Source organism: Platichthys flesus, chromosome 24, assembly GCF_949316205.1.
Source record: "Platichthys flesus chromosome 24, fPlaFle2.1, whole genome shotgun sequence".
In the NCBI taxonomy this organism is placed as follows: Eukaryota; Metazoa; Chordata; class Actinopteri; order Pleuronectiformes; family Pleuronectidae; genus Platichthys; species Platichthys flesus.
This window is the reverse complement of record NC_084968.1, coordinates 1,391,782-1,658,818: the sequence shown is the minus strand read 5'-3', so window position 1 is coordinate 1,658,818 and position 267,037 is coordinate 1,391,782. Positions and strand designations below refer to the sequence as shown.

Sequence of the window (267,037 nt, the reverse complement as noted above, 5' to 3'; positions counted from 1 at the left end):
GTAAGTACAGGGTGAGCTAAGCACAAAGATAAGTGAAGAAACCACGTCAACATTTTGAACACATGGTTAGGTTAGGATTCTGGGTTACTGCTGACCTTGCAACTCTTTCAACATGCATAATTAAATAAGATAAATGATATAGAAAATGTCACACTTCACCCGTCCTCTGTCACCTTGAGTTTGCTCAGCAGAGTCTTTCTCAGAGACCTAATCGTTCAAATCTCTTCTCACTCTTCCTGTTTGAGCTGCTGGCCTGAATCCCACCTGAAATCGTGATCTTATTATTATCGTCTAAATAATCTGATTGACAATCAACCTGCAAATAATAAGCAAAAAAGCAAAACACTGTTAATGAAGGGCAGAGGAGAAGTGTGAAAATGGAGGAGAAAGCAGACTTTTCACAATGCTGCAGCTGGAAACTACAAGAAACATTTTAGAGTGTGAATAACAGCAACACCAATGACCATGTCTTCTTCTAACCAAGTAACATCTGTGATGATTCAGAGCGCAATTTAACTTGAAGACATCACCTCAGAGCCTGCTGGGGATTTGAGCTCAGAAGCTCATAACAGACCTTCACTCCAAGGTGCGTTGGTGTCTGTTAAAAACACTGATTTGTGTCACTTGAGTCACTGTTGTTCGGCCTAAAAACTACAAGTTCCGAAAGTAATTAAAAGTAAAAGAGTGCTGGCTACAGGTACGTTCAACTTGAGCAGCGCTGACTTAACATGATGCATGCTGGTCCTAACACAATGCATGCTGGTTGGACTTCATACAGGGCTGCAAAACATCACCAGGTCACATGACGTCAAAACACGATCTCTGGTTGAGCCTATGCGCAGAAGTTAGGAGTTGAGTTGCATTGTGGGTAAGGTGTAACAGTGTTTCTCCAGTTTTCATGACAAGATCAATTTGCATTCACCCATTCATGCAGCTTTCTATTAATCTGTCAGCAAAGTGGGGTTTCGTCTCTTACCCAAAGACCCTTTTAATGGGGTTAGAAGCGCTGGGGGATTGAACCACTCACCTTCTGGTTAGTGGATGACCCGCTCTACCTCCTGGGCCACAGCCATCCACCAATGTGTCATTGTGCCACCCTGCTTCACAGATGAACGTGTATGTTCTGGATCATGAAGCAATCCTCTCTGCCTTCACCATTTATCACTTTGGCATCATCATCAGTCCAGTAAACGTTGTTCATCCCCATAACGGTCTCATGATGCTCACTGTCTATGATTGATTTGCATCTTGTGGACTGACCTCTATAGCTTTCATTATTCTGTCATTTTATTGTCAACTGTTGCCGTTGTCTGTTCACTACACAAAGACTGAGCTACAGACATTTCTTTCTCGGGACATCAATTGTCTCTAATCGATTGTTGTCTCAGCCTCAGTATACGTGTCTGCTTTCCTCCAATAGACAGCTCTCGTCTTGGTTTATGCATTTAACAACAAACAGGTTAAATCCAGGAGCAGACAGTCACAGCTATCTGATGTTCAAACAGTCGATCTGTAAGTGAAGCCTGAGCAACAAGAAAACAGCTGGGCTCAAACAGAAAGTTCAAACTGGGTTTCCTAACACATGTAGATGCAAATAACCAGTAAAAAATTAGGAAATGTTGAACTTTCGTCACATATTCATCTTCTGAACCTCTGAACCACCCAGATGTCCTGATGCTATACAACAAAAACAAATGAATATCCAAAACTTTGAAGGGATTTCATGTGTATATATTAAAGGCTGTTGACTAATAAAGCTTTAATTTTTACAAATACACTTTAAGAAGGAAATCCAGAGATGAAAACAGAGACAGTTAGCCTTCAAAGTAAATTAGATCACACCCATAAATATAAGAGAATGAGAGAGTGGGTTATCCACTGACCAGAAGGTCGTCGTTTTGATCCCAGTCTCCACTATTCCACATGCCAAAGTGTCTTTTGGCAAGATACTGAACCTCAAATTGCCCCTGACAGCTGTGCTGGCTGTGTAATATAGTAGCACTTGGTATAGCAGTGCTCTTGGTATGGGTGCATGAATGGTGGATGTGAATTATACTGTAAAGCCTTCCAGATGACTCGAGGAGCTCCGCCATTATTGTGTCAGGTCACCTGCTTCTATCCGTGAAGTCAGTGTAGACGAATGAGAGTTCACAAGATAGAAGTCTGAATTGCTTGGAACGCAGTATATGTGTGAAGCAGTGTGAGTGGTCAAGAGGACTGGACAAGCACCAGCATTACACCTGCAGTCCATTACCCACAATGCAACTTAACCCTAAATTACCTCTGACAGCTGTGCCTGCGGTGTATGAGTGAGCACTTCCCCCCTCCTCTCTGTCTCTCTGACCTCACATTTATTTATCTTACTACATGTCACTAACTACTACTACTGACTACATCTCTCTCTCTCTCTCTCTCTCTCCTCCCCTTCAGCCCATCTTCTCTCTTCTCTTCCTTCTTTTCCAACCACCACTCCTTCTCCTATATCAATTCTTTTCGCTCTTTTCCTCTAGTCCCCATTTTTCTCTGCTCACCCCAGCCATTGGTGGCAGATGTAGCCCACATTGAGTCTGGTTCTTGAGGTTTCTTCCAGTTAATGATATTATTTTCTCTCCACAGTCCCCAAAGAGCTGATCATTGTGAGAGATGTTGGTTTATCTGCATTTTCAAGTTCTTGAACTTATTTGTTAAGAGCCTTCGGACAATGCATATTATGATTTGCAGCAATTCAATAAAATTTAATTTAATGTTTGATAGAGAAAGTGCTGCACATAGAAGCACTGTTTAAGTGTGTGTAAGTGGTCTGTATTTTATACTGTATATGTGGGTAAATGGCAAAACTGTATAGTGAAGTATGTGGGGTGGTCATCAAGTCTTAAAAAGCTCTATATAAATACAAATTGTTAGGACCATCTATCATATCAGTCATTTTCATTTTATTCAAGGGTTAGGGGTTAGGGTCCTCCAACCTGAAGGTCTGTAGTTCGATCCCCAGTCTTCCCCATCTGCTTGCCGAAGTGTCCTTTGGCAAGATGCTGAACCATGAATGGCCCCTCATAGAACAACAAAGTGCTGCTTATGAAACTGTGAGTTTTGAGTGGTCATCAAAACTAGAAAAACGCTATATAAATACAAAACCATTTACCATTTTACCATTTTGCAAGACAATTAGGCAATGCCCCTTAAGTGAGGTATTTCAATATACAACAGGAAGAACTGAAGATGATTTGATTTACCCGCATAGTATCCACCAAAGAGAACTAGAAATGGCCGAGGTAAAGCTCGGAAGAACCCTTAGTGCACACTCAAAAGCAAATTACTCCATAAACATCAAGGTGAAAACTGAAAAATAGAAATTGGACATTCTACATGCAGGTATCACCAGTGGACTGAAAGCCACACGAGAGGCAGGGGATCATCTCGGACATGGTGTAGAGTGTGATATTCAGGTTCTATCCCTTTAAGCTGTGAGGGAGTGGATGTTCGACATGAGACCCTTCAACAGACAGGTCGATGATGTGAACATGCTCTTGTAAAGCACAGGTAACACTGCAGCAGTGTGTGTGTGTGTGTATGTGTGTGTGTGTGTGCGGGGGGGAGATTAGGCAGCTCTTTGTCACAACACCGACAGAAGGTGTAATCATCGGCGCTAGCTGCTTCACTCCAAGGTGCGTTGGTGTCTGTTAAAAACACTGATTTCCTCTGACTCATTCGACCATCGCGAGTAAACACATCTGAAGTGTTACTTGATGTTATGTGGGAGGAAACATAGGGCTGGAGCTGAAAAACACTTTTTTTTGTGAACACACTCCAGATGATGATGATGATGATGAAGGGTCAATTCCCATTCTAACATTTTATTAAACACAAACAACTCTCTGACCTTTCTCTCTGGTGGGTTCCCCCAAATCACAGAAACCTTTTCCTGTATTTTCTTGTTTATTATATATGAGGCCCGGAGGTTTGGCTCTAGTGCAGGTCAGGTCGAAACTGGTTGCACAGCAGCTTATTTGTTGTGCATTACAAATATATCAAAAGTATATGTGCTCTCTCTGCCTTAAAGCAACACTAGGGAGTTTTTGTGCCTTAAAACAACAGCTTCAAAATCATGTTAATGGTACACACACTTATAATGGTAAAATGTTATGTCTGTCATTGTGACAGTGCCCCCTGGACATGGGGACTGTACTACATATCTGCGGTACCATGCTGGAACATCATTAACTACTTAAGGCAAATATCTTACATATCAACAACTAGAGCCACAAGCTATGAGAGACAACCAGCTCAGTGTGGACATCATAGCAGAGCAACCAAATAAACTGAAGAGGACTTTGTCAGACAACAAAAAGAAGAGTAAAAGAGAACTAAACGAAGAGGAAGGATGCAGGACAGATTTTGACCTGCTGTTGTGGCTATTGGACAGTAAATCAGAACTTTCGCTGGTTTATTTGGCCTTGTGCTGTCCTGCTTAACGTTGAGCTTTTAAGTTTGGCAAGTTGAGCATGAGCAGGTCATTAACAGGGTTGCAACAACGCCACCTAGGTGAAATTGACCCAAGATGAGTTTTAACTGAGGGGCCACACAGGCTAAAAAACAACGACAGGGTCAGAGAGCGTTGACAAATTAAGAAAGGAAATGTATTCAACAAAAATGTGATACAAATTGTTCCATGAAAGTCTAAAATGTACTGACACCAAAATCCAGTATAAGCGGACACTCAGGCAGGAGAATTAAGGGAGACGAGGACAGAGCTGGGGCTTAGCACAGCGGCAGGAAACCAAAAAGAGGGAAGGGGAAGGCCTCATAAACCAACCACCCATGACACTGCACACCAACGAAAGAAGTGGATCTTGAAGAATACCCCCACCAGGGGATGGACTGCAGCCTGTCAGCCCACAGCGCAGCGTCTAACGGAGAAAGGGCGATTGATACAACTTTGCCATGAAGTGATATGATCTGGTTGACAGATACAACCAGTCACATATTATAAAAACACATTCAACCACGCTCAACTACAAACACATACAGACCGACAGTGAAAGTAAAAGCATAATCCAAAACCTTACGTATGAAGGGTAAACACAGTGAAATGATACAAAAGACAAAATCATTAACCTTAAAAGCAATGAAGCAACAATGAAATAGAACAAAAGCAATATTAAGTAAATCAACTGAGGAAAATATATATAGAAGTGTCCGACAAACTGCCAGCCCACAGCTGCCCTGCCTGCAGATGGAACCAGCATGCACATACCAGGGACAGCAGAGCCAAGGCGCTGTACGAGCCAACAGGTGAGTACAGACAAAAAGAGAGGAGCAAGAGCCAGGAGCCGGAGCTAAAGCCAAAATAGCAGGATGTACGCCTGGCAGTGGTGGCTGCAGACAGGCCACACCAAACAGCAGCCTATAAAAAGGCACAAAACATTCAGGTGATCATTTCTGATTTACACTTACACCAGGCCCAGCCCCTCGGCGAGCAGGAGGCTGAGAGGTGCCAACCCCACAGCTCAAACACGCTGCAGCGGCAGACGCATTAATGTCACCAGGGAGTTGAGTGTGTGATGGGAGATTTTATATTTAGTTAAGTTTCATGCAGTTATAAGATTGAAATATTATTCTGATGTGTTCCTGTGTGTTTAAGACTGAAAACATGTGAGGGTCAGCTTGGCAGACTCAGATGTGTATTCGTTGGAGATACCTCTGTGCCTCTGTTGAGACAAGAGGTGACCAAATGTAAGTCTGAAGACAACACGCAGAGAGCTGATTGGATAAACATTCTACCTCTCTGAAAGGAGGGGCTTATTTAGTATAAATCAAATGTGATTACATCGTTCGGTGCCATTGACCCCAAGTCAGACAAAGTGACATGGGTGCTCTGGTCCCTGGCCGCAGCCAGGTAGAATTGTATGAACCAGAATTGATAATTGTTTGCTGTGAAATGGAATTAAATATTCCATTACATTTGGCGTTTGTCGGCGGAGGCCATCATGTGAATGAACTCTGGCTCTTGGAGCTGAGGGTAAGTAACTGCATCGGGGCAGTACGTCTCGGACTAAACCTTAATTTTACAGAGGGCCTGATGTCCTGAGAGCGAGGAGTTACTCACTAAGATGACCGAAAGAACCGAGAGGGATAGGCAAGCAATTTCGTTCTGGTAAGTAAAATTCTTGTTTTGGATCTTTAGAAAAAGGTCAAGAGATCCACTCATTTAGTGAGTAACAGACGTGTTTGCATGGCGAGGTTTTAATTGCGAAATCGGTGCAGGATCCAGAGAGGCTTCAAGGTTAAGATCTTTTCGAACAAAGATCAAATAGTTAACAGGGGTTACCAAAAGAGTTTAATGCTAAAATTACTTTGAAATTAAGCGCTGTGGCATGCTTATAGTTATTGTAAATTAGCAGAAGAGTAGATATAAACATATAATATTATTATTGTTTTGAATAGAGGAAAAGCTGTTAGAGAGGGATTGTCTCAGCATAAGATTCTGTTGAAAAATCTGATAAATTCCTGACATTTTATACCTGTGTGGGTTTTGCTTGAAAGAAATGTGCAAGTTTTTTCTCTGAGGCAGCCTGATTCATGCATGGTTTTAGAAGTGTTTTAAGGAATCAAACTTGGAAATTACAGGAGGTGATTTCAACTGGACGTATTATACTAGGAGAGGATTATTTTTCTCATTGTCTCTTAAAGAAGTGTTTTTGAGATTGGTTGAAGGTATAAGGTTACTGTGAACGTTACACATATGATGATGATTTCGTGTGAGTTTCTGTACAAGTAACATGTAAGATTTGATGAGACCAGTCTGAGAATTTACAGCGGACAAAGAAAAAGAGAGGAGTGTAGAGGAATTCTGGAAATTCTCAACACTGGAGCAAGGTGAGTATATTTTTAAGTATATTTGGGATATAAGTAGGCTTTTTAAAGAACAATAATAATAGAAGTAAAAAGGAAATAGCCTAAAACAGATCTTGAAATAAATTTAAAAATAGACGTTTTGTTTAAGAAATAAGGAAAACAATAGGTTTTAAAGATAAATTAAGAAGCTTTCAAGATATTTCTCCATACCAGGTAAACTTTAGTCCCCAAAGTTTAGTATTTTACTAAATAAATTAGAGTTTAAATTGATAAACAAGTTACAGTTAAGACGTAACTGTTAAAACATACCATAGAGAGATTTCTTCTCCTACCGTACAGGATATGGTTCTTAAATATGGTTATTATAGTGTAAAACAGTTAAGCATGTAACAGGAGTTTTAAGCTTAAAGCAGTTGCAGGAACTCAAGATCAAATTGCTCGTGGAACAAGAACGAAGCAAAGAGGTACAGGACGCAGGGATAGATGTGGAGATATTTGTGCCAGACTTGAGAGCATTTGAATGTTGGTTCACTGAGGTGAATATCAGAGAAAGTATTCAGAAGGTTGTAACTGAAATAATCTCAAAGTCCCAGAATCTCCAATTAGGTCTTGACCTGGATGCATCTCCACAAAGAGGGAGCCCGCTGCAGCCAGAGCATGCATCAGCTTCAACCGTCCCAATCCACACTTCCGGAATTCAACCTTGTTGTGGAGAAGAAGGTGAGCATGCCTTCGGCTTCCACCATTTTACATGTGGAAGAAGTGCAAATTTTTCACAGACGCTGAAAATGGCACAGCTAACAGCTGGAGAAGCCAAGCCCGCGGAAGAGGGAGACAAAGAGGACGAGGACGAGGAAGACCTGATGCTTGTTTTAAATGCAAAACAATGGGGCATTGGGCGAGAGAGTGCCCTATGAATAAGCACAACAAAGGCGACTAACCAGCGTCTGAGCTGGGAACAGTGGAAAACGTCATCATGAACAGACCATGAGATGGAGAGAGAGATGTTCAACAAAAACATCTAAGTAAGAACACTGACACACATACACCATGTGAATTAATGTTGTATAGAGCACATGATTAACATTATAAAGAGCTAAATTAGAAATCAGTATAGAGAGGCCAATTGTGCCTTAGCTAAATACTTTCACAAGATTTATGTAAAATAAATTTAAAACAGATAACTCAGAATGATTGTTAGATAGCTCATAAATGATGGAAAAACATGTGCAAAAGTGATAGAAAGATGCATTTTTATCATTGTGTTTTTATATAATGTGTTTAGAGGCTTAATGCAAGATTTAAACATTCATTTTGTTGTTACCAAGCTGCTTGATAAAATCTATGGGGTCAAATAGATTGGAGAGTATGCTAAATTTTGACACAGCAGGGCAGTTGTGAGAACAAAAGTCGAAATGATATCTGCATTTATCTAAAGGAGAGAGAGAGAGAGGGGGATTTAACACTAGCATATCATAGAATGAATCCAGACACCTTTCTCAGATCTAAAGTAACATCCTCATGCGAAGAGCAAAATTAGAGCATAAAATTTGTTTTCTAAGAGGAAATTAACCATTTGGTAAGAGAACTTAGTTTAAAAAGCATTTATAGGAAATAAATTGAGGATAATATAAGTTTGAAATTTGGACTAGTAAATACTGTGTTGTCTTAGTAGTCGTTGATAGATTCATTGGCTAAAAGGTTTATAATCAATTTCTAATTCATATGAAAGATGAATAAAACCATAAACAAGAGTAAAGGTTTCATAATTTTGGATTAAATAGAGGAAAAAGACATTTAATCCCAATAAAATACATTTAATATTCCATTACAAGTGACAGACGGAATGTCGTCCGCTAATAATGTCCATTTATTGCGGGGCACAGTTAAAGGTGGAGGCTGGCGTCATCAGGTCTGTAGGGGTTGCCCGAGGATAGCCAAGAACAAATCTTGCATCGTGTCCCTTTAAGGATTGTTACTGTGCATTGCAGTCGACAGACCTTCACCGTGAACACTGCACTTTGCTGGGTCAGCTCGTGCTTGATGAGTGGTTGTTGAGAAAATCGAAGGACAGTCAGACACATTTTTGGATTTATTAGTTGCATATTAGCACAATAATGTCATTGTCCCTGTGGCTCAGGGGTTGGAGCTGCTGTCCACTAACCTGAAGGTTGGTTGTTCCAGTATCAAATATCTTGCCTAATTGTCCTTGGGCAAGATGCTGAACTCCAAATTGACACCTCTCATCGAGATAGTGATGCACTGTATGAATGTGAGTGGGTGAATGTAAAACTGTCCTTTCAAGCACTTTGAGTGGTCATCAAGACTGGTACAGCTCTATATAATTAAAGACCATCTACCATTTATGAAACATTAACAATATGTATTTTTAGGTGTCCTTCATTAGAGGCCTAATTGCGCACTGTTTTCAAAAAGAAATGTTGCTGTTGAATTCAAAATGTTACTTGTCAATGCTGTGAGCTCTGCTGATGAGATTCCACTCATCTCCTTTGTAGTGTGGCTGTATTTTATTGATTGGGGCAGAAATCATATACCTGGAGAAATCAAATCTGCATGGGTACTTAAAGGGATAGTTCACCAGAATTTGAAATTTCAATCATAATCGACTCACCACTATGCCGATTGAGGGGTGGGTGAAGTGTTTCAGTCAAAAAAACGCTGAAAGAGGTTTCTGTGGTAAACGGTGTTGCAGCCCAGGCGACCTCTTCTTCAGACGTAATAGAACAACAGAAAAACATCACAACATACCTCCATACTGCTCATGTGGTGTCATCCAAGTGTCCGCAAGCCCCGACATTCCTATAACGGCATAATTTACATGACGTTTTAAGTCTAAAAGTCCACTACCCGAAGTGACGATGCTAGCTGTTTACTCCTGAAACTCCAGAAGTGTTTTGTGAGGTAAAATACTTCACCAACCCCTCCATCGGCACAGTGGTGAGTAGAGAATGAGTGGATTTAATGTAATCTGTAAACCATCCCTTTAATTCTGAGAAATTGTGTTATCTTTATATCTTTTTCTTCTTCTCCTCTAATTTTCTAATTGTCATTTCGTGATTAATGACTGGAATTCTGTAGGTGACCAGCCGGGACTGCAGCACCAGTTTGGAAGCCAGACGTCTCAGCATCTGGCCAAATAATCTTTTATTAGCAACACATCTATCAAGCTGCACAGATGCTGTATATTATGGTCGTTTTGTGCTGTGGGATGGTACAAATCTTGCTTACCTTACCTTTAATTGCTTAGACAGGCTGTTGAAAAACGATGGAAAACAAATAAAGTTTGTTACGTGCGGGCACTCGAACGCTGAGCCATTCAATATACAGCTCGACTCAAGGGCCCATCTGTCTGCCCATATCCATGCATCAGCACAAAGAAGTTCTCTAACACACACCCTCGCCATCAAGGCCGAGAAGAGCAGAGTCGCCTTCACTGTATTACAGTTTTTCACAATTGTTAACACACGTTATTCAAAACAATAACGGCTTTCTCAAAACTGCACACAGAAAACTGAAAACCTCACACACAAAATGCTAAACCTGACACTCCCTTTGCAAGATGACTCTTTGATATCAAATCTCTTACCTGTTCACAAAATGGAACTCGTGTTTTCATTTGGTACACACAGCCATATTTTCAATTGACACACACATACCATTCATTGAGTACACACAACTAAGCATTTGCTTGCACACTACCAAGCATTAACAGCACACTGTAGTGCAAAACTGAAAACACAATCATCAAAATGGAACACACCATATGAATGACAGTGACTCTGGAGAATGAGAATAAATGGAGAATAAACCGGCCTGCTCAACCCCCCCCCCCCCTTCACAAAAATTACAGTTTTTCACAATTGTCAACACACGTTTTTCAAAATAATAAAGGGTTTCTCAAAACTGCACACAGGCAGCTGAAAACTTCACACACAAAATGCTGACACTGACGTCGCCACAGGCCTCCTCCATGGCCTGGAGCAGTGAGACTCGGTCCTGTGGGTTCCGTTCATACACCTTCCACCTCCAAGCTGAAAATAATTCCTCAATAGGATTCAGGATAGGAGAATAAGGTGTAAGGTATAGAACGGAAAAATGTGGGTGGTCCTGGAACCACGTACTTGAGCAGCCCGGTGGAAGCTCACATTGTCCCAGATGACAACGTGATCGATCCGCTGTGGGTCATCTATCTGGCCAGGTGGTACCAGCAGGTCATGCAGGCCATCCAGGAAGACGAGGAGACGGGCAGCATTATAGAACCCCTATGTGGGCAAGAGGGTGCAAGATCCCATGGTGATTCATTGCAGCACACAGTGTGATGTTCCCACCACGCTGGCCGGGGACCTCAACAATATCCCGCTGGCCATTGAGGTTTCTGCCCCGTCGCCTCCTCTTCACCAGGTTGAATCCCACCTCATCAATAAAGATGTATGGGTACAACACATTAGCTCTGTGAGGCTTTCTACCTCAATACATTTTATTTTATTCTATTGTATTTTATTTTATTGTATTCAAATGTACCGGCTGCTATGACGACTTAATTTCCCTTCGGGGATGAATAAAGTAATCTTTCTATCTATCTCCTGGATCCGCTGACAGAGACAGCATGAGAATGCAAGTTACAGTATGGACACAGAGAGGTCAATACAGTGGGCTACAGTGAGATACTGTAGAAAAGGAACAATATTGGATTACAGGTACAATACATGCAACACTTGTTTCATCCGCATGGCAGTCCTATGAAGAATACGGTCCAATGTAGAGAGGCTGACGGTCTGGACGTTTCTAAATGTAGCATGGTCAGCCAGGATCCTAGTTTGTATTTGTCTGAGTGTGATAGAGTTGTTCTCACGAACCATATCTACAATTTCAGTCTCCTGTTCGGCTGTGAAATGCGGTGAAATTGCTCAACAGACCTGAATGTTCAAAGATTTGAGTATTTGTGGGTTGTAGGTTGATGCTTTGAGATTTTAGTTGAGAAGTGTGTGCAACAAGTGGAGATTGTGTGTAGTGTTTTGACAACAATGTGATGTGTAATTGACATCAGAGTGTAAAGAATGAAAGTCAGAGTATAATGCAGATAAGGGAGTGTGAAGTAGTGCCAAATTGGGTCGAGTGATTGGTACATGAAGTGAAGGTTGTACAAATTGTGCCGAATTTTCGTTTTTTGTGTGTTAACAATTGTGAAAAACTGTAATCAGCCCCGGCTTTAATCGCAAGTCAATTAGCAGCGTGGCCTCACTGACTATCATTTGAATTGCTCTATCATGCTCCACCTTGGAGGACCGTCTGCTGCTGGCTCATCGGCTCGCCATTCAATAACATGCACACCTAATGAATACTCGTACTTGTGAATGGAAATGGCGGCGGGCCGATTCCTCGCACGTCCGGGCAGACGGCCCCGTGAGGCCGACCATTGGACTGGAGAGGCAGCCTGACATTTATGGGGCGTAATTGAAGATATGTATGAGCCCCCACGCTCTGACGTAGATGGATATCAGTCTCCAGCAGATCTGCTGGCTCGGTTCACCGGCCTGCAGTGACACGGGTTTAGAAGGTGACTGTTAAATTGGGAATTATTGGGGTGAGTCTGTTTTCACAATGTGATCGCTATGACTTAGTAAGCTGCTGGTCGCTGTCCACGGGATCCCATCTGTTGACTGCAGCTGGATATGAAGACGGATGACAACTGCTCCCCAAATCATCTGCATTGCGTCCTGTTCGCTCGCTGCAGTGTGGGTCAGAGGTTGCCTCGTCCATGTTAGCAGATGGGACATGAGCACAGGTTTTAAAACAAGTTCAAGTGTTCATTTCTACGACGGCCAGATGTTTTAAACCATCAGATTAATGGAAATGTGTGCAAAAGCCACAACATGAATACACAGGCGACAACACTACCCCAAAAGTGAAAACACAACTCATTTGCTCTTTGGCTTTTGCACACGTTTTATAACTTTTGCATTTGTGTTTCGGCTTTGCGAGTTGTGTTGTCACGTTTGCATTCAACTCGATTAATTTCATTTTAATTCGTATAGTGCCTAATTAGAACACACATTATCTGAAGGCACTTTACATAGTAAGGTTGGACCTTAAAGAGGATCGAGAAACTCAACAGTTCCCCAATGAGCGTCATTTTGTGGCTTTTGCTTGTCAATCAATCAATCAATCAAATTTTATTTGTATAGCCCATATTCACAAATTACAATTCATCTCATAGGGCTTTGTTGTGTTGTATGGTGTATGGATTCATTGATTTCCAGAGCTAAATCTATTGTATTCAAATTACGTTATTTGACACCTCAAAGAAACATAAAATGGCTTAGTGAGGAAATTGTAGTTAGACCTGGCTGGCAATCAAATTACTGTAACTGTCAGAGGTACCCTGTTTTTGAATGAGTAGTAACTTTTAAATAATGGTAATAATAACCTTTTAATTATATCTCAAGTAAATGTTTTATTTGTAGATTTTACAGAATTTATTGTGTGTCTCATTGTTATCATTTCAACAATGCCATGGGGCTTCATGAAGCTAACCAGGGTTTATCAAGAAACAATAATAAACATAAAAAGCACTGATATTGTTCCTCCTTTATATCCAGGTAGAGAGCTGCGAAAATCTCAAATTTGCTTCTCACTTTTCACCTATGTCCCATAATTTATGGAATTACAAACACGCAAACACAAAAGTCAGGTTCGACTGGTGTCGGTGGCTGATTCCAGATGTCTGGGTTAAATGCTGATTATGGCTGAGTGTGCTGCTTGCAGCGTGAACCCAGTTCACCTGTGGGTGGCTGATCGCCTGAGGCTAAAGATCGAGGCATTAGATGAGGAGAGCAGTGGATTAGGTCTGGTGCATGTGGGCCCCTCGGAGCAGAAGAGAGGCATCAGAGTTGTGAGGGATGGAGGCACAGAATAGTCCCTCCCCTGGGAGAGCAGCAACAGGAAATGTCTTGGGTCAAAAACACGACATTATTATCTGAAATCTGTTAGATTTGAGAAACACTGATCTGTTTATTCTAATTAAGGTATGGTTAATGTCACTTTGCTCCTTAATTACTAATCTAATTAACATATCGTCTGTGACTGAAAATTCATCGGAGTAAATTTCCCATCATTAGCCTTATTTCCTAAGAACACATCTGAGCCGAGGCAGAACAGTCCAACATGTATCATATCCCATGGTTCACTTGGTGTTATTTGACCTGCATCACCGGCATCACAAGCTCTTTACAGCAGAGGTTTTAACATTCATCCATATTCATACAGTGCATCTATTAAACCCTGCGAAAGTTGAAATGATGTGTTTTGTCAAAGATCCACTGTCTTTTTGCTTTACTTGTGACTTTTGTGACGATCAGATAAAATGTTATGGCCAATTATAGCCGAAACCAGCATCTGCTCACACAAACACACACACACACGCACACATACACAGACACAACATCATTTTTTTGAGAAAATGTATGCTGTCTGATAGAATATTCCCAGTAGGCAAATCATCCCATCAAACTATCAATAGCAGTGAATGGTGGGCATATATTGCTTTTTAAGGTGATAGTACAGTGCTTGTGTCTCTTTCTCATGTTCTTATTTTATTCCACTACAGGATGAATACATTCTTGGTTTAAAATGTGGATCAAAGCCACACAAGGTAAACCACCACGACCTGTCAAGCAGAGTCTACGCTGTTCAATACATAAATGATGGATGATTTGGAAATGCTTACAGTTGTTAGATACAAAATAACTTTGAGATGTTTTAAACTTCATAAACAAAATGTGAGACTTTCTGGAATAAGGTTTTTGTCTACACTTGCAACTGGGACTCTTCATTTTTGATCGTGACTTTGCAAAAGTAAGCAGAGAAAGGGCTCATTTTCTACTTCTGCATATTTACAGCAACCATCATTTGCATGTCAAGGGCAAACAAGCTGCTGCAGGTCACGAGTGAGAAAGAAACCAAGACAACAGGAACAGCCAGGTGCTGACACAGCTCTACTTAAAGCCACGATTCACTAATGATGCTACAAATGCTGGACATGCAGCTGCTTGGGTGATGGGTTCTGTCTATTTACTGATACTACAGGATACTACTGCTGGTGAAGATAGGACCTGGCATGACTGTATCTAATAATCTCATCCGAGTTTCTATTGAGTCCATAAATAGTGACAAATGCAGATGACAATTTGCTAAGGTCTTCAAGTGTCTTGCTTGGGAGCAGAATATGAAAAGTGAAAAAAAGCTGGTGTCTGTGGTCCTCACTCACCATTTCATTCGATCTGAATGAAGTGACTGGCTGGTTTATCTGCCTGTCACTAATGGACTTGCTTATTTACGAGTACCCAGTCCATGTTGGGTGAGGTCTGCTCTTGAGTAGTTTTGAAGGATTTCCAACTCTAGCATGAACACTGATCACAAACCTGTACAAGCACGTCTGAAGCCAACTGGGAAGTTTGTTGCATGTCTCTTTCTTTTTCCCAGTCATTCCTCTGGTGGACTCATAAAGGTATAATGCCTAATCCCCCCACCAGGTGAAAAGGTTAGTGTATGGTTGGACAGTGTTATTTGATGTTCCTCCAGTCACTGAACCTAAAGTTGTCCCTGCCATCCCTGTGGCATCAGTGTGTGGAAGACAGAGAGTGTGATTAGTTGTTAATGTTAAGATATCAAGTCATTTAACATTTAAAGCTGTCCCAGTGGGGGGACCATTAGAATAGCAAAGACAAATAGACAATTAAAAACACTATATGTGAAGAATTCAAGTCAATAAGGAAAGTTTATCACATGAACTGGGACCCCTGTTGGACTCATAAGCCAACCCAGTCTCATCAGAAAACGTTCAGGGGCAACGTTGGTCCACTTGGAACGACGTTACCATCTCACAATCTGGCCTCTCAGATTGTGAGATGGTAACATTTAGTCCACCCATTGTTTTGCATTGGCATGTTCTCACGTCACGTGACTCCAAAGCTCCCGTCTGCGGAGAGGAAAACATGGCGGATATTCCTTGTTTTTTCAGATAGAAATATAATTTTGTAACTTAGTTTGGGCATAAAAATACATTCTGACACCATTTCTAGTGAGAAATGTGCTCTTTGCTTCCACAGTCTTCAGCCAGTTCGTGCTTATGATAAATATTTTAATAGTTATCACGAATGTTTGAATCGTTGCTATGAGGGTTGCTATGACACTGCCATGCGGAAGACCAGGTCAGAGCGTGCTGTTTAAATCACCGTCCCTGCGTGGTGTCCTGACGTGTGGCTCTCGTAAAAAAACTTGTAAATATTCGGTCCATTTAACTCAGCTGCGTCATAACAAGGTGCGCTTGGAAGACGGCCGTGTCATCTTCCTCCTGTCAGGTAAGTAGTTTATTGTTTTTAAAGATCGTTACGATCTAGGTTTACAGTCCGAGTGCTGAGACAGTCCGTCGATACACGCTATGGACGCTATTCATCAGCTGATATTCCGTTGTTTAGCTCCTGGCTGTGGGTTGGTTCATTATGTGTGAGGATCTCAAGACTGCGGCTCTGGGAATGTCACAACAAGCTTTTGTTAGCATGCCTGAACATCGCACAAAAGTCTTAGGCCGGTGAGTATAAAATGGAAGTAATTACCCACTGCTTGCAATATGGTTCCCATATATTTACTTTAATATAGTGTCTGACACTTATGTCTTTTTCTAGCAGATTGTTGAGATATGTGGGGATACCATGCTAAATGCATTACTGGAATAGACTCATGCCAGATTGGAAGTTGAGGGGCTGTTTCAGGTGCAGCATTCAGTGTCCTGCGTGCAAACCCCACAAGTTGGCTTTTGCAGTGGATGGGATCTGTAAAATATACGGCTTTAAGAGCCAACGCGCCTGTCGCCTGTCTCACGAAAATTGCCGTCATTGGTTTCAGAAAAGAGCGATGATGTATCGGTCAGGCGGCGTCAGCACGAGACTCCGCCAACTAGTCTGTAAGCAAAGTAGATGAAGGCGTTGAGGTTGCCGTCTGCCATCATTGTTAATTTTGTTTTGACAGACTGTGCAAAGGACCTTGAGAACATCACCACTCTACAGGAAGACACAGTCCAGTCATGGGTGTCAGAAGTTCAGTAGTGAACAACAGGTACTGTGGAAAAAAAGTGTGTCATTGTTGCACAATGTACGTTGACTCTGTTTACACAAGGTCAACAAAAAAAGGTTTGATTGTAAACTGATATTGGTATGAATTCATGTTATTCTCCTCTTCACAAGAAACAAACAATCCAAATTACCTGCTGAACGCCATTGATGGACAATTCAGCTGCATCGTCAGATTGGCGAGACAGCAAGATGCCAACTTTAATGCCAATTTATTTGTGTAACATTCTGTGACCGAATGTATAGATAACTTTTTGTAGATTGTAAAAATAGATAACCCATTTATTAAAAAAAAACTACACTAGAATTACCGCACTGCGTTGTATGACTCCGCTAACCAGTGCAGTGTCCGTCTACATATTTCTACATATTTTCTCTCGTATAAATGACACTGTCTCTTGACAACTGAAACCATAAGATGAGGTCATAAGATGAGGTCAGTGCGGTCAGGGGTTATCTATCAGAAATCATTTCTGGGACATTCATTTAAAAGATCTCCAGTATAAGCAAATGTGTTCTAAAATTGGTTTACATCTAAGTGTGAGGCTGTCCTAGCACATGGAAATAAGATATATATATATATATTGTATGTATTAGCTTTCCCTCAGTGAAGTACTTGCACTTCTTGAAAAGCTCTATATAAATAAGATGTATTATTGTTCATACATTGCCCCTCTAGTATATGTTTCCTAAAAGTCACTGTAGATACAGAAACAATAGTATGGTTCAGGTGACAGTGAGTGGAATGTGAAGGTCATTTCCATGAGCTCAAGAGAAACCTAATGTGACGATATAGTTGATTTCTGATAGAAAACCCCTGCCTCATTCATTGTAGTATTAATGTGTTTGAATAAGTCAGGCTGCCGATTACCAGCTACTGATTTGAGTCAAACATCTATTGCTATCCTCTGTGTTCATTTCTTTAATGTTGAGAATGTTTCTCATAAGACCTTATCAGATTGCATTGTGAAACATCTGGGTCACCTCATTTTAGTGTATTTTGCACTGATACACAAACTTGATGTTACACATCTTAAACAATATGGTATGGGTGTCCCTAGACAACCAGACCTGTGTGCTTTGCTGTGACTATAAATGACTGGAACCTCAGATAAAGAAAGTTATTTTCTGACTTCCATAACTGAGGCATTCTCTACATAATGTAATGGGCCCATTCTACTTCAGATCCATTGAATCATTGTGTGTTTATGTTGCTTAAAGCAGAGCATTCACTGCTTTAATGTAATCAGCATCTTATCTGACAATATCATGGAGTAGAAGTGCAAGGAAATACCAATATGTTATGATCAATGTCATTTATTGTACACAAACATTACATTAAGGCATCTGCTGGAAATTTATGATCAACAATTCTCATGCAAATAAGACTTTAAAAACGCCACAAATAGTGTTTTGGAGAGGGAGGTTTCAGAGGGAGGGGGCAGCTCTGGAGAAAGGTCTGTCACTCCAGGTCTGCTGCTTGGTGTGATGGAGACATGGGGTTAGCATCAGGAGCTGACGCTGCAGAAGGGGCCGTGGAGCTGAGGCACACCTGTACTGCTTCTCTTGAGAAGAACTGAAGGACACACAAACAAACCATAGTGTTAAATTATGAAGATGGTTCCCTCTGATTTTTTTTTTTTTAAACATAAACGTCAGACAGGCCGCTAAAAACTAAAAATGCTGAAGCTAACAGCTACCCAACAGCAAGCTAATGCCTTCCTAAGGCTGCCAGGGAGTAGCAAGAGTAGCCTTGTAGCAAGAGAGTGTAGCTAATCACAGCCCTCACAGTTCTTCATCAGTGGAGAAGTACCTCGCCATGTTTTCATCTTCAGAGGAGTCATCCAAAGACTGTGCTGCTGTTCCAGAATATGTCAGGCCCGCTGCAGCCTGCTGGGCTTGAACTCTGAGCACGCAGAGTAGGCCCTCACGTCCCGTCTCAGTACATGCATCAGTCCTTCCTGAGAATATATGATAAAAAACAAAACGTCTCAATAGTGTGTATGTATACATACACACGTACAGGGCTTTCTTTTCTACAGAAATATTTTTCCTGAGTCGATGTCTCTGCTTATGCCATCTAGAATGTGAAACCAAATATATTTTGGCATAACTGTATGTTTTCGGATTGTCTAACTGTGTATTTGTGTTAAAGTCAAAAGGTCAAGGCCGCTATGTCCTCATCTTATGGTTTCAGTTGTCAAGAGACACAGTGTCATTTATACGAGAGAAAATATGTAGAAATATGTAGATGGACACTGCACTGGTTAGCGGAGTCATACAACGCAGTGCGGTAATTCTAGTGTAGTTTTTTTTAAATAAATGGGTTTTCTATTTTTACAATCTACAAAAAGTTATCTATACATTCGGTCACAGAATGTTACACAAATAAATTGGCATTAAAGTTTGCATCTTGCTGTCTCGCCAATCTGACGATGCAGCTGAATTGTCCATCATTGGCGTTCAGCAGGTAATTTGAATTGTTTGTTTCTTGTGAAGAGGAGAATAACATGAATTCGTACCAATATCAGTTTACAATCAAACCTTTTTGTGTTGACCTTGTGTAAACAGAGTCAACGTACATTGTGCAACAATGACACACTTTTTTTCCACAGTACCTGCTGTTCACTACTGAACTTCTGACACCCATGACTGGACTGTGTCTTCCTGTAGAGTGGTGATGTTCTCAAGGTCCTTTGCACAGTCTGTCAAAACAAAATTAACAATGATGGCAGATGGCAACCTCAACGCCTTCATCTACTTTGCTTACAGACTAGTTGGCGGAGTCTCGTGCTGACGCCGCCTGACCGATACATCATCGCTCTTTTCTGAAACCAATGACGGCAATTTTCGTGAGACAGGCGACAGGCGCGTTGGCTCTTAAAGCCATATATTTTACAGATCCCATCCACTGCAAAAGCCAACTTGTGGGGTTTGCACGCAGGACACTGAATGCTGCACCTGAAACAGCCCCTCAACTTCCAATCTGGCATGAGTCTATTCCAGTAATGCATTTAGCATGGTATCCCCACATATCTCAACAATCTGCTAGAAAAAGACATAAGTGTCAGACACTATATTAAAGTAAATATATGGGAACCATATTGAAAGCAGTGGGTAATTACTTCCATTTTATACTCACCGGCCTAAGACTTTTGTGCGATGTTCAGGCATGCTAACAAAAGCTTGTTGTGACATTCCCAGAGCCGCAGTCTTGAGATCCTCACACATAATGAACCAACCCACAGCATACAAGGTTTTCAACGAGACCAGCAATGTCCACTGAAAAAGTATATGATTGCATCACCCTGAAATTCAAAGACAAAGAGCAATTATTTCAATGCACAAGCAATCTTAAATGATACTACTGCATATATTTGATGTAAGCATGTCTGATTCCTTCCAATCAAATTTACTTGCCTTCCTGTGGAAAAAGTTGTTTTCCCAGTTGAACAATCACAGCAGGGAATCATGATTGATCAAAATTCTTTCAGTGTGATATGAACTTGTATTTCACCCAGCGTATTTTGGGGATTTAATAAAAATGTATATTAGGTATGTTATATAAAATGGTGTTTCTGGTATGTAACTTAAAATAACCTATTTAATCTTTAATTTCTCTCCCTCATCTTCATCGATGTATGTGGATAGTGGAGTGGCCTCAACTCAGCTTCTCCTTCTCTCCAGTCTGCCCTTTCGTCTCCTCATCAAGCAAAACAAACTGGTGGTCCAAGTTGTTGACGTTAATGAAACTCCTGTAGCTTCACTTGGATCCTCCTTGATTAAAAAACAGAACACAGCAATTGTTTTATAAAATGAATCGCAACTCCCTAACATGAAAACATTATGGTCATATTCCATACTATAAATTAAACCACATTGATCTGATATTGTGGAGTAATGGTAGACAAATACACTCCTTGTTAATCTAAAGCATTCAAAAATCAAAGTTAAATCATAAACCATCCTTAATTTGAGAAAACGAAATCAGACTAAATTGAAACCCAAAATAGGGAAGCTCTCAAAACTTAGAATTAATGTAAAATGAAGGCCCTACAGTGCGCATTTCACCCTGCACCCTGCACTGTATCGTTTAAAACTATCTAATGGGCTATTCGTGGTAATTCGAGCTAAACAACGGAATATCAGCTGATGAATAGCGTCCATAGCGTGTATCGACGGACTGTCTCAGCACTCGGACTGTAAACCTAGATCGTAACGATCTTTAAAAACAATAAACTACTTACCTGACAGGAGGAAGATGACACGGCCGTCTTCCAAGCGCACCTTGTTATGACGCAGCTGAGTTAAGTAGACCGAATATTTACAAGTTTTTTTACGAGAGCCACACGTCATGTCCCCTCTCGGTCCGTCGGTGAACTCGGACCCGCCTCTGTATGAACAGACTCACAGGATCCTTCGCATTAGAGGTTTAATCCATCCTCAAATATTAATATTATATAACGTGAATAACATTCACGATCACTGCCTGGTCTTCCGCATGGCTGCGTCATAGCAACCCTCATAGCAACGATAAAAACATTTGTGATAACTATTCAAATATTTATCATAAGCACGAACTGGCTGAAGACTGTGAAAGCAAAGAGCACATTTCTCACTAGAAATGGTGTCTTTTTTATTTTTATGCCCAAACTAAGTTACAAAATTATATTTCTATCTGAAAAAACAAGGAATATCCGCCATGTTTTCCTCTCCGCACAAGGGAGCTTTGGACACGCCAATGCAAAACAATGGGAGGACTAAATGTTACCATCTCACAATCTGAGAGGCCAGATTGTGAGATGGTAACGTCGTTACAAGTGGACCAACGTTGCCCCTGAACGTTTTCTGATGAGACTGCATAAGCACGACAAGAAGATAAATCTGTAGAATGTTGTACTTCGGAAAAAAGGTAGGTAGGGGAAAAGGAAAAAGGCAAAGGCAGTGTCGGCAAAGAGACACACTAAGACAGGACGATCACTTGAGAAATGCTGGAAAGCTTGTTAGGGAAGAGCGGGGTAATGTGAGACATCGGGTAATGTCAGACAACCCCTGTATCTAGGCAACGGTGCACATTTTTGGTCATGTGACCATTATGTTTTCAAGCCCCTCCCATCCCCCCCTTGCAAATAAGGAGAAGTTGGTCCTGGTGCTTTGCAAAGTATGTTTTTTCACAAAAAAATGTTTTTCTTTCTTTGAACTTAATCAACTGTTTTGTCAAAACAAATTGATTCAGGTAGAAAAACTTATATCATACATGTTGATAAACTTCCAACATATAAAACCATGTGATTGATGCTGGCTGAAGATTAGCCTGAATTGCTAAGAGATGTTGTTTTTTCTAAAATGTTGGCTGTTGGGTAAAGTGAGACATGAAGCACAAGTTAAGTTAGTCTTAAACATATTTTAGTGTAATATTACATTACATATGTTTGATTTTTAATGTCATAAATATTGTAGAAAAGCCATCATTACAAGAAACTACAAGACAACCTGGGGCCAAACACCCCTCGCAGAGATGGAGAGTGCAGCCGCTGAGGTCATGCAAGGAAAGAAGTCCTTAAGAAAACCTGGAAGGGAAATATTGATAAGACAACCCTCAAAAGATTCATAAAGAAAAAAGAGAAAGGGAAAGTAAAATCAGTAGCCTGGGGTGCAGTAGCGGAGGTAAAGAGAATATTCACAGATGAGATGGAGGAGGAGCTTGCCAAACACTTGAAACAACTAGCTGACCAGTTCCATGGCCTTGCTTCAGTTAAGTGCCGTGAACTGGCATTTGAATACGCAGAGAAAAACAATATCCCTGTCCCTGCCAATTGGACAGAGACACAATGTGCAGGTAAGCTAGGGTGTGCAAGAGATCACATGAATCATAATAATCATAAATGTGCTTAATTGACCAATCCCCATGATTCTGTTACCAGTCTGACAGTAGTTTTGGAATGTGTGGTTGTCAATCTAGCTGTCAGGATTTTAACTATTACAACATGTGTTGTTATGGTAGTTTTAAAGTGGAAAAAGTAAGTGGATCACTTTACCCCCCTGATTTCTCTGGTCTGTCTCACTTTACCCCTTAACTGGAGTAAATTGAGACACAAGACAACTTTTAAAAATAAAATCATATTTTCACTGCCCTTTGTCGTGAAGACATTCTGATCATTTCCATTGCTAGGAAACATCCTGAATTAATGGGAAATGTGTACATTTTACTGATATATCATTTTTTTATATCCTAGAGGGGAGCAATTATAAAAAAATTCTCACATTACCCTGCTCTCCCCTTCGGGTTTTCCAAGACAAACTGGTAACTGACAGTGGTGTCTAACTAGACAAGGGGAGTCCAAACTCGACTCACATGTGTTTATATGTTGGAAGTTCATCATTATGTATGATATAAGTTTTTCTACCTGAATCCATTTGTTTTGACACAACAGTTGATTAAGTTCAAAGCTAAAAAATTTACTTTTACGAAAATCATACTTTCCACAGCACCAGCATCAAAAAAAGTAATAACTAGGTCTACGTTGTAGCACTAACGGGCCTGATTACAGGCGATTTCAAGTCTTTTGCGGTCGGTGAAGAAAGAGCGTTCGATGACCAAGCGCTCGTCTCCGTGTTACATGCGTTTGAGCACTGCAGCAAGGATAAATGCCTCACTTTCTGTAGCCAGCAGGTGGTGCTATCGTTTTAAATCATGGTGTCTTTGTAGATGTCATCCGGTCGCAACTCTTGTCTTACATGTCTGGTTTGGACTGGATTGGACCAAATATGTCCAAGATACAGAAGCTCATGTTTTAATGGCGTGTAATCAAACTTTGACGTCACGCCAAGGTCACACCGTGAGACAAGAAATCAATCTTTTTATAACTTTTCATCTCCATCTTGTTGTGATGACACTCAACTAAATTTCACGTTGATCTGATGAAAGCTCTACAACAAGTACATCAAAGTAAAAGTTTGGAATATGGCCAAAATGGCTACCAAATCCAAAATGGCGGGCTTCCTGTGTGGTTTAACATATCTGTCCAAGAGACTTATTTCTCTGTCATGAAAAGACACATGTCGCTATTGATTTTTGTAGATGTAGACCAATCGTAGTGCCGGGGCTGCCCTTTAGGGGGCGCTAGTCAGTTATTTTGACACGCCCATTCCTTAAAACTATCTGTATATCTTCAGGGGTGGGCTGTTGATACACACATGTAGTTTGAGGGAGCTGGACCCATGAACACAGAAGTTACACATAATCCGCATGATGAAAAGTCACAGTAATCGTAAGCCTACATTACAAATGTCTTGAGACCCATTAGACACAGTTTGACATGGTTTCACAAAGTGAATGAGGAGAAATACATCCAAGTGTAAAATGTACCAAAAACAAGACATTTCCTGCTGCCAACAGGAGGCGCTGTGATTTTAAGTCACAATATGTTGTAGATGTCTTCAGGTCGCGTCTATTCTCGTACATGTGTAGTTTGGAGTCGATTGGACCAAATATGTCTGAGATAGAGAAGCTCCTGTTTTGATGGCGTTTCATCAAACTTTGACGCCACGCCACGGTCAGACGGTGTGACGAAAAGTTTATCTTTCAATAACTTTTGATCTCCAATTTGTTGTGATGACACTTGTTTAAATTTTAAGTTGATATGGTGAAAATTCTAAGAGAAGTAGATCAAAGTAAAAATATGGAATATGACCAAAATGGCCACTTAATCCAAAATGGCGGGCTTCCTGTTAATTTTTTCATAATGGTCACTGAGGCTTTTTTGTGCATCTTGTCATGATACACAACTATCCTCATTTTCGTGAGGATCAGTGAATGCTAAATGAGGGGCTTTTCCGTAGGTGGCGCTGTGGAGCCATTTTGCCACGCCCATTTCCAAATACTCCAGAATACGTAAATTTACACCACCTTCTAATTTACTGCAAACTTTTACAACTTTTTGAGCAGAATAATCCTTTCAATTTCAATAGGGCCTCTCACCAGAGGTGATCGGGCCCTAATAATACTGCTTAAAAAACAAATTATAGTAGCACTTAAATGGCACTTACATATAGCACTTTGTACTTCCGCTTTATTTTGGAAGAAATTGTAATTTCTTGATTCTTGTTGTTCTGGGTCTGTACCCTCGGGGTTGAATGCCCTAATAGTAAGTAGCTTTGGATAAAAGTAATGTAATGTAATGTAATGGACCACTGTATTGCACTTCTCAGTTTAGACACTAGGTGGCGTCCAACTCACCCCTGACCTGCCAGCTGTCCCTCAGAATGCTGCATTTCCACCCCGCCCTAAGCGACGCGATTGAGGCACACTGTCAACAGTCTGCTCCAGGGCAGGGGGGCGTGGCGGCGAGTGGCTCAGACCTTTGCATTTCTTTTTGAATGTGGCCCTCGGGATAAAATGTTTGGACACCCCTGAACTAGACAGCGGCCCAATAAGGTGCAGGGTAGACAATGACAATCGTGGGAAACACACTGGGAAGGAAGGGAAGGAAGTCTGAAAGGAGAGGAGAAGTGAGTGACACAAAATAAAACAGGAAATGGACAAATAATGCACAAAGACAAAAAGAAACCTTCTGAATCTTGACGTCTGTTTCAGGTGATTATCGTCTCTGCTTGATTAAAGGTGGACAGGACGCATCTTAAAGGCTCTTTATAGATATTGAGAAGTAGCCGATACATATCTTGAATACCACTTATTTTAATAAGCTTATCTAATTTGGTTTAATTTGGTTCAATTTGTTTTAAACAGAATTATTTAACTCCCCCCGCCCCATACCATGTTATAAGAAGCAATGGATCTCATAAAGATAGTAAAGATACAAAAGGTTTAAGTTCAGTGACATGAAAAAAATAACTACTCACTAACATTTAATCTTTTGTGTCTCTTTCTTGTCTTCCTTCATGATCACCCCATCCCCAGCTCCAGCGTGGGCTCCTCAGAGCTCAGTCAATCAGAGGGAACAAGTATGCAAAGCATGCCCCAGTGGTTCCTGCAGGACAAATGGGATGTCCTCCAGGGAGGCTGGAGCATGCTGACTGTCATGCTCAGACGTGGTGTAATGAGATGAGACGGTGCTTGTCCACACTTCACTGGGATTTAGAAGGGGCATTTATTTTATGGCTGTGCTCATCACTGCCTCTAGATGAAGGATAGCTGAGTTGAGTTTGAAACCCCTTTTTTAAATTTATCCAGAATTACTGCCAAGTATTGCTGTTGATCATGAGATAGAAAATGTCTGTTGTCAGGTTTTAGGTTTTGGTGTTTGGACAACTAAATATTCCATCCATGATTGGCTGAGTCCACATGCGTTGAGGAGGTGTGGCCTAGGGGGTAGAGTGGGCGTCCTCCAACAACAAGGTTGCCGTATCAATCCCCACTCTTCCCCATCTGCATGCTATCGTATATTTGATGCAGCCGAGAGGTCAATGATGTTGAAGAAGTTGTTGATGATGAAGGAAGGATTCCGGGGACCCAGTAGTTTCAGTGTAACAAAGTTTCTTACAAGAAATTACAGGTCGGGACGGGCATCTAGATACCCGGAGACACACAGCCAATAGTGAAAGTCTGACTTGCAGGAGTCTTACACACAGTTATATAGGGAGTTTGGTTCCACCCATGACTTCAAGTATAACGCATCCCACATGGGATTTCTGACTTGATAAGGGCACATCTTTGTGTCCGAACATGAAGGCACACTGGTCAAGAACCTTCCTTCTGAGCCCATCTGTTAACTGTTAAGAGATGGTTCCCTAGGTCAAAGGTCATCCCCCAAAGGGTAAAGTAAATAAGACAAACATCTGGTGGACTCTCTCCTCTTCCTCAGCCCAAGGATGTGTTTGCCCTTGATGGTAGGCTCCTGGCTCGTGTCACTCACCGTACTGTTTCCATTTCGCTACTACTCTCCGGTAACCATCATGAATCCATCTCCCTGTACATTATCCCATCTCCCACGTCTCCGCTAGTGTTAGGTCTCCCTTGGCTAAAGCTCCATAACCCACACATAGACTGGTCCACCTTCTCCATAACCAATTGGAGTCTTTTCTGTCACTCCCACTGTCTGCATTCTGCCATTCCCTCCAGACCAGCCACCACACCATCTCCACCCAAACCGGTCGATCTCACCTCTGTCCCCGCTGTTTATCACCATCTCCAAGAGGTGTTTAGCAAAGATCGGGCCTTGTCCCTTCCCCCTCATAGACCCTATGATTGCTGCATCAATTTGCTTCCGGGCGCCCCCTATCTGTCCAGTAAATTGTACAATCTGTCCAAACTCGAGAGAGACGCCATGGAGGCTTATATCACAGACTCGCTCAAGACCGGCCTCATTCGACCCTCCTCTTCACCTATGGGAGCTGGCTTTTTCTTTGTAGCCAAGAAGGATAAGTTGCTCCGCCCCTGTATCGACTATAGAGGATTAAATATCATCACTATTAAGAATAAATATCCCCTTCCCCTGATTGACTCAGCCTTTGGGCCTCTACACGAAGCAACCATCTTCACCAAATTGGATCTTCGTAACGCCTATCATCTGGTCAGAATAAAGGAAGGGGACGAGTGGAAGACCGGCTTCAACACTCCGTTAGGACATTTTGAATATCTTGTAATGCCTTTCGGTCTCACCAATGCACCTGCTGTGTTTCAAATACTTATTAATGATGTGCTTCGGGATATGTTGAATAGGTTTGTTTTTGTTTATCTTGATGACATTTTGATTTTTTCACGTAATTTCAAAGAACATGTTCAACACGTTTCACTGGTGCTTAAAAGACTTCTCGAGAACAAACTGTATGCTAAGGCTGAGAAATGTACGTTTCATGTTTCGTCTGTAAGTTTTCTGGGGTTTATTGTGGAGAAAGGGCAAATTAAGACCGACCCTGCCAAGGTTCAGGCAGTGGCCGAATGGCCCACTCCTACATCAAGGAAGCAACTACAGAGGTTTCTAGGATTCGCCAATTTCTACCGTAGGTTTATCCGTGACTACAGCAAAGTTGCCACACCTCTGACCAAGTTAACTTCAGTTAAGATCCCCTTTGATTGGTCGCCGGCAGCAGAGGCGGCGTTTGCTAAACTAAAGTTTTTGTTTTCCTCTGCACCAGTGCTTGTCCATCCTGACTCTGCTGTTCAGTTCGTGGTGGAGGTGGATGCTTCGGACTCCGGTGTGGGGGCGGTTCTTTCTCAGCGAACCGCCTCTGACCAGAAGCTCCATCCCTGCGCCTTTTTCTCCTGCCAGCTCTCCTCGGCGGAGAAGAACTACGATGTAGGAAACAGGGAGTTATTAGCGGTCGTCCTGGCCCTCCAGGAGTGGAGGCACTGGCTTGAGGGCGCTATTCACCCATTCATAGTCTGGTCTGACCATAAAAATCTCTCCTACCTTCGCTCTGCCCGTAGGCTGAACTCACGCCAGGCTCGGTGGGCCTTGTTCCTGGGACGCTTTAACTTCAGTCTAACCTTCAGACCCGGTACCAGGAACATCAAACCAGATGCTTTGTCCCGTCAGTTCGCCCCTCCGGTGGAGGATGCTGCGGGGAGTACCATCTTACCTTCCTCCTGTGTGGTTGGAGCAGCTGGGTGGGAGATCGAGGGAGTGGTCCAGGGAGCCCAGAAGGACCAACCAATTCCTCATGGGTGTCCACCTAACCGTCTGTTTGTTCCTCCAGCTGCCAGATCTGCAGTTCTCCAGTGGGGGCATTCCTCCAGGATTTCATGCCACCCTGGTTCCCACCGGACTTTGACTCTCATACAACAACGTTTTTGGTGGCCCTCGATGGCTGCAGACATTAAGCTGTTCGTTTCCGCCTGTTCTGTCTGCGCCCGGAGTAAGGCTTCCCATCAGGCTCCTGCCGGCCTGCTCCTTCCCCTGCCCATTCCCCACCGGCCGTGGTCCCACATCGCCGTCGACTTCATCACGGGCCTGCCGCCTTCGGAGGGAAACACGGTTATACTTACCATCGTTGACCGCTTCTCCAAGGCGGTACACTTCATACCCCTGCCGAAGCTGCCATCCGCCCTCGAGACGGCCACTCTTCTGGTGCAGCATGTGTTCCGTCTCCATGGCATCCCGGTAGACATTGTATCAGACAGGGGTCCGCAGTTCTCCGCCCGTGTGTGGAGAGCCTTTTGCCAGGCGCTGGGGGCGTCGGTCAGCTTGTCGTCTGGTTACCACCCACAGACGAACGGCCAGACAGAACGGGCAAATCAGGACCTTGGGGCGGCTCTGCGTTGCGTCTCATCCCGCCATCCGGCTTCCTGGTCCACCCACCTCCCCTGGGTAGAATACGCCCACAACTCCCTGGTCTGCTCCGCCACAGGGATGTCCCCGTTCATGGCTGCCAACGGATACCAACCTCCACTCTTTCCAGCTCAGTCCGCAATCAGAGAGTAGCGGAACGTCATCGTACCCCGGCTCCGGATTACCAACCCGGTCAGAGAGTATGGTTATCTTCCCGGGATTTATCACTCCAAACAGAATCCCGGAAACTCACACCCAAATTTATTGGCCCGTATGAAATTGACCGGGTTATTAACCCCTGTGCTATGAAGCTTAAGCTTCCCCCTTCTCTTAATATCCACCCAGTTTTCCATGTCTCTCTCCTCAAGCCAGTGTCTACCAGCCCGCTAAGCCCTCCGGCCGAGCCCCCGCCACCCACCCGGAGCATTGATGACCACCCTGCCTATACGGTTACTAAGATATTGGACGTACGTCGGCGAGGCAGGGGGTTTCAGTATCTGGTGGATCGGGAGGGTTATGGGCCGGAGGAGCGGCAGTGGATTTCCCGCTCCCTCATTCTTGACCACACACTCCTCCGTGATTTTTATTCTGAGTTCCCGGACAAGCCGGGTAGGCCACCAGGAGGCGTCCCTTGAGGGGGGGGTACTGTGGTGGTTCTGTTGTTGGTTGTGTTGTTTTTGTCTCCCTCTCCTGTTCTGTTCCTGTCCTGCAGGTGGTGTCTGTGGCAGGGGGTGTGGCTGGCTTCCTCACTTCAGCAAACAAGGCACACCTGCAACCACTCACCCATCATCCACTCCATAAAAGCCTGGTCCTGACTCCACTACTCTGCCAGATAATTCCGTCTTGTTCGGTAGCGTACCTATGACGACCTCTGATTCTCGCCCTTCGTATTTTGTTTCGTATTTAACCATTAGTGTTTTCTTTTGTTACACAGACTCCTCGGTGTGCCTTGTTGCTGCTCCTCGGTTTTTTCTCGCTTTCCCTCCTGCGTTTCCCCCCTGGATTATTCGGCCAGCCAGCACCCTGCCTCCACAGCCTGCTTGCTCTGTTTTCTGGTGTTGAAATAAACCTGACTCAACACTAGACTGCTCTCTGTGTCTGCTTTGGGGTCCAACCAAAGAACCACCCGTAACAGAGTGAATACAAAGAACTCAAAGAAAAGCAGCCAGAACACTGGAAAGAAGAGTTATCATGTTGACTCCTCTGAATTATCTTAATAATTCTTCCAGGCGTTGCTGCTGTAGAGCTGCTGTTTTTGGTTGAGATCAGGAAACACACAACATGCTGGGGCTTGAGTTGGTGCTCGGGCCTAGAAGGACATGTGGTGCAAATTGTGTCTCCATGAACACATCCATGTTGTAAAGATGAACACTGGATATCTGAAGGCAGGCTTCAATATCCAGTGGGGTTACAGCCTAAGGATTTACAATTGGGTATTGAGTTAATTCAATTTAATTAGTTTAGCACCAAATCATAAAATAGATTATCTCAAGGCACTTAAAGTTGACACTTGTCTAATTATAGAGAAACCCAACAGTTCCCACACATGCAGCACTGACGACTGTGGAGAGAAAAAATTTACGAGAAAGAAAGAGAGAGAGAGAGACGAGGAACTAGTCGTTATAATGAAAATAATGCATAGAGGATAGAATTATTATAATAATAATACTCCTCATTTCTTTTTTCTCTCTTTTCATTCTTATTTCCATCTGATGGAATTAGAGGTGATCACAGAGATGCAGATGCATTTATTTGTCCCAAACACATGCACAGACATGCAAAGGCACATTCATGCAGGTAGGGAAATGTAACCTCTGCTTTTGACGCACGTGGAGGTATGATCAGAACTATCTGCATAGTGAGATGCCTCCAGAGGTAAACAAGGAAAATTTTGTTGTTTGCATCTTTGCCTTTTTGCATAAAGAGTTCCACAGAACACTGACTATTTTCAGTAGAAGAGGAGGAGCTGCTGTTAAATTTCCCTAAAGCTGCACTAGAACTGGTTAAGTTAGGTGTTAGTGGTGAACACTGGCACAGACAGTCCACAGAGCAGCATCAGGATGGAAGGGATCTTCATTGGTGTCTTGTGTCTCTCAGGTCAGTGAATTTTGTTAAGTTTGTATGATGTCTAACAGGAAATCTGAATATAGAGATTAATTTGAGTCCTCATACATAACAAAAATAACTGGTTTCATCCTCAGGGTGCCTCACCTTCTCCACATGCCTCCTCCATCAGTACCACTTTGTGCCTGATGAAATGAATTGGACTGAAGCTCAGAGCTATTGCAGAGAGAAGTACACAGACCTGGCCACTATTGAAAACACTGAAGAAATTAAGAAACTTAACGACACAGTTTCTGCCGCTGGTCACAGCTCTGAGGTTTGGATTGGCCTGTACAGTCATATTGACTGGAAGTGGTCAGGTGAATTCAACCAGACTGGAGCTGAATATAGGAACTGGGGTCCAAGTGACCCAAACTATGAAGCAGCCAATCAGCTCTGTGTGCGCATGAAGAAGAACGACGGAATTTGGCATGATCATGACTGCAATCTACAGAGTCCATTTGTCTGCTACAATGGTAATGTTGTGCTTTTTTATTGATCTTTACTTTACAACATAATGTATAACATATGATTTTGAAAACCATTGTTTGATCTTAGCAATCCCTCTTTTGTTCTTAAACTTAACTTCAGGAACATTAGAGGATTCTGAATTTGTGCTGGTGAATACAACAAAGAATTGAACTGAGGCTCAGAGGCACTGCAGAGAAAACTACACAGATCTGGTCTTTGTGAGGAACAACACTGACAACAACAAGATAAAGGACTTGATAACACCTCACGAACAAGCATGGATCGGTTTGTACAGAGATCCTCAGATTTTCTGGTCCGACGGGAGTAACTACTCATTCAGCTCCTGGTGTCAGGGTGAAAACCCACTTCTCTCGAAAGTTGTATGTGGTGTTGCAGATCTGGAGAAGAAAGGAAACTGGAGGTTATGTTCCTGTGAAGAAAAAAATCCATTTGTCTGCTTCAGCATGCGTGGATGGTGCTTCCTTGAGTGAAAGAGAGAGAACACATCCTAACATTAGAAAAACAGTTATTGTCTCAATAGTGATTCTTATAACATTAATGCATTCATTAATATTTGGATGATGTTTGTTCTGTCTCTTGTTTCTTTACAGTGAGAGATACTAGAAATGTCTTGATGTACTTGTATGTTATCACTTCATTAATCTGCTCTGTGATGGTTCTTCTAGACAAACTGACACTTTGGAACATTTTGACTCTGTCTGGTTTCAGACTCCTTCATTAATTCTCCTTGTGAATGAGATTTCAGCTCTTAGCTCTCATCTGTTATTTTGTCAGATTTAAAAGAAAAATTACAAAAAAACTTCAAATATTTACTGGTCTTGGTTTAATGGAAACCCCTGTGTTATAGAAAATAGATTGGTAAGATTTAGTAGATTGACAAAAAATGTGTAAATGAATCAATTCAAATATGTATATGCAACATAAATAAATGACTTGTATGTTCTTCTATTTTCTTTATGACTTAAAATACCTTAAGCAGCACACATTAGAAGCTTCATTAAATATTTGTATTGAAATAGCGGAGGGTGGAAGGGCGGAGAGGTGGGTGGAAAAGCGGAGAGAGAGGGGCGTAAGAGACGGAGGGGAGCGACAGACCAGGAACAGTTGGGTACGCATCATATTTAATCTCTGTCAGACTAGTTGTTAAAATGAGAATGATAAAAGTGATATGCATGCAATTATGTTATTAATCATAATCACACTTGATGTTGAGTGTCAGATCTGGATCTACAGCTCAGAGTCTGAGAAACAAAACTATATGAGAAAAAAAACACAACAATTATGAACTATATCCTGTTACTTCATTTCCATTTGAAAATGGCCCTGAGAGCTCAACGAACAGCAACTTAAGAAAACACATGCAAGTTGATAAAACACAAGCAAAGTAAGAAAGCATCTTCATCAATTTCACAACACAACACAACACATTAAAGAAACGCGCTGCAAATACAAAGTTTCCTCTGGAAACGGAAGTGTTTCCAGAGGACAGCTAAAAGTGATGGAAACTGCTGCCACAGGAGACACAAAAACGTCCAATACATCATACAAATTCGGTTCCTCAGCTCTTCAGCTCCTCTGCAGTGGCTGTACAGTACAGTGTTGTGCATATTTTTCGCGAACGCTGACCTTAACGATTCAGTTTTCACATTATTAACGTGAACGTAACGATGAATGTGAGTAAATGTCATGTTAGTTTTTTAAATCATCATCGTATCAGGCCATCATGAAATACCAGGAGCGGGCACACACGCCCATACACACAAACACACACACACACACACACACACTAACGCACAGACACACAGGTCTTGACCTTCTATGTAAAAATGCCTTGAGGCCTGGAAGGTTGAGGTGGAATCGAAGGGCGAAAAAGGCCAGTGATGTATGCGGGTGGATCTAGGTTCTCTGACAGTGGATTCAGAATGAAGGATGCTGTCCAATCACAAGCTTTCTTGATCATTACATAAAATAGTCAATTAACATTACATGTCATTTAGCTGATGCTTTTTGTCCAAAGCGACTTATATTTTTAGTACACTCAACATTTCTGAGGGGCCATTTAGGGGTTCAGTATCTTGCCGAGGACACTTAGGCATGCAGATGGGAAAGAGTGGGATTTGAACCAGTAACCTTCTTGTTACAGAGCACCCGCTCTATCCCCTAGGCCACGCTCTTCCCAAATAATTGTTTCAACATGCCATGGGATTATTTCACCCTGTCAACACATTACAACTTATTTTATAACTTATCCTCTGTTATAAGTATTGTAATATTGTGTTCACCTTCATTAAATTTTTTTTCACAGTTTAATATATTGTACAGGGAATTTTCCAAGTTGTGTTTGCCTTACTTTTAACTTTATTCTAAAGTTCTATTAATTATCTTTTTTTTCCTTTAGTTTGTATTCACTTGGTCTGTAAATATTCCGTCCCCTGAGATAAATAAATAATTTTGTATTCATGTACTTGACCTTTTTCTCTTTTCCAAGACATTCAGGCATACTATAGAAACTATACTATACTATACAAGAGGGAAATAGACTAATAGTACGTATAATGGGTGTGTAGTATAGTGTCTGGCTAAACATAACAATAACTTGTCTTTGAATCAAAGTTGATGATGAAGTTAAACCAGCTGATGGCTCCAGTTCACACTGCAAAGACCTTTAAAACACATGTCAATATGAAAGTTGTGCATTAGAAGATGAAAAGATATGGCTTCTTTATCATCCTCAATTTAATCTTGTGCATTTGCAGTTTTAACTTCATGGGGTCTGAGAGCAAAAGGATGAACTGCTGACCTTCAATTAGAAAGCAGTCTCAGGTGGTTGTCAAAAGACAGAAATTAACCAAATACAACTTATATTGAATGCTCACAGACATTTTTTTATATAATTCAATTATGTTTAATAATTTTACACAGTCTGTTGCAGGGAGCAGCCAAAGCTCCATATTAACCAGCCGCCACTGACGTACAATATAAAGTAAATAGTGAATAAAATACAACACATTACTGGACCAAAAAAAACATCAGTGCCACATCCCAGTCCATCAAAGTAGCCAGTGGATAGAATAGAAGAGCTTTAGTGACGTGTGTGCATAGTGTGACGCTCTGCTGCTCAACACTTGAATAGTTCCTTCTCCTCTGGAGCAGAAACGTGAAGTTGGACAGGAGAACAACCCAGTGGAGCCGCTGACATCCTCCCCTGCGGCGGCTGATTGAGCGACTCTGTTGAATGTCTCTACATAATGAATCACACAGTCATCTCCCTCTCTCTCTGGCTGAGCCTGACCAATGCTCAACTTTTGATGAAATTCACCACAGACAAACGAGTGGAGCGCTGCGCTGTGCGGTGGCAGACGGGCGTTCCAGCGGGAGAAGAACGGACCTCTCAAGAGATCAGTGTCATTTTCTGTATGGAGACCCCGCTGAGCAGAAAGCGTGCAGTTTATTTAGAGGCTGAAGCAGGCGGACAAGTGACAGCTCATGGTGTTCGGCTGTTTTAAGAGCCTGTCTGAAGCTGTGAGAGGACAGGGGATGAATACAAGTCCATGAGTAAGAGGCTTTTACTGCACAGTGGGCCATACACTTCATTGAATTAATTTGCAATTTAACATTGCTTTGCTCATTTGTGGTAAAAACAAAAAGCTATAATTAAGAGCATTTATAGAATCAGTTTTCAAAAAATTACTTATGAGCTGAAATGAACAAGACACCAGGTATGAGCATTTTCTAACCACCTTCTAGATTCATTCCAGCAACATTAGGTGTAAATGTCTCAAAGACAAGTTTGCAGACCCTTCATTTGTTTCACAGTTATGTTGCAGCCTTATAATGAAGATATTTAAATTAATATTTAACTTTTCATTAATCTACTGTATAGATCAGGGGTCTTTTTTCAGGCCAAGGACACCCAAACTGGTGGAGAAATGGAGCAGGGACCGCCTACTATATATATTGTATAAACATTTGTTTTATATTTAACTGGGCCTAGTGCCATATATAAACATAGCTACCCTGTTATTGCGCATTCAATAATACGCTATTAAAATATTACACGGATTCATATATTCATGTTTTTAATTTAAACATGTGCAAGGTACAGGGTGGCCATGCCGCTGCCATTTATAAACATACATCTTGCATACAACACTGAACTATTAATGTAATTCACAGATTCATGTTTTTATTTTAAACGTATATGTAGAAGAGACAGTGAATCCTCAAGCCATCTGTGAATGGCGCACATACATCCACATCAGTGAAATGTCGGACCCCGATGGGTGGCACACTATTGATTTAACCTTGGATGGATGGAGGTTGTCGGGGAGAGGGTCATATCAGCCTCACAATATGTTGGATGCCTGTTAATGTGTACTTAAAGACATTTCAATTTGTGGAAAAAAATTGGTTAGAAAATAAATCAAAAATTATAAAAAATGTAAAAAATTGTTTAATCAACCAAACATTTTGGGAAAAAATGCCTCTTTTACTGGTAAATATTTCAAATGTCTCAACCAGCATTTTATTTTGAGCAATTAATTTCTCATATCAGTGGTCCAAACGTAACATAACGTCAGATTTCATACAACATTATAAAATAATGGCTCATCTGAGGTCCTCTTGACCAGATATTTATCAAATGCACTTTCTCTGTTCAGTCTTTCCTCAACCCTGACCAGTCTCCCTGTCCCTGCTTCTGAGAAACACCCACAAGCATCTAGCTGTCAGTGCCCTGCTTCCCCAATGGGCAGGTGACCAGTGGTTCCTGGTCTTTTCTACAAACATGACACTCGAGCTGCTCTCACACGTGCACTGCTGCCATGAACTTACCAACACATCACCTCGGCTGTATGTGTGGCTGTAACACAAGTGTCCAAATCGCAGGAATTGGATTTATCAGACCAAACTCCAACCTCTCCTGAGCAAAACATTTCTCCCTTGATTGCACAAGTAATTGCTCAAAAAATGATTCACTGATTTTCATTTACTTATAATTATTTAATACAATTAGTAATTACATAACAGCATTCAGTAGGCTTGAAAAAGTAGGCTCTACCCCCAGTAATGAGGGCATGCCCTATCGATTGGTACCATACCCGAGCTTCTACGACCTTCGGAAGGGGAAAAACACAAATTGTGTTTTAGGGTTCGGGTTGCAATAATAAAAATAAATAAAATAAATAAAATAAATAAAATAAATAAAAAAAATAAAATAAAATAAAATAAAATAAAATAAAATAAAATAAAATAAAATAAAATAAATAAATACGCATACACTGCATTACAAAAGGGCTTCACTGTAAAGTTAAAGTTAAAGTTAAAGTAGCTTTATTGTCAATTTCTTAACATGTTCAGAACATACAAGGAATCGATACAACGTTTCCCACTCTCCCACAGTGAGACATATAAAGTGCACAGGCACAACAGATAACACAAGACATTTCCTAATACTAAGTAAACATACAGAATTTTTTAAGTACAGCAGCATAAGGTTCTCTAAAAGTGTAAACGTAGCGTTTAAAGTGATAAAGTGCAAACAGTACAAGAGACAGTTTGTTGCAGAAGTAAACATACAGAATTTTTAAGTACCGCAGCATAAGGTTCTCTAAAAGTGTAAACGTAGTAATTTAAGTGATAAAGTGCAAACAGTACAAGAGACAGTTTGTTGCAAAAGTAAACATACAGAATTTTTTAAGTATAGTAGCATAAGGTTCTCTAAAAGTGTAAACGTAGTGATTTAGGTGATAAAGTGCAAACAGTACAAGAAGTACAAGAGACAGTTTGTTGCAGAGTCCTGAGTGTTTTTAGTTTTTTTTTGGGGGGGGGGGGTTTAAGCCTCCAGTCAGACTAGAGGATATGGCTTGGGGGAGTGAGGGGAGAGAATTTAGCTTCCTGACAGTTTGGTGTATTAAACTATTTCCGAGTCTGGTGGTGCGGCAACGGAGGCTCCTGTACCTTCTTCCAGAGGGTAGTAGGCTGAACAGACCGTGTGCGGGGTGGCTGATGTCACTCACGATCGAGGTGGCTTTCCGGGTGAGGCGGGTGGTGTAAATGTCTTGCACGGAAGGGAGTGGGGCACCAATGATCTTACCAGCTGTGTTGACTATGCGTTGCAGTCTCTTCCTGCTGTGTGCAGTGCAGCTACTGCCCCACACAGTGATGCAGCTGGACAGGATGCTTTCAATGGTGCCCCGGTAGAACGTTTTCAGGATGGGTATGGGAGCTCTCGCTTTCTTGAGTTTGCGGAGGAAGTAGAGGCGTCGCTGGGCTTTCTTCACCAGTGATGCAGAGTTGGTGGCCCAGGAGAGGTCCTCGCTGATGTGCACCCCCAGGAATTTGGTGCTGCTCACTTGCTCCACAGTAGCACCATCGATGGTCAGTGGGGGGTGCTCAGTGAGGCTTTTCCTGAAGTCGACCACCATCTCCTTTGTCTTGCTGACATTCAGCAGGAGGTTGTGGTCTCTGCACCAGGTGGTCAAGAGGTTGACCTCCTTCCTGTAGTGGGTCTCATTTCTTCAGTTCTTGGTGATGAGACCCACCAGAGTTGTTTCGTCCGCAAACTTCACTATGTGGTTTGTGCTGTAGGTTGATGTACAGTCGTGAGTCAGCAGGGTGAAGAGCAGGGGACTGAGCACACATCCTTGTGGGGCCCCTGTGCTGAGTGTGATGCTGCTCGAGGTGTTGTTGCCGACCCGTACTGCTTGTGGCCTCTCACTGAGGAAGTCCAGAATCCAATTGCGAAGGGAGGTGTTGAGTCCCAGCTTGTCCAGTTTACAGATGAGTTGTTGTGGGATTATGGTGTTAAATGCTGAACTAAAGTCTATGAAAAGCATTCTCACATGTGAGTCTGCATTTTCCAGGTGGGTGAGGGCTGGGTGGAGAGCAGAGCAGATTGCGTCCTCTGTGGAACGTTTAGCCCGATATGCGAACTGAAAGGGTTCCAGGGTGGGGGGGAGGATGGACTTGATGTGAGACATGACTAGCCGTTCAAAGCACTTCATAACGATGGGGGTCAGTGCCACAGGCCGATAGTCATTGAAGCAGGATGGAGCCGGTTTCTTTGGCAGAGGTATGATGCTGGAGGTCTTGAGATGTGATGGAACAGCAGCCTGACTCAGAGAAGTGTTGAAGATATCTCTGAAGATGTCTTTAAGCTCCTCTGCGCAGTCCCTCAGTACACGGCCTGGAATGTTGTCTGGGCCTGTTGCTTTCCTGGGGTTGATAGTGGAGAGTGCCCTCTTCACACTTTCGGAAGACAGGCACAGAACCTGGTCGTGGGGGGGGGGAGTTTTCTGTGGGCTTGTGTTGTTTGTTGCTTCGAACCGTGCAAAGAAGCTGTTGAGGTCGTTAAGCAGAGAGATGTTGTCGTCGCAGGTCTGGATGCCCTGCCACAGGCTGCGCGTGTCTCTGCTGTCCTTGAAGTGGCTGGTTATCTTTTTGGAGTAGTCCTGTTTTGCTCTTCCGATGCCACGGGACAGGCTGGCTCTCGTTGTTCTCAAGCCAATTCTATCCCCGGCTCTGAAGGCTTTGTCTCTGGCCCTCAGCAGCCGATGGACAGCTCCTGTCAGCCATGGCTTCTTGTTAGCCCGAGTGATGATGGTCTTTGTGTGGGTCACATCATCAGTGCATTTGTCGTAAGATAGTCCTGGAGAGCACACCTTGATCCATCCGGCCACACTGTAATCTCTTTCCGGACCGGTCTTTCCACTTTCACTCAGGGCATATATGCTGGCATTAGCATGACAGTGATGTGGTCGGAAAGTCCGATTCACCCATTCAAACACACACATTCACACAGCACTTCACCCGTCTAATTTACCTGGAAGATTTCCTGACCCCCAGGCTGTGAGCCACTGGTAGGCGGGCTAAGTTTGCTGTAAGCTAAACAGGAATAATGCTCCTCCTCAGGGAGGAAAAAGCAGGAATTAGTGTGACTACAGGTACGCTACTGTTGTTTCTTGTGAAACCTTAACTCTGGACTTGAGCTGTCTCAGTGATCCCTGTGAAGCTGCAAGAGCCAGATCTTTGAACACGGGGCGATGCACGGAAATCCAACCAGGCTTCGCTCACATCAAGTAGGAGAAAAACCTCAAAGATTTCAATCAATTAGGGTGGAAGAAAAAGGCTTGAAAAGGAACAGAACAGACAAGCCGAGAATTCCAAGGTTTTAGACAGCTGCTCAGATGAGAAGATGTATTCTTAGAATCATAGAATTCTGTGTCGAGTAAACACCTAACATGGCACCTTGAATCCTGCAGCTCTCCCTTCAAGTTCATCTGAAAATATTAAAAGAAACTTTTTTTAGAGTTGAAACGATAGATTCGATTTATACGAGAAGAGATAATGCATTCTTAAATGTGTTTATTGAGTGGTTAATTAAATTATATGACTTTTCTTAGAAGAGGCACATTAACGCAGGTTTTAACATCATATTTATTATCAAATTAAAAAAAATATAACATTTGTGGGTGGAAAATGGCTCATAACACCACCTGGTGTTTCAAACCGCCTTGGACTAATGCTTGTTTATACTTCATCAATCTGAAATATTTAGAAAAACAGTTCAATGTGTTCTTCATCTCTGTCACCTGATTAGCCAGACTTTGTCAGGCCTTTGTTATAGTTTCAAGTGTCCTCCAAGCTGCTCACAGGCCTGTTTGGGAGTGCAAGGGGGTTTAATTCATTTTAATGCAATTCAATTTTATTTGAATAGCACCAAATCATAACGTAGGCCTGCTTTATTTCAAAGCACTTTACAAAGTACATTATCTAATCTATTTCTTCTCCCTGTAGTTGTTAACAAGGTTCCAATGTGTCTCTTTATGGTTATGGTTATGGTTATGATTAAGTCTCTTTTTAATATTTGCAGTCAACACGAAATAAAATTACATGGCCTGGCTTCTTCTGAACTCTGGAGCTATTTGATATAACCGTGTGTTTGTTGATAATTTACCAACTATTATCTAATTTATGTTTGGGAAGTTTCTTTGACTTTAGACCCAAAGCTTCCTTGAAAAATACATCAGGTTGAACCGAACCCTCAGTATTAAGCATTATGATAGAAACCCATTATCAAATCTAAAAATATGATTATTACTCAGTCATTACTAAATTATATTTTTAATAAGAGTTCAATGATTCTTAACCAGGGTCACATATAATAATAATTCTTTAAAATAAATGAAAAAAAATTGTGTGCTTTCGGTTAATTCAATTCAATCATGACATTATTGAGAGTGCATAATTGTTTTCTGACCAAGCTCCACAAAAGGTGAAATTGATGGCAATGTAAATGGGTCTGGATGAATTACTATTACATGGGTAAATATTGAGTTTTTTTAATGAGATTTTAGAAAGAATGTCTCTCATTTTGTTAGAAACACAAAAGTTGAAGGGGCACAACATGCCTGGAATACTGGGGGGTTAGTAGGGAGTGGAGGATTAGACGATAGATTGAGGACATGTGTGTTTCACTCTCAGAGGAAGATTGGATGAGAAACATTTGTTCTAAGTAAGAGTTTGTGATCTCCTTGGATGTGATCGCCTCCAGATCCTAATGTAGCTCTGCATGACACTTTCAATCAAAATCTGTTTAGCTCTCCAATAAACGTTCTTGTATTGATGGAGTGACGGTAAAGGTTTGGCTTCATTGAGCTGTTACTCAGTTGATCAATAACTCTAACCACTCCACTCGAATAAAGTAATCTATCTATCTATCTATCTATCTATCTATCTATCTATCTATCTATCTATCTATCTATCTATCTATCTATCTATCTATCTATCTATCTATCTATCTATCTATCTATCTATCTATCTATCTATCTATCCATCCATCCATCTATCTATCTATCTATCTATCTATCTATCTATCTATCTATCTATCTATCTATCTATCTATCTATCTATCTATCTATCTATCTATCTAACACTTCAGCTTGACAGTGTCTCACAAGAAGAGTTCTGAAGCTGACAGACTGTGGATGGAAATTGGAACTGGAGTTGAAAACCAAATGCAACTCACATTCTTTGAAAACACTGCGATATTTAAATGCACAGAAATACTTTTTTAGTCAAACACAAACTGCAATTCAAAATCAAAATCCACTCAAGGTCGGAACATGCAAAAATGAACAAGGTGCTAAGTTGAGTGAAAAGAAAAAAGGGTAAAAGTAGCTTCCAGTCATAGATGCATAACTTACCACTGAGAGTCAGTGGCCCATGTTTGTGTAGTCTCGGCATGGCTCTCTCAAAGATGAAAGTTTCTGCGCGCTCTTCTCTGTGTCTATCGTCAGGTCCTTCAGCTGTATCATGAAACCCTGAAATGTTTCAGTAGCATGGACGGAGGAGGAAGAAAAGAACAGGAAAACAGTGTGGCAGCTGACTCAGAAAGTAAATAGATGTACCCACACACTAAGTACTCCCAGAGCCTCTAGAGTTCAACATCAGTGTTCTGGAAGTAAAAATGAGCCACAGTATTTGAACCATCCAAGGTAGTGTGCATGATATCAACTTCGTATTAATTGGTGGAGCTTAATGTTACCGTGGAGATTTGACCAAACCCCCCATAAAAATTATGTCAGCTATGGTCAGATTGTTCATCATTACATTACAGTGAACCAAGTCTGTAGAAGAATGCAAGTGAGGACCAGAATGGCTTCGAACTGGTTTATGGGATCCATAGTCCTTTCAGTCCTTATTGGGCCTGGTTCCAGGATCTTTTCATAAGGATTTTATGAGATGTCGATTGAGAATAACAATTTACTCGCGGAAGCAGAGATCTTCTAAAAATGAGAGGTCATTGTGAATTTGGACATCCTCAATCCATTTCCAAGTTTGTCCTAAATCCAACTTCAGGGTAAAGTATATACAAGTTAACTCCTCCAGGAGGAAACACAGGAGAAGTCTGCTTCTCTGTTGCCTGATATTTTGCATGTAGATATGAGAGTGGTGTCAATCTTGTCATCTAAGATCTTGAGCGTTCAATTCTGAACAGACACAAGTCTTTACCTGGGTAAGTGTCTGTCACCTGATATATAGTGTCAGGCGTGTTGGTTTATCCTAAATATGAGAAGAGCCGGACTGGTCCAATTTAAATATTTATTGAGATGCAATGAAAGTTGAACAACATAGCTATGGACAATTATCACAGCCTAGGCTAATTAAGTTAGCAATAGGTAGTTAATAATGGCCCCGAACAAAAGGGGTTTGATATAGTTATAACAGTAGATATAATATGATTGGTTATGAAAGATTGAAGGGGAGTCACCGCAAATCAATTTGGTTCTCCCTTGTTGGTGCACAGGCATGTCCACGCCTCTTGGCACAGAAATCCAGGAAGGGACAAGAAGCCGCTCTCCGTGACGCTTCTACTACTCTGATAGTTGCTAAGCAAAATGTTCTCTTCATGAAAGGCCTTGACACAGCTGATGCCATGTGGGCCATTGGAGAATAGAATATGATGTTCCTGCTATATTCAAACAATGTCCTGTTGATGTAAACATTAGTATCCTCGAAACTAAAACAACGAGACAAAACAATGTAGACAAAGTCACACTGTCCGACCTCCAGAACTTTATCAGACAGCTGCTTGAAACATATTTGTGAATGACTCTATGGGAATAATAGTTTAATACCAAAAGTTAGAATTCAGAACAATTATAAGATTCATTATTAACAATATGCAGCAAGGGTTATTTGTAATTTGAATAAAGGCCTTATATGGTTCAAACTGATCATGCTTCCCCCCCCCCCTTTAGTTGCAAATAGTTTCAGTCAGACCCAAATACCAGCTAGAATTTGAAATCCTAACAATAGTTAGTTGATTTATTCACACCCACATATTCCTTTTGGCTTTCATTTCCAACTAGATTATGCTTTCACACAACATTTAAAGTGTGTGTGTTTGTGTGTGCGTGTGAGTATAACGGACGAGCTAAAGGACAAAAAGAGACATCTGTTCTCTGATGTGTCAGTCGTGCTCGGCCTTTGGGAGACCACTCAGAGGGGGTCTCATTTGGTGGTGTCACTGAAAGCTTCAGCTTCATAGTAAAGTCCGAGAGAGAAAGTCGCACTTTGTCTCAAGCTTGATTTACTCCTCTGAAGCAGAATCAGAACAAGCGCATGTTTCATGGGACTTTCTGTTTGGATTATTTTTCTCTGCTCACAAAGCTTCCTGCTGCAGAGTTTGTTAACTGAACTCGTTTCCATCTCTGGCCTACATAAAAGCCGTTAGTCAGCAGAGTCAATGAGGGATTACATCATTAACCCCCCCTTTTGCATGGCAGACTCTAACATAACCACAGTGAATTGAACAATCCCTCACAAAGTGATGCAGCACTGAATAATGTTAAACTCAGAGACTGGAGCAACAGAGCTGCAAGGTCCTCCTACAAAACATGCTTGACTTTGTAGATGACTCGAAGTCCCTCTGCTCGTACTTGACATTTACAGGCGAGTATGTGTGAAATGTGCTGTGGATCTTCACGCTCCACACAAGATGAAAGTTGCCAATGACCTTGGATCCCTCAATTTGTGGCTTTATTGGGCCAAAAGTACCCTTTGAAAATATCATACCATTAAATACTTTCATGGCAGAAACAAAACACATTCATGAAAAGGCTAAACCTTACACTTTGGAAAACTCAACAACGGTCGCTTAGTGCCTCCCTCTGAACAAACCAACCTCACAAGATATCTCATACATTTAAACCAATATGTGAAACCACTTTTACAGTTTTTATATGTTTTCAGAAATAAATAATTAATAAGTGACCTTCAGAGATGTAGGTGGGCAAATTTCCTCACTGTTTGACAAAGCTACACTACATGTTTCACACTTAGCAAGTAAATACATTTTAATGAAGAAAAACTTTAGTTTAAAAAAACTCACATCACACTAGAGAAATACTTTCTGTGAGCTGACTAAAGGATGTGGCAGTTTTTGAGATCACAGCTGATAACGTGTATTAATACACGCAAAGTTGCACTATTTATAATACCTGGGAGCATATTGAAAGGAGAATGACAAATATAGCTTCTCAGAAGGTATTTTTTTTAAAAGTATTTTCAAAGTCATCCTGATCCATTTTTTTCTGTCCACATCACTACTGTTTGCACAAAATAAATAGATGTATTATCCTGCAAGTTATTTAAGTTAAATCTTTGGCAAGTATCTCTTAGTGTCTAGACTGCCTAGCGGTTATCCTTTATCATTTTGTGGGTGTCTTTTATGTTAACAATAATCTAGGCATTCTATTGATCAGATATTCAATATTTTACATAAATTATTACACAAATATAAAAACTAATATTAATAAATAACTATTTATTTAAATTGTATCCAACAACCATTTATTCTTTCTAGTTGGTTGAGTTATGACTCGTCTGTCGGACGAAGACAAAAGTTGCATGACACTGAAATAGAGTATCATAACTTTATGGACCATGTTGATTTCCGACCTGAACCATGTTTTCCATCTACTTGCTACTGACAGTGAAATGTCACACTCCCAAGAATCCAACTTGAAGAGGCTCATCTGAGGAGGCGAACAGAACAGCTGCTAGCCCACTTCCAGACTCTGGCTCAGAGTGAACAACTCTTTGATCATGCTTCACACTTAACAGATTATCATAAGAACATATCCCCTGGTGGCTTGTAGAGAAGAGGAGACAATTAAATCTGACGGAATGCTGTTTTTATAAACCGCTCACTCTATTTGTTGTGGCTCCCCCACTGAAGATTGATTCAGAGACATTGGTCCTGGTAAAACTCGGCTTTTTTCATGGAGCTCACGTCTGCTGCCTGCCGCAGAATCCACCCCACAGGTTTGTTTGGGCTCCCCGGTAATGGGCTAAGAAAACGTCTACATCGATATATATCTCCCCACGAGGCCATTGCTCCTCGCTGTCTGATAGCGTTGCACTCGAACTGTTGACTCTCCAAATGCATTAGACTCCAGGGAGGCGAGGGCTGCCCCTCGCAGAAAGCTCATTTCCAACAGAGCAGAATCTATTAAGAGCAGGTGAGAGTGGAGACTACCCTCGATGTAAGGCCTTCATTCTTGCTCATCAGCCAAGAACTATAAGATGATCATGACAACGCTGTGAGACAGAACTAGTCTGAGGCTTTTGCAAAGGAATAGTGGCAGACATGAAGAAGGACTAACGTGAAAGGACAGATTATTTAAGCCGTCAAACCTGCAGCCACATCTCATGTCCTCGTTTTATTCTTGTACAGTTCTTGAGGCCGTAAGCTGGGATAGTGAAAGACCCCACAGGGGATCAAACCTTTTATCTACTACAGTGCTGTTGAGCATGACACTGTCACAAGTCCTTACCCTGCTCTTTTATTTTAGAATAAAAGGGCAGCAGGCTTCAGTTGGGTTTATAAAGAAATATCTGTAATTCCAACAAACCAAGTCAGAAGGAAGGCCAGTACAACCAGTAGAAAGAGCAACTTGTGTCGGACTTTTGAAAGAACTTCTTTAACAGTCAGTAAGCTTATAATAGCTTTTTTTCCTGCGCACCAGCGAAGCTCAAAGGAGGGTAACATTATCCACCTGTGTGTGTTTGTGTGCATTAAAAAACAACTAATGGATAAACTTTCATTAATTTGCTTTCTTTTTTCATTCATTTTCATTGGGAGAATATCTCGAGATTGTTCACTTTTAAAGCTGATTGGTCAAAGGTCAAGGTCAATAATAATATGGTCCAAATAATACATTTGCCAAATACTAGACAATCTAAAACTGATAGAAGTGGGGAAAAATAATAAATGCATCTCTGTATGATTCCATCATGTTTGAAATTAAATAAATGATGTCAGGATGAAAAAATTATTAAAGGGCATTGTTACAATTGAAAAAAAAAAAAACAGTGGACCACCAATTGAACTCTTCTCATCTATAGAAACTATTTTCTTTTACCAAAATGATGCAGTACAACCTGAGATTTTTTAATTTACCCATGGCAAAGGCTTGTGCCTACATTACCCACAATGCTCTTTGAAATTGTTCAAGCTGTGCATGTCTCCTGGAGGCATCCACATTTGTATGGAAGGAGTGATCCACAGGTTGTTAATGATGAAAGGATAATGTCAAAACAATGACAACACGCTTGCTTTGAGTGGTCATCAAGACTAGACAAGTGTTATATAAGTACTGTGAGAGAAATTGGAATTTATGAAAACAGGCTATTCACATAAAGTTTGATTGATTGATACTGTGAACCTGTCACATGGAAGCTGCAGCAGGTTTTTTTGCAGCTAACACAAGACACTGGTTGTTTGTGCTTGCCCTTGTGTGAAGCAGCTGTCTGCAAAACATTCTGGGTGTATGAGGATTCTTTTTGAACTGTACTGCAATCACACAGCCGCCCCCACAGTGTAATTTGTTCTGGACCCGACCCTGCTTACCTTTCACCTACAATGAGGTACTGAGATGTGGAGTGTTCCAACAAGAAGAAGTCACACCAAACCTTTCACAGCAAATAGAGAACTCTGACAATGGAGGCCCGCTCCAGAGAATCTCTGTTGAACAGAATAAAACCTTGACACATGATGATCTGCACAGTTAAAATGTGTCCTTTTCATTGATGTTGCACTTTCATAAAGTAACATGGAACTTTTTACAAGAAACATTTAAAAAAAGAAACCAAAGCACTAGAGGATAGATATTGTGACTTTAAATCCATAATATGGATATGGTTGAAATTAAGAATAGTATTGACAGTATCTGAATGTATATTTATCTATGCTCTTAGAACAGTAAACTGATATCAGATATAATAGAGGAGAACTATGAGCTGAATAGATTGCAATGTTTTAAACCACATTTTTCCCAGCTACGTCTGACACGGGGGCAGCGAGTGCTGCACAGCTGAACAGATTTATGGCCTCAAGTGTTAAACTTATACATTTTCAACAAAACTAACACTCTTCACATAAGACACTGTTTGTGATTGAAGAACACCCCCACCCCCCCCAAAATACCCAACTGCACGGGGAACTGTCACACATTTTCACTGTTGCTGAATTTAGTCTTTGGGACTGATCATTTTCCATGTGATGAAATTTAGTCCCTCATGCAGAGAGAGAGAGAGAGCCCAGGAGCATCCGACCTTATGGTGGCGGTGGAAGTGAACACATGGAGCCATAACTCTGTTCATGAATCTGCAAATCTTGTCAGTGCTCTACAACAAACATCCACCTGCACGTCTGAGTGATACCAGAGAAGATGGCTTTCGTGTCCGGATACATCTGGCACGTTTATTTTGAACAATTTAAAAAAAAAAATTTAAACTAACAATTTGTAGCACTTAAATGGCATTTACTTATAGCACTTTGTAGTTCTGCTTTATTTTTGAGGAAATGGTACTTTTTGGATTCTTGTTGTTCATGGTTTGTACCCTCTGGGTTGAATGCACTTATTGTAAGTTGCTTTGGATAAAAGCGTCAGCTAAATGAAATGTAATGAACTTGGCCCACTGTATTGCCCTTCTCAGTTTAGACACTAGGTGGCGCCAAACTCACCCCTGACCTGCCAGCTGCTCTTCAGAACGCCGCCAGGCCCCCCCGACCTGAGCGACTCGATTGAGGCGCACTGTCAACAGTATTAAAAGTTTGGACACCCCTGGTATAGTGGTAAGAAGATAATGAGTGGATCCTTTTTCGTGAGCTTTCCCTTCAAAAGGACCTGCAAAAAGTCAGTCAGCTGCTCCTTCATTAATATCTCGTCCAAAAACAAATCAACTCTGCTTCGGGTACATCAGGCATCCACACTACCCCAGCTTTTAGTTCGTAAAGTTCTGCATTTTAGTCTTGATGGACAGAAACTGAGATGTTTGCAAACGATTCGTCTTTTTGTTCAAGACGTAGTCCTCTCTGATTCGTCAGGCTCGGATCACATGACCCCCTTCAAGAAGAAGACCACCCGCATTAGCTTTGGCTACCAGAGTAGAACACAACATAGATCAATTACAAGCGTGGCTGACCCTGTTAAAATAACCCTGATGACATCACAATGGCAATTGTCTCATACAACTATTTTCACAGGCTGAGTTGTTACTAGCCAAGATTGGTAATTAGGGCCCGAGCACCTCCGGTGGGAGGCCCTCTTGTATTTCAAAGGATTTGTATTTCCCTTTTGGGGCTTTTTCAGGTCCTAGACATGCTCAAATTGTTAACAAAGTTTGCAGGGAATTCAAAACCCCAAACAGTAAATGTATTCTGGAGTAATTTTAAATGGGCGTGGAAAAATGGCTCAACAGCGCCTTCTAAGGAAAAACTCCTCAGTTATCTTTCACCGATAGTCAAAAAAATCGTAGCCAAGGTGTATCATGAACAGACAAACAAAGAGGTCAGGGGTGAAATTGGAAAAAAACAACAGGAAGCCCGCCATTTTGACTTTGGTGGCCATATTGACCATTTTCCAAATTTGTACTTTGACGAACTTGTAGTAGGCATTTCATCAGCTTTTACTTCTGGGAATGTCATCTCAACAAGATGGAGATCTAAACTACCTTGATATATATAATTTCATCACAATGTGTGACTGTGGCGTGGCATCAAAGTTTGATTACACGCCATCAAAACACATTTAAGATAAGAGTCCCAGCCTGATGACTTCTACACAGAAATCATGACTAAATGTCACAGCCCCACCTGCTGGCTACAGGAAGTGACATGTTTTATACTTTGATGTACTGCTCCTAGCTCAGTCAAGTCATTGGATCATGGTCAGAATTGCCCCGAACTACTGACGTATGATCACAATCCTGTTTTGAACAGCTCCATATATACATATTAGTTTAGGGTCATGAAGAGAATGAAAAAACTGTTGTTCGTTTAGTAAAAATATTTTATGTCACAATTTAAAAGTCATAACACACAGCAAAAGACATTCAAATCAGCATGAGCGGCTGGGGTGTATCCTGCAGATCACAAGCATCCACCGAGTCCTCCACAATGTAAACAGTGTTTAGAAGAAGCTGCGATGTGATTGGCTCTCCCTCTTCCTGATAGGCCTCTGCATCTCCAGGTTGTATCTTAGACATTCCTCATACAATAAATTAGAAAACCTACAGTTGTGGAGAGGCAGGCTCGTGGTAAACTTAAGGAGATTTTCAAGCGCTCGGGACACACCCCAGTTAATGAAGAGACCTCTTTGGCACATAACACAAATCATAAAACTCGATGTAAAAACAAACTGTAAACAAAACGGTCGTCATTTCAAAATGCTTTTTTTTCCTTTTTTTTTTTTACATAGACAGCATTAAAAAAACAATAATTATAAAAACAAAAAGAAAAGAAAAGATTTGGCAAATGTGACCGTCCCCCCCATTCGCTAACACTTGTTTCAGTCTGCAAGGCCTCTGTGCAAAACCGCGTCGTGGTTAATGTTAGCTCGCTGGGAGGAGGGGGGGGACGGATGGGGTCAAAACTGAAAAAGGGGGTGGGGTTAAGTTTTCATTTTGAAGTCTAAACTGGTATGAGTCCGGTTTGTTCTTTCGTGTCTCCATTTGAACCGTTGTGTTCGTCCTCCTCTGGCGTGTGCGACAGCTCCGTGGTTCTCCAGCCAAAGTCTCTTTAGTGCAAATAGGCTGTCAGCCGCCGCCTCCTCCTCAGAGGACGGATGGGGGGGAGGAGGTCATTTTCGTGCCGGAGGCGAGGCTGTGTTTGGTTTGGCACCAGGGACCGATCTGGAAGGAGAGAGACCAGCTTGAGGTTAAACTGATTCAGCAGCACAATGACTCACGGACATTGTTTTTTTTTCGAGAATGAGCCTGGAAATATATTCTATACTTTTCAATGTCAACAAGTCCCGTGTGCAGAGCCAGAGCAGCATCTGTGTCTCCTGCTAACAAGTCGTGTGTAACAGAGCCTGGTCGATCTCATTCCTCTGCTTTGACCACGACCCACGACAACACTGCAGCTTTTTGCAAAGAACAGAGGTGTGACTCCACTGCTGATCAGACTCCCCCCCCCCTGCTGAGAATCTAATCCATTTATTATCCATCAATTACCCATAATCATAATAACAGGTACTATCAGCAAAATACCAGCGATCAGTCATGGAGCACTTAAGACACTGACTTTCCCTGCAGAGTTGGACTCTTCTATGAAAGCAGGGACGGCCTATCCACACCTGTGTCCCGGCTGATCTGATCAAAAGTGGACAGCTTTAATTACATTAGCTCACACCTCCTTACAATTTAATTAGATTTCACTGTTTTGAAATTTTTGAAAAATCAATAAGTGGTGGTGAGTATGAATATTGTGTCAGTGGGCGAAAATAAATCAATGAATGTGATTAAATTTAAAAAAAAATTGGGATTTTTTTTTAAAAACAGACATTTGAGTACACTACAAACATGGTCACATGCGTCCCAGACCACTTCTAAATGGGTCTAAGACTTTATTTCCAAAAACCACACCGGTGTCAAGAAGAAATGGAAAGATATATCTCTCTCACCCTGACACAGACAATCATTGTCATTCGAAACATATTTAAACTCAGACTGGGTAAACACAAATCATCTACCTTAATATGCTGTTGGAGCGATGATGAGTGATCCAATCATAACATACCTAACAGTGTTGTCCACTTGGGATGTGTTCACTAATGTTATTACCAGGTCTGAACGGGGCCACATAGCAACTGGATGTTAAGAGCAAAATCTGATATTTGATTCATACAGGAGCAGAGGAGCCGATTTTTTTCCTACGTTTATAGATAAAGTGCAATGAAAAGAAAACACTGGTCTGCAGGTGACGAAATGAAAACTGACTGCGGATAAAGAACTGAGTCATTGCATCGCATGGTTTGTAAACTCAGATCGTTTATGTGCTCACACCTGCTCTGCACGGGGAACATCGTGAAACGGCAAGGTGGGATTATTGCTCGGCAATATTTCTCGGTAATTTTATAGGTGGGTCATAAAAAGGACTTTCAAGCAGGCCTGGGCCATCAGGGTGTGGAGAGAAAGAAAAAAAAAGGACAAACTTGGCTTCAATAAATATTTCAGCATAAGACGTCAAAGGGCTCCTGAACACTTTCTTCACTGACGAGTTCACCACTGATCTGAAGATTTGACACCACATTAACCAATCCTTGTTTTTGTTGTTAATGTTTTTATGTTTTATGAATGTCCACTGGTTGTGTGATTACTCTGCAGGCTGTACAACAAATTGCCCTTCGGGGACATTAGAGATACCTTGGACCTTGAAGTTGAGACTTAAATCATTTAAAACTTCACTGAACACTTATTACCTGTCCCCGGCTAAACTATAACTGTGTGAGGGACATCCAGGACTATGTTGCACATAAAATGATATAACGATGGTTCCTCATGACATTTAATTGCTATTAAATAAGATTAAACCCACAAACTGCAGAAAATGGATAAGGGTATTGATTAGGTTTTACTTTAAGTTCATCTGGGTTTTGAGACAACAAATCTCGTAGTTTCAGTAGTGACAGTGTCTCATGGTGTCGATTGAGACGCCACTCAAAGGGACCAAACAGCTTCCATTACTGACATTAGTGCCTTAAGCTTCCTTGTTAAAGTCTAAAAGGTTCCTCTACAGTCTCCTCCATGTGAACTGACTGAGCCTTTATCTCCAGTCTGGACTAAGAAGAAAGTTTTCCAAGATAAAGCTCAGGTAAAAAATCATTGCTTTGCATTATTTAGGAGGGTGTATTTTTTCCTCTTTTTTTGACGGAGTAGTGAGAGAACAGGAAACAAGGAGAGAGAAAGGTGAGAAATCACAAAACACACGCCTCTTATGTCAGCGCAGTTTGTCAGTGCAGTGTGTGTGCCCACCTGAGAGCTCTGAGAGGGGGTATGGCTGAGACTTTGCCCACAGGTTTGGGTCCCACCGCTGGCGGCATCATGACCAGCAGGCCTGGGGAGGGTTTGGAGACAACAGTCAGGCCTCGACTCACTGTGGGGGAGGACCCTCTGGCTGGGCTGAGGGGAAGAGGCCTCTGAGGAGGGAAGGGGGACGATCTGGGATGCAGCTCAGACACCACCTAAAAAAAAGGCAGAACAGATAGATTGATTGTTGACAATTAGGTTATTGAGCTTTTCAAATGCAAACTAAGACACAACAGCCAAGTGTCAAAATAGCCTTGATAAATGACTATACACTGCCAATAATTTTGCAAACTATGCTTAAAGCTAAAGGTATCCTGGAAAACTTTGAAAGAGCGAAAAATAAAATTGATACATCCCGCCCCCTTTTCAAAGCTATGCCCTCGAAAACACTGAAGGCGAAGAAACAACATACAAAACCAACATTTAGGTGTCACAAATATATATTATAAGGGATAAGAAGAAGGAAATGAGGAATACAAGCACAGGGGATCACTGCCAACATGGAGGAAAAGACTAAAACCCTGGGACACAGCAGGGAGGAGAGCTGTCAGTGTCGCCTGACTCCAGGATGAATCTGCTCAGTGAGCTGATAAGAGGATCGTCTGTCCCACCTCCCCCAGGTAGTGGATTAAAAGGGACCAGAGATCACATCACAGAGTCAACTCATCGAATACTGTGCATTCGACACAAACTAGCAAGAAGGCATTCAAATTTAAAGGCCTCTCACACTTCACAGAGGCGCCCTGATGAGTCACTTCACAGGATTAATCAATAAGAAAGCAAACAGATGAAATATCTATTCATGCTGCAGTTGTATTTATTTTTTCCTCAGAAGCAATCTATGGGATTCATCTAAGAAGCACTGTGACACAGAGTCCAACAGTTTCCTCATTAGCGCCGTGTATTTGGCAATTGCATTTACAAATCACGCATTTAGCTGCAATCAAAGTGAAGTTTTCTCAGAGCCTGATACTGTGGGATAAATATGCCTGCACACCACCACTGAAGTCTCAAGCGGCCATGAATTCAGTGTGTGGGCTCTTGTGGTGTTTTCAGCTTATATTCCTTAACATTCTGGCAAAAGGGCATCATTGAAGGACCAACAGACTGAGTTGTTGGATTTATGTGTCCCTGGATGTACAAGGAGCTGTCCCTGGATTACTGAAGGCAACTTACAACCATGATGATTCACACAGCGTCTGATCACACTCCGTATTGATCTGAGGCTCTTTTGAAGCACTTCATGGTCTTGCACCATGGTCTTGTTCAGGTCCTCTGGCACAAACCTTTGGTGAGTCATCCTCAAGCTTTTATGCTCCAAGCCAATGGAACTACTTTGACTCATTCTCACTATATCTTATTATGTTTCCATTTTCTTCTATTTAGTTTCTTAAGAAAACATTTGTTTCATAGTTTTATTGGCCATTTTATTAGGTTATATTAGGTGCATATTTCTATTGATAATAATATATGTTTTTCATATCAATTTTACTGCAAGCATTAACTCTGTCTTTACTATTCACTTACCTCTATGAAAGATGCTGTATGAATGCAGTTTGATTAACTGATTAAATCAAAGGTTTTTAAGCAGATTAGTGGATGTTTAAAAACAATGGTGATAAGATTTGTAATGATATGTAAATCCCACTGAATGTAGAATATTTTCAGTGGGAAAAGTACATCTTGTCCATCTTGTCCAAAATTCAAATACTGACTCTATCTCACAAACCGGTGGTGGTCATCAAGACTAGAAAAGCTACATATATGTATATATACACAGACCATTTACCTTACAGGCTTTAAATAAGATAAATTCAGCATTAAGTCAAACGATTTAATTCCATTTTCCAGTGTAACCAATCACCATCCATTGTCCCCCTCTCACTGTGAAAAGTCTTGTATCTGTCAGCTGGATGATGCTTCCCTTTAGTTTTTACATTTCATTTTAATTACACATGATTACAGTTCACACTAGGGTCAAAGAGAGTCTTACCAGTGGAGAGCGTGTTGGGTTGAGGGGCAGAGGCTTCTTGGGCGGGCTGAGCCTCTGTGGGGTCTGGGGGGATTTGGGTGGGGCAGCTGGGGGCTTGCCAGCGGGCAGTGGTGGGCGAACCGCTTTGAGGAGCCGGGGACCACCCTGGGGAGACGGGGCGGGTCTCAGAGGTCGCACAATGTTGACTGGCTGAGTGCCATTGGGCACTAGGCCTGGTCTGAGGGGCAGGACCTCTTTGCTGGTGTGAGGAAGCTGAGACCACAACAAACACCACAATAAACTTTTAGGACAAAATAACTTAAGAACAAGTTTCCAACCCAGTGTTAAACAAGCCAATATTTAATTTACAGACATTTCCTGATTACCTACGTGTCAGTTTTTCCATTAAAAACATGAAGATAAGCAATTAGATTAGATAAGATATAGCAACATAAGTAAGAATGATGTAGACAAGAGATTGAAAAAGAAAAAATAATTAAAATAAGAATACTGAGAATACTGAGTAAAAGTGCAGAAATATTGTTTGTAGAGAAAAGTAAATAATTAAATTGCATATTATTGTGCTGGAATGTTACTGTATTTGTGCATTAGTATACGGTAACATTGAAATGGACAATTAGAATGTGTATTAATTCACAGCTATATAAGAGAAAGAAGTATATTATATTTAGTATCACTATAAAGATGTCATATTTGTGAAAATATATTGGGATTGATCCTTAATGTGACTGAAACCAAGGACTACATATCAATCTCTATTATAAATAGTGAGTAGATTATTGAGCATTAGTAATCAACCTAAGCCTTTACAGTCAATGTAAATAAAATTGAGCTCCATTTTGCGTATTAAAGATTCTTTATAAACCACATTCATAATAATTATTCTTCACTTCACAAAATGACTCAGCACTCCTCGTCCCTTCTGCCCTTCTGTCCTTTTGCCTGTTTCCTTGCATCTTTTGTATCTCTTTCATTGTCAATGACAAATGTGTCCTATAGCCTTGAGCTTATAACCAATCCAATTAAATAAATGCTATAGAAACAAGCAAAAAACTAAATGATGAAAAGGCGCTGAAGGAACATTGAAGCTGGGCAGATGAGAAAGTGTGGGAGCGTAACAGGCTGCTGTAAAAAGAGATCATTTAATATGAAGGTTAAACTCATTGATGGCCCATTATTCACAAAAACACAGTAGGAGAAAGAGTCACCCGTATTTGCTTCATTCTCTTTCCTTTTTTTTTGCCAGACGTTTCACTTACCCCCTTGTGGCTGCTCGCCTTGTTGATTGGTCCAACCACCTTCAGGTGAAAGGCAGGATTCAGGTGGCCGTTTTTCCCCTTCTCCACTGAAGCCTCCGTCCTGAGCAGAGAAATGAGGACAGATAGAAAATAAAACCAATGCCCGACACCTGAAAGCTGTCCTGCTTCATCACTCTTTTCAATCTGGCATTGATTTTTTTCTTTTGGGGCCCAAGGTAGGAAAAGAGGAAGAGGAGAAGTCAACAAGAAGTTTCTCATGCAGGATGATGTGAGAGGAAACAAGGAGGTATAAATCTAAAACCTAAATGTTTTAGGCTGGTGTATGGGGAGCAGCTTTCTGATGAGGCTGTCAGGTGGAGCTGAGAGGACTGGGTGGACCTCAGAAGCTTTTTACACACACACACACACACACACACACACACACACACACACACACACACACACACACACACACACACACACACACACACACACACACACACACACACACACACACACACACACACACACACACACACACACACACACACACACACACACACACACACACACCCAAACACACACACACACACCCAAACACACACACACACACATACACACACACACACACATTTAAGCATTGAGTGCCAAAACGTGCATAAAAAAGATGCATAATCCTAGAAAGTGGAACTGTAAGTCGAATTGATAATAATTCTTCATCTATGGTGATGCGTGACCTATTGGACTTCCTATAGGAAGATGACACTATCGTTTGTCAAGAAAAGAGTTGTCAGTATCTGGTAGCTAAACATTTAGACTATAGAGGCACAGCTAAACAAAAATGTACCCTAAAGTCAATCAATCAATACAATTGTATGTGTGTAGCCCATATTCACAAATCACAATTCGTCTCATAGGGCTTTAACATGGTGTGACAACCTCTGTCCTTAACCCTCAGCAAGAGTAAGAAAAACTACTAAAAACCCTTTTAACAGGGTAAAAATACGTAGAAACCTCACAGAGAGCCACATGTGAGGGATCCCTCTCCCAGGACGGACAAAAGTGCAATAGATATCAAGTGCAGGAAAACATCATCAAGCTTAAAGTTTTTAGCAGCATTGATGAGGGTAAACATTTTGATGGATAACTTCAATACTATATGTCAAGCAGTCCTGCTGCAATAATAGTCTATGGTCAGCAGCCAGCAAGATCATGATCCACCATCAAGATCGGATGCCACTATAGTCCACAGTCAATGTCCACTGTTCAATTAGGATCCATCATCAGCTGCCAGCTCGGTCGTGGTCCACCACCATTATCTGACGCGCAAGGCAACAAAGGATCTGCCATTCCAACTACGATCAGCCGGCAAGACATAGAATCCACCAGGGTGGTAGCAGCAGTTAAATTGCTTTGACAACAAAATCAAGCAGACTGCATCCAGCAACATGTTTCATACCCAGAGTTGCAGCACAGAAGTACAGGGTGGTTCAAAACGTTCATGTTGGTGATAGTTTTTTAACGTTGGACCAAGCCAGGCTAGATGTTTCCATCTTATTCAAGTCTTAAAGCTCAGCCAGCCTGACTACAGCTTTGTGATACTTCACACTATGCATATACCTTAAAATAGAAGGTTCAATAATAGTTTTATGATACAGAGTTGGAATGGTGCCATCCCTCACACTGAATGTCAGTTCTTGTTCTATGTAACTGTGAGTAACTGAGTGAGTAATAGTGAGCTACCTCCTTCAAAAAGTGTGCAAGTGTCAAATAGTAGCTGGTAGTCAGGAAAATTCTATCAAGTCATAAAAAACAGCGTTTATCTCCAATATTAAGCCCGTAAACGCTGTGGATTTGTGACAGTGGCAGCTCTTCTGTTGCAGGAAGCCAGGGATCATGGGTAAAATCCACTATTCAGTTATGTGTCAACACATTGACAGTTTGTCAGTGTTTTTTCTCGACATGAAAACCAGTTAATTGCGTTAATGGCCATGTGTTGATGCCGAGGGCACTGCTGCTCAGTTAAAGTTATATATCGATATGCTTTAACACTTAGACATGAGAATGAGATCCATCTGAACACAGAAAGGAAGGAAACTATGTTGTATGTTCTCAGTATGAGACAGGCGTGTGAGGGAGAACATCTGCAGACAGGTTGGTACCAGCGTGCAGAGCTTCATCCTTTCCAGTTGTTTGTATTACAGTCTGCACAGACTTTTCCATGCTGATGACTTTTAGTTTGTCGGGGTAGACTGCTGGTGGAGTCATGTTTGTATCCAATATTCACCCTTTACCACCTCCTGAGAAAAAGTGTGTGGCAGTTAAGCATCTAAACGCTCCGCTGTGTTCGCCAGCTGGTCTCCAAGTGTAATGGTGCACGGGGGCTTCATCAGATCTTTTTCACTGAAAACAGCAGCCTGTTCCTGTTGGAGAGAGGCAGATCAGAGCACCAGGAAAAATGCTGTGTTAAACCAAATCCAGTGAGCTAAAAGAAGCTAGAAGCTCCGTAGATCTTCGAAAGGTGATGAGTTCGAAAACACACCTTTGACTTAATTTATCACAAGCTTCTTAGGAATAAACTGTTAGAAAGTGGTGTTGTGGGGGGAACTTCAGAACCAAAAGCTAGGGAGACAGAGGATGCAGCGTCCAAGTGCCTTAAAAATATCCATCAACAAAGGTTTTCGAAGAGTCTGCAAAGTCTGGCACAAGCTGAGAAAACAGAAGTCAAATACCTCCATCTGTGTGATGATGTGGTGCTTCTGTCTCAAAGGGAAGTCTAAAACAGCACTGACCTGTTATGATATTCCCAAAAACAACCTCCAAGACATCAAATATATATATACAGTATATATATTTCTCCAAGATACAGTGCTAAGGCAGAGTGAGTCAGAGGCATCTGCAGGGTCAGGCAGCACTATCAACACTATTCTGCTGCCTTCTGCTTGCAAGTGGTGAGTTTACAGCTCAGAGAAACCTGCCTTTAAAATATCTTTAGCATAGTGAGCACACATTAGCTCAAAGCACAACATGTTATGTGAACATTGCTGTTTTCCTGAATGTATGAAATCTCTTAAAAAATATGGCAGTTTGGCATAAAAATGATAATCTGTATAGAAAGAAATGGGTTAACCGTAACCCTTAATGTTCCTATTGAAAAGCCAAATATGATCTATAGAGTCCAGCTATACTAGGTACCCAGCTCAGCCTGAACATCAGCACCAAACCTAATGTCAACAAAGCTGAGATACGAGAGCAGAGGGGTTTCCTACCCCATCAAAAGGATCACCATTTTGGAGCATACCAATTACCATACCTATTACTCTTTAAGGCTACGAAGTTTGAGGTCACCTCGTCAACCAAGACTTTACAAAATGGGACATTACCAGCTGTACCAAGACATCAGAGACAAATACTGTCCACAGATTACAACCAACGAGAAAATGACTCCGACAACATGGCTGGCAATAAACAACCTCCATATATGTAGGGCGAAACCCAGTGATGTGCAAACTCAGCAGCAACCACCATGAAAACTGTCAAATCACCGGCACTGGCCATTTTAATTATTGGATGGATTGTTATTTATTTTCTTAACTGTAAGTCCGTTTGGTAAATTATTTTGTACTTAGTAGCAAAATCTAAATGTTTACCACTTTTTGGTTGGTTTTGGTTTTGTATATTTATATAGCGCTTTTCTAGTCTTGATGACCACTCAAAGCTCTTTAGAGTACAGTTTTACATTCACCCATTCACACACACACTCATACAGTGCATCTAATCGCAGCACTTTGTTATTCTATGGGGGGCCATTCAGGGTTCAGCATCTTGCCCTAGGACACTTCGGCATGCAGATGGGTCAGACTTGGGATAGAACCGCCGACCATCAGGTTGGAGGACGACCACTCTACCCCTGTTGGTTGGTTTTATTTCACTTTCTTGTTAAATGTTTTTATATTAGCCTAAATAGCAGTGTTAACCTTTCAAGTTATTCTAGCTGTTCCATTTTGATATAAAAATATTGACAATTGCCACTTTTAACTTTCAGTTTGTGAAGTGTACAGCATGTTACACCGTCCATGGAGACAACTATAGAGCTGAATCAATTGAAATGTATATTAGCGGCTCTACAAAGGAAGGATTTACTAGTACTGTGGATTGAATTACTATATAGAGCCATACTTTAAGAACTTGTAGTGCATATATGCCGGATATACTGCAGGCTCTTAACTGATTAGAAGGCTTCCCATGCAAACCGGATGGACAGTATGTGCTTGGAAATGCCTTTAATCAGCTCAAACCACTGTTGAACTGTGAGTGAACTCAAAGCATTGGCCATGGAACAAAACCAATAAAGCCAAGGGTTTTTGTTGCAGTCGCTGCGGTTGAGAGTCGTTTTAATCATCGGAGCTGTTCACTTTTCCATATCGTTCATTCATGCCGTTGTCTCCCTTAAGCGGCAGTTACCATAAAATCCTGCAGAGGCCCAATATCACCAGCATTTAGCCTTTTTCTGTCTTCATTTGGGAGGTCATGGTCTTTAAAACGCTGCTGGATTCTCGCCAGACACATTTCTGTTCAGTAAATCGTGGAGGACTTGAGTATTTTAGGTGGCCTTAACTCAGCCTGTGTTATGACGAGGCCTAACCCATATTGTGAACAATTTATATTTTGTGTGGAGAAGAAACCAACATTTTTCAATTATTTGCATTTTTTCTTTTAATCATGTAGTCCATTTGTCTGTAAAATACCAATACATAGATAAAGCCTCCTTTATCTATTTACCAGTGCAAAAGTGGATGTCTTCAAATTGCTTGTTTTCGCCGAAAAAACATTTCTTTTTTCCACTTGGAATTTATTTCTCCGTCAGACTGTGTCGGTGTCCTGCACACTGAAGTGTTGCATTGGCTTGACAGTATGTCAAGGACAAAATAAAACTAATATAACAAAGGCCTCGTGGGTCAGACTCTGGGCTTAGATTTGAATAAGAGAAATGTCAAATCCAACAGTGACATAATAAGAAAAAACAACTTTGAATTTATATGTGATGAATAGTTAATTCAGAAAAAGATAGAAAGACAGAATGAATGACAGACCGACAGACAGACAGACGGACAGACAGAGAGACAGACAGACAGACAGACAGACTGATGGTCAGAAACTAGGACAGACAGACAGGACATGTCCCCGTACTTGTTGCTCTTGTTCTTCTCTCTCTGGGAAAGCCACTTGTGGTAGTATGACGTCTTGATCCTGTAGCAGTAGAAGAGTAGCAGCACTGCAGGCAGGATGACGAGGAAGGCAAACAGGAGCCCCACCACCAGCCCAACCTGACCTGTGCGCACACACGCACACACACACACACACAGTAAATCCTCAGTCACACATCAATCCTCATGTATTAGTGATATGATGTTTACCCTCTGTCAACCCTCTTCTTCATAAATCCGTCTTTATGTTGTCACCTAATCTGAGCCCATCTACCACCTCTGTCAGGTCTCCTCCTCCGGTGTTGTCACAGGCAGAGCAGGACAAGTACTGACAGAAAAAAATTGCTTTTTCTTTGCTCCAATGAGAGCGATACATCTTAACATTTGTGATTCCTGTGTTGTTTTCCTTGGAACAATGTGTCCAACAATGCCCAATCAGCAACCATCCTTGTCGGAATCAAGCACCTACCTCTCCAATCCAGCTTCATGTTGTAGTGTTTTCTTTTTGCTGCTGTCTGCTGTGAATTAGTTGTGTTTTCCAGTTGGACTTTGTATAATTTGCGTTGTTGTCTGTGATTGGCTGCTGTGATTCCCTGCATATTGTTGTGTTTTGGGATTTGTTAACGTGTTAGCGACGGCTGTGGTTCATGAGGAAGGAAGGGTCGTCCACTAAACAGAAGGTTGCTGGTTTGACCTCTGGCTCCACCTGTCTGTAGGTGTCCTTATGCAAAATACTGAACCTCAAATGGCCTCTGATTGTCAACAGTGTATAATTAGCATGATTGTAAAGAGCCCAGCGTATTAAAGCACTGCATGAATGTGTGTGTAAATGGGTGAATGTGACTTGAACTGTAAAGTGCAATGTGTGGTCAGTAAGACTGGAAAAGCTCTCCTTCTCTCATATATATATCTATCTCATTTCCCATATGTCATTGTGATTGGAGCTTCACAGCCATAAATAACTGATGCCGAGAGTCGGTCCAGAGTATATTGTGTGTCAGAAAGTAGGAAAAAAAATCTGAAATACAACTGCACACATTAACCTACTTTCACAAGTGTGGACAGTGTGTGTTTGTCTTTGTGTGCGCCCAAACTCACTGTCATACTGGATAGGTCCACTGTCCACACTGCCGCCAAGTCCTGTCTTCTCACAGAAGGGTGGTGCCCAGCCTCGATTACAATGGCAGTTCCCATTGCTGTTACACACCTGCCCACACGCACACGCACACACACACACACACACACACACACACACACACACACACACACACACACACACACACACACACACACACACACACACACACACAGGAACAAGGCGTGAGTAGATGTGATTTGCTGTACAGTCTCAGTATAATCTCATGTATATGTGCATGGAGGTGTACCATTCAAATTAGAAGCATTAATGTCTTGTTTACTATACTCTGCCACTGCATGTGTTTTAATGAGATTTCCTTTTTCCCACCTCATAATCGGAACAGACTGCAAAACACAGATTATCAGCAGTGATAGATCCACCCAAGGTTTTCCATTATGTGATGTCAAATGACCTTTCGTATATTGTTTCTTATTGTGTGAGTGATGACAGTTATCTTTGAACAGGAGGGCGTGCTTGCTTTGTCGCGCTTTGTGAGTTCCCACGGCTTCCTCTCGGGCAAACTGCCCTAACCCTAACCCTGAACCCTAACCATTCTAGCTGCAGGTACCAAGGTTCATGGTGTGGCAAGCATGTGTTCACTTCTGTCCTTTCTTTGATTGGTTGTTTGGTTCTTAGAAAGCAAGATTACACAAACAACTACTGGACAGATAAGCATGAAACTTGGTGGAAGGAAGTTGTATGGATCAGGTAAGAACTGACAAAATGTTGGTGTGGATCCAGGAACTCTTTTTCACTGTCTTTAACATTGTGAGATAGAACGTTTTAAAATATAGTTGTTGATTTCTCTGTGAAAACAGGTCGTGGATCTGGATGAATACGTTTAGGGGACTGACATTAATGAGCATTTGTGATCTGGTGAAAAATCCGGATCTATTGAATTTTAATGTGGTTTCATAAGGAGACTGTTGCAATTCTAGTTACAAATGTGTTTGGTATGAAGTGCCACTAAAGCCCAATACAAACTTAAAAGCTGTTTCTGAAATGATATACTTCTGAAATCAAGCCTTACACCTTTATCATTTCCGTTAACATTAAATGATGATAGTGCATATCTCAAAATAAATGTTGTTGTTATTCTGAATCAAGAAAAATGTATGAAACAAACCAAAAATGGTCAAAAATAATAAAGCTGTAGTGTGTGGTCTGCTGTGTGCACTGTAGACCTGGTACTGTCTCCACAGGTACCACTCTTAACACGCAGAATAAATCCAAGCAGTGGTTTTAATGGGGATCCCCGGGTTAATCTGGTCCTCGTCTTAATGAAGGATCAATAAATATTAATAAGCCATTAAGGCAGAAAGTAACTACAGCATCAGACCTCCGCTTCCTTTCCAATCTTTACCCTCAGCGATAGGGCTTTGATTATGTCAAACTTCCACCTCAATTACCAATAAAGTACTTGAAACGGTCTTTATTGGAAATCTGCTTAACTTTAAGAGATGAAAGTGTTTAACTTTGAGTGTTTTGCACATTGCAGTGTTTCCTCTGGGATTCTTTTTTAGCAGCAGGGGCAGACAAACACAAAGTAAACTTCAGGTACAGTAACTTATGATTAGTGTTGGAGTTTATTTGAGATGTAAACTGAGTGCAGGTCAGTATATGAGGGCGTGGAGGAAGGAAAGCACTGACTCAGTTAACTGACTTGAGAAAGATTAGGTTGGTGAGAGGTTATAAATGTCGGTTTTCATACATTTTCTGTTAATTACCTAGCCCTATACCATCAACAGGGGCTTAGACAATAGAAAGTCAACACAGAGGACTAAGGTGCAATTTTTAACAACAGACGGTTCTGAATTCACAACCACTCTCATTCACTGAATTTTTCCTCCATGGCAAGGGTGGCGGAGGCTCATGGGTATTGTAGTACATAAATGCATCAGACGTGCCAAGCTACAGACACAAATTCTTATCACAGAAAGTAACGCAATCAGTTTTGTGATGAGACTATATATAAAAAAAAAGACCTCCGAATTACAAACAGTAACAGACAGGATCCTTCAGGACCCGGTTTAACCAGAAAAATGTCCCTCTCACTTCACTACATTTGGCAGTAGATTACATTTAAGAGTTTTTAATTGACTTGTCATTAACTTGAACTTTTAACCAGAGATTAGCTTTTAAACGTGATTAATATCTCCAGACATCTTGTGTAATTCACCACCTCTAAATGGAGGAGAATACCGCCATGCTCAAATTACACCGAGATGTAATTATCCTATCGATGATTAACATGCCTATATACCCCATAAGCACTCAGTCGTCATGAAGGGCTCCCCGAGATGCAGGTTCAGATTCTTGTGCTGTTTTGTAAGGGCTTATTTTAAAAAGGCATTTATAAATCCAATAAAGATAAAAAGCTGCATGAAATGAAAAGCCATGACCTGGATTAAAACACGCCATCAGTGATAAATAACATATCCTTCAGTCGGCGAAGTCTCCAGGTGCTCTAATGTGTTTTAAGCTCCTATAATACAAAAATCTGCTGTATTCCTTTTTGAAAAGATGCAGACCAGCAGTGCTCTCAGAACTGGCGATGTTCATTTTTATTTGCATGCAGATCCAATAGCTAAAAATTGCCTGAGGATCAGTAAATGAATGAATCAAATAATAATGCTAAATAATAAAAATACAAAAAACACACCCAACACAGGAGGAGACCCTAAACTGGAAGGAAGGGAAAGCAGTCTATTTAGAATAATCCTGACTTAAAGCCATTTCCATTAGCCATCACTGTTAAAGAGAGAGAAGTGAACAAAAGGGACAAACAACAAAACAACAAGGTAAAGAGAAGGGATTAAAGGAAGAGAGGCTATATCTGGGGGTTTTCTTCTTGCTCATAATATTTCAAATCCTAATAACATCCACTGTCTGGTGATTGGCAAGTCCGTTCCTAATGTAGTACATGAGAAATTCTACAATTCTTCCTCCAGTCCCGCAGTTGTATTTGCCAAATAGATATACACTACCGTTCAAAAGTTTGGGGTCACTTAGAAATTCCCTTTTTTTTCAAAGAAAAGCACAGTTTTTTTCAATGAAAATAACATTAAATTAATCAGAAATACACTCTAGACATTGTTGATGTGGTTAATGATTATTCTATGTGGTTTTTAATGAAATATCTACATAGGTGTGTAGAGGCCCATTTCCAGAAACTATCACTCCAGTGTTCCAATGGTACATTGTGTTTGCTAATTGCCTTAGAAGACTAATGGATGATTAGAAAACCCTTGAAACTGTTTAGCTGGTGAGAGAAGCTATAAAACTGGCCTTCCTTTGAGCTAGTTGAGTATCTGGAGCATCACATTTGTGGGTTCGATTATACTCTCAAAATGGCCAGAAAAAGGGAACTGTCATGTGAAACTCGCCAGTCTATTCTTGTTCTTAGAAATGAAGGCTATTCCATGCGAGAAATTGTGAAGAAACTGAACATTTCTACAACGGTGTGTACTACTCCCTTCAGAGAACAAACGGGCTCTAACCAGAGTTGAAAGAGAAGTGGGAGGCCCTGGTGCACAACTCATCAAGAAGACAAGTATATTAGAGTGTTTAGTTTGAGAAATAGACGCCTCACAGGTCCTCAACAGGCAGCTTCTTTAAATGGTACGTGCAAAACGCCAGTGTCAACGTCTACAGCGAAGAGGCGACTCCAGGATGCTGGCCTTCTAGGCAGAGTGGCAAAGAATAAGCCATATCTGAGACTGGCCAATAAAAATAAAAGATTGATATGGTCAAGGAAACTAGACAGAGGAAGATTGGAAAAAAGTGTTATGGACAGACAAATCAAAGTTTGATGTGTTTGGATAACACAGAAGAACATTTGTGAGACGCAGAACAGGTGAAAAGATGCTGGAAGAGTCCTGACGCCACCTGTCAAGCATGGTGGAGGTCATATGATGGTGTGGGGCTGCTTTGGTGCTGGCAAAGTGGAGGTTTATACAAAGTAAAAGAAATTTTAAATAAGGAAGGCTATCACTCCATTTTACAACACCATGCCATACCCTGTGGACAGCGCTTGATTGGAGCCAATGTCCTCCTACAACAGGACAATGACCCAAAGCACACCTCCAAATTATGCAAGAACTATTTAGGGAAGAAGCTGGCAGCTGGTATGCTGTCTGTAATGGAGTGGCCAACACACTCACCAGATCTCAACCCCATTGAGCTGTTGTGGGAGCAGCTTGACCGTATGGTACGCAAGAAGTGCCCATCAAACCAATCCAACTTGTGGGAGGTGCTTTGGGAAGCGTGGGGTAAAATTTCAACAGATTACCTCAACCAATGAACAGCTAGAATGGCAAACGTCTGCAATGCTGTAATTGCTGCAAATGGAGCATTCTTTGACGAAAGCCAAGTTTGAAGAACAAAACTAATATTTCAAATAAAAACATTATTTCTAACCTTTTCAATGTCTTGAATATAGTTTCTATTAAATTTCCAATATATTTGATGAATAAAAGTGTGAGTTTTAATGGAAAACACGAAATTGTCTGGGTGACCCCAAACTTTTGAACGGTAGTGTATATTTGACATGAATAGAACAGGAGCATAGGGTCACATTGACCTTAACCTTTGACCATCACATCGACTCGAAGTCGATATTTGAGTCTAATTTGAAGAAATTCACTCAAGGTGTTATTATGACCTCGCAGATAGATGATGGATGGACAGACAAAGGGACACCCTAAAAACGTAATACCTCCAGCTACAGCTTTTGCCGGCATGATAAGCTGGATAATTCACTCAGCCCTGCTTGATGTGGTCTGTCTTATTCATTCAGCCACTCTGAAGATGGAATATAGATGATGCTCTTCAATGAAGCTCGCTTGACCTGTGAGGCTGACTCCTCCCTGCTTGAATCCGGTTCCAGTGGCGGCACAGCGCAGAGTTTATTCGCTCCTTCCAGATCAGTCCGGCACCACTGAAGGAGGCAGCGGCATCTCCCTCCAACACCACAATAACCTCAGACGCCTTTTCACCTCAGCCGCTCTCCCACTGAGCCTGTCATGTGGGAGTCAGACAGGCCATCAGTGACACACTCTGAACATTTCTTCGCCCTCAACATGGACGCACGTCTTGTCCTGTTCATTGTCTTGTTGAACAAGTGTACAGTCATGTTGCAGGGTACATGGATAATTAGCTCATCAGCTGTAGCACAAAGATGAACACCAGTTAGTTCAGATGCGGAGTGGCCTAGTTCTTGTTTTGCAACACCGCCGCTAACATAATAGTGTCAGACCTCAGCTTGTAAGCTGCAGTTATCAGCGCAAATTTGTTTACATCATGTTTTTTCTGTGCCTCTACTGTCAAACAGCAGCCTGCACACTAACATCCCCTGAGATGAAAGCAGTGCATTTAAGGAGATATTGACTGCAAACAGAGATTACATGACCGAGGTACTGATTTCTGCTGTACTGAGATATCTTGACTTTTAGTTTTATTTTTGCTCTGATGACACAAATGCACATGGATTGATCCACATCACAGAATAATGACATGATAATGTTTTGTGGTACAACCTGAAAGTGGAAACTAACAGCTCCCATTTGTATCTCAGGCTGGCTTGCACATATCACAAAGGAAAGCCAAAGAGGACTGAAAGGAAAACTGTCGACTGTTAAATTCTAACAGGGTAAAAATGCAGGTTTAATTTTTTCAGGGCAGACAAAAATTTCAACTGTCAGCATGTCAGCATCTTAGGTCTGGAACCCCCTACATATTAAAAAGCCACACTGGTGGAACAATAATGGCAACTGCCATATTGCATTACACTGCTGTTTTCTTTTCTGAGCCTGCTGGGGCAATATACAGAAAGATGACAAATAAATCAGAGTTTTCTGGGAAGAATCTGCCCTGTTCAAAGTGCTGTCTAAAATTAAAAAGACATCATTGAATTTGATACATCTTTACAGCTATTGTCAGATACACTTGGGTCTTTCTACAGAGTTGGTTCCAGGTAAGAGTTTTCTTTGTTTATCCACACATTGAAATGTATGTTAACATTTCTGGTAATTTTATATTTACAATGCATTCAGACAGTATGTTAATACCTTCACCTTTATGTAGTATACTTATGATACAATTTAAGTAATAAATCAATCTATACTCAACACCCTAACTGGCAACTAAATGTTTGAATCATCTGCAAACGTATTTCATAGGGGAAACAGAATCATCCAAATGATAGAGACTAATGTTTTCAGACCCTTTGGTTATGATACACTTGAAATTTAGCACAGGTGAGCCATTGAGGCACTGAATGGGGAGAACAAAAAATATATTTTTGCTGCATTGAAGGTTCCCACGAGTGACAATGGCCTCCATAATTCTTAGATGGAAGAAATATGGACCACTAGGGCTGTTCCTCGAGCTGACCGCCTGCTCAAACTGAGCAGTCAGAAGGAGAAGGAGGTGACAGAGACCCCGTGTGTCACTCTGGCTGAGCTACAGAGGTTCTTTCCTCGTAATTGCTACATATTGTTGATTGATAGTGGATGTTAGTGTCACAGGCTCAGTTTGGGAGTCATTCAGTTATGATAGCAAATAAGCACACAGCAGGAAAGCCACTCATTACCTTTTTGGGAAAGGCTGATTTCTAAGCGCTTAAAGTGCTGTGCCACCTTCAGCACAAAAGAGATAATGCCTCTAGACCGGGGGGGGAACTTTTAGAGTCGCGGGCCACAATAGGTTCTAACATTTGACAGAGGGCCGGGCCATGACCAGATGGATGGAATGTTTTTGTGAACTAACATAAATGGAAAAATCATTACATGAAAGGATTTGGCCTCTTACAAGTAGCAAAGCATTTATTTGTAAGGCAATTTAACAAATACTTGCCTTCGGAGAAAGGCTTGCTAGCCTTTGCTATTTCAGATGCCACCTAAAAACTTGCCTTGGTAGTTGACTCTTGAATCGCAGTTTGTCGGTGAAAAAAATGTTGCTGAGTCTGTAATTAGCCGCAAACGTCTGAGCCGTTCTTGCGTTGACTTTCTGCTAGCATAGTTAGCATGCTTCCTAGCAAAGTGTCGGGTGACGTTATATTCAGGGCCGGCCCTAGCACATTTGGCGCTCTAGGCAAGCTTCACTCCTGGCGCCCCCCCCACGAAAACTTATTATAAAATTATTTCTTTCTTCGTCGAAGTTGCTTGGACACACACACTCTAACCATAAGCCTCAATGTGCTAGCATGTTCTGACAACACCAAGGAGGTTTGTACCTCGATTTTCGCCTCATTTTACCCTAATGTTAGAAAAAAAATTTTAATGTCAAAATATTGGTTGGAGATACATGTTATGGGTCCCAAAATTGATACCACAGCAACAAAGTATATCTGTAGAATACAGCAGGAATGGAGCAGCAGTAACGAAACGGAGCCTTCAGTTCCACATCTTATTCAAATTAAACACAATTTCAAGTACAAACATTTCTTTGAGTGTAACTGCATTTTAAAGTGCATAAAACATACATTAAATTATTATGGTGTCTCTTTTCTCCAAACATCTTAATATACATCATCACTTGTAAAGAAATATAAACATTTATAATATAGACCTATTGAACATTAGCTTATAACTGGTCTTTATAAGGCACAATAACAATACATGAATTACAGAGTCTGTGTGTGTCGGAGCTGAACTACACACTGTAAAGTAAACAATACACTATCGCGACCCGCCTGCAAGACGACTTGCAGGTAAAATAAACACCTATGCAGGCGAATGTAGTCCCGCCCACCTAGTGCGCGAGTGTCTCCCCTCACTGCCCAGCGGAGTTTCTAAGTTTCACCAGTCTAACTCTAAGTAGACAATCAAAATAACATCAACACGTCTCAATGACACCCGTGGTGATCAAGCGAAGCTTTAGGAGCTAACGTAGGTGACTCTCACCCACTACTAACCTGTAGAATACAGGATGGAAGCAGCAGCAGGAACGACACGGAGCATTCACTTCCTCATCCAGACTGCACCTGACAGTACGGGGTGAAACTGCTCCCGTGCCAAACGTTCCACCTGAGTGCTGCTGTCATTTCCTGATTTCTCTAATGAAACTACTTAAATTACTGTCAGAGTAGGTAAATACAATATTTTACCATACCACATATAGAAGGGGGCGCAAAAAAGTCTGCCTAGCAAAAAAAAAAAAAAATTTTATTTTATTTTATTTTTTGCTCGGCGCAGTTTTTGGCGCCCCCCTCTGAGTGGCGCCCTAGGCAACCGCCTATGTCGCCTGTAGGAAAGACCGGCCCTGGTTATATTCCTTGAAAACTGCAACAGTTTCTCAGCATATCAGTCTTACAGCCTTCGATTGGACTTCAGTGAAAAAGTATTTTGTTGTCCACTCCGTGTTAAACACTCGGCACTCATTGTCCACTTTTCGTTTCCTTGATCCGCTCATTTTACAGAAGAGCTCACAGGGCAGAGCGAAAAAGTGAAGGGAGATCATGTGCCCTTTCGAGCCCTATACACAACACTCCTGGTCAAATTTAATTTAGCTGATGCTTTTATCCAAAGCGACTTACAATAAGTGCATTCAACCCGAGGGCACAAACCCAGAACAACAAGAAGCAAGGAAGTACAATTTATTTGAAAATAAAGCAAATCTACAAAGTGCTATGAGTAAGTGCCATTTAAGTTTTTTTTTTTTTTATATTTGGACAAGTTCGGCGGGCTGGATAAAAAGCCCTATGCGGGCCGTACTTTGCACATGTCTGCTCTAGACTGAAGACAAAAAGTCAAAAACTTGGAGAACTACAATTATTTTGGGTGTATAGCTTACAGATTACATAGATTACGTACAATTAGATAATATAACAGAGAGTTGGCACACATGGAAACAGAATGTTGAAAAGAATAAACACACAATGATTAAAATGAGGTGTAAAAGCACAATTAAAGACCCCAAGGCCAAATGAAAAATACGTTTCCCCAGTTTTATCTGTATTCCCTCTTCTAATTGTTAATTTATCTCTTCTTTATGAAAAATATATTTCACAAAACAATAACATATTATATTCACATCTAAATACCGGTCTCTTCTCTTCATTTAAAAATGAAATCTACTAGGACTTTTACCACACAGCGTGCACAGCATCCTATGATTCACCAGTTAAATCCACAGGCGCAGGTGAAAGTCGTTGTCATTACTATTCCACCTTCAGCTGCTAGTCACTACTTCTGTGCTTACGCACGTTCAGCGCTATTATGTACCATGGAAGCCAATCAATATCCAATGTATGCCCTGTATAGCTTAATGTTCCCACCAGACACACGTAAACATGTGGAATCAAACAGCTAGCTGTGTGTGTTTCACAGGGTCTTGGACTGTGTTTTGAAGTGTGATGCCAGTGATGGAACACACATAGAAGACAACAGACCTCCTGCTTCCTTTCAGTCTACCCCAGCCCCAGGACAGCAGCAGTGCTAACAGTGGGAATGACTGCCCCACAGTTTTTTTTAACTGTCACAACAAAAACTGCAATTTACAATAGCTCAAACCTGTGGTTCTATATTCTGCAGTGGCACATTCCAAGCAGACACATTGACCGTGACGCTGAGGTTTCATTGAAGATATTTTCCGATGTGACATCAGCCGGCGACAATAAACTTTGCCTGCAGTGGATATCCTAGACGATGTTGAAGGCACGACAGAGGCCAGAGTTGTAAAAATGAAAAGTCCAGTTCCATCTGGGTGGACGGCTCACTGACTGATCAGTGACCATATCACTTTCTGGGTTTCATTTGATGTCAGCGAGTAAGGATGGGATACACTTTACAGCGTTGTGTTCACATCTGTCCACATTCAAGTTGTCATGCTCTGCAACTGCTCCTCCTGCACAAATTCACTGAGATAATTTATATCTTGCTTGGAGCTAGCTTCAAGGACTGGTGGAACATAACTATAGCATTATGCAGAAACTCGTATTTAATGGATTTCCTTTGAAAATCATTCAGTGGGTCAAGACCAGACCAATGCTCACATTCTCTACTTTAGATAGCACCTTCAGAGGTCAACTTTGGAGTTAACTGACAAACAACTCCAATCTACATCCCCATCTTGTCTTCAAGGAACAGGTGTTTGAGTCCCAAACACTCCAGAGCTTGGTTACTGACTCATAAACTATGTATGATTCCTCCTTATCGGCCTCAGGCTTGCTTGTACTGCTCCATTAAATAGTTCATCCCTTCAGTTGCTGTTGTATTCCAGCCATCTATTTTCCTGCCTTTCTCGGCAGACCTAGCGACAGAGCTGCAGAGCGCTACCTTTGCCCAAGGACACAGTGTGACAATAAGATTAGGGAGCCTTGCCCAGCAGACTCTGTGTGCTTGCGAGTGTGTGTCTGTGTGTGCGTGTGTGTGTATATGTGTGAATACCCCATTGCCATGACAGCGTGCGATGCATGTCTCCAGCTCGGCGAAAGAGGCATCTTGGCACCGGCGGTCTCGGCAAACCTGTGGCAACACAAGCAGAATGATCACATACTGTTATAAAGATTACAGTACACAAACACACAAACACACTCACTCACACACAAATATACACAAACACACAGGCTTTGATCGGCATGCTGCCAGTGCCCTTGGGCTTTGGAACAACCTGGCTGCCTGGGGAGATTGGGAAAGCAGCATGGGAATCCTGTTTTAGATCAGAATTCTAAATTTAAATCAGAAATAGGAATTCAAAGATTGTAATGATGCTTTATTGAGCTGCTATAACCAAATACGTCTCTTATTTGAATAACATTTGAATTTTAACAGTAGTGGTATGGCTGAGCTTTGTCAGTCATCTAACCTACAGTGTTAGGACAGATCATTTGGGAATAGGCAGGACTAGAGTCATTAGTTTTAGTCACTGACACTAATCTCGGATGAAAAGCATTAAAAAGGTACAAAAGAGCTGAAGTCTGTTATTTTGTCAGTTCCTGCTGTGTGGGGAGGAGGTGATGGAGGAGTTGAAAACACAGATTTGAGTTGAAAATCCAAATTCTGTCAAGAGTGGTCACAGTCAAACACAGATCTACATTTAATCTGCCTTCAAGTCCATACCCTTTTTCAAGTTTCTAGAAAAGCTATAGCTTTTAGGGATGAGGGAAAGAGTCCAAAGGACAACTGAGTTCACGTATTGAAGAGCTAGTGAGGGCCAGCTTGTGGGTTCTGTCAGGGCATGTATTAACTACAAGACTTACAAGGTAGCTTAACACTTTACATATGAAACACTCTATACAAACAGACAAGACACAAGCTACAATATATGACGAACACTATATTAAGAACAAGGTTAAATTACAGAAGAAGAGCTTGAAGATGTTGGAAAGGTTTTATGTGGTGATATTTCCTTCACTCTTAAACTAATGATGTACACAGTTTTGTACTTTTGCCTTTTTCCATTCTCCAATATAGTTTTTGAATCTGAATGTTTTATCTTTAATTTACTACCGGAACAAGAGCCGTTAAAAAAGTGGGCACTCACTGTTAGGCTCCATTAATATATAAGACGTTTACTGCTAATAGATGTTGAACTAGCACAAGCATCTTGGACCAAGCCAAATGATTCCTCTCCCTCCCTCTGTGTGAAACATTTTGGTTGATGAAGATGATGAGGATGTTTTTGAAGACAGGTCTTTAAAGGGTATTCTCCGTGCGATTATGCAAACATTAGAAGTTGCTGAGCATGGCTGGCATCATTGCATAGCTACGCCGTATCCTGCCCATAGACAGATTTTATGTTTACAACCGAGACTACTGCAGAGCCATCTGTTACATGCCATCAGTTACATGTTCATGTAACATCCAATGTTCATGTAACTGATGTTACATGAACATTGGATGTGGGTTCTCGTCTAGTGTCGAAGGAGCTTTTGTCTGAGCTGTTTAATCTAAAAAACCTAGTTTCTTCAGTAGAGGGCTTCTTTCCCCTGAATGTTGTTCTGCAGTCTGACATCTTACTTGGGACAGGGCCAAACTGGTTTCACAGGGAGGGCATCACCTGCACTAACATTGACGCACAAATGCACTGACATGGTCACATGCCTGGACCAATAAAATAAAATGAAGCTCAGATCACAACACTCACAGAATTATTTACCCCACTATATCTTTATACTGAAAAGCTGTTAGCTGCTGTATTTTTGATTAAATTACGTTTAAATTAGAATGTCCTATCTCATTTTTATGAAGAAAACATAATGAGTGCGTTTCTTAAACTTCCCAAATGTTTCTTTCACAGAGGAATTTTAGGTTTTGGAGTTTTTTCACACCACTCTACATCATACGAAGAAATAATCAATTAAAAATGATTGGCTGTCAACATTCAAAGACAATTTAATCTGGATAAGGTTTCAAACTTGGAGAAAAACACCAAACCTAACTTCATAGACCTCCTGAAAGGACAAAGTGGCAATGGTAGAAAAGTGCACCATCAGGGAGACTGTTTTCTTACTCCTAAGTTGCTCACACAGTCATATGCATAGTTTCAGCGATACCTGGGCTCCACCAGCTCATCCTCTTTCTATCCAATTACAACTTGACAAGCTCAACTTGAGCCAATCACCCTTAAAAGCTGTCAGAGTTTAAAATGTCCTCTCTCTGCCCTCATTCAGTTGTTAGTTCAGCACCACCTCAGTTCTGGATACATGGTCATCTTCTCAAATCATCCTCCTGCAGCCCCTCATCGAAGATTCCAGTCTGCTCCATCCTTCATCATCACCACTAGTTCAGATCAAAAGCTCCTGATGCATTGTCCTCAGACTACTCCTCTCCTCCACTCCCTTTACTGGTTACCAGTGGTTGCCCATATCCATTTCAAAACATTTGTTCTTGCGTACCGTGCTTTGAACGGATCAGGTCCAGTCTACATCCAGGACATGGTCAAACGTTACACCCCAGCCCGTTCACTTCGCTCTGCATCTGCCAATCGGCTTGTTGCCCCCTCACTGCGAGTTAAACACTCAACTGTTTGCTGTCCTGGTTCCTAAATGGTGGAATGAGCTCCCCAATGACATCAGGACAGCAGACAGTGTACACATCAAAAAAACAACCTCTTCCAAATATACATTGAATAAAAGTTTAAACTAACAATTTAGTAACACTTAAATGACACTTAAATAGCACTTTGTAGTTTGGCTTTCTTGAAGAAATTGTACTTTCTTGATTCTTGTTGTTTGAACCTCCATGGTTGAATGCACTTATTGTAAGTGGCTTTGGATAAAAGCGTCAGCTAAATGAAATGTAATGTAAGGTAATGTCCCATTGTGTTCTACTTCCTGCTGGGGTCGAAGCTCCAAAGTATATTTCACAATAAATCATGTATCAGGCAAATTTGTTCTAAAAGTCTCTCCTGACTCAAACAAACTTTTACACTATGTACAAAACCACACAACTCTTCAGGAGCAGCACGTGTCTGTTCTCGTGCTACTGCAGGTCATAGTCGAGCATTTTTTTTCTTTAGCACTCCATCACTGTGTGTTACCGCTAATATTAGTTGGTACTGTATGTCCTGCTGAGCCTGTTCTTACGGTCGTTAGCAGGGGAATCAATTTAGTGTAGTTGATTGTGTGACCGTGTGATTAGAAGCGGCAGCTTTGTGCATTTATGGCTGACAAAAGGCCAGTTCAATATGATGACTCAAAATTCATCTGCCTGGATGGCAGACAATATTCTCTGCTGCCTATTTATAATATATTACTCATGCTGCACTATTCAGTTCTGCCCGCACAATAGCTGAGATGGAATTCAAGTGGCTGGAATATGCTGCAGAGGCAAAGCAATATAGACAGAGAAATATAATTTACTGGTGGGAATAAAAGGGGAGTGAAGATATCACTCGGTGTGTGTGCATTTTCATATATTTAGATGAATCTCACATGCATAATTCAGCTCTTATTTTGTAAGGTTTTTGTGTGTTTCTGTAGGTGGATTTACTTGAGAGTTGCATTTAATCCAGCAACTGGATTGAAAGTGGGTTTCAAACAAGCACCTGACACAGCACAGGCCTTCTCCCACTGACACTTAGTTTTTTACAAATTGGACTTCAGCGGGAGAATACTAATAAGATGTCCTTTTGAAGGTATAGATGACGATTTTTTTTGAGTAAACCATCCAAAGTTGTTTTAGTAAAGAGACAACGTTTGCATGCAGGATGCTGCAGTGCGGTTTGGGGATAACTTTCTTTTTTTAAAGCAAATCCTCATGAATCATGTTCAGCTCTCAATTTTTTTAACTGTAACCGAAAAATGTTACAGGGCTACATGCTGCAAATTATAAATTAGTTTAGTTACTTCCCAGATAATCTGGCACCCTGAACTGAAACAGCAGCTACAGTTCACGTCACATAGCTAAACATGTCAAAGCATGACATGGTGCATGTAAACACACTATATCCCATCACTTGAGATATGTAATCCCTACAAACAGTACCACAGTAAAAGAAGAGATAAGCCAAGTGAAGAACATTAATATCCTGACAGGAGGGTGGAGACACTGCTCTGGCATGTTGTTTCCTGGACTGAGAACACAGCTTTATGTCCTGGTTGATTGACAATTGTTAGTGCAGTCAGTTTCTTCCTCCCTGCTCACAGCTCTTTTGCAGCTCAGATCAGACTATGGGGCGGAGGGGGCCTTTTCTCGGCAGGTGGCCAGATACATTTGTTGAGCCAAGTGTTGGTGCTGATCAAAAACCCTGTTAACCTCATGGGCTCTCCGTATTGACATGCAGGAAAACTCCTCGTTCCCTTAGAAAACTACTTACTGTTCCAATTGTGTGTTGGTTAATAAGAATAAAATAAGTTTGCAACTTTGACACATGCACGACAATTAAACCTTCATCATCTTCATCACTTCATTGACCGACCTTTTGGGCCCCGCCCCCCGTAACCCAGCCCATTGTGAACAAACCTTGCCCTCTCCGCACTTGGTGCCGGTCATGACGAGGCCGGGGTCAGGCAGGTCGCCCTGGCCGTCTTGGGTGCTGTAGACGTAGGTCCCGCGGCACTTCACCTCGATGCCATCTGTCCTGATGGTGGTGTCGATGGAAACAGCGTTGGTGCCTTTGGGCTTCTTGGCAGCACTGTGGCACTGAATCTTGCCGCACTTGGCATCGCTGGACGGAGATAAAAGCGCACAAAGAAATACTTTACTCTCGGATGGCGAGCCAGTCGAGCATCTCGGCTCTGCTTCAGACATATCTGTCATCATAGCGACATCTTTATCAATATGTATCAACAGGTCAGAGCCCACCGGAGCTGAGCTTTGTCTCTGGCTGTTTTGAATTATGCTTCATAAATAAACCTCACTTGACTTTTTTTCCGACACAGACTTTGCCATTGATAATGAGCATCATTAATAACAATCATGGATCGCTGGCGAAAGGTTGGAGAGGTGAAGAGTTTAAACCAGAAAGCAGAGAGCCCACCAGAAATCCACTACTCTGACTAGTTGACATTATAAAATAACAGAGTGGGTTTCTGCTGCCGTATAGTACCCCATGTAGCCTTCTGTAATAACAAGTAATATTAGTTATTTCGTTTTAATCATTTAGGCAGGAGGGATTCAATATTTGTGAAAGTTTCTTTAAGATTACTATGATTTGTTTCCCTGCAGTGCTCCATTAGCTGCTCTTGCCATGGGATTATTCTATTTGCTTGTTTGATTTTTTGGGGAATTTTCTTTTGTCTAGTCCGCCCTGGGAAGTGAGCCGGAAGTAAGCCGACAGATGTTGGTATTGACTTTGGGGCGGATTAGTTATCTTTTCTTTTCTCTGGTTCTGTTTGTTTGTTATTGGTTGTTTGCTACCCCCACTAACCAATTACCTTGGTCTTGTAAATCCCAGCCAGACAGTCAGGCCGGTTTTCAGATGTGACATTGTTCATTGCTTGCAGTGGAAAAATCACGTGTGCAACATTAAATGTTTATTCACTTAGTATGCAAGCGTATTGATTCCTTCGAACAAGGTGTGATAGTGTGATTCTTCATGCCAAGATTTGCAATGAGTGTAACATTTGAATGTTTAAAAAAACTCATTGAACATGATCAAATGTGGTTGGTCAGACAATGATTTGTATTTATATAGCGTTTATATATAGTCTTGATGGCCACTCATAGCTCTTTATAATACAGGTTGAACAGTCACACACACACACATTCATAAAGTGTATCTATGTGCAGCACTTTCTTTTTCACACATCACTCACACGATGCACATTCTTCAGGGGCAGTTTGGGGTTCAGAGTATTTGCCACGACACAGAAATTAGGGAAACTGAGTTCAAACCGCCAACCTTCTGATATATGATGACCAACGCTAACTGAGAAACAGTCACACATCAGTCTGTTGTAGTGTAATCAACAAATAAAGAAAATCCTTCCAGATGAACCAGTATGTGTTACCAGTATGGTACCTGTTACATGGACATACAGTGTCAGTCTACACAATCAGATGTGTGATGGTTTGTTTGATGGAGGTCTGGTATATAGCCTGGATTAGTGTCTCAGTCCCAGAGTGCTGTAGATGATGCTGCTGCTCTAACAACAACTGAGAGGTTTTTGTCATGAGCTCTTTGCCATCACTTCACGCTCTGCTAAAAAAGATAATTTGTCTTTTTCAATTTGTATCAATATGGTGGATCCACCAAATGATGTAAAGTAAAGAGGACAACTTCTCCCTGATTACTAATTTAAAATGTAAATGTACAACAAATATACCATCTTGGTCATTCATGTAATTATAGTCAGTCACATCCTGCAGATATAGGTCAGGAGATTGTTCACTTTAAACATCACAGAGATGAAAAATATGATCTCAGAGGGTTGAACGATGGTGTGTGATTGTTGGCTGGTTTGAGTGTTGCTGAACCTGCTGGTCTCCTGATATCGCAACAGACCTTTTATTAAGAATGGAGCTGAAAATAAAAAAGAACATCCAGTGAGCTGCAGCTCTGCGGACGTAAACATCTTGCTGATGAGGGAGGTCAGAGGGGAATGGTCACACTGGTTGGAGCTGATATAATGGCCACGGTGACTCAGGGATATTTGGGTTGGCCCTCACCCTGAGGTAAACTGCAGTGATAACAAGACAGATAAATCTGGTGTGTGTGAATAAGTCAGCAGGGACACCGGCTCCAGCATTTCTGGGTCTTCAATAAGAATATCAATGATTATTTTTGAGTGGCTGTGAATTGACTGTTGACTTTATTCTAACATGAGGAAAATTATTATGAAGGGAAAGGCTCTAAATATGTCTGAAAAAAAACCCAGATAAAATGTGAGGGCTGTTTATGGAATTCACGGCTCTTAAGGCAAATTTATACTTCTGCATTTAAAGGCGTCACCAAGTAACTAACACAACACAATGTGACGGATAGCAACAACATCTGTTTCTCAGTGGTCAGAGGAGCAATCAATATATATACAATTTCTTTCTGGCTTCACCTTTAAATCTGACCACTTTTTTTTATGTCAGGCACTGTCCTCTCTGTCTCAGTCGCTGCATTAACCGCAGCAGCAACATTTTACCACACAAACCCTTTTCCTTAAGTTCTAGTGATGCCACTGCTGTTGCAAAAAACTATGTCAGCATGTTTCCAGGGGGACTGATTTATGAAGCCAACGTTTGTGTTTGGAGGCGGAGAGATAAACATTAACAAGTACGTCACCAAGGGGAATCACACACATACACTGTACGGCCACACGCAGAGCAGGCTCCAGGCAGGGACCTAGCAACCAGCTGCCATTGTCTACCAACATTTCATACAATAAAGTACATATCTGTATGTGAGGCAGGAATGTATTTGTGACTGACTCTGAATACAATAAATAAATACTAGAGCTGTGAAAAATAACGGGATTAAATTACAGGATTAATCGTTAATTTTTTTTAACGCATTTCACGCATACGGAGAAGGACCTTCCAATTTATCCACATTTCCGCCCAATCTGCACTAGTCGCCGCTCTAATGCAGTAAGAAGGCAGCTATTATTCAAACAAACAAACATCACCTTTTGGATGGGAAGATCATGTTCCAAAAAAAACAAAGATGGAACATTCAATAAAACCAAGGTGATATGCACTATCTGCGGGAAGACGTTATCTTTTCACAGTAGTAATACTCGCCTAAAGTACCACCTCAACGCGAAGCATGCGTTGGTCGGCGAGGGGCTTTCAAGTGGAATGCGCCAAACCAGCTTCACTCGCAGGACACATTGTGCAAAAGAAGCGGTCAGCTTTACTGTCACAGAATGTTAACAAGTTAGTTTGCCTCACCAACTGGCTAAAGAACGACTAGCTAAGAGGACCTTTAGAGGCATTAGATTATGCCATGGTGTGGTGAATGGTTGTTTGACAAAAAATAGAAAAGTGTTCAACCATACTATAAAAACAATGGCTAAGAAGCCCAAATAATTTCTGTTTGATTTAAAAAGAAAAGAAAAAAGTTGTATTCAACCATACAATGGCTAAGAAGCCCGAATTGTGTTTAGGATGAAGATTATATTAATGTTTCATTTGGAATAGCAAAGAGAACTGCTAAAGATCTGCTGAGTTGCAGCACCATTGTTTTGTTTATCTCATCTCATCTCATCTCATTTTCAACCGCTTATCCGGGGTCGGGTCGCGGGGGGAGCAGCTCAAGCAGGGGGCCCCAGACTTCCCTTTCCCGGGCCACATTGACCAACTCTGACGGGGGGATCCCGAGGCGTTCCCAGGCCAGTGTTGAGATATAATCTCTCCACCTAGTCCTGGGTCTTCCCCGAGGTCTCCTCCCCACTGGACGTGCCTGAAACACCTCCCAAGGAAGGCGCCCAGTGGGCATCCTTACCAGATGCCCGAACCACCTCAGCTGACTCCTTTCTAAGTAAAGGAGCAGCGGCTCTAATCCGAGTTCCTCACGGATGGCTGAGCTTCTCACCCTATCCCTAAGGGAGACGCCAGCCACCCTTCTGAGAAAACTCATCTCGGCCGCTTGTACCCGTGATCTCGTCCTTTCGGTCATCACCCAGCCCTCATGACCATAGGTGAGGATAGGAACGAAGATCGACTGGTAGATCGAGAGCTTTGCCTTGCGGCTCAGCTCTCTTTTCGTTACAACGGTGCGGTAAAGCGAACGTAATACCGCCCCCGCTGCTCCGATTCTCCGGCCAATCTCACGCTCCATAGTACCCTCACTCGCGAACAAGACCCCAAGGTACTTGAACTCCTTCACTTGGGCTAAGGACTCATTTCCTACCCGGAGTAAGCAATCCATCGGTTTCCTGCTAAGAGTCATGGCCTCAGATTTAGCGGTGCTGATCCTCATCCCAGCCGCTTCACACTCGGCCGCCAGCCGATCCAGTGAGTGCTGAAGGTCACAGGCCGATGATCCAATGAGGATAACGTCATCTGCAAAAAGCAGTGACGAGATCCTCAGACCACCGAACTGCAACCCCTCCCCACCACGACTACGCCTCGATATCCTGTCCATGTATATCACAAACAGGATTGGTGACAAGGCGCAGCCCTGGCGGAGACCAGCATCCACTGAGAACGAAACTGACTGGCTGCCGAGGACGCGAACACAGCTCTCGCTTTGGGAGTACAGGGATTGGATGGCCCTGAGGATAGACCCCCTTACCCCATACTCCCGCAGCACCTCCCACAGTTTCTCCCGGGGGACCCGGTCATACGCCTTCTCCAGATCCACAAAACACATGTAGACTGGATGGGCATACTCCCAGGCCCCCTCCAGGATCCTTGTGAGAGTGAAGAGCTGGTCCGTAGTTCCACGTCTGGGGCGAAAACCGCATTGTTCCTCTTCAATCTGAGGTTCGACGATCGGCCGAACCCTCCTTTCCAGCACCTTGGAGTAGACTTACCAGGGAGGCTGAGAAGTGTGATGCCCCGGTAATTGGCACACACTCTCTGGTCCCCCTTTTTGAACAGGGGAACCACCACCCCGGTTTGCCACTCCTTTGGCACTGTACCCGACTCCCACGCGATGTTGAACGGATAGTCTTCCAGAAACACTTTGGTGCCGACCGAAAGTCCTTCTCCATGGCCTCTCCGAACTTCTCCCACACCCGCTGCTTAGCCTCCGGCACGGCAGCAGCTTCGGGCCTGTCGGTACCCTGCAACCGAGTCCGGAGTCCTCCAGGATATCATATCCCGGAAGGCCTCCTTCTTCAATCGGACGGCTTCCCTGACCAACGGTGTCCACCACGGTGTCCGAGGGTTACCGCCCCTTGAGGAGCCTAAGACCCTGAGGCCACAGCTAGCCGCCGCAGCTTCAGCAATGGAGGCTTTGAACACCGCCCACTCAGGCTCAATGCCCCCAACCTCCACAGGAATGCCAGAAAAACTCCGCCGGAGGTGTGAGTTGAAGATACCTAGGACGGGGGCCTCCTCCAGGCGTTCCCAGTTCACCCGCACTACTCGTTTGGGCTTACCAGGTCTATCCGGAAATTTCCCCCACTCCCTGATCCAACTCACAACCAGATGGTGGTCGGTTGACAGTTCCGCCCCTCTCTTTACCCGAGTGTCCAAAACATGCGGCCTCAGATCAGATGACACGATCACAAAATCGATCATTGATCTTCGGCCTAGGGTACTCTGGTACCAGGTACACTTATGAGCACCCTTATGTTCGAACATGGTGTTTGTTATGGATAATCCATGGCTAGCACAGAAGTCCAATAACAAACGACCGCTCGGGTTCAGATCAGGGAGGCCGTTCCTCCCCACCACGCCTCTCCAGGTGTCTCCATCGTTGCCCACGTGGACGTTGAAGTCACCCAGCAGAAGTACGGAGTCCCCTACTGGAGCCCCATACAGGACTCCATTCAGGGTCTCCAAGAAGGCCGAGTACTCTGAACTGCTGTTCAGAACTGCTGTTTAGTGCAGTGGTTCTCAACCTTTTTTCAGTGACGTACCCCCTTCGAAGAAAAAATTCTGCCGAGTACCCCCTAACCAGCGCAAAGCATTTTTGGTTGAAAGAAAGATGTAATGTGATTTATTAAGCCTTGTAACTAGACACATTCAAATTTAAAACTCCATCAATGTCCATAACATTGCTCATTTGCAGTGGTCTCTCTTGAACTATTTCGAAATAAAAAGATATAAAAATAACTAAAGACTTTTATTATAATCTCATTATAAATAAAGATTTGTGCACCTCAAAATAATTATCAACTTAAAGTGACCTATTTTGGGATCATAATAAAGATATGTTCTCAAACTGAACTCATGAACTTAATTATAGCTAAACACTTCTTCCCAAAAAATAAATCATTAACTTGGTTTTAAATAAAAGATTAGCTCAAAACATATTCTTTTAATATTTATCATCTTAAAATATCTTCTTTAAGGATCGAAAAGAATACTGACAGGTAGCTTGTTTCCGTTTGCTTCGGGGAGGCTTTTCGCATCGTGTCTTGAGATGACCTGAATTCAGAAAGTTTCCTCTTAAAAAACTCAGGTGGCTTACCAACATGACTTTCATGTTTTGTCTGGAGATCAGAGGTGGGACCAAGTCATTTTTTTGCAAGTCCCAAGTAAGTCTCAAGTCTTTGCCCTCAAGTCCCGAGTCAAGTCCCAAGTCAAGACAGGCAAGTCCTGAGTCAAGTCCAAAGTCAAGACTGACAAGTCTCAAGTCAAGTCCAAGTCCTGCAGTTTGAGTTTCGAATCTTTTCGAGTCCTTTTGATCACTGAGTAATAATATATTTACACAGATCATGTATGCTTTTAAAATCTGGATTTATTTATTTATTAAAACAAGTGCAATTGAAATTACAGAAAAAAATTGTGCCAACATTGCACTTCTCTATTGCACTATTAACCAGTCATTTTTAACATTTAACTCATATTTTGCAAGAATATTCTTCATTTTAAACCACTCCTACAGAATGAACACATTTGAAAAAACAAGTGCAACTGTAATTATTTGTACAAAAGTGCTAACATTGTATTTTGCATTTTAACTAGTTCCACAGCAGTTTCTGTCCTGTCCTGTGTTTATCTCATCTCATTTATCTTACCTCATATTGTCTGTGTGTGTGTGTACATGTGAGAAACATAACAAATACTTGAACATAACAATGAACAGGGTTGTGCTTTTTATATGTCAGGGCCCTATGCTGAATTGCATTTGCAAAAGACCAAATTGGCCAAAAGTCTGTCAGTCATTTGTGCACGATGTGGACGTAGTATGATTCCACCCAGTGCCGCTGCGAGCCATTTTGGTGCCCTAAGCATAACTCCTCTATGATTACATTAAATAATCATCAATAAGTACAAACAAGAATAGTCAATCTTCTTTAACTTTTTTTGAGCAATTTAATATATCTCTTGTTCTGCCTTTTTTGTGATATACATGGCTAAAAGCTACCTAATATTTCTATACTGAAATAATATCGGCATTATAATTGTAAGCTAATTTATTTAATGACGTTATTGTTGAGGGTTGATTTGTATTTCCGGTTTTAAGTGGGTTGTTGGTAGTGACTCTTATTTTGAAAGGGGGTTTTAAAGGAAGTGGGTGCTGTGATGAGTGAAGTTGTAAAATGAACGGAGAATAAACGGGTGTGCTGTCCCGAGCGCATGACCTGCTCTCGTGTCCTTTGTCGGCTGAAGCCGGACTTACGATACAACCAAACGCTCGGCTACATAATTATAATAACTATGATCATTTTTCAGTTGCTTTTTTTTGGTGCCCCCTCAGGACTTGGTGCCCGACGCACAGCGCGTAGTGCGCGTTTTGGGAGCGGCGGCGCTGCACACACAGACGCACACAAACACGCGCTCCTTAATAACATACTTTTTAATCTTTGTGTTTATGGGAAAGGAGCAAGTGTTATCAAGTCAAACGGCTCAAGTCCAAGTGAAGTCACGAGTCATTGATTTTGAAGTCCAAGTCGAGTTGCAAGTCTCTTTACATTTTGTCAAGTCGAGTCTAAAGTCATAAAATTCATGACTCGAGTCTGACTCGAGTCCAAGTCATGTGACTCGAGTCCACACCTCTGCTGGAGATACCGCTGAAGAAGTGGAGGCTCTCTGCTCTGGTTTCGCCTTCTTTGGCGCTTGTCCCTCCGTGTTTCAGCAGCATTGCTGCTGCACTTCAACTCGACTCCATTGTTGAAGTTTTCAAGGCAGGTGATGACAGGCGATGACAGGTGGCGTGTGCCAGGTTGGGTCAAACCATCGGTATGGGGGAGACTGTTTTTTTATGATAATTAAATTGAAAATCCTACTGAATATAAAATTTAGTTCATGAACTTACACTTATATTTTATTGAAATAAAAAAATTTCAAGGATTTTTGAATGGATGCCAATTTAAATATATTAAAAAAAAAATCTCAAGTACCCCCTGGAGTACCTTCAAGTACCCCCAGGGGTACGCGTACCCCCATTTGAGAATCACTGGTTTAGTGCATACGCACAAACAACAGTCAGAGTTTTCCCCCCTACAACCCTTAGGCGCAGGGAGGCGACCCTCTCGTCTACCGGGGTAAACTCCAACACCGCGGCGCTCAGCCTGGGATTCATGAGTATCCCCATACCCGCCCGGCGCCTCACGCCCTTGGCAACTCCGGAGAAGAATAAAGTCCAACCCTTATCCAGGAGTACGGTACCAGAGCTGAGACTGTGCGTGGAGGTAAGTCCCACCAGATCTAACTGATAGCGCTCCACCTCCCTCACAAGCTCCGGTTCCTTTCCCCACAGCGAGGTGACGTTCCACGTCCCCAGAGCCAGCTTCTGCCGCCCGGGTCTGGTCCGTCGAGACCCCTGACCTTCGCTGCCACCGATGTGGCTGCGCACCCGACCCCAACGGGTCTTCCCACAGGTGGTGGGCCCATGAGATGAAGAGAGGGGGGGTGCCACATAGTTTGTTCGGGCTATGCCCGACCGGGCTCCGTGGCAAACCCGGCCACCAGACGCTCGCCATCGAGCCCTCCGTCTGGGCCTAGCTCCAGACAGGGGCCCCGGGCTTCCTCCGGGCTGGGTCCCATCTCCTCTTGTATCGATATTCATTGAGGGTTTTTGAACCATTCTTAGTCTGGCCCCTCACCTGAGACCACTCTGCCATGAGAGACCCTACCAGGAGCACAAGGCTCCAGACAACACAGCCCTCAGGTTCACAGGGACACGCAAACCTCTCCACCACGATAAGGTGACGGTTCAAGGAGAGGTTTTTTGTTTATCTATGATTAAAAAAAAAAACATGTTAAATGTATATATCCGTCTTTTGTCATGAATCTTTTTGTTCTCACAAAAATATACCGAGAAAATCAGTAATGTGATTAATCATGATTAATCCATAGAAAGCTGTGATTAATTTGATTACAATTTTTAATCATTTCACAGCCCTAATTAATACATATTAAATCGTGTATGAGAAATTTTGCATGCATGTGAAATTAGTTATTTGCACAGAATATACAATGAGGAATTCAAAATGTTGTGGTATTACATTTTTTTTGGGGGGGGCGAAATTCAGAAAAGGACAAGACGAGGTGCGGCTCAGGAGATATAACAGCAGTTCGATCTCCGTCTCCACAGATCCACTGCAAAGTGAGCTCAGGCGTGATAATGAACCCCAAATTGCCCCTGATAGCCGGGCCAGCAGTGCATGATCGATGTACAATAAGAGAAAGTGCTGCACATAGATGCACTTCAGGAATGTGTGTGTGAATGGGTGAACGACAAAACTGTACTGTGAAGTGGTCGTCAAGACTACAAAAAAAATTTAGAAGATAAGATAAGATAGATAAGATGAGATAGCCTTGGACATCTACAGGTAACATTTACACATGGTGCAATAAAAAAAAATGCTACAATATTAGGGTTGCAAAATTCCGGGAATATTCAAAGCTGGAAACTTTCCATGGGAATTAACGGGAATATACAGGAATTAACGGGTAAAACGGGAATAAACTGGAAATTATGTGGGTAATTTATACTAACTGTATATACCTTGTCATATACAGACATAAATAAATATATTTTGTTTTGTCATAGGCTGATTTGAGCCCTGAGGAAACTTTGGGCACTTGACTTTATGCTTCTGCATCTTTGTTTCATTCTTAACATACGTCTTTGCACAGTATTTGCAAATGTACACAGCCTTTCCTGTGTAATTTTTTTTTTTCTAAATTTCCAAAATTCCCGAGCTGAATATTACCATGGAAAGTTTCCGGAAAGTTTCCGGAAATTTACCGGACATTTGCTACCCCTTTGCAACTCTATACAACATACAGATATTTCAACCTTGGAGGTGAAAGGGGCTTTAATGGACAGGGGGTTGGACAAAGGAGTGTATGAAAGAGTGGCGCTTGTACCATCTGTCTGAGGTCTAAGGGGAAGAGCTGCTTTTCATAATGGAGGACGTGAGTTGGGTCTGAGAGGTTTGTTTTGAACATGACTGATTATGGTCTGTTGAAAAATTGACGCCTGAAGATTAGGATGTTAATGGACTCTAATCATTTTCATGGCTGTGTGTTTAAGTTGGTTGATCTGAGCCTTTGATTGTACTATCAAGTGGCCAAACCAAGCATTGTAGCACAGCACGCTCTCTACTGCTGCATGATCGATGAGAAGCTGCACTTCCACACTCACACCAGAGCTTCTCAGCCTCCTCATGAAGAGAAGCCTGGAGCAAACCTCCCTCACATGGACTATCCACACCTCGTTACAACAAAAGAAATTATATTCGTATGTAGTAATGAGAATTTCTTTTGTTCCCTTTCATGTTGTACCAAATACAACAAATTCTATCAGAGGTGCCAAACAAGAAAATACATGAGGACAGATAGACGTATGAATTGTTAAAAAAAATCAGATTTTCTATAATCCTACATTTGTCCATTCCTAGAGTGCAGGTGTGAAGCTTTAAGGGGCAAGAGTCATGTACGTCATTTTTTTGATTAATATGCAGATTCAGACTGGTAAATTAAAACACACACAAACACACAGGACACACAAGATTCACACACACAAACACACACACACACACACACACACACACACATACACACACACACACACACACACACATCAGTGAGTCCTGAGGAAAACAAGTGGATCAGAGAATGATGGGCGGATAGCAGCTGTGTCGACTGTTCATGTCTTAATAACAGACAAATAGTCATTAACATATCCTCTTATCAGCACTGTGACTCAATTTGGCCAGAAAACACTCTAATGACTCCTGCGGGACTTCATAATAGACAAGGGCAGCAGTGGATCATAGAAGAGAGCCGTCAGCCACCTTAATCCATGAGCTCATTTACATAAATAAATCGCTAATTTGGCTCCATTAATTTGCTCTGGCAGAGTTCCACGGTAACAGTCTCTGAGCGACCTGTGCTGATGATGCGTATCGTGTCTGGCTCTGCAACGTGAGGGAGATTGTGTGATGAAACAAAACGTGTGCTTGCAAACAGTAGTAAGAATTGAAAATAACCAAATGTTCATATGATGACTACATGGCTATAAAAGTGAAGTGTATCTATGACTTTATTATAATTTCGTCAAAGTTGCACCTTATTATTTTGTGTAGAAGAATAATAACAGTTTATACTACACTAAGGAGAATCCTTTTGTATCTAAATCTAAGAAGAATGTTCACTCTCCATTTTAGCTCATGTTTGGTCTCCACCAACACTGCAGAGGAAATATCTGGTTCTTCAGCAGCAAACATTTTCACCAGCTGCTCTCTGACTGTGTGTGTCTGCTGTTTGTAGATGAGCAGGTAGTGGACATGCAGTGACTTCCCCTGAGCTCTTTTACTGGAAATCGCTGTTATTGGTGAATAAAAGGCTGATGTGAACATTGAAACTGATGCCAACAGTAGACACGAGCTGGAAGAGCAGGAAAAGCTCTGTAGAACTAAAGGGTGTTGAGCTCTTTGTCCACTGGTCAAAAAACCCACCAACACCCACTAACATAAGACTTTCTGCAATGGGAATGAGAAATACACTCATCAATCACTCCCGGGTCTGTAGCAAAGACACTTTTTTAATAATTCTGGTACCGATCAGCAACAATGGAAACATGACAGCCAGGTGAAAGCACTCATTTCTTCTTCCTCTTCTACATCTCTTTTTTAAACTCTTGAGAAAAACCTTTAACAGCATTTTTTACTTTTTATTGTGCAAAATGCAACAGTGGCATTACAGTGACGTGAGAGAGAGCTTCTCAGTTTCCGGCACATTTGTGATGTCAAACATTATTCACCGGAGGAACAGCACAGAGGCGATCTCCTCCACTGGCTATAGAACGGAGTCAGTCACCTTATTTTAGGTTTAAAAAACGTGCCTGCTAATTTTGGTGTAAAAGAGGCACTGATGAAAATCTCTGTGGGTTAAATAAACGGCACCTTGCGCCTTTTTTGAAAGGAAGGAGCGGCTCTACAGAGTCACAGAGCATCATGTGACTCGGCTTACAGCAGTGTACGACATCTATCAGATGTCAAACATCAGCAGTGACCCAGTTCACCAATCACCTGTTCAAACTCCTCACATCTGACAAGAGAAACAAGACAACAGACACAGATACTTTTATCTGTGATGCTGTTCTGGCTCAGTGTTGTGTGCATGTTAATGTATGTTCCTGTCTTCTTTCTCCAGGGTCCATCTGCCCCTCCCAGTAATACACATGTAGAAGGGTTAGGGTGGTAAAAGTTCTAAGCAAGGATTGGAGACTGAAAGCAGCTGGAGAAGTCGACTGGCCAGGGAGCCATGTGGCAGCATGGGGGTGTTCAGGATTTGGTGGGTGATTCCCTTTGTTTGGAAAATGGAGACTTATGATTTAACTCTGGGCTTAGTTTGCACTAACTGTGTTATCTTTTATGATTACTGGTCTCTCCCTTTTGTAGAGGTTTACTTTCAGTTTCTGCTTCGCCTCCTAGTTTGGTTATGTTGAAAACACATTATTTTGTCATAGCTTCAGGTCTGTGCTTTCCTTTAGATCTGGATCTATGTAATTTGTCTTACTCTGTTCAATTCACTGGACATATTGCATGGTAAAAATGCTGAAAGTTAAATGTTAAAAGAAAGAAACAAGAAACTAAATATTACACGATACTATCGCCCGGTAAACACTAATGGATATTTTGCAAAACACACTTCTTCCTCCGTGTGAGAGCCTCTGGTCTACTTGCAAACAAAGACATCACAGTTTACTTCTCATATGCAGGCTGTTGCTTTGTGTAATGAGGATGCGTTAGAAACAACAACTACACATTGATTTCTCTACATCTTGTGAGGACCCAGCTGGTGAGCAGTGCCCCACATGGCTGAGGACAGCCAGGCAGAGGAAGCTAAGGTGCGTGGTGTTGGATGGGCGTTACTACTCAAGAGTATCATCATAGGGAACTCCTCCCCTCCCAGGTGGCTCTGATTGTCCTTCACAGGAGAAGGGAATCTGCCAGGCAATCAGGAGCCATCTTAAAAACCCCAAACAAAGGAGTGAGAGCCCAGAGCTGCAGAGGAAAGAGACCCAAACGCTTACAACATTGTCAGGGTAAGAGGCCAGCGGCGTGCCTTTTTGTGAATGAAGAGGATTAATTGCTGTCTCTCTCTCTCGTTGGACCAGGAAGAGCCCGACGGAATCCCTGACGCCAACTGCCATTCCGGTGTAGTGTTCTGAGTTACCTTTTGTGCGCCCTCCTCCCTTTTCCCCTCAACTTAAGAATAAACCTCATATGTTATATTCACCACAACCCCTGCTTCTGACTGCTCTTTTTCCGGTTTGTGTACCCACTGTCTGCTTTTGCATAGCCAGGCTCCCACAATCTGCTTAGAACTGATTCATCTAATTACTAGTTTGCAACTAAATTTAGCATCACTGCACCAATAACCGACATGAGCAGACGCCTGCCTCACCCAATATTCCTTGTGTGTTTTATGTGGACAGAGATAAAAACAAATTTAAAGAGGGGGAAATATCTGTAAAAAAAATTTAGTTTCATGTTTTTATATTTAGGCCATATTTCTCCTTTGTGTAAATGTGTCTCTTACGTTTTTGCACATTTCATGTAGTTGCCATGCTCATCTTTCCCACAGTTTCCGAAAGCGTTTCCTGCAGCGTTGACGTCTTCGAAGCAGGCGTCGTGGGCGGGCCGAGCTCCTGAAAAGACAGTGCATTGCATCAGTGTTAGCAATGACCTTCACAACTGATGGTTACGTCCTGACTTACAAAGCTCATGGTTACAGACACGGACACCGTTAATATAGGTCTGAGGGACCTGCTTGTGCACTGCAGAGATACGATTCTCACCATGCTCACTGTGCAACCCCTCTGTGAAGAGAAGACATTTTCAGGAACGGACAGATATTTCGGGTAATTTGCTTGTTTGGTGGCTGAGCCGGAATCAAATTAAAAGATCAATAATCATCTCATCCACTACCTGGAGAACGAAAAGGCAGCTCGGCTTTGCTCACAGATTAAGCATACGGTTGGATAATGTGCTTACATGTACACCCACTCAGTTTGTAAGCAACACTTAAACTAATGCAGTCTGAAACAGTCACAATGAAGGTGAAGCAAATATTACATTACACAAACTAAATCCTGACCACATAAATGTATCACCTGTTTAAGTGATTGTCTAGGTGTGAGGGAGGTGTTCCTGATAAACTACCAACCGAGAGACGAGTAGCTGTTTCTTAACTAATTGATGATGATAATTTATTGTGTATTAAATCTGCTGCTACTCTCCTCAGCCAATACTTTTCACAAAACGTCTAATCGTTTCCCATTTATTTGCTGATGCATTGGCATATGGCAGCTCTAGCTACTTAAGTATACTGGCGGTTCAGGGAAATGTTTACCGACCTCAGGGGACACAGATAAGTGACAGAGATTGCTGTGGTATCGTCTAAGGCTCTGTTCAGACCTGATGTTAACATCTGTCCCGGTCACATCACCTGAGACAGATGGTATCGACAGGGCCAGGGTTGAATAGAGTGATGGAGTATCAGGGCGACACAGAGGGGAAGAGGAATCTAACATGTCGAGCAAAGAATAATTCATTTGGAATATTTTGAGAATAAAATCATGCATTTTAATGATTTTATCTTTCTATCTTAGTAAGCAGGATGATGGCAAAACTACTGGGCGGTTTCTTACAGAGCTTGAAGGGAGGATGCAGTATGGGTCAGAGAAGAACATATATTATTTGTATGCAGATCTGAATAAATGTATAAATGCAGGAATTTAGTTCTTTGCAGCATTTCCCACAGAATTTATCCAATCTTTAAACGGCTGTGCAGCAGGAGTGCACAGACGTCCGTATCAGGTCCAACAGATTCCAGATGACAGGTGCACAGACTGAAGAAAGACAGACACTTTCTTGCATTAGAGAGAAAACTGCCTTGCATGCCACTCAACTCAACGACCGGTCTGATTATCTGCATGGACAGGAACAACTTTATGGACGACAGCGCAAGTGAGCACACAGCAATTAGTACTGCAAATAGCACTGTAAAGATATCAGCAAGGGAGCTAATTACTAAGATAGAGATCTATTCTGCAACTATGGGAAGAGTAAAAAAAAGTTTGGTGTATATATATATATATATATATATATATACAGTAAAAAATTGTGTTCTATATTAAACTGGGCCTAGTGCCTTGTATAAACATAGCTACCCTGTTGTTGTGCAATCAATACTAAGCTTATCAAATATTACAAGGGTTCATTTATTCATGTTTTTAATTTAAACATGTGCAATGTACAGGGTTGCCATGCCACTGCCATTTATAAACATACATCTTGCATACAACACTGAGCTATTAAAGTAATTCACAGATTCATGTTTTTATTTTAAACATGCATGCAGAAGAGACAGTGAATCCTCAAGCCATCTGTGGATGGCACACATACGCCAACATTAGTGAGATGTCGGACCCTGATGGATAGCACACAATTTATCTAATCTTGGACGGATGGAGGTTGTCCGGGATGGGTCATATCAGCCTCACAATATGTTGGACGCATGTAAATGTGTATTTAAAGACATTTCAATTTGTGGGGAAAAAAATTGGTTCAAAAATAAAAAATAAAAAAAATTATACAAAATTAAAAAAATTGTTTAATCAACCAAAGATTTAGCGACCCCCCTGCAGTACCCCCTGTTGAAGACCTATGGTCTAGACAATTAATGGGAAACACTGCTTTGACGTGGCCTTAGGGCATTAGTCTTTGTAAGTGATGCACGCTCTGTGCACCCTTCTAGTTTAATGTATTTCTAAGTTAACTTCACGTAATTTTTTATTCTTCAAACAATCTGTCTTTCTTCACCTCCACCTAACTCACCAGCTCCTTGATTTTAGTGTCAGACAAGTTGTGCTTCTTCTTCTTCTTCTTCTTCTACTCATTGCTCCATGTTATGATTCATCATAAAAAACCATTGATCATCAGTCATTTCAGATTCATGAGGTGCTTTGCATCGACCATTTAATTTGATTTACAAAGGGAATACTGCCTTTAGCTGTATGTGCACATGGTTTTATAAATCAGATTTCTTTTAGCGTATGCAATTTTCTGCTTTGGTGTAATTATTCCAAGGTGTAAGATGACCTGGCTTGAACGGGAGATGGAACTCTGATTGGTTTATTTGTCTATGATATAATAGACAAAGTAAAACCATTAACAAACAGAATGTAATTTCACTATGTGCTGGAGACTGCGAGCTTGGATTATTTCAATGGAGCAACATTATGAAAACGCAGATGATGTGTGTCATCTCATGTTGCTTTTATCTCCATTGCTTCAGTACAAAGACTGTCATACTTTCGCATCTGACAGAGAAAAGGAACAAGAATGTCAAACTTTGATGAGTATTTTTTATCTCTGTGAGCTATTAATTATATTAATCATCTCGGAAAAACACTGAAGTATAAATACTGTGGCAGTGACACTGTAGTTTAAAGCACTTTGAATTGCTAATATTGGCCAGTGGTGCAATATACCCTAAAACAAAACGTCCACTTGTAAATACCTGATTTTAAAATGTTTACAAAGGCTCAACACTGATTTGAGGGCATGATTATAACAATAATATTCAGTGTGGGTCTTTAAGTATAAGATCTACATTGGGCCAACATTGAATCTTCATTACCATAGCCCCAAAGCTGCAGGCACTGCTGTTCGTGGGTGAGGCACATGCCGTTGTAGCAGTAGGCTACGCCGTACTGACAGGAGGAGCCGTCCAGCAGGTAGACGTTGGCAGGACAGTAGGGAGAGGCCCCCGTGCAGTACTCTGGCAGGTCACACGCCCCTGCTGGCCCCCGGCACATTGTACCCGCCTGCTTCAACTGGCAGAGTGAGGGAACAAGAGGGGAGGAGGGGGAATGGGGGGGAGGGAGGAGTGGGTGAGGATGATGCAAGGTGAAAAATTTGCTCGTAGAAAATAATGTTTTAAGACCTTTAGTTTTTCAACTGAAGCGGTTCGAATGGGGAATATTCCCAAATAATTGTGGAGCTAATAAATGAGCACACATTAATAGTATATATATGTCTGAGACCTGCCAACATTTAAGAACAAGCATCCATGGAAACTGCAGGTCCTCTGCAACTCTGAGTTCTTTCAGATCATCTTTTATTTTATTGAATTTACTACTATTCTGTAATTGACTCTTTTTTTTGTTTTCTCATGTTGCTTTTAAAAAATGTCACAATGCCTTTTACAACTTATGTAAAGCACTCTGAATTTCCTAGCTGTGAAATGTGCTGAACAAATACACTTGCCATGCCTATGTTTAATTTGCAGGTGAAAAACTCATGTTGCTTTCTTCAAACCTGCAGAACTTTTTTTTTTTAATTCTAGTGGATTTAATTGCTCCAACCCACACCACTTTACATCTTGAGTAATATATGTTTTGGCTGCTTGTCAACAGGATGAAAAAGGAATTTTGCTCTTGTGAGACTGACATGGTGTTTTTGATACGTCTCAAATCCAGGGACATAACTCCACCTTTCCATCACACAGTCACTGACGCTTTGTTTTCATTTAGGGAACTGAGGATTTTGAAAAGGGTTAAAGCAGCAGCAGAACTGAAGAAAGCCATCAAAGATGTGAATATGCTAAAATGTGTGCTTATGTGTAATGAAATATCAAACAACACGTCAAGTAAGGGGGAAAAAAATGACGATAACAGTAACAAACAGTGGAGTGGAGCTGCAGCTCTCCTTGTGCACACAGAAGTTAATATCATTGCCTCTGCTGTCAGGCTCTGGCTCAGTCAAATGCACACGGCTGCGTGCTACAATGGGTTGTCAGGATTTGCATTTCAACAGGGAGATGAGACGAGATGAAGAGTGTCGGTGTGATGTGAAGACGACGAGCCCCGCTGCGATGGGAGCTGACACGCTGCGGGTACAGTATGTCAACACACTGACACGATGACTGACAGTGAACTAATGATACTGAGATACTACTGTATACCAGTTCATCTCCCTCCTACGCCACACTGCCTGCTTGTCTGGATGTGTGTGTGTATGTATGTGTGTGTGTGTGTGTTTCTTACTTTGCAGCCCTTGCAGCACACTCCGTGGGCACACTGAGCCTCTGCCTTCAAGGTGCAATTATTGGCATTGCAGCAGTCGTTGGTGCATTCCTGTAACACACAAAGCCATCATATCAGTCTGGTGAAGCTTTTAAACGTACACGCCCACGCACCCGATCCTAGTCAAATGGCGCATCTTCTGATAGAACTTGTGACTATATTTGTAAAGAATGTTAATGAATCACTTACTAATGCTATATATATCATTTATAAGTCATTCATGAGCCTTTGTTACCAGTTATTTACATTTTATTCTACATATTGAGTAGCTTTTAATTTATGTCAAGTTATTTAGTGGAGATAAAAAAAAAAAAGTCCCAACTAGTTAGAATAACAAGCCACATGTCACCGTTAGCTGCTGATAACATATTACTGAAATAACAGCAGAATCTGAATTCTTTCATTGGCCAAGTACATTTTCACATACAGGAAATTGACTTGGTGTGTTTGGTGCATCGGACATAAAAACAACAGAAGATATTTGTTCTTCCAGAAGCTGTTTTTAATGCACTCATGATCACTCTCTTGTTAAATACAAAGCAGGAGTTGAGAAACGTTATTTTCTAATAATCTCTGAACATGGTCTTTGGAAGTAATCAACAAAAGGTAATAAGATGATCAAGCCAGCATTTTAAATATTAGTACCTAACGTCCTTGGTAACTTATTGTAATTACTAAGTTAATATTACAAAACACAAGTAAGCCATTGATGATGTATAGTAAATATAATGTCAGCATCAAAATTAAATTAATTTCAAAGGAAGCTAATTAACATGTAGTTCACAAGGTGTCAAGACTTTCTCAGTGAATCAGTATGATTTATTGAGTCATCTCAAATTAACAGAAATATAAATGTTGATAAATCAGTCTTTAAATCAGTGTTAATTTTGGCAGCTATTTTTGATTTAGTCTTAGTCTTTTGACGAAAATGCAAATTAGTTTTAGTCACATTTAGTCATTTTTATCCTTCTTAGTTTTAGTCTAGTTTTCGTCGACGAAAACTCAGAACATTTTAGTCTAGTTTTAGTCAACGAAAACGAATTCCATTTTAGTTTAGTTTTAGTCACATTTAATAGCCACATTAAACTCCTTTTCTATAAAAACATATAGCTGCAGTCTAATAGCTTAAAAATATATATTTTTAGTTTTAAATGTGAAAACAAAAAGGGAGAGCAGGTCTGACTGGAGGCGAACATAGAAACTGAACATCGGTACAAACCAACTGCAGCTTCTGCTTTGATCAAGAAGCTGCTGCGCTGATCTCTGATCAGCTGAGACCAGAGAAACTCTGTGTTTTCACTGTTTCCATAGTTAAGAAGCAGTCAGTCACTGAGCGGCTGCTCCACATGAACGAGTTCTGATCTCACTGTGTCTGTCTGAGCGAGTGCGCGGGGCGGGGGTCGGAGCTACGGACCGGTGCGCTATCTGGGAGCTCACAGGCACACACACACACACACACACACACACACACACACACACACACACACACACACACACACACACACACACACACACACACACACACACACACACACACACACACACACACACACACACACACACACACACACACACACACACACACACACACACAGACACACTCGCCCGCTCCTGATACTTCATGACGGCCTGATACGATGATATTTAAAAAATTATTGTGACTTAGTCAACCACCAACATATTCGTCTCGTCTTGAGACTCCTAAGTGAGACACAGTGGAACTGGAACCCTGCACGTCATTCATAAAGGGTTTCCCAACTTTCCAAGTGTCCTATGGTAAATGTTACTGGGTTACTTTGGGCCCTATCTGAAATCTGATTGGCTCCTCAAATGGCCCAGTTCCGTCAGTAGTCTTGAGAAAAACATTTCACTTACTAACAATACTAACAATAAATATTATTTTGTAGTATACAATGTGCTTGAGGAACAATTTTCAAAATATATTCAATCATGTGGTCCTGTCATCCGCTGGCCACCTGACCAGGGTGTATCCCCAATTTCTCAGCTGTGATTGGCTCCAGCCTCCCCCCCAACAGATACGCTGTTTGAAAAATTCTTCCATCCATTTTTCAATTCATTCATTGATCTGAGGTTTTGCTCATCAATAGAACTAACAGTAAACAATAATTTAAATGCGCACCTCGTGGAATCAGCAATTGTACATGGATGTTGGACAAATAATTGGCACCGCTTTGTAAATTGTGACCTTTTTCTGGTGCATGAAAATACCACAGCCACCACTGTTTTACAAGTCTCATTAACTTATTGAAAACACAACACACACGCGCGCACTTTGCCATGGCACCATCCTTTGAGCCAGTGTTACAGTCAAAAGAAATGTGGGAGTAGAATAAAGCAAGGAGGAAAAATAGCCAATTATACTGGCAGGGAAAAAAGGAGAGGGGATTATGGTTGAACAAAACAACAACAACAAAGAACACCGAGTTGTTTGTAGTGTGATGATCATTTGAACATCTAGACGGAGCCAGTTTGCTTGAATTCTAAAACTGAACTGTCTCTCCGACTCTCACTTATACATTCTAAAATAAAAAAAAACACTGCAAAATATTGGCATTTGTAAAAGAGTTGTTTTTTAAACGCCAACTCAAAAGGAAAAGAAGACTGCATTTAGATTGTCCTGTGGAACTCCACACGCATGTTTGTACTGTGTGCCATCTCTGAGGTGAGGCCATTAGTCCACTTCCTGTAGCTGTTCTCATTAGCAATGCTAAGAACAGGTGGCTTGTCAGCCGCCTGAGCCCGACTGTCAGCTCCTCTCCGAGTGGGAGTCATTACAAACAGCCCCGTCAGCGGCGCTGCTGCTGTCAGCCACCAATTTGCTTCCTCCGTTTTCAATTTGCTCTGCTTGAAACAAAGAAGGTTTACTTAACCTCCGGGGTTTGCCGAGCGCAAACACTTCATTTGCGATTTGAGGGAACTTTCCCGCTTTCTTTCAGATGTGCTGCACAAAGAAGTGTCACAGAGGGAAGTGAAGATGAGACTGCAGTGATGCTGCCCCACGCACAGCAGGCGCTGACGCAGAGGATCACAGTCAGCGACATCAATACTAAATGGATAGAAAATCAATTTGAATGCACTGTGGTTTATGTTATTGTTATTCAAATATTTGATCATGTCTCCACATAATTCTTCTGCTACTATTGTCTACCTTAAACATACAAAACCACTTGTATGTGACAAATGATACATAAAGCTTCTAAAAAAGGTAATTTTGAAAACTCTTTTCAATACGGCTCTAACACAATTTTTTTAGTCCAGAACAATGTGTTTAAACAATTCTCATTAGTTAAATAAGTTTTCAAATTGCATTAATTAATTTTAACAGCATTTTCAACTTCACCTTCCAAAAAAGATTGTAAAGATAAATATATATTCCAACAATTTATTTCAGGTGAAATCTTTTGCAAGGATCCACAAGAGTGTCTACACTGCCTACTCATTATTATTTTCTGACTGTGCTTTGGTATTATGGAAATTAATTTAAAGGTGGAAAGATGATTACACATATACCAAAAAATATTATGTTATTAGGCCAACAATTTATATTCATACTTATCAACCATTTTTTTCCACTTTTACGTAATGGTAACTATTTTGAAAAATTAATATTGCACCACCTGAGGATTATGAGTCAAGAGACTCAGTTTTTTGTATGCCTGACCTCCTGCAAAATAAAGCTCACTTGACTGGAAAGTGAAACAACTACTTAAAGAATGTATGTGTGCTAGGTACATCGGTCCATGGGCAAGCTTCATTCTGAAGAGGATAAAGGATTTTAGGAGCAGTTCAAAATTTTCTGAAGTACTTGGAATTCCCCCAAAAAGTTGTGAGGAGAAGATTAATATAAGTCTGTTTCTGAAAATGATGTACAGCTTCCACAATCTTGCCTCCACAGAACCAGACCAAAACCTCTCATCGCCCCCCCCCCCCCCCCCCCCCCCCCCCCGTAGTAGGCGACCTGCGCTACAGACTGAGATGCTGCTCAGAAGAAGTGCAGAGAGTGTCGAGAAATATTTTAAGTACGTAGCTCTGCAACTCAAGAAACTGTTACCTGTTACCTTAACATTTCTGTTTGTGAATGCTCGGCTGCATTAAGCACAATCCATCTCCTGCTTCATATTAAATTGAGAGTGATCGTGATAGTCTTAAAAAAGGTCCACTGGACAAACAAATAATATCTGTATGTGGTCAGTTTGTCCCTTATGATATATAATTCTTATTTTACTTTATGTATGTACTGTGTGCATGTGCTTTTAAAATGCATGTATCACAGCAGGCCTTTGCCGTGTGAAGTGACAAATCAACTCACGTCAGGTTCTCCACAGTCACATTCCTCTCCATCCTCCACAAAGCCATTGCCGCACTTCTTGCCCCCGACCAGGTCCTTCATGTTGGGCATGTTGAAGAGACACATGCCCCCTCCCTTCTGGAAGTAGCTGTCCAGGTCCCGTTTGCTGCAGCGACTGAAGACTCGGGGGAATGGATGCCTGGACACACACAGACTTTTACTCAACTTTTATTGTACAGTTGAGTGTTTGCTCTCATTCTGTTTTTCTGTCATCCTGTTGGAGCTAATGTTTGACAAAATGAGTGTTGCTGATTTAAAGTATTTGATTCATACAGTAATACAGTCTTGTGTTTTTATATCTGAGAGAAATCAAGAGTCTCAAGTGACGAGACAATGTCTTCAGGCAGGAACGTTAATATGTAATTAGTTTTTCTTTTTGGCTGATGAAAATGCTATTCATACAGTGTGTTCTGCTGTAAGCAACATCTCAGCGAGGGCAGGTTTGTGCTGAAGCCTGACACGGTGCCTGCGGCTCACCCGGTGGCAGCAGCCATGACGCAGCCGCCCTGCTCAGCCGAAGCCTCGACGCAGCAGCCCTCGTGGTCGTGGCTCATACCGAAGTTGTGTCCGATTTCGTGGGCCATTGTGGCAGCAGCACCAATGGACAGCTCTGAGTGGTCCTGTGGGGGTGAGATACAAGGAGGGCTTAGGAAACTCAACAGTATTAGATGACTGAGAGGTACGGATGTATGAATACATACAATCTGGGACTGTTCCATTTGTAGTACTATGCTCCAGGGCTGGATTAACAAGCACAAACTTGAATATTTACCATGTACGCACAATATAAAGCATGATAATAACAGTCTGAAACCTAGAATTTATTCAGGGCATATTATTTTAGTCTTTGTAATGTTGAATCAATAAAATGACCATATCATACCAACAGATACCACCTTTGTGGTTTCTCTATATTTTTATTTTTTGCTTCATTTATGGCCCTTTTATAGAGTAAATTCCACACAAATGCACAAGACTGACGGTGGATGCACAGTGTTGTGCGCCATTCTGGGTCATACATTTGCAAAGTGTGTTATTGCATAAGCATTTGTGGAAGCTCACACAAACAACAACTGAAACCTGTTGACAGGTGTTGATTGTGTCTCCTTCAGTTCTCCTGAAGGAGGCAAAGTGCTGATGGGATTTAAACAAAGCTTAAGAAAGGTTGACCTCACGTCATAGCAGCTGCACCACAGACACATAAGGGCACTTTAAGTTTTATGTTAAATGGCGGTTTTAACATGCTGATGGATGTTTTGTAAAAGGGGTAATGTTTACCTACCCGAGTTTAGTGTGTATGCACGCTAACACTAAACACAAGGTATAGCTGAAGGTGTTGGGAACATTCCCAGTATTTATAGTATCAGATTAGAGTATTAAATGATTGGACAGCAGAATCACCTGATATAGGCGGCAGAGCTTTAGTTCTTTAGTCATTAAAATTCGTCCTAAAGGGAAAGCGCCAGAAGAAAAATCGGAGCCACCAGAGTCATAATAATTCTTCCTCTGGGGAGCATGAAAGATTTCACAGCTATCCATCTATCGTCTTTTTTATTTTTGATGTCCTCAAAATGAAGCCTAAGAACCGACAGTAGCTGACAGCGACTTGACATAATAGGAACTTTCACATTGCAGAACAACAATATTTGGTTAGATGGTGACCCCACAGTAGAACACGCAGTCCCAAAAACGATGGGTGCAAGAAGTTGAAGGAGAGGATCAGCGCTTATGTTTGTTAAGGTTATGTGAGGTTAAACTTAAGCTTGTTCAGGAAAAAAAACCCAGCTAGAATGTCCTAGTAACGATAAGACACTCAGATTTAGCAGATGCATGATCACAAACAGACACACACACACACACACACACACATATATACACACACACACACACAAACAGTAGTGACAGAATTCTAGACGTATGTATTTAGCTCCTCTTTGATCCACAGAATGATGTCCTTCACTCTCAAGTCTCCCTGTGAATAATGCATATTGTATAAAATGGGTATGGGTTACAGTGCATCTATGGGCCACAGCACAGAGGGCACGTGTGTTTGTGTTTGTATGTGTATGTGTGTATGTGTTTGTTCTGTGGCGAGCGGTGACTTCACAGCTCGGTCAGCCACAGGGCATTTGGATTCCACAGGCCACCTCTGCCAACGGGAGAGCGGACAGCCTATTAGAAGCAAATCAAGCATGGAAAAGCTATCAATCTCTGTGGCCGCATCCATCCAGGCCACCGCTGCACATGTGTACGAAGCCATACAGCTACAATAGCGGAATAATGCTACAGGGTGGACATTTTAAAGCTGCGGGGAAACCAGGCGAGATATGAATGTTACCAGAACAACTCTCAAGGGTCAAGGGTGCATTTCCTCCCTTGAGTGAGTTAAATTGTCCATATGAAAACAAAACGATTCAAATATAAGATGGAAGGAACTTGCCTGCAAAAAAGTTCCCCTATAAAGAGATAAAACAAACAACGATGTAGGAAAGATGGAGTACAAAGTATTTAATATTTAAAAAATATCATTTTATTTTATCACACTAGATAGGACTGTGATATAAGCTGTAGGTAAATGGACAGTCTGAGATCTAACTGATAAATATCTATCAGCTTTATTAACTTTGTTTACAGAAGTTTTGAAACTTGTTGAGACAAAACAACCCCCCCACATATCTGATTATTTATCGGGTTGTAGAGTTGTTGGATATTTTGGTAATTTAGAACCTAGGACCAGATGGTGAGTATTATTTGTATGTTTGAAGGTATTCCTCACTATCTTGATTTGAAGTTGCAGATATTAGAGAAAGCCAACGGATCTTAGGGATGTTCGTCAGTTGTGAACCTTGTTTTTTTGGCCTTTTAATCACAAGTCACACTCTTCTAAGGTGAACCGACCACAGGCTGATCTGTGTGTGTGTCCCTATCATCCTGCTGCCCAGTTGGGGATTTTCATCCTGATCCAGAACCATTGCTTGTAGCGTTCTGCAGTGGGTGATGTTTCTTTTATATCCCAGTGCAGGGCTTCTCCGTGGATTCCTACACCTTTTAGCAACCTGATGGTCAAACTGCAGTCAACTTCAGCTGGATGGACAATTACTTTCCAACTACTTTGCTCTGGTCTTAGGGTTGTAACCATTGTAGGCATTGGCCTTGGTAAGCAGTTTGAAAGGCTCTTAGGAGTCAAATCTTAGTGATGAGTGTTCATCACCATTGAGTACGACTTCAGGTCGCCATGACACAAACTCAAATTCACGCCCATAGGCAACTTAGAGTCACCAATTAACCAAACCCTCAGGCACAACATCCAGAGAAAAACAACTTTCTTGGGAATGTGGCAATTAAAGCTGGATTTAAGCCGGGGAAAAAGATACAGGTCGAGTCGGGGAAGAAAGGAGAAATATATTCCTACATACCACGTTTATGCCTCCAGAGTTTTCCAGGCTGCACATCCCCTCCAGCGGTGCCATGCCGATAGTTGTCCCCTTGAAAATCACACCACTATATAATGCAAGCACATACGCACGTACGAGAGAGAGAGAGAGAGAGAGAGAGAGAGAGAGAGAGAGAGAGAGAGAGAGAGAGAAAGAGAGAGAGAGAGAGAGAGCGAGAGAGAAACATCATTAACCATAATCTCCTCCCTGTTCACTTACAGCTTCACAGTCGATGCACATTGATTGCAGATGCAACTTCGGAGCATGGTGACAGACATGATAAGCCTTTCAGATGTGGGAGAGGGGGGGCGTGCGAGGAACCCCAATCCACCATGTGCTCTCCTGGCAGTTGTCACTTAGCATCCCAAAACAAAATCAAGCCCCGTTCGATGAATCAAAACAAAACAGGCCCTGTGGTAACAGCACAACTAATTATAGAGCATGAGGGGCCAACAATTTACTGCTTATGGATAAATCTGTATATGTGTGTGTGTTTGTGTGTGTATTCGTGCTGTGAAGCTGCAGAGATGTTCGGCCCAATTACAGCCAACTGAAGCATAACTTTGCTTAATAAAATTCCAGTTTAACTAATCATTTGTCAATTTACACGTGGAATATGAACGGATCGGACCGAAAGCTGGGAGTGTGCACATCATTAGAGCCACACAGAGGCTCATCGGGTGATAGGAAGGAGGTACAATAATGATTATGAACACATGTATTAACATCAGGAGGGGGGAGAACCGGCCGCTTCTCTCTCAAAAACAATAGCAGCTCATTTTACCGATTACTACCCTGCCTGTGGTGCGATAAAATATTTTCCACAGTGAAAGGCATCTTCTTCATTCACTTCCATTCATAAAATTCACCCTGTACAGGCTTCGGCTGCGCTCTGGGAAATGGAACGTGGAGGGAATCATTTAAGACGATTTACAACAGTTTCTCATGAACCCTGTGTGTAATGTTGCAGGTTCCACTATGACACACAGGTGAATCTTTTCTGGAGCGCCGTGTTATTGTGATGCAATGACTTCCTGCTTGTCGCTTTTCAGTCTTTACTTGTCCGATTTTAGGACCATTATCAGGCTTTGATATCAATTTGGTCTTATTTATCAAACATGTAATCAGACTTAGGGTTGGTAAGTTGTAACACTGTTTTATCTTATTTGTTCCACGTCCCGATAGAAAAAAAGCAGGTGTCTGTGGCCTTTAATTGGGACCTGATGACACGCCTGCCTGAATGCGCCCAGTCTGTGCTCTCAGTGCCGACAGATGGGGGGTGGGTTGTAAAGGATGTATTTTTATCCTCGGTGTAGTCTGCAAGCCTTGGTAACTTTTCCAGGATTAGCAACCCATGACAATATGGTCTCATTTGAATAGTTTTGCTAATTGTTCCTTCAGGTGATGTATCAAACAGGTTGTAAACAAAACTTACGCTCTCAACAGTTGTACTGTGTAATGAGGGATTGTCAGCAAGGTTTGTTTACTTCCTAAATGGTGGTTTAGTTTCTACTTTAGGTAATGTGTGTGAACTGTTGGCTGTACTTTTAGTCTTCCCCTTTTTGACAATACAATTTACTTATAGCGGCTGAAACGCAAAAGTTGCACTATTGGTTTTCCTGACACACCGGGAAATATGAGATATGAGAACATGTCTTGCTCCCTCGACAGCACCTGCTGCCCTGGAAACAGAAAAAATATCTGCTGATGAGGTACAGTGTTATCTTGTTCTTCCTGTCGGACGTGACAAAGATGGGAGAGAAGCCATGGCAACACAAGAATCCAGTGTTTTACTACTTATAAGTTCAAGTTTACTTTGTCAGAGGGCGACTGTGATAAGTTACTTTTTCAAAAGGGGCACAATCTCCCTTCATTCACAGTCTCCAGCCCACTAACATGTAGGCCTGTGCAGCTGTAAATGAAATTGCTGTTGCCAGTCTCTATAACAACATATTTGCAAATTAAGCAACAACATTGTCTGCAACAGAGCGGTTTAAGCTGTGTATGTATTTGTGTGGCTATCGCTCACGTGAGCAGCTGCGCGTTGTCGTGTTTCTTGCGCGACTTCAGTTTCTGTCTCCACTGCAGGAAGGACCAGAGGGTGGCGTTCGGCTCCTCTGTGACGATACACTGGTCCCTGTCGGTCCAAACCTCCAGACCGATCAGAGGCACGCGGATGTTCAGAGCCCTGTAGAACTGGACACAAACAAAGCAAATACAGTATTTACCCTGCACATACACAAAGGTTGGTCCTCAATCATTTCACAAGCTCCCATCACACAGTCTGGTCACATAAGGCAATTTCTCTCTCAATCTCCCCTAAGGCACTGTTGAAGAACAGTATTGATTAAATCCTTTAGAGGCTTAATGCGACGGTGGACGTTTGTGTGCACTTTTCATTCGCTAGTCATTTATTCTGAACACTAAAGACAACAAACTTCGGAGGAGATCGGTAATAGATGACATCGAGATATGTGATGACTGTACAACAATATCTATTAGTTTGCTGAATGGAGCTGTTTGTTCTCTGGAGAATTGCAGTCGGCAGCAGGAGAAGCCATCAGCCTTACCTTATCCACGTAATTGGCAATTTCCATTATCCTTGCCCTGGTCTTTTCGTAGTCCTTATTTTGCCGCTTAAACTGCAGGACAGGGGAGATGGAGGAGTATTAGAGGCATCACTGAGGTCTGCGGTCAAGCAAATAGATAAATTGTAAGTGAAAATCCTTTTTGAAGTTTACTCGCAGAGACTAATGACCTGTGAAAACACCACGCACCCCAACCAGCCCTGCGTCACCACATCAAAGCCTTGTCCATCATCATAATTACGCCAATTACACAAGGTAAAGAGCAGACCCTCTATATTGGTCACATGTGCTCTCACTATGACATTGCACTGTAAACCGTCTTTTATAAAGATTTAGCATCTCCTCACTGCAGCTTAGTGTCTATTCAGAAGCCCTTCCACCTTTTGGTTTTGTCTGAATCGGCTCTCTCATTAAGCAGGCAAATCCTTCTGGCTCGTCTCCACATGCTTTTGCCTCGCTGTGACTGTGAGTCAGCGTGGAGCTCTGAGTACAAAAGGAGCTCCATTAGCTGGAATGAGATAATTGCGTAAGATGTGGACCCTGTTTCCATGCCAATGTGTCACTTGATGGTCATTGGACACATGGCACTTAAATGTGGTCCTGCTGATTTACCCTGCAGAGGGATATGCTGCCGTTGAGGTGGGTGGAGTGGGTGGAATGTTAGCAGTAGCTTACCAGTGTGTTGTCAGCCACGATATACAGCTCCATGTACTTAGTGGTGCCCCCGGCATTCCTTTTAACCTGACACATGAAAGAGAAGGAAAAAGAACAATGGGCACGTGGTCAATGTAGCATCTGTTGTTCATGGCTCCACAAAACTATGCTATGAACAACTTTATTCTACAATATATACCTGGGAGCTTTTATGTCGGCCACAATGGGCTGCCCTTTAGACAAAATAGAGATATATTGGTAAATTGTCTCTGCATGCTGAATAAGCTATTTGCAGTTCATGCTTGCAGTCGATCAACAGATACACACACAACTATATCTGAATGACAGTACTAAAGAACTTTAAATGAGGATTCTGAGTATTTGAAACCTTTTCTATGCATTTTTTATAAATGTATGATTCATGATGGACTGAATTAAGTGGCAAGTCACACTTAAGGAACCTTTTGAAATGAGTCACAAGTTAAGATGAACATAATGTGTGTAATCTAATACTTTCAAGTTGTCTCATTTTTTGTTTCTTAACTGAACACATCTATTAAAGACTCCCAGTGCTGGTGTTAAAGAATGGCAACTCTTGGATTTAATAACTGGGTGATTGTACTTTAGCAGCAACAACTTTAGCCAATATCTTTTATTATCGTAGCTTCCATTGCAGAGCTGATTCTGCTCAGATATGTTCTCTGGACGTCTGGTCTGGCTCTGAGCTCATTCCATTGCTTCTCTCCTGGGTTAAGGTCTGGACTCTGGCTGGATCCCTTCAGAAGGTGGATTTTCTTTGTTTGAACTCATTCTTTAGTAGATTTACTTTAAAGTTCAGGGTCATTGTCCTGCTGTTTCATCGACTTCTGCGGATCTCCAGCCGGTGAAAAGCCTCCCTGACATGATCCCGGAAGATGAAGCTCCCTCCACTGAACTGCAGCTGCATGTTCTTCCCAAACAATTCAGTCTTAGTTTCATTAATCACATTTCCCAGCAGTGTTTGGTGTAGAGAGTTAAGCTGCTCTTCAGCAAACTTCCGACACAGTGATGTGTTTCTTGAGAGCAGCAGCTTCCTCTGATGTGTCACTTTGCTCCATGCACCATGATGTGTGTTCACTTGACTCATACACAGAGAAGTTCACCAGCTCCTTTAATCCTTTAGCGATTACTATGAGCTTCCTGTGTTGTGACCGTAGACCGTTGGTAAATAGTGGACGTAGCTCAAAAAGATGAAGCCTCTGCGGAAGTGCTTAAAATTGTTAAACCATAGAGATCTGGCAGGGGTTGCGCTCCAAATAAATCTCTGGTGCTAAACGCCAACTTCTCCTATGAAATAGTCAGTCTTTATGGTCCCATTTGCTGAATTCACTCCGTCTTACAATTTGTGTCCAACTGAAAAATATAATTATTTAGATATTAGAGCTCAAAGTGTTGTAGTTTTAGGCGGCGTGACGCATGACTCAGGGGCGATTGACAGGTGGCAGTTCTGACGGGTCTTGTGACATCGGAGTCATCTTAGCTGGACCAACACAAAGTTAAAGCGTCTCCTATTACAGACTGTTTGTTTGACTGTGAATGTTACTGCACACCCAATAAAGTGATCACAGACAAGATTCTCAGCAGATTATTTTCGTAAACAGCAAACACAAAATGTCTGAGTGCCTTCTATAAATGAAAGTAGCTCGGACTCACACCTCCAGTCAGGTTTCATTGGGAGGAATTCAGGTTTGAGAAATCCTGAGTCATGTTAGCTTTTGTTGATGTCATTAACCAAGAGCTTCATATTAATTTTCCATCCAACTTTTTCTCCATGAGCAATATGTCACAGTTATAACTTTAATAGACATAAGTATAAAATATGGTAGTATAATGGTTAATGGCTGTTAACCTTCTATGGTGTCCAGTATGAAAAATCAACTACAGCCCCCCCACCCCACTAACTATAGCACGGATGATATGCTGCGTAGTCAAGTGTTGCAGCTTAATCTGAGTCAATAATTTTTGATTCCACGGATGCTGACTTTTAAATAAGTCAACTATTCTTTCACATCTTTGTTTAGTTTGTAATAATTGACAAATATCATTATAGGATTTTAGATGTGCCATCCTTATATTAGTTTAGCTAGAAAGCAAGGTCATCAGTTAAGTGAGGTTTATCTATACACAAATTATTTGTTAAACCTAATTGGAGAAGCCGAATTGCAACAAATCACCAGGACACTTGAGTGATATGATGTACCCTGGCTGCTGAGTGTTCTCTTCTCTGACTGGCTGGAAGCTCCGATAGTTTTTATACAGTGACATAGACCTCTGATGGAGGTGTCAGTCCTGAATGAAAGCCCCCTCAATGAACTGTGAGTGAGGACAGCAGGACTAAGGCTCAGCTTAGGAGCTTGGCTCTCGTTTTGTTTGTGTAACCAATTGGAAAAAAGCAGATTAATGCTGCTCAGTGAAAACCACGCAGATTTAACTTCCAACACGTTGCATATTTGCATAAAGCTGAACCAATAAGAAGGAAAGAGAGAAGTTCTGAAGCAATTATAACTTCTTGTAAATGCCATAAAGCACATGACTAACACAAACACAATTCATTCTGTTTTTATTGATCTATTTCAACTATAGATATTTGAAAGGGAAAAGAACAGAATAAAAACGTGGAATTTCAAAGCTTACTGGAGCCAGAATGAGTGTAAAACAAACTACCTCCCCAAAAAACATTTTATGTCAACAGAATTTGTAAAGGTAAAACAACAACAAAAAAATAACAGGTTAAAAGAGTTTATAAGATTGTATTTAGTTTTAAAATCCTAATATGTACGAGTATTTTAGCAGTCGTTCATGCTTCTGTGTTAATAAAACTGTATGACTCCTTGTATCCTTCCATCATTCATTCTTCACCTCCCAAATACATGATTACCACCATTAATTAAAGGCTCAGCTGTAATTAAATCTATTGATTTACATGTGAAGGGACCGCTACCATGGCTCGGGCTGGACTTAACACCAATACTGCCGATTGTTGGGGAGTCTGTCGAGTTGTGAAGGCAGCCTGTGGAGCTAGGCAGACACACACACACACAGTAAATTGTGTCTGTGAGAATGGTGTGTACTGAATGTACACAAACACACACACACAGTAATGCATTCACTCATCACATTATTCATTTGAGAAGCAAATAGTGGCAAACGCCTTAGGACCGTCTGGGGTCTACTGTGGCTGGCATTTCTGCATAACAGCCCAGGATTAATGGGTGCCTGCGGTGGGAATTGGGAGAGCCAAGGGGCCAAGTGCAGGAGGGAGGGAGATAAAGAAACAGAGAAAGAGAACAATCACCCTCGTGGACAACTAATAAGGGGTTTAGCATATAAGGAGCAGAGAAACAGTTTAAAGTGATTGAGAATGGAAATGGGGAAAGTGAATAAATACGAGAAGGAAACAGAAAGACTGACAGTTTGTCCCAGCAGCGGAGACAAATGAAGGCAGAGGCAACGATTCAGCATCATCTATAACTGCACACGAGGCAGCTTGACTTGTGTTTAGTTTGGTTTGGGCCTCATATCCAAACCAAACCAACCTGGAAAGCCTCATTCCCTTCATCTCCAGGCACTGGGAGTCATTCTGAGGCCTTAAATGGCCCCAAGACCCATTCAATATTGTGCTTGCCCATCACAAAAAGCATTCCCCTGCAGAGCCAAATGTTCACATGAGATTGGTGATTTAATTTGCTACATAACAAATAAAACAAAAGAAAATTAGAACCCAATCCATTACATTAGAGGATATAAATGAACCATTATGTTTGTGTCTTTTTCAATGTACTGACAGGGAAACCGGCCTCTTTTAATATACAGATATTGTATCTGCTACTGATGAGAAGGGAGCATTCGACATCCATTCAGCTAGGTACATAGTATTACAATCAGCCAACAGTCGGAACAGTTTAACTAGGGGCTGCTGAGGCTGAGGGATAGAGTAGTCGTCCTCCAACATGAAGGTTGGCAGTTCAATCCCCAGTCAGACCCATCTGCATGCCCAAGTGTCCATGGGCAAGATGCTGAACCCTGAATGGCCCCCAATAGAATAACAAAGTGCTGCAAAAAGATGCATGTATGAATGTGTGTGTGAACGGGTGAATGTAAAATTGTACTGTAAAGCGCTTTGAGTGGTCATCAAGACTAGAAAAGCGCTATATAAATACAAAACCATTTACCATTTACCTGAAGTGAATATATCTGGGAGCATTTCGTGAATACCCTCTCTCACAAAAGCCAACATTGCTCGGTTCAATACACTTTGGTTTTTTACTACTCCGTGCAAACTTTACATCTGGCTTATGCTGTGTAACTGAGCGGTGATTAAACTCACTGACATTTTCTAAGTAGTTTCCTTTTTTTTCCAATACTAGAAAGGAAAAAAAAAAACAGATTAGGGATAGGGATCCACAGCATCCAGTCTGTGGTGCTGTGGATCTAAAGTGACAGGAGCTCACTACAGTTATTTTAACATGAGGATGTAAAGGTCAGCACCTGCCTAAAACTAACATGGCTACTATGAATGTTTTCTACATTTTCCCCAAAAATTTAAAGGGAATTTGTAAGTTTCAATGGTTATTTTTGATACTTGACATTAATGAAGCTGGATGTGTTGCCAACTGTGAACCAGATCCCAAATGGATATAGTAACATACGGTCCAAACCCTCCTAACCCCAAAAAAAACAATAAGTTCAGTATGTGGAGCAATGTGTGTTTACACAGAAAAAATATAAAAATCGGAGACTTCAAAATGAAGTTTTGCCAAAGTATAGAATCCTAACCAAGACCAAACAATAGGTTGCTTTTAATGCTACCGGACGGCTGCTGTAGGAGGGTGTGGAGATGGTTTTCCAGAAATTTGTATTTCTTTTATCGCCACATTACTTATGTTTGAATCAGGTAAACAACCTACTAATGTTTCTCCTTATTATCCCAAAAATAAGTGTCTGTGAGACTCACCCTTAAGTGGAATGGTCTGAGCAGGTCAGAGAAACGGTTGGACTGTACAATGGGATGACCGTGGCCACAGTTTCCACCCTTAATTGGAAGTTCCTCAGCATTCAGCAGGGAATGGTGAAGAGGGTCCACACCACTGACAGGTTCCAGGTAGTAGGTGTAGCTCGAATTCAAGGATATCAGGCCTCTGTGTTAAGGAAGGAGAGAAAAGAGAAACGTTAGAGAGGCATGTTTTGTTTTTTTCTGTTGTTTAATTATGTCTTCTTCACTTGAATTGGATTCTGCTGCTACGTTGTTTAGTCCTGAAACATCTAAAGTGTTTTGTGGACTCAAACACTTCATCCCACTCATCTACACAGTGCTGAGTAGTTAATTTGTGAATAGTTTGAGTGATTATTATCCCTTTAAGTAAGGCTGTCAAACTTACATATCAGTGAACAATAAAAAAGCTAAATAAGTTTAATTTTCAGAAAAACATTAATTATGAAATCAGTGCAAAAAAACTGTACCTGGTTGATCATGAATGAATATGATCTTCCTTGGACTGAGACCAGCACTAGTTCTTTACTTGCCGCAGCACAGTTACTGCAGGTGACTTAGTTTCTGAAAGACGCCGCAGGTTAATTTCTCACCCGGCCCTTCGCTGTGAGTCTTGCCCCATTCTCTTTACCCTTTTAACACTTACTGTCCTGTCTATAAAGGTTAATCCCCAAACTAAATTCTAATAAACAAATGGTAAAATTTTGGAAAATGACTCAATTACACTTACTTTGATTTAATTTCCTTTATATTCAGATTTTGGACATGATTACAGTGAGGTTGCATCGCTCCATTTTATAATTTCTCTGTTCATCAAGCTGCTCTATGCTGAACTTTCTTTATCATGATTATTGTCTCATTTTAAGTATTTTTTATATTTTACCTTGTTTCATAGCAAGGCCAAGTTCTCCACTAAAACAATAAAAAAAATGATCTGATGCAGCTCCTGAGTTGTGGATAACAATTGTCTGTGATGAGAGATAGTGTAAAATGATCCGCTGTTTGAGAGATGAATATTTATTCCTCATCTACAGCAGCTGGTGGTGCTATGAGAACAGCTAGCACTAGAACTTGTGTGTGAAAGAAACAGGTGGTGCTGGGATAAGGCAGTTGTGTCATCTCATTCATAACAAACTGTGGCTACTTTATCGCAGTTGCTTTGCAGAAGCAACTGCAGGTTTATCGTTGTTTAACAAGGTTTTAAAATCCAAATCATACAGTATTCAAATGCTCACACATTTTATCGACCTAATGTGACCTCTCCTGTATTTGTTTGGTCAGCTGCTGTAGCTCTGCTTTGAAATTGTATCCCTCCAAAAAGGCACGGAAAAGTAAAGCCCCACCGCAGGATGCAGCAGTGAATTTTCAACAACCACCACTGTAACACCCAGGGAGATGAAGATTACGGCTCATCACTCCTCCACTGGTTTCCCTCTCCCCTACTGAATCCCCTGATGGACTGTGTCCTGTGCATTTTTCTAACGTCACGTAGCCCGACAAGTTTAAGTTCATATTTTAACTTTGTAAAAAGTTTTCTCTTCTGTGAGAGTCTTTGTTCCTTTAACTGTCCATCGACTGTCTACAGACCAGACGGCCCTTTCTTCTAGAAACTATAACATTGTCTCAGGCTCAATCCTTGGCTTTAAATAGTGAGTAGTGAGTTTGCCATTTTGTCATGCAGTCCGACTGTTTAGTGAGATTTGTTTTATATTATTCAGTGGACTCATTGTATACCACAATGCATCTTTGAAAACACCCTCACGCACTGTGCTGTGGTTTATAAGGACAACTACGAAAACAAAGGCTAAACAGCCCTACACCCCAAATGTTGCTTGTAGAATTAAGAGTGTTAAACAGTTTTAATAGAGAAGTCTGTTGATCTTTTAATATTTTTCTACGCCATTCTGTGAGCAGCAGGGAACATGTAAAGAGGGAACCTGGCTGACAAGTTGGGAGGTGAGCCGCTTGTTGCCTGCACCTTTTCATCCAACAACTCACTGTAGCTGCCACTGACTGTGCCGGTGGAGCCCAGCACATATCAAACTGATCTGCTGTCAGAAAATGCTTTGTCCATACACACAAAAAAAGGATAAGTGCTAGACACATTTGATTACTTGTGACCGCTTAGTGTTAAAAGCCACCGCAACTTGACAGACTTTTATTAATTGAAAAATGTCCACTTCAAAAGGTCAGTATGCTTAAAATAAAGTGCTTGTTGAAAAGAGCTGCACCTTGCTAACACTTGGAATTGTTGAAAGGGATTTTTTGAACTTTTCAAAGAATAAAGAATTCGACATTCACAGGTAGACAAGGTTTCAGCTTCTCCCTCAAACTCTTTCTCCTTTTTTCACAACTGCTGAGTGCGTCATCAGTATTAGCTTCTAATTTTGATCAAATCCGACCACTTCCTTTCACAGCAGGATTTTCGCTCTGCCTTAGAGCGCGGATATTTGGAAGTGGCAAAAAAAACATCTACTGCTAGATGTGGTCAGGTGACACACTGAGGTCAGATCACACTGGTGACACAATCAAAATCTCCAAGCTAACACGTGGCAGAAGGCACTGCCAGATGTGTCTGATGAAAAAAGATCATGCAGGGTTGCAAAAAGACAGAACAAATGAAATATGTACAACAAGGAAGGGGCTTTGCAGTCAAAGTACCAACGGGAGGGATGAATAAAAATAACTGATATAAAGGTTGGTTGTATAATTAACTGCTTCAATTCAAAAATAATTACGAGCCAAAATTTTTTTAAAATTGGTTGTAAGTGATTTCTCTAATCAATTTCTATTTCGAACAAATTCAAATCTGAAGCCAATCAAGGCTTGGATTGATTTGGTTTGATAAATCTATGGGGATACCAAGGAGTACACTGAAAAGATGGATGGATGGGTAGATAGCTGGATTGATGGGTAAATAGATAGATAGAGAGAGAGAGAGAGAGAGAGAGAGAGAGAGAGAGAGAGAGAGAGAGAGAGAGAGAGAGAGAGAGAGGGAGGGATGGATGGATGGATGGATGGATGGATGGATGGATGGATGGATGGATGGATGGATGGATGGATGGATGGATGAATGGATAGATGGATAGATAGATAGATAGATAAATAGGACACATACTGTTTCAGTGGAGCTGTGGGCCACAACTTGAGCCTTGTGTTTAGTCTTCAGTGTATTTGTTTACATGCTGGTAAATCACCACTTTGAGCTAGTTGTATTAGCTGTTAGCACTTCCTGTTCCTGTTATTATTAGTCTGACATGGAGGAAAACGTAGCAAGTTAAATCCTCTGAAAAGCTCTACAGGTTGTGAGGCTAGACTTTTATTTCTATGATTTACAAGCATGAGTTTAAGGGATTGTGGATTTTTATTCACGATGGCCGTCAAAGGTAATTATATCCCCAGGAGGAGTAAATCACAAGGGGTTTAAAAATATGTCTATCATGGTTTGTGTTCAGATTTGATTGAGGTACAATTTCAAAGACTCCAATGTTTGATGCTTATAGCTGCAATCTGCTGCTCAAACCGCTGACAGAGTTAATAAACGGCCAAATCATTGGGTCAAACTACAGCGACAAGCTTCCAGTTATTATAGATGGCTGGTGTGTGTCAGTCTTTCACCTCACACATTATATTTGCCTCACATTTCTCCCTGGGGGCAAATCGTTCAACTGTCCCACGCCCCCCAGTTTAAAATCTCTGAGGAAATGTAGTCACAGGTCAAATGTTAGTGCTTGGTGGAAATGGGGTCAAGTTAATAAGATCTCTTTTATGCTTAAAAAGGGCACCGGGAAAAACTTGATCCCTGCAAGAGAGCAGAGGAAGAATGAGGACACAATGGTTCAGTCATTAAGTGGAAGTAGACTCCTTAATGCAAGCTCCCAGTAAAAAGTCATGATGATGGAGAGTGGAGCCAGAAGACTCTCTGTCCCAGACAACACCGAACAGTAAAAAGGCAATTTAAAGCACAGTCATTCTGCAGCAGTGACAGTCAGACTGTCTGGCTGAGTGTGTGTGAGACTCAGGAGGAGACGGAGCCTCTCGTGTCATCCAGACAGACTCTCAGACGAGTTATTTTACTGACAAACAGGGACGTGCACGGACATTCTGAGGAGCTGCTTCTTCAACCCGAATGAAGCTACGTTATATATATGTTTGTTTTTTTACTTCCTACATAAACGTGCCTTCAAGGGACCTGTATCGTTGTTGTAAGCATATTGCTACACATGCAACTATATGATGTGTCTCCTGAGAACTTCTGTTTCACTCTTTAATATGTGTGCACATGCACATGCACCACCTTTTATTACTATATATAACACATTCTGTGGATCTGCCCGTTTATTCTGATTCACTCCAAATTGATAGGATTTCTCTTCCAACACCCCTCCACAATACATGGTAATGGGCTCAGTAGGTTTTGACTATCCAACTAACATAACACTGGAGATAACATCCTTGACATTTCCATCATAATGCTTAATTTGCTGCTTGTCTAGTTCCTTCTGCTCTGCCGAAGTCTTCTTGTCACAATACAAATACTGTACAATAATGACCAACACGTACGCTACTGTGTTGCCCAACAAGCAAATGTCACGAAATGTCGAAGATCTGTTTGAGTTCATTTATAAAGTGTTGTTCATTTAAAACTGTTCTCACTGAGCGCTGACAAGTTTCAAAACACATTGGTTGCGATCCTTCAACATTCATTATATTGAAGAATGAGTGTATATCTCATCAGAATACTTGTTAAAGACTTATCTTCTCCACTTAATTCAAGTTTAAGGTTGATATCTACCTCAACAATTTTAATTGTTATAACTTAAACATCTTACAATTCTTATGAAGATCCCGCAATAAACAGGGAAGCTCCTGAAAACCCCCTCACTCGTCAGCTGATACTTACACATCCTCGGGATGTCATGTAACATCACGATGCCCATATGGTAATAATGAAAGAGAACCTGTGGTGGCCTTCAGTTGTCATAAAATCTCACACTCTTTAGTTTGTCCAGTCTGGGATACTGTTGATTGTGACTGTGTTGATATAAAGTATTTAAATATAAAGGGCCCATTCTAGGGTAAACAAAACAACAATACACACAATTGAGATGAAACGCATGAATGAAAACATCTCTAGAACAGATCCCTTTCCCCAACTTTTACACACTGGACCTTTAAAGAGACAGGAGCTAAAACCAAGTTTTTCAGACAGAAGATTTAAGGAGAGGAGCAGCAGCAATGGGCAGTAAGAGGACAGTGATGCATTACTGAACATTAGATTAAGTATCCCTCTCAAATAATAACAGTAATTAAAATGATGGAACATGACTATGAACATATTACCTCTCCTATAAAACCTTTTAGAAAGGACATTCTTATAATGACTTCATAAATATTTAATCACATTTCAAATTGCAATAAGCAATTATAAGGACGTCTTTTATCAACTTTTGTGTTCACGTTACAAAACAAAAAGTTTTGAGAGTCCTGGAGGCAAACAAATTAGAAGAAATAAATCTATGCGTCTCCATCCTGACCTTGAACAGTAATGAGTTATTCAGGCCCTGCTTGCTGTGGTTTGACATGCATTCGAAGTTTGTTTAAAAGCGATTTCATCTTATATGTGAGCACTTTGTCAGAGTTGCTATTTATTTAGACGCAAACACAATAGGTACAAAGAGAAAGAAATTGTTTTTTCGGGAGAGGAGTGCTGCTGGTTATTCTGCTCATCCAGCCGACAGGACCATCCGCCCAGCTGAGCTCTGAGCCACGCGTTGTGAAAAAACAGTGATTTCTTTCTTTTTCTCATGGAACTTCTTAAATAGTTAAGCTGTCCGTATATGTCGAAGGCTGTCGAACAATATACCCTATGAAATTCAGCCTGACTCAATACAAAACAACCCATTAGGTTGCAGGAAAAGTTGCCAGCAGTTAAAACAAGAGCTGGGAGCTGCGGCGTAGGGTTCCAATGAAAACACGCAGGACTGCTGAAGGGCTCTGGACTACAAAAGAGATGGTCTTTGTAATGTTGGAACCGAACATAATATTCAAATCACAAACTCCATTACTGTGGCAGTAGGCAGCGCCAGTAATTACAAAAACGGCATAACAAAAAAGACGCAAACCCATATAGGAAAGAGTCCATTAAATAGTCTTATCTTTTGTTAAAATGCAAAAAAAAATGTTTATGCTGTATACTGTATATATACTGTAAGCAATGAGAAGTCAGTGCTGTTTTTTTTTTAAACATGGCCAATGCAAAATGTATCATCATGGCTTCCATGAGTGTGCAGTGATTTTGATTTGGAATAAAATATTGAATGATTTTATCAATTTATACTTTTGAATTACTGACTGTCCCAGTATTTCTTTCAATCAATTTAAAGAAGAAATGTAAATGGAAGTTTGGGCAGAAAGAAGAGAATCTGTTGATCTTTACAAATTGAGAGTTGAACAATGGCAAAGCAGTAAGTGCTGGAAAATGAATGTTTAAATGGAACATAATTAAATCTTGACCATAAAATCAAAGGTCAGAAGGATTTATATGTCTGTTGACTCGTGACAGCCTTACTTCCAGAATAACCAACGCCCCAGCTCTGGTTCCCTGCTCTATCTCACCAAATCTCTGTCATCTTTCTGCTGATTTTATATGTTTCCTGCCTCTTCTGACATTATCATTTTATGTTCTGGGTGCCATTAGTCTACCTCCTAAAGTAACAGTGATAATTTACAGATTCAGTTGAGGCTTTTGTCCAGGAGCGATTCATACCGAGGGATAATAACAGAGTAAGCTTTGATTCTATGATTATCAAAAGTGAGGAGGAATGCAAATGTCTGTTAGCATTTTTTAAACGACAAGACATTAATCATTTATCACACATTGAAGCAGGAGAGGAGAGACAGAAAAGCAAGAGTGACGGGGAACAGTTCAAAGTGAGAAGGACAACAAGATGTCATTCGATGTTACATAAACACACACACACACACACTGCTGGATTGAAAGCTTTCATTATCCAATCTGTGCTTCATGTTCTGGGTTTAGTCATTTGATATGTTTTCAAAGGAATGTAGGATTCATCAATATAAAGCTGAATATCATACATGAGCACTGTTTTCCTGTGGCGCACTGAACAGTTGGAGGAATGTAAAGGGACAGGTTGTGTGCATTCAACATTCGGATGACTCTGGTGAATGACTGGACATCCAGAGAGCATTTGCATTCTGCACGGCTTACGCATCTCTATTCCCCCCCACGTCTGCTCTGTTCTCATCAAAGCTGCTGTCAACGAGCGGGGCCTGGCTACCTTCCCAGAGCAGGACGGAGGGACTGACAGGCGCGGACGGACGTGTCACCACTTAACCAGCTGCTATCAGATAGAAAAAAATATCAAGATCCTCTCACAACTTGATTAGAAAAATTCTCTGAAACTCCCAATTGTTCACATCTACGGAAAAGGCATTTGGATTCAGTTATGCTAAAAGCCCCACTGAGCTGTAACTTAGTGTCTCTTTTATCCGATCAAGTTCATGAATATATTTTTGTGGGACACACATCATAAGGATATGCAGCATCTCTGCCAGGAGGAAGCTTCAATCTGAGGTTTTTACAGTGCAGGCCGCTACACATTTAAATCTGTCTGAGGATGGGAACATTTAAAACTTTTAAAACTTGCGTTGATCCCTAGAGAGGATCAAATTAGTTTCTACAAGTCAATCTGAAGAAGAATGAAAAGATTAAGAAGGCATTCAAACTGTGGAATTAGACTTTTATTTCTATTTCTTTTATTTCATGTTACCACTCAGGGACCATGTTCCTGCAGATCTAGAAGCCAGGTGAGCCAGGTAGCGATTACAAGCTACTGGTCTAACCCCAACAACTCAAGGCCTTTACACAGCAGGAGTGTGAAATCTAAGAAATAAGAAATAACTGTGAATCTTTTGCAATCAAAATAGTTGTTAACATTTTAACCATATTTACCAAAACATTTTATAATGTAGAGAAAGAGAAGCCGAAGATCGACTGCGACCCTGATAACAACATAAGCTGTTTTCAGAGGATCTCTGCAGGACCGGGGTAAGGCTTACTGTGCAGTTTGCCTTTTGCCCATGATATAATCGCGACATTCTTTGCTCAGACACGTTTCATAACAAAAGATTCAGGTAATCTCTCTGAGGTAAGTAACACACCCTAAACTACTACAGAACGATGAGAGGCTGATGCTTTTATTCACAGTGCGGAAGCTCAGAAAAAGCTCTTACAGCAAAAAAAACAATGTTACTTTTTCTGCTGTGAAACAAAAAATAATGCACAAATCAATCATCCAGAAAAACGACCACCATGTGTAATGACCTTAAGACTATCGCAGCAAAATGCACATGTGGGTGTTTTATTACTTATGAACTCCACTTTCATTAGTGGGAAGGAGCCTGTCACATTGTTTATGCAATAACAGAGTAAAATGAGCTTCCCCTGACAGCAGTGATAGAACAACCGTCAAGTAAAATATGCAGACCAGTCATTCAAGGTTCAGTAGGCCTTTAAGATATCTGATGTAGTTGTTATTAAAACCCAATCATCTTCCATAGCCCAACCTGTGTACTATTCATATACAGCACAAACACATGTTCCAGGGAATACTACTGTGGTCCATGTTTTCAGAGTGTAAGCATATTATTCATTGAAATATTAAAGGTAGCATATGTAGATTTGGAGAAAGTGCACCTTTATTTGAAAGGGTTACAAGATGCAGGAGCCCTACATCTACCTTTTTAACTGTTCTTCAGCAGAGCATATCCTCAAACAGATCGGTAATTAATTACACAACCAGGAGGTTTAAGTTATCGGGCCCCAGGACCGTTGCCGTCTATGCCCAGTTGGTAAATCCAACCTTGATTAATATTGGCTTCTTACTTAGTGGCTTTCACAAACTGTATCCTGTAGTAATATGCTTTCTGCTGATCTCTTAAGTCAGCCCAGTTATTAAAAATCACATTGAGTATATATTGCCCATGCTTCTGCATCCGTGATGTTACCAGAATTTGTACCTCAGTATGGATTCTCTCAGAGAAGATGGCAGTTCATGGTTACCTCCCATGTTTGTTTTAGTGCAAGACAGCTGTTGTTCATTACTTACCAGCGGCTCAGTGTGTTGTCTCATGTATTAACTCAGTCCTAAGATTTTATGCTTCTTCCTGACTGTCAAGACTAAGACAAATCTGCCTGTTTGAGGAAACTACCACTTTGTGTCAGCGGGTAAGTAACCTCCAGTCCAAGCAAGAATAAACACATCATTTAATAATAAAACATTTATTGGAAAATGGGTGATTTCTCATCTCCAGCTTTGTCTCTGCTTTACCCAAATATTGTTATTGACATAGTGCTTTATAATCTAAGATAGGCTGTGCTATTTTTGTAAAACAGAAATCAAAACCTTTGTTTTCATTGTTATGCAACAGCAAATCACTTTCTAAGTGTTTGGACAGATCGAGCATATTGCATATGATCCCCTCCACTCTTCAATCTGAGTTTACATATATTTTAGCAGACAAATGTTATATCTTTCATTTGAAAAGGCTGCATTGCCTACTGCTAAATTGCTAAATTAACACTCAAGAATAAGACAGGTTTTCACGTCTATTGGAAGCTGGTGCAACTGGTGTTGCTGCATTTCTAATAAACTTTAACCCATGATTGCATTGAATGGTTATAGTAAGAATCTGATGTTACCATTCATATGCAGGACTGTCCACAATAACAGTGCAACAATTTGAACCAACACCTCCAACAACCAGTACAGCTGGAGTTTACATCCAAGTCTGTCCAGACTTTATCATATTAAGTGAATTCTCGAGTTATGGCCAAAAACATATGCGGTGAGGTCGTTGATAGTGGTGATGGACCATGATCGAGGTGGCAGCTGATAGGGTCAGTGGATCATAATGTAACGATCTGGCAGTTAAGATTTTGTACAAGTGTTTTCTGTTAACTGTTAGATCTCTGTTGTTTTGTGTTTGAGTTGTTTTCATGTGTACATTCTGTTTCCTGTTTTATTTTGTAGTCTCTGTTCCTTGTGGGTTGTTTCGGTCTTCACTTCCTGTATTGGTGATTGTCTGTCTAACTCCTCATGTGTTGCACCTGTGGCCAATTACCCCTGCCTTCCCTGTGTATATAAGCCTCTGTCTTTCCCTTTGTCCTTGTCGGATTGTCTGTTTTGCTTCTTGGCTTTTGTGGTTCCTATTCGTCTACCCGCTGTCCTGTGTTCCTGTCCTGCCTTGTCCTGATTCCCTGAGCCTCTTCACTTTGAACCCCTCGTGTAAGCTTCCTTGTTTTTTTGTTTAGTTTAGTTCTTTTTACATTAAATAAATTGTTTTTGTTAAACATCTCTGCATCTGGGTCCATCTCCTTCCACAAACGTGACACATAATGTGACACATAATGTGGGGAGAGCGTGGCCTAGGGGATAGAGCGGGTGCTCTGCAACAAGAAGGTTGCCGGTTCGAATCCCACTCTATCCCATCTGCATGCCTAAGTGTCCTTGGCAAGATACTGAACCCCTAGATGGCCCCTCATAAAATGATGAGTGTTCTAAAAATGTAAGTCGCTTTGGATAAAAGCGTCAGCTAAATGACATGTAATGTAATGTAACATAATGCTAGACTGGGGATAATGGGGGCATCTGATTGTGGTGGTGGATCTTGATCTTGGTCGCATCTGATCGTGGAATAGTATTTTCAACATGACTGCATGATATACAATATGTCTACTTACATACTCTACCATTACTGACAATAACTCCTTAATTAATTTACTTCCATTATATTACAAACTGTTTCTTCTAATCAATGGTGTATATACCCTTATCTTTCTGATGTTCTCAGTTAGACGTGGCATATTTGCACGTCTGTCCATTCCTTAGATATAGCATTCACAAGAATGAGAGCGGCGTGTTCTTATGGATGGACAGAGAGATGACCTGACCACGTGATGCACCAAGCCACAGCTGTCCCCAGCGTAGAAGAATAAAAACAGTGTAACTGCAACAGAACTGAAGGTGGAACTGTGGACTGTACCTGACTCCTGAGCATGTGCTGAGAGCTACCCAGGACTCTGGATGTCCTCTTACATGACCTTGGTAGAAGCAGTGATCCTGAAAGAGAAAAGAAGTGACATCAATTTTTAATAAATCCATTACAATAATGTCAATGCAACCAACTATGAATCATCTGCATCGACCCGTAGACGAGTCAAATGCTCCCTTCTCATCAGTACAGTTGCTGGTAAACATCACTGCCAACTGTACATGGACGAGGACGGGTCATCAATAAATATATGAAAAGAATATCGGTGTTCAAATGAAGGCTGGAGGATCCTGATGACAATGTGACATGAAATCATCAAACTCACACAAATTAACTTGAAGTGCACTGTGGAGACTTGTTATTGTCGATAGCTGCTGCCTCAACACAACCCACTGCTTTCTATGTGAGAGATTATTATTATTTCCCTCTTAAGACTGTTGAATTAGTGTAATACACTAACATAAGGTTGAGGTCTTCCAACATTATAAATCCTAAGAGAACTTTAGGGTACCTGCTTTCTCTTAGCTAAGCTTACTATTAGATGTATAGCCTGTTTACCAAATAACACTTTTGCTGTGGTTAAAAAAAGTCTCTGGTATCGCTTTGTTAAATAGATCACCAGCTGGACGTAGCAACAGTGGACAAAAAGTATGTCTCAATTCAGGATTCTACCTCATTCAAAGGATGTGGTCTACACGGCCAACGTTGAACCAGGATGAGCTAGTCAGGTCTACCGAGTATTCCCATGTTCGGCTTCACAAGCTTGACCCGGCCTAACAACTGTCCCCTAGCTGCAGAGCTCCAGTTGTCACCACAAAGTTTTAATGTCCCTTCGTTTTATAACATGTCTGAATCGAGTTGAAGCATGATACCCAAGAATCGGACATCTCATCGCTTTCCGGTGCCATTACCGCTTTAAAAAGCAGTCTGCACAGTGAACTCTGGGATAGGTGGCCCAAGAAGGCTCCACCAGCTGCTGGAGCCTTGCTTGGGACAATGTAGTGTGTCAAAATTGATCTGAGAATGAAGCCTCCGAAGGACGCAGCTCCTGAGTTGAGACACAGCTGCAGAGTGCTGGGCGATGGGATATGGTTACATACTGTATATGGTTAGTATAATAGAAACCTCAATTTGTTTATAAAATGTATTGTTTATCGATATGTGTCACAAATCACTTCACGGAAACGTTTTTCTTTTTCTCACCATTTGTGATAAACTGGGAATCTGAATGAATTCAACATCAACAAACATGATGGAGAGTTTTTTTTTTACATTACATTACATGTCATTTGGCTGACGCTGTTGTTCAAAGCGACTTATATTTTGAGTACACTCAACATTTATGAGGGGGCCATTTAGGGGTTCAGTATCTTGCCAAGGACACTTCGGCATACAGATTGGGAAGAGTGGGGATTGATCCGGGGACCTTCTTGTTGGAGAACGCCCACTCTACCCCCTAGGCCACACCGCCCCCGTTAATGGGATTCTGAACAGGAGAGTGACTCCGAACAGCCAAGACAAGACCAAGAGCTTTTACATAAGAGAGGGACTGCTTGTGTCTCATCCATAAGACAGAAATAGTCCCCAAGTTACATGGAACAGGAAACTCCTGTGTGTAATAAGGACGAAGGCTGGTGCCCATATCAAAACACCATTAACCTTTTCGACCTCCTATGAAAGAATCAGGTCAAACTCAAAGGGAGAATCTGAGTCACTAAAGGGCAGTCGAGTGATCAAAGTAAACCCCAGGCTCAGAGATGGAAGGAGATAACAGCTGCTGTTGGAAACCAATCTGCAAAGATAAGCCCTCCGTGTACAAAGCTGAGAACAGGACAATATGTAGCATTACCTGGATATGATATGACCTCTATTAGGATATGAGGGTTTGGCCTTACGGATTGGTCTAAGACTGTGAGCAGACATTGTTTAACTGCAGTTGGGGATTTATTAGGAAATACAAACAATCTGTCCTATTGAACTTTAAGAAAATGTAACAATTACAGTACTTCAGCATCAATAAGTACAGGCTGCACATAACCACAAATTATCCACTGCTCAACTATGTAAACCCGAGATGGAATAGAAATGCACTGCTGGCTTCAGTGGTTTATTAATTTGTTAATTATGGATATGATCTATTTGTCTTCATGGATGTATTTGCGAATATAAAGGTTAGAATCTTTTTTTAACAACAATGGAGGATTGCGACATTTAAATGTCATCATTTTTACAATGAGAATCATGGACAAAAAGCAATGTTTAGATTTGTCAGTTTATGTATCAAAAATAGCACCTGGATTTGTACAATAGTGCTCTGAGAAAAAACAGAGGAATGAGCAGGTGTACCGTCACACTAAAATGAACTATGAGGACTACACTTTCATGGGGAAAAAGCTAAGCAAACGACAGAGAGAAGAGTTCTTTTTTTAAGACCAGACCACAAAAATATATCTTTTATAAAAATAGACATAGGAGATGCCCTCAATAGAACCTTGTGCAAAGGTATCACACCTTTCATGGATTCTAAAAGTAGCTTTCAGTGGAGCCCAAAGGCTTCCTGTTACAGCTGAAAAGGGATTTGTCACCACGAGGTTTAAATGATGCCCGCATGTCGATTTCTGACAATTCAAAAGTCTCTGTCAGCTCATCAGAGCGTGAAATGAGCTCTTTCATTTGAACAGCGGCAGCAGGAGACGTGAGAGCTCTGTTTGAGCCAACTTACAAATCAGCTGTCAGCGGGAGCGCTCCTCGCCAGCTCCCACCGGTTAATCTCGTTACATGTACAGGATGTGATGTGGACACGGTCAAGGGATTGGCCCGCTAGGGTTTCAGGTGTGTGGGGAATAAACTGCCATCTGTAAGAGCCCACTGTGCAGAAAACCATGGTCATGTGCACCGACAGTTCTACTGCGTGACCAGGGTAGATATATCACATCTGCAGGAGTTCATTTAACTCGGGAGAGTATAAAGCTTTTGGGGCTCTGTTTTAACAATCCGAGCACATGTTCTAAAGCACGTGGAACAAGTGAATTAAGCGTATGAATCCCCTGAAATTATCCGGAGGGGCTGTATGTGAGAATGCAAATGTTCAACTCCCCCTGGTGAAAATGCTGGATAAGGTCCAAGTTAGCCAAAAACAGGAAGCGATTATCCAAAGGATTCCCCGTAAGGAAAATACTATTTTTTTCTCTGAATGAAAAAGATGTGACACACAAACAGAAGCTGCCAAAAAAGATGATGAGAGATTCTAGAGCTTTCGGTGAATAAGTCCCGACACCACTTGAAACAAAACCTGTGATCTCTGAGGCAGAATTTGGACGCTTGTTGTGCCATCCCTCACCTGAACGCTTCAGAGATTTCTTTACTGTGAATCTATCTGACTGGAGAATCTCCTGCTGCGTTCCTCAGATGGAAAAGACAAACTCCAGAAAAGTCCAGACCCTATTATGGGGATTTCATGTCTGAAAGTGTCTTTAATTAATCATGGGTGTGTTTTGGGTGCAGCGTGGAACAAAGATGCAATGGTTTTACTTTTCAAGTGAGCAGATCTTTTTTTGCGAAGAGGGTAACCATGATGTGCTAATTATTTATCTTGATAACGCTCCTTAAAATAACTATGAAATACTGCATCCCTGACTTTAGACCAGGCTGTCATTGTTTCATTTGCAAAGGAGAGAGAGAGCATCCTCCCATTCTCTGCATTACTCACTCCTGAATTAAACTTGCCAAGTGTGAACATCCAAGAACTCACTTACTCATTACTCTGCAGGTCCATTGTCCAGTACACAAAAGAAAGTTGGCTTTTTGGAAGCGAGAAGGCAGAACGAAAACCCAAACCAGTTCTAGGCCAGAACCAAATGCAAGGGATTAGTAGTTTAAGTAGGCAGCTATTTCACTTTCAAAGATTCTCTGCAGCCAACCCTGGAAATGGATTGTCTCTGCCCAGTGTCTGCATAGAAATGTAGCCAAATGCCAAAGGTTTAAAAAAAAAAAAAAAAAATCAAATAGGAATCAGCTGGATTAGAAAAGAATTGGAACAAATGTCTTTAACCTTTTTGGGATAAAAGTCTGCTGAAGCATGTTTGATAAAGTATATACCTTTGGCACTTGGACAGCTCTGGATACAATTACAGAGAAAAATGAATGAAAGGCACTCTTCGATCTGTAAGAATTCATAACAAAAGAAAACTAAATGTACTCAAAGATACTGACTTCTCTTAAAATAAACAGACCATATAGACAGTGAATATAACACATTGTAAATGAAGTGCTTCTTTAATAAGATACAAGTGAACTTTTGAAAGGACGCCACAGAAGAGCCACTTCCGCGCTAATATATGTTTGTATTCTGATGAAAGGAGAGGAAATTTGTTCTGCTTCACCCTAAACATCAGAGCAAACCCTCGTTTTATCCTCTATAATCTGGACAAGGCACGTGAGGTGAGACTGTCAGGCTCTACAAATCTCCCTGCAAGCAAGACCTCAACCCAAGAATGTTTGCATCATGCAAACTGATTCAGGCAAGTGTTGCATAACGGGCACGTGTTTCAGAAAAGTGATCTTTCTTTCTGCTGACATCTCTACAGCCCTTCTCCCTGCATTGTGTTCAGCCCTTTGTTTCATTCTCATCTGAGCTTGGCCCATAACGTACACTTTGTGTGGGTAAGGCCCACTTTCCATCAACAGCAGTGGCAAAAAAAACTCAAAAAAACATACAGTAAACAGTTATACAGATCCAGTTATGGCAGAACTTGAAATTATTTCTGACTATCTGTGACTACACTACATTCCTTAATGCCCATAACACAAAAAAGTGTAAGACTTTATTTCTATGGCCTTCCTAATTAACTCACAGAAATATGAAGCCATATTTATGAAGCAAATGAGACAAAGCTTGGATGTTACTGGCTCTTTTATGAATGTAAATAAGCTACAAATTACTTAATGAGAAACTCTGATTCCAGAGCTCTTTGAAGATCCTGCCCCGTTGTGGGGAAACAGGATAAGGAAATGCTGTTAGCTGCCAAACTCCCCCAAAACGAAGTACAAAGTTTGTTTGTACGACTGTGTGTTTTTAATCAGCAGAAGCCATTAAGACACTGGCACAGTTGGTTTTAGAGGCACACTGATACACCGAGACAACTGCACCATCTCATCATAAGTCTGAGTGTACAGACGACACAATCATTGATCTACGGAGCCTCTCACGCTACATCTGTAATAAGTCAAGTGTAAACAGAACACTGTGACGTTTCATCAATGCAGCTTTCAGATAATATCCCCAAAGATGTCTGGTTTGATAAAATACATACAATCACTGAGTGATGCTAGCAAACAATCACATTATTTTCAACCTCTTGATTAAGTTGGGCTTGAGAGCTGGTGTTATTACAGTTATTACCCGCCCTGTCACCCCTTTAAGAAGGTAAAGACATTCAGCCTCAGACTTAACTGATGGGACAGGCCGGCTGTGTGTGGGGAGGAGTGTTTACACAGTGAGCCCGTCAGTCTGGGGCATACATCTGTGTTCATAGCACTATAGAGGTGGCCCTGCTCTTGCAATCTAAACAATAAAGGGAATTGCACGTCGCTCCAATCAAGGTGCCATGATTCCCACCAGTACTGTCACCTTAGAATTAGTTACATTGAACACAACTCCTATCTTACAGGTGGGGTAGGCCATTCTGGGGTATGACTTCTGAAATTTTAACTCAAAACCCAAACAAACACACCTCTCCATTCCATGCTCCCCCAGGAGCTCCGCCCACCACAACCATTCACATGCATTAGGTATATTCCACATTCTGTGGCTCTGCACAATGCCCACCTAATGTGATGCATGCTGGTTGAAAATCCCTGGGATGCCCTGCTGTGTTCCCACATTGGATTCTTCTGGACTCCCGCAGGCTTATATACAAGGGGGCCAGGCCAAGAAAGTGAGCCGATAATCTGGTGGCTCTCACTCCGACATTTGCGTTCAGACATGCACCCTGTGATTGGGTGTTGAGCTATCTGGACAGAGAACTTAGGAAAGCAGTGTAGGTGGGTGGTAGATGTTGTCTTAAACCAGCTCCGCTGGTGGTTCTCAACCTTTTTTCAGTGACGTACCCCCTTCGAAGAAAAAATTCTGCCGAGTACCCCCTAACCAGCGCAAAGCATTTTTGGTTGAAAGAAAGATGTAATGTGATTTATTAAGCCTTGTAACTAGACACATTCAAATTTAAAACTCCATCAATGTCCATAACATTGCTCATTTGCAGTGGTCTCTCTTGAACTATTTCGAAATAAAAAGATATAAAAATAACTAAAGACTTTTATTATAATCTCATTATAAATAAAGATTTGTGCACCTCAAAATAATTATCAACTTAAAGTGACCTATTTTGGGATCATAATAAAGATATGTTCTCAAACTGAACTCATGAACTTAATTATAGCTAAACACTTCTTCCCAAAAAATAAATCATTAACTTGGTTTTAAATAAAAGATTAGCTCAAAACATATTCTTTTAATATTTATCATCTTAAAATATCTTCTTTAAGGATCGAAAAGAATACTGACAGGTAGCTTGTTTCCGTTTGCTTCGGGGAGGCTTTTCGCATCGTGTCTTGAGATGACCTGAATTCAGAAAGTTTCCTCTTAAAAAACTCAGGTGGCTTACCAACATGACTTTCATGTTTTGTCTGGAGATCAGAGGTGGGACCAAGTCATTTTTTTGCAAGTCCCAAGTAAGTCTCAAGTCTTTGCCCTCAAGTCCCGAGTCAAGTCCCAAGTCAAGACAGGCAAGTCCCGAGTCAAGTCCAAAGTCAAGACTGACAAGTCTCAAGTCATGTCCAAGTCCTGCAGGTTGAGTTTCGAGTCTTTTCGAGTCCTTTTGATCACTGAGTAATAATATATTTACACAGATCATGTATGCTTTTAAAATCTGTATTTATTTATTTATTAAAACAAGTGCAATTGAAATTACAGAAAAAAATTGTGCCAACATTGCACTTCTCTATTGCACTATTAACCAGTCATTTTTAACATTTAACTCATATTTTGCAAGAATATTCTTCATTTTAAACCACTCCTACAGAATGAACACATTTGAAAAAACAAGTGCAACTGTAATTATTTGTACAAAAGTGCTAACATTGTATTTTGCATTTTAACTAGTTCCACAGCAGTTTCTGTCCTGTCCTGTGTTTATCTCATCTCATTTATCTCACCTCATATTGTCTGTGTGTGTGTGTACATGTGAGAAACATAACAAATACATGAACATAAACATTTCTGTCCTGTCCTGTGTTTATCTCATCTCATTTATCTTACCTCATATTGTCTGTGTGTGTGTGTACATGTGAGAAACATAACAAATACTTGAACATAACAATGAACAGGGTTGTGCTTTTTATATGTCAGGGCCCTATGCTGAATTGCATTTGCAAAAGACCAAATTGGCCAAAAGTCTGTCGGTCATTTGTGCACGATGTGGACGTAGTATGATTCCACCCAGTGCCGCTGCGAGCCATTTTGGTGCCCTAAGCATAACTCCTCTATGATTACATTAAATAATCATCAATAAGTACAAACAAGAATAGTCAATCTTCTTTAACTTTTTTTGAGCAATTTAATATATCTCTTGTTCTGCCTTTTTTGTGATATACATGGCTAAAAGCTACCTAATATTTCTATACTGAAATAATATCGACATTATAATTGTAAGCTAATTTATTTAATGACGTTATTGTTGAGGGTTGATTTGTATTTCCGGTTTTAAGTGGGTTGTTGGTAGTGACTCTTATTTTGAAAGGGGGTTTTAAAGGAAGTGGGTGCTGTGATGAGTGAAGTTGTAAAATGAACGGAGAATAAACGGGTGTGCTGTCCCGAGCGCATGACCTGCTCTCGTGTCCTTTGTCGGCTGAAGCCGGACTTATGATACAACCAAACGCTCGGTTACATAATTATAATAACTATGATCATTTTTCAGTTGCTTTTTTTTGGTGCCCCCTCAGGACTTGGTGCCCGACGCACAGCGCGTAGTGCGCGTTTTGGGAGCGCCGGCGCTGCACACACAGACGCACACAAACACGCGCTCCTTAATAACATACTTTTTAATCTTTGTGTTTTGGGGAAAGGAGCAAGTGTTATCAAGTCAAACGGCTCAAGTCCAAGTGAAGTCACGAGTCATTGATTTTGAAGTCCAAGTCGAGTTGCAAGTCTCTTTACATTTTGTCAAGTCGAGTCTAAAGTCATCAAATTCATGACTCGAGTCTGACTCGAGTCCAAGTTATGTGACTCGAGTCCACACCTCTGCTGGAGATACCGCTGAAGAAGTGGTGGCTTAATGCCACTGTTGGCTAATCTCTCCCCACAGAAAAAAACTAAAAGTGAAAATAACCCAATCTATGTTATTGTTAATATTATTGAAGCGTTTTTCTGTTATTTTATTGTGAAATATTTGCTCGCTTTAAGGTCATACAATTTCATTTCCGCTTTTGTATTACAGGCTTTTATTTTGAAAGGGTACCGGTAGTGACGCGGACTTCTTGTTATGAATCATTAACTTCACAACGGAAAACTTTTACGTTTTAGCGCCCCCCCGAAGAGGCACAAGCTCTCACGGTGTTGTTTAGGGAAGGCTCTCTGCTCTGGTTTCGCCTTCTTTGGCGCTTGTCCCTCCGTGTTTCAGCAGCATTGCTGCTGCACTTCAACTCGACTCCATTGAAAACATTGAAGTTTTCAAGGCAGGTGATGACAGGCGATGACAGGTGGCGTGTGCCAGGTTGGGTCAAACCATCGGTATGGGGGAGACTGTTTTTTTATGATAATTAAATTGAAAATCCTACTGAATATAAAATTTAGTTCATGAACTTACACTTATATTTTATTGAATATTTGTTAAATAAAAAAATTTCAAGGATTTTTGAATGGATGCTAATTTAAATATATTAAAATTATATAAAAAAAAAAAAAAATCTCAAGTACCCCCTGGAGTACCTTCAAGTACCCCCAGGGGTACGCGTACCCCCATTTGAGAATCACTGCTCTAGGGTGAGCGGTCAAACGTCTTCAAGAAGTCAAGTTGCATCCATACACTTATACAACTTCTGAAAACGCTATGACCTGGATGACTGAGAATCCTCACAGATATGTTCCAACACAGCTTTGTATTTAGGTATGACTATTAAAGAGTGTTTGCAATGTGGCATACCCAATAAACTCTGGCACAGCCACTGGCAGCAGAATAAAATAGAAACAGCTATCCACATGACTGGAAGTATCATTGTACCATTGCCTGGGCTCCATTAAAACTGCTCAGCACATGAGGACATTGTTGTAATAGTCTTGTGAAACCTTATTTGCATAAATGCTCCAGGAGCTGATGTAGCTGTAAAAATGTTAATCTATCTTTCCTACATGTCTTCTATCAAGCACCTTGTAAATCCAGACAACTGGAAAACTACTCTGACATCCGGACTCTAGCGTTACAGCTATAAACATGAGTCAGTAAAGATGTGTCCTTTAGGTCGGTCCCTAAACTTGCACTGTCGTGTTTTATAATGCTACACAGTGCCTAACAGTGTTTATAGGGAGTGGCAGGAACAACAGAGTATTGTAGTTAAACATACCCAGGCCCTTAAACCCTCATTTTTGTGAGTGGGTATTTTAATTGTACATTTGTGTCGGTAGCAGGAGAGGAAACCACAGTGATAGGGGAAGGTGCAGCCTTTGCTTCAGCACTGAGTGGAGTTATGTCTCCGCCACCTTCTTATTCATTCTGACAGACAAATAACGTTTACAAAAGCAGAGGAGTTATATACCTACAAGTATTTTAAAAATACTTTAGGGATACCTTATTACATTAGTGTACATATGGCTTCCTGTGAGTGCTACTCTACTTTCTGCTCCCCGCTTTAAGCGAAAGCTTATAATACAGAAGGAAAAAAGCGTTTTATTAGGGCATATTAGAATAGTCATTTTTATGGATTATTATTTATGGTCCATTGATGTGTACATTGCATTTAACGGTGGTTAAAAAGTTGTTTGGAGTTTAACTTATATAACCCTTAAATACAAACCTGTGGTCAGTGACCTAGGATTATAGAAAGCATCTTATAATTAATTTGTATTATTTATTATTATTTAATAACGCACTTGACAGCCGGGTATTCATTAAAACCCTTTGGCTTCTCCAGTTTTAAGACATACAATAATATTTTGTCTCTCTTTTTTAAAAGTTCAGTGTGTAATATATAGGTCAAAGGGATCTATTGGCGGATATTGAGTTTGACATAATTCTAGTGATCTTCATCTACAGAGGCCGTCATGTTTTGTTTTTTTTACAGTAGCCAAGACTGGACAAACTAAACACCTTTTAAGTTTTTATGATAACTGAAGGCTACCACAGGTTCTCTGTCATGTTTGGAAGGGTAAGGTGAGGGGTATTCAGCTGCAAATTCAAACTTTCACCACTGGATGTCACTGAACTCTACACACTGAACCTTTAAATTATTAATAGTGAAATAAGGTGAAATAACCAAACGAGGTGACAGAGTGGCAGTGAAAATACACATGCAGATTAACATTAAAGACCTAAAATCAAAGACACATGGCAGCTACACTTTAGGAATGGTGTGAGCCGCAGGGAGCGTGTTTAAAAACACCTGAGCCATTTGGACTGAATTAAAGCAGTATTTGTGTGAGTGCTGTGTGTATGTGATACATACTATAACTGAGTGATGCTTGCAAAATGTGTGTATGTGCATGTGCCTGCTTGTAAGAGAGACAGAGAATGGTATGCATGGGGCCCTGAGGAGTGAGGTCAGACCAGGCCAGGGGAAATGTTTTTTTCTCAAAAAAGCCACTTTCAGCCTGAGAGCAACTGTTTTCATGTGATGAGATCAAGTGATGGTGATAGCGCTAGGTATAGCGCTTTCCCATTAGACCTTATGATAGCATCTGTGTTAAAAAAAAACACCTGAGAATGTATCGGTTAAACTGCTTTAGGGTACAGAGTGTTTGGTATCTCATCATGTTTTATAGAATTGCCGTCATGTGTCATGAACATTTTGCTGTTTTTTGTTTTTACTTGTTGATTTAGTATCAAAATTATCTGTGCTGTCAGGAGAACAGCTGTAATCCTTGAAATGGCCTTACTGGTCATTCAGTTATTGTTACAGATTCAGATCATAGTTTCAGGAGAACTTGTCTCTGATTTGAGAAACAAAAAATATTTTTTTTTTAGCTTTCTCAGCCAAGAGAGGCGGTGGTCTAGTGGCAGAAACTTGGACTATGGGCAGAGAAGGTCTCTGGTTCTTCGCTGGTTCGACTCCACGGAGAGACAACAAAAGACGAACCTGGTCCAAAAAATCCAAGAGTCGCCCTACCCTGTCTAGTGCCCCTGAGCAAGGCACCTTACTCCCCCAACATCTGCTCCCCGAGCGCCGTACATGGTCGCTCACTGCTCTGTGTGTCCTGCACCAGATGGGTCAAAAGCAGAGGTTAAATTTCCCTACCTGCATGAGTGTGCCTTTGCATGTCTGTGCATGTGTTTGGGATGAATAAATGAATCTTAATCTTAAGTGTCAAATTCAAAATATAAATGCTTTTTGTAAATGGGCCACAATCTAATAAGTTGTGTGTGAAAAATTAACAAAAGCCAGGGTAAACAACATACACATTCAACAGTAACACATTCTAGGCAGACAAGAGGTCCGGTTAATCATGAGTGACATCACTTTCCTAAATTCACTGCATCCACTTGAGGGACCTCAAAATAAAACGTTGTTGCAGATTTTAAACTAAACTCAGCATCATTTTCGACTTCATCTTCAAATTGTTTGAAAAAGTTCATAGTCACTTAGCAAAGCAGACATGTACATAACTGGTCAAAAGGTCTGCTGTTTGACGAAGAGGTGATTTGTTCCTGTGATGTAGCACTTACCAACTAAGTTGATCAAAGTGCCAGTCTGTGTGTTGAACCACCTCGAATCATCAAAAGCTCCGGAGATCTGAGGCGTCTGCAAACAGCCGAATAATCTCGATCTAGATTGAATCAAACTTGTTTCTTCAGAGATAAGCCGCGGACACAATCTGTAGCATTTACCTTGTTTGATTGCAGGAGGACGGCTTTTCTTTGCTAATTATCTTTAAAAAATGCATATAACCGTAAGTGAAGAAAATGAATTTGTGTTTTACACCTAGCATCATTATACAGGTTGTCATATAAATTACCCCCATTCTCTGAGGAGAACACATAAAACCCTCCCATTCTAAAAATTGATTAAAGAAGGCATTTTAAATCCTCGTTGTTGTGCCCAAGAGGATTTAAACTCTGGGTTTTTTATCAGATTAATACTTGTCAGTTTTTTATTTTAAACTCCTAATCTGCATCCGCCCACAACTTTGAGGAATTTAAATTTGCAGTTATAGAGCAGCAGCCACTCTGTGTGCTCTTACTGTAAAGCAACTTATGTTCTATGGTATTAATTATTAGCTGGGGGGGTGTCCTAAATTCAAATAAAATAAAAAAACAAAACAATTAGAGATAGCACAATTTAAGCCATAATTGTCAGAGAATATACAAATTATCTGTTTAATTAAAATAAAACACTCTTAAGACTTTCTTTGTCCCTTCACAACCCATCAGGTGATTACAGCATCACAGGAAACGTGAATTTTTTAGCGCACTAGCTCAAATCAATATCCTTTGTGAGATTTGACTACCTCCGGAGATAATTGGCGTCTCAAGTCTGGCACCTTTGTTTTGGGGTCTGGGGGCTGAAAAGTATGGGAATCCCTGGACTGTAGCTAACTCAGAGTGACTTTGTAGATGATATTAAGTGTTCCCATATGTGTGCAGTTCATCAGTAACAGCGTGATGTGTGTATAATGCATGCAGGGATTAGTGTTTGACTGGTTTTACCACAGGCAACCATTTCTGTTTGAATGAGATGTGTTCATGCATGAACAAAATCTGTGCTTTCACATTTTATGCCTGAATAAAAAAGTAATTTGAGTGATATATACTATTACTCTGTATGTACTATTTGTGCTTGCAGGCCTAGAGTGGACAAATACTCTATGTACTATTGATCAAATCTATTACCTCTTGTGTGATATATTTCTGTTATTGTGCATGACTGCATATTGTTTGCGAGTGCATGTTTTGGAGTTTAAAGGAACCCTTGTGGAGCTACCAGCACTTTTGTCTTTCATACAGCTTCTATTTTCATCGGCAGCTTTTCACCTAAACTGACAAAGCTGTGCTCCCCAACCTGTCCATTGATTGGCAATGAGTGGCTCATTCCCAGCGCTGTGGTTAGCAACATATAATAATATTTACTAAGGTGAGTTGTTATGCTGTTGTAATGCTGATGATCACACTTGTGCTCATATAATCTGCTGCAATAGCTCCCCCCATGCTTGTTTCCTGCTGTTGATTTAACCAAAATTTCTGTTCTTTATGGAGATTGTCTGTTTCAGTAGATTCCACAGCACTGCTTGGACTGAAATAAAATTGAGGGGAAAATCCCATTTTGCAGGGTTGGATTTCCATCTATAGTCTACACTAATTAATTTGTGATGGATCCTAGCACAGGAATGCTTTTTTGATGAGTCAATGTGCACATAAAACTTACCATAACTAAAAGGAAACCAAATATTCCTATTTTCTTTGGATGAATGAAGCGATGGGTGTGAAACCGGCTTGAACAAAGTGAAACCTGTTTTCCCCCTCTTTTAAAAGAGGCAACACTTTTACAGACATCTATTTACCAATTCCACTTGACATCAGCTGACATCAGGTGAGTGGTGGCCTGGTATGATACAAATCTAAAATAATTGAAATGTGAATCCTACTGTGTCAGTAGGATATGAAATGAAATTAGTCCCACATGAAATCCAAAACCACATGCCTACTGTACATATACATTTAATATATTTAGCTTGTAAGCTGAAATTAGTACAATACTGGAAAGTATGAAAACCTGTGGTTGCCTTAGGAAACAGCAGTATTTCAAAAATGTTAAACACTGCTATGCTTTGAAAATGAATTAGGGTTTAAAATATACGAAAGAAACTGAGAAAACTCTATCATTTTAGCTATAATATTTGAATATTCAATCGTAGATAGATGGTAAGATACAGAGCCTTGATACTGTACAACCTTAGAATCAATGCTAGCCATATTAACAATATTATTAAATAATAATGGTAATAAATTGCCTGCAAAATAAGAAACCAGACTGAGACTTCTTGGAGACAAGAGAGGACACGAGCGCCTCAGCAGCTCGTGAGCATCAGCTGACACACAGCAGTGGTGACGAGGTACAGGATGAGCCTCACTACCGAATAACACAAGGTACAGTGTCCGTCCACACACAGGTCACTACTGACACAACCTGACACTGAAGTGAAGTCACTGAGTCCAAGAGGGAATCTATTGCTTTTCAGATTAAACCTGAAGATGAACCGAGACCTGACGAAGATTGGAGATTATATTAAAGGAAGTGTTACTATACATTCCTGAAAACATATACTAATTAAAAAGATGATTTAAGTTTCAAGAAGCTTTTGCAAAGAGAAAAAAGGTGAAAACTGGGACATGATCCAGACTGTCCTCTAATTTGATCGTTTAAAAAACGAGTTAGTATTTAAAGCAGAAGGCAAAGCAACAAAACCCCCTCCTTGGAAGATCGGCTGAAAAGAATCATCTGTGAATAACAAAAATTCTCTACAGATTTGTATCATCCGTGTCAAGGTGGATACCCAGAAACCAAGCCATTTCCAAACAATAACAGGGGAATCTAGAGCATGTACGAGACAGGACATGATGTGAGGAATCCACATTGGGGATCAAATGTTTTTCTTTACAGCACATCCACACAGACATCGGCCTTTATTGCCAAAAGCTTTAGAATCTTGTCCTCTGACTTCTCCACTTTTTCATCCTGAAAGATTTGTATTCTTTTTGGGAAGTTTTCAGTGTTGTGTCTGTCGTATGTTAGAAAAGTCATTGACTCCTACTTGTTCATGCATTCCACCAGCCAAACACATGTGAGCAGCACAATGCATAAAATACAGCAGATACAGGCCAGAAACCCAAGTCAATGTTCCCAATATGGCAGTGACTCAGTGACTTTGATTCGTGCTGTGAAGCAGCAGCTTATAAAGACAAATAAAAACCGACACACGTCGACCTGTTGCTTTATACTCACAGTGTAATTGCGATTGGTCACAGTCACCGGCTGCCCATCGTCTGTGTAGTAGGTCTCTATGAAGTCTGGACCTAAAAGCTCACTGGGAGAGACAGAAGACAAGAGAAGAGAAAAAGGTGGTGGGTGAGATAAGATTTAACTTTAATGATCTCAGTGGAATTTGGCTCCTAGCAGCAGCGGGGAGAACAAAGAAAATGACAGTCTCAGGCCATGATCGCAGAGAACACTTTTTATCTATTTCCCCATAGTTTTTTTATTCATACACTGCTTTTAAACTCAAGGAACTTGTGTTTATCCACTTGAACCATTATTCTTATGTGAAAAAGAGGTTGCCATTTACCAGCAAATGTTTCTGCTCAACTTTGTTTCATCATCAGATCATATAATGGTGTACCTAGAGCGCATACCTTCGCCAAGTCCTAGTTCTCCCCTTGTGTTCAATCACGCTGCACAAAACTGCACACACTCACAGTAATCTGTTCCATAAATATGCCTGATGTTTTTCATCAAGATGCATGAATTGTTGACTGAGATATCAGTGAAAATGTTATAAAACCACCCATCTCACAAAGAACATGGATTTGCCTAATACTAAATATAAAATGGGCGTTTTGGTTCAGAAAAGTCAATATCTATAGAAGTGCAAGAGAAAATGTCTCTGGTTTCAAGACTTCTTTAACAAAGAACGACGTTCATTTTGTAAATGATAGTCCCATTTAGAGTCTCATAGACTGGATACTGTATGATTGACAGCTACAACCGTCCAATGAGTGCAGGTGGCAGGTGTCGGTGGGCAGTACTTCTGGTTTCAATGATCCAAAATGGCACTGGACGAAATGTCAAACGAGGATTCATATACCAATGGGTGACGTCACGATTGGTTGACACTTGGATTCAATGCGTCGTTATTGTGATCCTGTAAGCAACAATTTATATATCCCGTTTTAATAAGATTTTAGGAAATACCATCATAATATACAAAGCAAAATATATCAATGTATGCATAAATGCATTGCTACGTTGGATTGGAAGAGTCAAAGGGCTGGAGATAGATGGCAACACTGCTATCAAGCAGTCAGGGCACAAAATGAACCCTTCCCCCGCTTAACACATTCTATAACCCAGAGTTTATGAGGTAGGGAGGCCCTCGTGAAAACATGCTCCTGTTTACATCATGGAAATGAAGAGGCCGTGCATTTTTAGAAGCTTGCCCAATATCAGGGAGTAAAATCCACTATGGTGGTGTTTGCAATAGGAAATGGCTGGAATGCTCCCAAGAGGTTGTTGAATTACTCCCAAAAAAGGTATTTTGGATCATCGGCCTCCAATACCAAGTATTATTCTTAGAGTAATTTTACAGTCTCCTGCTGGCAGACATGTGGACTGGGTCATCAGCGACAAGAGGGGAATCCTAACAGGATGTTGGCTGGATAGTTGAAATGGAAACATGCAAAGCATAGAAACACAGACACGAGTAAGACTCCCTTCAGGTTTTACCTCATACACTCTCTGTGCATATTGAATTCAACTGATGGATTACATGACTGAGAAAACCAACAACCACATGCAATCTCCTTAAAAAAAAAATGTCAGGGACCTCCTCATTCCCATGCAGGCTGAGCGTAGTGACAGTAAAATGCCTGTGAAGTGTGATACCTCAATCTCATTCATTCTACACTTGCCTAATGAATTCCTGCTTTGAAGAAAGTGCGACGTTAGACAAAGCTTGAAAAATATTCATAGCTTCTTTCGTTGCTTGCTGACGTCCCTCATATCACTTTCAGAAGCTTGATTGCAAAAAGGTTAATCTGCCCGGAAACTAAATGTTGTATCAGCAGGACTGGAGACTTTCATGTTGATTGAGCTGGGCGTTGATAACAGAGGAACAGAGAGAAAATATTGAATGCATTCATTCCGATCTTATCAAATTTAATCCATCTGTGAGGTGCTCGTCTCATGCAATTTTTCATCTTGTGCAGCTGAACTTGTCTTTATCCACACTTTTTGTTCCTGCTCTGCTGGACAAAAGCTTGTGATCCTCAAGATAAAGAAATAAGATTATTGTTTGACGTCTGCTAAAGGTCAGCGTACAACAGAAATGCATTGGCTCCACTTTAGCCTGCAGGAGAAACTCAGTGACATTTGTCATGTCTGTGAATGAAGGAGTTGGCTGTCAAATGCCAAGACGTCTCTGGACAAACGCCTCACAGTGTTACAGATGTAGGGATCAGTAGCATGAAGATGCCTGGCCTCATTCAGCCTCTGTGTGGCGGAAATACTGGCCGGGCAGCAGTAACACACAAGCAGCAGATCCCTGAGCACAAATTGAGAAATGGCAGTCGGACTTGAAAAGATGAGCCGAATCTCAATTTGGTCTTGGGGGCCCTATTGTATTATTCATTGAAGGATTCGTAATGGAACATAATCCAGCTTTCTCACCCCTTTTACTCAAGACAATTTGCTCTGCTGTATGAAAAGACTGTCTTACGTGGCACTCCTCTAAAGTTAATTCGATTGAAGCTGGTCCGCAGAAGGAATTGTGTGAAATTCAACTCCATCTTATTAGGGGCAGTATTTACACAGCATTTTCATCGGAGGGAGAAATGAGGAAAAAGCTGATTGCTTTCCATGGCAAGCTACTGTCTTTCAAGCTGTCAGGCTGGTGGAGAAGCAAAGATCACAGTCTTATATCTCCTACTGCTGAATTAAAAACCTGGCAAAGCGTGAGATCAATACACTTCAACCACCCCTCCATCGGCATAGTGGTGGGTAGATATTGAGTGAATTCAACGATTTTGGTGAACTATCCCTTTAAGGGGCAACATGGAAAGTCCACGAAGTGTCCATGGTGGTTTGTTATTCTAAGTCTTAGGAGTCTGTCTATTTTCACCCTTGTCACTCAACTAGACGTCTCACTGAGACTTGGGACGTAGCAGGAATTGACAGAGGTGGAAATGTGAGAGTGAGTGTGAGAATTGGAATTTTTTGATTTAACTGAGAGAAACTTTTATGGCTGATTCCTTTTCTGATGAAGCAATTGACTTTGATGGACGTCCCCTATTCGGCATCCAAACTGAAGGCCCAATAAGCAGGGGAGGGACAACAATTTGCTGTGTGATGGAGTGTGAGATGTCTTGTTTATCCAGAAAGGATCGGAAGGATCCAGAATAACAATTTGAGCCTTTGTATTGAGGAAAATGAAAAACTTTTGGAGGACATTTTGGAGAAATTTGTGAGCATCTTTCATATACACACATACATTAACAAATATAGAGCCCAGGTTGAGAAACACCGGAATTCCCCTTTAAGAAAATCCAAAAACTAATTGTTGTGGTATATTAAGTGTTCCTACTGATTGGCTCATTAATGCTTGATTGACTGCCATTGATTCTGAATCAGCTCTGATGATGATCAGGATAAGATTAAATGCTGCTTAGATAAGATCGAACTGTACAATGTAATATGGGCATTTAAAACTGGGCAGGGAACTTGGATGCATCTTTATGACATATATTTGATGATTCATGGTTATTAAGGTAACTTCGGGTCTGTGATTGCGGTGGTTCACTTTTTACTGAGACCCATTCCCCAGGGAACTTATGATGAAAAAAAAATTCAATCCGGACCAGGCCTGAACACCCATAATCACTGCTTTGTAACCTCTGAGTAAGATGGTGGTTTTTAGGCTTAGGGAATCAATAATATATTATAATAAAAAATGAATATTACATCATAATACAGGCCTCTGGAACTTTTAAGATGTTTAATATCTGTCTGGCTGCTATTTCTTGTCTAGATGGACCCATTTTATATAATATGACCACACTCCAAAATCTCAGCAATGACTTTGCAGCACTTTGAATAAAATGTCATCATGATCGTTTTGAAATGACCAAAGGTGCAAAATAAAGTTGCAAGAAACCGCTTTCCTGGAATATTCACTTTGTGACTCTTTGCTTTATTGGAGCAGTGGATAGACCAGACGACCACTGCAGGATTCTGAGTGATGTCTGGTCATTCAGCCTGACTCGCTCAAGGTGACTTTGTGTGCATTCAGATGTGCACAGTGTCGCGACACCAGCTAATGCCCTTTTTTCCTCTCACCGAGTTCAATAAAAACGTCTTTTATTCTTTTATCTTTTATTTAACCATCAGATTGAGCCTCCCTTCTAAATGTGTTGTCAATCAGAGGTCCCGGCACTGTTAGACAAGCTCTTTGTTTGAGCCACATTGAGGCTTCAATCAGAATAAAAGGAGGAGGACACAGCTGCAGTGCTGATAAAGGCTGTTTGTCAGTCTTAGGGAGACATGGTGTCTGAAGGCCTCAATACTGAGAGATGTTCTGCTGCTTTCTGTCAGTTGCTATATAAATTCACATGAGCAGATGAATGGTAAATGTTCAGTATTGATATAACACTTCTCTAGTCTTGAAGACCACTCAAAGCTCTTTACATTACAGTTTTACCACAGTGCATCTATGTGCACTTTCACTGCTACACATCATTCATACTATGCTTGAACAGCCATCGGGGAGCATTTGGGGTTCATTATCTAGCCCAAGGACACTCCGGCACGCAGAATAGGGGAGACGGGATTGAACCGCCAACCTTCTGGTCTCGCTACTGAGCCTAAGCAGCCCCTGGAACACAAGAGTGATGTTGCTATTCTTTGGGCAAGTATCACATACAAGGTATTGAGACAGATACAACATGATAAAGTGTATCCGCTATTAATCACCATCTATAAAATCCATTAGTACAAATGTTCTTTGGTGGAAATTAGTTATATTGAAAAAAAAATTGACAAAACTGAAACACACATGATATTGAGTATTAGCAGTGTTCATTTTGGAGCTGTAAAACAGAGAACTGCTCAGGTCCACACAGTAGTGTCATATCACTTGAATGAACAGAGCACATGAAATTCTAGCTTGCAAGAGGAATCCCTTTTAATGCTGATGTAAAATAAAGTGGCCGTGCCCCAGAAAATGTGATGACGTGATTTGACTCTAATGCTGAATTCTTTCTTATTTTCCCTGTTAGATTCAAACCCTGTGTAACGGCAGGTATAAGCAGGCGTTGCCACATTCTGCGTTCAGCACTATCGTCTACCATGAATGCTCACAAAAACTGTGCCACTGGAAAAACTCTTCAGAAGCCCTAATACTGAATAATTACACAAACAACCCTTATTTATTTCGCTCCGAGCATCAGCTGCAAGGGTACACAGTGTAGCTGGGGTCAAAGCGCTGCTACTTCCAAGAATAAAAGTAATGTGCTCTTTTCGAGGCAGAAGGAAAACAGACAGGCAGCCTGGCTTCCATGTGTCGATATAATTTGCTATAACGAGCAGGCCGAGAGCATAAGAAGCTGGTCAAAGCAAAATGTGTTTGTATGGCTGGATGTGGCTCTGTTTCAATCCATGTTCTTTTATCTTTTCTATCTTTTGAGCTTCTGATGGGAAGCTATAGGATCATTACAAGGGGAGGGGGAGGGAGAAAACAATATATAGACTTCTCATATGTAAAAAGAGATGCTGCTGTCAGGGGAAAGGGGAAAAGCATGAGATGTGTCGTCTCAGATTACATGCTACAAAGATGCTGCTGCACAAATCCCTGACACAAAGATCAGATTTTGAAAATAACAACTATAAACCCCTGTATCTTGATTGTTGAGTTATGCTAACTATTCATTTAGTCCCGAAAGTGTTACAACAAATACAACATAAACACCTAAACACATTCTTTCAAAAACGATTTCCCACGCTAGCAGTCCCAAACCCAGTCAACAGTGACTTAAAGGGGACATATTATGCCCATTTTACCACAAGTTGATATGGTTCCTTGGGGTCTTAATGAAATGTCTGTAACATATTTTGGTCAAAATACCACAAGGATCATTTAAAACAGCCCCCTTTTTACCCTGCCTAAAACAGCCCTGAGGGTATACATTTTGTTCTAGAGTATAACGAATTGTAGTGCAGCTGGGTACCACTTATCAATACTTGGTAATTGAAATTTTACAAAAACAATGTATTAACTGATAATTTGAAAACAATATCAAAGGGTCACTCACTGTGATAAACCAGCAGAGAATAATCAGCTGCATCTGCAAGTCCCCTTGACGTTAATGAGCTTTATAATGAGTTTCAGCTCATTATAAAGCTCTCATTTAAAGCTTTCATTTCTTATCAGTTTGTACCGCAACTGACATTCATCCGCTGGATAGGGACAGGACTCCAGATGAATGATAATACTGCTCTGTAACTCAAGGAACTGGACTTTAGGAACTGTTAGCTAATGGGTTCATCATATCCTCATTGAAGGTGAGGATATGTTACTGCTGTGCTCACAACTTGCTTCTACTGCATCCAAGTGGCCAAATAATCTGTTACTGTAAGAATAATTAAGATTACGATTAAGATGCATTTAGTAGTCCCAAACACATGCACAGACATGCAAAGGCACACTCATGCAGGTAGGGAAATTTAACCTCTGCTTTTAACCCATCTGGTGCAAGACACACAGAGCAGTGAGCGACCATGTACAGCGCTCGGGGAGCAGATGTTAGGGGAGTAAGGTGCCTTGCTCAGGGGCACTAGACAGGGTAGGGAGACTCTTGGATTTTTGGACAGTTCAATCCAGGTTCGTCTTTTGTTGTCTCTCCGTGGAATCGAACCAGAAACGAACCAGAGACCTTCTCTACCCATAGTCCAAGTTTCTACCACTAGACCACCGCCTCTCCCATAGACCACCACCTCTCCCATGAGAGGCGGTGGAGTAGCAGCGGGCAAGAATTATTCATGACATTGTGATTCTGAATGAGGAAGGCTTCAATATTAAAATTGGCCAGAAAAATACTGTTTCCAACAAATGCAACAAATGTCATCAGTAGCACAAGCGTTTCATGCAATTTTTGGAGATCGTCTTTGGGTGTTATGCCCACTCACAACTGCCAGACCACTCTAAATCCACTAGAGGTTTCCACAGCCATATGGAGTTTGTTGCTGACTACGCCGGATATAACTCAATGCAATTGACTCTCAAAAAAAATACTTTATTCATCTTGGCTTGGCACAGGTAACATTACGTAAGACACAAAAGGTGGTTTTAAATCCCCATGAATGAACCTGAACTTGTTAGTCATCAGATGTGAAATTGGTGGCCATTGGGCCTGTACTTCACGCCCGTGTTTCGGTCAAGTGTTTTTTGGTTCTGCAGGGGTCTGGATCCCAGCTTTCAAATGATAGAAAGGTCCGGGTCATGCTCAGGTAGAATCTTTCCGGGTCTTTTGGGGTTTGGAAACAAATGTTTGGACCCATGGGGAGATCGAACCTGGATGTTTTGGTCATCACACCCATGATGCAAGTGACCTTAATTTAACTACTGACACATGGACCTCTGACAATATTCCAGGGGCTATCATTTGTTTAACAACTCAGAGGCTGGATGGAGACTTCAGAGAGGCAATATTGCACAGAAAGAATCTCTCTGGTTCACATCCAGCACCACTGATTAGGTCATATTAATTTTTGTTTTAAATACAAAATGAGAGATAATCAGTGATCAGGATTGGTACCGGCCATGAGAAGCAGGTAGGCTACCATTTATTGTATCGGTGGAAACAATCAATATTGTGCATCCCTAAATAACTTGTGTTCCTACATTTCATTACAGGTATTGATACATTCCCCTGGGTGCCTGTACCTCTTTCGCAATGAAGGTATTATTATCAACACCAAAAGTACAAAATATTATTTTCTTCAGCATTCCTTGAGTATCAGTTTCTTCATTATTTGTCATTGCCTGTGACTTATACCTGATGAAACCGGATGGTTGGAATACCACAAATCCAGCGGAGGAGAGACCAAAATGTCAACAGTCAACAACACACAGACCTCACCTTTGTCTGTCTACAAACCTTATCAACAGGCCTCTGCCATCAGCAGACTTCATGAGCAAACACAGCTAAATGCAACCAGTGTTGCAGCAGTCAAAATAAGCATATCACATTAAAATTACTCCAATATTCTGAATAGACAATTTTAAAATGAGTAGCATATTCAGCTGTCTGAATAGGTTTTTCTTAGCAGGCAGGCCTACGGGCTGCTGGGACTCATAGTAAAACAGGGAATAACCGAGTCAGTGAATGGATCCATTGAAGCAGAGCTCATCTGTATTGTCCTGAACTAGCTGGATGGAACTATCACCAGCTGAATATTAAATACAATAAATGCTAGGGGTGTAGTTGCTCTCAGAAGGAGCTTTCTGGAGGGTTTCTAGTGACAGTGTTACGCTCTAGAGCCATACAAGTTGCTGCTGTAGCCTGACTGAAGCCTGAAAGCTTTCTTTGTCCGGGGGAGAATATGTGCTGACTTTGGACTCCCGCAGCCAGAAACCAAAGAGACAGACCTTCTTGCTTCCTTATCTGTGTGGTTGCACACTGCAGCCCTTTATAGCTCCATAGAGAATGGATTTTAAAGGATCGAGATGGAGGACGTGTCTTTGATAGTATCCATGGTGATATCCCTGGGATCAGGCTGTTTTGTCCGGTTCACTGACAAATGTACGTGAAGATCGGTTAAACAATCACATCTGACAACAGAGATCACAGTCTCCACAGGGCATCGATTATCACTTGCAGCTGAAAACCTTGTGTTTCTACAATGTTTTCAGGAACTGAGTGTAGCTGTTTATTCAGCTTCATGAGGAAGGGGTTTCTAGCTTTAATCATATTATGAAGGTCTTTGAGTCCTAACCAAATCTGCAACTGAAGAGACAACATGACAAGTATCATGACCTGCTCCATCACCACGAGTGGCGTACTGGGTCTTGTCATTCAAATGTAGAACTTGAAACCTTCAAAAAGAGAGGATATTGCTACATATTTAATTCAGAGTCTTTATCCTGCAAAACCTTTTGCATGAATCTGCAAAACATTGGTTGGTGTATGTAAGTTTTTATCAAGAGGGTTACTGCTATGTAAGATAAGTGCTTTCAACAGCATTCAGAGATATATAGTAATTGTTATATCTGTACGCAAGACTAGCCGTTAACTAGTGAATCAGGCAGTTCTCTTAAAATTCACAACCTCCATCTCTCTAGGCAATACAATAGAAAAAATGTTGGTGCCGTTGTTTTCTTTGGCTTTTAAATGGGCCTGAACCCTCCTAACAGAGCATTGTGGTTGAACCTGACCTTGCCCTTAAATATAATGTAGTACTCAACCCAACTACAGCCTTACAAAAGACTCAAGCTGATTCAACAAAACAACAAAAAACACAATTCACACACATTCAAACACTACACAAGAGAAATAGAAGAACCTTGACAATCATATGTGTTGCCTAAGAAGACAAAAGGCACCCAGTGGTGTGCTGTGGGAAAGGTTCAACATTATTATGCAACTGTTTGCCGAGTGACAACAAGGCTCCTGTACTACAAAGCAGGATTTGGGGTTATCGGGGTAAATTCTGTTTAAATGCTGAGTTTGGCTCTTATCAGGCTGGATCACTTCTTACAGAGGTAAATCACCATGGTAACCAATGCAAAGAGGAATACTCTAGTGTAGATGAATGACAAAAGAGTTAACAGTAATCTGGATTTAAAACAGCTTCAAACAGACAACAAGAGAGTTTATCAACTCATATAAATACATCACTAATACTGTAGATTCATTTTAAATCACCGGAGATGCTTTGATTTCTGACACAGAATCTGACAGTGTTGATATAATATTACTGCGGCTCAGAACAACATGCGGAGGAATACAGCCTGTGATGTCATTGGATAAAAAACTGTTCAGTATTTCAATGAGTATAATGAACATTTCAGTGGGACTGAGCTGATCATCTTGTCCTGTCCTCTCTGCTTTGGCAGAAGAAACACTGACATAACTTTAACTTTATATCAGCAACATATGTTCATAATCGTTTTCTCCCTCTCCTCTCTGTTAAAAAGGACGAGGTAACTCTTTAAGTCAACCCCGCATGAATAGAGTGTTGAACTCACATCATAGTACAAACCCCAAGTGACCCAGTCTCACTTGTTTAGATGTCCTCTACGAGGAACCAGGACTTCGGTGAAACACAAAAAAAAGGTGTCGCTAGCAAACTGAAATACATGCAACACTAGTAAAGGGAGAGAACATAAAAAAAGCCCCAAATGAGGTGGTTGTGTAAGTCATACTGATCACAATCAAGACCACACACTAAACGAGAAGTAGAATTTCCCCCTCGTTGTTCAATTTCTCTGAAAGTCAGTTCACTCCGAGGCCGAGTTGGTAGAAAACAGTCAACGATTCTTGAAATGTGGATGTAGCCGCAAATAATAATAAGAGGCAAATTCTAAAATGTAGTGTGATAACTTTAAGCACTGAGTATCTTTTTCTTTGGATGCATCTGTATACACCTTTACAAAAACACTTATTTCCCACAGTGTGTTTGTATACACTCACCACTGATACAAAGCAATTTGTTTTTTATTTACAGTTATATATCAACTGAGCAGAAGCCATACTTTAGCCTTCTCAGTGTAAATATTAGAAGCAAGGGGAAATATCTGGCTCTGTCAAAGCCTAAAACTACACCTGACATCACCTCCAGTAAAGATGGTATTTATTTTGTACAAACATAAAGAAATTACCATCTGTGCAGGAACTATTTGTTGGTGAACACCAGCTTGAATTTCCTTGCATTAACTCCACCGGTTTCCTCGATTCTTGACTTCAAAGTGATGCTTCCAAGTTTGTTACCATTGGGCTTGTCTTCACATTTAAACCAAAGCCTGTTATCGTCTTGTATCTGGCAACCTGTACTACAACCTGTACATGTTGCACAGTTTTACTGGTTGGATGGATAAACCATTGTCAATCATTGGTAATACATTGGTTGAACACATACCTCAGTAGAGTGTATACATCCAAGCTCCAACAGTGGCCTAATGAAACCACGATTTAATCAAGTATATCGGTATATTTTTTCATTAAGATCCAGACATTATTGCCTGGGGAATTGGTGAAAATCTCCCCATCTCGCAATGTTGACAAAAGCCCTTTTGTCCATATCAGCATCAAAGTTTGTTGGGTTCTTATTTTGGTGCGTGACCCATCCTTCTACCAGGTCTTGTGCAAATCACACGTTTTTGTGTTATCCTGCTTCTAAACAAACAAACATACAGGGGCGAAAGAGTACACTCACAAAAAGTTGTTTTTACATTTCAATTTGAGTTAGACAAAAAGCTGTTTCCCCCTGCTATATGCTAAGCTAGTACAACCACAACCTTGCCTGAGTTCCCTACTTAACGCACAGACATGAGATTGACATTAACCCTCTCATCTTACTCACGGCAAGAAAGCAAATATGCAATGTTTTCCACAAACATGTTTTACAACTATTTCAATGCTGTTAGCGGCCTCCTGCTTACACTTTTTTCATGCAAAGTTCAACACCACCAGAACATTTTCATCTGTGGTACAGTACTGTCAAAATGCACTGGTGCACATACTCTCAAAAAGCCAGCTTAAGGTAGATGTGTACCACTTTGGCAAGTTCCCCCTTATCTAATTGCCAACTGTAGATAGAGTAAAATCATGTTAGCCTCCAGTTAAAGGTCTATAGAAGTTCCGGATGATTAGGATTTCTCCCCAACCTTCCAGTTACCATCATTGTAAACACATTATGGCTGTCGAAAGATTCCATCAACCAAAGCATAACTGCCATAAGCAGCTCTTTCGAAATAAAGTAAGTGGATAAAGTAATTTTCATTATATTCATCTCGAAGAACACATTTCAAGGCAGACAGAGTCATCAGAAAAGTCTTACACAGGAACTGATGTTGCAGTCAACCATGAAATCAAGTTGCTGAGGCACAAAGGAAGTAAGAACTGAACTCTAATAGGTGTTGTTCCCGCTTCTTGTCACACTGTGATTTCGCTAGCTGCCGAGTAGCTGAAGCTTTTTTGAATCTGCCCTGATGCTGCAGGAAGTGTCAACGCACACTCCTGCATGAGTTAGAACAACACCTGTAATGCTTAAGAGCGGTTGGTTGCCCAGGAGTGGAGCCTCACTTCTCGGAAACATATCAGCTGCGCGAGTCTGGCAAAGGATGAGGTTTACCACAAACGCTGACACGGTGTCAGGTTGGAATAGGCTGAGACAGATCATCGGTTTTGTAGAGCAAAAAAACGGAAAAAACACCTCACACAGCTTTGTGTATATCTCACTAAGCAACCAGTCTATACAAGGCTTAGGGTGAGAGAATACATATTCAAAAGGTACACAATTATCTTTCCTAGCCTTGCAGCAAAAGATTTAATAATGAACAATTTATGTGAGTTTTAATCAACTATAAAAATCTATGTAAAACACAGTCTCACATGTGTTATTAATTACCGGCTTTTTTTTTGCACACACAGCAAGATGTAGAGAGCAGTGTAGGTTTCAGAACAGTCCATTAAAACAGCACACACCTCTTCTACGAACAAACAATGTGCTGGATTCCAGGGGAACTACACTTGAGTCTGATAGATGACAAAATTAATAATTCTAGAATAATATTATTTTTCCTAGATGGGTGTGATGAGGCAAACTTCGCATAATAGTTAAAGCTTTTCATAGATGTTTGATGGATGGAACACGTTTCCCTTCACCATGTATGGGATAGATATAAGGTGAAAGATCACATAATCAGTTTGTTTTTATTAACTGAAAAAAATTCAGTCTGGACCAAAGTGGTGGATCAACCAACTGACTGATTGGACCGTCTCAGGAACCACATTGGCAGGAAATAGCGTTACATATCATTCAGATCAAGGTAACAGGACCTTGATCTGAATGACGTGTATACTCCTAGTTTGATGTATTTGTGTAAATTTGTGAATTTCCCCATCGTGAAGTGAACATTAATTAACTGCCACAAAAACGTCGCCCTCCTTAAAGCTGATCGTTAATCGTAGGCAAAGAAAAAAGATGGAGCTTTGCCAGGACCAAGCTAAATTAATTTTTCAAAATCCAAATTTGCAATGAAAATAGGACAAAAATCAACCACGTTGCCTTCAAGGTAACATATTTGGTTGACACTATAAGTGTCAGTGAGTCACTGTAATAACGGACCAAATTCTTCTTCAGCAACAAACACAACTCAAGCGGCTGAAACAAGCCTGAGGGAGGCTGGAGCAACAGAGTTTGAGGGGCCAGGGCTTCTAGAGGAATGTATTTGCACCTTTTCTAGCTTTTTTGCAGTTTCTGAATGTCCTTCAGCAGATGGTGTGTATTTTCTTTCTTTTTATTTTTTTTAGAAGTGTTCCTTTACTTGCCAGTGCATCTGAGGCTTTGCAACTCTTTGAGTCATGATGACGGCTGACAGGATTTTATGGTTTTCTTTGGAGCTGCAGATTACAGTTTTCGGGGAGAGGAGAGTTTGTCTTTTCCTGCTGTGCCCTTTCTTCGGGCCTAAGGGATTGTAGGGAAGGGACAGGTACTGCAAGGGTTCTTCAAATAGCTTTAGACATATTAACTATATATTCTCTTTGGAACCCAAAACAAATTTTTAAGCCCATTAGGTCGAGCCATCAGATAGGATAGTATTAAGCCCTGTTCACCCTGCAGCATCTTGGTAAGATTTCTGGCAACACTGACATAGCAATGCAACTCCGACATCTACTTTCAGAGGATAATTTTGCTCCAAGTTTATTATCCCGGCAATATCTTGTACTGCAATGAAGTTGCACCGAGATATTGTGGCTCCACACCAACAAAAATGAGTATGAGATCAACTGCAGCTGACAGATGACAACTAATGGTTACCACAGGACAAGCCACTTGAATATATAACGTTGATGTCATCCAATCTCTAAAAACTGTCACCCAGTGTCAAAAAATATCTCTGATACGGGTTCCTTCATATTCAGGGTGATGGCAGTTTGCACAGTAGTGATCATGGAGCTGAGCCGTGGTATCGAGGTCCCAGTACATTTGGCAACCACTGGTATTTTTTTTAATCGAAAAACTAATTAAAATCATCATTTATTTGTAATATTAACATTTAACAATGTGATAAAAAAGACTTGATAGTAACCTAAAGTGCAGCAGGGGGTGTTTGAGAAATGTTTTTATTTACCTGAACTAGAAACTACCCATCACCTGACTGCCTCTTTAGTTTATTGTTTCACAGATGATGGCTTAGGGCTCACGGGAAATGCTCTATGGTAAAGACCAGAAAAAAGAGCAAAAATATTAAATTTAGAGTAGTTTTAGATTTGCTTCACACAACATGACTGTGAGTACCTGCTTTTTTTTAACGGAATGGGGTGGGTCAGATACGTTTAAGACATTTAACAGTGGGGAGCAGAAATATTCTTATGCTGCACCCTCACTACCAGAAATAAAATAAGAGGAAGAGCAAATTAATCCCACTGAGTACTTTTTAATTTGAAATAGATTAACATATTCTCTGTTGTTGGACAGTGAGGTTTTTTCATCTGTATGGAATGAGAATAGCTCTCAAAGCTGCATTTTTGAGTGGCGCGTGTTTTTGATGAGTTCATTCCAAACACCACAAGGCACATCTTTAATCCTATGGATAATTTCCCCTCTCTTTATTCAAAGAGCGTGGTCTTTCAGTCTGAGGGAAGGACTTATCGATTTCACGTTCAGATTCTGTAATGCTCTCACTCCGAACCCTACGCTCGCACTCCAGCTACTCTAGCTTCAGCTATTCCCCTCATGCTCATGCTGCTTCTGTTCGCACGTGAAACGTCTTCTTTCAGATATCTTCTCTGCTCTCGATTTGATTTTTTGTTGCAACAATCCTGTCAAAACTCCCCAACGAATGGAAACTCAGGTGTAATGTAGACAAGTGATATTGTCGGATCCGTGTTGTGGATGTGTTAGCTTTATTATTCCACCAGATTCTCATTGGTTAGCTTGATGAAAAAACAATGACATCTTGATGGAGAACCCCTACAGCAGATCGCTGGTCAACGCGGAGCTCCAAAGATCAAGGATTTCAAGTTTTTAATATCTTGAGAACACTGTGGCTAACAACTATAAAAACAATACAGATGCAGCAGTTTCTTTTCCCCCTTATTTTTCACTTGAATAGTACCAGCATCTCTTTGAGTGAGAGCATGCCTAAATCTGATCGTGGAATCAACAAGTTCTGCTCTCGCACTGAAAGACTGCATCCCCATACATCTCCTGGTCTCACAGCCCAAATTAAGCGATTAAGCACAATGATTGCTTGATAGTTGTCAGACAGTTTTACATGTTCCATACACAATCCAGAATCATCAGCAGACATCCAGGCAATGTCTGGAATGCACATTTCATAAATGGGCAAACTGTGAGCTATATTCTGCAATCCGTCCCATCTGCCATGGTCTCTGTGACCTATTATTTCAAGGGGTTAAATGATCTGGAGGTAACTTTCAGACCATCTCTGAAGCACATTTATTATCTGCTGATGGTTTGAGTTTTATTTTTAGCCATGTAATTGATGCTTTTCTGTATTTATTCATTTTTCATTTGCTGTTTTCTCCAACAACGGCAGATTTTGCAGCAGCTTGTGTGCTGGAGGAGACACTCTGACAAGGTTGCCTGAGTACAGGAGTCATTTATTCTTGCCCCCCTGCAGTGAGCTGAGGTGATGCAGATGACTTCCGAGTTGTCGCTGCCAGCTCATTAATATACGGGAAATGTTGAATTGTGGCTCAGAGGGCAACCTTGATTCAAACCGGATTAAAACTCCAACCTATACATTATATATTGAATCATCTATTCTCTTATTATCTTTATTGTTTTCCTTCTTATTATAATTAGCAGTATTTTGGTTTGGTATTTATTTTTGTTTACAAAGCTGTACAAGGGGAAAGGGTAATATCATTTCAGGTAAAAAATGTATTATCTATAGAATTATTTGTGAAACAATTAAATAAACATGTTTTTATCATCAAAAAACATATATCATCATATCGCCTTGCAGAACTGTGCAGGAGAGCTGATGTATCATTGGTGTGTGTGTGTGTGTTGGGGGTGTGTGTGTGTGTGTGTGTGTGTGTGTGTGTGTGTGTGTGTGTGTGTGTGTGTGTGTGTGTGTGTGTGCGTGTGTGTGTGTTTGTGTGTGTGTGTGTGTGTGTGTGTGTGTGTGTGTGTGTGTGTGCAGGAAAAGGTGATCACAAGCAGCAGATGTCAATCTACACAACATGTCTCATTTCCGCTTCCAGTGCATGGGGAGGTTCAACATCGGTAACACACTGCTGCTGCTTTTCCATCTGAGAGACCCCTGTAATTATTTACATTTCATTCACTTCCTCTTTGCCAGGTAAACGTCCAGCAGGTCTGATTAAATGTGTGGCCACATGCATTTTATTGCTGCGTTGATTCCGATTTTTACAATGTACCCTCGGATGCAGTGGATCAATAGAGGCCATAAAGGAGTCATGGCAGAGTCCACTCCAACTTAGTTCTGATCGGTAGGCAATTAACAAGGGATAGACCCAAAAAATTGGGCAATTTGAAATATATGGTACAAGACCCAAACAGCGCTCAATGTTTCACTGTGATTGCACTTGTTAATGTCCTTTTGTTCTGCTGCAGAAACGGCATATTTATTGGCCAGCTGAAACGACACAACAAGTCTGAGAGCCCGGCTGTTGGTAATGTCTACAAATGAAGTACTGCCAAAAGTTGGCAGAGGGATGGGGACGGATTGGTGACAGAGAGGGAGAGAGGGAGCGGAGAGGGAGAGGGAGGAGAGGGGGGGTAGAAAAAGTGACCCATTGCCCTACTAACAGAAAGACACATGAGGAAATGCATAAAACATGTGCATCCTCCTGTTGCTCACACACTTCCTCAGGAACGTTTGTTTTGCCATATGTTGCTTATCATGTGTCTGTTCATTTCCCCCCAACCCCCCCTTTTATTTACCCATCAAAACTTACCCATACCCAGCACACACAAGTTCCAGAAGAACCCCTCCTGCCTGCCGTGAAGACACAAGACTCGTAAAAGTCTCATAAATATAACTAACAGCCTCTTTTGCATAATCATTTCATAATGGATTACACCAAGACATGCCATACCTACCATGACCTAAATTTCATGAAGGCCAACTACAAATTGTGTTTTGTGAAATGGGGAAATGAGAAAACGGCACACGCTCTTATCGAATGAAAACTGGCTCCAAGCCTAACGAGACCAAAAGAGAAGAAAAGACAGGAGAGAAAAAAAGGCATAATTGAAGATTTATGCATTTTTGCAATGAGCCTATTGTGCTGAGCCTCAAAGACACAAACACAGGAGGGCTGAGAGAGGACATTCATCACAGGGATGAAGGGCTGAGTGCTGCTGGGAGCAGGAGCGCCGTTGATAAAAGACTATTTGGAAATGATAGAAGCCAGGTTTCAGGTGCAGTTTCCTATAGCTTCATCAGAATAGCATACGCCCTATTAATGTTCACTGTAAAGCGTACACAAATACTTTAATTGTAACTACAGGTCTAACTCGGAGATACACTCGGTTGATGTTGCCTGGAAAAAAAATAAGAACTGTGCAGCTCGGCCTGGTCCTCTCAGAGACATCTGGAAGTCAGAGCTCACTACCTGCTGTGGAGGATTACTCACTACAGCACACAACCTAACTCAATCTATGAAACACATGACTGTGGCAGAGCGGGAAGCTCAATGATCGCTCAACCAGCAGATTGGTCTGATGGATGACTGCATGAAACCAATAGTTTTTTTAAGCTGCAATAATCAATAATGTTCATATTAACAATGGCTCGAATAACTTTGCATAATGTGAGAGCTGTTTTTCACACCTACAAAGCCACAAAGAGTTAACGTCAACTCTGCAGTTTATTTTATACTTTGTGTGTGTGTGTGTGTGTGTGTACTCTACAGGATGACATCACTTCTCTGTGCCTTCCAAAACTATTACAAACCACGATTGAAATGCAAATAAGTTTTATGTTAACTGCTGGAAGCCAGCTTTCCTGTGAGTCACTCGCTTTCTTTCTGGCTAAATGGCAGTAAATGGTAAATATTCTGTATTTATATAAAGCTTTTTTAGTCTGGATGAACAATCAAAGCATTTTAGAGTACAGTTCACCCATTTACACATAAACAGATTCATACACCGATCTATGTGCAGCACTTACTCTATGAGATAGCACAGCTGCCTGAGCAATTTGGGATCATAATCTTGCCCAAGTACACTTTGGCATGCAGGAGGGGAAGAATGGGATTGACCTTCTGGTTAGAGGACGACCGCTCTAGCCACTGAGCCGCGGCTTGTGAAGACTAGATTAAAACGCAACCAGGCAGGTGGGTTAATGACAGACAGGTACGCCAGCCGCCAATCATTTCATTCGGTCCATTACAGTGCTACGAGGGCCACAGAGACTTTTTTTTAGGACATCAGGATGTCAAAAGACTTTGTGTGTTTCAAAAACAACTATCTTTAGCGTCAGTACTTTGTTATGGTCAGGGACACTTTGAGAAACTCTGGATAACGACACAGACAACACTTGTGATCATAATAAAGAACGATCTGGTCTGTAGAAGGTGTCAAATTAGTGTTGATCAGTAACATTGTCACTTACATTGTCATCATTTGCTTCTTCAAACATGCCATTTTGGGGAAATGACAGAAATTACAAATCCCTATTGTTCTTGGAAAGACAGTACCTTGATCACATGTGGTACAATCATGCTGTAATGAATTATTATTGTATCAGTTGAACTACCTTTTGGCACCACAAGTATGTAGAAGTGGCTAAACCCTCAAACAAGGACAGTGGAACAGGCTCAAGGGGCGACACGAGGAGGCATGCTTCACGAGCCGACCTCAAACTGACACTACGACAACCAGGAACCTCCATGTTTGTCGCACCAGCTCTAATTGGCCCCTACGTCTGTTCATGGCCTGTCACCCATCTGTGAACCGTGCTGTCGACTCCCGAAGCCTCTGTCACAGGATCAAGGTTAATGGCTTCCTCTGACAACAAAAGCAGCGACGATGGCTCTGGGCAACTACGTGTTTGTACCAGTACCAAATATGAGCCTTTCGTGCCTTGTGCTACACAGGATGCTGGATTTCGCATTTGTCATATTATATTTCAAATAAAAATACAGAAATTACATTTTTTTTTTATACAGTGACCATTCAGGTGTTTGTGTGCAATGTGCAGTCTTGGCTGAGTGTGCATTATTTATCACTGAGCTAAGTATCTCAACACATTGAGAGCCCCAAAGATTTAAAAACATAAATATTTGCATGATTTATATAATCTAACAAAACACCCTTGTAAAGAGGTGAGATACACCCATATTTTGAAAGATATATTTTTTGTACTGGTGCTTACTTTTTCTTTGTACAAAAGTGCCTAAAATATTTGACCATTTATATACATGGAAAGGAGAACAAAATAAATACAAAAAATTAATCTGGAAAAATGTACAATGATGACTTTCTAAAATTGAAAAATTGTCTTTGCTTTAGAGTAATTCAACTCTGTATATGAATACGGAGAATTTAACCAATTGATCAAATCTTGTTAACATTTAAATTGTTTTTGCAACCTCGTAGCTGTGTTGTGGTTTATAATTTGGCTATTTGCAAAAGGGGGAAAAGTGTAATTTGGCCTTAAGGTGTGACTTGAAATATGAGATGGTAACTAAGTCCTACAGATTGGAGCCTTAGAGTCCTTTCACACCTGAAAGTCCGGACCAAGGTCCAAACCAAGCTTTATGTCTTTGTGCCATTTTGGTTTCACATTGTTATTTAGGGGGCGCACTAAAGAATTCTGTATGACAAATGTATAGTTTTATTGCTTTGTAAATTTGCGTCAACTGATGTCGCCATGTTTACTGTAGGTAGCAGTTTTTCTGTTTGAATGGAGAAAATGAAGAACCGGTTAAATTGGTTAATTTGATTGTCACGGTGCATCACCAGCTTCAGGCGCAGTACTCCACACAGGTTCAAATACACCAAATGACTGTCCTCGTTGTTCAAACATTATATCGGAGGGAAGGACTGCAGAAACGCTACCAGCCCCACTCCCTTCTTTCTGCTTTCTCCTTCTATTGTTTTATTCTGTGTCAACTACCTAGACAAATTTTTGGTCTGGACCATGATGCTCTGAGGCACGTCTCACACCTGCTATTTTGGTTTAGACTAAACTGAAAAATCCAAAGGTCCGAAACCAAACAAAGTATGTAAGTGCATTTAGTCATGGTCACAGATGGCCTGACACATGAGGCTATGCTGTCTTTACAGACACATACACAGCGGTGACCAGGACTATACTGTATTCAGATGTCAGTAAGAGAGGGAGAGTGTGTCCATGTGTGTGTGTTAGTGTGTGTGTGTTAGTGCGTGTGTGTATGTGTGTGTGTGTGCTTGTGTGAGTGTGCGTGGGTGTACAGCTACGCAATCATGCAGAAATCTGGAGTAAAAATATAATGTTTCAAGGCTGCACAGCAGGACTTTCTCAGTGCATGCCAAACAGGAAGCACTACAGAGTCTTCAGGGTATACAGCAGTTCTAGCAGGCCCAGACTCACATGTCCAAACATCACCACCTGCTCTCAGTCTGATTTTACATCCATTCGTTCACATCTCTACCCCTCCATGACCCCCCCCAGGTTTCCTGTGAGTCTCCATAGCCCTCTGCAGTGTTTCTGTCTTTCCCACACTACAGAGTCATCCCTTTCCTCTCCCATTACTCCCTTCATCCTGCCAGCTGAAGAGGCTCCAAATCGAAGTGGTTTTCTTTGGGATTTTTCTGTCGCATAAAAAACTAAAAAAGAAACCGGGGGGCTCTGAGCTGCCAGTCATCATCTGAGCTGACATCCGGGCTGGATTAGAGCAGATTAACAGAACAAAGCTAATTATTGATTTGAATCATTATTTAATTATTAAGTGGAGACACTGTCAGATTGCGGCCAAGTTCAAACAAGCTAGTTCCTGAGGAAAAAAAAACTGATTCGATGAAGGAACTGGGATAATGAGAGCTGCTGCCAGGAGGGTGTGAGGGGGAATTCTCTGAAGACTCGAGTGCTAATTAACACCTTGTCAGCTCAACTAGAGACATTTGCAGGGGTCCACCTCATCATCATGTCCAATGGCATATATAGCCCATTCATTACGTATCATCCGAGGGTGGCAGTTTAATCAAGGCTTTTATTAACATAAAGAGAGCTTACACTTCATTTACTAACCCTCAACAGAAAAATTTGCCATTTAAAATGAATTGTGGTCCTTAGGTGTAATGCCAGCATCCTGAGCTGTGTGTGTGTGTGTGTGTGTGTGTGTGTGTGTGTGTGTGAGAGAGATACTGAGGCAGGGAGATAAAGCTGCCGAGCGCCACCAGCCACCGCTTACTAATTGAATGATATGGCCAATTGTTTTGGGTGCATTAATATTTAACACATGATGATTACCCTGTTTGCTTATCTTTAATATAGTGTGTTTGTGTAATTATTTTTACATGCTTAAGTAACACATGCACACACTCAGACACCAAAACAGGCACCAATCTGAACATTATACATTGACATTTTCTTATCTTCTAATATGAAAAAACTTTTCTTAATTTAATAACTGACACTGAGCCAGTACAACTTATGAACTAACTTTTTTCCCCCCATTGTTTTCATTGAAGTGGTATCAGTCTACATGTTTAAGAACTAGCTTTTAATTAGCTTCAGCTTTTATGACATTATGTCCTATGGGATGAGACAATAGCTAATTACATAGCACGACAAGACCTATTATGAAAATGTCCCCCTTCAGGGCATTTGAACATGCATTTGGTTCTCTGTGGTGGCTACCACTGCATAAGAAACTACATATAACAAGTAGTTAGTTAAATGCAAACCTGTGAATCAATGAGCCCTTCAGATTTGGAACCCCAAATTATGTCATGTGGGAGAAACCACGGAATTTTACCACCACCTCCAGAACCTAAACCTGCTCTCCACCCTTAAATTCATAACTATCTTTGCCAACGTTAACTCATTTTCATCAAGCACTGGACCTGTAGGAGTATGTGAAAGAGAGCCAAGCACAAAACACACTCTGCCGTTGGCTGCATCTTTACAAGGACAGACCGCCTCAGAGGACACAGAAGTTAAGTGGATTTAGTTTATTTACAAGGGCAAGAGCATCCCAGCCACAAAAATCTGACGCTGTGTGTTTGAATTGAGGCTCTCTGGACCTGGTGGAGATGCAGCGTCACCTGAAAGAAGAATGAAGAAGGCACTCCAAAATCCTGTCATCACTACGCAGAAACCTCGCCCTCAAAATCTGCTGCATAACTTCACAGCCGGCAGCCCTGAGCAAGTGGTACCCACTCACTAGTAAATCAGAACAACTAAGGGCTTGATCTACTAAGATCCCATAACCGAAATTTAATGCCATGGAATTGGAGGTGTTAGTGGAAGAGGCAAACAAACATGTTGTTAAGCTACAGCAAAGAAATATCTATATAACAACAACAAAAACGTTATATGGGAGAATATCTGCATTCTGAGTAAAGTTAATGCTGTGGGTAAAACAAAAAGAACAACTGATGAATTTAAGAGAAGATCCTTCTGTCAACCCAAACATGTTAAAACAAGAAGAATAAACCTGTTCTCTCCGTCTTCCTCCTGCCGTCTCCTACTCACCACAATAACTGCAGCCATTTGTGTGCAACGTTGTGCCGATTAGCACCTACCTTTCAAAAGTATTAAATATAGACGCAGTCACAATCACCGCAATTACTTTCAGGCTTTGTAAATCACAAACCATGTGCAAAATTAATTATTTGAATCTACTACTCCCAATATTTTGCACACTCAGGTAGAAACGCCAGATATTGCATATTAATTAAGGCAAGCGAGCTAAATGGACAGTGCGTGTGATTCTGCTTGCAATCCTCAGTGTGCACCATTAGTTGATCAGCTTACAATTTTAGTTATGGTGAGATCAAGTTTCCAACTATTTAACACACCCAAAACCTTTAGTAGATCAGACCCTTACACTTACTCAGCTGGGCTTCTGCCCTATAACATTAACCAAGCTCTGCTCCTCAGACACATACACCTGTGTCTTCGGCCATTAAACAATCCATAAAGGTTTTTACCATCCCCGGCAGACAGGCAGGATTCAAAATAAACTTCATTGAAACCTATTGCATTGTGTGCATACATGCAACAACCATACACTTGTCAGCAGTATACAGACATCAGATTAACACTGAACCTGCTCTGTAAGAGAGTGTGTCGTCCCCACCGGCTCGATCAGCTTCTCATTGGTTATTTATCAGGAGACCCACTATGGTGAAAATGTATAACAAAACAATACCCTGCTCCCAACTCTGCGGGCATGCAGGGTGATGGTGGGGGGCAGTGGCTATATTAGCTTTCAAAGGAACAGGTGCACAAACACAGGGTTGAGAAAGGTGCTGTGGTTCGTCCTTTGACCAAAATATCAACCTCCTGAGCGGCGGTGGCTCAGGAGGTTGAGGGGGTCATCCACTTACTAGAGAGTCGGCAGTTCGAGCCACGTTTCCCCCCCACTGTACCCTGGGCAAGATACTGAGTTGAGGGAGAGAAATGGTGCTGCACATGGATGCCTTTTGTGAATGTGTTAATGAATCATTGGCAAAACTGTACTGTAAAGAACTTTGAGTGGTTATAAAGCCTAGAAAATTATATAAAAAAAAGGACCATTTACCATTTCAATGGCATGTAAATAATTAAGATTGATCGCATGATCCTTTATTTAGATGAGCCAATCAGGTTGCCGACTCAAATGGTACAAGATATTTCCTGGGGCCCTTGATATAATGACATACCCCTTATCTAGATGCTACAACTGTTACAATGATGTGACTGAATATAATCTTTCAAAAAACAGCCTGTTAACTGTCCAACACTGCCTCTCCGAGAAAATGAATCTGACTGCTTTCGACAGTCTGACAGGAGAGAGGGAGCCTGTCACTGACCGACAGGATTCACTAATGTGGGCTTTATGCATTACTGTATTTCATGTTTAGCTTCAAAAGGCTTCAGTGGTGTGAACCATCTCCTTGGATTAATGTTTATCAAACCCAGTATGGTTCTTGTCCTCAAAAAGTATTTTCCTCATCAACAGATGTTAGAAAAGAGGATCATCTTATAACCAATCAGTAAACGGAAGGGGTTACAATGTGGAAAATGTCATCCAAGCAGAGTACAAAACCAACAAGTATAAGGCGATCAAAGTGTCCATAACCTTGCTAATTCAAATGTCAAATTTCAATCTCTAAAAGAAAGTGAAAAAAAATAAATAAAAATGATCCACCTCTCTATTAAGGTCCACTCCTAAATTTGGGTAATCCTGCAGAAACATAGACAAACAAACAGCAATGAAAACATAATCACCTTGACATTGCAATATTCATATTTCCAGTATGCTATCTTGTAGTATTATTTATATTATGGTCACTTACTTTCTAATTATTTTTAATTATTTTCTGTATCATGGTCACTACTGTTTCATATTTCCTATGTTCATTACAATAACACGTAACATCATTCCACTTTATCCCCAGCACCTGCTTTTTGTACAGTGTCTGTTTTTGCAGGTTGTTTGTTTCATACTCTTATTATGTGTAGTTTTAGAAGTGTACATTGTTGTGCAATAGTAGGAGTAGAATTGACGTTGGCTAATTATTAATAATCATGAAATATGATTATTAAATTAACAATTATTTATTAAAAATAATCAAAAATGATAAAGCTATTAATTAAGAACAGTAACACATTTAATTAGAAATGATACGGTTATCCATTATTAATAGTTAAAATGATTAATGAAAACAATAAAATTATCAATTAAGAATAATACAAATCTGTAATCATTGCTTATTGTCATGGGGCACCACCCTGGTTACAGGGACCAACAATTCAATCTTTAAATATCAGTCTCATAATGATAAATGTCAAATCAATAATCTCAATATTTAATATTAATAATTATTTAATTAACAGTGAAGGCTTCTAAGTTCGAGCACAGGCAATCATAATCCAGCTGCAATCACATACATATGCACAAATAATCACAGACTACAGATACTTTAATTACAAAAGCATTTATTAAAAAGGGGAAATAAAGTTATAATGTTATTCAATGATTCATAATTTTAACAAGCTCCGATATTTCAAAGATAAACACAGCAGCAGCACTTATCACAATTCAGAAAATACATGTAAAACCGGCGGTCTACCTATGTATGTCTGTCTCTTGCCCAACAACATATTGTGATCTCTTTCTTTTTTTTTTACAGTGCTTCGACACTGTTACTTAATTCTGTTTTTCTATTACTGCTGTAACAAGTGAATTTCCCCATTGTGTGGATAAATAAAGAAATCTAATCTAATCTAATCTAATCCATGGATCCGCGTCCATGCCTGCGTATCACTGAGGTCACCCTTCTGTGGGTTGGAGTTGTTTGTGGGCTGCCCTGACTCACAGTGCTGCCGAATCCCGCGAGACCCCACTCTACACCCTGGGACACCACAAAGAGCAGACAAGCAAACAAACAAGCAAACCAGTGTCATGACGGCCAAACGCGCTTCACAGTTAAACTGTTCTGGATGCTTCAGCCAGCAAAGGCATGTCCAGCCCCCTATCAGCTGGCATTCCAGGGCCAAACACACACAGACACACACACACTCACACACATAGGCTTCCCCACTCTCAGGCTCAAGCTCAGGATGTGTGTGGTGAGGTCAACTTCCTTTGCCGCACATTCATTCTCATTCCATCCCTCTCTTCTCCTCTTGTCTATTTAAACCACTTGAAACAAAAGGAGCCACACTATCAGTGTGATGTAGCACTTTTCAGGTATCGGTTTAATCATTTCCACCAAGCTCCAGTGTGATGGGTTCTCCTCCCTGACCACAGCAAACACAAAACCACACCAATTGGCCTGCTCCGCTATAGATTTATTTATTTTCACAAAAAAACAAATAAAATGTCCCCCCTCAAAGTAAAAGAGGACTGACAGTGTCAGATGTCCGATGATTAGACTGAGAACGTGCGACAACAGAACAAGCTTCCCTGCACCAAATAATCAATATGGAAATAGTTGTACAGTCAATCTTCACTATGTAATGAGACTTGATGATTTAATCAACTTCAAAAAAATTAAAGTATGTCGTATGAGAGCTGAATATTATATTATATATTTTTTCCAATTGAGAATGAGCTTTTGGTTTGATATTATAAGAAAAACAACTTGAATCCTTGCTATCGACAACAACAGCAAAAGATGATGGGTCCAAATATATCATTACATTACAATTAAATGTTTATAGTGGCAACTAGGTACTTTTATACTGCAGATAACATTTTCTCCTATTGAAGAGGTCATGTGATCAGAATGATCCTCTTTTACTCAAAGAACATACTTAGCTTTGATTCATGTTGCATAATTAAAACGAAATATTATATATTGGTATAAGCTGAAGCTTTGTTTGGATAACAATACATTTATTGAATATAAATATATTGTATTTAGCATATAAGAAGTTTTGTCATGAGAAAGTTGTCAATGCAACAAGATTTTCTTTGATTCAATGGAGTTGTCATGAAAACAGGATAGTCTCTACAACAACAATGTATTTTTTTCTATTTCATGAAAAACTTTGTTTTCATAATGAGATACAGTCACAATTATATTAAGATGCACTAATGATGTACTAAACTGATGCTTTTATCATTTAAACCAGACATATTCCTCCTCCTTTCATGAATGTAAAATTAATGATCCTGGCGTCGGAGCACCGGGCTGGTTCCTGGCCATTTTCCAGTCCTGTCCCAGTGGAAGACAGCCCGGACATAAAATAAACTCAGTTTCCAGTAACTCCTCCCTCAGCAGAGCAACTGCTTCCCCAGAATGTGTCCCCCTGTCTCTGACCTACATTCAATGGTCCGGACCGAGCCCATTCGCTTTGCTGGGACTCAGCTGCTCTTTTAAAATAAACACAGAGTCTGCCAGTACAGTGAATCACACAGTGTGACTCCCTGGCCCGGGTGTACCATCACCAGCCAACTCTCTATACATTTCCGTCTCCTCTGCATCTCATTTATCACTGCCTGTCTGTTTCATGTATGCCACCATTGTCTTGGGGCTTCAGGTTTTTTCTTGCCGCAAGCTTTACTGTGTCTGTCACTTCCTCTATTTGTCTCCTCTTACTCCAAATCCTCAATCTGTTTCCAAGCAACTGCAGTCCTCTGCATCCACTATGTGTACTCTGCCTTTGACTCAAACACTGAAATGTGTCTCAGTGTGCAACTCGTTGAAGCATAGCACACTCGCTCATCCCTTGTGAAGTCACGTACCTGCAGTGCCGAGTTGCTTCATAACAAACATTCACTCCGACAAAGCCATAGTTCAAATTTGAATACAACAGACATTCCTCTCTATATGTGTGTGTGTGTTTATATGTAAATATATATATATATTGCTAGATGTTGTCTTTTTCACCTGCTACTGCCTAAGTTTGATCAAAAGCCTTTTTTCTACACACATGAACATGTACACTGACACCAGAATATCTGAAAACCTAATACTGCGTGCAGTAAAGCTGTTTTTAAACAGCATTGATTAAAGAAAGTAATATTTGCACAAGTTCTTGACAAACCACAAATGTATTCACATAGACTCTAATACACATATTTAAGATGACAGGTGTAGTTAAGCAGTCAACCCACCCAGGGGGAGTCACATCTCAAAACAGAAGTGCAAAGAATGTATACCAGTGTTAACATCCACTACTGTAGGCTAAGTGTTTGTGAATATATGACAACCATGATGTGGCAGATATTGAACTTCTGTGCCACCTGGGAGAGGGATCTTTCAGATGAAGCTCTCTTTTTTCCTCTCAGTTGAAGTTTCTACTACTTTCACCTAAATGAAAAGACCCAATAAAGCAAGAGTGGAAGATTCTACAAGTAACCTTGAGGTTTTGCAGTGAAACACAGGCTGATCAACAACAACAGCCCCGACAGCAACATCCCTCGATTATCAGCTCACTCTCCAGTCACTCTCCGGTCTCCCAGTTAATTCCACATTTCTCAGGGGGCTAACAGAGCAGCGTATTACAGGTGTTCCAGCAGTGAAGATGGCACAAGAGAAGGAATACTCACTGATTACGTTCAACTTGAAGCACCAGTTGGAGGTCGTTGGATGAGAGTGCTATTTCACCTCTGACTGGGTACACTACCTGTGGAGTTAAGAGGAGAGATCAGGTCAGGGCATTGCAGTGGAAGGACCAATCCAGGAACACTTTACTGCAAGTGCATTTAGGTCACTGTCAGGTAAAAAAATTGCGCAAAAGCAGTACATGTAAGCAGACTGGCCAAGGAACATTGGTTGCAAATAAATATCTCTGACATTTATTTTCAAACCTTTATAAAAGAGAATTATTTGTATAATGCAGGTGTGAATTTGAACATGTAGTCCAGTGGCAATATATTCAAAGCACACTCGAGGAAAAGGTCTGTATTGAAATGACACTTTTCTAGTCCCGATGACAAGTCAAAGAGGAACATCCAGGAAGAGTTTAGTCATTCACCTACACCCATTCCCACATTGCATCTTCTCTCACAGCCGTCAGGGGCAATAAATGCTCAGTATTTTGCCCAAGGACACTTCGGCATGTGGAATGGGGGAGAATGGGAACAAATTGCAGATTTGGTTCACTCTAAAGTTTCTAAAGCCATGTAAGTACCTCTCTGTGAGCTAAATGCCAAATGCTGATGATGATGCTAAATGTCGATGTTTAGCAGGAATAATGTTTTGTATGTGATAGTTTAGTAGGAGAAGAGATAAGGATAAAGTTAATGACCAATTTGTACTTATTCATCTGTTAAGTTGTTCAATTATATGTAAGTTAATTTGTGAATATCTATGACATGTCTGTGAAAGCGTTAAAATCAGGTTCCCTGGGTCCAGGGCAATGTCCTTTTTTTTCTTTTTTCAACCAACAAGATAAAGGTTAACGCTGAACCGAGAGAAAAGCAGCAAACCTTTACATTTGAAAATAATCTGTTTTGTCAGATAAATTCCTTTAACCATTAAATTGTAAAATATGTCCATTAATCAATCAATCATTATTATCATAATCTGCAAACTGTGTCAAGTCATTTCTTCAATTGATTTTAAAGTAAAAACTTGCATTGTTGTTTTTAACCCCTTCTTTTCTGCAAATTGAGTTGTCACTAAGCTTCAGACCATTCACTGTATATAAAGATGGATAACATGATTGCCCATGAACAAAAACTACCACAATTGTTGAAATATTTTAGTCTGAATCAAAGTGGTGGACTGAATGCTAATGTGGGTAAAAAAATACTGGATCAAAAACAGTAGTTTTTAATGACCATTAGAGGGAAAGAGGTTTATCCCTGCGGGGTATGACTTTCAGTATTTTTCAGCTCAGACGGGCGATCAATAGGAGTCATCCTCTGAAGACCTTGATCACTGACCTATACATTTCCTAGTGACTTAAGTAGCTGTCAGCATAACAGAATCATCCATGGGGCTTACAGAGCTGCATTCACTTGTCAACTTTACAGTATGTTGTGAATTATGTTCAATAACTGAAGAATAAAAATTAAACCATCTGGTGTCTATTTGTTACCTTTTTTTAAATACTAGGAAAGTTGAGGGAAACGAGCTGAAAATAAATATTACTTTTGTTCATTTTGAATGCCATCTGACCAACACTGGCAGTAGAACAAAAAATCTGCAGACGTATTTCATTTGAACTTGTCCATAAGGTTTCATAATGAGTAAAAGTGTATGAGCTTTTTATGTCTAGAAATAAAAACCTCACTCATTTCTCTCACCATCCCCAATCACCACAAACAATGAGGTCCAACAGCTTCTAGAGCGTCTTTTCAAAAGGCAACAAAGGATAGAACACTTCATTTGCAAATTGATAATACACTTCACCGATGCAGAGAGGAGAGGAGGGGGTGACAAAATTTGTTACAAGCCAAGAAGGACCTTGACAGCAGTTTAGCATACAGTAAAATTGAGAGTGAAAATGACGCACAAGATGAGACCGAGTTAACTGTGCAGAAAAAAATCTCCTTAAAGCTGATACCAAATCTTGATGTCAGCACATTTTGATATGATATACGATGGCAGCTTATCTGACAGAGTAATGAATGTTTTCCTAATTTAGACATAAGCACCACCAACGAGCGGATGTCACATTTAAATGATGAAACTCTGCTGAAATATGTTTTTGCTTTTTGCTGAGTAACAGCAGTTCAGCAAAGTAATAGTCTGATGTGAGAGAAAAGGGGTTCGAGAGGTTGAAGACTTTGATTGCACTTCACGGTGACAAAAAAACTTTTGTGTCTACGCTGAGAACAGAACACTTGCACCGAGAACAATCTGCAGTGATCCCCAGGTAAAAGTTAACTCGAGCATTCTGCTTTACCACAGACAGGCTTTGCTTTAAGGAAGACTTCTGCACCAGAGCTGACAAACAACATAAAGTCTTTACAAGTTCTGTGAAATCGTTACACTTGTCTCGACTCAAAAAATCCTTTACCAGATAACAGGGAGGAAGAAGAGCAACTGTGAAGGATCTCAAGTGACACCGCACGCCTGCTACTCCTACAACATTTTCAAAGGGGATGTTTCTGAACCATATAGTGTTATAACATGCCAGGACCTCAGGGTTGGGATGGTGCTTTTGATGCCCTAATGAGCATTTGGCTGTTTGTGACCCGAACAATCATTGTCCTGACCTCTATTAGCTCTGCTTGCGGCTACAGGCCCAAGGCTATAATAGACGCTGCCAATGCGCCTGAATCTCCAGTTTACCTATTGGTGCTTGAGTTTGATTGTGGGTAATGGAAATATTCACATCCTTTATTCTTGCATTTGTAAGTGGTAATTTAAAGTAACTGCATGAATTTAACAAAACAAACGTAGCGCAGGCATTAAACGTAGTCATAGTAGATAATATCCCCTGTGACTGTCACTGTTACTATTTTACTGTTGCTGGTGGTTGAGGTGGAAAACTTTGCCACAATATTATTGATTGATTGTTTTGTTTGTAAAAATCCAGTAAGTATATGAGAAATGCCATCACAAAAGAAAATGTTAGATTTTTTCCATCCTGAAGGAAATTCCTGTTCCAGCTTGCCCCAGATTAAAATAACACAATAAAGTACAGCAAATAAGACAGTAGAGTACTACATTTAAATAATACAAGTGTTAATTTAAACAAAAGTTTAAAATGTATTATAGATAAAAGATAAAAATAGAAAGGATAAATGCAGTAAATGCAGAAACACGTGCTTATAAACAACAAGAGTAATGTTGAAAATAAGATAAGTCAAATAAAATGGTATGCAGTAATAATAAAAGGAGTAATATTGACCATAATATTGAATATAATAGAAGAACAAATATTAAACATAAATACACAAATAATATTACATAGGAATAGTGACATTGCATATGAACAGTAATATAGCACATAGTAAATGGTCTGGATTCATAGAGCGCTTTTCTAGTTTTAAGGACCATCAAAGCGCTTTACAGAAAAGTTTCTTTTGACATTGACCCATTAACACACACATTCATACAGTGCCTCTATAGGCAGCAGTTCTTTTCATATGAGGGGCAATTTGGGGTTCAGTATCTTGCCCAAGGACACTTTGGCATGCATATGGGGAATATCAAACCATGACCTTCTGGTAAGAGGACGACCGCTCTACGCCCTCAGCCACAGTCGCCTCTGTGAGTGATGGGGTATTATTTTTATATTTTGTGAGATTATCAGTAGTCCTCCCTTCAGAAGGTCATCAGATGAGGTTATCTAATGATGCAATTGCATGATAATAATCATCAACTAACATACTATGGTCTATTGTAAAACCAGGATACTGATGCAACAAAAGTCAAGTCCATCAATCAATTATTTATACAACTTATCCTTTGAGTGTTATTGGCGGCTGCAGCTAATCCCAGTTGACATTGGGTAAAACGGACCTGGACAAGTCCACACAGAAAGACCCTAACTACCGCACCACGTGCTGCCTCCCATTTAAGTGTCATATAGTGCAATGAATAATCGGTGGAGTTCATTTTGAGCATGCCTCATGTACCATCTTTCTCATTTAGCTCCCCCCTAGGAGCAAATCTCCAAACAAAACAACCCACTGTGACTTCAGGACTGCTCATTTCCACTTCATTAAATGTAACTTTACAACGTCAAGCTCAGGAGATGCACTCTCTCGAATCGTTTTTGGCTGTTAAGTCACATAACGTCTTTCCGGCTACAAGAAAAAAGCCCAAGTTCTCCCAACAGGGTCACAATGAGAGGAGAGTGGGAGCTATGAGAGGACGGGTAAGATTAAGGGTGAGAAAGCTTGATACTTTTACTTCTACAACTTTCATCACTTTGGGTTTGTTCGACAGAATGACTGCCTCCAGGAAGACTGAAAGTGTGAGCTGTTAACACTCACTGAAGAATTACCTGGTCTTGTCCTTTTGTGATACAATGGGGTTTACCCCTAGCCTTTGAGTATGGCTGTCCAACAGCTATAAACATTCTCGCTTCACATTTTCAAATGATCTGGCCTGAAAACAGCAACAATAGATGAGGAAAGGTCCAAAAAGCCTCTGTATGCTTCAAACAGGCTTTCTGACAGTGGAAACAGGGGAAATTGTATCCAACAAACCTCCAAAATTCTGACGCAACAAGACCCATCTTTTATTCCCTGACTGAACGTGCCCACTAGGGTGTACAAGTAGGAACAGTTGATTTTCTTCCTAAACATTGTTTTTCAGACACAAGTACATTTAACACTCTTGCATGTACAGCTACACACACAACCACCAAAGGAAGAGCACACCATTACTCCCTATACAAATTCTGAGACCAGAGAATGTTATTTTTGCCTTAAGAAGGGTGTTGTCCATACATGTCTGTAGGCAGAGGTGTTCATGCCTTTTCCCTACAGCCAACATTGAACATGAGACAAAAGGTCTTCTCTCATGGCCCCCCCAGGCTCTAATTCAATCAAATGACGTGTTCCAAATCACGTCAGCACCCTTTTGGCAATGTTGGCCATGAGTGGCTCCCTTATGTTCTTCTTGTAAATGCTTTCAGTGGTTTGAAGCATCTATAAAGTATATCAAAATAGACGACATGTCTCCACTTCCTCCCACCATCCAGAAACTATCCAGTTGACATGCTCAACCAATCGTGAGTCAGTCTTAGCTCTTAATCATGATGTCTCACCCCCCTTTATAGCATGGAATTAATAAAAACAATGTAATTGTAGCACTTAAACATTTATCAATGTGACAAGAATTATGCTTAAAGGTTCAGGGTGTAGCATTTAGTGACATCTAGTGGTGAAGTTGATGTTACAGCTGTATACCCCTTACCTCGACCTCCCCTTCCAAACATGAAAGAGAACCTGTGGTAGCCTTCAGTCGTCATAACAACTCAAAGGGTGAAACACACCAGTGAAAACATCACTAGGATTTGTTTTTATTCAATGTCTGAGAGCAGACCCTTTTCACTTAAGTATTATATACTGGACCGTTAACATTAAAAAACAATATTGGAAGAACAATGTATTTTACTATTTAGTTTGGCCCATCCACTAACATGAATGAAACTGGATTTATAAACCACACTGCAGCCATCCAAGTGGCCTTGGCTGTACTTCTGTGTATGGGCAATCATGTCGTCCATCTTTATATACAGTCTGTGTTTTGAAGCTTAGTGAGTTCTGGCTATAGAATCTCATAGTGAAACATTGATATGCAGAAAAGAAGGGGTTAAAACCACACTGCAGTTCCTCAGATTTCATCATCTTCATGCTATTCTACCAGCTCTAGATTTCAAATGACCAGTTATTCAGCCATGTAGGAAAGCATCTTCATTCCCTTCTCCACTCCACTGCTTTTCTTTATATCTGCAGGGTAACATCTCAGGGTAAATTCTTCAATAAATGACTTGCTCGGAGGCTCTGCTTTCTGAATTTATTATATGGCATCTGCACATTAACTGATCAAACAGTTTCCAAATCCCCACATTCCCTCAGTCGCATTTGTCGATCTGGCAAAGCAGCCACTGGTGTTTGTGCTCTGAGTGATTTCCGGCTGCTTCTCCTGATTTCTCGAGGTTATGCTGGCGTAGCTTTAATCTTCATCCTGCATCCCCACTGGCTTAAAGAGCAAATAAATGTAGAATGTAAAGCCGCATCAAGCGTACGCAAATGTCGACAGTGTGTAGTGACATGTTTGATCATATTTCAGTGTCAGTCAAATTGGATTTTCAAGTACACCGCATCATAGCGGGTGAGATTGTAAAATGAAAAATTAAAGGGGGGGAAATAATTTTTTGCCGAGAAGAAGCAGAGGAGACTGCACAAGAAAGGAGGAGAACACCTGGAACTTAGTGGTGTCACTGATGCTTGTCTGCTTGGGGGCTGTGGATATACATGGAGAGGAGGGAAGACGACAGCATCCATGCATCAGATGGAGCTCCAAGCCGGGGTCCTCTCTGTTCTATCATGAAGCCGAGCTAACACACATTGTGCCAGAGGAGGGCTTATTAGATGGATCAAAGCTTGTCTAATCTACATGCTAAGAATACGATGAGAGGGCCCTGACAATCCTCCCTTTCCTCCTGAGAGGGGCTGATTATCATACCGAGTTATGAACAGCAAACATACAAAGATGTGATGATGTATGCGCTCTTTACATCTTTGATGAGACTGTGGGCTGACACAGTGACAGTAAGTGTGCTCTATTAAAGCTCATCTCCTGCATTACATGACTTTGTCTAGCAACACTTAATGTGTCCTCATTTAATGACACAAGAACAAACTCAAAGCTGAAATTTCGCACAATGGCTGCCCTAAAATGTCCCTGTGAGACCACGGATAATTCTGGCCAATGGAAACCTAAGTATTACATTGGTATGTCTAATATGGAGCCACCATTATAAGAGGAAATATTCCGGTTTCACAGTTGTCAGGATTATCGATACTATAGAAGGAAAAAGACACACAACCAGCAATATCGCTCATAATATAGATAATAAACTAAAATAATTATTATCGTCAACCATACACAGTGAAGAATCACCAACAGAAATTGTTCAGTTTTGGGAGCCAAGTGTTGACTAGTTGTGCAAAAAATAAACAGGCATACTGCTCTGGTTGAAGCACACGTTCTTGATGGAGTTTTTTTGGGCCAGCGTTGGTGGAAATAAGCGTATTACGTCAGTTTAACCAGTGCACCGGACACACACAAAACGTGACTCACAAGAGGAGATTTCACAGCACAATGCATTGAACGTGAACATTAGAAGGATGTTTTCTATGTCATTTGCATTTAGATTGACTGTTGTCTGTTTTTTTGATGTGGGTGTTGTTAATTGGCTCCCTCTTTTGACTTTTCAGCACACATGTCTATAATAGAACGCCCAACATATTGGTTGTCAGAGTTAAACTTGGTGAGTCCCATGTTATCATTGTAACCATGAATTTGGAAATGAATATGGTTCACGTAGAGTAAACATGAACATTTTTTGTCTGTTCTGCCAACTTACACAAATTGAAGAGTGAATAAAAGAGAAGCCATCCAGCGATGGAGCTTACTAGTTTGGTTGATGACTGATTGTTGGCCATTCACCTCTTCCTCCTGTGTTGACTGTTTTTCTTATCCAAGAGAAACTAGGCCATGAAATTGTTGAAAGAGCCACAGTCATCTCCAGCGCCATTTCACCTGATCAGTCAAGCAGCATGTGCAAGGGCAAGGAAAAGGTGTGATTGGATGGAGCTTTACAGGAGGAGGCAATCACATTTGAGACTCGAGAGGGGCCTCTGAGAGTGGGCGCGAAGGAGGACGGAGTGATGCTGAGGACAGTGGAGGAAGTGTGTGTGGCCAGGGAGGGACAGCTGCTGCAGGTTCCCGAGGGGGAAGTTTACTTGTCGCAGGAGAAAGAGTGCCCTCCAGAATAAGAATAATCGGGTCCTCCAGTTCTGAGTGTGTGTCTGAAGGTGGGTGGGTGTGTGTGTTCGTCACTAAACGTCATGAAGAGCCCGTATAATAAATCTATGTCAAATGTATGTCAAAGCGGCTGAAATTAAACAAGTCTTGTTCTGAGAGGCAGAGGAGAAAAGTGGAGAGGTGGAAGCTGGGGGCAGACGGGCATGGGCACATAAACCAATGTACTAATTAATGTTCCCTTCAGTCCCACACTGAGCCAAAGTGGGGTTCCGACTGCTTCCAATGATCCGTCAGGCGGAGAAAGAAGGCTATTTTGGTGTCGTCAAATAGTCACATAATGAAAACAGTAGATTATAAAGCTTGAGAACAAGATATTAATGTATGTCCATTCTATGTAACAAACTCCCCAAAGACTTGATTGACTGGCGGGAGCTCGACCTGAGAGTTGTCATTATTAAGCTTGAATAACATTGAATAATGTGGGAATCAAATATCTGTTCATGTCAAGTCAGAGGGAAAGCAGGTGAAATGTTAGTTTGTTGTAACTTCAGTTTATCAATGTTTTTTTATTGTTATGTTCCAAGACTGACATTGAGAAAACTTAGACTTTTAAGGGGAATCATTTACCGGCTGTTCTTGCTTCACTGTGACTTTATATTTTTAGTTTTACAAAAGACAGTGTATTCTGGGACATATTGATTGTCTTCCAAACTTAATTTATGAGCCAGCAAAAACAAGAGATCCCCTTCGTGGGAATGTATCTTGATTAATTGGTAGCATCAACCATACACCCCTCTATTATCTGCACAGATCCTACAGTCTCCTTTGTCGACAGTACTTCTGGCAATGCACGACGGTTGCCAATACTGTAACGTTTAAAAATGCCTCACTTGGTTCTCTCAGAGAAGCAGCCACCAGACATGAATTTCTATTATAAGGCTATGGCTGGTCTGACACAAGCTTGTTTGGGAGTGTGTTGATGTTTTTCAGGATCTCCTGGCTGTGACGCCGCCTCATGCTGCGAACGACATGGTATCCAGGCTAATCACATGCATCACAGCAGCACTCAGATCTACTCTATGAATTCCCATCGAAGATCTCCTTATGCGATAAACAACAATAAAAAGCTAATGGCCTGCATAATTGCTACCAAATCCATTCTGAGGAGGGATTCTGTAAAGCATGTTATTATGATTGCACAGCTGGAGGCTTGTGTCAAACAAAAAGGCCCAGAAATTAGAACTTTCTTATTAAAACATGGGCAGAGCTATGTTTTTGCTTTGTTTCCATGCAGACGTCGAGCTTTACAGTTGAATCGTTCCAAAATGAAAACCTAGCAACATTTGTAATGAATATTCATTTGGCCCCTGGTCTAAAAACAAGTGACAGCCAAGACATTTCCAGCCTGTGCTACTTTCTGTCACACGGATTACATCAATGCAGGGAACAGAAAAGAAGGAGTAGGCATAATCACTAGGCGAAGAGGGCACAGCTCAGGGACACGTCCCCAAACGATGCTCTAAGAGACAATTGATCATTGATTAAATCCTTGAGAGGCTGTGATGGACTTGAATACTAGAATATATTCCAGAAGGAGAAACTTCACACAAAGTGATGCTGTCTGCCGTCAAGTCCACATAATAAAACAGCAGCAGGACACGAGATTGCACCTGCGCTGCTGGGAGATGGAGTGATCAGCCGCTCCTTCAGCCTCGGACAGTACAGATTACAAGGTCGAAACTTCTTGGAACTTCAAATGGTTAAATCATTACTTTCGAAACTAATCATCTTCACTCATCAAGTTATTTATTAATATTTTCAGCATATTCACATATATGCTTCCCATTATATAGGTATCAAATCAAATCAAATCAAAGTTTATTGTCACATGCACCAATGACAGCGTCATCGGAGCAGTGAAATTCTTATGACATGACAGGCAAACATCTACGCAGTAGGCGACTTTACAAAAAAATAACATACTATGTAACATAACATATAACATAACATTGTAACATATAACATATAACACAGTCAAGTGAATATTAAATTAAGTAAAGATTAAGTAAAAAATTAAGTAGTCAAATTAAAGTCAAAGTTAAATGAAGCAGCAGTTTACAGGGTGAAGGAGTGGGGAATATTAAATAAAATAACATGAATATATGTATAACATATAACATAGTCAAATAAATTCAAATGAAGCAACAGTTTTCAGGGTGAAGAAGTGGGGAATATTAAATAAGATAAGTATATGTGAAGTAAGTGTATTTGTGTATGTGCATTAAGATTGAAATCCTTTCCCTCTAGTTTAAAGAAATGAAAGAAAATCCAAAGCATGATGAGGAACGATCTGTACACTTCCAGCCTTCCAAACTTCTTGAGTTTATAGTGACTGCTACAAATACAGCAACTGTCATGCGGGAAAAAGATGAGGTTTGATAGAATAAATTTATTTTCTTTAAATAATCGATGCTTATGTAGGAACCGGGTACACTGGATGAACGACTCATCAGATGAATCGCATTCAGGCAACTTGGAGAGAAATCAATGTCTTAATCAAACGGCTGAATACACAAGTATCTCACAATCATGATGACCCCCCCCCCCAAAAAAATTAAAAAACTCTCTCCCTCTCTCTCTATTTAGATTCCAGTCTCTCTTCTAAATTAGATATTTAATACTTATTTTCTTATTTATAAGTCTGGTACTGATCAAATTTGGCCCTGATCCTGAACTCAGCCTTTTAATATTGGGGATCTGCCAACACTGACTTTGGAATCATTCAGAGTTTCCGTTACTTGAATGTTGATTATTATGATAACACTATGTATCGAACAGGGTAAAACAACACAGCCGTGCAATACTTTATCTCACATGTTGTTTTTTTCGGAGCTTCTCTTTACAAATACTGAAGCTCCGTAGGTCTGTAAACTAAATTTATTGATATGATATGCCTGAAAGTTCAGTTTGGAGTTCAGATGTCTCACTCAGTTCACTCACAGTTCACAGAGCAGTGGTACTGACAGAAATGTGCAGAGAGCACTTCTTCTACAACCTCCGTTTGAATCTGAAGCCGGCCTCTCAGCTCCCAGTGGGTAAAAGGTGGTGCCCATCGTGAGTATAGCACCAGTCAAAAAGTTAACATACTGCTGAAATGACATCTAATCTCCGCATGTAAGCAGTTGTATCATTGTGGAATATAACCGCACAACAGTGTTGGTAGACAACAGGATCAACAGGGCCTGTTATTGATCATCCATGTTGTGTTCTTTACTGGTAGCCGAGTTTAACACCTGTTAATTTGTTTTGGAAGAGGGACATGTGATAGGAGTTTGACAAATCGGTGAAGGCAATAAGTCGTGACCCGAAATACTCAATCAGCAGGTCTACGTCATCATTTCCAAACATCTCAATTTCTGTCCATCCAGACTAAAGTGCGGCCCTGCAATTTTTAAAGTGGAACAGGGCCAGCAGCATTTCTAAACGTCTCTATTTTAGCAGGTCTAAATCTGCGGAGTAGTTTTGATAACAGGTATCCTGTGGCAGAGTTTTCAAAGAGAAACATAGTCGTGTGGATGAAGCCTGAAGCCCAAAGAAAGACCGAAAAGACACAACAGTTGGATTAAAGAGAGACATACCCCAACAAGGCCTTAACAAGTGCAGAGCACAGCACCAGCTGGTCCTTACCCTTTCAAGTATATTGGGAAACAATAATAGTTATATGTTTCAGCCTAATTATTATTGACATACACTCATTGACATAGACTCATATAAGAATATGATTGAATACGTATCATTTGTATTAAAGCCGACAGTGAAACAGCTATAATAATTGTACTGTGTTAACTGTGTAACTGTTTATTATTATCTTGTTTTTGAACATAATGTATGGGAAACAATTTGCAGCTGCTTAGTTTCAAAGGATGTCAAAGCATATGCTTTTCCTCTCATCTGTTGCTAGACAACAGTAATCTTCTCTGATTGGTTGAGGGAATTAAGAATCCACCACTATCAGGGTTTTAAATCAGTTTCCTGTTGTGTCATTAGTTTACAGATATAGTTCAACTACAGCTCATTAAGCCATTGTTGTGTATCTCACCATAGGGATTATTTCCTCAATATTGTTATTTCCTGCAACTCTACTTACAATGAGTGGAGCATTCACATCAGGCGCTGTCGACCTTTGATAATACATGAAATTAGATTTTAAAAACAGTAATCCAACTAATCTGCCATCAGACATTCAACCCACTATCACAAAGCCCTCAAACGACATCAAACACAGCCAGTGACAAAGTGTATAGTCCATCAGATGAAGAATGTTTAATTTGTTTCACTTGGAATCAGGCTTTTATAAATCTTCACAGCGTTACTTAAAGGAAAATAGAAATTCAGAAGTCAAGGCATTGTATGTCCCCGACCTGCAGAGGACAAAGATGAAAGAATGATCTCTGTTCATCAACATATTATCTAAGACTGTTGACAAGAAAAGGCCAATTTACAATGTAGTCTTTGTCGCCGGATCTGTGATTTGCAGCTTCATCGTGAAGTCACTTTACTTTGCCGGCCTTTTACAACAAACAAACAAACACAATTATATTTGTATAGCCCATATTCACAAATCCCAATTTGTCTTGCAAGGTTTTAACACAGTGTCACATCCTCTGTTCTTATCCGTCAACAAGAGTAAGGCAAAACGATTAGAATAAGCACTTTGTATCACAATGGAAGGTCAATGAATCGATCGATTATTGTCAGTAATGGTAGATTATCTGAGTAGACATTGTATATCAAGTGGTCTTGTACGAGTTGAAGCTTCAATCATCAAAACAACTTAGACTTAAAAACAGGGGAGTTGATAGTATAATCTTGTACAAAATCATTTCCATTTAAATCAAACCCACTGGAGCCAAAAAGTCTTGCTTTCTCTCACCTCCTACTGCAGATTAATTCTACACTGTCTCTGGCTCAGCACATCATATTTTACCAGGCAAATTCACAGCATGATACCTCTTTTACAGTAGATGGAAATTCCTCTTTGCATTATTTGTGGCAGGGGGGAAAACAATTCCACCTCCAAAAAAGCAACAAATGCGCCCAATGGAACTGCATATAAGGACAAAGTAACAGAACAGCTTCAATTTCTAGTCACATTAAACTTGTGACCAATCACCCAAACCGTTATCACCCTGGATTTCCGATCTTCATCTATTCCTAGCACCGAGAGCTCCCTGGAATGATAGGATTGAGGCACCATGGTAAACAAAGCTCTTACAGATGTGAATTCAAGCTACAGTAAAAAAAATTATAATATTAAGGGAGACACAAAAAAATAAATTCTGGTAAAAGAATGTATCGTCTCGTGAATAAAGACCTCAGTTGCAGGTGTTTTTGTAGTTATCTACCGTGACGAAAGAGGCTTAGACGCACTCCTTTAGGGTAATTTATCAGCCAAGAAGCGAGTTGCTCCCGACTCACAGTGCTTAGCACCTCGCCCCACTCTTCAGCAGCATGAAATGTTTTTTTGGAAATGGACGTGGGTGGCTGGATGAATGCTGATATGAGAAATAGGGAGCTCTCGTTTGCAACTTTGGTACTTAATCTTCACTGAAAAGCGCCTGTGTTTACCTATTTAATATTCACCTGGGGCCAGGCACCATAAACACCACTCCTCCAGAGCCATTTAAAAATAAAGAGCATGAGAGGAAAACTCAGGGGAAGTGATTGACAGAGCTCTCTGAATTCAGGCTAATATGAAAATATCTCATCCTCTGGCTTGTTTGCTTTATCTTAACACCCCTCTCTACATTTGCCTGGAACGTGCTCGTGCTATCAATAATGTGGCTTGCTTAGAGCCAGCCGTATTGCCAGTTGCTACCAAAAGAGATACACTCTCCATTTATCTAACAGCACTGATTTGAGGGGAGCAAGCAGCAGGATGTGCTGACGCTTCTTGACACAGGTCGGAGAATCAAATGTTGGATCATCTTTTGCTCTAAACCTTCAAAACCTTTAATGTCTCAGCTGTCATCCCTTGACTTACAGGGTTTTAAAAAGGCTAGCCTGAAACCACAGCAACCTGCAAGCTCATGTTTATTTGCTCTCACAGATGGTTCTGCCCACCCTGAGACAGGTCAGGCCATCACAACTATCTATGACCCTGTCAGTGTGAGATGGTTTGGACCCAGTTGCTGACACCTGCCAAAGTTTAAAAGAGGACATAGAAGGAAACATGGCCGCTCCCCTCCATGCTCCCCCTATATCTGAAGAACCCTTAAACAGTTTTGAATTATTTAGATTTTTACATCCAGCAGTCACAAACATTTGGCATTCCTGTGGCATCATGTTACTGTTGGAGAGTTCCAAAATAGTCTAATTTGTATTAACTTTTATCACTTGGTCTTCATCAACTCCTGAAAAAATTGTGTTTGGTTTACCTGCTACTTTCTAACATTGCTGCTCGGTGCTGAGCAGACCATCACAGGGAGTTTATCAGAGCCTTAAAGGTAGAAACAGCTGTCTGCAACAGCAGGAAACCAGGCTGCTGAAAGCAGTGGGATGGAGCAATTCGATACACTGGTTTCCATGTACTTCATACTGCCTGCTTCTCCCTGCTCCAGTCGAACCTCTCTCTTTGTGTCCAGAGGAGGACGGTGTCTGAAGGCAGACACAAACCTCTTGTTGGAGGATCCCTGTTTTCATTTGCATTTACAATCTTTCACAATCTTTGCCAACATTCACAAACCAAAGGAGTTCTGAATGAATTCCTTTAAAATCTACACAAATAGCTGACAGAGATCTGAGAAATGCAAACCACAGAATTTCATGTATTCAAATGTTTTGAACGTTCAGTGTAAGAATGGAATTTCTGACTATAATAATTTCCTCTGTCAAGGAGTTTATGTTGTTATTGCAGTCTGTTTGCAAGATTATGCAAAAACACTTAATCGATTTCCATGACATTTTGTAGAGGGCTGGGGCAGATCCGGACTAGAGGAGGGTCCAGGCCTTTTTTCACCCACGTTTTTAACATGCCGAGATTGGGCGTAGGTGGAGGAACACATTCCTTTTGGTACCCTTCTTTAACTATGTTTGTGATAGATCTGATTTGCATTTAACTGCAGTTTTATGATAAATATACCCTTGCCTTGGTCCAGAGGTTTGTCATTGTGTTACTACATCAGAAACCCAGTGTCTCTCCCCACCTGCGTGAGCTCACCTTCAGCTTATCTGCAATTGCCTTGGTAACTAGGGATAGGCATTCAATAAAGTGTCTTAATCGATCGTCGGGAGAATTAACGATCGATTTTAGATTAATCATTAATATTTTTATATAAAAATTCACTACTTATAGGCTATATTAAAATGCAGTGAAAATAGAAAAAACACAGCGTGTTTCCTCATTGAGGTTTTTATTACAAGATGAACAACTCTTGTGGCAGTTAAACAGGATCCGTTCAATGGTTACACTTGAAAATATGCGCTACTGTACTCTTAAGCCCTGATGAGAGAGCAGCAGCTAGCGGCTGAGAGCTAGCTGGATTTGACAGTTCTCGACCTCTCAGTCCAGCTGTTGTCACGGCCCTCACTCCCGCCCCTCACTCCCAGAACCCCTCACCCAGACCCGGGTCTGTCCGGGTTCCCTTCCCCGTGGACTGAAGGTCCTTGCAGCTGGAGGAAGAAGCCCGGAGCCTAAATTATGCATTACTAAATCACATTGTGTCCTTACGTCTTGCAACTAGTGAAATATGTAAAATAGTTAAAGTTGGTTAGACTTGAAGTTAGTGTCTCTCTGTCTAGAGCATCTGAGTTAGATATGAAAGTCCCTCAATGTAGACACTACAATGTACTGTTGGTTGGCCCTTTATCTATAATCTGACCTTGGGTACTGCTTAGAGAGAGAATGGAGTATCCGTGGAATTTAGACAGGGACCATTCTCCTCTACAGATACAATGTGTATTATACAATGGACATTATACAGTTGCAATCAGAAATATTCAACCCCCCAAAGATTTTAAGGATTTATCAATTAAAGTAGACAGAATCTTGTTCTTTGATCAAAATTCTGCTTCGGATGCCTTCTTTTATGAGTTGAGTGTTAAAGAAAATCAACACGGAAAATGCATGATGTAGTATTTGTGTGTAGCAGTATATTTTGTTAAGATAGCCATGTCACAATTATTCAACCCCTATATAATATTGTTGTTTTTAAAGCTGTCTGATAGTTTTTTTTGTCCTAAAGTTGAGTTGAAACATTATTAAGCCTTTGGGAACTCTATACTGATCCTTCATTTGCTTCAGCTGTGATGCATATATAAACCCCACCCATGAAGGTATTCAAGGTGAGTTGCAATCATGGGAAAGACAAAGGAGCTTACACAAAAGCTGAGAGAGGAGATTATTTCATCACACCTGAAAGGCCTTGGGTAGAAGAAGAATTCCCCAAAAAATGATATTCCAAGAGACACAATTGGGAACATTATAAGGAAGTTTACAACTGATGGAGCAGCTTCAAACATGCCTGGCCCTGGAAGAAAGCCCAGCATTTCATCAAGGACCCTCAGCAACTTAGTCAGAACAACTCAGAAAAATCCCTGTGTGACTGCAAGACACCTAAAGGATGACCTGATGAAGGCTGGTACAAGTGCTGCAGTGGCAACTATAAGACGTGCACTGAATAATAAAGGACTTAATGGCCAGCTCCAGGACGCACTCAGCTCTTGACCACAAGCAACATCAAAAGTCGACTAGAATATGCCAGGAGGAATTTGGATAGGCTACAGAGTTTTGGGTGACAGTTCTATGGACTGATGAAACCAAACTGGAACTGTTTTGACGTATGGACCAGCGGTATGTCTAGCGTATGAAAGGACAGGCTTATGACCAGAAGAATACCATCCCCATAGTCCAGCATGGAGGTTGGTCAAAGATGATGTTGGGCTGTTTTTCTGCGGCAGGAACTAGCAATCTTTATTGTGTACATGGCATCATGGATTCACAGAAATACCAGGCCATTTTAAAGAGGAATGTGATTCCTTCTGTTGACAAATTCAACCTTGGTGATCATTGGACTTTCCAGCAAGACAATGATCCAAAGCAAAATCTCCAAGTCCACCAAAGCTTGGTTGAGAAAAAGATCCTGGAACGTCCTGGAGTTGCATTCACAGTCACCAGATTCAAATTTGATTGAAAATCTTTGGTGGGATTTAAAGAAGGCAGTTGCAGCATTGAAGCCATCAAACATCACTGATCTAGAGGCTTTTGCACTTGAAAAATGGGCAAAGATTCCAATCGAGAGGTGTAAGAAGCTTGTTCGCACTTAACGAAAACATCTTTTAGAAGTTATAAAAGCTAGAGGATGCGCCACAAAGTACTGAAGCTGGGGGGTTGAATAATACTGCACATGCACATGTGTTGAAAGAGTTGCATTTTTTTGAACTTCAAAGTTAAGTCAACTTAACTAAAAGTTGAAAATAACTAAAATACGCATCAATAAATATCTTTTGTTGTTTGATGAGGTTTTTTTGTCATTTATTGTCATTATCTGTCATCCACATCACTATAATGTCTATTGAGGTGAGGGGGTTGAATATTTCTGATTACAACTGTATATAAGTGGCATATACAGTAATGTGTATATTCCTCAACACTACTATTACCCTTCCATGACCATGCATTGTATTAGTGTATGTCATGTGACGGATGGAGGTCTTTTCTTTTCTCTAACACACTTCAGGTGATAGCATCCGTAAATAATGACAGACAATGCCGTTATCCTTTAATTTTCTATATTTCCAATCCGATTTATTTTATACTCTAACACATTCTAAACTATCAGTCATTGATTATCTCCACCTCTCAAAACATTTATTATGTTAAGTAAAAGTGTCTTGACTGAAGAAACCAAAAAGAAACTTTAATTTCTTCCTTTTTTATTATAAGATACGATTCTAATTGTTTGTTTGCCTTTTCCAATATCATCACATTGATCTTAAATTTGACTGCGTAAATATTGCAAAAATATCATATATTCGAGAGAACTTGTCAAGACTCTGTGTGTAAGCCTTCCCCTGAAGCAACTATGCATTTGGAATGATATTTCATATATTTCCAACCCATGTTCGCTGAGGAGTATGTCCACCACACTTGTTGATGAAACACCTGCAAGAAAACCCATCATCCATAAAACCCAAAAAGTTGTTTTTAATTATAAGTAAAAAAACGTTAATGTGTAGACAGCACCTGCACACATCCACTCTGACATCCTGTTTATACACACACTAACACAAACCCCTTGGATATAGGTTGCTACCTTTTATACCCTGTTAGACTGAAGTCTGGACTTAAGTAACAGGAACAAAGTGAAGCCCTGAAAAACACCAGTAGGTTCATCCAAACAAGCGACTGCTGTCCCATAGCACAGCGACAAGTGATTCAGATTGAAAGAGTTGCATCAACATCCCATTTACCCCCACTTCCTTCAACATGAGTTTTGTATCTGGATACTTTATCTGGAGAATAGAAAAGGGCAATGCAACTTAATGACAGATTCAAATGCACACGAAACGCACTGTGAGAGGAATGCAATCAGATCAGGCAGATGACTTAGAGGAGGTCCTTTGTCCCCCCCCCCCCCCCCCCGCCCTCCCAGTAGCAATAGTGAGTAAGCAAACTGTCCATGCAAACTGAGAAATAAATTGTTTCCCATCCACTGCATTGGTTCTAAAGACCTGGGAGCAGTATTTGCATGTTTGTTGACCAGTCAAACAGCCCTCCTTAACTGATATGCATGTTGAAATCTGAACATGGATTATCCTGATAACGTTGAGATCCCACTGATAACAAGAGTTAACGTCTCCATCACTGTGATAAAAATTCATTCTCCCCAAGGGAAATCAAAAAAAATCCGAGCATATAAACACAGCATCTGATACCTGCTAGAAATCACAACTTTACAGAACATTTTCCTTATGCTTTCCAACACAGAGCTGACCTAGAGAACATGGACATACCTGTCACTCCTTTCAGGGTCAAGCTTTCAAGGCAAAAGGTACCATGGGAAATTTTGAAACGCTCTGGGGTGCTCTCTGCTGGCACTGAAAATACAAAATAAGCTTCTGGGATTGAAAAAGGAACGAGATGAAAAGAATTCTGCGAGGAAAGCACACTGTATGAAAAAGTGCAAAATGACAGCTTTCAGATCCCAGACGAGGGAAGAAGGTATGGCTTCACATCCATTCCTCCCACCTGCTGTCCCTGTGGCTTCAGTTCACAGGTGAGTCTTTCCACTTTCATTTCTCAATGAGTTGCCAGAGGGCCTTAAAGAGGGACTCAGAGGGGAACTGTAGGCCCTCTGGGATTTCATCTAGCATGAGGTAATGAGCACTGGCATGGTTAAGCAGTTAACTGAGCCCTTATCGGAGAGGGGCAGGCTCAATTCTCGGGTGCTGACAATGAGGCATGTAGAGGCGAGGAACCCGGCTCGCAGATTGCTTTTGGGATCATGAGCAAGTCCATCTCTGGCTCCATCCAGGTCACTTTGTACCGCGTCCAGATGGACAGAACACACTACCCTCAGCTCGCTAATTGTACCTCACATCCAACAGGCATCGACCAACCATTAAACCCTTACACTAGTATCAAATACACTCACACACACACATACACTGACACACCTACACAATCACACGTACACAAGTGCTACTAACTTGGAAGGTGAAGAGAGGATTTGGTGTTTCCATTTAGGCATGAAGCAAAAACACACAGACAAACACACACACACACACTTCTCCTTCTCTCTGACCGCATTAGTAGGTCAGGGTTTTTACTGTAAAAGGGAGTTTGATTGGATGTTTGAGAAGGATTGACACGGAGCCTAAACCGCATCATAAGCATTTCTTCTCAGCTGGCGGTGCGGTTTCTACGTGAGTACTTCAAAACAATGGTGCCTTTAAAAATGAGCGGCTCATGCTGGAGTTGGACTAATTGAATGTTTAAAAGTGTAACTGAAGTACAGCCATGCACAGAAGATAAAGAAGATGATGTGGAGAGGAGACGGTGTGTAGGCACAAGGAAATACAAAATGTAATAGTTTGTTAATCAAAGCTAAGGTTTAAAATAATTGTGATATTAATTTGAAGTCGTATCGCAATGAGAGTTAACAGTTAAGTTACAAAAAGCCGTCACATCACAAACATTTTCCCCTGTTAGAAATGCCACCAACTGAACATCCCTGACACTTTGATGCATACAATCACAGTTTGATGGGTTTCCCAGTAGAACATCCTTGTTCACATTCTTTACTGGCTATTTGAACTTGCATGTGAAAGAGTAAAACAATCTGAGCATTTCATTTAAAAAAACTGGATTTATGCATACCAGACAACTGCACACAGGCTGCATAGCTGATAGAAGAAAATATATAACGGCATGAAAGAAACTAACACTGTGACACACCACAGTATAAAATTATGACAGTGACATTACAGCAGTGTGAATGTGTGTGTGTGTGTGTGTGTGTGTGTGTGCGCGTGTTTGTGTGTGTGTATGAGAGAGAGAGAGAGACATAACAAGAGAGCCTCAACAAGGACTCTTTGTTGGGTCTGAGTTCTATAGAACTAGGCTACAGTTTACTATGTAGGCCTACACCATACATTATTTATTTTTCATTTAACAGCTGTGTGCAAAAGCCTCGGATGAAAGAACAGTGCTTTGATTTCCTCCTCTCTTTTTCCCCTGCAAGTTTAAAAATTGTTGTAATAGAAACCACTAATGAACATAAACAAGAATGTTCCAACGCAGTAATATGCTGGAGGGACTGCGATCCACTTAGAAAATGAGAACCATAGTTCTTGTTCTTAAAAGCTTCCTTAAAATAAAATCTACGGTATATTTGTAAAAGTCCTTACCTGCTGAAATTAAGGCTCCAACTATAGCAAGCATTACCAATGATTAATCTGCTGATATAGTTTTCACATGAAAGATTTGAAGAACCTTACTTCAATTGGATCATGATCAGTTTACAGTGACATTGCACAGAGCGCCACATCCATGATTTTTGGAAGCTGGAACTAGCGAATGAGTAAAACTATTTTGCGATCATTAAAAGATCAAGCTGAGACGCACAGTTTTGATGTTGACTGCTTCTGGATAATGGCTGTGAGTTGCTTGGCTGCTGTTGTGTCTCTCGCAGTTATGAAAATTTCCCATGTGATTATTATTTCCACCCACATAGGTATTGTGTGTGAAACACATTTTAATGGGTGCTGCACACTAGAGGATAATTAGGCTGATTTTAGACCCAAGTTGCCACTTCCGACAATTGTGGTGGCGTTCCTGACGAAAGGTCAGTTGGTGCCGAAAAGCCGCCCAGTGTGAGGGGTTTACAAAACAATCTTAATTTAATGCCACCGATCAAGTCTGTGCCTCCCCGATCTACGTTAAACGGCGACAACAGAAACCTGCAAAAGCCATTGAGAGCGAGCTGACCGGGAAGTATCAGTAACCAGATGTTGCTTATTTGAGCAGGCGCAACTAAAAGCAACCATACATTTCCAAATCGCCTCCAGCTCACGCTGCAAAATGTATGAGCCTTCTTTGCAGTGATTATTTTTTTTGTTTGTTTGTTTTTGCTGCAAAACAGAACACACAAAGTCGGTTGTCCTCCATGTCCGATTTTTTTCTGAAGTTACGTTCAATCTCGCGGGTGTTCCACACTCCAGCTAAGAGGGTGACGGTAATTCACCTTAAAATATATCCGAAGTCTCTGGAATCACCACTGTTGTTTCCTATACATAATGGAAGGTGTTTAGCCAATCATCCAATGTGTGCGCTGTGAAGATTATGAGATTAATCGATAAAATCGGTTAAACCTATCTTTATGTCTGTGGTCTGTAACGTCTTTAAAAACAGTTATGAGATGAAAATCCTCTAGTGAGCAGCAGCCGTTAACTCACAATATTCTCATGAGTCTAAGTAAACTGTATAAACACAGAAGCAATTTCATGTAAACATGTTAACTTATGGATATTAGTATAAGCTGTAAGTACCCCTGTGACTACATGCAGCTTCACACTGGAGCAGTGTGTGCAATCTGCCCAATGTAAGGCACCGTCTTGACTAAACTCTAACAGGGAGAGAAAGGACAGATTTCTCCATCTAACTGAAGCAGAAATGGAGGGAATCGACTATTCCAAGTTAGTCATTACAGTTGGCTGAGATTTCTTTGTTATGAACTTTTGGTCAGACAAAACAAGACACTCAAGAAATATTACTTTGGGACCATAATCAGTAGATTAATGATAATGAAATGAATTACTAGGAAGCCGTTGCCTTGATTGTAAATGCCAAGCTCCTTCCTGCCTCAGCTTCTGACCATGACTGAGCAAAAAGGTGCATTCATGTCCAGGCAAACACACACACACACACACACACACACACACACACACACACATATACACACACACACGCACACGCATAAACACTAACATATGGATACCATCTCAAGATACATCAGCTATGGTACATTAGACATTTCGTTAGAGACAACGCCCAATTTCTGTTCCTGGTTCATACACACTCATCTATCAGACTAATGTACAAGACGCCCATATATCCTCCATTTACTTTACTTTGAGTGTGAGAAGGACAAAGACAAGCCATGTTTTTGTGATGTTGTTGTGCTGCTCCTCTGCACACAGCATGCATCACTCTCTAATGTCCGTAGCCTGCTTGAGGTTTTCTCTCTCTCTGCCGGGAGAGACTCATAAAATTGTTATGACCCTATTTTTTTTCCATTTGTCTGCACTTATCTTGCTTTCTACTCCTCGTATTATTATTCAGGCTTGAAGGCGGGGAACCATACAGTCGCCATTATTTTACTGTTGTATAGATTTTTTCTTTTTTCGAGAGGTGAAAAAAAGTAGGTCAGGCAACTCTTATATGCAAGTTAATAGTAAATCATGTTCCATAGGCTGGTATGGTAAAACACTGCATTACTAGGTGGCAGTTGAAATGGTAAAAAGTTACAACCTCAATTTTGGAGAACACAGAAAAATAGAGAATGATGTGAAGCAATCTTCAGCTGCCACAAAGGAGGGTTTTGCTTTTTCTTCTTCATCTCTGTGCTGTAACCTCGTTTCCCTCCCTGACCGTCTACAAAACACTCTCTATTGTAACATCTAAACAGTGGCCCTCTAAAGTCAAGAAATATAAATAAAATAAAGAAACTGAAGGAGAAGAAAAATATGGGGGGGGGGGGGGGGGGGGCATAATGAAAAATAGAATGAAAATAGAAAAGGGTGAGAAGAAAGGGGGGAAATAAAGAATGGAGTGGCAAGAAAGAAGGAGTGGAGAACGGGGGGAAAAAGGCCAGCACAACATGAGACGATAGTAAGAGAGGAGGAAAAAGAGAGGATGAGGGGCCGTCTTGGCTTGCACTCCTCCCCTAGTGTGCAGGCCATTTTAATGAGAGCCACATTTAGGTCAGCGGTGGTCTGCCCCCCCCCCCCCCCCCCCCCTTCCTCCCCTTCCCCCACCTCCTGAGAAGACGATCAAATCCAGCAATGTGTGGTTTGGCCATGAAATTACAGTGATTTGACAAAAGTGGAAGAGCAAGAAAAGAAGACGACAATGACAACGAAGAAGAAGAAGAAGACACAGCTGAAAGGTGTTGGCGGGGGGGTTTGAGAGAGAGAGAGAGAGAGAGAATGTGTGTGTGTGAGAGGGGGTGAGGTTCCAAATCACTATCATTCCCCTCCACAAAACGTACACTTGTGGAAAAGACAGTCAAGTTCCACTTAAGAAAAACGCTCCTGGGTCTCAACTTGTTCTTTACAGACCAAGCAGAAAAACCAGGAACCAGGAAACCAGATTTCTGATGCACAAAATAACTGTTGTTCTGTGTCATTACATCTGTCTTGTCTGTTGCTATGGACTGCTCAGCAAAATAAAAGAGGACAACATACTCTTCGCTGGAACGACTTTTCCTGAAAAAGGTATGGCATGATGGGAGACATGGGGTATTTGCCCATGAATGGACCCGAGGAGGTTAGTCCGGGCAGAGTGGGTGCATCCATCCCGCTGCTCGGCTGATGCTAAACTAATAATAGATGAGCAGGGATGGGAAGGGAACATGTGGAGAGCTTCTTGATGGAGGGGTATTTTGAAAAAGTTGTTATCTACTGCATGACTGGGGGTGGAGAGGACGCAGCGAGTCAGTGTGGAAAATAGAGGGAGAAGTTAATGGATAGCAGAAAGAAAAAAAACTGGAAGGAACTGAATTCACAGCACGTTTTCTCGGACCGTTTGTCAGATCTTTTGAAATACACCAGTGTTAGAGTAATTTCCATAAACATGCCGCCCAACTACAATGCCTGTACATTTGCAATAATGGCGTTTGTCCTGTAGCGCAAGGATACCAGCGCCAGATAAAGAAGCAAAATGGTCGTTATAAAAAAACGCTATTTCACCTCACTTCTTCCCACGATAAAATTGCATAATTTTATGATTTTAACATCACAATGCCTTTTGGGGGGGAGTAAACGTTTTATTTCATGTCATGTATCATGTTTAGCGGAACAAGAATAGAATCGTCCTGGTCAAAAAACTCATTACTGGAGGCTGGAATGGTTTCTCCCCACTATTATGACAATACTATTATGGGTGGGTGACCACAATCTACTTTTCAGGTGACTCAGAGATGCTGATAATTGATGACATTTAACCTTAGTCTACCATAATAACGCAATCTATGTTGTGTCCACAAACCAACAGAACGATGACCGGTATGCAAAAACATTTGTGCCAGCAGCGTGGTGGATGAGGAAGTGCTTGACATCAAAGTGTGTCAGGAGTTTGGCTCTGAACACTGTGATAAGATATCTGTGAACTCTGTTGGGCAGCGGTTAACACCTCTGGAGGTGGGACAAATTTATTCAACCGCCTTAAAAGGAAGCACCTAACAGAGGTTGTCGCAACTCCACCCATCTGTAGCTCAAAAGGTGGAAAACAAGTGATAAAAGCAATCGATATGATTCAGTGTTAATTTTGGCAGCTATTTTTGATTTAGTCTTAGTCTTAGTCTTTTGACGAAATGCATATTAGTTTTAGTCAAATTTAGTCATTTTTATCCTTGTTAGTTTAAGTATAGTTTTAGTCGACGAAAACAAATTACATTTTAGTCTTGTTTTAGTCGACGAAAACGAATTACATTTTAGTCTAGTTTTAGTCTCATTTAGTAGCCACATTAAACTCCTTTTCTTCCCTTCTCAGGCCCAGGGACCCTGTGTTGTGCTAAAACTGCATAATAGTCTAGCTTGCAGCAATTAGGTTGTCCATTAGATATCCCTGCCAGCATAAGTCTATAGCAGGGGTCGGAAACCTTTACTATTAAAAGAGCCATTTTGCCCCCTCTTCCCCCAAATAAAATTTGTCTGGAGCCGCAAAACATATTTGATAACAGAGCTAATAAAGTTTTATATAAAGTTATACTATATACTTGTAGTAGTCCAGCTCAAATGTCCTACATCGTTTTCATCTTAACGCCACGTCTGAAAGTCAACTTAGTCGACTCACCAAGAACAGACTCCACATCTGGACCACCTGCTGAGGAGGACAAATTCTTCTTCACAAATTTCTGCCTCCTGCTTTGTCTATTAAATGATTCTGTACACTTCCCTTGGTTTAAAGTACTATGCTATCATTACTGCAGGTTCTCATTTTCAAACCCCCCAGTTACGAGAGGAAGCGGCTCAGTGGCAACAAAAGCCGAGGTAAACGCAGACCGAGCCCGCGAGAAAATGTGGACGCACGGAAAGCCGAAGGTAAATAGTCAGATGAGCGCAGCTCGGAACAGAGTGTGAAGGTTCGGATTAAAACGGACCTTCACACTCCGGAATAAACAGAGGCGTGCTGGCACAAGCACAGAGCAGCTACACGGACTACAGTGCACTAAAGAGACAGAGACGTTCAAGTGAAAAAGCTCACCCGTAATGTGTGTGGATGTGATGTGGAGTCTAATTGCCATGTAATGGAGGCAGGTGTTGTGTGCTAATTTAACACATGACCGCCCCTTACACACACACAAACACACACAGGCACACACAGGCTTGGCTTTTGTTGAGCAGCTAAATGAGGGAAAGTGAAATCAGTGTTTGGCTGCAGTGCTTTGGCCCTCAACGTGTCAAACAAGCCTGACTGTGTTAACGCCAGGGATAAAAGGGATGAGTCATGACTGAGTACGTGTCTGTGTGTGTGTGTGTGTGTGAGTGTGTTTGCCGTGCTATTCTTGTAAGAGCCTTTACTGACTACATGTACTTCTTAAAGGAGATGTATGTGTGCTGCAGTATACCTGTGGGCTCAGATGAGCGTGTGTGAGTATTTGAGGTCAAAATCCATTAGCGATGGTTTAATTATCCTCTTTCCCTCCAGTACAAATGGCCACACTGATTCAGATGTCATGTTACATCTGCAGCTCCTCCAGTAATGAGCCAGTGTTCTGATGAACAGCCACACTGGACTCGACTTGGATCTACATAAGAGCCGACTGCTCTATTACGCAGACACTTCTAATCAGCAGTCACACGGCAGAGATAGAAGTACAATAATAATTCAATATTAACAATTCAGTGATTCCTGGACGGTTAGTCGATAATGGAGAAACACACATCTGCAATGTGTAAGTGGGTTTTACACTCAAGACTTAAACTTAAACTGTGTGTGTGTGTGTGTGTGTGTGTGTGTGTGTGTGTGTGTGTGTGTGTGTGTGTATGGGAGGGTGTGTGCGTGCGTGTGTGTGTGCTTATAATTCAGACGCACTTCCTGCTCATCCACCAACCCTGTACTTCAACCTTCAGTATTTAAGCTGAACAGGACTTCCTACAACAGCAGTGGCCATTGATGTCACATGTGAATCATACACTTAAAAATGATCGAATAAAGACACAATAATTCATTGGGATAATGGGCTGATATTGTTAGAACTTTTTCTTTTCTTTTTTTCCTAACCTAATTAATGTGCCAGTGCATGGAGGGAAGAGCAGTGCCAGAGCAGTGCAATGGTATTTTCCGATAGCATAGAGGTTAATTCCTCTGCTGGATTGGTCTGGTACGTATATTGTGGCCTTACTGTGCAGTTTCAGAATTGGTAGAACGTAGAGCAAAGTTATCAATTTAAATTACAGAGCAAAAGCAATTATGGTGATTCATGGTCAAACAATAAATACACATTTGTCTCTTCAATTTTCAATGCTCGATCTGATCCCCATGAGATGAAAATAGAGCCTTTTCCATTTAGTCAAACCTTGATGTTAAATCCAGTTCATAGATGTGTTGAAATGGCAACTTGAGGCCTCCATGGATGATGACTCACTGGCATTAGCCAAATGACCATTGGCTGCATCCCACTAACATGCTAAAACACACTAGAGTAGTTTTGATTGACTTTCAGTATGTCCTAAACCTTGAGGATATTTGAAGGATTGAGCGGGTCGTCAACAAAGAGAGAGTTCGGGGGTTTGATCCCCTGCTCCTCCAGTCTGCATGCCAAAGTGCACCTTAAGCAACCTTGAGTTGCCATTGATGTCTCTGCCTGCATTGTGTGATAGAAGAATAATGGTTGAATGTGACTTGTAGTGTAAAGCACTTTAAGTGGTCGATAATACGAGATAAACGCTATATAAATACAGACCATTACTAATACCGGCAGGAACAAAGACGACAACACAAACATAAATTAAAATGGAAGTCGTACATCAACAGAGAGAGTGATGTACAGAATGAAGGTAACATTGGGTACCACTACTGAATCAGTTCAAATGTGTATTATCCGACCCTAGGTTAGTTTTCAGAGACAAGAATTGTCGTCAAGTTCTAAACACATTTAACACACACAGTGCCACCAGTTTCAATCGATCACGGGGAACATCATTGCCCCGAAACTTCACTCTGAGTGTGATTTCAACACAAATTCCAATCTCTTTGGACAGGACGAGGTCAACCTTCTTATATTAATCTAAAACTCAAAATCCTAATCCTGAACTAATTATTAGAAGACAAATTAGGAATGGTTAAGTATCCTCACGGAGGATTTACGTCCCTGTGTCTTCACAAGAAGAACCACACAATGATTTACACACCCTCCTGAACCCCTGAGCCCAGACCAGATATTTGAGTGGAGGTGACAGTGGATTACAACACTAAAGCCTATGAAATGAAACACATTGTAAAGGTGCTTCTCCACTTGCTGACGGCTGCAAGAAAGCTAGTAAGGTGACAAATTAAAATATGTCTTGTGTGTGTTGGATGCATGGTGGTTTGTTACTTTGCTGCGAGCGCTGATCTCCCAAAAAGCCAATAATCCCCAAAACATACTTCCAGGATTCAGAGGGAACGGTGGAGGATTCGGAGTGTGAAGACGAAGATGCCTACAGCTATAATGTAAAAACAAGTATATTATCTTATATTATAACTTCTCAACATGGAATATTCTGTCCCTCTGAGCAAATGAAAAGACAAACAGCAATATAACGAAGTCCTTCTTGAAAATCCAGAACTGGCTGGACAGTTATTTTTTGTGTGTGTGAGTGGATTTACATTATAAAAGGCAGTGGATAATACAATCTGAAATAGTGAAGGTTCCTTTGTCATCAGCTTATTTCAAAACCATTTCCCAAATCTCTTTGGATTTAGTGATCCATTGTGCTTCCACTTTTGGCTAATTATGGTGGTAATTAAATATGAAACACCTCATTAACCTTTAGCTACACCACACTGGCGGTACCCCAGCTAGGTGATGGTGATCAGCACACAAACACACTAATCCCCTCAACATTATGTTTATGATGCAGCTTTAACTATTGCCTTATCTATTTTACATAACCGACGTTTATGTCTTAATTCACCAGGTGCTTCCTATGGCTGATAAAGCAGCAGAGAAGACCATGGCTTCGTTGCACTGTGATGAATTAAGAGTTTCTTTTTAAAACATAATCGCAAGGCAGCAAGAAAAGGTTCAAGAAGAATGTCTCCCCATTGTATATTTGCATTAGAACGTTGTATTTTAACAATGTCCTTGATAAGATGGTCACTTTTAATTGTAAGTAGATTGTGTCCTGATCCAGCAGGGGCTGAGCACGGTCACATTGATCTGTTGACTCCCCCAATTGACCTATCAGTAAAGTCAGGACAGCAATGTTACGTTATTTTGCTATGAACATGGAGGCCACTAGCAAGCAAAGCTGTCCGGAGAAGATAATCATGACAACAAAACATCAGACACCGTAGACGGCAAAGGAACAATCAGAGGTGAGGCTGTTTGTCGTCTTTGTACCATGCAACTGCCTTATAGGAAATCCAGAGGCTCACCTGCTAGCAACAGCAGAGGTGGCACAACGAGCTAGTGGGGCAATGTCAGTTTCTCCCATAAATTATCTTCTAGACTGTGGTGGCTCAATATATTCGAATTGGTCCTGCCACAGTTTCATAATTAACCAATGATATCTCTGAGTTGGTGTGTGCAGTGGTATTTGCACTGTGCACATTTGCACTGTTGCACCACAGCATTGCAATGCAGTTCATTCTCTCAGGCGAGAAGTTATCATTCACATGTCACGTTAAATTCATCCAAACCTGATTTTTTTGAAAACGGCTTGGTCCTTAATGTTCTTCAACAAATAAACATGAAACCTCCAGAATACCTAAACACTGATGTGGGTTATTTTGGATGATATACTACAGTTGGGCCATCAGGGTACCAAACATTAGCGTGTCACATGCTGAAGACGCAATGGTGTTGCGCGTTACCCTTCACTGTGCAAGAAATGTTTCTATGGGGAAAAAAAAGAAAAAAAGATGGATGATACCAGTTGGTTTGATTCCAAACTGTCTGCCTGCTCTTGTTTCTTGTGTTGTTTGATTTATTAGTAAAGAGACTCCTTGCAGCATGACTGGCAGTTGTGGTTGGAAATGTGCAAACCCCACCCTTCTGGCAGTTTTGTTTGGCAGATGGATTTGAACACTACCGTATCCAAAGTCTCAGCTACCCTTGCAATGGAGATGAATCTCATCTAAGGCAATTCACCTTCTAGCTTTAAGTTAGTGTTGTTCAGTTGTTTATAAATCTGAATCTTATTTTTTGAAATCCTCTTTGCATCCTGATGGCCAACAAAAAAAAAAGCCAGTGTCTGTGGCCCTTGCAGCACTGTGATAAACACCACCAACCATTTCATTAGGAATGATTGACTGAGCGACTGTCATTCACAGACCTGCTGGCCTGCATGCGCCCAACAGACTTACATCACCAAACTTTTGTGAGCGAGTCACAGAAAAGTCAGTTGTCAGTGCATTTGCATGTGTTATTGGGCGTATCTGGGGCGAGAGGGCTGAAGGAATGGTGTATTGGTTTCAGTCTTGTAGCCTACTCTTGGCAGCTTTTCCAGGATTACTAACCCTAGACTTAAAAAATGAGAAATCTCAGACATTATGTTGATGCCTAGATTAAACCATTTCTGGAAGCAGTTTAGTTCTACACAACCTTGAACAGGTTTAGAGTAGCCTACAAGGATTTCTGAGTAAATTAAACTTTTTTTCAAGGTTAAAAAACATAATTTAGCCCAGCAGAAAATGTTGACTTTGGAAAAAATTCTAAAGTTACAATGACACTATATTTGGAAAATTCTGCCAAGAGAGAAAGAAAGAGAGTCAAGAGGTAACATCAAAAAATAATGACTGACTGGGAACAGGCAAATAATATGTCAAAAAACGTTTGCTTCGAAATAAATTTGTGCTTTCGCTGTTTATTTTGTCTGACGACCTTGTCATTAAATTGTCTAAAAACAATATATAAAAGTAGGGTTAAAAATCTTAAAATCCCGCAAGGAGCTCCGCTGCAGAACAGCTGCAAACACGCTGCCTGTGTGAACAGCAGACAACCTCTACACGCAGCAGAACCACGGTGAGAGAACCATTGATGCTACGCTGCTATAGTCCGTATATATAGTTTGGGGCGGGCTATGCTAATGAGGGCCAGACTTTGTCATGAATTTCGACCAAAACAATTTATGATGATGTGCAGTCCCCTTCTCAAACAGTCCAACTTTACAATTCAGTACTGCATGGTTTGTATTCTATTCACGTTTTTAAATATCACCTACTTTACAGCATGTTAGGAGAAGAACGCTTCCACTTAACACGGTCTTTAAAGAAAGAAAACTGTTGCTTGAAATCCAATACTTCAGCAAAAAAGAAGATGGAGTTGTAAACACGCAGTTAATAACACTCAACCTTTAACGGAAACTCAGTAAGACTGGTACTTCATTTATTTTTGACATGTTATTTACAGTTTCATTTGCTAGTACTAAACTGCTCATTGTTTTTGCGTTTTAATTAAAGTGATTTATAAGAAATGCATTACAATAATATTTTGAATTAACTTTATAAATGTGTACACTGTATGTTGGTTTTGTTGTGAAAACTTTGTTATGTTTGTTAAGTGTTTTAGTTTTTTATTTAAGTGAATGGACAGTGAGTTGATTTTTAAGATACATTTTTTTTTCTGTTCACAATAAGTAAACTCATCTCTATTAAAAAACATTTTGTCTGGAGGGTTGTCCAACTTCAATGATAAAAATGTTAGAAAAATCCCCCGCTTTTAATTTCATAGGCAAGATCGTTCCCATTCCATGACACCGTTGATAGATTTTTGTCAATCTTGCCCATCGGCTATTGTCTGAATAGAAAAACTGGCTAGTTTCTTTTATCTCACAGAAACAACAAACAGAACAAGTTTTTGTAGGGGTTTTGTCAAGATATAGGATTTATCCTCTGTATAAACGAAAAGAGTGTTCACTAAGTCAGTGTTCATTAATGACATTTCCTCATCGCTCTTTTGAAAGACTTGGCCCCTGTGTTTGATCCTTCTGGTGAGTGAAGGCCATTCTCCAGCCTGAGCTTGAAAAGAATTGCACCTCTTCCATGTCATCACTGTTGAGTAGTCAGTGAAAAGAAAGTTCAGGATTAGGCTCTTGATTCTAGTGGTCCACATCCTTCTGTTTGGTTCAGGATGGCCAAACAATTCTAGTGTTGCGAGGCGCGTCTGACACTTAAGGTCGTTCTCTTTGAGCTTGAGTGGATTGTTTTCGAATCTCTAGGCAGGGGATAGTGATTTCGAAAAACCCTAGACAGTTCCCCAGCTCCTGAGCCTGGGCCCTAAAAGATTACACCCTCTCCAGTAGTTCCTTATGAGAGCTTTGCACCTTCTGAAGGTGCAAGTCCAATTTCAAATACCTGTGTTAAAGGTTCCTGTCAGAGGCGCTCTACAACATCGATGGCAAATCATCCATGTGGCCGCGCTGGGAGAATCAAAGCTTGCATTGTTGAGGCTGGTTGGAGGGATTCAACCTTTCAGGTTAGCAAAAAAAGCTCTCTGTTAGGGACATACCTGAAACTAATAGCAAGAGAAATATTTTTAAGGTTGGCATTAAGGAGGTGCTGCTGGCTGGAACCAACTCAGCTCTAATTAAGCTTTGTTTAACAGCTCTATGAATATCTAGCACCCTTCAGGCACATTACTAGCTGTGGGAAAAGTTGTTTCTCCCACATCAAAATACAGTAGTGTAGTTTTATTGCCATCCAAGCCAATGAGCCTGTCTTAATCTGTGGCAGAGATTAATCACAGACCAACATGACGCTGCTTCCACCTGGAAAGGGCTTGTTAATATTCAGGTTTCACTGGTCCAAATGGCAGAGCAAACAATGCAAGAGATTACGTGCACGCAGCTGGAAACAAATCAACACTATGCAATGAACTGCCGGTAAAGCATTTACCCAGACCACCTGGAATAAATGTGGTGGCAATTAAGCAGTGTCGATAATTGAAAATAAAAGTAAACAAGGCCCTTGTGTTTCATTTATGACCCGCCATTTCAGCTCGTAAACATAATTACTGCCACCAGGAGATCCACATTTTATTCAGACTGTCTACTGCAATAAGGTCACATGTGAATTTCTAGCATCACTTTCAGTAAAGCAATACCTCCTGCACTAGGGGATTATTTCTCCAACCATTTGTTGCTGCATTCACAGAGCCAAAGACCCAGTGATCTTGACCTTAATTCAAGATCACTGTTATTGTGAACTTAGCATTTACATTCACAGCATGAATACATCCAGTGCGTTTTACTTCGTCACTAGAAATTTTCATTCAGATTAAATGGATTCAGTAGAGACGTAATCGACTAAATGACTGAGTCAACTTGAATGTGAATGGAGCCATCTTGCATTTGAACCTTGTGTTTCTGCACACTCAAAGCTTTAATAGCTTTATATATCACACTTTAAAGGTCTAAAATTAACATTCCGTGTTATTAATGAAACACAGAAAAGTGCATTATACTGAGTTAAATATGAAGAAGAAGCATTTTAGAGAACATCTTAGTGGATGACCTACAGTCAATGAGTTCCGCCCTCCCCCACCTCCATCCTCCATCCCATGTGACTACAAAGAACCCGCATCCAACTTTCTGTCACAGTCACAGGCTTTGACAAATCACTGCCCCAAAATTAAATACAATGATATTCGTTTCTCACAGACTTCCTGCCAAATGTGCTGCTTCCCTCTCTCACCTCACCTCATTTTATCGTTATGACAGATCCTCTGCTGCTTCCTTCTTACCGAGCTTACCATATGCACATGTGCCTACTTGCCACATATCAGAATTCATACACAAAGTCATTTTCAAAGCGTCTCTCTCTCTCCTCCGCTCTCTCTCTCTATCACTCTCACACACACAAAGAGTCTTGTAATATAATTGAAATGAAAGCACTATTACCGTATCAATCTTTATCTAATCCATTCTGTGGAAGGAGAGGCCAATTGTAATTACCGCCACCTCAGTTTGCTCTAACAAGGGCCAGCATTCACATCACTCTTCCTTTACGTTTACTTCTTTTTTCTTCCAATTCCGCACTGTACGCCTGAATACCTCGCAATACCAGTGGCAATCAATTTACTGTCATGCAAAAGACCTTTGGGAACTCTCAATTTCATTTTCAGACAATCTGATCCCAAAATACGGCTTGAATTAAGATTGAGCACTGGGCCGTCTGCAGTGCTCTGGATGAGGAGGAAATCATTGCATAATTTTCGCCAAAAAACAAGACATTTGCAAGGAGTCACAATTCTTTTTTAGATGTCTTTTGTGCCCCTGCTCTATGATCCCTGCATCCGGTTCTCACTCAGGGACTGGGATAAAACCCAGGCGCAGTCAATGCAATGTAGCTCAAATGCGACACGACAGGATTATTGTTCCGGAGCCAAGTTATCTCCAAATTCAAATCCATGTGCGCTCCAAATGTCTCTCAGACGTAAGTAATGGGACTAGAGAACAGAATTTGGAGCTAGCAAGGACCTGGGTGTGACAGACTGAGCTATGACCAGTTGGCTGACTTCTTGGAAAAGAGATATGCAACATCCCCCTTCTGCTCAACTTGTTATTTTCGGGTCCTGGGACCATTCTCTCTTCACCAAAGCTGTTTCCTTATTATCACATTCTCTGTTAGAAGGGTTCCAACACTGTATGCCAAGACTGCTTATTTCATTATTACCTGGTTCAACTAAAACACATTTCTGTACAAATAAGCCTGGGAGGATATTGCTCCTAAAATTAAGTTTCTATATCCTCAGGGAGGGAGGAATCTAGAATTGAACCACTGACCTCTCGATTAGTGGATTACCCGCTCTACCTCCTGAGCCTCAAACCCCCTCATCATGTGTTGAAGTGCATCTTTATTGCCACAGGTCTTTGGTCTATGTGTCAAAATCCAATTGGCTCTAAACAGGTTCACTATCTGTGGGGTTGGAACACCACCTTAAACCCTTCTCCTAAAAATTGGAAACTTGATGCTTTATAGCCGTCTTCTTACTTTTCCTACTTTTTAACTTCCTTTTAGTAACTTTTTTAAACTGTAAACATTCTAGTGAAGACATATGTGATCTGTTTTTTATTTTATCTGTATTTTTTCATAGGGTTACTTCTTCATTATCTCTAGATACACTGGAAATATGACCTTTACTTTCTGCACATTTGCTTTTCTATTTACAAATACTTTTATTCTTATTACTGTTTTAAATATCCCACATGTGCTTAAGTTTAGGCTATTAAAACCCTTTGTTTACTTATAAAATCCTCTGAGGCAAAGCATCATGAATCTCTTTACTTTTGCAAGACCTAACTGTTTCTCTAAGCTTAACCAAATGCTTTGTATATAGAACAAAGCCAGACAGGATGCTTTTGTAATCAGAAGCTCATATTGAAGAGAACATTATTGCAGATATGTTCGCTATTAACATTTGGGTTGGCAGGAAACGGTTTTCAGAGACTTTCAATGTAAACATGTCAACAATATGCTAATATGATCAAGATATCATCAAGAGATATCCTCCAAAAGGCAGTGTGGATCAGATGAATGGGTGGGAGGAAACAGAAGAGGGTTCATTATGAATTCGATCATTGTTTGTGTAAACAGTGCTTTAATCCGCAGCCTGTTTGTTCACAAGCAGCCTGCACCTTTATCTCGCAGGACACAATTTATTGTTTAAGAAGGTGCTTATTCTGAGAAAAAGGGATCGGGTTGTCGTGATAAACGTAACAAGGCAATGTATATTGTGTGTGTCTGTTTCGTGTTCTGTATGCGCCTGTTATTCTCCATGTCTTCATTTGTGTTTTTTTTTCTTCATTATGAGTCACGGCCGTGCGCGCTTGGCATCTGCTTGAGAAAAAAGAAAAAAAAGTCACACTGCTTACAATTCAAAGTAAAAATGTCCTTTGAAAACAAGTCATATCCCATTTGTGCTCCTTGAAATATCCCTAAACCCCAGCAGACTGACATCTCCCTGCTCTTTGTTGAAGATGTCTCTGTATTCTTAAGAGAGCCTGATCAAAAGAGCCTCCTATTGGAACAGCACAGCTGTAGACTCTGCCTCCCTGGCATTCAGAAAGCCAACCCTGCTGTGATCAAAACAAGACTGCCAACAGATCCATCCATCCACGCTCTCTTTGACTGCTATTGTACATGCAGTACAAAATGTCTCCCTCACTCTACCTTTCTACACCTTTATTTATCATTTAAATTGTAAAACATTTATCCCCTGAGCTGGCTTAAATTTCTGGTTTGACAGTAACACAAGAATCAGCTGAATAAATAGATGTGATTGATTTTAAAGCCTCAGTTTAATTCCTTATAGCCATTCAATTTACTTTGACATGCTATAGTATATTTAGATTTACCCAACATCGTGTGTGGGGGGGGGGGGGGAGGGGTCAGAGGGACATGTTGAATATCTTTTGAAGTGAGTAAAATGTAAGCCACAGCTTGTAGTATATTATGTTTGAGATCAAATTTAAATTTATCATTTGGGCTAAGTAGGCCGTGGTAATCCTGTCAGATCAGACCAAATCATTGCAATAGATCTATTGTTTTGAAATTTAAAAGATGAAAATCACGTGACAGTTACTGAGAGAGTTACTGAGCCAAATTTCATTTTCTTAAGATGTCAAAACTTTTTCTATAAAATAAAACGATATTGTTTTCTACAATTTGAGCAGCGAAGCAGAAAAATAGCACAAAAGTAGACCGTGATGGAACCACACTGCAGTACAGTGGAGGGATGGTGTTTACAGCAACGGGGACGTCTGAAGCTGTGTTCAGCTGGTGGAGAAACAATTAAATGGACAAAACTGCTCATTAGGTCTAATGAAATATTACACCATGTAATGACATATGTTACTCATATTCACCTTTAAACAGGTGTTGAATAGTGACTCAACTAATAATATCAGATACATATTTTGCACAGGACCCAGGTTTGAGTCCTGGGGTACTCCATAATCAGGGCACATAAAGATATGGTTGTTCTTCTCACCTACTAACTTCATGTAATCTTGAGTGTCACCTGAGATCATCGGTACTTCCTCTTCTTGCTCTTTATCTTCTTTAAAACCTCTTTAAAAACACATTATCTTAAAACTGCATTCGCTGCATTTGTTTTTCACCAAAGGCACTTTTCAATTATTTCCAACAAGACAGGATGGGTCACAACTCTAACACCATATCAGGTGCAAATGAAATCAAATGACACTTAAGTCACAAAGAGAAAAGTAGTTTGGGTAAGTTCAGACATCTTCCCAGTGTGACGGCTTTGAGAATACATGACAAATTAATTAATGAATTTATGCCAAAGGTCTTCACTGTATTCAGAGTGTGAATCCAATATGGCACTCTGCAGTGAGTTGATCATGCCACCTCATCCAGGAGCTTTAATAATGCTGCGCAGCCATAGCCTAATGGACACTTATACAAGCCATGTTATGTGCATGTTTTGCACTCATATGGTTATTAAATGTTGCCATCTAGACTCATGTGGAGAGTGAAACCTACAGTATGATTACAACAGTCCATCTTATATGTTGTCTAATTATAAGAGAGAACTGGGTTAGAGCTGAATGAAGCTATTCACCAGGTTGGTTGAGTCCCCCCTCAGCGGCCCTGTGGAATCACTGATCTCTTTTACAGCATCTCTTCTGAGAATCAGACCCTCCGACTCAACCCCGAGCAAGATGAACTAGCAGAAGGGATTAAGAAGATATGAGCCCAGTGTTTACAATAACACCGGAGGAGGATTTTTGGACACAGCGCAGTCATTCACAATAGGACTCCAGCAAGAAAACAGCTGTGTTATTCCTAAACTCCTGACAAGGCCACAGGGCTTCTCATACACAGTTGGAGAGGACAACAAGATGTCATTGTTGGTTTATCCGATACACAGATGGTGACAAATGTTCAAACTGGATGATGGTAAAAGTGAATAATAATTTTTGAAACATATGTGCTGTCAGATTTACTGATGAGCTCTATGCAGATGGATGACACCGGTCCAAGGACCATGGCCTGGATTTAGTTTTCCACAAAAGGGTATTGATTCAGCATAGACACATCCTCATCGAGTTCGTGTTGAGTAAGCTTACAGGAACGTAACTATAAATCATACAAATGTCTGAAATAATTTATGTTATCACGAAGCACCAGATACTTGTGGTCTCCAGAGGATGACTCCTCAGCTTTCCTCCGATAACACTGTTCGAAAAGAAAAATCTTAAAAGGTCAAAAACCTGATTCACAGATTAAAAATTGGGAATCAGTACACGCTTAACGAAGTAGAATGTGTAATGGGTTGTTCGAACTGGTGTTGTCAAGATACAAAAAATTTGCACTTTAGTTCTATGGAAGAGTAATATCAAGGGGACCAGTGGCAGCAGTATTTTATGAAGGCTGTATATTCCTCATCTCAATGAGATCCACAGACCTCTCATCTAGGATCATAGTCAGCAAATCCTTGCAAATAGATAAACCATATAAACCTCTTTATATCTTATTACCTCACTGACCTTCTTCTAGCACCACCCTTGGGACAAAACACCAGCGTAGGGTGTAATATAATTTGCCGCCTGTAAGGTACACTGGCAGACCTTTGTGACTGGAGTTAAACACAAACCTGTCAGCTTTATTATCACAGAGCTGTGTGTGCATCTAGCCACTGGTGTCATGTGTTTCAGTCCAGATGGAGGTTTAGTGGAGATGGTTTGCCAATTTATTTCTCAACAATAGTCACACGGGAAGGAACCAGATGCACACGAGGGATAAGCAGTCCCAGCATTGCTTAACATCTCATTGTCAATCAGGCAGGAGAACCAACAGAGCGTCAGCCCAGTTGTGACCAGCAGTTTGCAAAAGGAAACACTGGAGGTCAATTCCATTTCAAATAAGTTAATGTGGTGCGTCCGTGGACATACAAATAGAATAACTAATAAACTGCAGAGGGAGGAAAAGTAACACACACACATATTATAACGAAACAGCAGCAGTAAAGAGTTAAAGTGATAATCTGTGGAGGCTGTGGAAACCATTTTTTTTAATTTCTCGTGTTAAGACCGTGCTGGGTTTGTGTTTTGATCAGCAGTCAGTCAAACAGCACAGATAGCACTGTGATGTCTTCTGTCTTTGATCTTCTGTTTGAGTTTGTCTCGCTGAGTGGCACACTTTGCTTTGCTTTGTGTGCGTCTCACAGAAATAGATCCCATCTCTCCGTTGGCAGACATTTTGATTTGTCAAAACAGAGAATTTCTCTTATAGGGAGAACTTCCACTCTCACAGCATTGGGGTTGTCTAGGGCAGTGATTCTCAAATGGGGGTACGCGTACTCCAGGGGGTACTTGAGATTTTTTTTTTTTATATTTAAAATTAGCATCCATTCAAAAATCCTTGAAAAATTGTCATTTAACAAATATTCAATAAAATATAAGTGTAACTTCATGAACAAAATTGTATATTCAGTAGGGTTTTAATTTAATTATCCCAAAAAAAACAGAGTCTCCCCCATACCGATGGTTTGACCCAACCTGGCACACGCACACTGTCATCACCTATCATCACCTGCCTTGAAAACTTCAACAATGGAGTCGAGTTGAAGTGCAGCAGCAATGCTGCTGAAACACAGAGGGACAAGTACCAAAGAAGGCGAAACCAGAGCAGAGAGCCTTCCCTAAACAACACCGTGAGAGCTTGTGCCTCTTCGGAGGGGCGCTAATGATTCATAACAAGAAGTCCGCGTCTCTACCGGTACCCTTTCAAAATAAAAGCATGTAATACAAAAGCGGAAATGAAATTGTATGACCTTAAAGCGAGCAAATATGTCACAATAAAATAACAGAAAGACACTTCAATAATATTAACAATAACATAGATTGGGTTATTTACACTTTATGTTTTTTCTGTGGGGAGAGATTAGCCAACAGTGGCATTAAGCCACCACATCTTCAGCGGTATCTCCAGACAAAACATGAAAGTCATGTTGGTAAGCCACCTGAGTTTTTTAAGAGGAAACTTTCTGAATTCAGGTCATCTCAAGACACGATGCGAAAAGCCTCCCCAAAGCAAACGGAAACAAGCTACCTGTCAGTATTCTTTTGGATCCTTAAAGAAGATATTTTAAGATAATGAATATTAAAAAAATATGTTTTGAGCTAATCTTTTATTTAAAACTAAGTTAATTATTTAATTTTTGGGAAGAAGTGTTTAGCTATAATTAAGTTCATGAGTTCAGTTTGAGAACATATCTTTATTATGATCCCAAAAGAGGTCACTTTAAGTTGATAATTATTTTGAGGTGCACAAATCTTTATTTATATTGAGATAATAATAAAAGTCTTTAGTTATTTTATATCTTTTTATTTCGAAATAGTTCAAGAGAGACCACTACAAATGAGCAATGTATGCACATTGATGGAGTTTTAAATTTGAATGTGTCTAGTTACAAGACTTAATAAATCACATTACATCTTTCTTTGCGCTGGTTAGGGGGTACTCAGCAGAATTTTTCTTCGAAGGGGGTACGTCACTGAAAAAAGGTTGAGAACCACTGGTCTAGGGGGCGGGCTAGGATTAGACTAAGGGGAAGAAAAAGGATTTCCCCTTTTTTCGTTATGTTTCAGGGTTTGAAATGATAGATAAAATTCCATTAGATTAGATTTACACAATTGCACTCACACTGTTTATTACTAACACCATCATGAGTTAGCAGCTTCTTACTTAGCCAGTTTACTGTCAAGATCCTCCTTTAATCATTCAATTACATTCATCTTTGTTTTCTTAATCACCCTCACTTTAAGAGAAACATTATTATTTCATTTCGATTGTGTTATATAATTGATACCTTTTTGCCATAATTAAAAATTAAATGTGCGCCTTTTTGTCTTGAAATAGGTGTTGTAAATTTTCAATTTGTTAATGCCAACTTAAGACTGTCCAGTTCACACCACATGACTTGCTGTCTTGTGATCCGGGATATTGCAGTTGCTTTGGATTCGCACTCCGCAAATGACTGATGACAGGCGGTCAGACACTACATCATCTTTCACCAGAAGAAAGCCTGGAGTGCCTCCAATCAACAGGCGCCTTCACCACCTCCTGAGCTCGGATTGGCCGGATTTGTCACAGATTCATGGAGATATTTAGCCTTCTAGAAATCCTCAAAATATCTGACATGAGAAAGATCTCCAGGGCTTTTTCCCAAATACTAAAAATGTTATGTAATATAAATATAATATTAAAATACAGAAAACAAAACAACCAAAACAGGAAACATTACAAGCTGGAAAGACACCTAATTGCTTCGTAAAACAGGGTTGAGTGGAGATTTGTCTTTTTGACCTTGGCTCATTACAGTGGTTGTGCGGAATGGGATGCTGAAACATCGAAGCTACCTTCTACTTGGACTTCCTCTTGCGTACCCACTGAAACTGGAGGATTGGACAAAATTACAAGCTTTATCAAAAATGCAGAGTCAGATGAATTTGTGTTCCAGAGCCCCGAGCATGAATCAATGTATACATATCCTCATATTTGTTCCCCCAGTTCATTGCTATAGCTATGACTGTACTGTAGTTCAGGATTTGTAGCTCAATGATATACAAAAACTCTTTTACATGCATTTTAAATTGGATATTTGAGGGCAATTCATATTTAATAAACTCACAACTCTAATTTAACTTTCATTGCAGTGCGGCACACATATTCATAAGATGGTAATATAATCCTGATATTTCCTCAAGCAATATTGGCTACTTTCATATAGCATGAATAAATACACAGTAATCAATTATCTCCTGTGTTATTCCACCAAAGGCAGGACTCCTTTCTCTCAAAACGTGCAGTGAAGAGTTGGAACGTGGCTTTTAAAAAGTCATCCGCTTCCCTTGTTGCCCAAGGTTCCTCAAAAGCTTTATGTCAACTTATGAGCAGTAAATTAATTTACATTGGTATAACACAATCTGGTGCCCTGATGTGCTGCAGAGTTTCTCTCTCTCTCTCTCCCCCGCTCTCTTTTTTTTGTCTGGAAATGTAATTCAACCCGCTGAATATTTTCCAGAGCTCTTCCACCCCCACACAGCTTACTTTATTGTGCAGCAATGTCTCAAATTAAGACTGACATCTTGGATCTGCATGCAGAAGTGACATTTTCAATTTCTCTTGCTTTTTTAGAATGCAAAGGTTGGGACAATTACTGGATTTAGGGTACAAAATTTAAAAAACGCAGTCACACATGCTGCATGGCCGGCACATCTCGTGCTGGATTTATGCAGAGGGTCACTGTCATGTTGCAACAGGAAAGGCCTTTCACTAAACGCACAGCTGGAACCCACAGTTGTCTGCAATATCAGTATGCATGAGAGTTCCCTTTACTGGAACTAAGGACACCATACCAGGAAAAACACACCCTGACAAAAAAAAGCATGCATTCTCTTAATTCTCTTAATTTTGACCTTACAATGTTTTTCATTAAGAGAGGGAACAGCACACATAAAATTGAAAAGTGGCATGAAAATGTACAGCACATGTTATTGTTCTGTTTTATTTATAAATTATTTTCTTCCTTTTTAGGGAAAAACAATAGTTCTGGTAAAAGATAGAAAGAAAAAAATATTAAATTAAAGTCTATCATGTTGTCCTTAAGCTGGAGGGGAAGTTTTTTTTTTTGGTTTGAAAAAATGTCAAAAGATGTCATACAGAATCTGAAACTGGAAGATGTTTGAACATTTTCATAAAATGTCACTGTGGTGAAGTCTGGAGGAAGTGAACATATTTAAATGTGTGCAACATACTGTAACCCTGAGCTGTATGACTACTTTCTTAAAGGGCCAATTCAAATGACTTACACAAGTAGTAGTAGTATTACTTTGAATAAGAGCATATACAGTCAGTAGGTTTAAGGAACTAGTGGAGCTACGACTTTTTAACAGAGGAATCTTTTATTTCTCAACGCTAAGCACCACAAATGTAAATCCTTTCCTCAACCATATTGGGGGGAAGGCAGACAACATCATTTGTGAGCATTGACCCATTAATGTTTGAACACAAAAAATTTAAAGGGAGATGTTGCTAATGAAAAATATAAGAAAGAGCTGAAATTTGGGCTGACTTTTCCAATCGTAGTATGCGCTGTCTCACGCTGTCAGCGCATTAATGTGACAGCAGACCGGGATCACATCCACTGGGTAATAAACAGCAGATAACATCATGTGAATAACGGGAGAGTCTTATTTCCTGTTTTATCTGAACACTTTAAATCTCCCACTGGGGGGAACAGGACTACACTGACGACGTCAAGTCGGTATTTCTTCTGGGACTTCCCCAACATTACCAGTGACGGGGAGGTTTATATTCTTAAACATTCTTGAGCAGCTGAACTTGACCTGAAAACTTGAATATTATTTATGTTATTCCAGTTTTTAAAACCAATTATTTTTGCACTGGGATTCAGTGTTTTTCCACCAGAATTATATTCTCAGCGTAGTGGGGAGGGTTTTAAAATCCTATTTAGACATTCACTTTGGGAAACAAATTTGTAATGCTTTATATTTAGAAGCCTGTGATTAAAAAAATCATTTTCTTGAAAGTTTAGCTTAATCCTCAACTTAAGTTTTGGAAGAATTTCCAGAAAAGAACTCTTTAAACTTTTAATTAAACTTTATTAATGAGGTTAGGATTGGTATGCGGCTCTGACTCATGGCCACGATAACACTGCTGACTTCGCTCTTCACCGGCTCGCACACGCACGCACAAAGAAAAGCAAGAGTGTATACAAATGATATTCATACAAAAAGTAAGACAAAGAATAAGCCAACGTAAAAATCATAGACTGCACTATGGCACCTTCCTCTCAGCTACGGGCAAGAACAGTGTGATGCATTCACAACAAGCAAATGTAATTTGGTTCTGTCTTATTGATGTAAGCCTGTTCTTTTTTTCACGGGAGCATGTTTGTATTTTGGGAAGATGAAGTAATTCGTTGTGGCCAACTTGACAAGTTGAGTTTCATGAAAGAATCAGATGAAACACAACAAAGATATTTTCAGACTTAAAAACAGACCACCATTTCATATTTACAAAAGCTTGATTTATGATGATATAATTTAACGACCAGAGATACTGATTTTTCAAAATGCATATGAGTTTGGAAAATCCTCCCATGAACTCTAAGTCTCTCATCTGTTTCCAGCATTGAAAAGTTTGAGTCATTTCCTGAGGCTGAACTGACTGTTACTCCAGTTTGGTCCAAAAGCTCATTGTCAATCAGGCAGGAGAACCAACAGAGCGTCAGCCCAGTTGTGACCAGCAGTTTGCAAAAGGAAACACTGGAGGTCAATTCCATTTCAAATAAGTTAATGTGGTGCGTCCGTGGACATACAAATAGAATAACTAATAAACTGCAGAGGGAGGAAAAGTAACACACACACATATTATAACGAAACAGCAGCAGTAAAGAGTTAAAGTGATAATCTGTGGAGGCTGTGGAAACCATTTTTTTTAATTTCTCGTGTTAAGACCGTGCTGGGTTTGTGTTTTGATCAGCAGTCAGTCAAACAGCACAGATAGCACTGTGATGTCTTCTGTCTTTGATCTTCTGTTTGAGTTTGAGTTTTGTAGCTCAATGATATACAAAAACTCTTTTACATGCATTTTAAATTGGATATTTGAGGGCAATTCATATTTAATAAACTCACAACTCTAATTTAACTTTCATTGCAGTGCGGCACACATATTCATAAGATGGTAATATAATCCTGATATTTCCTCAAGCAATATTGGCTACTTTCATATAGCATGAATAAATACACAGTAATCAATTATCTCCTGTGTTATTCCACCAAAGGCAGGACTCCTTTCTCTCAAAACGTGCAGTGAAGAGTTGGAACGTGGCTTTTAAAAAGTCATCCGCTTCCCTTGTTGCCCAAGGTTCCTCAAAAGCTTTATGTCAACTTATGAGCAGTAAATTAATTTACATTGGTATAACACAATCTGGTGCCCTGATGTGCTGCAGAGTTTCTCTCTCTCTCTCTCCCCCGCTCTCTTTTTTTTGTCTGGAAATGTAATTCAACCCGCTGAATATTTTCCAGAGCTCTTCCACCCCCACACAGCTTACTTTATTGTGCAGCAATGTCTCAAATTAAGACTGACATCTTGGATCTGCATGCAGAAGTGACATTTTCAATTTCTCTTGCTTTTTTAGAATGCAAAGGTTGGGACAATTACTGGATTTAGGGTACAAAATTTAAAAAACGCAGTCACACATGCTGCATGGCCGGCACATCTCGTGCTGGATTTATGCAGAGGGTCACTGTCATGTTGCAACAGGAAAGGCCTTTCACTAAACGCACAGCTGGAACCCACAGTTGTCTGCAATATCAGTATGCATGAGAGTTCCCTTTACTGGAACTAAGGACACCATACCAGGAAAAACACACCCTGACAAAAAAAAGCATGCATTCTCTTAATTCTCTTAATTTTGACCTTACAATGTTTTTCATTAAGAGAGGGAACAGCACACATAAAATTGAAAAGTGGCATGAAAATGTACAGCACATGTTATTGTTCTGTTTTATTTATAAATTATTTTCTTCCTTTTTAGGGAAAAACAATAGTTCTGGTAAAAGATAGAAAGAAAAAAATATTAAATTAAAGTCTATCATGTTGTCCTTAAGCTGGAGGGGAAGTTTTTTTTTTTGGTTTGAAAAAATGTCAAAAGATGTCATACAGAATCTGAAACTGGAAGATGTTTGAACATTTTCATAAAATGTCACTGTGGTGAAGTCTGGAGGAAGTGAACATATTTAAATGTGTGCAACATACTGTAACCCTGAGCTGTATGACTACTTTCTTAAAGGGCCAATTCAAATGACTTACACAAGTAGTAGTAGTATTACTTTGAATAAGAGCATATACAGTCAGTAGGTTTAAGGAACTAGTGGAGCTACGACTTTTTAACAGAGGAATCTTTTATTTCTCAACGCTAAGCACCACAAATGTAAATCCTTTCCTCAACCATATTGGGGGGAAGGCAGACAACATCATTTGTGAGCATTGACCCATTAATGTTTGAACACAAAAAATTTAAAGGGAGATGTTGCTAATGAAAAATATAAGAAAGAGCTGAAATTTGGGCTGACTTTTCCAATCGTAGTATGCGCTGTCTCACGCTGTCAGCGCATTAATGTGACAGCAGACCGGGATCACATCCACTGGGTAATAAACAGCAGATAACATCATGTGAATAACGGGAGAGTCTTATTTCCTGTTTTATCTGAACACTTTAAATCTCCCACTGGGGGGAACAGGACTACACTGACGACGTCAAGTCGGTATTTCTTCTGGGACTTCCCCAACATTACCAGTGACGGGGAGGTTTATATTCTTAAACATTCTTGAGCAGCTGAACTTGACCTGAAAACTTGAATATTATTTATGTTATTCCAGTTTTTAAAACCAATTATTTTTGCACTGGGATTCAGTGTTTTTCCACCAGAATTATATTCTCAGCGTAGTGGGGAGGGTTTTAAAATCCTATTTAGACATTCACTTTGGGAAACAAATTTGTAATGCTTTATATTTAGAAGCCTGTGATTAAAAAAATCATTTTCTTGAAAGTTTAGCTTAATCCTCAACTTAAGTTTTGGAAGAATTTCCAGAAAAGAACTCTTTAAACTTTTAATTAAACTTTATTAATGAGGTTAGGATTGGTATGCGGCTCTGACTCATGGCCACGATAACACTGCTGACTTCGCTCTTCACCGGCTCGCACACGCACGCACAAAGAAAAGCAAGAGTGTATACAAATGATATTCATACAAAAAGTAAGACAAAGAATAAGCCAACGTAAAAATCATAGACTGCACTATGGCACCTTCCTCTCAGCTACGGGCAAGAACAGTGTGATGCATTCACAACAAGCAAATGTAATTTGGTTCTGTCTTATTGATGTAAGCCTGTTCTTTTTTTCACGGGAGCATGTTTGTATTTTGGGAAGATGAAGTAATTCGTTGTGGCCAACTTGACAAGTTGAGTTTCATGAAAGAATCAGATGAAACACAACAAAGATATTTTCAGACTTAAAAACAGACCACCATTTCATATTTACAAAAGCTTGATTTATGATGATATAATTTAACGACCAGAGATACTGATTTTTCAAAATGCATATGAGTTTGGAAAATCCTCCCATGAACTCTAAGTCTCTCATCTGTTTCCAGCATTGAAAAGTTTGAGTCATTTCCTGAGGCTGAACTGACTGTTACTCCAGTTTGGTCCAAAAGCCCATGAATCTTGGCCTTACGAGATACATGAACTGTTACTTTTACCAGTATTCCTACTGTATTAGTTACCTCACAGCAGAAGCAGGCCATGTTTCTGGGAAAACCACAGACAAAAAAAAATTGAAATCAGGACACACACACACACACACACTAGACGATTTGGCCAGAATGTCAGACCATACACCTAATGTTTGTGGGAAACAATTTCCCAATGGCGAAGAGACTTGATTTCTCACAGAAACTTGAGAACATCTTCTTCTTCAGATTTTGTACGGCAGTTGGCAAACAACTGTTAGGCGCATTTCCGCCACCTTCTGAACTGGAGAGTGGAAAATTCACGGGACTAAACGTGACTTCAGAAGAGAAGCACACATGGATGAGGATGATGTTGTGTGTTCTGTTTTGCAGTGAAAAAAAATAACTATGGATTCAGTCATTGCAGATGAGTTGGAAATTTATTGTTGTTTTTAGCCGCAGCTGTAAAAGTACGCAACATCCAATTGGTGGCGCTTCCCATCTACTCGCTCTCGCTATTGCCGGTTTCTGTTGAAGCCGATATTATTCTAGATCAGCGAGGTTCCGACTCAGTAAATCATCCAAACACTTAGCTTAAGCTTGCAGTTTCATAAAGCTGCAACCAGCATTAACACAGAGCAAGCAAACATGTTTAGAATTGACACTGGAATAGTCTCTTAAGAGAGGATCAACCATCCTTCTTGTATAAGATGCAATTATGGGTACCATAAACATTCCTGGTAATAAAAACAGAAGGCAGAATGATACCATAGGTTTGAAGATTAAAGGAGCTGCATGCTTTTAAATTGCATCAGCATAATCCAAAACTGACACAGGAATACTGATTCAATAATCCTCTTTCTGCTAGACACAGAGAAACTGGCTTAATTTCTACACAGGAAAGTGATTTTCTCCCCAAGTTTAGATGCCAATATATTATATTCTGAATGATTCTCAAATCTGAATCCATCTACAGTGGAGTTATGTTGGTTCGCCGTGACTGCATTACTGTCTCAAAACTTTCAAAATAAAAATGAGCTGGGAATAATAAACCTGCAAATGATGTTTGCAGGTTTAACAGCTAACTGTGGGGGAATTAGCAAAACAAAATAAAATGCAGCATCTGTACAAAGATGGACACGACAGTCATTTAAAAAAAAGGTTATGCCAAAATGGAAATGGAAATGGAGAACAGTTGTTTCCAATATCCCAACATATAGCCTTGTGGCACACCTGTATTTGCTAAAACGACTGAGGCTCAGGAGGTACAGAGAGAGACAGTCGTCCACTTGCGAGAAGGTAGGCAGTTCAGTCCTATTCTCCCCAACGTGCTAAAGTATCCTTGGGTAAGATACTGAACCCCAAACAGCCCCTAATGGCTGTGCTGGCAGTGTGTGATGTGCAATAGACACAGTGCCACACATTGCTGTGTCAACATGTGTGCAAATGGGCGAAAAAGTGTACTGTACAGCAAATTGAGTCATCAAGACAATAAGTGCTGTATAAATACAGACCATTTACCTTTTAAAACCATTATTTGCTCACCCTTGACTGCTGTAAATGCGATACACAAAATTATGTAGCACTAAACAAAATTATCAAATATAAATGCTCTGTGTGATTGGGGTTTGATCAACACAAGTAGGAATATGCAAATAATGCTGTGTTTCATTACTAGAACTGACAGTATAATTGAATACGTGATTATTATATCACTGCTCAGAGAGGGAAGGCTCTGGCCCAGGAGCTGACCTTAGGCAAGGGGCAAAGTACAACCTGGACAGTCCTCAGCTGTTTCACAGGGGTGACATATAGAGACAAACAAACCCTCAATGCTCACAGTTTAAAGAACAGAAGGAGCACAAGGAGAATGCACAACCTCCACACAGATAGGCCCCAGTCTTACCAGAGCTTAAACCCAGAAGCTTCTTTCTGTGAAGTGAAAGTGCTAACCACTGCCCACAGTTCACCTCCATTTGTCTTAGTAAAAATGCATTTCTTTTTTTCCTGTAGGAATGTGAAGGTGCAGTAAATGTTGCTTGCAGGTCAGCTGACATACCTGAATAAATGCATTGTATAAAGACAGTGAAAGGGCATGTAATGTTAGTTGAAGCAAATATAAAAAATGTATATATGCATACTCAAACACACCCTCCCACAACGTTGACACAAATTTGCCTTTCCTCTGAGGACATACAATTTATCCAGCTTCTTTTGACAGCTGAAACTGCCTTGATTCTTACAAATGCTTCTGGCCAGAAATGTTACACCAAAGTGAAAAAAGCTCTGTGAGTAAAAACTATCAATAACAACTCTTTAGTTCCGTTTATTGATGCAATCAAACAAAATGGATCAGGCAGTCAAGAGTCTCTTTTGCACACATTCACTTAGTCAGTAGGACTGGCTGTATACTGGCCAGGAGGGGAAAAAAACATGCAAACTGATTGGTGGCATATTTCAACCATGAACTAATCAATACAAACCCAGTTGTCTAATGGAAGCTTTAAGCTTCAATTGATTTAAAAAGAAAGCCAGAGCTTTATGGGGATTTTCATTTGCTGGGTTTCTACGAGAAGCTTTTTCAAAATTCAAATCAAGCGAATGCTGGCGAGTTTAATTGGTCTGACTCCTCACTGTGCCTGCACCAGGCCTGAATCCATATGTGCTCCCCCTAAGCTCGCCAGTGTAAATGTCATTGCAATCCCCAGCAGGCTCATGAGGTCAGACATAATCTAATCCCGAGGGAGACGGGAAAGAAAGTAAAGATGTGGGGAAGGTAGAAAGATGGCCTGAGAGCACTGACAGGACTGGGAGATTAAGAATGAGGCAGAGCACGACAGACGCCAAAGTGAGTCTTTCAACTCCCTTGACAAAGAATCGTAGGACCTAAGACAGAGTTTAAGGCTACAACAATAAATGGTGATAAATGAAACTTCTGACACTGTGTAACTTATTTTGTGTAGGATCAAATTAAAAGGTGAAGGTATGAAAAGAGTTGAATGCCATACCAGTGTGTTGATTTTCTTTCCGAACATGCAGTTAGTGAGAACAAACCCAACTAGAGGAACGGGTTAATTCCCCCTGGCAGCCATATGTATCAAAGTAACCTTGAGCAATGACCCTTACATGCAATTGGTTCTATTCCAATTATGTTTTTTACTATAAATACGGTTCTCAAATATCTAGAACAGGGGTCTTCAACGTTTTTCAGGCCAAGGACCCCCAAACTGGGAAAGAGATGGAGCAGGGACCCCCTACTATATATATATATATATATATATACAGTAGGGGAAAGCGGCGTAATGTGGGACATTTTTTACATTTGATCCCCCCTAGGCGAGCTTAACTGATATATCAGTAAAATGTACACAATTCCCATTAATTCAGGATGTTTTCTAGCAATGGAATTGATCAGCATGTCTTCAGGACAAAGGGCAGTGAAAATATGATTGTTTTAAAAAAAGTGGTCTTGTGTCCCACTTTACCCCAGCTACGGGGTAAAGTGGTCCATTTACTTTTTCCACTTTAAAACTACCATAACAACACATGTTGTAATAGTTACAATCCCGACAGCTAGATTGACTACCACTAATATTTGACTAGTGACAGAATCATGGGGATTGGTCAATTATGCACATTTATTATTATTATGATTCATGTGATCTCTTGCACACCCTAGCTTGCCTGCACATTGTTTCTCTTTCCAATTGGCAGGGACAGGGATATTGTTTTTCTCTGCGTATTCAAATGCCAGTTCACGGCACTTAACTGGAGCAAGGCCATGCAACTGGTCAGCTAGTTGTTTCAAGTGTTTGGCCAGCTCCTCTTCCATCTCATCTGTGAATATTCTCTTTACCTCAGCTACTGCACCCCAGGCTACTGATTTTACTTTCCCTTTCTCTTTTTTCTTTATGATCTTTTGAGGGTTGTCTTGTCAATATTTCTATCCCTTCCAGCTTTTCTTAAGGACTTCTTTCCTTGCATGACCTCAGCGGCTGCACTCTCCATCTCTGAGAGGGATATTTGGCCCCAGGTTGTCTTCCTGGTGTATAGTTTCTTAGCATGATGGCTTTTCTACAATGTTTATGACATTAAAAATAAAACATATATAATGTAATATATAATGAACAGTTGATTAAGTTCAAAGCAAGAAAATGTACTTTTACATGCAAAAAACATTTTGGGGTGAAAAAACATACTTTCCACAGCACCAGCACCAACTCCGCCTTCGTGGCAAGGGGGGAATGGGAGGGGCTTGAAAACATATTGGTCAAATGACCACAAATGTGTTCCGTTGCCTAGATACAGGGCGTTTCTCACATTACCTGATGTCCCACATTACCTCGCTCTCACCTATAAAATAGTGTTTTATATTAAACTGGGCCTAGTGCCTTGTATAAACATAGCTACCCTGTTATTGTGCATCAATACTAAGCTTATCAAATATTACAAGGGTTCATTTATTCATGTTGTTAATTTAAACGTGCAAGGTACAGGGTGGCCATGCCACTGCCATTTATAAACATACATCTTGCATACAACACTGAGCTATTAAGTAATTGACAGATTCATGTTTTATTTTAAACATGCATGTAGAAGAGACAGTGAATCCTCAAGCCATCTGTGGATGGCACACATACGGCCACATTAGTGAGATGTCTGACCCTGATGGGTAGCACACAACTTATCTAATCTTGGACGGATGGAGGTTGTCAGGCAGAGGGTCATATCAGCCTCACAATATGTTGGATGAATGTAAATGTGTATTCAAAGACATTTAAGATGTGGGGAAAAAATTGGTTCGAAAAAAAAGTAAATATAACATTTTTCACAAAATTGTCTAATCAATCAAAGATTTTGCGACCCCCCCCTGCAGTACCTCCGCGGACCCCCTAGGGGTCGCGGACCCCCTGTTGAAGACCTCTGATCTAGAAGTTTTGTAATTAGCTCATCTTTTTGCATTTATATAGACCTTTACTTCTCCAGATTGCCACTCAAAAGCACTTAACATTGTGAGTCACATTCACCCATTCCCTTACATTTTACTGCAGTGCTTCTATATTTAGCCCATTAATTATATTTCACTTATGCATCCCATTTGCACACTGCCAGCACAGATATCAGGGCAATTTAGGGTTCAGTGTCTTGCCCAAGGAAACCTCAACATGCAGTCTTGAGGACCAGAATTGAACCACCAACCTTCCAATGAGTGGATGTCCCACTCAACCTCCTGATCCACAGATGTCAACCTATTGATTATATTATTCACAAATTCCTTCATAACCAGGTCAAATGTTAAATGTAAGTTTTCACATGTGTGATTCCAGTAAATAATCTTGTGTGGGAAACCTGCAGTCTAGGGATACATCAATAAAAGTGATTTGACTTGGTTAAGCTTTGATTTGTGTATTTTATTCATGTGAACTTTCATGGAGAGAAACAACAAACAGAGTCAGATTCCTTGTGTGTGTTCACATGCTCGGGCCAATAAAGCTGATTCGAATGAACACAGGGAATTGAAAACCCAAAACCAAAATGCCTTGGCTTTTACCGGTTAGGGTTTAAAAAACGCAAGGGGAAGGGGCTATGTTGTTTAAGGTACTGGGGAGACAATGTAATGCAATCTGGGATGTTCTGTTTAACTAAGCATCCACAAATTTGAAGGCTTATTCAATGCCAAATTAGTGCACTTAATTCAAACTGATATGAGACAGGATATTTAAACTGAGATCTTGTGAGATCAGGAATGTGAACATGCATATTGCAATTGGCAACTGTGTGAACTGCAGGATACGTTCTAATAGTTTTGTAGCGAATGTTGAGTTTCACTATTTCACCAGTTGCTGGCCTCTGTGTTTAGTGTATTTTCATGAGAACAAGGCTGTCTTAACATAACAGCCTAATTGAAATGATTGAAGGATTTAGCAAATTTCACACAATGCCAGTCTTCATCAGACCATAACCCGAGGAGCTAAGAATGCCCATTAGATCATTTAACTGACAATCTTGCCCATTCAACACAGGCGAGGTGCAGGGAGTTGTGAACGTAGGTGTGGTTAACACTTCAATTACCTTTGAGTACATCCAAGGGCAATATCAAACATTTCATTTCAGTTTGCCATTGGACATCATGTTGTACAAATTAGATAGTTTCAAACACACTGGACCCTTTAAGCTGCCTTACGCTCAGAAACCAATCTGGTTGACCCATGCCATTTGAAAATGTCTATATATGTAAATACAAGACTGCTACTGCCTGGCAAAACTTCCATGTTACATGATCAAAGAACATGTTCAGAAAGGTTATCAAATACATTCTCATCGTACAAAGGAGCACACAAATGTTCACCATTAATCCTCCACTTTGCTTTTCTTATTGTTTTCTAATCCCATTGATCTCTCCTGTAATGACACTAAACCTCTTCATTTCCACTAATGCATGCACTGGCCAGTCAAGCATCAATATCAGTTCCTTGGCATGCTGTTTAGCGTGAGGACTCTGGTATGCAGATGAATACATGGGTCTAAATCATTCTGTGAGGTAATGTCTCTCTGCAGGGCTTCTCTTCCCCATTATTGTCAGCATTAAGATGCACAAGAGGCAGTAAGACGCCTCCAGTGATTACCGTCAATTACATGGTACCCATCAGGGGATCTGGCCTGAGCCTTGCAGGGAATCATCAACAGGAAACTGAGAATGAACTGAAAAAGGCTTGATGTGCTGCAATACTTTAACTCTTTCAGGTTTGGGCTTCAAACCCAGAGATCCCGTCACTTTCACTGTCTATCCTGTGTCAGCTTGACAATTATGAAAAGGAATTTATCATCTCTCAGACAGGAAAATGTGTAAATGGTGTTCACAACAGCAGGGAAATCTCTGGAGCATCAGGTGGTGCAGCATGCAGGAGACAGGTCATAATGTATAGATTCTGCTAATTTATGTTTTCAGCACATCAACACAACTCATCACGAAAAGCTTTCAAATCGTGTTGTCTTTCCATGATGAAATATTTGATGGTGTCTTCTACGGGTATGTCTTCTGTTTTTTTTCTCCCGATATATTTGTATTTTTTTTTTCAGTTTAACATCCGTCACATGTCTGATACATTTTGTATTACATATCATTTAGGTGGACGCTTTTATCCAAAGCGACTTACCAATCAGTGCATTCAACCATGAGGGTAGAAACTTAAAACAGCTAGAATCATGTAAATACCTCATCCAAAATGCCAAACTACAAAGTGATAAGTGCAACAAATGAGTGTGAGCTTTAGTCGGAAGAGATGTGTTTTTAGCCTGAGGTGGAAGATGTGTATATTTTCTGCTGCCCAGATGTCAATGGGTAGCTCTACATCTCCTCCTGTATTACCACACTGCCTCACTTGGACATATGGGGATAGCAGGAAAAACTCAAGAGAGCCTCGGACACTTGCATTCTCACATACGCTTTATGGAAGGGGTTTTTGACCCCCCTATGGATAATTGCAGGGGGTCATCCAGAGTGCACTGATGTCTGAAAGCAGCTTTGGTTTTGCTGACTCACCTCAACTCACTCAATAAATAAGCATTTCGTAGCATTTAATTTATTGTTAACTGAATGTGTTCAGGTTTTGAATTGTTGATTGAGCAGAGACCAAGGTTTGAGGAGTCTCTCTTACCTTGATTTACTAACTAACTGTTTTGGCAGTCAAACTTTTACCTTGACCTTACTTCAATCAGAATAAAATTGAGGATGAAATAGAATTAAAATGTTTTATTTCAGATAAGACTGATGGCTGCTCTCAAGGTGTCATCACCTCAAGCTTAGACTACAATCACTCATTTCCTCACGCCCCCAACAAACCTACCCTGACTTCCCCTCCCTTGCCAAGGCAGCCATTACGCCAAACAGGGACATCTGTACAGCAAGGCACTGAGCCATGTTTCCATGCTTAGCTGGACAAGGCCAGCCAACTCCTTGTCAACAATAACAAATATCACTGCCATAACAAGTTGCCGGTCCCTATAGCCCTAGGCAGGAGCTCTTTAACCTCAGCTTCTCATCCTCTACAAGTGCTTCAGAGATGTTTCACAAAATAGATAGGGGAAGCTTGTGATATAAAGAGAGAGAGAAGGGAGTGTTTTCTTTCCCCAGTTTGTTAATTTAAATCACTAATCTCTATATGATTTCATTTGGAAGACATTTGTAAGAATTTTGGTTGGTTTCAAATCACCCTGGACCCCATCCAGTTTGACTTCTCCACTGAGGACATGATCTGTTCTCCACAGCAATGGGGGCCTCATCAGCAATGATAAAAAAGGAGCTTAGAGAAAATAAGTTGATCTGGTGGCAGCCTGGTGTGAGGCCAAAAACCTTTCCCTATGCATAATGAACATGGGGACGATATCAGGAAGTTGCATGGGGCCAAGATGATCATGGTCGACAACACCAACTAAAACTTTGTGCCCCCAGAAATATTCTAGGCAGACCAAATTTCGGTATCCTTCATTGCATGTGGGAGGGGTGAGACGATAACACATGTCAGCACAGTCAGTCAAGGTAATGGTGAGGTGAAAAGTGGGTGGTTCGGCTTTTCAAATTTTCACTCGCACACAACTCTCGCTGCAATTTGTGACGCAAAATGCAAACTATAATGACATGGCTCTAAAGTGGCTCTCTAGTGTGGGAAAGCATTTCTATTATAAATCTCTCTGTTTTTAGTCTTCAATCTACATTAAAGCTGCCTGTTCTTTTGTTTTCGCTGGTGAATTAGCAACACTGGTTCACAAACCCCTTCCACAATTATCACGTTCCAAAGGGCCCACAGTCTTTAACCTGCTTGTCCTTCCACCTGTGTGTGTGCGTGCGTGCGTGCGTGCGTGTGTGCGTGTGTGTGTGCGTGCGTGCCATGCTCAGAACTGCATGTGGACCAACGAGGGGGCTGAGGAGGATAGGTTGGCTGAAAACAAGGGCAGTAAAGTGCTTTCCATATCTATGATCTCAGCACAGTGTCAAGTGTCCCCTTAGGATACGAGGACAAAACGACATGAACAGATGCCCCTCCATTTAGCCATTAAACCAGACTGTGACAAAGGGGTGGTTGGAAAACAAGCATCTTGCAACAAAGGTCGTCTGCAACATTTAAATATTTAAACACCAAAAGCCGACACGCAAAAATGCTTAATTATACTGTATATTTGAGCTTAACACTTGTCCTTCACATCTTACATCCCACCACTGGTGAGGCTGTAGCAAAAGGGAAACTGAGTGTGGGTGGCTGAGTTTGTACAACAAGTAAATCTTCTATGTAATAAGCGCTACAGGCTATTGTGTCCATTAACAGACTTTTACTCTTGTTACCAGACACATATCGGTCTCACCATAACAGTTAAGTGATTGGCCAAAGGCAAGGCAGTTGTAGCGTTTAAGCTGCTTTATATGCGGTGAGGTCAGTCTGAGGTCAAAAAAAGGCTGATGAGATATCTGACCTGTGGCGGGGTCTCAGCTTCCCTCTTGAGTCGGCCTTGAGAAATCCACTGTGCCGTCACTGTCCTTCCCCTCCTCAGCCCTGGAGGACACAAAGCAGCAGGGAGATTAATAGGATGTAGGACTGCTTACACAGACTGTGACATTACATGTGGAGGGGGGTCAACACAGATGGGAAATGAAGAGCAGTGAAATGAATGCAGTCAGTTGCAAACAGTGTCGTGTCTTTACACCACTGAGAAATAAAGCAAACAGGATGGCAGTAAAAGTCAATTGTGAAGTAGCTGTGGCTATAAACACCCACATTTCAGGGTCTGCTGGACCATTTCAGTGAACCTGGTTCTGGTTAACATCATGAAAAGATTGATACCCCAACCAATCAGAACACCACGTATAGGAAGATTATTAAATAGTACAAGGTGGAAGTGATATCGTTTCGAGTCGAATATGAATGTCAAAGCTTTCGGACTCTTGGTATACGCCACACCACACAACAGTATGGAGGAAATGTTGTGTATTTTTTTCGTTTGTTTTACTAGTCTTGAGATAGGTCACTAATCAGCTTCACTGTTTACCCCTGAAACTTCACCCCTCTGCGTCAGGAAAAGTACAGTCAAAGAAACCAGCCCTTCAAATCTGGGTGAAGAAAAAGATAGAAGGCTAAAGTCAGAGTGAATAACGTCCTTTAAATCAATCTTCAAAAATAGTATTGACCACTATTTGATAATCAAATTCATTTTTTCTACCTTTTTTCTCTCTCATTACAACACTTCGCACAAGGACAGCTGATTATTATTATCAATGGCCATTATCAAAGGGAAACTCTCTGGACTGTAGAAGAGAGTGCCAGGGCTAGCAGCTGCAGCACTTCAGCAGGGGAGTTGTACTGAGCAAAGCTACGTACTGCGATATCTGCTGGTGCATTCTGACATTTAACATTAAGGTTCCCACTTATAATCAAATAAAATTTGATTGATTGATTGATTATAGCTGTATCCTTCCTCGTGAGTTGTAACTCGACTATGTTCAAAAAGGCTGATTAAAGCTGAACATATAGTGCCCGCGGCACCATGTACTTTCTAACAATCCCACAATACAATGCATCACATTTTAAAGATCCACAGATGATTTGATGGTAGTTACCAACTTACAACATGCGATTTAACCGTTGTGTCTGAACTTACAGGTTACTGATCACTTAGACTTAAGACTGTTTTATATAGGATCTTTATTTAAGCGCATGGTCTTTACAGTTTCAGGAGACGAAAAAATTCCGAAGGCAGAAGAGAAAACCCGTAAGCAGACTTGCACAGAGGCAGCGGGAGCACGATGAGAAGAGTGGAAGCTGGAGCGCACAAAATCGAGCAAAGGCAGGGTATATTTGAGCTCAGGGTTTTGAGAGAGAGCATTACAAAATCTGAGCGCAAAATCAATGAGTCAAGCTCTCGAACTGAAAGACCATGTTCTTGAATAAAGACAGGAGAAAAAAAACAATAGTTATATATGGAAGAGGGAATAAGTGAAGAAGGGAATAAATTCAGACAGAGCCTAAAGCTTGTGAGCTGTATTTATGAAAAGCAAGACCAGAATTTGTAGTTTGACTCTATTTTAAATATTATTAATATCTGTAAGTGAAACCCTCATTTGGTTGTATATATAAATTCCAGCAGCTTGCAGTTGTTAATACTTGTCGCACTTTTATCAACAAAAACAAAAACATTCATGACCAAAGTCTGACCCTGAGTTTGCCTACGCTTATTGACTGCCACTACTGTGAAAGCAGACGTGCAGTTCAGCAAGTCTAGAGGTTGTGATGTTAAACTGTGTTTGGCCATCGTTGTGTCCTCATACCACCCACACACTCTGCTGTTCCCATAAATGTAGAGATATAAACACATATGAGAACAGTCAGGTGGGAGGCCGCATCGCCTCACATCCAGGGAACAGGAACAAAGCAGCAAACTGTATTCTCCTCCTCAGCTGCAAGGGGAGTGGGCCACAGAGCCGTTCTACTTCAGTGTAGTTGTGAATGCAACTTACTCAGTTAAGAGAAATTTGACTCAAAAATATATGAAGACAAAGTAAGTTTGGGATTGTGAAGGGAGTTTAAATGCAGTTTTGAGATCAAAATTTAAATAAGAACTTGGAAATTCACCGCAGAACAAATGAATGATTGCACAATGGCAATTAGCCTCAACACCTTTTAACACAAGCCTCCAAAAGCCTTCATGCTATAAACAGTGAAATGACAAACCTAAGTTAAGCTTAGGTTTTATACAATATTACCAGAAAAATTTACCATTTGAACATTTAGGATTACATAAAATCCCAGAAACCACGTTTGGGGAAAATGTATTTAACATGTACTTTGATTATTTAGTTTGGTCCAGCTTAAGAAATGGAGGGGAAGGAGGTTGTTCTGCAGCCAGCCACCAGGGAGCGATCCAGATAATTTGGCTTCACCTCTGGAAACTCTCATGATGTGCATCTTTATATACAGTCTATGGTTTAGCCCCTGACCATGTCAACCCCCAGCTATGTCCCTGGTGCTGGAGCTGTTATTTCAAACAAGACGCTTCATTTATAATTTCATAAATTCATCACAAGTACCTGTAAACTACCACCAGCAGTAATGTTGACTGAAGAAATATCTTCTGTGATGTAGTTTTTTTAAGTTAAACCTGTAATAACTTATATTTTTTGTCAGTTGTTCGGCGTAGACAAGTTGTGAACAGAACATTAGAGCTTCATCAACTTTTAGTATCATGGAGAGCTTATTTCCACACCCAGAAGCTGCACATCAACATTGTTATTTGATTGAAGTGGTATTATTGTGGCCGTAAGTCCAACATTCACTACCAGCTAGCTGGTAGATATGAAAACGACTCTATAAAAGCAGTGACAGTTACCCAAAACACTTAAGTTATGGTCTAGAGATAGAATGAGATGAAAGCCACTTCAAAGCCCCCCGGAGGGGAGCAGCCCATTCAGCTGATGATTCTCTGTAGGCTCATCACTTGAAAGCAACACATTTCACACTGTTTTCCATTTTAATTTGATTTACTTTTCCAAAAATGTGGGTTATAGTCACTTATAGTTTATAGTATACTCCCAGACGACTGCAAAAGAATCAGGAATAATTGGTGAAATTGGCAAACAGCCCAAATAATGTTTCGTTATCAGACTCAATCTGTCATCAAATTTTTCCACCGCTACCTTATTACATTAGAGTTGCCTCAATTTGAAATACCATGTTTTAAAGTACGACTGAATTACACGCGAACAAATAGGAAGAGAAAAAAAGAAAAAAAGCACCACTCCGTGAAAATGTCCTCTTTCTTGATTCATTACTTATTTGTCAGTACACAAAACACATCATAATTTCAGATATCATGAGGCTGAGATAAATAAGAACGCTTCACAAAGGAGTGTGATCAGGAAAAGCAGGCAATGCCTCACTGCATGCTGATAGACAGACAACAAATCCTGCTGAACTGGAGATGCAGCTACCAGGAGGTAAGTCTCAGCAACCGAACAAAACTACAGAATGATGACAATAAACCAACAGCAATTGTTGTACAAAACCTCACATGAATGCAGCTATGAGCTGTGATACATCAAAGCATACTGCACGTGTGCAGGATCATGTTACACACATTAGTAACCGAAGATAAAGTCACATACTCAGGACGGAGCTGCATGAACAATATTAAAATGGGTGATAACTGGACATTATGTTTGGATTTGATGTATTTCTTCAATATCATTCATGGCAGCACTAGAAATGCTTCTAGGCTGGCAACATGATTGGATATATGTAAATATATACCTGTGTGCCTGTATGCCTGTGTGCATCACATATATGCAGTAGCTGTCCAGAACCTTTACTGCATGTTTCTACCCTCCTCTCTGAATACATTTTAATTCTATCTCAACTATTTATATCAAATAAATGCAAAAGGGAACACTGATCTGGCCCCTGCTAATAGGCCTCATTCAGGCCCTGTTCAGATCTGGTATTAACATTGTGTGTGTGTGTGAGTGTGTGTGTGTGTGTGTGTGTGTGTGTGTGTGGTGTGTGGTGTGTGTGTGTGTTGCGTGTGTGTGTGTGTGTGTGTGATTGTGTGTACAGAAAACAAGCACAGGGCCAGCAGGGGCCTTAAAAAGTGAAAATTAATATATTGTGGTCAGTGTTCATTTTGTGTTGGTGACCACAAATAAATCGATGTATAGTATGAAACACTGAACTTTAACACTACTGTTATGCTACATTAGGAAACAGTTGCCATGTATCCACCTCCCAACGTCTTCTGAGTTATCGGATCACAAATATGTTCTCAATGCCTCTTGCGGTTTTCATAACTTTTCAAACTTAGAGCGGATCGCTCTGAATGGCGGATAAGACCAGGTCTAAACGGCCTCGGCTAAGTTACTGTGAGCACAGAAACCATTTTCAAGTCACATTTGCATCATGGCTGTCTCAAGCTTACACATAGCAACGACCTGTTGGGACAATCTCTATTTATCAAAGCTGTATAGACTTGAAAATGTATAGTCCACAGCCACTGGATCAGTATTATTTCCTCAGGTTTTGTTTCACTTGATTTTCAAGTCAAATCACCAGAGCAGTTCTGTGAAGAATGGCGACCATTTCCACTGCATCAAGCATCTCAACCTGATGACTAGATCAGCTCAGATGAATCATGAGCTCACTTCATATTGACAAAAACACTTCCCGGGACATTGACTTTAAAACAGAGTGATTCATATATATCAACTGGTGCGGCCCTACATTCTATCACATATAACTAGGGAACAACATAATTTTAATCTTCGCAGGAAAGCAGTGAAGAGAACAGACAAAGGTTTTTTTCAGAACTGGGGAACATTTAGCTGATATCATCTAGAGACGCAATATGAGGCTGGAGTGTAACAGGCTCATAAACACCAGAGACTGTGGTTTATCAAGCATTTTAATCAAACCCATACAAAAGAACACAGAGTTGTTCAAGCTACAAAAGGTTAAAGCCGCAAAACAACCTGTAGTAATGATCCTTTCCAATTCTACCAAATGAATATGGACATTTTTGAACCAGAAGCCAACAGACCATGTCTGGGAAACGACAAAGAAGAAACCATCTTAAGATTACCTTCCCAAAGCCAACGAAAAAAATATATAATCAACCAGGGACTATGAACATGGTTATTAACCTGCCAGCATGAATGCAGCAGCATCTTTATTATTCCGCCCTGGAACTGTGTATCCACAGGCCACGATCGACCAGCCCCGGGAGCTCAGCAGAGGCCAGACACAGAAACATGGAAACGATCTCCGCTCTGTGGCACTGATGGTAAATTTCACTCTGGAGTCCAGGTGGCGTTGAATCATGTCAGTGGGGTCAGGAACATTATAGAAGAATTGATGACATGGGTGTATGAAGCATGTATCGATCAGAGAGAAATAGTAACATCTACAATTTCTTGTTTTTGTTCGCCGAATCAGAAAAAGACATTTTATAAATAGACAAATGGTTTTTAATCTACAGGCAATGTCAAATTTAGATACTTGAAAGTGTTGAATCAACTTTTAGATTACGAAGTTAGTGACCCATTTTGCTATAGAATATTTCTGTTGAGATTTAAAATAATAGATTTAGTCGTTAAAATATTCTCTTTAAATATTCACAAATATAATGTGGTAAAATATTCCAATTTGATAAATCAAACTTTATATTTTAACACATATTTACCTCCACCAAGGAGGTTGCATTTTCATCTGACTTTGTTTGTCTCTCCGTTAGTAAGCTGAATTATAATAGAAAAGTAATAATGGACAGATTACCAGGAAACTGGATGGAAGGATGCAGTATGGGTCAGGAAAGACCCCTTCACATTTTGGTCCAGATCTAATCCAGCTACTACTTTTCATTTTGTTTTACAACATTTCCGTCTATTTATTAGAGAAAATTCAATGATCTTGATTAGAAAAATAATCAGGCATGCTATGAGTGTTTGGAATTTGGCGCAGATACATAAATAATTTTAAGAAAAGTAAGGTGACTGTTGGGCCTGGGGGGAGGTATGCACTCGGTAAGCGCCCTTCTAGTTTGATATCTTTTCAATCTTTCTTGATCAGCGAAGAGCAATGTCCGAAATAGTTTGCTAGTTAGGTGGCTTAGCAACACAGGAAATAGCTTCAGTTTTTTGAATGTCGTTCTTTCAGCTCTAAATCAGTAGGTTGTTTTTATGTCGAGAGCAATCAATCCTTTAACATGTATTTAAATGTGTCTGCCAATACAGTCCCCAGATCCAATCATTTCTGAGTAATTGATTGAAATGACAAATCAAATTGAAGAAGCACCTTGTTTTCCTACAAGCCTCTTTATCCAAATGCTGAACGTCCTATTTTGCGAAGACATTAAATGCCACTAACCACACTACACATGTGACTGATGTGAAGCACTCAAGTGAAGACGAATCACTCCAGTTGAGTTGTTAAAACCACACACACACACAGTCGGTCCATTCACAGCTGTGGTGTTGATGAGTGTTCTTAACTTCTTCCCCTGACAAATGATCTTTGGCTGAGGGCAGACACCCGCTTACAGAGAGCACACAGACCCCACAGTAGACAAGTCGTCAAGTTAGTCATGCCAACTTTAATCGGTTTAAACTGATGTGACCTGCCACTTGTGCCATTTGTCACACTAACCGGTGAAAGCGTCAGTGTCCACTAAAGATGAAGCGGTTGATGACTGTTTTTTTTACAGCGTTCTCCTGCTAATGAGATGAGAATTAGCAATGTAAACCAGTGTCTGTTTTCAGTTTTCACTTGGACATGCAGCAGATTGCTCACACTATAGAGCCCAGCTGTTTTGAAGTAGAGTGTTGCTATAACATTAGCAGGCTGAAGGGGGACAAAACTCAGATGAGCATGGCAACTGGCTTCATTCTGGCCGATACAGATCCGTCAACACACACTCGGATGGGTGTGTGTTGACCGATGATGGAGGATCTGACATCTCTTTATTTAAGGTGAGACTTAAAACATTCCTTTTTGATAAACCTTATAGTTAGGGCTGGAGTCCTGAACCATCCCTTACGCTGCTATAGGCCTAGACTGCTGGTGGAACTCCCATCATGCACTGAGCACTTTTCTCTCTCCCTCTCTTCGTCTCTCTGCCCTCATATTTATTTATTTTACTACACATCAATAACTTTTAAAGTGTTTTAACGACTGTCTGTCTTTATCTCTCTCTCTCTCTCTCATATTCTGCAGGTATATTATTATATTTATTATTACTATTATTTATCATTACTGGTGCTGCTATCATTAATAAAATCTTTACATCTAAACGTAACTTCACCTTTATTATTCTCATTATAACAAACAGTCTCTGAGCTTGAAGAAATGATGGTTACAGAACTTGTCCTGGTCCTTCCACTCTTCTCTACTCTGTTTAAGGTCTCAACCTTCCATGTAAAGTGCAGTGAGATAATGTATATTATGATTTGGCCGTATACAAAAAAATTTAGTTGAATTGATAATTGATAATTGGCCCAGGTCCATCTCCAAGTCCTAATGCTGGTAGGAATTAAGCTTTAATTCAAAATTTGATGGATTTGTGTTCAACCAGCACATTGAAGCTCATAATTTGATGGTGCTCACAAATCTCTTCATGTTTATGACTCAGAAATAGTGCATCAGTTGAATTTGTCTATATCGGACATATTTAAGTAGCTTGATAGACGATGGAGCCAAATCTGAAAACCTGACTGAGCCAAGATCCCACTGGGAAAGTCCATCACACTGCTTGAACTGAAGGCCCCAGCAAGTCACCAAAGGCCTCTGTCATGTTCCTGTCACCTATTCTTCTAAGAGCATTGAATCCACTGTGCCTGAAAGACACTCTCTCTGTTTGTACAGTAATCCATTATCTGTCTCATTCCCCAGCGCGCTCTGTGTAGTGTGCAATCTGCATAGCTGAATAACACATAACAAAGGCTCTGCACAGGGAAAGTAGCCTTTGAATCTGGTGTCGTTATGGAGCATAATATCAAAACAGCAACCTGCGGTGTATCTTCTTCAAGTTGGGCGAGATCAAATGCTTTATCCCACAAGCGAAGGCCAGCCACTAACAGCTGATGGCACAGAAAGGAATCCAAAAAATGGCAGCAGCATTTGGCCTGGAAGTACTGCAGGCAGGACGAAACATTTCTGCGACATCTGAAGATCAGAGAAAATGTGCAGGTAAAACTAATGAGAGGAGCAGAGTGCTATTGAAATCTGTGGTTGTCTGAGGTCCCATTTTATCCATTCCTTTCACCCTCTGACATGCTATGGCACGTAGGCGGTTCACTTCTAGAGCAGCGCCACATCAGAAGGTGCGTTCTCGCGGGTCAGTGTGCTCCTGCTGGGGATTGACTCAATGTGTGGTCATGCAGCCGTTCTTTAAATATGCTGTCAGCTGAAGTTCATTTTTTTAGAACACTGATTCACAAAGGTTGTCAAAAAATGGCTAGCATGCCCCCATCAGAGGCCAAATATGGTCCAGTGCCCCCAATATACCCATTAGGGTCAGGTGCAGTAAGCCCACACTCGCAACACACATACAGCACACTTTCATGTGCCATGACAGGCACATACAGGGGGTCAGTAAAAACACTGACTGATAGAGCCTGTATGGACATTGACAGATTTTTGACAGTCCACCAGCCAACTAATATGGTTAAAAAAATCAACCCAACTAATTTCTCTTGTTCTTATGTCTCTCTTGCCTCAGCCAGGTGATGGCATGTAACTGCAGATACTGTATCTGTTGTTATAAGCACAAGATGTAGAACCAATGAAAGGGGAAGCAACTACTAACAAAAGACCTAATTAGAATGTATGTGTATTAAGGAACAAAAATCTACAGTCTTTTATTTGCCCTTCATATAGTAATTAATTTCAATAATAGTTCTACTCTTTATTTTCCCCTATTCATCCACACATCCCCTCCCGTGGCTCTATACCCCCGTTCCACAGTTTCAGAACCACTGCAATAGATAGAGGCCTCTCTGATGCTCTTTCATTGTGCATAGCTGCAGGAATACCTTTATTGTGTTACTACTACAAACTTGACCACTACTGACTTAGCCACAGAGACGAGCCACCATTTACTCTTTGCTCAATCAATAAAAATGCTTGTGCATCTAGATAAGGATTGTTTCTTTCTGCAGGCTGCAACAAACAAACTGCAGCATCATTCTCAATCTCACCAAATACAGGTCATGTACAATATTAAAGGGTAAATAGTAGAGGCACTGGGCTCTATCCATCAGCTCAGCTGCAGTTTCTAGTTCCACATTGGTCCATTTATTTTAAAAGTCGATCAAATGTTTTTCTATTTTGTTGAATTGCATTGTCAGAATCATTTCTGGAATGTCTATCTTTGCTCTTACGGTAAACATTTAACAAAACCATATAACAAATACCGTGAAATACATAGCCTCAGCTATTTCACTAACTGGTGCAGAGGAAACAATTGTTTATACTTATGGACAGATTACTTACTTATTTAGGGCCACAGATCAATTGAAAGGTTGAAGACTTTGACAAGCAAGCAACTGTGGAGAGAAAAAAACTCCCTGATCTAATTTTGTATCATGAAACTTGTTTAAGAGTGCTAGTCATGGTTACTCTCTTTTTTCAGAAAATAATTAGATACAGTGAGGTGAATCAAATCTAATCTTTAGAATTTGGACTTTCAAAGGAATTAACAACATTCATATTTAGTGGTTGGGGATATATTTGCAGTCCTTTTTAATATGATAAGTCTATTCTAATACTTTCTAATACTGTACAGTGAATATCATTGGTTCTCCAAATCAAAAGGTGTCGAGGAGCCTTCTGCAAATGATAAAAACGTGGTTTAGAGCCTTTAGAGTCTCCAGAGGGAGCGGTGTGATGTCTGATAAATGTCCTCATGTGATCGCATCATATGCGTCAACATCAGCTGGTTCTGAAGACTACAAAGATTGAAAGGAAGAAAAACTGAGGGTGAGTTTACCAAACCTCTGGAGCCTGCTCCACATCCCTACTGAGGGATAGATGCTTGAGGCTACATTAGCTTCCGCTAGCATTACACAACCCAAACCTTTAATAATCAAGTTGCATTGTGGGTAATGGAGGCACCAGGTGGGATGTGATATGTCAAGTATGGCACCAGTTTTGATTGTTTATAAAAACATGTACATTTTAAGGAGCTGTAGACAAAACAATTGTCCACTTTAGCATGAGTGAATTCAGTTTTCCAATATGTCATCATGATAAACTGTTCCTGTGCTGTGTTGTCCACAGACATTGTGAGCTCTGATCGCAGAGGTTTACAGTGCAGCACAGCACAACAACTTAATGGAATATCAGCCTCTAACTTACTTATCTCCAGATACACTCTGCTAAACAATAACATCCTCCCCGAAGCCCCATCCTCTGCATATCCTTCGAAGAACAAGGTAGCCCACTCGATCCACTTGAGTTTACATGGAAATCGATCATTACTGCAGGGTTCAATTGGAACTTGTAAAAGTACTTGTTCTGTGCACACAAGAAGTGTCGATGTGTGACTAGAAAATGGGACTTTGTTCCGATACAGGCCTCAGTACTGGTTTGATACACTTGGTGCTGCTCAACTTTGCTTCTCAACTGTAGTGGAGAGACTCAGTTCATGTTACCTGGTCATGGAAAGCCAAATGTGTCATATGTTTTCAATATTCATTCACTGCCTAAATCATTAGATTACACACTGGTCTGGAGTCTCTGGCATTAGAACTTCCTCTCTGCAGAAGACAGTAATTAAGATGAGGAAGAGGAAGGATGAGGGTAGCTGCTCCTTTAAACCAGATCCTAAACCTCAATACTCAGTTGAGCAGCAGCTCATTGGATGCACCATCTTCTCCCCCTGCTCTAGCACCTACCTCAGGGAATCTGTCAGAAACAGAGATAGAACTCTCTGGTGATCATTTAAATGCTTCTTCTCATGTAATCACATGTCATGTTCTTCACCCTCCTCGCCGTCTCGTCTCCTATCATAGCTCTTTTAATGCTGCTGGATAATTCCACATCTGGCTGTGTGCAAAGCGGAGGCTGCAGAGCTTCAAAGTTTCGGAGCATTCTGACCTCAGCATCCACTTCGAGACGGATGAATAATGAGTTGGACAAAGTTTGAGATCGGCAGTTCGGCATGTCTTCAAAAACAGCTTCCCCTGGCTCCAAAGTAAATCAATTCATGTCTAAGAATTGTGTTATATTCTAACCTGCAATTTTTTCAGCTCCTCTACAAGTTGGTCGTTCATAAAAATCACATGATGGAAAAAAGGTTAGAAGGTGAACCTCAGCCTCCGACTTCCCTGGATTTACCATCGGCATTTAAAGCAGAGCACTGAGCCCCCATCTCAAAGTCAAAACACTGACAAAGCCAAGGGGCTCTGATAAATTGTACTACATGATGTAATCCACATTCCACATTGTACTTTGGGGAGTCATTAAGGAAAAGTGTCGGGCAGAATTATTGTTTTCACTCTATTTTACACTCATTCTGAAAATAAAATGGAAGAGACCTGAAGTAGTTTCCATTATGAGCTTATGATATTGCCTAACCTCTCTGTCCCCATCTTGTGACAGAGCAATCAATAAGAAAAGGCAGGCATGGCAAGGCAAATCTTAGAACTGGATAAAACTAGATATTTACTGTTTAGAACAAATTGCTTGAAGAGGGTCAACATGTTTGAAGAAATTCCCTTAAAGCTGTCTTGAGATATCAAATTCACAGGTCAAAACATGTGGTTTGAGAGGTCACAGTGACCTTGACCTTTGGCCATTGACCACCATCTCGAAGTAGTACATCTTTGAGTCCGATTAAACGTGTGTAGAATGGTGTCCAACAAACACTCGGACAACCCAAAAAGACGTTTGTCACCGTCTCAGGGGAATAAAAAGTGTCAGAAGCAGTTATATGAAGAAAGAGGATAGAGCGGTTCAGAGAGAATTCTGCCCTTATTCTCACCTCCAAAGAGAGAGAGAGAGAGAGAGAGAGAGTGCTCTATATCCAGAGAATTGGCTACAGAGTTAACCTAGAGTTTGCTTTTCACACAGGCACAACACAGAGGGAGGTTTTCTAAGCAGACACGTTCACAACAGCAACAAATCCTTCGTATTAGCTCTGCTGCAGAAATCAGATGATCATGTTTACAGCGGCCCGTCAGCTCTTATCACCATAAACTCTCTTGACAGCTTCGTCTGTGTCTTCTATGTGTAACAGCTTTTTCACTGGAAATATTTGTCTGCAGAAACTGGTATTTTCTGCATCTATGCACAGTCAACTATTTACAAAAAAGAAATAAATCTTTCTTTTTCTGCAACAAATCATTTGTCCCTGCTACTCCAAAATTTACATCCATTGAGATTGAGGATCATAAATAAAATGACAATATAAAAGCCGGTAAGTTAAGATAACCGGATCTACTTACTTCCTGTAAACCACTTAAATTCTTAAACAAAACTTTGGTGAAAGTGGAACTCAAAACACTTTTTGTATTTTCTTACCAATGTAAAGCAGCTTGTCTTCAAGATGAATCTTCACACTTCAATAAATACACCCATAAGACTTGAAATAATGAATCACTTGGGGATAATGTGTTTTGTCTTTTGTCTGCTCAATTAGACACAAGGTACACAGGTCCCTGTAAATTAGATGAAATTAAACTTTAATCATCTCCATAGGCAAAGTGGGTCAACACAACAGCAAAAAAACAGCAGATAGATAATCGCAGTAGAACATGAGAGAAGACCGGCAAACACATACATAAAATTAAGGATCAGGAAAGCATAGAAATGTTCTTTCAATGCTGTAGACAGTCCAACTGCCCTGAAGCTTTATTGTGGTATTCAGCCATTTATTTGCAACGAGGGTAACAACAATGATTTCTTCCAACTGCAGTCGATTAGAAACGTCGGTTTGCCGTGAGCAAGTTGTGAAACTCCTAATAACTCCGCAAAAGTGCTCTGAGAAAAAAGGCCATTATTTCTACGCTCAGGCTGTCACATTCTGTCAGGCTATTTTTCACTGGCTGGCATTTCACCTGCTATTTATTCTAGGGAGATGGAGTCTATGTGATTATTCCAAATTCAGATGCGCACACACCCAATTGCAAAAACTGCTGCATCAACACTTTTTTATTATAGTCAGGAGATTAATATTAGAAAATGTTTTGAGAACATAAAATGAGGTGGTGGCCATCTACATATAAAACAGCCAAAAGTGTATAGATTTTTGATATAAATCGGCCAAATGCTTTTCAGTTCCAGCCACATGCTGATGGTGAATACTGTCAGTGACAAATAACCCGTGTTTTGTAACTAAGGACACCAATGGCATAGTAAATGGTCTGTATTTATATAGCATGTTTCTAGTCTTACAGACCAGTCAAAGTTCTTTACAGTCAAAATCACATTCACACAACACTTATACACTTCAGAACGCAAACTGAAGCTTGGAATCGAACCACTGACCTTCTGAGAGGACTACCCACTCTCCCTCCTCAGCCACAGCTGCCCGAAAGCCAAATCCCTCAGCGCTTGACTTTAAAAAAGTAAGTAAACTAAATTACCATGACTAGCATAAAGATTGGGGTTGTGGTGAATGGCCTCCCTGGGAAAGAAACATATTTCCTCGCTATAAATGATTGCTTTGTGCTGACTGATTGGACTTGGACTGCGCCGACTGTTGCATGTAACGTCTAGTTTTTAGGAAGCATGAAATGGGCTGACAGAGCAGCTACTGCAGCCCGGACTGCCGCGCTCCGACAGCCCCTCTTAAACTGGTCTCTCACACTGGGAAGTCGACGGACACATCCGCTTGGATGTAACCATGCAGACATATATCTGTCCGTGAGACTTCTGCCTAAGCTCCGATGTAATGTTGAATATGGCGCTCACAGCCTTGAGAAGTACAATTTTAAATAAACAGCAGCGATATATCTTCCTTATCCCCCTGGAAACTCCATCCAGTATTTTTAAGTAGGATTCTATGGAATACGATGTTCCAATTCCATTAAGCCCCAGTTTATAGGGGTTAAAGACCCAGTAAAATAGATGTCAGAGCGGTTTTATTCTGCATATGTGTTGTTTAAAAACACAGAGAAATGGAGAGAACTGTTGTGGATATAGATTGCTGACTATGGTTGCCGATTAGTATTAAATATGTGTCACACCCTCAACGGCAGAGTGGACGGTTACTAGCATCTCAATAATGAAGCCTGCTCTCTGCTGTCAAGGACTTTTCACTGCCACCTTCACCTACACCTGTGAATGTATCTTATGCATGGGACAGCGTAGGTCGCTAACTGGCAGAATTTAACAGAGGTGGGAAGTACTTCCCACCTCTGGTAAAATGTTAGGATATAAATATTTTACAACAAGAGATAAATGAGCAGTTAACACTGGGACACAGGAATTAACCTGGGAACTGTAAGGCCTGGTAAGAATACGAGACTGCTGGGAACTGGGGCGGGGGGGCTGCTGCAATTACTAATGATGTGAGCTTGGCTGCATATCAGATTTAATCCTTATATCAGTATCAGAATCAGAATCAGAATCAGAAGTATTTTATTGCCAAGTAGGTTTACACCTACAAGGAATTTGCTCCGGTTATTGGTGCATACAATGAACATAGAAACATAAAACGCAATAACTACAACATACATAGGATACATACCAACACGCCTGAAAATGCACATCACTTAAAGGTGTATTCCATTGTATTTCTAACTAACAACATTTCATTTAAGATGTGTACACTTGTAAATTCACAGGAGCTGTTGTCTTCAATGTTGTATTTTTAGGGTTAGGGTTCCTTCAGTTCATGGTTCAGGAGGTTTGTACCAGGAGATGAATTATCCACCAAGATAAAAACTCTCCAAAATAAAACAGTCCCACTAATCAAAACTGGTGTTTCATGTTAAAAAGCAAGGCGCTGTTTTCTCAGCAACAATTTCTCTGACATTTAAGATCCAGAAGTCAGATGAATGCAATTGGTTAGGTAAGAGGTAACAGGACAGAGGCCTGTCTGAACACAGTGGCAATATAGTCAGGTAAGGTTTAACCATTCAGCAGAGAGCCAGCACTTACGAAAAAAATCTGAATAGGATAGTGTAATACAGGCAGAAATCAGAAGCTCTCTAAAGCCAATCCTCAGAGGACCATGAATGTCTGCAAAACATTATAGGCCAATCCATCCAATAGTCAATGAAGTATTTCGCAATGGATCAACAGACCAAGCCACATTGCCCTCCATAGAACAAGAGTAGCTGAACAGGATGTAGCCTTCTGACATTACTGTCAGTGGGGTGTTTTCAGGCTTCTTTTACTTTCAAAAAACACCCACTGCCCACACAATCTGTCGCTCTTTGATTAGTTATTTAAGGACCTACACCCTGTCCTTCCCCATCACATACATCTCAAATGTTTTACTTATTAATGTTTTTAAAATTGACTCTCTCTTCCTCTGAGGACCCTGAGGAACTCAAAGCCAACATGCCATGATCTATATCTGACAGCTACCCCAGCGGCTAGACGACAGGAAGAGGGAGAGCGGGGGTGAGGCATGTGCATAGAAAGGAGGAATAATACACAGCAACTACTTTATCTTCTTGAGAAATGACTGTATAGATTCCCTTTGTAAAGGGCGTGGAGATGGCTCTCTAGGGAGACAAAAAGGGGAGTAGATACGGTTTTTTTTTTGGGGGGGGGGGGGGGGGGGGGAATCAGCTGCTTTATGTTATCACATTCAAACCCCACCTCTGTTTGGCCTTTTGCCACTGCCAGCACTGCCAGTAATGACAGATCTGGCCTGTTTGCATATTCCGATGCTTTAATGTCCCATATCATGCATTCCCAGTCCTACTCAAGAGCTGATTCCCTTCTTCTTTTCCCCGGGGTTAATGTCCAGTGTGGAGCTCCAGAGAGCTGAGATGGCACAGCAGCATACGCTTTCCCTGCCATCCAGGGCCAGATTGAATGTGAATGAATCCACACTTTGGGGACTTTTTGCAAAACTGGGCAAAAGTTTGTTGGTCGGCAACGAGGAGAGAAAGTAAGACAGAAAGACAGGATGGATGTCACTTTTAAATGTATTCACAACTCCTGCAGTATGAACACAAAGCATAAAAACATGTGACACGTGGTGGATGCCAGTGGAGCAGTTTTGTTTTTCACTAGGCCAGGGGTCTTCAACGTTTTTCAGGCCAAGGACCCCCAAACTGGGAAAGAGATGGAGCAGGGACCCCCTACTATATATATATATATATACAGTAGGGGAGAGCGGCGTAATGTGGGACATTTTTTACATTTGCTCCCCCCTAGGCGAGCTTAACTGATATATCAGTAAAATGTACACATTTCCCATTAATTCAGGATGTTTTCTAGCAATGGAATTGATCAGCATGTCTTCAGGACAAAGGGCAGTGAAAATATGATTGTTTTAAAAAAAGTGGTCTTGTGTCCCACTTAACCCCAGCTACGGGGTAAAGTGGTCCATTTACTTTTTCCACTTTAAAACTACCATAACAACACATGTTGTAATAGTTAAAATCCCGACAGCTAGATTGACTACCACTAATATTGGACTAGTAACATAATCATGGGGATTGGTCAATTATGCACATTTATGATTATTATGATTCATGTGATCTCTTGCACACCCTAGCTTGCCTGCACATTTTTTCTCTGTCCAATTGGCAGGGACAGGGATATTGTTTTTCTCTGCGTATTCAAATGCCAGTTCACGGCACTTAACTGGAGCAAGGCCATGTAACTGGTCAGCTAGTTGTTTCAAGTGTTTGGCCAGCTCCTCTTCCATCTCATCTGTGAATATTCTCTTTACCTCAGCTACTGCACCCCAGGCTACTGATTTTACTTTCCCTTTCTCTTTTTTCTTTATGAATCTTTTGAGGGTTGTCTTGTCAATATTTCTATCCCTTCCAGCTTTTCTTAAGGACTTCTTTCCTTGCATGACCTCAGCGGCTGCACTCTCCATCTCTGCGAGGGATATTTGGCCCCAGGTTGTCTTCCTGGTGTATAGTTTCTTGGCATGATGGCTTTTCTACAATGTTTATGACATTAAAAATAAAACATATATAATGTAATATATAATGAACAGTTGATTAAGTTCAAAGCAAGAAAATGTACTTTTACATGCAAAAAACATTTTGGGGTGAAAAAAAATACTTTCCACAGCACCAGCACCAACTCCGCCTTCGTGGCAAGGGGGGAATGGGAGGGGCTTGAAAACATATTGGTCAAATGACCACAAATGTGTTCCGTTGCCTAGATACAAGGCGTTTCTCACATTACCTGATGTCCCACATTACCCCGCTCTCACCTATAAAATAGTGTTTAATATTAAACTGGGCCTAGTGCCTTGTATAAACATAGCTACCCTGTTATTGTGCATCAATTAGGGATGCACCGAATATTCGGCCAGCCGAATATATTCGGCCGAATATTGAAAAAAAAGGCCACATTCGGCTACATTCGGTATCCGGTAAAATTAGTGAAAAACAAGGCCGAATATTAGCGGCGCGTTTTAATGACGCAAGCAAACAGCGTCTAGTGACGCGATAACCGTAAACAAAGATGTCCGCGGTGTGTTCATGTTTTAAAGTTTCGTAGAGCGACACAAGAATTGCAGTTTGCAAGCAGTGTTTAGCCGAAATATCTAGAGGGGGGTCGTCCGCAAAGACCTTTGGCACTACTGCCTTAATTAACCACCTTAAAGCCAAACACCCCGAGCAGCATGCTCAGTTTGAGCGAGCGACGGCTGCAGTAGCATCAAAGAGGAAAGCTCCGAGCAGCACCCACACTCCGTCCGTGGCCGCGGTCTTTGAAAAGACAAAAAAGTTCGCAAAGGACAATGCCAAAGCTAACACAATCACGACAAAGGTAATGGAGTTTATTGCTTTGGATGATCAACAGTTTAGTGTTGTGGAAGACATCGGCTTTCGGAGACTTGTGGAGCGCATTGAGCCCCGTTACACGATACCGAGCAGGCGGTATTTCTCGGACGTGTGCTTACTTGAGATGTACGACAGCGTTGCAACTCGCGTCCACGAGCTATTGGCTAAAGATAAAGATGTTAACCTCCGCTTCACGACAGACATATGGAGCTCGGATGTCAGCCCCACCAGCATGCTGAGCTTAACTGCACAGTGGGTCGATGCAGATTGGTACGCAGGTAATAACAGTCAATAATTTTTACAGCACCTTTCAAAACATACTTACAAAGTGGTTTACAGTGGTAAAACAAAATGTATAATTTAATTAATGCAACATAAAACAATATAGGAATACTACAATGCAAGTGCACAAGAGTAATGGTGATGTACAGTAACATTTAAAACAATAAGCTAAAAGTATGGGAAAGGATTGGTTTTCTTTTTCTCTGTATTACTATTTTTTTATTGCTTGATAACAATGAACTGAACCTACAATGTTGTTTCCATTCCAAGGTACCTGGCTGCTCCATGCACAAGCACTGATAGTGAGAGGCTGTTTAGTGCTGCATCACATGTCCTTGATGAGAAGAGGAACAGACTGACATGTGATAAAGCAGAGAAGCTTCTCTTCATAAAGAAGAACCTGCCACTGTTCCTGTAGGAGTAGGCTAAGTAGACCTATGGCTTGATAAAGGCACAGTTGTTTTGTTTTAATGTTTTTGTCCGTAAAGCAATTTGGGTTGTCTTGTCTCAGATGTCAGTTTCTTTCTGATGACAAATCTGTTCTGGTCAGGGATATGTTATGTACCTGTAAGTGTTTGATGTTACAAGCACACTTGCTATTTACCTCAGCCTTTACATTATTGTTTACATTATAGCCTACTGTTACTTAGTAGACTTGTTCCAACTTTTGCACTTTTTTGCACAACATGTCAGAAATGTTAAATAAACATTTACTTTCTTTGAAAATCATGTCTATGTATTTTATTTTTGCAAATTAAAAAAAATAAATAATGAAAAACTTAACAACCACATTCGGTATTTGGTATTCGGTATTCGGCCAAGCGTTTGATTATTATTCGGCTTCGGCTTCGGCCACAAATTCTCTATTCGGTGCATCCCTAGCATCAATACTAAGCTTATCAAATATTACAAGGGTTAATTTATTCATGTTGTTAATTTAAACATGTGCAAGGTACAGGGTGGCCATGCCACTGCCATTTATAAACATACATCTTGCATACAACACTGAGCTATTAAAGTTATTCACAGATTCATGTTTTATTTTAAACATGCATGTAGAAGAGACAGTGAATCCTCAAGCCATCTGTGGATGGCACACATACGGCCACATTAGTGAGATGTCTGACCCTGATGGGTAGCACACAACTTATCTAATCTTGGACGGATGGAGGTTGTCAGGCAGAGGGTCATATCAGCCTCACAATATGTTGGATGAATGTAAATGTGTATTCAAAGACATTTAAGATGTGGGGAAAAAATTGGTTCGAAAAAAAAACAAAAACAATTATAACATTTTTCACAAAATTGTCTAATTAATCAAAGATTTCGCGACCCCCCCCCCCTGCAGTACCTCCGCGGACCCCCTAGGGGTCGCGGACCCCCTGTTGAAGACCTCTGCACTAGGCATTAAGGACTCGTACTTCTAATGCACCCAACAGCCTCATTAAAAGAAACTTTGGCAGAAGCTCATTTTTTGTGATCTGTGTCTTCTGAAGAGTGAGCTGGTAGACTGACAACAGTCAGAGCGACAAGTCATCTAACTCTCCGGACCTGTCTACTTAACAACTTTCCGAGTCTTCCATGTCATGGCTGCGAAACAACACACGTCTTTATGCTTGATGCTTGAAATCAATATTTAAATGAGTTCTCTAACTGAATAAAACCTAGAGTGGATTCTGTTATTGCTGTTCAAACTTCAGCTTTTAAATTACCATCCTGAATTATTCACCACCGATGTGCATGAATACTTATCTATAAGGCAGGATACAATATTGAAAAGCCATAAGCATGAGGCAGAGAAATAGCTGAGACTAATCCCATTCGTAGTCCTGCTGTATGAGTAACTACAAGATTGACTGCAACATTGGGTTGGACATCCTGTGGAGGTTTGTCTCTCATCTCCATGACAGGAACTATAACGCCTCAGTTGACAATGAAGCAGTGGTAAATAAAACTACATAACCTGTGTAGTTCCCCAAGGTTCAATCCCTGTTCATATGTTATTTAATATCATTCAGCCTAATGATACAAAATCAAATAAAAATACAGAGGGAGGACCATTCATTTGCATTGCCTGTTGCATGAGTCTACAACTTGTCATAGCCTGTACTTTAAACAGCATTGTGTTAGTCTGCACCAGGGATATGAAACTTCTAGAATATGTGTCCAAATCTGTCCCAAATTTGAAACCCTACAATCAAGGACAGATCAAGTAATAATGTTTGGGCATCATTATCCACCTTGCACATGGCAGCAATTTGAATGTCTTCAAGTGGATTATTTTGACATGGAACTATAATCCTTCTGCATGGTTTGGTATGGGATATACAACAACAGCATATCCAGCTCTTCAATAGTTCAATAGTTCTATGAATACATCACTTACGCTATCGACATGTAATGCCTCCAGAATATGTTACTGTGCTGTTATGGCTGTTTTCCCAAAGCACCATTCTCATTTAAAAGCAAAAGGACTGCTTACAAATATTCCAAAGAGCAACGCACTCACACTCACTTTGCTGGGGCCCACAGTAAAAATGCACTTTGTCCCCATCTGTGCTTTCGTCATAAACATTTTATGATAAAGTGCAGTGTATATCTTTCATTTAGTGTCAAACCAAAAGCAATACCAAACTACAAATATTCAACGGTTATAAGGCACTTTCCGAGAACTGAAGCAGAGTTTCATAATCATTTAAAACAACGCAGTAGGGAAATTACATGGATTTGGAAATAAATTGATGGTGAAAAAAAAAGCATGGAGGTAGGGGCTGTAGAAGGATGGCACAGTCGGGAAGCCAGATATGCAATATTGATTGTTGAGGATTTAGTTTCATGTTCAAATGGTTTATGTGAAAATGCCTCAAGTTGGAGTTCAACTTGAAAACAATGTACAAAGTGGAATCTGCTTCGAGTTTGCTTTACAGAAACATGTCAGATATTAGTGCGAATATAAAGAAGTCATTTTATATTCTAGGTTATCCTTCATTCCAATAGCTCAAGGCTACTACTGAGTTCTGCTAATTAGGAGGACTGCAGACAGGTTTTTCGTGATTTTAATAATGCATGTTCAATTTATCACAGCATGTCACAGATAAATTACAAATATTTCGCACTGTCCTCAATAGAGTGTTTGAGAAAGTCACAGAATTCCACATATTCCTGGAAAAGTAGAGGATCACTACAGTTTAATGATTAGACTGTAGTGATCCTCTACTTTGTTTAATCGCATCCTTTCTTCTTAGATATATTGGAATACACAGGTCTGATCTTTCCTCGCTGCATTGAACTACCCACTACACATTGCTTTGCTTACATCTTGGTGTTACGTCCTGACAAATCTATCCCTCCAAGTGTTACTGGGCTTTATGTGCACAGGGATCCACTTCGGGCGGGGGTATCCTTAAGATTTTTAGAGTAAAAGCACTCTTCCTCATGCCATTTGTTTTTGTTGTTTTTTTTTAAATAAAAAAAAAAAAGAAAGAACATTCTATATGCTGGTATTTCTACTGCGCAGCAGTTCTCCTGTCCGTGAACTGAATCTTTGAATGCACCCATAACAATCAGCGGGGCCAATCTTCAATATTTAACCCGTGCTCCTACTAACTGAATCTAGTTTAACTTAATATGGTTAACTTTGTGTGTGGACACCAGACTGCTTGCATATATATAATGTAAATGTCACACGGTTTTACAACAAAAGACACGATTGTCAAAGGGAAGAATCTCATTGAGAAATATGGACATCAGAACTGGACATTACACAATAACAATGTGCGGTTGCAGCAACAAAGGACTGCAAAGCTTATTTGGCCCTAATCGAAGGACACAAGGTTTAAAAAATCCCAAGGATCAATGTGACAGAAGCAGCAAGGCTCTCCATCTAAGTGTTTGAGTGCGAAGCCCTCAAGTACTGTACTCCACAGTACTGAACTGATGCTATCTGTCAGTGTGAGGGCTTTCCAAGGGGAAAGTAGCTCCCTAGCTCTACACTGATGATAGTTAAAGGCTCCGCTAACCTGCCCTCACACCAGGTACAATGAGAGCTGCCTTTACAATGCATGTGTGCGATAGAATAATCACCAACTCCAATGACACGGCGGAAATTATTCCTGCAATTCCTGAAATGCTGTAACATTTACATATGCATGACTGTGGGTCTTACCCGTCTTTCTCAGCAAGTGATACAACACTATTCTGAACACGTATCACCTCAGGTTGTTTCATTGTGTTGTGGAACAAAATTGCTGTTCTGCTATTAGACTTTTACTCTCTGATGAGGAGGAACATTTTTTTGTTTGGTTTTTTCTATTTTAACCTATCAACACAGGAACTATCAATCCACTCACACTACTCCGCTCCTCCGTTCCCTTCACCGGTTACCAGTGTCTGCCCGCATCCGTTTTAAAACACTAATACTTGTCCAGTCTACATCCAGGACATGGTCAATGCATTTAACACTAGGGCTAAAGCAGAAAAAAGATTTGTGTTTATCTGAGACATTTTTTTCCATTTTGATAAATTCATTATAATAAAAATAAATCATTAATTTAATCGATTAATCGCAAAAATAAATGTTTGATTAATAGTTTACAAAAATATTATCGATAGATGCAGCCCTATCGAACACTTACAAATATGTACAGCCTGTTGATTCAGAACTACGGAGCTGATAGGGGGTTAGTATTCAGGCACACATTTCTCAGCAGGCAGACCCAGCTCAGGTTAGCACCGGCTGTAAATCTGTAAGAGTGCGCTCTTTGCCAAATCAGTGCCCAGGTTAATAATGAAAACACTGGTTGGTTTAGACTCTTTTGGGTCAAGCTCAACCAATCCGGGAAAGAACATCAACAGATCTCCCTGTGTATAATCACTCGATAATCATCTAGCTCAGGGTGGCAAAAGGCATTTTTCTGAACTGAGCTACAGCTGACTGATACTGGGCCATCTCAAGTGCGTGTGCTCTTCCTTCAGGGAGGAGATGTAATCAAACCATTCTCGTCTGCAAGAAAGAGGGATCACTTCCACAACATTATAGCTTCAGGGAATGTGTTCCGCTCGGAGGTGATTCTGTATCTGATGTGCATATGAGCTGAGGCTCTTCTTTATTTTCAAAGAAACAGGGATTAGGGATTCGGATTTTATTTAATTAAAGGATCCATATTTACATATCTTGTAAGATAAGGGACTTAGAAGACACACACACATTTTTCATCAACCTTGAAAAACATTGGATTAAACTGTTCTGGTAAATGTTACTCGTCCAGCGTGTTTACAGAAAAATGTCTGCTTCCTCTGACTAAGACACCCATCATGCACAAGCAAGGCCGACTTTCTCAAAGAAGTCCAAACAAAGAACTTGATATTACTTTTGAAAAAAAAAAAGGGGAATTGGTCATGTTGCACAACAGTTAGGAGGAAGAAAGTAAAAATACCAATGTATCAGGCCCTCTACGACATCAGCACACAGCACGTCCTCTGGTATCGCAGAAACTGAGTATACGTGGACAGAGCGGATCATTGAGAAGGTACCGGGCCGTACAGTGGATGATGTCACACACCGTTACCAGGTTAACTGACCAAGGCCTATGATGACTCTGGACATGTGGCATGGATGTACAGTTGCAATCAGAAATATTCAACCCCCCAAAGATTTTAAGGATTTATCAATTAAAGTAGACAGAATCTTGTTTTTTGATCAAGATTCTACTTCGGATGCCTTCTTTATGAGTTGAGTGATAAGTTTACAACTGATGGAGCAGCTTCAAACATGCCTGGCCGTGGAAGAAAGCCCAGCATTTCATCAGGGACCCTCAGCAACTTAGTCAGAACAACTCAGATAAATCCCTGTGTGACTACAAGACACCTACAGGATGACCTGATGAAGGCTGGTACAAGTGCTGCAGTGGCAACTATAAGACGTGCACTGAATAATAAAGGACTTAATGGCCGGCTCCAAGACGCACACAGCTCTTGACCACAAGCAACATCAAAAGTCGACTAGAATATGCCAGGAGGAATTTGGATAAGCCTACAGAGTTTTGGGTGACAGTTCTATGGACTGATGAAACCAAACTGGAACTGTTTGGACGTATGGACCAGCGGTATGTCTGGCGTGTGAAAGGCCAGGCTTATGACCAGAAGAATAACATCCCCATAGTCCAGCATGGAGGTTGGTCAAAGATGATATTGGGCTGTTTTTCTGCGGCAGGAACTAGCAATCTTTATTGTGTACATGGCATCATGGATTCACAGAAATACCAGGCCATTTTAAAGAGGAATGTGATTCCTTCTGTTGACAAATTAAACCTCGGTGATCATTGGACTTTCCAGCAAGACAATGATCCAAAGCAAAATCTCCAAGTCCACCAAAGCTTGGTTGAGAAAAAGATCCTGGAACGTCCTGGAGTGGCATTCACAGTCACCAGATACAAATTTGATTGAAAATCTTTGGTGGGATTTAAAGAAGGCAGTTGCAGCATGGAAGCCATCAAACATCACTGATCTAGAGGCTTTTGCACTTGAAAAATGGGCAAAGATTCCAATCGAGAGGTGTAAGAAGCTTGTCCGCACTTAACGAAAACATTTTTTAGAAGTTATAAAAGCTAGAGGATGCGCCACAAAGTACTGAAGCTGGGGGGTTGAATAATACTGCACATTCACATGTGTTGAAAGAGTTACATTTTTCATTTGAACTTCAAAGTTAAGTCAACTTCTGTTGTCAAAATAACTAAAATACGCATCAATAAATATCTTCTGTTGTTTGATGAGGTTTTTTTGTCATTTATTGTCATTATCTGTCATCCACATCACTATAATGTCTATTGAGGTGAGGTGGTTGAATATTTCTGATTGCAACTGTAGCCCTTCAGCTAACAGTTCCATGTCTGGGCTTCAGAAATGTTTCTCTGCCTCTGTGCTGGCGGCAGCATTGTGATCCTGAGTATCATCCTGTAGCTACAACTCTGTGAAACACTACACTCACAAAAACTCCTCACAAAGACAGATAGCTCAACATGTCATTGTCCTGTGTTCTAACTTTGCCTTTGATAATGAGTCCTGATTTCAGCATGACGACCTGATCAGTTGGTGCTTTAGGTGTAAACAAGTTCCTACATAAATACAAAACAGTAGCTGAGAAAGTAATTTCTCTCAAACAAGAATTTTTTCTGTACTAGCAGGTTTAGAGGTTGCAGCTGAAATAAATTACTTCTGAAATATTTGAAAGCATGTGAAAAAAAGAAGAATTTGGGAAAAAAAGAAGAAAAGAAGTAGGAGCATCTGCAACAGGCTGCCTGGATCAGAAAACCAATCAAACAAAGGGCCCTCATGTTGAGTTCACAGGTCCAGAAGCAGCTTGTCCATAAAATCTGAGATAATAATGTTTGGGCTTGTTTTCCTCACGACACAAAAGTAACATTTTGATATCTTGTTCAGTTCAGATTAGATTTGTATTGCCGTACAGGATGAGATTCTTTTCGTAGCAAGGCACAGCCAGAACAGTTAAAAAACACTGAGCTCAGGAGGTAGAGCGGGTCGTCCACTGACAAAAAGGTCTGCGGCTCGATCCCTTTCTCCCCCATTCCACATGCTAGTGTCCTTGGTCAAGATACTGACAGTGTGGGTGGTGTGTCATACAGAAAGTGCTGCACATAGATGAACTGTGTAAAGGGGTGGATTTTTCAGGTCTGGAATATTCTGTATTCGCTTGATTGTTAAAAGCTTCTTTTTTGGATTGTTTAAGTAACAAACTTTTTAACTTTAGAGCCCAGATTAATCTTTTTGATTGGCCAGGTATGAAATAATTATCACATGACAATTATAAGAGGGATGCAGGCCAGCCAAATAATAATACATTGATAATGCCACTGTAAAAGGAAATGGTAAATCCTGATGAGTATAAAATATCTATTCTGTGGGTATATAAGTGTGGATTCTTAATACAATGTGTAACTCTATTAAATGGATATATGTATATGTATTTGTGCTTTCAATGTATTCCCCATGCATTAGCATTAGGTTAAAACTTTGATCAAATGCTGTGTCCTTGAATGTTGAATGTTAACTTGAACCAACCTGCAAAATTTAGTCCAAATTGGATTAAAACTGGCCGAGTTATCACAGACAGACAGACAGACTGAAACACAGACACACAGACAGCCTGTCTTAGAGACTTCATTGTCACATCATCTCCAGTACGGTTTGTGATAAAGAGCAGATCATTTAGCCGGGGTAGAGGGTAATGGCCTAGTCTGACATTTAAAGGGCAACTTCAGGCTCGGTTTTCAACTGAACACACCACCTTCTGATATTCAGAAATGCCTCTAAATCCAGGGACTGATCCTTTTTTCAAACTGCTACTCGAAACAAGAGTTGTGAATGTAACTACACATCTATGTGTTCAGAGTTTCTACAAGTGGCCGATAGAGGGTTTTTCCTGCATAGAGAATTTTGAGGTGACAACTGCTTATAGTGATCATGTTTGTCCAGGACTAAATTCATCATTATAGTAAAATGAGAGTAAATCCAATTACAAACTCGAAACAGAATTGTTCTTAAAACATATCAGACATTCATATTTTAAAGGCACTTAGAGAAATGTTTACTGGACTTTTCTGATTCTCTGCTTAACATCACGTGAAGTCTCTGACAGAGGAGAGGCGCATCACTAATCTGTTGTGCAAGAGAGGCTTTTATCTCCGCTCAGTGTAAAAGGGTTTACCAACGTCACATGTTGATGTGGAACTACATTACACCGGGACCAATAGCATTAGACTGGAACAGGAAGCTCTCAGAAACACTGTGCTCCCTGGCAGCCCCTCACCTACACACCGCAGACCTGTAATGCTCAACACAACACTTGAAAAGGAATAACGACTGGAAGAAGCCCACGCAGCAGACCAGAGAGGACCAGGCACATTATCTGTGGGTGTCGGAAAAAAAACATCATGCAATATAGTTAGATTTCAAACAAAATATTCTTCAAGGGTGCAACCTCTCTGTCTCGCCGGCCCCGGTGATTGCAGTTGAAAAATGAGGCAGTGTGAAAAGGTGAGCTGGGCACTGTCAGGGATCGGGTCGCTAATGATAGTTTGCCTGTTCAGCGGTCGTGCCACAGCAGTTCTGCAGACCACACAGCCAGTACTTGCCCCCCCACACACTGGGAATAACAGCCCACACTTTAAAGAACTCTAAAGTCATCCCATATGGATTCCTCTGGGCTCCAGGAACAGGTTTTGCATTGCAAAAGCATGTGAGGCGCAGGCCCGGGGCAGGCTGCGCTCTGTGCCTGGTAAATGGGCCATGCTGCAGGCAGAGGGTAAAAAGAAAACTGCTGAGTGCACAGTTTATTTGAATCCTTGCACAGCAAAGATACATTAGAAGTTTGTAGGTCGTTTTTTTTTTTTTTTACCCTTTGATGCCATGTCTGAGATTGACAAATTGTTGGGAATAATGATTACAGGAAGTAACATTACTGAGGTTAACACACTAAGGGTACAGAATCATACAGACGTGCAAACCTACACATTAAACATCAGGAGACATGGAACAGCTTTAAGTGTTCTTTTGTGAAAACAATTCTTTTCATAATCTGGGACAGGTCACTTATGCATGTCAGGCATAATAATCAGAAACAATTCATTTAAACATGTAAAAGTCATATTTTTTCATGACATAATAATATCCTTAACATTAGTCGAACTATGTCATGTAATTCCAAAGGGGGAGCTTCTGATTGACACTTACCCCTTTCTGTGACATCAACCACCATGAGGTCATGCAATTTCAGCCACATGATACCCATGCTAACCTATAGTTAAAGACGCGTTGACTAGATTTGGTTAGAACAGGTGATAAACCGACTGAAGCTTAGGTGTCCCACATTTCTTTACTTCCCAGAATACCCAAATTCACCCTAGCTGACAATATATTTTTTATATTCAAAGATATCTGAAAGTTGGGGTTTATAAAGGTTCTTTCATATTCCAGGACTAAAACATGTGGTGTTCAATTATTGCAACAGATTCTTTATTAATACAGTTAGTGTATTCATACAGCCTTATGAGTGCTTGGTTGGTCCAGTTTGAAACGCAGAAATGAACCAGGGAAGAATATGTCAAACAGACAAGAATCACAGCTGACACACATGATGAGCTCTGAAAACTGAAGTGTGAAAAATAACTGTTAACTGTCAGAGGAAATAATTGATTCGCGAGGAATGAGACTCTCCAAAGTAACCCAGTCAGGTGATTAGTGGCCACTGGGACTGTGAGCTGTCTACAGACGATCAACCAAACAGACACTTTGTAAAGCAGCCAGATTGTGGGAGGCTGATAATTTTGCAATATTGTTCGAAATCCGCTCCTGTAAGCCTTATTTGACCGATGCTATTCTGTATAGTGCACACATTCTGATCACTCAGAAACGTGACAGACTTCAGGACATCGCTCTCACTTCATCATTGAGCATATCACCAGACTTCTTGTTTATGTCTTTGTTACTGTGCTGTGTTTTCATAAATAATCTAGAACTAATGCTGCAAAATGATTAGAAATAACGTGTTTATACAATGCACAATGGCCACAACAACTCCTCACCCCGGAGATACATCAGGTGCATCTGTGACGGATCAAACTAAAATCAAATGAAATGTGTCTTCCGTGAAAAGTGCAGCCCCGGGTTTTTCTAACTCGGCCAAAGTAAACACTAAAAGTGAATTAAAACTCTTGTCATTTCTGCCTGTGTAAAACCTGCTGCCCACTGAGATGTATTGCATTTACCTTGCGGCGAGAATCCATACTGTAAAATCTTTCAAAAGGATTGTGTAACTCACTTGAATTTGTGAGCGAGGCATGAGTAGTCAGCAGGTGCCTGACCAAAACACAACAGGCACAAAGAAGTGGAAGAATACGAAGTTTGTATGGGTTCAGTTTCTGTGAGGGTCCAAGACGTGCTTGATAAAATTCACAAAGTTCCAGATTTAAAAAATCCATTAGCCATAGACTTTGAGAGGGGAACAATCCGAATTGTGTTTTGCAAAGAGTCCTTGAGTCAGTCCTCCTTTAACCTTTACAATCTGTGCAGACGTATCCATGTACAGAATTACAAGAGTTGGGTCTCGTAGATATCCCATGGGCCCACCACCTGTGGGAAGACCCGTTGGGGTCGGGTGCGCAGCCACATGGGTGGCAGCGAAGGTCAGGGGTCTCGACGGACCAGACCCGGGCGGCAGAAGCTGGCTCTGGGGACGTGGAACGTCACCTCGCTGTGGGGAAAGGAACCGGAGCTTGTGAGGGAGGTGGAGCGCTATCAGTTAGATCTGCTGGGGCTTACCTCAACGCACAGTCTCAGCTCTGGTACCGTACTCCTGGATAAGGGTTGGACTCTATTCTTCTCCGGAGTTGCCGAGGGCGTGAGGCGCCGGGCGGGTGTGGGGATACTCATAAATCCCCGGCTGAGCGCAGCGGTGTTGGAGTTTACCCCGGTAGACGAGAGGGTCGCCTCCCTGCGCCTAAGGGTTGTAGGAGGGAAAACTCTGACTGTTGTTTGTGAAGATGCACCAAACAGCAGCTCAGAGTACTCGGCCTTCTTGGAGACCCTGAATGGAGTCCTGTATGGGGCTCCAGTAGGGGACTCCGTAGTTCTGCTGGGTGACTTCAACGCCCACGTGGGCAACGATGGAGACACCTGGAGAGGCGTGGTGGGGAGGAACGGCCTCCCTGATCTAAACCCGAGCGGTCGTTTGGACTTCTGTGCTAGTCATGGATTATCCATAACAAACACCATGTTCGAACATAAGGGTGCTCATAAGTGTACCTGGTACCAGAGTACCCTAGGCCGAAGATCAATGATCGATTTTGTGATTGTGTCATCTGATCTGAGGCCGCATGTTTTGGACACTCGGGTAAAGAGAGGGGCGGAACTGTCAACCGACCACCATCTGGTTGTGAGTTGGATCAGGGAATGGGGGAAATTTCCGGATAGACCTGGTAAGCCCAAACGAGTAGTGCGGGTTAACTGGGAACGTCTGGAGGAGGCCCCCGTCCTAGGTATCTTCAACTCACACCTCCGGCGGAGTTTTTCTGGCATTCCTGTGGAGGTTGGGGGCATTGAGCCAGAGTGGGCGGTGTTCAAAGCCTCCATTGCTGAAGCTGCGGTGGCTAGCTGTGGCCTCAGGGTCTTAGGCTCCTCAAGGGGCGGTAACCCTCGGACACCGTGGTGGACACCGGTGGTCAGGGAAGCCGTCCGATTGAAGAAGGAGGCCTTCCGGGATATGATATCCTGGAGGACTCCGGACTCGGTTGCAGGGTACCGACAGGCCCGAAGGGCTGCAGCTGCTGCCGTGTCGGAGGCTAAGCAGCGGGTGTGGGAGAAGTTCGGAGAGGCCATGGAGAAGGACTTTCGGTCGGCACCAAAGTGTTTCTGGAAGACTATCCGGCACCTCAGGAGGGGGAAACGGGGAACCATCCAAGCTGTGTACAGTAAGGATGGGACTCTGTTGACCTCAACTGAGGAGGTCGTCGGACGTTGGAAGGAACACTTTGAGGAACTCCTGAATCCGAATAACACGCCCTCTATGTTGGAGGCAGAGCTCGAGGTTGATGGTGTTTCGTCGTCAATTTCCCTGGTGGAGGTCACTGAGGTAGTCAAACATCTCCGCAGTGGCAAAGCCCCAGGGATTGATGAGATCCAGCCAGAAATGCTAAAGGCTCTGGGTGTTGAGGGGCTGTCATGGTTGACACGCCTATTCAACATCGCGTGGGAGTCGGGTACAGTGCCAAAGGAGTGGCAAACCGGGGTGGTGGTTCCCCTGTTCAAAAAGGGGGACCAGAGAGTGTGTGCCAATTACCGGGGTATCACACTTCTCAGCCTCCCTGGTAAAGTCTACTCCAAGGTACTGGAAAGGAGGGTTCGGCCGATCGTCGAACCTCAGATTGAAGAGGAACAATGCGGTTTTCGCCCCGGACGTGGAACTACGGACCAGCTCTTCACTCTCGCAAGGATCCTGGAGGGGGCCTGGGAGTATGCCCATCCGGTCCACTTGTGTTTTGTGGATCTGGAGAAGGCATATGACCGGGTCCCCCGGGAGAAACTGTGGGAGGTGCTGCGGGAGTATGGGGTAAGGGGGTCTCTCCTCAGGGCCATCCAATGTCTGTACTCCCAAAGCGAGAGCTGTGTTCGGGTCCTCGGCAGCCAGTCAGTTTGCGTTCTCAGTGGGTGCTGGTCTCCGCCAGGGCTGCGCCTTGTCACCAATCCTGTTTGTGATATACATGGACAGGATATCGAGGCGTAGTCGTGGTGGGGAGGGGTTGCAGTTCGGTGGTCTGAGGATCTCGTCACTGCTTTTTGCGGATGATGTGGTCCTCATTGGATCATCGGCTTGTGACCTTCAGCACTCACTGGATCGGCTGGCGGCCGAGTGTGAAGCGGCTGGGATGAGGATCAGCACCGCTAAATCTGAGGCCATGACTCTTAGCAGGAAACCGATGGATTGCTTACTCCGGGTAGGAAATGAGTCCTTAGCCCAAGTGAAGGAGTTCAAGTACCTCGGGGTCTTGATTCGCGAGTGAGGGTACTATGGAGCGTGAGATTGGCCGGAGAATCGGAGCAGCGGGGGCGGTATTGCGTTCGCTTTACCGCACCGTTGTAACGAAAAGAGAGCTGAGCCGCAAGGCAAAGCTCTCGATCTACCAGTCGATCTTCGTTCCTATCCTCACCTATGGTCATGAGGGCTGGGTGATGACCGAAAGGACGAGATCGCGGGTACAAGCGGCCGAGATGAGTTTTCTCAGAAGGGTGGCTGGCGTCTCCCTTAGGGATAGGGTGAGAAGCTCAGTCATCCGTGAGGAACTCGGATTAGAGCCGCTGCTCCTTTACTTAGAAAGGAGTCAGCTGAGGTGGTTCGGGCATCTGGTAAGGATGCCCACTGGGCGCCTCCCTTGGGAGGTTTTTCAGGCACGTCCAGTGGGGAGGAGACCTCGGGACAGACCCAGGACTAGGTGGAGAGATTATATCTCAACACTGGCCTGGGAACGCCTCGGGATCCCCCCGTCAGAGCTGGTCAATGTGGCCCGGGAAAGGGAAGTCTGGGGCCCCCTGCTTGAGCTGCTCCCCCCGCAACCCGACCCCGGATAAGCGGATGACGATGAGTGAGTGAGTGAGGGTCTCGTAGATCTGCTGTTAAGGCGCTCCTTCGGAAAGTTTGGACTGAATTTGTATTTAATTATGATTTTGTCTTTGTGAAGACATTGTCAACAATATGATTAACACCTCACCTTTTCATTAGCAGAAAGGTTTGCCTACTTGATAGCATGACAATATGAATATGAATCAATGCTGTAGTCTGACAGATAAACATTCAGATAGAAAAACAGTTTATAAATTGATTATTGTTGCATTGTTGGAGTTTTTGTTGGAATTTTTGGCCACTTTGGGGCAACAGAGCATATTATTACTGGACACTTTTCCATTCTTATCAACCATTCAAAGCGCTTTATAGCAAAGTTCACATTTAATGGAGCCAATATTCATACAGCACCTCTATACAGAGGGCTTTTTCTACTACATTCATACACTGCCATCACAGCCATTAGGGGCAATTTGGGGTTGAGTATAGGACACCTTGCTAGTTCCTGATTCAATAGCTGCAGTAATCTAGATTTACACATGAACAATGGATCATATTATTATTTGTAATGTAAAATGTAAAGTTACTGCACAAAACGACAAGTTACTGCACACTTGCTTTTGTACCAATTATTCAATTAGTTGATCAACACATTAAAGGCCAATTATTCTAGATAAATAGTTTTAGTCATTTTTATCTCTATCTATATCTTTAAAAAATGCCAAATGTTGATTTGTTTCAACACCACATTTCTTTATCATATCTGACAGTGAATCGAATATTTTCAAGTGTTACGCTGTTGACCACATTCTGACAGATTAGACTAAGCAATTATTCAAGAAAATGATACGCAGATTAAATTATACAGGAAACAATCGCCAACTGCAGCGATGGAAAACAATACACATTGTTTTGCTTGCATGTTATGTGGTTCTTTTTAAAATAAAGCATTATTGTCAGGGGCACACAATATATTCTCTGGTCTTCAGAGGATCAGAGTCAATGTTGAGCAATGAACCGTCGTGGCAGATGGCTGATGGGATTGTTAATGACTGTGGTTCTGCTGACTTCTGCAAATTATTACCCAGTTTTAATGGCACATATGCTTTACTGACATCTGTATTGTGCTATTGGAGCATATTTTTTTCAAAAGGCAGTGGGAGAGGAGGATCAGCCAATTATCACTGTTCTATTTAGAACATGATGCTCGCCGTTAACCAGCGCCTTACTGGGTGACACCATGCTGCAGAAGAGAACGCTGACACAGAAAAATTAAACAACATGGTAAAACAATAAGGTAGGAGGAGGACGGTCTGGTTGGGATGTCGAGAGGGAAAGTGGTACAGTACTCTCCGGTTACAACTGCTGCCACTTTCTAGTTTTGGATGTTTTTTATATATTAATAAATAAATAGCACAATTGAACTGCTAATTAGCTTAAACTTGAATGTATTTGACATTCAACAAGGGCGAAAGACTGATGTTTACTATAGTTTAAAACTTTCTACATTGTAGGCTTAACACATTTCCTGGATGTAGTGGATTCATTTTTTCTAAAAATAAAAATAAAACATTATCATACTGATGGAATTAGAGCAGTAGAAATATACATGATCTTGAATATATCAAGAAGAATACATGCAGGATGGGCTGAAACTGCATTTACTGCAAATTAAAACATGAGCAGATCAGAAAACAGGGAGGCTTCTTACAAAAACCAGAAGTCATGTTGTTTCCTTCCCCATGAGCAGGTGCTTTATACAGCGCTCTTTTGGCCATTCATACACAACACTGGCAGACACTGCATGTCAGGTGCTAACGTGCCGGATGTCGCTCAACGGTTCCCCAGACTCCTTTATAAATATCCACATATGAGTTGGTGTCGATTTTTTAAAACGACGCAGCCCTGCGACAGTCAGATCTACCTCGGCAGGATAAAGCCGACATACCCAATCCTCCACAAGGCAGCAGTTAACAAATTTTTATCTCTGGCCCTATTCCAACTCTGGGATAAGGAGGTGAGCAGTTCAGAAGGATCCACCGCCTCCAAAACATGGCTACACTGTACATGGCAGACACATGACATGGTTTTCATTGACAGGTTTAATCTCTTCTTGCACCACATGCAACCCTCCATGGAAAAGCATGCAATCCATCCGAATGCCCCTGGGAGCCTGTGTTTTGGCCTCAAACAGTTCCTACTCTCTACATACAGCCGCTCATACATATCATCTGAAAAATACCTGATGCCCTACTTACACTCTTGTTCTGATATCAGCCCCCCCCCCCCCCTCTGTAGTTCTTCTTATCTCGTCCCACTCAGCACCCTGGGCTGCATTTCTACCACCTGATTCACATGCCTACTCTGTTTCCAAACCTTCAATGAATACTGTCTGCTATCCCTATGATAACGGTACATGGATCTGTTGTATTAGGGGTCAAGAAAATAATAATTGACACTAATATTAAAAGGTAAAAATTATGTTTTGACCTCCTTCAATGTACATGTTAAACATGCAAAAAATCATGTATTTTTCTGTTTTGATACAGTCACAAACTCCATTTTACTACTATTGATCAATGATGTCAGATTCAAGTGTGGATCTGCTCCTGAATTTTCTTTTCAAATCTTTAAGTTTCATTATCATATAATATAACCCCTTTTTTTTATGTATTGACGCCCCTTGTCTAAGCTGTATTCTGATTTACACAAATCTCCCAAAACTTCTGCTTATCTAGTCCTGTGGATGTTATGCGTCTGTTTTCTTCCCCTATGTATTAGATGCCAGCCCCCCCCCCCCCCCCCCCCCCCCCCCGGTTGCTCAGTAAAAATCTGTCACGATCCTCTGGTTGTGACCAAAAATATCAGAGATCCGCTTGAGTGAAACCAATCCTGATCTACACCCGTTATATAAGAACAAGTACCACTTTTCTTAGCTGCCCTTTACAGCTAAACTCCTTAAAAGGTCAGTGGCTTTACAATTTGTGGGGGCTCTGATACATAACCACATATATGGAAAATTCCTGTCCGGTCTCAGAAAATACCACAGCAATGATACCGCACAATATTCCCATCAGTAGAACGCAACACTGATTGGGTTTAACTAGGACAAGGATTGATCTCCTACTCGTCTAATTTAATGTCTTTTTTGTCTATTGGTGACCATGTTTCACCCCCCTCCTTTGAACATGTTGGTGTGCCCCATGGCTACATTTTGGGACCAATTGTTGTTCACAGATATATCTGGTAAGCATGACCATTTTTATGCTAATGACACTCAAATAGATGTCCCGGTTAAGCCTTAAAACACCACAATCTTATCCTTGACTACAGTGTCTAAGTGACATTAAACAGAATGTGTGCTAAATTCAGTTAAATTCCAAAAAACAGGGAGATCCTTATCATTGACCCTAATAAATTTAAAAGCCTAATTTGGGCTTTTTTTTAAGAACACTCAAGTCTTTCTCAGAGATCTCTGTCTTATGTGACTCAAATCTTCATTATGAGATGACGAATCATTCCTAAAAAAACTCACGTCACAGCTTAAGAGAGAAACAAACCATCACACATTCATTTCTTCATGTTTAGATTTCTGTAATGTTCTCTTAACTGGTTACTACAGAGAACTATTCATATACTTCAAATATAACAAAACCAAAGAGAGGAGATCATATTACTCCCCTATTTATGTCTCAAATGGGCTACTAGTTTATCACGGAATCCATTTAAAGATTCTATTTGTGACTTTTAAAGCACTTCATGGCCTTTTCCCAGACTGTCGCTGAATTGCTTTCCCCTTATCAACCTGCACGTACTCTGAAGTCCTCAGACAGGATCTCGCTGGTACTACCCACGTCAGGATGTATGACTCAAGAGTTACAGAGCTTTTGCTGTTGGCACCACAACCTCAGCACAAACTATCTGTTTAACTCGGACTTGCAAGATTAGTATTCTCTAAAAAAGCTTCAGAAAACCGATTTATTTCAAAAGGCTTTGGAATAAGCTCCTTTAAATATGTATTATTTTGCTTCTGTAGTGATTTTTCTTAATTTTACTCACTCTAGGGATTTGTTTGAATGTGTTGCTTTGCTGTTTCCTCCCTTTACGCACTTAATCTCTTGTTTTTGTACATGTTCTATCCAATGCACTCTATTATATTCACTGATAATCAGAACTGTCAATTCGATTGTTGGTTGTTGACTGGATCAAAAAGAAAAACATTTAAAGAAAATTATAAGATGCTTCATTGGTTTCAGGGGCCAGTATACACTTACCCAGTTGTTGTTAAGGAAATTACTGAAGGTCTACTAGCTCTGCAGCATCAATGTAACCTCTGACCTTCCAGTTAAGTGAGACAAGAAAGAGTAGCCTGTCAAACATGCCCACAGGACCTGCTTTCATCATTAATGCTGACTACTTTGTTAGTCTTTAAAAACATTTTTATCTCACATTATATACAAACAGAGCTTTTTCTACACTGACTCAAGTTGAGTTCTTCAACTAACAACATGGACGTATGGGGATCAAACCATTGATGAGCAGTGGTGAGAACTTTCCACAGCAAACATGCAGACAGTCGAAAAAAGTAAGAAAGAAAGTACAAACTAGTCTGCTACCGACTGAACACAACTAACTCAACAAAGCGATGATGTGTACTCGACCTTGTGATTGGTTTGTATACAAGTCTCACTAACACACACACAGAGAGAGAGAGAGAGAGAGAGAGAGAGAGAGAGAGAGAGAGAGAGAGAGAGAGAGAGAGAGAGAGAGAGAGAGAGAGAGAGAAGCGGTTAACTGCATTAAGTTGAAGCATGTTTTTTTGAATGGGGGTTATTGTCTGAGTCTCCTTTTGCCCTGGGGAGGCTCAGTCAGCCCCACATGACTGGACAGAATGATGCATCTTCTTACCAGCCACTGTCTCACAGCTCTGCCTTCCCCCGGCTGCCTGACAGAGGGACGGTGCTGAACACATTCAATGAAGAGGTTTATTTGAGCTTGTTTCAAATACAGACTTTCCGTCAGGACCTCTAAGTTGGGACGGTCTCTAAAAAAAGAGAACAGATGAGTCCAATGGGGAATTATGCATTGTGGTGGGTGCAACAAATGAAAAGTCTGCAAAAACACACCCTCTGTGGTATAACTGGCTGAAATCTGTGATGCTCTACTGTACCCGTGCTACACTCTGAACTCTGCCTTTTATGGACAAGGCACGAAGAGAACTGGGCTCTTTCTTTCTTTTGGTTTGATGGGGGGGGGGGTCATTTGTAACATGAATACTACATGCAGCTACTCCTCGTGCCTAAGTTCATGATAAACGGACGATCTTTAGTTATGGGAGACTGAAGAAAGAAAGAAATCCATTCTAACTGTATTATCGTTGTCAGAGAGCGAGCCCGCTTCACCCGTGCCTTTGATCAGGACACGCTCGCCCAACAGCCGTTTGAAGAATGTCACAATTCAAAGCATGTCTGCGCACAGCTCAATAAAAACTGACATCCTCTGGGAATTTCGGCAAGAAAAGCACAACTCGGCGGAGTCAACTTTCAGCGGGGTTTCACCTTATTCCCCCCCTCGCTCACATTCCAAACCTCCCTCCGATGTCAGGCGGCAGATGTTGAAGTCTAACTAGTACAGATGTGTCCCAGTGGGACGCGGGGGTAGTGTTTCAAAGCTTCGGGGACACTGGAGAATAAACACGGGCTAGATCGAGAAAGCCAGTGCGGGACGTGTTTGATTTGAAAAGCAACGCAGGATTCAATTGCCATTATTCTACACACGATCTGGTTCGTCCTGATAAAGCCAGGGATCTAGCGTGAGAAAAGTTTGAGCAGCATCACAACGGAGCATTTCTGACTCCGCACACAGACACACACACACACAAACAACACGACCAGTGACTGACACAGTGGGAACTCGCTCCCGTGCCGGGGCGCTCCGGCGTGTCAGTAGCAACTGGTAGATGTTGGGAGAAGTTGGACAATGCTCGCCCCGCTGCCTCTTTACCTTCGTCCCCGGTGTGTCCGCCGGCTCTTCCCGGAGCTCCGCTCAGCAGCAGGACGGAAAGAAAGAGCAGCAAACGTGCACATGTCGCCGGTGACGTCTGGCCATTTTTCTGCCGGTGTTTACTGTACATCCCTGTGACCCTCGGTGCCGCCGACTCGTCCTCCCTTTCCACGCCGTTCTTCTACTCTGCCTCTCTCTCTCGCTCGGCCGGCCCTCACACCAGCCGGGACTCACACGCGCCGCTTCCTGCCCGCTCCGTCACAATAAAGGTCCGACGAGCGCATCGCGACCATAGAGTAACGCCTGGAGCTGAACACAGGGGTTCGTTATATTGATTATATAAAGCATGGCGTGCATAGACATTTAAGGGGACGTTGCTCTAACCTGAAAATATTTGTTTTATACTAACTGGTTTATTTTCTCTGCATTATTCTTTACATACCGGTACTTTAAACCATTATTTTATTTACACTATTTTTGGACTTTATTATTTTTGGTGTCAGCTGTGGCTGAGGGGGCAGAGCGGTTGTTGAATCTCTTTACTGAACCTCTCAAAGTGCTGCATGAATAGGTGAATGTCAATAACCCATTACTGTTAAGCGCTTTGAGTGGTCAGCAATAATATATAAATATAGACCATTCTCTGTGTACTGTGTAACATATATTGTTATACTGTAATCTTGGAGCAAGCTGGCACAATAATTCCCTGAAGTACTAAAAAGGTCTTATCCTTTCTTCTGTCATTTTATCTCATGTCATACTATCGTAATTGCCTCATTGTTGCAAATAGGCTATATTTCCTTATAGCTACTTGAAGCAGTGATAAGATTTGACATAATTTATCCAATTTCAAACCACAATTTTCAAACTTCGAAAATAAACTCTTCTTAAAAACGTACTTATAGCAATTTTAGACTCCAAGTCCCAATGTAAAAATCGCTTTGGACATTGTCACATTATAAGAGGCAAAGGCCTTCGCTTTGCATCATTTCGTTTTCATATTTCATATCGTGATGTAATTTACTCAAATCATAGCAACAATTGGGCCACTGATATTAACACACCTTTTTAAAACATGTTTTTTTTATCCAGAGGGGCAGCTCAGTCAAAAAAGGCATAAAGCAACTTTAGCCCTATGTTGTGTATGTATATCATGTTATGTTACATCTTACTTTAGAATTTACATTTAAAACTGAATAAATTATTCAATTTTTTATTTTTAGAAATGCTTCCACATTAAGGTCGGTTTTGTTTGGCTGACACAGTTCTCTGCAGGCACATCTGCAGAAGGGTGGTCGACACCACCCACAGATTGCTCTAATAGCACAACACATTGAAAAACATGGGTCAAAACTAATTTTTTCAAAATTCAAATTCTATTTTGCATTATGGCCAAAGAAATTGCCAGAATCTGCAGTATGCTTTGTTTTGTTGGCATGCGTTTGGTTTCAAGATATACAGTTTATGAATATAAAGCTGTTCGATAGCAGACCCAGATAGTACAGCTTCTTACTTTGAAGTATCTAAATATTTCAGGAAATCAGGAAAAACATGGAGAGAGAGAACAAGGAGAACAAACAGGCTTGTTTTATTCATTCTTCAGCTCCATAGCCAAATAAACTACACTGGACAATTAAATATCACCAAATGCAATATCAAAAAGATTTATTAAGTACTTACATCTAATTATATTATTAAATGTGCATATCTTACGCTCAATGTTCTCAATTTGGGCTTTTATTTTGAAATTCTCATAACCTGTCATCCGGTCGTTTTGTGATTGCCATTAACTTGACGTCGCTCTGCGCTCGATAAGGAGCTGGCTGGATTTGGCTTTTGTTGCTTCAACGTCTCCTCGTAAACTCTTAAAATGAACTGTCAGGATGCAGAAAGACTTTTCTGAGAGCTGCATTTAATGCATCAAATTGGTCAGCTATATTCATTAAAAAATTACACGATGAATCAAAGTAAAGAGTAACATACAAAACTGTAATTTGAAAGGGGAAAGAATAAATGGAATGGAAATATATTTCTATTTTAAAATGCATTGCCATCCCATAGGAATTCATGAGGGCATTGTTGCCTGAAGTAATTATATAATGTAGAAATCTTAAGGAATATGTCAACATTTTTGAAATAATATTTGCTTTACATCGTATTGTACAATCAGTAGAGTCGTATCTAGTATCTATCTCTGTTTCAGGTATGGAGTTGTACAGGCTGCACTATAGTGCAGTTGTAGTTAGAATAATGCTGCCTCTTTAATTCCCACTCCTCACCCTGAACATCTGTTCTACTTAAAGCTGTTGTCAGACACATACTGAACTCTGGAGAACCTCCAGACATCCTCCAGACAGGCTGGATGTGTGAATGCAACTGTCCCAGTGAGAGCCTCAAGGCTTTCTCCAGACTTCTTCCGGACAGCCACCTATAGTATGAAGTCCAGAAGGATTCACGAGTGAGCGTGTTGATGTCGTTTCTAACATGGGACAGATGCAAAACTGAAAGGACTAAATCTCAGGTCAAGAGAGCTTTTGGTGATGAAGGCTCTGGCCAGTGTCCATGTGCTGTAAAAAAATAAATAATCAAACAATAGCGATGTCTACAGTGGAGAATCTCTTTCTGCTGTGTGTATGTGTGAAAGGCCAATTCCGGAGAAAGTCCGGACCAAATTCTGCAGCCATCCTCCTGAGTTCATGTCTTAAAACAGCCACGGGTGGCTGTGGCGTAGAGTGGTCGTCCTCCAACCTGAAGGTCGGCAGTTCGATCCCCAGTCTGACCCATCTGCATGCCGAAGTGTCCTTGGGCAAGATGCTGAACCCCAAATGGCCCCCCATAGAATAACTAAGTGCAGCGAATAGAAGCACTGTATGAATGTGTGTGTGAATGGGTGAATGTAAAACTGTACTGTAAAGCGCTTTGAGTGGTCATCAAGACTAGAAAAGCGCTATATAAATACAAAGCCAAAGCCAGCCATTAATTATGGAGAGCGGGTACAATCACCATGTGAGAAGTGTGGAAGTGAGACATCATCAGAGGAGTCAGGCCAAGAAAGTTCATGATTAAAGCTGAACTGTAGATCCATTCAAAACCAGCGGTTATCTCTGATATCCATGGAAACCTTTAAAATGTCAATAATTATATTTCTGGTTCAGGAAGCAGAGGACCATGGGTAATTTAGCTTCAGTGAGTGGGACATGTCAGAGCTCCGGTCAGGTTATTGTTTTCTGTATAGGAACCAAAGGTTACAGTTGCGTAAATAATCTCTCTGCTCACAAACACAATACAAACCAAGCTTCGCCCGTTTTTTTCCAAACCGAATGTACAGAGACCGAAAGCAGCATGTGCTCTTTGAGATGGTATCTGGCAGCCCAGAATAGCGGCACTTGGCAGAGGGGAAGTCACTCGAGGTGTATGTGTAAACTCAGAATATACAGTATGTTCAGCCTTAACATTATCTCCTAAAAACCACATGAAGCTCTCGGAGTCAGAAATGCTCTCCATCTCACTTAGTTCACAAAAGCAGCTGGAGGTCTGTTTTATTTGCTGAAGACCTTTAAAAAGTCTTTAAATCTCGTGCTGTCTGGAAAAAGAAAAGAAGACAAAAAAAAGGGGTGTGGGTGTAGTACAATGTAAGTGCAGGGTGGCAGGATGTCAGAAACACAGCGCTGCCCCACTCTGTTGTAATGTGTATGAATTATTTCTCATAAATTTGCATAAAGTTAGGAAAATGAGACAGAATGAATAATGCATCGCAGGGTACCACTTGCATTTCCATTTTTCACTTCGGTCGCCATTTTCTCACACACAAAGATCCCATAGAATATTTTGATTACTGGATGGGGGGAACTTTATTGGAACAGTTATAGCTCAACGCAAAGTGTACAGAAATGTATTGTGTTCACAAATAGTTATTTATAATCCCCGGTGTTCGAAACATGTATTTTCATTTTGGTGCAAACAAAGATAGTATCTTGTGTGAACAACTTCATAGCATGAAGAGGATAATAAATTATATATACAGTTGTGCAGTCAAGATGTTTTTTCGCACCACAAAACTTACCAAATATACATAAATGTGGGACAACATTGAAATATGAACCTGTTATTATAAAGTTTCATTTTCACTAATGATTTGCTCTTTTCAAACTGTTGAGAAGATATACCATTAGAAACCTTTAGAACAGACACCATGGTTTCCTCTTTAATTACTTTCATTGACTTATTGCTTGTGTGTAAGAAGATAGGACTATTCATGAAGGAGACACATTGCAGACTGGTTTTACTGATTTTTATTCCTTTATTACTGCCATTTAAATCTAAATCACATACAAAAGTGTGTGTGTGTGCGTGTGTGTGCATGTGTGTGCATGTGTGTGTGTGTGTGTGTGTCTCTGCGTTAAGGTGGTGTTTGTGTGTGTGTGATGAGGTGGTGTATGTTTGTGGGGGTGGGATAGACAATGATGCCTGTGATAATAATCATACAACTATGAGGTAGTGTATACCTGTGTGTGAACTGCCCAAATAAGGCCAATTATGACATTTTTGAAGAATCTTATTTCCTGTGATAATTATCATTGAACTGTAAGTTATTTTTGTATTTGCTATTTACCTGTTTATTTATTATTTTCGACTATGGAATGAGATTTCTTGGAATACGATGGTAAATGTTTCGTTAAAATGTGGATTTCATCCAGCCGCAAAGAACTTCTTTTTATGTTATCAGCTTGGAGCATGTGACCAAAACTAGACTTGGAAAAATGGATTGATCCTTTTATCTACAGTACAAGCGGCTGCTGCAATTGACTGTTACCAGGACTTCCTAAAAAGACAACCGGCACTTGAAACTTGTTCAAAATTCAGCTCTAGAGTTTTAACCAAATCTAAAAAAGACCGCCCACATCTAGTGCTTTAACATTTCTACACTGGCTGCAAGAAAGCCACAGAGGTTTTACAGCTCAATTATAAATCTCGGCACAGAGCTCAAATACCTAAGAGACGTGATCACTGAGGAGGGGTCTTCTAGTGGTGAGAAGCAGCTATGAGTCAGCACGCAGCACAGAACTGGAACCAGCTGCCGGATGATCTCAGGAATGATCCATCCATTGCAATTTTTAAAACCAGATTCAACATGTTTTTATTGAAGTGCCTTAACTAGGCCATTTTGCAAGGACTTGCTGCTGTTGAATTATTATTCCATTTTTATTTAATATTCTATTTTGTTCCATTGATTTCATTTTTTTCCTCTGTGTCATTTTCTCATGTCTCTGCACAGCACCTTGACTCTACCTTTGTGTATGAAAGGTGCTTTATAAATAACATTTTCCTGCCTTGCCTTTAGTTGTGCACTATAGTCGAAAAGATCTGCATACAGCATCGAAATTCATTACCACTAGAGTAAAAGCATATATTCAGTAAACATCAAGCTTTTTGCCTCTAGCATACTGAATACAAACATTTAGTGAAATTCAAACTTTATTCTCCTTCCTCTTTGTGGTATATTCTCCAGTCTGCCCTCTTCATATCTGAGCTCTGTGCAAACTCAATCTCTACAGCTTCACTTCTCACAGTGTCTGAGCTGCCCTCTGCTCTGCCGCATGTGACTCGGGACAAAATTGTCACCCACGACTCGGTCTATAGTTCAAAAGAGCGGTCTGTGTCCTCCAGAGGACATGTCTTAATGAGAGGGTTCCTCCATAATGTGTGGGTTGGCTCGTCAGTAAGCCCG

The 267,037-nt window shown here is 40.9% G+C and overlaps 1 protein-coding gene across 1 annotated transcript; it reads right to left on the bottom strand.

Moving 5' to 3' along the window:
- Positions 1-49,668: 49,668 nt before the first annotated feature.
- adam19a (ADAM metallopeptidase domain 19a) lies at positions 49,669-261,478 on the bottom strand. Its single transcript, XM_062383936.1, has 23 exons — positions 261,310-261,478; positions 222,905-222,984; positions 166,366-166,442; positions 138,188-138,269; positions 122,975-123,051; positions 111,869-112,052; positions 106,897-106,962; positions 106,204-106,275; positions 105,663-105,829; positions 103,616-103,700; positions 100,677-100,819; positions 100,161-100,338; positions 95,792-95,881; positions 94,384-94,579; positions 91,279-91,387; positions 77,191-77,395; positions 72,673-72,750; positions 62,245-62,353; positions 61,130-61,271; positions 55,961-56,060; positions 54,702-54,953; positions 52,655-52,863; positions 49,669-50,530 (listed from the first exon to the last, which is right to left on the bottom strand). The coding sequence occupies exons 1-23, from the start codon at positions 261,437-261,439 to the stop codon at positions 50,479-50,481; spliced, it is 2,883 nt and encodes a 960-aa protein (XP_062239920.1). The 5' UTR covers positions 261,440-261,478; the 3' UTR covers positions 49,669-50,478.
- Between the last annotated feature and the right edge of the window lie 5,559 nt (positions 261,479-267,037).

Excerpts from the sequence above, each read along its gene's own strand:
- adam19a (XM_062383936.1), bottom strand. The coding sequence starts at position 261,439 with ATGTACAGTAAACACCGGCAGAAAAATGGCCAGACGTCACCGGCGACA. Across the intron at positions 222,985-261,309 it reads CGGACACACCGGGGACGAAG|GGCTGAGGAGGGGAAGGACA; the intron begins GTAAAGAGGCAG and ends TGTGTCCTCCAG. Across the intron at positions 103,701-105,662 it reads GACAACGCGCAGCTGCTCAC|TGGTGTGATTTTCAAGGGGA; the intron begins GTGAGCGATAGC and ends TGCATTATATAG.